The sequence below is a fragment of the Mauremys reevesii genome, linkage group 16, assembly GCF_016161935.1.
Source record: "Mauremys reevesii isolate NIE-2019 linkage group 16, ASM1616193v1, whole genome shotgun sequence".
NCBI classification, from domain to species: Eukaryota; Metazoa; Chordata; order Testudines; family Geoemydidae; genus Mauremys; species Mauremys reevesii.
Window position 1 is genome coordinate 6,283,082 of NC_052638.1, and position 233,305 is coordinate 6,516,386.

Sequence of the window (233,305 nt, forward strand, 5' to 3'; positions counted from 1 at the left end):
AGAGCTGGGCACCTGGAAGTCTTGAGAGTCCAGGCTCCAGGTAGGGCTCCCAGGGCTTCTAGGCTCACAGCTTCACAGCCAGGAGCTGGGAAAGAGGCGGGCTGCCCTGGAGCCAAGACCCCTAGAGCAGGGGGTCTCAGACTGGGGGTCGGGACCCCTCAGGGGGTCGTGAGGTTATTACATGGGGGGTCGTGAGCTGTCAGCCTCCACCCCAAACCCCGCTTTGCCTCCAGCATTTATAATGGTGTTAGATATATAAAAAAGTGTTTTTAATGTATAAGGGGGGGTTGCACTCGGAGGCTTGCTGTGTGAAAGGGGTCACCAGTACAAAAGTCTGAGAATCCCTGCCCTAGAACCTTGTGGTCCCTGGTTCTGGGGCAGATGATGCCGCGGGGCTCCCCTGCAGCCAGCCAGGTTCCATTGGGATCCTGCCTGGGAGTCAGAAAAAGTTCATTGAACCCAACTTGTTTCATGAGAAATGTTGGGTTGGACAAGCCAGCGTTCTCCAGCCAGAATCTGTTCAATCTGAAAATCTCCAAGCAGCTCGAGCTGACTGGTCCAGACAAGGGCAAGCACCACAAACTAGACCAGGGGTCGGCAACCTTTCAGAAGTGCTGTGCCGAGTCTTCATTTAGTCACTCTCATTTAAGGTTTCGCGTGCCAGTCATACACGTTAACGTTTTTAGAAGGTCTCTCTCTATAAGTCTATAATACATAACTAAACTATTGTTGTGTGTAAAGTAAATAAGGTTTTAAAAATGTTTAAGAAGCTTCATTTAAAATTAAATTAAAATGCCGCGCCCCCCCCCCCCCCCCCAGACCGGTGGCCAGGCCCCGAGCAGTGTCATTGCCACTGAAAATCAGCCATAGGTTGCCTACCCCCGAACTAGACAGAAATCGCTGAAATGCCACAAGCACCTCTGTGCTCAGCAGAATCGACTGGAATATTGGGGCTTTTGCATGTGGCGGATGATGGACTGACACACGACGCAATAGACTGTTCCAGCCACAGGCCTCTCCCAAGGAGACAAATAGCACTGTCCATCTGGGGATGGTTTTGAAGGGTGTAGAAACCTTCCTGGAGAACATCACTTGGAAATCAACCCTGGGGTGAAACTGCTACAAAAACCACCTGGCAGAGTAGTGATTCCTTTGAAGAAGAAACGTAAAACATATTGACAAGCTCTTGGAGATGGGAGTTTTAAAGAAGGTTACACACCAACAGACAGGAGCGGCAATATGGTAGCTATTAAAAACCAGGTCTCTTCTGTGTTTGTATTGACTCCTTCCACCTCTGCAAAGCTCTCCAGTGTTCCATTACCCCTTACCAACAGATGAAGAGATCTTGCCCAGACTCACAAAGTTAAGATGTGTTCTGGTTTAGGTGCCAAAGCTGGTTTCAGGCAGGTAAAACTTGCTGAAGAAAGCTCGGGTGACTCTGGCTTGTTCTGGCAGGCAGAGATGACTGCAGATGCCATTTGGCATTTCTCTTTCCCAGAAATGTGCCTGAGATGTCACCATGCAGCACTAATAGGACTAGAGGGGTTGGTGTCTTTGCACTTGAGCATTTGGTTGTGCAGACGCTCCTGATCATGAGCCTAACCTGATACAGCAGAGTGCCCTACGTGAATCCCACACCGAATAAGAAACACGTGAGACTGCCTGGCAGCTGTGCTGTGTATCGGACTCCTGCCAGGAGAGGGAAGGGTTGAGCAGTTGTGGGCGTGCCCTGTGCACACAACGTGCAAGACACACACAGCTCTGGGGGATTTGCTAATGATCTGTCCGAGTTCCTGACACACCTCCCTACTCAGGGAATCCACAAGGAGACTGATCAATGAAAATGCTCGATGGTGTTGGGAATTTCGAACAGCTCCAAAAGGTAGCGATTACCCAACTGGTTCTGCAAGAGTATGATGCAAAGGAACCTGTAACTATCACGTGGGATGCAGTGAACATGGATTGGGAGCAGCGTTATTACAAGATGGTCAGTCTGTAGCCGACTAGGACACTGTGTGTACCAGAGCCAAGCTGTGCTCGCACAGACAGGGAAAGCCTAGCCCTTGGTTTTGTAGGTGATCTAAGCCATGTGGGCACAGGCCGCAGACCTGTGGAGAACAGCTTTTGGAAGATGTTCTCAGCTTCGGAACATCTGCCAAAGCACGTCATAGAATCACAGAATATCAGGGTTGGAAGGGACCTCAGGAGGTCACCTAGTCCCACCCGCTGCTCAATCCAAACCATCGCATGCGTGCACCATACAAACGGGGTCCGTGATGGTCGGTGCAGACTGTCCATCTGGAGCAGCAGGAACACAACAGACAATGGTGCTGACCAGGGCTGGCTGCAGGCACCAGCTCAGCAAGCAGGTGCTTGGGGCGGCCAAGGGGAAGGGGCAGCACCTCGGGCTCTTCGGCGGCAATTCGGCAGCGGGTCCCTCGGTCCCTCTCGGAGGGAAGGACCTGCCACCAAATTGCCGCCGAAGAAGAAAGCGGCACAGTGGAGCTGCCGCCGATCACGATCGCGGCTATTTTTTTCCCCCCTGCCGCTTGGGGCGGCAAAAACCCTGGAGCCGGCCCTGGTCCTGACTCCCTTGAATATGAAAAATCCTCCCAATACACCAAGAGGAGGAGTTTCCTCAGGAATCTCAACACCTCGGCCAAGTAGAATTTCCTTCAAGGGCTTCTGCAGACACAGAGACCTATCTGCAGCCAGTGCACTTCCAGCAAGCCACTGGGCCAGGATGGCACTACAAGAACGAAGAGAAGCCACTTAGTCCTGTATTCCTGAATATTGGTCAGCCAGAGAACTCGGAGCAGCAAATGGCACCCCCCTAGAAAGGCAGTAGGGTCAAAATGCCTAAAGACGCAGGCGCTGACTTTTGGTTTTGCCGGTGGGTGTTTTCCACCTTTCAGTTTCACTGTGCGCCGTGTATGTGCTCCTGCCACCTACTGGTGGCTCAGGGGTGCTGAACAGCGCCGGTTTCTTTAATTAATTACTTTTTTTGGTGGGTGCTTGAGCCCCAGAGCACCCACAGAGTCGGCGCCGGTGCCTAAAGACGTGCATCCCGAAATGCTCACCCCAGCCGTAGGTGTACGAAGCAAAGTCAGGGAAAGCCCTGTATTGGCCCAACATGAGCCGTGAGGTGAAAGACTTCATAAGCCAGTGCAGTCTCGGCAATGAATTCCTTGCAAATCAGCAAACGGAATTACTCGTGTTGCACGAAATACCCGGTCAAGCTAGGCGTGGGCTGCTGTACAGGGGGAGATCACGTCTCCCTAGTGACGGCTGATCGCTATTTGGGTTATTGGGAAACAGATCCCTTCCGCTATACACAGCAGCGTCCTGCTGCACAGCTGCGCTTGCCTAATGTGGCACTCCCGAGGCTGTTTGCCTGTTGGGAATGTGCACAGTTTGTAGCCTCAGCAGAACGGAATAGATCACGCGCTCCCTGCGTCCCAGCCAGTCTAATGGCAAAGCAGGAGTGGCTCTCATAAAAAGGCATGATAGAGACCCCTGGACAGCGTTACTGGACTGCAGAAATACCCGCACAGCAGGCCTGGGCCCGCTCTGTGCAGCGCCTCATGTCACGTGGCACACACACTGCACTGCCTGCACACGCACTGCATAGCAGCTGCAGGAACAGCAGCCTAACAAATCAAACCACGGTGACAGCAAACCACATCCTGCTGTGAGAGAGGCACCAGAGAACCCCTGGGACAGCTGATGGCAGCCACTCAGCTACAGCCAGCATCTAGTGACACAGACAAGATAGAGGGCAGGGACACGGTCATACACGGTAGAAACACAAACACGCCAGTGCCACTGCCACCGTTCGCTCCCAAGAACAGCTAAGGAAGAGTTGCCCTCAGGGGATTCCCCACACGGATGAAGGATGGTGTGTGCCTGATTTCCGTGCTTTCTGGCATTCAGAGTTTAAGTTTAGCCAACTCCACATTCTGGGGTGGGGCCAGGAAGGGGGGATCTGCCCCCCAGGGCACAGATAGGGTGGGGGGCGGGGGGCTTCTCGGGAACGTTCAGCCTCCTGGAGGTACAAGTCTCCTGGTTTGTGGCCAGGGCCGTTTCTCCGCTGGAGCTCAGCCGCGGGGGAAGGTTCTGGCGGTGGAAAGCGAGGTGTCTGTCAGGCAGTAGGGCTAGTACTTGGGGGCTTTGAAAATCACTGCAGCGAACACGATGGGGACTCTGGTCACTGGAGAGCCTGCGTAGGGGGCAGTGAATTGGGGGGATGTGTTCCTAGCAACCTGTTAGTGAACAGACGAGCCGCAGTGTTCTGGACCAGCTGTAGCTTCCGCAGGGCATGGGGCTTGTGATGAAGTGGGACTGTTCTTAATGTTTCCTCTGAATACTGTGTGGGTGCCTCAGTTTCCCCTATGCATTTCTTAAGTCTCCAGTGTGCATAAATGGCCGACACTCTGTATCCTGGCAACAAATGGCTGGGGCTCTTCCACCCCTGCAAGGGACAGCTCTAGCTCTAGAAATGGCGTGAGCAGCCCGCGCGCCGAGCGGCGCGCCGCGCTGCCCCGTCCCGTCTTCTCCTCTCCTCTTCGTCCTGCTCTCGGCATGCCTGCGGCGGCATGGTGCCCGTCCAGGGACCAGGGGAGGGACGCCGCAGCGCGCGCGCCTCGGGAGCTCAGCGCCGGGGGAGCGGGAAGGCGGCCGCGCCCGCCGTCGCTGCGCGCGGGTCCGCGCCCCTCGCCGTGTGGACCTGCGCCGCATGCATGGGGCGAGAGCCCCACAGCCCAATGCCGCCCCCCGAAACGGCCGCGCGCGCCGCGCTGCGCGCTGGGGGTTCAGCCGCCCCTGGCAAGGGAATAGCTAAAGGTGAACAAATGGATCAGGTGACCTCCTGGCCTGGGAAAGAGACAAAGGCCAGAAAGGAGGGGCTGGAGGGGGTTTCAGTTTGGGGCTGGCTGGGGATGGGAAGTGAGGACAGACATGGGTGTCTGGCTCGCTGGGCCCCAGAATGGACCCGGCTGAGGGGTTCCCATTCTCTGTACCTACAAGCTCTGTTTTAGACCATGTTCTTGTCATCTAATAAACCTCTGTTTTACTGGCTGGCTAAGAGTCACGTCTGACTGCAAAGTGGGGGTGCAGGACCCTCTGGCTTCCCCAGGACCCCACCTGGGTGGACTCGCTGTGGGAAGCGCACAGAGGGGCATATGCTGAATGCTCCAAGGTCAGACCCAGGAAGGTGAAGCCGTGTGAGCTTCTTGCCCTGAAGACAGTCTGCTCCAGGGGAGAGGAGGCTCCCCAAAGTCCTGCCTGGCTTTGTGGGGAGCAGTTCCAGAGCATCGCCCGGGGACTCTGTGACAGGGCTCCATTCCTGGATCTGGTTGAGCCTAGAAGCTGGATCACCACAGCCAGATCTGGGTGTGATGGACAGGCTGTGCCTTGTGGCCAGCCACAGATGGCTTTGGGTGCTCCGTGCGATGGGTGCTGATTGGCTGTCCAGGTGCAGTCTAGTCTTGGGGAGTATCCCCAGATGCCATCAGGGTGGGAGCTGTAATGGACAAGGTGAGCTCTTGGAGCAGCATGGCCTCCGTCTTGTCTGGGTTCAGCTTCACCCAGCGTCGGTCTCAGCCGTCGGTCTTCCCATTTGGGAAGCTGGGACCCAGTGCTGTTGTAAGGGGGATAGACAGCTGGGTGTCCTCTGCATGCTGCTGGCATATCAGCTCCTTTTAGCTCATTACCTCGCCTGGCCGCTTCAGCGTGGAGGCGCCGGTCCCGGCTTGAGCTGGTTATGTCTGAAGAATAGCATACCCGCCCCAGACTGACCGCACTTCCTCTGGGTACTGAACAAGTGACTTACAGTCAGCTATGAGCTAAAGTCAGTTTTAAAACTGTCTCTAAGAAATTTAGCATCCTGTATCAGCCTGTTTGGCACAGGTGATCTCCGCTGGCTGAGTGGTGACTCAAGTAGATTCGGGTAGTCTGGGGCAAAAATATGATTAATGGTCATTTTTTGCTGTTGTTCTTCATAACTGAAAGTTTCGTCGTCAGCAGGGACTGGTGAGCGGTGTTCTGTTTCAGAGAACCCCACCGGTTTTCCACCATCGCCCATTGTTTTCAGGGTGTCCGAGACCCAGTGTTGCTGACTCTCACGATGCAAGTCTCACAATATTTGTTGTTTTTTTTTCCAAGCTCCAGCTCCAGGAGTCAGATGATTGCAGGTGAGAATCTCTACTTGCATTTTGCTTAAAGTGAGTTTCTAGCCTTCAGGTGGCAGAAATTAGCTTGGAAACACCATCTCCAGGATCTGAGACCAGAAGGCCAATGAAAAGAGCCCAATTTTTGTTGTTTTTAAAATTCTCTTGATTTTTAAGCCAGACTTATGGTTTTGGGGATCTAACTTGTGCTTTCGGAGTGCTTAGAGTTTCCAGTACTGCTCCCTTAGCAAAGACAGCCGCAGCCTCCATTCCCTTGCTCCATATAGTGCTTCCTGACGGCATACGAATACCAGCATTGTTATTTATTTGTAGTACCATAGCATCTAGGTGCCCTTGTCACGGACCAGGGCTCCATTGTGCTAGGTGCAGTACAAACACAGAACAAAAAGCGGGCCCTGCCCCAGGGACCACTTTCTTCCCTGAGGGCAGCTTGGTTTCACTGCTACTGGGAAGATTAGGGGACAGTGGCCATCTTTTGGAAAGGCAATGTGTGGCCTTAGTCCTCTCCCCTAGCAACCCCATGAAGGAAAAGAAATGAAGCAAACTGTGTGTAACACTCAGTTTGTTCTAATCTGGGCGCACAGGCCGTGATATCCTGTCATTCTACGACTAGTGAGCGGCGGGGCAGAGTTAAGGGTACTGGAGTGCATTTACATCCTTCACATGATTTCTTTAAGGTTACTCAGAACTGAATTCCCTCGGCTTGTAATGCTTGTTTGGGATAATTACAACACCCCCCCCGGTAATGTACCTAAGTCACAGGCATGGGCTCTCAGCCATACTTCCCTGCTAAGATAGTCTGTCTGGGCACACAGCTGGTGAGTGGGTGGGCAGGAGGAAGGCTGGCCTGCACAAGCAGGGATGTTTGCCGATCGGCAGAGTCAAACGCTGCAGAATGGCCCAGCAGGATGCGGGGGACGTGGATGACCTCCCATTGTCATGGCCACCCACCCACATGCTAAGTGCCATGCCCTGGCCCGAGGCATGGCTGGGCTGGGAGCCTGGCAGCAGAGAAGTGGCCTTTGGTAGCTTCTTGGGGTCTTTGCTGAGGAAAGGAGGGCAGGACCCTTGGCAGGAGGGCACAGCAATTTGTCGCTTAACACAGAGCTCCTCATTCCTAACGCGTGGCTGCTTCGCACGGACGGGAGCTGCGGGGCTGGGCTGGGACCGGAGCTGAGGGCCGTCAGTGGGTGAGCAGCTACTGGGGAGCAGGGAGCAGGAACACCTGCCACCATCAAAGGTCTTCAGACCCTTCTGCGGCGGAATCCCCCGGGGGTCTCCCGGGAAATCCTTTCTGATTGGCTGCGCTTCCCCATTTCCCCACTTCCTGAGTAAGAGCAGCCAATCAGAGATGCTCCATGTGCCAAGTGACCGCCTGTCCGGCCGAACTCCTGCTTTCCCAGTGGATGGGCAAGAGACGCCACTCAGAGCTGCAGCCGGCTGGGAACTGCTGCCCCCAACCCGGAGGAGGCTCCTTGGAGTGTGGGAGAAGAGCCTACCTGTGCTGCCCGCACCATGAGGGAGAGAGACGGGACTCCTAGGAAGCTCACAGAAAAGCTCTTGCCATCCTAGTGCAAATAGTCCCTCGCTGAAGTGCCAGCTACTGGGCCTGCTACGTCCCCGGGGAGCAGGGTGGGGAGTTCCCCAAGGCGGGAATTGCTGGGTGGGCTCTGCCCTGTGTGATGTGGCCTTAACACCAGTGGGTCGATGCGCAAGAGCCAGGGGTCATCACCCAGGCATGCAGGATGCCTGCCACGTCCACAGTTTGCCTGCAGCCCTGGGCCCGGCTAATTCCTGCTCCGCCCTGCGTGACCCCTGCATCCCAGGCTCATTAGGGATGTTTTCGGCCCGTGCTGCGGATGTGCTGCGGGGAGGAGTGGGTTCAGGGAACACATTAATGCAGTAACGAGGGAGGCGGCCCGGCCCTGCACTGAAAGCTTTTTAATCTGCGGGAGAAACGTCCACTTGAAGCACTTCCCCAGCATCGGTAACGAGCTAAATGAGCCTCCGCCCGCTCTCCAGTCGCTTCCAGGAAAAGCAGCCCCAGAGAGCGGGGACAGCGCGGGCTTTGTCAGCACAGCCTGTTTTTCTGAAAGCCAGTGGGGAGGGGAGGGGAGGCCCGTGGTGACCCCATGCAGCAACGCTTCTCTGCTCCCAGCTGCGTCCCCAGGGCTCCTCGCAGGGCCCTGCTGTGCCAGCACTGCCCTCTGACCTGCTGCTGCTCGCTCACAGCTCCAGCTGCTGCCCCCTGCCTGCAGCAGCTCCAGGGAGCAGAGCGCTGGGCGGGAGCTACGCCCGCTCCAGGCACAGCTGGGAGGTCCCCTGACTCATGCCAGCACCGCAACATGGCAGCTGAGTGCCAGGGCTGGTTGGCACCATCACATACTCCCCCTGCCCCCGGTAGCTTCACAACCCCGTCACCACCGGCCTCCCCTTGGGAGTTCTTCTCTCGCACGCTGGCTCCAGGCTGCGCTGACTCTCTCATGCCCTCACTCATGGGGCTTAGAGTTGCCACCTGTCTGCATTTTACCTGGGCAGTCTGGTTTTGGCTTCTGTGTCTGGTGCCATTAAGGGTTGCCAGGTGCCCGGGTTTCGAGCGGACTTTCCAGTCAAAACCTGGGCACCTGGCAGCCGTAAATAGCACCTAAACCAAAAATCCAGTTACCGCAGGGTGGGGGAAGGGGCCAGGTCATTAGCCTGTGTCAGCCCCTGCTCAGCTGGGGTTGTCTCCTACCTGCAGGCAGGCTCCTTGAGACGATCCAGCGAGTGATGATCCAGTGCATGATGGGGGAGAGGAGCTAACAATGGGGCAGGGCCTTGGGGGCAAGGGGTGAGGCAGGAGGTGGGGCCTCAGGGGTCCAGTTACCAGCAATGAGGAAAGTGGCAACCCCAGGGCCGCCCAGAGGGGGGGGCAAGAGGGGCAATTTGCCCCAGGCCCCGAGCCCCACAGGGGCCCCCACCAGAGTTTTTCTGGGCCCCTGGAGCGGGGTCCCTCACTCGCTCCGGGGGGGTGGCCGGGCGCAGGAGCTTCTTCTGCTCCCGGTCTTCGCCGGCGGGGGGTCCTTCCGCTCCGGGGCGGAAGGACCCCCCGCTGGCGAATTACCGCCGAAGACAGAGCGGGACCCGCCGCCGAGTTCAGCTCAGTCTTCGGCGGTACTTCGGCGGTGGGGGGCCCTTCCGTTCCGGGACCCGCCGCCGAAGTGCCCCGAAGACCCACGGCGGGGACCCCCCTCCGCCGAATTACCGCCGAAGGCCGGGCGGTAATTCGGCAGCCGGGGCGGGGGGGTGCCGCGGGTCTTCGGGGCACTTGGGCGGCGGGTCCCGGAACGGAAGGGCCCCCCCACCGCCGAAGACCCCGGGCCCCCGGAATCCTCTGGGCGGCCTTGGGCAACCCTACTGTTGCTGTGGACCTTAACCTTCCTCACCATCACCTTAGCCTGCTCTCCCCTTGTTCGTCACCTCTCCCTTCTCGGCATCCCCTGCCCCATCTCCTGCAATGCCCCTCCCGCAACTCTGCTCCCTCTCCCGGCAGCATCCTTGCTTCTCTGCCCTGTCCTGTCCTCCACCCTTCTCTCCCCACGGGAGAGCGAGACCTTTAGCACATGAACCCGACACAGCACTGCTCAGGACTAATGTGTTCATGGGCCTGCCCAGCGTTGACCCTGTATGATGGGGCAGCCGTCCCACATTGGCATGCAAGGGGTTAATAGGCCCTAGAGAGGCTGTGCAGGAAGCAGCCAATCAGGGCTCAGCAGGCCCATAGGGCAGAGCAGAGGCGGTTACTCCCTGGAGCTCAAGGAGGGAGACCTGGGTGCCTGGCAGGCAGAAAGAAGCTAGCACCCTGGACAGAGCAGTGCTGCTAGCAGGGCCCGGGGGAGCGAGAGGAGAGCTCCTGGCTGGCTGCTGGGATTTGCAGGCTGAGGCCTTGAGGCAAGGACGAAGAGGGTGCTGGGGCTACGGGGAAGGGGTAGGATAGCTGGACTGCAACACTCTCCTCTGGAAGGTGGGAGCACAGATCCCAACACGACCACAGGGTTGTGTCATGAAGAGAACTCCACAGTCCGTGGAGTGACGTGGGTCCAGAAGCAGAAGTGACAGTGGATGAGGCACCCCTGGGAGTGGGTGTACCGACCTGCAGAGCTAATCCCCAAGACCAGCAGGAGGCGCCAGTGTGACGAATGGAGCTAGACGTGGTGGAGAGCACGGGTACATGGTAACCCCTGCTGTACGATTGCCCGTTACAGGAATTTGAGAGACTGAGGGACGCTGAAGGTTGAGACAGTGGAGCCTGGGTTTGCAGAGGCCTTCTTTATTGAGGGTTCTTGTGCATTGCCAGGCTGGACTCCAGAGTTGGTGCCCCTGCGGAAAGGGGCTGACAAGCAGCAAAGGTGGGTTCAGGCCTTGCTGCTTCAGGTACCCGAAACCCACCGGAGACAATGGGAGGCACAGGCGTACTTGCGGGCCTGTATGGCACAGCTATCTGAGCAGCAACTGTAGCTACTCCAACTCTTGCCGCAGAGAGCAAGAGGAGAAGCAAAGCCCCAGGGTAGGGCCACGTTATGCCTAGGAGCAACACAGGCCCCTGAAGAGGGAGTGCCCCTACTGGGATGGGGGACAGAAGCCCCACCCAGAGAGCGGGAAGGAGCAAGAGCCCAAGGGTGTCCCACCTGTGAGGAGAACAGGGAGGGGATGGGCATGTTGGGCCTGTGGGCAACCGGGGCACTTGCAGAGACAAGGCTAGCCCAGGGGAAGGGGCTGAGCAAGGCAAGGACAATAGGAGTCCCATGGCCAAAGAGAGGCAAAGAGTTTGCTTTCGGTGCCTCAGTTTCCCTGGTGTGTTGCACGGTGGTGGGAAACGGTTGTTTACTCTTTTCAGAGACCTAGAGATACAGGTGTGTGACCGACACCCAGCATCTGAGGCCTGGGCCCCATGTCCATGGACAGTCTGAGAAGACAATGCAACTAACCACCATGGATGGCCCATCGTTCTGCAGGAAGCCAGCCATGTTTGCCCAGAAACAAGAACAAAGGGCCGAGGAGGAGCTAGGTGGGGGGGTGTTAAGTGTGGGCGGATGGAAGCTGGAGACTCTCCTGAATTGGGACTAAAGAAGGCTCTTGGCTGAACAAGATGGCCCATGCTGTAACTTTCTGTTCTCTTTGCTAACCAAGGACTTTCTACCCTGTGTTCCAGACATCTAATAACCCTACAATGCCAGCTGAGAGTCACTGCAGAGGCAGAAGGTGGGGGTGCCTGGCTCTCTTGGGGTGTACAACTCAGGTGGACTTGCTGAAGGGAGCTCATGGTGTGAAGCAGGGATGCTGAAGGTGGCAAGGGTTGGTGCAAGGAGATGGTGAAGCCAAGTGGAAAGAGTGAGACCCTAAGGATGGTCTGGCACACCTCCAAGGGCTGTTCCAGAGCACTGGGCCTGTGGATCCCTGACAGAAGTAAACAACCTTTCCCCACCACCTCGTTAACCTCACAGCACATAACACAGTTTTAATACAAAATATTACAGAAAATTCCCATTTTGTTTGAAAAAAATCTCTTCTCTTTCCTACCAGATCGCCAAGTTTTGTTTCTAAACGGCATCTTCATTTGGTTGGCTTCAGGTGATCACTTGCTAACGTTACTCCACAGGCCACACATTAAAGCCTAATTTCTCCGTTAACTGCAATGGAAGTGAAACCAAAATCCAAATATGCTTCATCGTCTTTTCTTGGTTTTGCAGAAGTTTTTATCTGTATTGACTTTAGTCGTTTCAGCCTCTGCCGTTCGTTTCGGAACACGACCAGCTTTTGGCAATAAGTTCTGATCCTTTTTTCACCACATGATTTGAAGACATAGCAAACCACCAGCGGAATAAGCACGGCACAACTGTTTGTGGAAGGAGAGGACAGGAGATACTGAACCGGAAGGCGGGAAAATAGTTGTTGCTATAAAAAGGCTGGAAAGGTAGTTGTTGCTCTGGAAATGATTGTGGGTTCCACCACAGTTTTGTCAGCTGCAATTTTGTGAGCTCCCACTATCAGCCCCAGGTGGCTGCGGGTGCCTTCCCCCCCCCTCCCCCCCCGATGTTCCTCCACGCAGGGCCGGCCTTAGGGAAAATGGCACCCTGGGTGAACTGGGATTTTGGCGCCCCCCTGAAACACTCCTGGCCCTCCCAGTCTTTAATTTGTATTGAAAGAGATGCCAGAGGCTAGAGCTGAGCCCTGGCACAAATTAAGCAGTGACCGTGCGGCCTGATACTGGCAGGTGCTGGCCGGGCACCCAGCTCTGAAGGCAGTGCCACCGCCAGCAGCAGCGCAGAAGTCAGGGTGGCCTGGTATATGGTGTATTGCCACCTTTCTGCGCTGCTGCTGTGGTTTGTGGTACCTGATGCTCGGCCTGTGGCTCAGGGCTTCGCGCTGTCACGTGGGGGCTGCATCTTGCCAGAGCCCACACCCTCCTGGCTCACCCAGGGCGCCACTTCAGATTTTGGGGTTGGGGGGAGGAAGGGAGAGAGGAAACTTGAACCATGATTCCAGGGACTACTTAGGCACATGAAAACTAAGGTTTTTGCATATAACAACTTAGTGCTGACCCTGCACTGCAGTGTGTCCCGGTCATGGCCCCTTTCTCTCATTCATCATGAAATCTGTCCGTAGGTCTCATCATTCCTTCGGCTGGAGCACAGCTGGGACTGGACAGCCTCCTCCCCCGCAAATGCCGATGAGGTCCAGCAGCTCAGCATTGCTCCAAGCGGGGGATCGCCTGGTGTGTGGAACAGGCATGGTCACCTGGAAAGATCATAGAATCATAGAATCTCAGGGTTGGAAGGGACCTCAGGAGGTATCTAGTCCAACCCCCTGCTCAAAGCAGGACCAAACCCAACTAAATCATCCCAGCCAGGGCTTTGTCAAGCCTGACCTTAAAAACCTCTAAGGAAGGAGATTCCACCACCTCCCTAGGTAACCCATTCCAGTGCTTCACCGCCCTCCTAGTGAAAAAGTTTTTCCTAATATCCAGCCTAAACCTCCCCCTCTGCAACTTGAGACCATTACTCCTTGTTCTGTCATCTGCTACCACTGAGAACAGTCTAGATCCATCCTCTTTGGAACCCCCTTTCAGGTAGTTGAAAGCAGCTATCAAATCCCCCCTCATTCTTCTCTTCTGCAGACTAAACAATCCCAGTTCCCTCAGCCTCTCCTCATAAGTCATGTGCTCCAGCCCCCTAATCATTTTTGTTGCCCTCCGCTGGACTCTCTCCAATTTATCCACATCCTTCTTGTAGTGTGGGGCCCAAAACTGGACACAGTACTCCAAATGAGGCCTCACCAGTGCTGAGTAGAGGGGAATGATCACATCCCTTGATCTGCTGGAAATGCCCCTACTTATACAACCCAAAATGCCATTAGCCTTCTTGGCAACAAGGGCACACTGTTGACTCATATTCAGCTTTTCGTCCACCGTAACCCCTAGGTCCTTTTCTGCAGAACTGCTGCCCAGCCATTTGGTCCCTAGTCTGTAGCAGTGCATGGGATTCTTCCGTCCTAAGTGCAGGACTCTGCACTTGTCCTTGTTGAACCTCATCATATTTCTTTTGGCCCAATCCTCTAATTTGTCTAGGTCCCTCTGTATCCTAGCCCTACCCTCCAGCGTATCAACCACTCCTCCCAGTTTAGTGTCATCTGCAAACTTGCTAAGGGTGCAGTCTACACCATCCTCCAGATCGTTAATGAAGATATTGAATAAAATATCTTTATTCACTGAGACCACTGCACACATCACCGAGCAAACAGGAAGGGGACTTTCAAATTTGCAAAGGAATGTATGGGGTGGGGCTGACGGTTGATGACCTAAGGGCAGGGCAGTAGAGTTCAAACCGATGACCAGAGAGGCGAGAACAGGCATTGTGGGACACCTTCCGGAGGTCAATCGCAGCGCTGTAATCGACCAGGGTGTCTACACTGGCACCGCAGTGCTGTAGCCCCGGCGCAGAAAGCTCTACGCCTCTCGTTGGGTGGTTTTTTACAGCGCTGCAGCTGTACAGTTTCTGCGCACTCAGTGGCTTGGCAGCGTGTGCACCTCGGGAGTTACAGCGCAGGAAGCTGCTTTACTGCGCAGAAACTTGCCACTGTAGATGGGGCCTTAGCTACAAGAGATTCAGAGACTCCAAGGCCAGAAGGCACCACTGTGATCAACTAGTCTGATTTCCCGAATACCACAGGCCACAGAACTTCCCCAGCAGAATCCCCAGAGCAGCTGTTAGAACATCCGCCTTGATTTCAAAATTGTCGGTGATGCCCCTTGCTACATTGTTCCAGTGGTTAATTACTCTCACCATTAACAATTTACACCTTATTTCCAATCTGAATTTGTTTAACTTCAATTTCCAGCCATGAGATCGTGTTAGACCTTTCCCTGCTAGACTGAAGAGCCCATTGTGACGTTACACCCCATACTTTTCATAGAAATATGGTGATGATATTAATATGGAGCAGGAGGGGCTCAGTGAAACCCCAGTACATTAGGTGGCATCCCAAAAGGGGGGGTCCAACCCGTCACAGTGGCGTAGTCAGCAGGATCCGAACCTGTGCGGGGAACCCCAATGGATTTCCAGTATTTGTTTCCCATGGAGGAACTTACAGATTGTGATCAAATCACCCCTTAACCTTCCCGTTGTTAAGATAAATAGACTAGACTCAAAGAGTTCAGTCTACCACTGTGAGGCAGGTTTTCTAATCCTTTAATCGTTCTCATTGCTCTTCTCTGACCCCTCACCAATTTATCAACGTCCTTCTTGAATTGTAGGCCCTAGAACTGGACTGAAGATTCTAGCAGTGGTTGCACCAGTGCCAAATACAGAAGTAAAATAACCTCTCTGCTTCTACTCGGAATTCCTGTGTTATTGCAACCCTGTAATATCCTGAGTCTTGAACCCAGCCCTGGGCATCTCCCGAGAGCTGCCACCTCCTGGCTGCCACCCAATCTCTGCTGAAACCACATGGGCTGAGAAGCTACAAGGACTGTAGTCCCAGCCAAGGCATTTCCCACGGGAGCTCTGACTGGAGGGTCGCCTGGCTCCATCTATTGGTCTAACCACACTGTGTAAGCCAGGAGGCCGAGGAAGTTCATTTGAGCAACAAAGTGGTTTCCTGTTGTGGCTGCATTGGGTGCCCCCCCTGCACCCAACCCTGTTCCTGATTCCTGCTCTGCTCCTGCCTTCACTCCTGTCCCCACTGCGCTCCTGCTCCATGCTTGATCCGTGCCTCTCCTCCTGCCCTTACGCCTCTCCTCCTGTCTCCAACCCTGCCCTCCAGCTTCTGACTCTGGCTCTGGTAACTGGCAGCTGACTCTGGCGCTGACCCTTGGCTTTATTCCTCAGCCTGGATGCCTGACTCCTGCTCTCACTCCTAGGCCACACTGCCTACATCCCAGTCCATAACAAACCCAGGGTCTCAGCTCTTTTGGCTACAGTGTCACACTGGGGACTCATGTTCAGCTGATCATCCACCACGACCCCCAAATCCTTGTCAGAGTCACAGCTTCTCAGGGTAGAGTCTCCCATCCTGTAACTATGGATGACATTCATTGTTCCCAGATGTACACGTTTACATTTAACTGCATTAAAAGGCATTTATACTGTCTGCTGGCACCCACTTTAACAAGTGATCTAGATCGTGCTGAATCAGTGGCCTGTCCTCTTCATTATTTACCATTTCCCCAATTTTTGTGTCATTTGCAAACTTTATCAGTGATGTTGTTTTCTGACAGGTCATTGGTAAGGATGTTAAATTGTGTAGGGTCATGAACAGATTGCTGCAGGACCCCCCTAGAAAGAGATCTGCTCAACCACAATTCTCCATTTACAGTTACATTTCGAGACCTATCAGTTAGCCAGTTTTTAATCTGGCTACTCTGTGCCTTGTACATTTTATATTATTCTAGTTTTTTAATCAAAATGGCATGCACTACCAAGTCAAATGCCTTACAGAAGTTTAAGTATATTACATCAACACTGTTATCTTTACAAAGTAACTTCTAATCCCATAAAAAAGATACCAAGTTAGTCTGACAAGACCTATTTTCCATAAATCCATGTCAACTTGCTCTACCTACATTACCCTCCTTTAGTTCTTTATTAATCAAGTCCCATATCAGCCACTCCATTATCTTCCTTGGGACTGATATAGGCCAGTCAGCCTGACAATTACCGTGGTTATTCCATTTACCCTTTTTTAAAATAGGCACAATATTAACTTTCTTCCAGTCTTCTAGAGCTTCCCCAGTGCTCCAAGACTTACTGACAAGCAACATTAATGTCCATCAAGCTCATAAAGCAGCTCTTTTAAAACTCTTGGATACAAATTATCCGGATCTGCTGACTTAAAAATGTCTAATGTCAGTAGCTTCTGTTTAACATCTTCCAGAGATACTAGTGAAATGGACAAGTGTTATCATCCTGTTTGGTGAACCACATCATCTGTTTTTTCCCCCGCAATATAGAACAGAAATATTTATTGAACACTTCTGCCTTTTTCTGCATTATTATTGATAATTCTATCACTTCCATACAGTAATGGACCAATACCATTGTCAGGATTCTTTTTGTTCCTAATCTACTTTAAAAAACCCTCCTTATTGTCCTTAACTCTGCTGGCCATAGATTTCGCCTTGTGTCCCTTTGCATCCCTTATCAATTTTCTACAATTCCTAACTTCTGGTTTATATTCATTGCTGTCAACTTTCCCTTTCTTCCATTTCTTATGTTTTATTTTTTAGAGCTGCCTTCAGTTCCCCTCTCAACTAGATTGTTTTTTTTAACCAGGCCAGCCGTCTTCCTCATTTGTGGGATTGTGGTTTTTTGGGGCATCTAGTCAAATGTTCTTAAACCACTCCCAGTTATCATTCACAGATTTCTGGTTAAATTCTTCATCACATCTATGATGTGCAAACTGAATTAAAGTTCCAACCAGCAATAAAAAGACACTTGGCGCTTTTACAAGGCTCAGTTTCCCAAAGCTGAAAACAATTATGAGCCAAATCAGCTGGGAGGAAGAATCTAACCAGAAAACTCTGAATGATAATGGCGAATGGTTTGGCTAGATGCCCAAAAAGCCACAACCTCACCATCAAGCAAGAAGGCCACACTGGTTTGCAAAGCGTGTGTCACCATTCGAGTGCCTCCTTGTAGCTGGGCATACCAGAGCGGCTCTCTCCACCTGCTGCACCCGAGGGTCACTCTGGTCTTCCAGCGGTTTGCCTCTTCCTGTGACTTGGCCCTCTGGCTAGGTCACAATTTAAGTCCACTGCTTCCATGGTAACAAAGTCCAATAATCACAAATAAATAGTCCAATACCCTTATCATAAGCTTTCAGCTCCCCTGCCACAGGACCTGCTGTCTTCACAACCTTCTCTCAGGGCTCTGTCGTCCTTGCCCCCTTCTCTGGACTCATTCCACCTTGCCAGTGGTGGGTGGGGGAACCCAGGCCCTCCCACTACACTGGGTTCCAGCCCAGTGACCACATAACCAGCTTCCAAGGCCTGCTCAGCCCAACTCCTTGCTGCTGCTTCCCTGGGCTTCTTCCTGCTGTGGCCTTCTCACGCCTGTCCATAGCATCTCCAATCTTACCCTTTGTGTGGGGCTCTCCCATGGGAACTGCCTGCTCTCCTGAACTCCCTTTTCCCTTAGATTTTCTTCCCATGGGACCTTACCTACCAGGGCTCTGAGTTTGTTAAGGAATGGGGGACTGTATCCGGGAAAGCAGTGACTCCGAAAAAGTTTTAGGGGTCCTAGCGGTCAGGAAACTCAGCACGAGCTCCTTGTATGATTCTGTGGCAAAAAGGTCTCATGTGGACATAAGACCGGCCATACTGGATCAGACCAAAGGTCCATCTAGCCCAGTATCCTGTCTTCTGATAGCGGCCAGTGCCAGGTGCCCAGAGGGAATGAACAGAACAGGGAATCATCAAGTGATCCATCCCCTGTCGCCCATTCCCAGCTTCTGGCAAACAGAGGCTAAGGACACCAACCCTGCCCATCCTGGCTAACAGCCACTGATGGACGTATGATGGTTGAATCCACCTACTGATGGCTCCTTGGATCAGTCGGTAGGACTAGAGGGAGATAATTGTACCTCTGTATACGGCATTGGTAAGACCCATATTGGAACCCTGTGTACAGTTTGGGGTTGGTTTTACAAAGGATGTTGAAAATGGGAGAGTGCAGAAAACAAACACAAAAATCATTCGCGGGCTGGAGAAAATGCCCCCTTAGAGTAAGAGGCTTAAAATGCACAGCAAAGAATTGATTTTTTTCAGGGGCTAAACTGAAAAATCGGGGAGAGGGGGAATGGCTTTGATGGAACCAAAACTGGAATTTGTCTGGTTTCTCACCAAAACCAGACCCTCTCCCCCTAATTTAATTTTGGAAACATCAACACATGGTGTTTAGAAAATGAAATTTGCTCAACAGCACCAGCATGTGCCTTGGATTTTCTGAAAATTCACCAAACCAAGATGTTTCAGGCGAAATATTTCAGGCTTGATAAATTGGCATTTTCCAACCATCTCTATTAAAGTGCTCAGTCTGTTTAGTTTATTACATAGACGATGGAGAGGTGACTGGTTGAAGTGTATAAACACCTTCCCAGGGAGAAAACAGTGGGTACTAAAGGGTTCTTTAATCTAGCAGAGAAAGGCACTTATGGCTGGAAGAGAAGGCCCGACAAATTCAAGTTAAAAACAAGACAAAGATTTTGAACAGTGTGGGTGATTAACCCTTGAAAGAAACCAAAGTACCAAGGGAAGCAGTGGAGTCTCCATCTCTTGATGTCTTCAGATCAAGAAGGGATGCCTTCCGGAAGACACTTTAATTGAACACAAGTTATTAGGCTCAATACTGGGGTAACTGGGTGAAATTCTCCGGCCTCTGCTGACAGCAGGTCAGAGTAGATGATCTAATGGTCCGAGCTGGTCTTAAATTCTCTGAATGGAGGAAGGGTGTGATGTGGTGCTGGGGTGCCGGGTCGGCGTACAGTGACGACACGCTGCTGATTCCTGCAGTACAGGGGCACTGCAGGAGATGGGCCGGGGAATGCTGAGAAGGGAGAGGCGATGAACGGGGGAAGAGCAAGCTAAGAGGGGGATGCCGAACATTGTTAAGGTCCCCAGCCCCAGGAGTGAGGGCATGAGAGAGTCAGCACAGCCTGGAGCCAGCGTGCGAGAGAAGAACTCCCAAGGGGAGGCCGGTGGTGACGGGGCTGTGAAGCTACCGGGGGCAGGAGGAGTATGTGATGGTGCCAACCAGCCCTGGCACTCAGCTGCCATGTTGCGGTGCTGGCATGAGTCAGGGGACCTCCCAGCTGTGCCTGGAGCAGGCGTAGCTCCCGCCCAGCGCTCTGCTCCCTGGAGCTGCTGCAGGCGGGGGGCAGCGGCTGGAGCTGTGAGCGAGCAGCAGCAGGTCAGAGGGCAGTGCTGGCACAGCAGGGCCCTGCGAGGAGCCCTGGGGACGCAGCTGGGAGCAGAGACCATGGGGAAGCGTTGCTGCGTGGGGTCACCACGGGCCTCCCCTCCCCTCCCCTTCCCACTGGCTTTCAGAAAAACAGGCTGTGCTGACAAAGCCGGCGCTGTCCCCGCTCTCTGGGGCTGCTTTTCCTGGAAGCGACTGGAGAGCGGGCGGAGGCTCATTTAGCTCGTTACCGATGCTGGGGAAGTGCATCGAGTGGACGTTTCTCCCGCAGATTAAAAAGCTTTCAGTGCAGGGCCGGGCCGCCTCCCTCGTTACTGCATTAATGTGTTCCCTGAACCCACTCCTCCCCGCAGCACATCCGCAGCACGGGCCGAAAACATCCCTAATGAGCCTGGGATGCAGGGGCCACGCAGGGCGGAGCAGGAATTAGCCGTGCCCAGGGCTGCAGGCAAACTGTGGAAGTGGCAGGCATCCTGCATGCCTGGGTGATGACCCCTGGCTCTTGCGCATCGACCCACTGGTGTTAAGGCCACATCACACAGGGCAGAGCCCACCAGCAATTCCCGCCTTGGGGAACTCCCCACCCTGCTCCCCGGGGACGTAGCAGGCCCAGTAGGTGGGGCTTGCAGTAGGGACTATCTGCACTTGGACGGCAAGGGCTTTTCTGTGGGCATGTGGGGTTCCTAGAAGTCCCTTGTCCCTCCTGGGGGCGGAGCCCTTAGTCCTCCTACCTACCTCCTGAATCCTATTTCCTCACAGAAACAACTGCCCCGGCCATCACCAGGTTGTTACATCAGAGCAGAGTGGCCCCTGCCATGATTTGGGGAAGCTCTGTCCTGAATCACAAGGCGTTTAGTAAGGAAACCAGCCATGGCCACAAACAGGCTTTTGCCCCGCTTGGGAATTAGGAGGGTTAGGTTGTCCACTTTTCTAATTGCTGGTAAGTGGACCCCTAAGGCCCCGCCCCCTGCCCCGCCTCTTCCCCCAAGGCCCGCCCCTGTTGCTCGCTCTCTCTCCCCCCTCCCTGTCTCTCGCTGGATCATCTCAAGGCGCCTGCCTAGATGGAGGAGGCGGCCCTGGCTGAGCAGGAGCTGGTGCATGTTGATGACCCAGCACCTCCCCCTGCTCCAGGGTAACTGGGCTTTTGGGTCGGGTGCCGTTCAGGGTTGCTTAGGCCCCAAAACCAGACCCCTGGCCCGCTTAGCAACTCAATGCAGCAAAGCAAGACGTGCAAGCCGCGACTTCCCACCCTGCGGAAGGAATTCAGCTGCCTCATTTTTATCAATAGATTCATAGATTTTTTTAAGGCCCAAATAACCCCTTTAGACCATCTAGACTGACCTCCTGCATAACGCAGGGCAGAGAGTTTCATCCAGGGATTCCTGCAGTGAGCCCATAGCTTTTAATATATTAAGAGCAGAACCTTTAGAAAGCAATATTTCATCTCAATTTTAAAAGACTTCCCATGATGCCGAATCCTCTGCATCCCAGGTCACTTGGTTTAAAGGTTATTGTTAAAAATTTGCAACTTCTTTCAAATTTGAATTTGTTCAGCATAAGCTTCCAGCCACTGGCTCTCCTTCTGCCTTAGCTAGATTTGAGAGCCAATCGCTCTCAGAAACCTTCTCTCCATGTAGGTACTAACAGACTGTGGTCGAGTCATTTCTTACACTTCTCTTACGTAAGCTGAACGGATAAAACTTCTCACACCCTTCACCGAAAGGCAGGTTTCCCAGAGCTCAGATCATTCTCGTAGGGCTTCTCTGAGCCCTTTCTGACTTTTAACATCTTTTTTGAAGTGTGGACACCCGAAGTGGATACACGTCAGTAACTGTCTCACCAGCGCTGTGTACAGAGGTAACACTCCCTCCCTCCTCCTCCTCGATACTCCCCTGTGAATTCGTGCAAAGGTTCCAATTGCCCTCTTAGCTACAGTGTGGCCTTGGGAGCTCATGTTTAGGTGCTTCTGCCCCGGGTCCTTGTCAGAGTCACTGTGTTGCAGGATATAGCGCCCCCTCCTGTATATGTGACTGGACTACATTCTTTGCGCTTAGTTGTGTGACTTTGCATTTGGCTGTATTAAAATCCATGGATTGTGAATAAGCCCAGTTTATCAAGTAGAACAGACCTATTCGTTATCATTATTTACCACTCTGTCGGTTTTCATGTCATCTGCAAACGTTACTAGCAGTGATTTTGTATTTGCTTCCAAATCATTGATTAAGGTGTTGAATAGCTTTGTAGGGACCCTACTCAAACCCTCCCCTCCCTGGATGGTCATTCCTATTAAACAGTTGCTTTCTAGCTATCAGTTACCCAGTCTTTACCTCCTTTTCATATGGGCTACATTGATTTTGTATACGGCTAATTTTAAAAACAGGATTTTAATGGCATTTCTGCATTTTACTCCCCTACGTAGCTTTGAAAAGATCCACCTTACTGGCCCAGTAAAATACCAAGATCAAAGACATCACATCTTCCTCCTTTGGAATTTGAACTCATTACAGATGCTAGAGAGATGGATGGACCTTAATGAGAGAGACAAGGTAGGTGAGGAATATCTTTTATTGGATCATCTGCTGTGTAGCTGTCAAGGAACACAGAGCTCATCTTCTGGTCTGGGGAGGGAAGTGAAGTGTCTGAACTACATACAAGTTGGGACCAATTGTTAAGCAGAAGGAGTAACACATGGAGGGAGTCACTTGCAATGAAGTGGGCAGTTGGGGGTTAGATTGTTATACTTAAAGGGCTTGAAATGGGCAGTTAAGGGTAGCAGGCTGTGGGGCGTGTTACCAATTGTTGTCATGAGCCATAAAACAAAACAAAACTTTGTTAAGTCCATGGCTTTTGGAGTCTAGCAGAGTTATGAACTGATGTTCCCAGGCTCATCTTCTGAAGGTGCTGTGCAGGTTTCCCTTGAAGACAAGTACTGAAAGGTCAGCTATGGAGGGATCACTCTGTGAAAAGTGTCTGTGGATGGGTGGGAGGGGTTTTTTGTCTTGCATCGTTTTTCTGTGCGAGTTCATTCAATAGCGTAGTGACTGCCTGGTTTCACCCACCTAGTTATTGTTGGGGCAATTGATGTACTGGATGAGGTACCCCACATGTTGTGATAAGCATCTGTAGGGCCCTGGATCTTGACAGGTGTGTTGTGGGGGATCATTGTAGCAGTGGAGATATGTCTGCAGGTTTTGAATCTATTGGACTTAAGAGGGACACTGATTTTATGGCTCATGACAACTTGTGATACGCCCCACAACCTGCTACCCTTAACTGCCCACTTCAAACCCTTTATGTTGTGGCAGAGCTCTGACCTTGCTCCCATGGGTCCTGCGCTTCTAGGCGGTTTATGCTAGCCTCAGTGGCTCACTGTGACCCTCCACGTAGCCCTTCTCTCTCTAGGGCCAGGGTTACAGTCTACTGAGCCCTTTTCATCATAGGCTGCAAGGAGGTTGGTGAGAGAACTCCCACAGTCTCTGTTCAGCCTCCTGTCCTGACAGGGACCTGACTTCCCCTTCCAGGAGATGTTCCTGTAGTGGTGGGTTGGGGGGGGGGGACCCAGGCCCGCCCTCTACGCCAGGTTCCAGCCCAGGGACCCTAATGGTAGCAGCTGTTGGCAGCCAACCTTTCACTGCCAGAGTTGCTACATTTTCCTGGGCCACTTCCCCACAGCTCTCCTGCTTCTCCCTTCTTCACCCTTACCTTAGGGCTCCTTTAACGATGGTTTGAGGGTGTCTTCAGTAACCAGCCCTTCAGCCGCACTTCCTCTCCTCTGGCTCCCTGACTCCAGTGAGCCCTTTTTATAGTATCAGCAGGGCCTTAATTAGAGTCAGGTGGTCACATTAACTGAATGGCATCACCTGACTCTTTACAGGTTAATTAGAGTCAGGTGTTCTCATTAGCCTGGAGCAGCCCCTGCTCTGGTCAGTCAGGGAACAGAAAACTGTTAATCCAGTGGCCAGTATATCTGCCTTCTGCTATTCTGCTGTACCCACCTGGCCTGGGTCTATCACAATGCATAACAATCTAACCCTCAATTGCCCACTTCATTTCAAGTGACCATCTGCCACGTGTTACCCCTTCTGCTAAACAATTGGTCCCAACTTGTATTTAGCTCAGACACTCTCCTTCCTTCCCCAGCAGTGGCGGATTAACCACTGGGCCAATGGGGCCCATGCTCAGGGTCCCGGGCCAGTTGGGGGCATCCCTGGAAAAATGGGCACCCCCGCCCCATGACCTGCTCTGCCCGCCCGGCACTCCTGCCAGGGAGCAGGGGAAGCCCCTGTGCCACGACCCCACCCCCCAGCAGGAGCACTGGGCAGGCGGGACAGGGCAATCCCCCGCACCCTGACCCCGCTCCCCGACAGGAGCATGGGGGGACTGCAGGCTGAAGGGGGGGAGGGGCCCCACTTGCTCTGGCCCAGGGCTCCACAAACACCTAATCCGCCTCTGTTCCCCAGACTAAAGAAGAGCTCTGTGTAACTCAAAAACTTGTATGTCTCATCCACTGAAGTTGGTCCAGTGTAAGATATTACCTCACCCACCTTGTCTCTCTCATATCCTGGGAGCAACCTGGCTACAACCACACTGCAAACCACGTGCCTTAGTAACAGCCGTGGGAGCATGCTACCCTTTTCAAGGTTTATTATCCTATGTGACCCAGTTGCTTCTGTGCCATTCAGGTTTCCCTTTCAATCCTTCCATGTGCAATTTCTACAGTAGAGTCAGAGGTTGCACAGCCACAAATGCTCTCTGGCTGCTGGGATCCGGCCCCGCTGAGTGTAGGCACTGGGCTAGCAGACTATCACCAGGCCAGGCCAGTTTTTGCTCACTGTTTAGCAGGGAGGAATAGCTCAGTGGTTTGAGCATTGGCCTGCTAAACCCAGGGTTGTGAGTTCAGTCCTTGAGGGGGCCACTTAGGGATCCAGAGCAAAATCAGTACCTGGTCCTGCTAGTGAAGGCAGGGGGCTGGACTCAATGACCCTTCAGGGTCCCTTCCAGTTCTATGAGATACGTATATCTCCATATATTACAGAGGGGAGGGATAGCTCAGTGGTTTGGGCATTGTCCTGCTAAACCCAGGATTATGAGCTCAATCCTTGAGGGGGCCATTTAGGGAACTGGGGTAAAAATCTGTCTGGGGATTGGTCCTGCTTTGAGCAGGGGGTGGGACTAGATGACCTCCTGAGGTCCCTTCCAACCCTGATATTCTATGATATTTTCAGTATCCCCATGCAAGAGAAGCCTTGCATATCTCCAAACCCTCTTTCCAGTGCTCTGGTCACTCTGTGTCCCATGAGATCTCAATGAAATGCTCTTCTCTCTCACTGCAGCTGAACTCACCCATCCTTTCTCTCCATCCAGTTCAGCTTTTACTGCCTCTTCCAGATGCCAACACCCCGCCAGTGCAGGGACTGGAGCCCTCCTCCGTCTGCCCATCGCCACTGAGATGGGGCTGCATTAGCCACAATAGCTCTGCTGCTTAATAAAGCTAAGACACGGTCTTCCCGACGCAGGATTCCCTTTCTTGCCCACCCGGCTCTTTCAGCATCTCCCCGCGCTTGAGGGCAGTGCGGGAGCTGCGATGTGACTGTATCTTATCAGGAAAGCCTCACAATCCTGCATGAGGTGTGGGGCAGTGTCTGTGACGAGCTCCACCCAAACCCCCCAAAGAATGAACACAGACTTCACCTTCCCAGTGACGTGCTGGCAAATGCGCAGTCCCCAGGTAGGTCGAGTAACAGGCAATGGCCATGGGCTATGGGTGACTAAGTGACACAGACCAGCGCCTGCCCTCTTCCGGAGCCGGGCAGGTAAGGGTGCTTGTGGTGGGGTGCACAAGCCCTGCACCAGCCAGGGGAGAGCTAAGGAAGAGCTGTAGGCTCAGACAGCCTGGCCCTGCCATACCCACAAGGCGTATCAGGCCTGGAGGGAGACACTAAAAGAGGCAAAGCCCTGGGAGGAGAAGGAGGAGAACCTCCGTTCCTCAGCGCCCAGAGGAGAGCGCAGCTGAGAACAGGGACGGCCCGTCTGAGCCCCCCGAGGGGAAGGTAGGTCTGAGTCTGAAGGATTGCTCTGGAACCCTTGCCAGCCCCACCAGTGGGTGCTGGGAGGGACCCAGCCTGACCGAGGGCCCTTGAAGGATGGGAGGGAGTCCCCCAGTGGACTCACATCAGTTTGTGTGTTTTCAGGTGGCTCCTGCTGGGACTCAGCTGAAGGGCTGAGTCTCCCCAGCCCGGACCTGCTCTCTGTCTGCCCGGACACTGAGGACCGAAGGCAGGGTGAGTACAGGACACTGTCGTATCACAAGGGGGCGCTGTGGGAGACCATGCCCTGACAGTGCCGCTATCCCAGGGTGCTCCAGTGGGCCGGCAGGACACGCGGGGGGCGCTCTGCCGGTCGCTGGCAGGGCAGCAGGTGGCTCCGGTGGACCTCCCGCAGGCGTGCCTGTGGAGGGTCCGCTGGTCCCGCGGCTTCGGTGGAGCATCCGCAGGCACGCCTGTGGGAGGTCCACCGGAGCCGTGGGACCGGCGATCGGCAGAGCGCCCCCCGCAGCGTGCCGCCCTGCTTGGGGCGGCGAAATTCCTAGAGCCGCCCCTGAGGACACGGACGGTCACTACTCTCCGAGTGGTTCTGTTTATTCCTGGCCAGCATCCGGTCAGCCTAGCTCATTCACTGCACCGGCCAATTCCCTGTATTCGACTCAAATGCTGTCCCTTGGGGCTGAAGGCTTTATTGTCCTGTCCCCTGCAGCGACAACCCCCGAACTCGGTTAACCAGTCTCTTGGCTGTGAGGAGACGCGTAGCAGGGTGGGGCTGAGCCGGGTCAGGATGCCGGGCAGTCAGGGTCCAGCACCAGGTTACAGACAGCGGGCAAGTCGCAGAGTCGGGAACAAACCAGAGTCAGGAGCAAGGTCCGTAGCAAGACACGGTCTGGAGCAGAAGCAAGCAGCCATGTGCATCATTGTTCAGACAGCTCCCCAGGCTGGGTGGTACTTCCTGCAGTGCCTAGCTTCAGAGGACCCTCCAGCAAAAACCCAGCCTAAGCTTCCAGTGGTGATGTGGACGTGTCTGTGGTGCACAAGCCCCATAGTCCCAGGTTCCAGTCCTGCAGGTTCTTACATTGTTCTGCCCATCAGGGTGGTGCTGGTCCAGACACGTCTGGATGAGTCTGGTGGAATTTCCCCAGCACAGCAGGGGCATGGGAAGCTGGTTGCCAAGTGTGCTTCTTGGGGCTGTAGCCTTCCCTGTCCACCAGACAGGTATCCATTGGGAATTGAGGACAGGATGCACTCTGTACTCCTCGTTATCCTGGATTTGATGGGGTGGGGTGGTTCAGTCGGGGAAGGGGTTCTCAGCTCAAGACTTCAGAAGAGAAGCCTGAAAAAACTGGGTCCGTTTGGAGACGAGGGAAGCTGTGGCTTAAAGGTAACCGGGTTGATCTACTGGACTAATAGTCCAATTTCCGGGAGGGCTGACTGCTCTGGAGATGCTTGTCAGCAAACCATGCCTCCTGTGAACACAGAAGCTTCTTGTCCCTGATGGTCTGCATGCTTCTTAAAAGCCTTCTTTGCCTCTTCTAGGATCTGTTGGACCCAGTTGTGGTGGCTGGGTTTGGGGAGGCTGCTGGTAACGCCAGGTGAAAACTGGGCTGGAACCCATAATTAGCGAATGGCTCCAACCTGTAGAGGCACAGTCAGTATTATTATATGAAAACTCTGCATGTGGCAGGAGCATGGACAAGTTAACTTGGTGCTAATTTACAAAACACTTCAAGGTCTGCTTCCGTATTAGGTTCACCCTTTCGGTTTCTCCATCCGTTTGTGGGTGAGGTATGTGGTGGTGGTGGATATGTGGCTGTCCAGTAATCTGAATGCTTCACACCAAAACCAAGAGGTGGACTGCAGGCGTGGGTCCGAAACTCTATGGTCTGCGAGTCTGTGGAGCGGGACCAGGTTTTGCGCCAAGAGTTGGGCAGTAGTCTCAGCAGAGGGCAGGAGGTTGCAGGGATGAAATGCACCATTTTCGTCAGATGATCCATGACGGTTATGACTGTGGTGTGGCCAAGTCTAGGCTGATGGCAGACCAGGCCTAGGATCACTAAGGTGCCGAGCGGTCTGGTCTGGGGTGACTTGGTACATGCACAGCCCTTGCAGGAGTCCACATAAGCGTGGACCTCAGCCTACATGCAGGACCACCAGAAAACATGGGCGACCATGTGGGAGGTCTTCTGGCAGCCAAAGTGACCCAGGCATCGTGACACAGCCATAGGTCCGCCAGTCTGGGGTGTCAAGGTGGGACATTTATGTGCTGCAAGTATGTTATACCATCCCACACAGAAAGGTGCAGCTCAGCCCCGAAGGGCACAGACTGTGTTCCTTAGGCAAGTGGGTCTTCTTTCAAGACAGACAGGGTGAGGGAGAGCAGGTCTTGCTGGATTGCAGCATTGACACAATTACCAGGCTTGAGGATGTAGGGCAGCTCGGAAGAAGGTTCCTCGTTTTCCCTGAAATAATCCCCCTTTAGCAATAGCACATTGGCTTTCCCATTTTGGTTTCCTGTGTGGTAGGCAGGGGCGGCTCCAGGCCCCAGCACGCCAAGCGCGTGCTTGGGGCGGCATGCCACGGGGGGCGCTCTGCCGGTCGCCGGGAGGGCGGCAGGCAGGGTGTCTTCGGTGGCATGCCTGCGGAGGGTCCGCTGGTCCCACGGCTCTGGTGGACCTCCTGCAGGCGTGCCTGCGGCGGGTCCTCTGGTCCCTCGGCTCCACCAAAGCCACGGGACCAGTGGACCTTCTGCAGGCACGCCTGCGGGAGGTCCACCGAAGCTGCGGGACCGGCGACCAGCAGAGCGCCCCCCGTGACATGCTGCTGTGCTTGGGGTGGCGAAATGTCTAGAGCCGCCCCTGGTGGTAGGTAATCCTAAACTTGAATTGAGAAAAAAAACAGGGCCCACCTTACCTGCCTCTGGCTCAGAGCTTGGGCTTTGTGGAGGTACTCAAGGTTTTATGTCAGTGAAAACCGGCACTGGAAGCCAAGCTCCCTCAAGGTGGTGATGCTATTCTTCAAATTCAGTTTTGATGGTGAGCATCTCCTTGTCCAGTATGCCATAGTGCATCTCTGCAGTGGTGAGATTCCAAAGGTAGAATGCGTGAGGGTGCAGAATGGACTGAGGTCACTGCGACAGTACTGACCTGCAGCCCAGGCTGGATGCATCTGCTTCCATTACAAATGGGTGAGTTGGGTCAGGCGGGTGTGCCAGAATCAGGGTTGTGATGGAGGTGGCCTTGAGCTGGTGGAAAGTGAGCTGGGCTTCAGGCAACCAAATGGCTTTACGAAGAAGGGAAGTCAGCAGGCTGCTTATTCAGAGAAATGGTGATGAATCACCTATAAACATTTACAAAGTCCAGGAAGCTCTGAAGTTCTCGGAAGGTCCAGGGTGCTGTTCAGTAGCAGATGGCGCCCATCTTCTGCAGGTCTATCTGAATGCCCTACGGGGAGATGATGTAACCTAAAAATTCAATGGTGGCCTGGTGGATAGTGTATTTCTCTAGTTTGGTGAACAAACCGTGCTTCCATAGTCTGCCTAGGCCTGAAGACAGTGCTGGTCAGAGTTCTCAGAAAACATCAGTATATCATCAAGGTAGATGATCGCGTACTGCTTCAGGATGTCCTTGAACACATCGTTTACGAAATGTTGAATGTTGGGGGGGGATTGGTTATGCCAAATGGCATTACTATGTATTCAATGTGCCAATATAAGGGTCGAAAAGTGGTCTTTCATTTGCTCCTTGGCCTTACGTGCACTAGATTGTATGTCCCCTAGAGAGCTAGTCTAGTGAAGATCCTGGCAGTCCTCAGGTGTCGAACAATTCTAGGATGAGGGGTAGAGGGTAGAGTCACTTGGTTCAATGCACGATAGTCTACGCCGAGACACAGTGGCCCAACCTTTTTTCACACAAAGAGGAATGAAGCCCTTTGGCAGATTTTCCTGGGTATACACACATAGTGCCTCCAGCTCTGGTTCAGACATAGTGTATATCTGACCACTGGGTGCTTTTGCCCGGACTGTATGTCTATCTGACAGTCATAGTCCCTGTGTGGAGGTAGTGAATCTATGTATTTCTTTTCTAATACATTCAAGTAGTCTCAGTACCTGTTGGGAAGCTGAGGTTCTGGTCTGGAGCTGCTTCCTTCTGGTTAGACCCCGTTGTCTGGGGTCTCATTTCTGAGCATCTTATCCAATCCTGGGGCCTGTGGTGCAGATCAGCAGGCTGGTTTGTTGCTTTCTGGCAGTATTTGGAGGGGAAAGTGATGCTCCTCCACCACCAAGAGAAAATGGACCATGCTGCTCCAACCAAGCAATGCCAAGAATTATTGGGAAGAACGGAGAGTGGATCACATCAAAGTATACAATTTCCTAGTGCTTTCCACTACGGCCTCTAAGGGGATGGTTTCTTGGGTCACTAGTCCTGATGATAGGGGTGATCCATCAATCATCTCCACCAGGTCTGGGATGGTTTTTGGCCAGATTGGGATCGGGAAGGTTTGGACTGCCTTAGAATCTGGGGCTACTGCCAACTTTATAGATGCTATCATCACCATTTACAGGGGGATCTGCTGCACCTGCCCCAAGACCCACAACCATAGCAGCAATTGGAAATGCGGAAAGACCCCCTGGTTCCTGGGTTGGATTCTACTTGGGGGTGGTGGTTCCAAAGCATGGAGCTCTGGTGATGTCCAGGCTGTACCCCCAACCGGGACAGGGCTGGTCCATTTCCCAAGCTTTTTTGAGGTGGGCGAGAGGTGAGGTCATGTCCTCACGCTTCCGGAGAGCAGGCTCTGCAGACCATATGTGATGTGGGTCATAAAGATGGTAGAAGGCTTGCAGGATGGCGTCCCAGTCGGGGGAAGCCCAGTCGAGTGATTTATTGGTGAGAAGGCTGACAACTGGCCCCACCTTTGTTTAGACTGTGGGGTACTGTAGTGGAGTGGGAAGAGCAATCTGCATTAGTTCAGGAGCCCCCAGAATTTCCCCAGAGGACTGGAGAAGGGCAAACATAGCACCTGTCTTTAAAAGGGGGAACAAAGAGGACTGGGGAATTATAGGCCAGTCAGCCTTACTTCGGTTACTGGGTCGATACTGGCATAAATTATTAAACAATCAATTGGGGAGCATCTAAAGGATGATGGGGTTATAAGGAATAGTCAGCATGGGTTTGTCAGGAACGAATCAGGCCAAAGCAACCTAATTTCCTTCTTTGACATGGTTTCTAGCCTAGTGGATAGGGGGAAGCAGTAGACATGTATAGCCCTTTTGGGAGGGGTGCTCCTGAAATACCACATGGATCATCTAGGGCAGTGGTCCCCAACCTTTTTGTCTGGCACCCGCCAGATGAAGAACCGTGGCGGCGGTCGAGCATCTGCGGAAATGCTGCAGAAATTCGGCGGCATTTCGGCGGCAACACCTCTCGATGACGTCAGTTGTTGGCGGCAAGCGGCGTAATCGAGAGGCGTTGCTGCTGAAATGCCGCTGAAATTCGGCAGCATTTAGGCAGATGCTCGACCGGTGGCCAGGACGCGGGCGCATTTAGATGTCCACGTGGGCGCCATGGCACCCGCAGGCACCGCGTTGGGGACCCCTGATCTAGGGGAATCATCCCTGGACTACAGCAGCAATTGTAGCAGAGGTTCAGGACTCCATTTCCCAGATTGCCTAGGGTCCAGGGCAGAGACAGAACTGGACCAATCATGAGCCGGAACTCAGAGGCAAATGGGTTTGATTTTACTTTCGGTTTGGGCTGTGTTTGGAGCATAGCAAAGAAAGAAGCATCACAGTCAGAGAGGATCCTTCTCCTCTCCACATTCCTACCCCAGGGGCGACTCTGGGTCCTTTTGGGATTTCTGGGACATTGAACAGTGTCATCTTAGCAGAGACCAGAACCCCAGAAGGCTGAGGAGAGTAATAGTCAGGCCACCATGAGCCAGGCGAACTACACATTGGAGTCCAGACCAGAGAGCCCCTGGGATGACCTTACAAGCCTTGGTGGGAATACTTTGTAAGAACACCCTTGTTTATTTTGATATTTTGTTCTAAGTCCGCCACTGTCACAGAGTCCCCGGGCAATGCTCTGGAACTGCTCCCCACAAAGCCAGTCAGGACTTTGGGGAGCCTCCTCTCCCCTGGAGCAGACAGTCTCCAGGGCAAGAAGCTCACATGGCTTCACCTTCCTGGGTCTGACCTTGGAGCATTCAGCATATGCCCCTCCGTGCGCTTCCCACAGCGAGCCTGCCCAGGCGGGGTCCTGGGGAAGCCACAGGGTCCTGCACCCCCACTTCGCAGTCAGACGTGACTCTCAGCCAGCCAGTAACACAGAGGTTTATTTGATGACAGGAACATGGGCTAAAACAGAGCTTGTAGATACAGCGAGCAGGACCCCTCAGCTGGGTCCATTCTGGAGGTCAGTGAGCCAGACTCCCACGTCTGCCCTCACTCCTCGTCTCCAGCCAGCTCCAGACTGAAAACCCCTCCAGCCCCTCCTCTCTGCTCATCTCCTTTCCCGGGCCAGGAGGTCACCTGACCCCTTTGTCTCCAACACCTTCAGTTGGCACCTTTGCAGAGCAGGGGCCCAGGCCATCAGTTGCCAGGAGACAGAGTCAGGCATTTAGGTGTACTGGCCCTTTGCTCTGCTAGATACTTAAGAACTGCCTAGGGGACACTGAGGCACCAACACAGTATTCAGAGAAAACATTAAGAACATTTCTAGTTCGTCACAGCCACCAACTCCAGTGCTGCACCACCCACCAAAACCCGAGCCGAAGTTCACTATTTGCCTGGGCAGGCACTAGGATGGAGCACAGCCTGGTTGGTACTGGCTGTAAATGTCAGGAGGGGTAGAGTTTATGTATTGTTCTTTCTATCTTTTCTTATCCTGCTTCTTTTTTCCCCATTGTCCTGTATCCTGAATTCCCCATACCCAATAAAGCTCTGGATACTGTTTTATTACTCTGGAAATGGTGAGAGCTGTTTTATTCAGGTGTGCTCCGACTGACACTCCTCTGTATGAGATTGTATGTGAAATATTTTCTCCAGGGACAAGCCCTTTGTGTTCTGTGCACAAGGAGGGGTTTCCTTGGGTGGAGGCACCAGGTGCCTTTATAGATGAACTCAGGCCCCTACCCCTGAGGAGAAAAGGGGTAAGGCTGCAGCCATGATTCAGGGATGGGTTACATGTGCTATATCTTGATTTTAGTGAGGCTTGTGACACAGTCCCACATGACAGTCTCATAAACAACTAGGGAAGAGTGGTCTAGATGCAATTACTATAAGGTGGGTGCACACTTGGTTGAAAGACTGAACACGAAGAGTAGTTATCAATGGTTCGGTGTCAGACTGGGAGGGTGTATCTAGTGGGGTCCCGCAGGGGTCTGTCCTGGGTCTGGTACTATTCAATATTTTCACAAATGACTTGGATAATGGAGTGGAGAGTGTGCTTGAAAAAATTGTGGATGACACCAAGCTGGGAAGAACTGAAAGTACTTTAGAAGCAGCAAAGAATCCTGTGGCACCTTATAGACTAACAGACGTTTTGCAGCATGAGTTTTCGTGGGTGAATACCCACTTCTTCGGATGCAAGCAGTGGCTTGCATCCGAAGAAGTGGGTATTCACCCACGAAAGCTCATGCTGCAAAACGTCTGTTAGTCTATAAGGTGCCACAGGATTCTTTGCTGCTTCTACAGAACCAGACTAACACAGCTACCCCTCTGATACTTGAAAGTACTTTGGAAGACAGGATTAGAATTCAAAATGACCCTGACAAATGGAAGAAGTGGTCAGCCGCCCACAAGATAAAATTCAATAAAGACAAACTGGAACAAGTGCAGAGAAGGGCTACTAGGATGATCAGCGGAATGGAGAACCTATCTTATGAGAGGAGACTTACAGATCTTGGTTTGTTTAACCCAACAAAATGGGAGGGGGAGATATGATTGTGCTCTATAAATACATCACAGGGATAAACATCAGGCAGGGAGATAAGCTATATAAGTGCTGACACAAGAGCAAATGGCTATAAACTGGCCATCAACAAGTTTAGGCTTGAAATTAGATGAAAGTTTCTAACCATCAGAGGAGTGAAGTTCTGGAACAGCCTCCCAAGGGGAGTAGTGAGGACAAAAACCCTATCTTGTTTCAAGACTGGGCTTGATAAGTTTATGGAGGGGATGCTATGATGAGGTTGCCTACAATGGCATATGGCCCATAGTGTGAGTGCTTTTAGCAAATATCTCCAATGGCCAGAAATGAGACATTAGATGGGGAAGGCTCTGAGTTACTGCAGAGAATTTTTTCCCAGGTGTCTGGATCTTGCCCACATGCTCAGGGTCTAACTGATCACCATATTTGGGATTGGGAATGAATTTCCCTCCTGTTCAGATTGGCAGAGACCCTGGCCATTTTTTGCCTTCCTCTGCAGTGTGGGGCAAGGGTCAGTTGTTGTTGAAACTAAAGTAAATGGATTCCCTGTAACTTGAAGTCTTTAAATCAAGATTTGAGGACTTCAGTATCTCAGCCAGAGGTTAGGGGTCTGTTATAGGAATGAGCAGGTGAGGTTCTGTGGCTTGCAATGTGCAGGAGATCACGCTAGATCAGTGATTCTCAAACTTTTTTTTTCCGCAGACCTCTTGAAAATTGCTGAGGGTCTCGGCAGACCACTTAATGCTCTTTCCAAATGTTGTTTGTACCATTAGCTAAGTATTTTAAAATGCTTTGGGTAAAAGCGCTATATAAAAAAAAAGTAATAATAATTAACGTTTTTTTTGTTCTACAGATAAACGCACACAACTGATCTTTTAATATCAGTAGTCTTACCTTTCTAATGCGATGGATGTGCCCTCTCCCCCGCCGCAGCAGCTCCTGAGCTGGGGATGGGAAGGAGGGGGTCTCTCCCCTGTCACAGCAGCCCCTGAGCTGAGGCTGGGAAGGAGGGGGTCTCTCCCCCACCGCAGCAGCCCCCGAGCTGGGGCTGGGATGGAGGGTCGTCTCTCCCTGGCAGCCGCAGCCCTGGAGCTGGAGGAAGTCACCTCTTTCTCTGGCCACCACAACCTTGCACATCCCAAATTCCCCCCACTCCTTCTTCTCACCCCACTGTCCTCTCCCACCTACCCCCTATTCTCCCCAAGGCCATCACCTCACCTTACATGTGCATCTTCTCCAGGGTCCAGGCACCTAATTAGCGCAGGGGTGGCTCCACTAATTAGGTGGGTGGCCCTTCATTCTTTTGTGTGCGGCCGCCCAGGCACGCACCTTAGAGGGAACTATCCGCAGACCACCTGAATGGAGCTGATGGACCACTGGTGGTCCATGGACCACAGTTTAAGAACCTCTGCACCATCATGATGGTCCCTTCTAACCTTAAAATCTAGGAGTCTTAGTGCCAGATCCCTAGTTGGTGTAAACTGAGGTCTTTCCTTTGGAGTCAATGGGACCAGTCATCACTGGAGTTAGTGGAGCACCACTGATTATACCAATTGGGGTCTGGCCCTTAGTTCTTTAGATGTTCCTTCACACTGTCAATTTCTGTTGCTCTTCTTAACTCCCTCTGGATGACCCTGTATTTCTGGTTAGGTGGTGCCCAGAAAGAAATGCAGGATTTCCAGCAGAGTCATGGCGGGGATAATGCCTGCCTTTGGCATTGTGTGGACCATGCTTCTGAGATTGCAGTATATCCATACATGCAGCAGCTGGAGCCGAGACAGGACTTGTTTAAATCAGTGAGAGTCTGTGATTGAATTTGGTGTGTATGGCAGTGAGGGAGCCAGTCACCCTCCTTGGAGCCAGAGCCTGGCAGGGTGTGGAGAAGTATACAATTCTCTGTCTCCCCATCCCTCCACCCCCACCTCCACCCCCCCGGCCCTTCCCCCAGCTGCAGAAGGATATGGACATAGATCTATTTGCAGAGAAGCCCACCTACCTGGTAGGTTAGCACAGTCATGTGGCTGGAGTACTTAATTACAGAAAGCCAATATAAACCCCACTCAACTAGCAGAGGGAAAATCTAGACACAAAGGCACAGCATCTTTCCCAGAGAGATCAGCAGAGCGGAGCCTGGTAAGCCCGGTGACCATGTTCAGAAGCCTGTGTTGTGCGATTTCTCGGATTTGTGGCATGTGCGGATTGTGTGTGAAGGTGTATCCGAACGCATGGTGACCGTGCTGTGGGTGCGGTGGTGTTACACTCCTGGGGAGATGGCATGCGGGTGTGCAAGTGCATTTCATAGGGGTTTGCAAACGTGTGGTGATCGTGCTGTGGGCGTGGTGGGGTTACACTCCTGGGGAGATGGCGTGCGGGTGTGCATGTGCATTTCATAGGGGTTTGCGTGCCAGTCTCAGACGCTCTCTCGTGTGGAGGTTCCCTGGAAGCAGGGCAGGGCTCTGGGAGTTCTCCAGTGAATGGGATGGGGAAATTCTGCTGGGAATGGAAACATTCCAAGAGAACAGGTGAATTTGCTCTCCGACAGCTGGACTGCAGAGAGCTGGGGGCGCCGTGTGATTCCCACTCCAGTGCTGCTTACACAGCTCTTCAAACCACCCCGATCTGCCACGGCAACAGAGAACTAGTTCCATGATACTTGGATGCAGGGGACAAAGAAGTGAAGGAGAGGTTGGGTCAGCCCTGTTTGGTGCCCTTTCATCCACCCAGGGGCCAGCCCAGGGTTCTGCCACTGGAGGGATTTCGTAGTGTTCTCTTTGCCATGCAGTAGTGCCCAAAGGGACTGGACCAGGGGCTGGAGCCCATTGTGCTGGGAGCTGCATAGACACCCAGGGAAAAACCAGTTCCTGCCCCAAAGAGCTCCTGGTCCAGAGCATGACAAGAGGCAACAGGTGACTGAGGTGCGCCCACTGGCGGGGGATGGGGATGGGAGCCGGAGGGCTTTGCCTAGGCTTGTTTTAAATATGCCAAGCAACTCGACTTCCTCCACTTCCCTGAGGAGACGACTCACCGGCTCAGTGCGATGCCCTGGCGGGAAGGTTCCCCCGTATTCGGTGTCTATTTTGTTCCCATTTCTTCGCCTCACTTCCTGCCCTTCTCCTGGGTTCTTCCCTCACTTCCCGTCTTAGAAATTCTTCCTGCACCTCTGGGCTGATTTACCCGCTCAGGAAACGCGCCCGTCCCTAGTGCTCTGCTACCGACGCTGCCGAGCTTTACTTGGTTTCCTCTTTAAATCAATCCGTTCTGGCCCCCCGTCGGAGCTTCCCCCTCTCTCTTTATGACACTCGGGCGCAGAGGCAAGCGGAGCCTCGTCTGCACCTGCACGGAGTGAAGCAGATGGGAGCCTTTTACCAGAGTACGTGAGACGTGAGAGACGGGCTGCGGGGAACCAGGGACAACGAATGTGAGGGGTTGGGGGCCATGGGGATTGGGGAATCATGGACAACGCAAAGGGCAGGCCACAGGGTATCAGGGACAATGTGCAGGGAAGGCCGCGGGGGAATCTGAGTGGTGGGCTGTGTGGAATCAAGGATGACGTGAAGGGTGGGACAGGCTGTGGGGAATCACCCCATAGTCTGCCCCACGCCCCCTCTCTGCCCTGCTCCACAGCCTGCCCCATATCCCTCCCTGCCCAGTCCCACAGCCTATCCTATACCCCTCCTTGTCTGGTCCCACAGCCTGCCCCATACCCCCTCTCTGCCCTGCCCCATACCCTTCTCTGCCCAGTCCCATGGCCTATCCTATACCCCTCCTTGTCTGGTCCCACAGCCTGCCCCATACCTGCTCTCTTCCATACCCCACAGCCTGCCCCTTCCCTCTCCCTGTCCTGCCCCCCAGCCTGCCCCCTCCCCGTCCCTGCCCAGTCCCACAGCCTATCCTATACCCCACCTTGTCTGGTCCCACAGCCTTCCCCATACACCCTTCTCTGCTCTGCCCCACAGCCTGCCCCTGGAAGATGATGTGTTTAATTTATGGGAGTCTGGGGGGTATCTGAGGGGTCAGCACTGAGCTCAGGAACTGAGCAATTGCACCATGGGGTCTCCCCTCTCAGGAGGGGGTGCAAGACAGGTAGTGAGAGGGACAAAGGCCGTGAAGCAGCACAAGCACTCTCCCTGGCTCTACTCCTCCTGGGGGTGGGGTGAATGCCCCAACACTGAACCAGCTGTGCCCTCTGGAGCAAAGCCGGGCATGCGTCTGGGAAGGGCGAGAAGCCGCTTGTGAAACAGCCAAAGTGGGCAAGAACTCTAGGGACTGCCCCAGATGAACAACACTCCCCCTCCCCATTTACCGGCACTAGAACAGACCCGAAGGGAGGACACCACTCGGCCAAATCCCCTGAGGAGATGCAACTTTTCACTGTGACGTGGTGCAAACAGGCAGGGAGGAGGCCTGTCGCAGGCTGCCCACCCACTCGCTGTGGCTTCTGGAGGAAGGGGTGCTTGTAGCCTGCCCCGCAGCTGTACCTTGGCAGGAAACAACCTCCTTGCGTTTCCACACTCAGCAACTGGAGGCTGCCAAGATCAGTGCCCTCACGGGAGGCTGGTGCTGGGGGTCTCCCACCAAATGGAGCTGTATGGTCCTGGGTACTGGACTTGCAGTCGGTATCCCAGGCATGGAGCCAAGTGCTCCTCTTCACAGCATCAGGGGAGAGCAGCAGTAGACACAGGGGACATCACACGAGATGTCCTAAAAAAGAGGCACCAAGCACCAGAGCTGTCTCTATTGTGAGTCGAGGTGTCTGCATTTGTCCTATTAACTCGAGTCAATGCCTGGTGACCCCAGTTCGTCAGGAAAATGGGGACGAAAGGGCGCCTACTCCGAGGTGGCTCCAGGGAGAGTGGCCTTAGCAGTGGCCACACCAATGGAGTGGCTCTGAGAGCTGGATCGCCTCATAATCCCTCTTCACCAGGAGGTCTGTTTGCTTGTCCCTTAGAGCTTTCTGGCCCACCAGGACAATAGGCAGGCAGTGGACACCAGCAAGCATCTCAGATGTGTCCTATGACAAGATGGTGTGACCGAATGCACCCCTGTAGTCACACCAGACACACTATTGTACTAACCTTTGCACAAAGTACGCATCGTAAGGTACCATTTGAAAACTCATAATTTGCTGGTCAGTATCGTCCCGGGAAAATATGTGTGGCCAGATTGTATGTGAAGTTGTAAGATTCCACTGTATGGTGTTATTAACACATGAAGTTGGCAAACAGGTCTGTTGCAAACAAAGGAAAGTGTGCTCTGCTTGGTATGCATTTAAGCAGTAAACTGAGTCATCAAGCAGGAAGGGGAAACAAAGGAAGTGCAAACAGGTGAGAACAAAGCAGCAGGGACCATCCTTCCACACAGACTTTTTGTCTCCTGGTTCTCAGATGAAAATGTTTTTCAAAAGGGGGACTGAAACTATAAAAATGAGGGGCAAACACCCCTACGGACACCCCTCTCTCCCCCCGCCCATTGAGTCAGTGCACATGAAGGGATATAAAGGAAGCAGCCATTGGACTAGGAGCGGGATCCTGCCCTAAGAAGTTTGGTCAGTAAGACTGCTGAAAGCATTTGGTGAGAAAACTTTGCTTTGAATTTAACATAGTTTGTTGAGTTAAGCACCGGTAGAGTTTTATCTTTATTTTCTCTATAACCATTTCTGTCTTTTATGCCTCATTACTTGTACTCACTTAAAATCTCTCTCTCTCTAGTTAATTCACTTGTTTTATTGTTTTATCTAATCCAGTGTGTTTAAATTGAAAGGTCTGGGAAACTCCGTTTGGGGTGGCAAGTTGTGTGCATAGTATTCCTTTTAAAGAAATAACAGACCGAACAAAGCTTGTATTGTCCAGCAGAGGGCTGGGCAGTACAGGACATACGTTTCTGGAGGAAGATCTAAGACTGGGGGTGTATTGGCGTAACCTGACAGTATAACCAAGGCTGGCTGGCAGGCTGCAGTCACACACAGACACTCAGGGTGTGGCTTGCACACTAGAAGGCTGTTTGTGAGTGGCCCAGGTGAGAGCTATTACAGCAAGGCATTGCGAGGCACCCAAGGCTGCAGGGCAGGGGTGCCACAGCTGCTCATGGTACGTTACACGTGCTGGGTGAGCTGCACATCTTCCCAGACACAGCTCAGGCTGCGTTGTTCTCTGAGAGGGTGAACAGTTTCCAATGAAGGGCTCCCCGAAATCTAAGAAATAGAGGGCTTCAGGGTCCCCTAGACCAACGCTTGTTTCTCTAGCGAGTCAGGGCTGGGGTGCCCAGGCCCTCTATTTCTTAGATTTCGGGGAGCCCTTCATTGGAAACTGTTCACCCTCTCAGAGAACAATGCGGCCTGAGCTGTGTCTGAAGCTGTGCCGCTCACCCAGGCCATCGGCAGCGTGTGAATCCCAAAGCAGGACTGGCAGGCAGCTGGCAAAGTCACACGAGCTGGAAGTAGCAGCTAGGCCAGGTGCCCTCTGCCAAAGTGGACTCCTCTCTAAGCCATGGCAGGCCTGCCTGGGTAGTCAGGCAAAGCAGAGAAATGGGATCTGCTCGGCCTGAAAACACCAGCCAGGTTCCTTTGATCTGTCTTCTAGTTCCTGAGCTTTTAGGGCAGTCACTTCATGTTTCCAAGCTTTTCTTTGCAACCAGGAAGGCTGGAAGTTTACGTTTCTTTTCTTTTTGTAATGAAAGCTAAGATTCTTGTGCAATCAGCTGACTCCAGCAGCTGGGGCTTTAAGAAATACAACAAAAATCAGGAGAGTTGCCACCACTGAGTGCAGGTTCTGTATCCAGAGTCCATTCCCGGTGCACTGAACAATCCAGCTCAGGGTCTTCTCCTTTCGTTCAAGTGAATAGAACTTGCCTGTTTGCAGCCAGCCAGCCACCTCTCCCCTCGGTACGGTGTCCGCCTGAGATGATCGGTTCAGTGATTAATTTACCAGGGAATGGAGCTTATGTTTAATCCATGCCCTATCACTCAGCCTGCAGAGCAGACGTTTTGAATTTCGGCCTTGGTGCCCAATCCCTGATCCTTCTCCTTTTGTGCAGGTTCTGGGGGATCATGCTGAATATGCTGTTGCTGAGTTGGGGGGTGCTGCAGGGAATCCAGGCCATCCTCACCTCTGACCTCAGCAGCAGTCGCCTGTCAGAGATGCACCCCAGTCTGGATGGGGCAGACAGGTCCAGCTACCCCAGCCTTCTGCGGAAAGTCAAGGAGGCACCCGTGGGGCCCGCAGGTGAGTGTTTCCCTCCCACAGGCTGCCCTGTCTCCCTGATGAGAGCAACGACCCGTGAGCTAATTGGCACATGGCAGTGGCCACAAGCAGCGCTGCCACTCGGTTCCAGTTTGCAAGCAGGAGGTCAGACTAGATGATCGTGATGGGCCCGTCTGGCTGTAAAGTCTATGAGCCTAGGAGAAGAGAAACCATTTAAAGGAATGCAGCCCCTCGTCCTGGGAGAGCCCAGCGTCCCTCGAGGGGCGTGATGTTCAGAACCACACCCAGGGTCTGCTGTGTCAGGAGAACAGGTTCACCCCTGCGTTCCTGCCCCAGCTAGGGGAATGTCTCACTCCCACAGGGCAGGAACACAGTCGGTCCCTGGTTGGCACAGCATCCCTCACAAGCTTAGTCATTCCCATGGCAACATTGCATCCCCTAATTAGCATAGCCACGCCCAGACTTGTAACTTGACACCTGGCTGACTCTGACAACTTACTGCATGTTATCCTATGGGGTAAATACGGACCCTCCTGCCCTGCAGGGTCTCCCCTATCCCCTGTGCACAGGGATCTGCAGGGAGCACTGGGCGGCGATGGAGATCCCCTCCTGCCCTGCAGGGTCTCCCCTATCCCCTGTGCACGGGGATCTGCAGGGAGCACTGGGCGGCGATGGAGATCCCCTCCTGCCCTGCAGGATCTCCTCATTACAGCTGTGACTGACAAGAACTAAGAGTGTAACAATATTGGACTCATTTTCCCTTGTTCGGATCTGTCACTCCCAAGCCTGTTGGGCAGGAGAAGTGCCACTGGCTGCCAGCTAACACAGGAAGGGTATGATAGAGGTCTTGGTGGCTTCTTTCCCATGGGACTCAGCCTGGGGCATTGAGATCTGTAGGCCGCACCCAGTGAAGGTGGTGGGCAGATGGGAGCCGTTCTGTGTGTGTTTAGGCACATCTCAGATGGGTGAGTCCTTTGCACCTCTGAGGCACATAATTGTTTAGTGACATTTGTGACCATTTAATCTCTCCCTGACCGCCTTCACTCTGGATTGTGGGTGTGGGTGGGGTGGGATCGGAATGGAGCTCTGGCTCAGCCAGTCCCCAGGAGCCAGTCAGCAGCGTCCGTCACCCTGTCTGTATTTCACAGGGACTTTGCCAAGGCCTGGGTTTGACAGGATGGCTATGGAGCTCCGCGTAGCTGATGAGGACCTCATGCAGGAAGCCAGTGTACTGGAGCCAGAGGTAAATTCCTATGACCCCTGGGGGGTTACTAACATCGTCTCACCGACTAGGTGTATTCTGAGACATGTCACAGATTCATAGATTCTTATGCCAGGAGGGACCACTGTGATCATCTAGTCTGACTTCCTGCAGAGCACAGACCAGTGTTCTACCGCTGAGCAATTCACTTCTTGCCACACTTTTGTGCTCCAGAAGCTGAGATTTCATTGCTACTTTTCACGGTTGTGAAGAAAATCTTATACATGATTCTAGTGTAACAAATGCAGTATTGTCTGCCTGAGTTTGTAGAGAGCCTGAGACAAGTGCTGTGTGAGGTGCGAATGACACCATTCATCCCTATGACGTGTTCATTCCCGAACCTAAAGATGACAGTTTAAATGTCAGTATTGTTCACTGCTTCACCGCTGATCATTTTAGCAGAAACATCCAGCAAATGACTTCCCACATTCTCCTGGTGCCCCAAGCCCTAACTGTCCCTATCATCCCTGATGCTAAAACCTCCAGCTTTCCTATGCCTGGCAACTGCTGAGGTGTGTTATGGGTTATCAATACAAAAATCCACAGCACACTGAAAACTAAAATGTGAGGCGAGTATAAAACAAATTGAAATCAATAGCAAGATAAGCAGCCCGGAGGCTGCTGCATGGATTGGGTCACTATCTGTTTACATGGTTAATTCATTACTAACCTCACTATTATCTGAAGCTACCACTGAATGTCACCAGAGTCTAGGGACCTTGCTGCAGAGAACACGGGGCCTGGACTTTCAGGCCAGACTCACCAGGTTTGTGTACCCTCCCCTGGAGACAGAGGGACATACCCTGACAGAGTGCGCCCTGGTGCAGGTGTAGTTCAGACCCTCTGGAAATGGATATCATCTTCAGGGCACACTCTTCCCCCGCCCCCTGGAGCCAGTTCTGGCATATGTCTGTGCACCTGCTCCATGTCCTTTTCTGGAGATCTGATGAAACCCACGTGCAGCACGGCACCCCTAAATCAATCCAACTTCAGTGCAAGCACAGCACATGTTTAATCCTCTGCCAGTGAGGGTGCCAAGAACACACTGAGCGGTTCACCATTCATGTGCATGGTTGTCCTGTATGAAACCCCTTTTCGTTTGCTCCTCCTGCAGGTGTTGTCTGCTGCACTGGAGGCTCAGGGCCGAGAGGAGCGCTCTCCACGCAGGTGCGTCCGCCTGCTGGAATCCTGCCTTGGGCACCAGCTCCCCTGCTGTGATCCTTGTGCCACCTGCTACTGCCGCTTCTTCAATGCCTTTTGCTATTGCAGGAAAATCAATGCCACATTCCCATGTGGCAAGAACTAGCTTTGGCTTGTTCCCCGCCACCCCCTTTTTTCGCTCCTTGGATTAGTAACTGTTTTTCCTTATGCCCATGTGCCCTTTGCAGTTCCAATAAACGATCTACTAGTAAATAGTGTCACCACGTTCAGTTGTTCCGCCCCGGCTTTTTCTTTGCCTCTCACAGGGATATTCTCCTTTAGCAGGAAACAGCAAATATCTTCATGACCATTAGCAAGAAACATGTTAGAGAGACCTTCTGTGTCTGATTTAGGGAGTGCTATCTCAGAGAGGTGACTGCTGGGGAAGGCAGGGGCTATCTATCTAGTCTTGTGAGAGTGCTGACAGCCATGTCATCCGTGTCCTGTTTCCACCAGATTGCCTGTGGCATGGGAGTCTATGGACTTTCACAAAGTGCTCTCTCCACATTGGAGGTGGAGCGGCTGGAAAGTAGAAGTGGTTCCCGTTTCGGGGGAGCAGCCATCCTCCATGGCACACAGATACAACAATGTTTGAAATCAGATGACCTCAAGAAAATCCTCACAAGTCCACCATGGTGATGTAGAGCAGACCAATCAGGCTCATAGACCATGGTGTTTAAGGCCAGAAGGGATCATCATGATAATCTAGTCTGACCTCCTGCACATTGCAGGCCACAGAACCTCACCCACCCACTCCTGAAACAGACCCCTAACCATTGCCTGAGTTACTGACGTCCTCACATCATGGTTTAAAGACTTCAAGTTACAGAGAATCCACATTTACATTAGTTTAAATCTGCAAATGACCTGTGCCCCATGTTGTAGAGGAAGGAGAACCCCCCCCCAGGATCCCTGCCAATCTGACTTGGGGGAAAATTCCTTCCTGACCCCAAATCTGGCGATCAGCTAAACCCTGAGCATGTGGGCAAGACTCACCAGGCAGACCCTGGGAAAGCATTCTCTGTAGTAACTCAGAGCCCTCCCCATCTAGTGTCCTAGCATCAGCCATCAGAGATATTTGCTGCTAGCAGTTGCAGATCGGCTACATGCCCTTGCAGGCAATCTCGTCATACCATCCCTTCTGTAAACTTATCAAGCTCAGTCTTGAAACGAGTTAGTTTTTTTTGTCCTCACTGCTCCCCTTGGGAGGTTGTTTCAGAACTTCAGTCCTCTGATGGTTAGAAACCTTAGACTAATTTAAAGCCTAAACTTGTTGATGGTCAGTTTATAGCCATTTGTTCTTGTGTCAACACTGTTGCTTAACTCAAATAACTCCTCTCTCTCTCTCTGGTATTTATCCTTCTGATGTTTTTATATAGAGCAATCATATCTGCCCTCAGCCTTTGTTTGGTTAGGCTAAACAAGCCAAGCTCTTTGAGTCTCCTCTCATAACTTACGTTTTCCATTCCTCAGATCATCCTAGTAGCCCTTCTCTGCACCTGTTCCAGTTTGAATTTACCTTTGTTAAACACGAGAGACCAGAATTACAAGCAGTATTCCAGACTAGATCTCACCAGTGCCTTGTATAATGGTACTAACACTTCCCTGTCTCTAGTGGAAATACCTCCTCTGATGCATCCTAGGACTGCATTAGCCTTTTTCATGATCACATGGTGGCTCATAGCTATCACATTGGCGGCTCATAGTCATCCTGTGATCAGCCAATACATTCAGGTCTTTTCTCTCCTCTGTCACTTCCAACTGTTATGTCCTAAGCTTATAGCAAAATTTTTTGCTTCATCAAATGCCTTACTGAAATCCAGATAGATTAGATCTACCGCATTTCCTTTGTCTAAAAAAATCAGCTATCTTCTCAGAGAAGGAGATCAGGTTGGTCTGGCACGATCTACCTTTGGTAAATCTATGTTAAATTTTATCCCATTTTACCGTTCACCTGGATGTCCTTACCTACTTTCTCTTTCCAAATTTGTTCCAAGACCTTGCACACAATTGGAGTCAACTTAACAGGCCTGTATTTTCCCAGATCTCTTTTCCCCCCTTTCTTAAAAACAGGAAAAATATTAGCTCCTTGAGACTTAACCCAGGAGCCATATTATGAATCTCCCAACAGGGCTCATTATACAAAGTGAGGATACTGATGTAAGCACCTTTAGATTGGTGTGACTGTGTCCACAGTAGGGGATGGTACCAATTTAACTACATCGGTTTCTAAAATGTTAAAGTGGTACAAACACTGTGAGAAATCCCCTCTCCCTCAATGGCTCTTGCACCCAAGGCTAATTCTGCCAGGAAGAAAGAACTGGTTAGCACGTGTATAATTTAAGCCAATGCTGCCAAGGACAAATACTAATGTGCCTAATGTATTCATGCAAAGATTAATCTAAAATGGCAAGTGAAAATGAACTTAGTGTTTCTCTCACCCTACTTCCTATTTGTGTACATCACAAAAAAGTCACAATTGACTTAAGAGAGGCCCAGACCGGGCACGGAAGGTGCAGAGCATACTCGTAGGGGCACAGACAGGGCTACAGAGTGGGAGGGAAGTCTATTTATTATTATAGCTGGTTGGTGACACTTGGGGAGAACCATTTTCCACTGGAGAATGCAGCTCTGTTGAAACTGAAACGCTTTGTGAAATTGTGTCAATCTCATCAAAATTTTGGAGAAAAAACGGGATGGGGGGGAAATTCTAACAATGCTGAAACATCCTTTTTGGACATTTTTGGAACCAAATATTTTCATTTTTTGTTTGAATCAATGACGCCATGTTTTGAAATCTTGAGATGGTTTGTTAAATGGAATTTCCACCTTCTGCACAGCTCTTGTTAATTATCAGTGTCCCAGTAGGACTTTGAGGCTCCCTCCAGGATGGGAGGGCTATTGTAGTAGCTGCTGTACACGCTAATACATGGTCCCTGCCTCAAAGCGCTTACACGCATGATGGACGACGGATCAACCGATGCAACACGCGCAAAGTGATCAGGGCAATGGGGAGAATGTCATGTTAGTTCCACAGGGCAGGCTGGTTTTCCTTGTGCTTCTTTAATACCCACATAGGGATACACAGTTGGACATTCACATACTGTACAGGCGTGAGCCTACACAGCACAGCACAGCACAGCACAGCCCTCTATTTATACCAGTGGGAGCGACACCCACCCCCATCAACAACACCCCACTGCCTCCTCCCATGCCTCTACCCCACCCCTTACCATCAACCCCTCCCCTTGCCAACAGCCCCGCCCCCACCCTGTGACTACCCCCATCCTGCCAACCCCCCTGCCAACAGCCCTGCCCCCAACTCCTCTCCTGCTACTGCCCACCTTCTGCCAACAGCCCCACCCTATGACTACCCCCATCCTGCCAACCCCCCTGCCAACAGCCCTGCCCCCAGCCTGCCACTACCCTCCCCCTGCCATTAACCCTTCCCTTGCCAACAGCCCCGTTCCCCACCCTGCAACTACCCCCATCCTGCCAACAGCCCCCACCCTGCCACTACACCACCCCTGCCAACAACCTCCACCCCCTGCCAACAATCCCGCCCCTTAGCCTGCCACTACCCCCTCCCTGCCAACAACCCCGCCCTGCAACTACCCTCATCCTGCCAACAACCACCCTCCCTGCCAACAACCCCGCCCTGCGACTACCCTCATCCTGCCAACAGCCCCCACCCTGCCACTACCCCACCCCAGCCAACCCCGCCCCTTGCCAACAGCCCCGCCTTGTGACTACGCCACCCTGCCAACAACGCCCACACCCTAACAACAGCCCCGCCCCCACGCTGCCACTACCCCCGCCCCCTGCCAACGATGGCTCCACCCCCCGGCCGAGCCCCCGCGGCCTCCTCGGCCAATGACTCTCCCGACTGCAGCGTCGGGCGCGCGGGGGCGGCCGCGCGCGGCGCATGCCGGGATCCCCCCCCCCCGTCCCCGTCACGTGAGCGCAGTGCGTGTCACGTGACTCGCCGCCGCCGCCGGGTTCCCTAGTCGCCCGGAGCGAGCCGGGTCCGCGGCCGCCGCCATGTCGAGCTTCCCCGAGCTCTACTTCAACGTGGACAGCGGCTACCTGGAGGGGCTGGTGCGGGGCTTCAAGGCCGGCGTGCTGAGCCAGGGCGACTACGTGAACCTGGTGCAGTGCGAGAGCCTGGAGGGTGAGTCCCGGCCCCGGCCGCCCCTCCCCGCGCGGTCCGGCCCGAGCCGCTCCCCGGCCGCCCCCCCGCTCCAGCGCGGTCCGGCCCGGTCCCGGTCCCGGCCCCGGCCTCGGCTCGGCCCCGAGGCTGCGCGGCGCCGCGGCGGGGCTCCCGGGAAGGCAGCCGGGCCCCGGCGGGTGTGTGCGGGGGCGCCCCGGGCTGTTACATAAACCAGCCCCCCCCGCCCGGCTCTGCGGGCTCGGGCTGCCCCCCGCCCCCCAGCTCCAGCGGAGACCCGGGCTCCGAGGCGGGGGGAGGAGGGGCACGGCCTGTCCCCTCTCCTCCCCTCCCCTCGGAGGGCAGAATCCAGCCTGGAAGCACCAGGGCTCCTGGCCTTCACCCGCCGGCAGCGACTGGGGCAGGGAAGGGGGCTGAGGCCTCGCTCTTCACCCTTCTCCTAACCCCAGAGCAAGGGGGCATCGCAGAAACGGAAAGGAGCAAATTTATACCTCACCCGGGGCAATACTTGTTTGTGCAATTCACTGGAATTCACTGCTATTGGATATCGGAGACCGAAAGCTTAACTAGAGCTTTAAAGCATAGGCTGTCTAGATGGCTAATACACCTCTGACGTTTTGGGGTTGATGTGAATCTGCATAGCTCAGGGCATGAGCCAGCCTCTAGGGGCTTGTCTGCATGGGGAGGTTATTCTGGAATTGGGTAGTGTGAATTCAGAGCACTATAGCTATTCTGGAACTAGCGCACAGTAGTTTATTGCAGTCAGTTTCTTAAGTAGACAAGCCCTAACTGATAGAAATGAAGAAGAACCTTCCTGTGGGTTATCCCACTGCTGCCTTTGGCTGGATGTTTGCACCTTCCTCTCAAGCAGTTAGTCAGGTCGCTCTTGGAGGCAGACTAATGGAGTAGATGGACCACTGGTTGGATCCAGTCTGGCAATTCTAATGTTCATGTGAAGACCTAAAAGCTGGAAAGGAATTCCCTGAGTTGCTAGCGTGTACTGTTCCTTCTCATATTGACCTCTTTCTTACTGTCTGGGGTGTTCTTTAGGCCTGGTCTTCCAACACTTCACATGCCTCCATCCTGTTTCTCACTCCTAATCAGTGGCATTCTTCTCTATGTGTGCCTGATTTGAATAAGGTTAATATTAGAACTATTTAATGTAACCTTAGTTGTGATTTGCTTAGGTTTTAATGTGTTTTTAATTATGCGTAATGATATATCTTCTTCTGAATTGCATTTAGCAACCTGAACTACCAGTAATGAGGGCCCTTGTATGTGAATTTACTAGCTTTTAAAAAGGAATCCTGAAAGTTAAAATCAGGCAAGTGTATGTTGAAAATGCTCTGAGCGTGTGGAGTTTTATACAGTACTAAGCATCTACACAAAAGCTGTTTGCTGTATACAAGCTTTCTGTGGCAGAAGAGTTTCTGGTACCTTTTCCTGCAGAGAAATGTGTGAAGGTTTTTCAGGTGACTTGGTGAAAGGGTTTTTGGAAGTGAAGGGTGTGAGGATTTACATACTAAAAGGTACTGGAATCACCTGAGATACAGTGTGCATTTTAATTTTTAATCCCGCTGGAGTGCGGTGGTTGCCCCATGCCAGGAAGAGGAAGGGTTAAAGCAGGCCAGAGGGAGCCTGTGCAGAACCCTCCCATTAGAGCAGGGTTCACTAAGTGAGCCCTTTGGGAGGTGCCTTGTTGCTGTGGCCAATCAGGGCCATCAGGGGCCATATATATAAAGGCCTGCTCAACAGAGCAGGAGGAGTCCCTCCTTGGCCTCCTAGGGAGAAGGACTGGCTACCTAGGAGCACCATGGCTAGAGCCTTGCTCTGCAGTGTAGCAGAGCAGGAGCATCTGGCTGACCGCTGCCAGACTGAGGCCCTGGAGGAAGGGGAGATAAGGTGCTAGGGCTGCCCCCACTTGCCATGCGGGTAGTGGCAACACAGACTGCAGTTTGTCCCTGGAGCAAGGGACTAGACGGGTGACTGCAGCAGGCCACTGAGGCAAGTGGCTAACTATAGACTGCTGGGTCCTCTGAAAGGTGGGGAGACTGGGGCATAGTCAGAGGGCTGTGGTCTGGGGAGTGACGCGGGTCCCAGAGTGGTGGAGACAGCAAAGTGGGAGTAGATACTGAGTAGGCGAGCAAGACACCACCGGAGGAGGGCGGCTTGTGCAAGGACTTGAGCTAATTCCAGAACGGCCAGCAGGAAGTGTCGCGATAGGGAGTCTGGCTCTGCTACACCCCCTTTCTACACAGTCTCTTTCCTTTGTGAATCTGAAAAGCATCTGGTCAGCTTCACTCTGCTTAGGGTGAAGCTGGGGAGGCTGACTCAGAAATGGAGAACGTGTGGGGAGAAGAGTGGGAGAGAGACACCTTTTGCAGTTGCCAGGAGTGTTTGGAGTGTGTGGGAGAAGGTGGAGAGAGAATGCATCTCCCTGTATCAATCAGGTTGTTTGGGCAGTGAGTGGGGGGGAAGTGTGCTGCAAAATTCAGACTCCAAGCAGCTGGAAGCTGATACAATATACAGATCCTCTGAACAGGGTCTAGGAGCAGCACTTTGAAAGGAATCCCAGCAGCTTGGGAGGGTTGGCATCTTGCCTGGTTGATACCCTCTCTGGGGTCTGTGGGTGGGGGTGGCAGGTTGGTATCTCTTGTATTGCTCTTGGCTAGCAGACCTAGTTAACTCTTGCATCATGGGGGCTTTAAAATGAGATTAGGTATCTTTCTAAAAGACCTGCCTTATTCCAGCTTCTGGGGAAAATTCTACAGCCTGGGTATCCAGGAAGTCAGATTAGATGATCCTAGTGGTTTCTTCTGGCCTTGGTATCTGAAGTTGGGAAGGAAAAGCAGAAGAGAAAAGCTAGGATGGTGCAATAAGTGGGAATTTTTGAGAAGTATTTGTCAAATACATTATCTGTTAGACTTCCCCAGTGTGTGTTCAGTAATTCACATGATAAATGCTGCTTGTGGCATTCAACAGCTACCTCTGGGAGATCATGTTTTCTGATGGATTTATTATGCAACGAATGTGGGAGAAACTTATCAAATGAATGTTTGTCTGGCCAGCCCATTATTGAGATACTAAACCGTACCCAGATACATTATTGTACATTGCAGAGGACATGTCCTTGGGCAGGGGGTGGCAGCACAGGTATTTTTACTCTGGCTAATAGACTAAGTCCTCAGGCTAATATGGGTCAGGTCAGTTTCTTTTCAAGACCTGTTCATAACAGCATGGAGCATCTCCTTGGCATGTTTTCTTTCTTCCTCTGGGGGGTTCTCTGTGGCATCCATCACTGTATTGCCTCCCTATGCTGTGTGCTCTTTCCCCATTTTATCTCTCACTGTTCCACATCAGAACCATAAAGTTATGTGCTCCCTTCCCTAGAGTTACTCTTGTATCTCTGTATGCAACCAGGGTTGGCATACGTTGCCAAACCCAAGAGCTAGAGGAATGACCTTGCTTGCCAAAAAAACAGTGTAAAAGATAGGGGCTCCACTTCTCAAGGGAAGTTCAGAACCCATTTTTCTTCCATCCTTCTCTCCCTTCCCCATTAAAGCTTCTGGGAAAAGGGGGGATGCTGGGATTGGCTGAACCCAACTCAGGTTTTTGATCTTTTATATCTATTTCCATCTAGTTTGTGTCCAGTAAACTTGAGTCCTCCCTCCCTTAGGTCCTTCTGGGTGCTGCAAGGGAGAAAGGAATATTCATTCTCTCTTTGCCCCTTCCCACTGCAGAGCCCTCTGATGCAGGATGGAGGGTGCATGGCTACTATTCTACTTCTCTGGCTGATTTGAGATTAATCTCCTTCCCCTGGCTTCTGTTTTTAAATATTCTCCATTCTCTGCCTCTGTTCATTGCTTTGCTGAGCAGCAGTATAGAGTGAAATGGACGAGTGTTGTTGGTTTCACTGCTTCCTACAGGATTTTGAAAAGCAACAGCCCACAGCTGCCAGGACTATGGCCAGTTCTATGCATCAGTTACACTTGGATCGCACTGAAGGATCTTCATGATTCTAAGAGCTAAAAAATCCCTTTTTTCTAAAAAACGAGAGCTTTAATTCTGTGGTAGCTGATAACATTTGCCATGAGAAACTTCCTGTTCACTGCACGTGAGCATGCTTTTTTTAAACCTTCAACAAAGGAACAGATTGTCATATAGGAAGTTCTAGAGCTGGGGGTGGGGGGGGAGGCTAATGTACTAATATTTAAAAAGGGTAAATGGATAACCTGGATAACTATAGGCTGATTAACCTGACATCAGTCCAGGACAAAATCATGGACAGACTTATGGGATACAATCAGTAAAGAAAGAAATGCTGATAGCATAAGTAACATGGATTTATGAAAAATGTCTTGTCAGATTAACCAGCTGTGTGGTTTTTTTGCCCCCCAAAATGTTCAAGTATGGTGGATAATAGTAACTGTTGATATAATATACTGGGACTTCTATTACACATTTGACTTAGTCCCACATGACATCTGATTAAAAATTAGCCCCCCCCCCCCCAAAATGTAGCTTGATAAATGGATTAAAAACTAGCTAATTGATAGCTCTTAACAAGTAATTGTAAATAGGGAATTGCCATCCAATGGGAGTATTTCTAGAGAGGTCCCACGGGGATCTGTATCTGGCCCAATTCAATTCTATAGCCAATGATCTGCAAACTTTACTACCAATGATCTTGTTTTCTTCCCAGGCGACATAAAATTGGTGGCGTGGTAAATAATGAGAAGCCAGTTTAGTTTCATAGAGTTGAAGGCAGAACAAACCATCAGATTATCCATTTTGACCTGCACACCCCACAGCGTCAACCTCACCCAGTGCCCCTGTGTTGAGCCCAATAACTTGGGTAGATGAAGGGATCTGAGTCGTCAGGAGGCTAAGTTCTTGTCATAGGCAGAGGGCAGGAGAGACCAAGATACCATCAAAGCCCAAGGCCTCTACAGTGGCAGGGAACTGATAAGGTGAGAGATGCCCACGCAGTTCATGCTCCATGTTGCAGAAGATAGGTGTGGGGGATGCATGGGCCTCAGCCATCTGATTTGGAAGAGAATTTCTTCCCACCTCCAACTCAGGTGTTCAGGCTGACCCTGAGCATCTGAGCAAGACTCACCAGACAGACATCTTCTCTTTCAACCTCAGAGCACCAGCCCACCCCGTCCAGCATCCCATCTCCAGCTGTGGCCAGCCCTGATGCTTCAGAGGAAGTCAGGAAAAAACCCAGAACACATCTGACCAATTGTGCTTCAGGGGAGGGAAATTCCTCCTTAACCCCTGCAGGGAACTAGCTGAAGCTCTGAAACCTGATACTGGATTACAGTCAGTGTCCTAAGGCAGAGCTGCAAGTGTTCAGGGCATTGCAGAAATTCTGTTCTCTCTGTGGCCTATGAAGGGAGAGGATGAACAGTGGGATTAATACAGATTCAGACTCCAAGGTCATAAAAAACCAAGGTCATCCAGTTCAAGGCCTTGCACACGCAGATGGTAGGATTTCTTCCAGAAACTGTATTAAAGCTTGTCTTTTAGCAAGCTATCTAATCTCAGACTCCAGCTGATGGAGAGTCCACCACCTCCCTGGTAAACTGTTCCATATTTAATTACCCTCACTACTAGGAAATTGCATCTTATTTCAAAGCTGAAACACCCCCCACTCTTTTTCCATGTGTCTGAGTGATCAAATCACCTCTCAGCCTTTCCTTTGATAAACTGAATAGATCGGGCCCTTCATTTTTGGTTTTGATTTTATTTAATTTTTCTTGGGATTTTATCAGTGGTTATTACCACAAAAACAGGTGAAAATCAGTGCAAAAACCTATTAATTTTTCTGGGTAAAAAAATTTTTGTGTGTGTGTGGACAGAAACATGGGGAAAAAAGTATTCGGTAGATTAATGCTTTGAATTCTGTTCATCAGTGTGGTTTGAAGAACTAAAACAGAACTCAGAGCACAACGCTGCTGCTTCTGAGTTTAAGAAAACAATCTCTCTAATCCCTAAATAAAACTTCTCGTTTGAATAAACTGTTTACTGGTGTAGACTTAGAACTGTTGTTCGATGTAAATATTTATAGGCTAATTGGGCCACACCATTTGCAGCGCATACACTCAACTTCATCCTTTTCTCCTGTTTTTGTTTTTTTAAATCTTCCAAATGCTTCCTTGTGCTCTGCAATGTATTCTGACACAGATTTTGTTTCCTTCCCATTTTAATGTGTCAAATTATGCAGTGTACTGTATTTTCCTAATTAAAATAAGTTGTTTATATATTCAAATGATATAAAAGTAGGGTGACAGTTGGAGGGGGGGGAGGACAAGGGGGAAGAATACTATTAGTAAAACCAGGGCATTTTTCGGTAAAAATTGGTTTAAACTGAAAACGAAGGGGTTTACGAACAGACAACTTAAGGCTTGTTTTCCAGCCCCTGGGGCATTTGTGTGGCCCTTCTTTGAACTCTCTGCACACTTTTTGAAGTGCAGACACTAGAACTGGACACAGTATCCTATTGTCTTATCTGTGCTGTGTGTAGAGGCAAGCTCGCTTCCCTAATTCTGCTTGATATTCCCCTTTGATACAGCAAATAAGTGCATTAGCCAGTTTTGCTACAGCATTGCACTGACAGCTCATGTTGAGGTGATAATCAGTGATGGTCCCCAAGTCCTTGAATCACTGCTTTCCTGTATACTGCTATACCTGTAGGTATAACCGGTGCTCTTGGTTCCCGGAGGTATTAACGTCCATTTGGTGGCATTAGAACACTTTTTGATGCATTTAACTAGGCAATTCAGATCACTAACAGTAGCCTGTCCTCATGAGTTACTACCCCACTGATCCTTGTTGTATGCAAACCTTATTAGTAAAGATTTGATATTGTATAAATGATTATTTAAAATTTAACATTTTTATCAGCATTGAACAAAGAATCAATCCCTGGCAGACCTCGCTAGAAACAGCCCTGCTCAGTCACATCTTCCTATTAATAACTGCTTTGAGATCATTCAGCGAGCTAGTCTTTAGTCCTCCTAATGCGCCCTGTTAATTCGATGAAAGTTTTATTTTTTTTTAATCAAAATGTTATGTGGTACTAAGTCAAATTACTTAGATTTCTCCAAGGCTACTGTAGTTGACTTTATCAACTGGACTTGTAATCCTGCTCCTCCCTCCCACCAAAAGCAGGCCCACCTTCTGTGAAACTGTGCTGACTAGCATAGGTGCCGACACCGTGGGTGCTCCGTGGCTGGAGCACTCCTGGGGAGAAATTAGTGGGTGCTCTGCCTCCACTGGCAGCCATGCATGAGATCAGACTAGATTACAAGCCCAGAAGGGACCACTGTGATCATTTAGTCTGGCCACCTGTACAGCACAGGCCAGAGAACTCCCCAAAATAATTCCCAGAGCAGATCTTTTAGAAAAAAATCCAATTTGATTTTAAAATTGTCAGGGACGGAGAATCCACCGCATCCCTTGGTAAATTGTTCCGATGCTTAATTACTCACTGTTAAAAAATATATATATATTTTCCTTAATTCCTGAATTTGTCTACCTTCAACTTCTAGCCAATGGATTGTTATGCCTTTCTCTGCTAGATTGAAGATTCCATTATTAAATACTTGTTCCACATGTAGATGCTTATAAACTGCAGTCAAGCCACCTTTAATGTTCTTTGTTAAGCTAAATAGATTCAAGGAACTCAGTCACTACAAAGCAGGTTTTCTAATCCTGTAATTCTCATGGCTCTTCTTTGACCCCTCTATAATTTATCAACCTCTTTCTTGAACTGCGGGCACCAGAACTGGACACAGCATTCCAGCAGCATTTGCACCAGTGCCAAACGTAGAGGTAAAATAACCTCTCCACTCCTACTCGGCTTCCCCCTGTTGCTGCATCCCAGGATCGCATTCACTCTTTTGGTCACAGCGTCATGCTGGGAGCTCACGTTCAGCTGTTTATCCACCACCACCCTTCCCAAATCTTTGTCAGAGTCTCTGCTTCCCAGGGTAGCTGCCCTCCTGTAAGTTTAGCCCATGTTCTTTGTTCCTAGATGGAAACGTGCACGTTTAGCCATATTTCAACACATGATGTGATCATAATGGTCCCTTCTGGGTTTTACACCTGTGCATTATTGTGTTTCCATCATGTCCATTCCCTCCCCCATATCTCTTTTAACTAAACAGTCCCAGCCTTTTCATTGCCTCTTCATGGGGGAGGTTTTCCAGGCTTGTAAAGGGGTTCACTCACCGCAGGAGTGCCTACTAATCTCCAGGCGGGGCAGCTTTCACTTTGGTGCCCCTGCTGACAGTTGCTCCTTGCTGCGCTGGTCTCTTTTGTAACCTGGCCTCCAGACAGTTCACAATCTTAATGTCCACCCCTTTTGGGGTATTGAAATTCAGCAAATAATTCCAAGACCCATAGGTGCTGACTTCTGCTCACGCCAGTGGGTGCTCTACCCCCATCTGCCCTGGCCCCACCCCGGCCCCATTCTAACCCCTTCCCCAAAGTCCCTGCCCTTATTCTGACTCCTTCCCCAAATCCCCGCCCCTCTGCCCAGAGCTTGCTACACTGCCAAACAGCTGTTTGACGGCAGCAAGCGCTGGGGGGTAGGCAGAGGAGCAGGGACGTGGCACGCTCGGGAGGAGGAGGAGGTGAGGTGGGGAAGGGACCTTGGTGGAGCACCCACACATTTTTCCCTGTGGGTGCTCCAGCCCTGGAGCACCCACGGAGTCGGTGCCTATGCCAAGACTTTGCGTCAGATCTCTGGCCTCTGACTCTGGGCTCATGCCACTTTGCCAATGGCTGGTAGGGGAACCCAGGCCCTCCTCCTATTCAGGGTTCCAGCTCAGGGACCCTATAACCGGCAGCCAAGGTTGCACAACTGAAACAGGCTGTCAAGTGTTATGAGCACAGCATGTGACTGAGCACACACTGACCCATCACTTTGAAGTTAACTTCTATTTCCTGTGCACACATTACATAAGGCAACTGCCGGTCATTCATTATAACAGGGAGAGAGAAGCTGAAGACAGTGTAGTTAATGTTGTTAGTTTCATGCAGTGTCTCACATCTTTGACCTTAAGGTTGCCTGAACACAGTTGCATACATAATGTAAAGGCAATTAAGGCATGAAAGGGACTTGTCACCTACAAGCTAATTTGCTTGCTCCTAACAGGACATAGGTGAAGGCACAGTGGTTAGAGAGGGCTAGCCGAATTACCATTGTACTTTGTTCTCTTTATTGAATTTATCTTGTTGATTTCAGACCAATTCTCAGATTTGTCAAGATCCTTTTGAATTCTAATCCTATCCTCCAAATTGCTTGCAGTCCTTCCTAGCTTGGTTTAGTCTGCAAATTTTATAAGCACACTCTCCACTCCCTTATCCAAGTTCTTAATGAAAACGCTGAATGGACCAGACCCAGGTCTGACCCCTGCAGGATCCCACGGGGTACACCCTCCCAGAATAACAGCAAGGCACTGATAACTACTCCTTTAGTACAATCTTTCAACCAGTTGTACACCTGCCCTGTAGTAATTTCTTCTAGACCACATTGCCTTAGTTTGCTTATGAGAATGTGATGTGGGACTATCAAAAGCATTAATAAAATCAAAATATGTCTCATCTGCGCTTTTCCTCCACACCCACTTGGCTAGTGACCCTGTCAAATTCCAGCTCTCTGGTTTTCCAAGCACTACCTGGATATGATCTTCTTTCTACTGATCCCTCCATCCCTGGCTGCCTCTCTCTCCTCCTCTGACTTTAATCCATTATTAGCCTTTGGCTTTTACAAGGAATCCTACAAAAGGTGGAAACGGATAAATTGCGAAGGAGGAGTACAAAAGAATAATGTAAGCATGTGGGGACAAAATCAGACTAAGGCAAAAATGTTATACCCAGCAAGGGACATCAGGGGTATTAAGAGGTTGTATAAATACACTAGGAACAAGGTGGATTTGATTTAAATCATGATTTAAATTGAGTCTTCCTGACTAGTGATTTAATCATGGATTTCTTCATAAAAGTGCATTCTTGCTGGTTGTTATAACCTTAATGCATATTCTTCACAACTCAGAGGTAGATGTCAGTTTCATTTTTAGAAGATACATGCTATACATTTTTAAAGTGATTTATTTTGAAAACTTTTCAGATTAGTTTTACAGCTATATCAGAAAATGAATGATTGGTTATTTCATTTACCAAAGGTAATTGGAGCAGCTATTTATGAAGTCACTGGGAGGTGAACTATCTCCAATTCAACAGGTTAATCATTAATATTTGGAGGATTTTCTTGCCATTCTGTATTAGGAGGAGAACATCACCAGACAGACATTTACATTGTTTTATTTAACTAAAACAACAACATTCTGTAATCCAATTTTTTTCTTCAACAGCAAACATTTTAACAAAACAAGCATTTGAATTTAAACATTCAAGTTTTTTAAAATCAGGTTTGTTTTTCTTAAAATTGTTTAACTAAAATAGTTGATTTTAATATTTTTTTTTAAACTTCATTTATGTCAGCCAGGTCCACATGAGAAACTTAAAATATTGGCTTCTGCAGCTAACTCAGTCATCTTCAACTTCATTTTCCTGTTTGTTCATAATCTGGAAAAGAAAAGCAAGCTTTCCTGCTTTTTCAGGTCCCAAACAATTTTTTAATTTGGAATGAATTAGTCCAAAGGAAGAAAATATTCTTTCTACATTGGCAGAAGAAGCCACTGCTATTAAAAGTGAGATTATCACTTCAACAGTCTCTCTGAATCCAAATGCTTAAGTGACTTCCACTTGTTCACTGGTGTGACTTTCTTTTAAAACATCATCAGCAAACATATTTCTTGAATGGTTCTTATTCGTGAACTGGGTCTCTTATGGACTGCTGCCATTATAGGCTTTCCCTTCTAGTGAGAGAATCGTCTGGTAGATCTCAAATCAATGAAGGCTACATTCAGAAAGACCTCAAGACTTCTGGAATATGCTGCTCAAACAGTTTCACTTTTGTTTCTACTGCCTGTCCCTCCCTTCTCACATTTATCTCCAGACTTCTCCTTGTCCAGATCTATTCCGCCCCCAACAATCTTCTGTTCATTGAACTTTTTGAAACTTTGCACTTTTAGAGAGAGGTAAGGGATTGACTGGGTACACAAATTTGCAGAGGAACAATACGGTGTTGAGGTCTGTTATGTCTCACCTCTATATATTCTTTCTTTATTGAAAAACATTTTTGCTGTTAACAAGCATGTTATCTCCGGAGACACAAATCCACAGTTTGAGAACTGCAAAACTAAGCATCTCTGAGGGTATCTTCTAGACTGAACACTGAGTCCCATTGGGTAGATAGAAAGATTAACTTAAATAATCTATACAGAAGCCACCGGATACCCATAAAAATGGGTCCCTAATCCATGAATTATTGAACTCATTTACAAAACTTTAACATTACATGAATATAGTCCCATACTATAGAATTAGAATTTATAATCCCTATTCCATGATGAGATACATTATAGCTCAAAGATATTTTAATTAAAACTCTTTAGATTTTTTCCCTCAAAAAGCATTTTATCAAAAAAAACCAATTTAAATTAAACTTTTTTTTTAATTTTTAAATCATTGATTTTTATCCACTCTGATTAGAAACAAGAGATGCAATGGACCCACATTTCTCTTTATCAGGGAAAGAGCTAATAACAGATTACATCAAGGTGGTTGGTGCCTGTTTTGCTTCAGGCTTTAATAAAGCTTAATGGTGACCAGATACTTAACACAATTAATATTACCCACGAGGGGCAAGGAACACAAGCTAAAACAGGGAAAGAACAGGTTAAAGAATATTTAGATAAGTTAGACAGATTACCTCGGCCTGGTGAAATTCACCCTAGAGTAGAGTACTTAAGGAACTAGCTGACTCAATCTTGGAACCATTAGCGATGATCTTCAAGAACTCCTGGAGGATGGACAGGTAGGGTACTGGAGAAGGGCAAACATAGTACTAGCTTTAAAAAGAGGAACAGAGAGGACCTGGGGAATTAAAGTTTAGCCAACAGTCTAATACTCAAAGATACTAGAACAAATATGAAACAATCTGTTTGTAAGCCCAGAGAGGATAATGGGGGTAATAAATAAATAATAGCCAGCACTGATTTGTCAAAAATAAAGTATAGTTATCAATGGTTTGCTGTTAAACTGGGTGGACAGACCTGATGGGATTCTGCAATGGGCTGTCTTGGGTCTGGTGCTAGTCAAATGTTTTATTAATGACTTGGAGAGTATACTTATAAAACTTGCAGATAACACCAAGTTGGGAGATCCTCCAAACACTTTGAAGGATAAAAATAGAATTCAAAAGGACCTTGACAAACTGGAGAATTGGTCTGAAATCAGCAAGGTGAAATTCATAGAGACAGGTGCAAAGTTCTGCGCTTAGGAAAGAAAAATCAATTGCACAGATACAAACTGAGGAATAACTAGCTAGGCAGTGCCACATTTGTCATACCTGGAGCCCTCTGGTTGTTCTACTCAATCACTTCGTCAAAATTTCACAACAGAACGTGTCATCGCAATGGCAAACAGGCAGCCCGGTCTGCAGGCTCCTGGTGATGGCATTGGAAATTTGCTTTAGCTTTAGTTCACTGCTCTTAGTAAGATGGTGAAAGGAGAGAGGGGTCTTGCAGTTCCTGCTGCTCTGCTGCTGGGATTGCATGCTGTCCGTTTCAAAGGCCGTGCCCTCTACCATGTTCAGATGGGATGTGTGGTCTAATGATCCCAGCGTGTTTCCCCAGCCTTCTAAAGGAGGCAACTGATCATTGTTTTCTCCTCCTGAATATTCCCTGCCCAGGAAGCCTTCCCCACCTTTGATGCAAAAGCAAATGAAGGTTATTTTTACATCTTTAAATTAATCTTATTTTTAGCGTCAAACTCCTGGGGCACGGACTAGGAAAGCTTGTTACTATCCCGTTTCATTGTGTGGACGGGGGCTTGGCCATCGCTCTGAGAAGGGTTTTATTGGAACTCTCCATGCTTAGAAAAGAATTCAAGTTTAAATACAGACCAGCGAGAGCCTGCTAGTAACTGCCCTTCCTATGTAGGCTTGTGTGTCGCGTGCAGGTGCACGGGATGAATATCACTGCTCTCTGCCCTTCTCACCAGTAAAGTGTAAGTCCTCATGTCCAACACAAGGTGGCGCTCATGTACTTCTTATCTGGCTCTGCCCAGTTCTCCTGCGTGCTTGAACTAAGTGTATTGGAGAGATGTTGTGTCCCTTTGGGGACGTTGTCCTAGATAAGGGCTCCTGAATCTGCTGTCAGGATTCCCTTCGGAGCTACTAAAAGCTGCTGCTTACAGCGTTTGCCTGGAACAACGATGTACGGTGCTCCCTTGGCGTGCCCAGTTTCTGCTGCTCTAGAACTATAAATGTTTGGCATGATTGCATAGCACTGTCGCTGGACTGCCTTCTGCTATGCTGCACGGAGCTTCAGGAAGAACCCCAGAAATTCTCCAACCCTCCTAGAAATCAGTTGTCAGCAGAAAAATTGGGTTTCTTAGAGCTGCTCATTTGGAGAGAGAAGGTACGCAGCATAATCTGTTGCAGCTTGAGTGATCTCAGATTCTAAAGCCGAGTTAAGAACATTTTATAAAACCAAGACTATTGGGGAAATCTTATTTTAAGCCCCATTTCTCTGCTTATTCCATATGCAAAGATTTCCTCCCACAGTTGCTTCTCACTCATGCCTCTTCATTCCCTTGTGTGTGAACAAGGGGTAAAGTTGCATGCAAAAATGTTGTTAGGGTTGCTGGGGCTCAGCACTGCCCCATGCGCCTTGAGCCTATCCAGAGCTCAAATGCTGGCGAGCCAGGGCCTTCCGAGCTAAAGTGACCCCTCCCTCACAGCCTTAATGCTGCCTCTGGGCTCCCTGTCCTGGGGAGTTGCTCAGGGACATCACAGTACCTTCCCCCCACCCCCGCCTCTGCCAGCCAGCAGCAGGTGTTGCCCAGAGCATGGCACGTGTCCGTGGGCTGTGTGAATAGGAAGGCTGACTGGGAGTTATGATGGACACAGACAGTGGCAGGCTGCGTTGGGGAGAAGTGAATTGTGATATTCCCAGTTCCTGTAGCCGTCCCCAGGGCGGGCAGAGTTAAGGCTGGGTTGTGTGGGAAATGTCACCCCAACTCAGTGTTTCCTGGCTTTGATATGGGTGTTGAATCAAATGCTCTGGCCTCTGCGAGGGCACGGGGAGCTTGGGCGGTGTTGGGCGCCAGCACCACAAGCTCTAGTCAAAAGGGGGGAAATAGCTTGTCATTGTAATCCCCTCAGTGGTGCCTCCCTAGGGCACTACTGGGTACAGGTGCTTTTGGTGCCTTCCAGTGGAATCTGTCACAAGGGCGTGAGCCCTTGCAGGGGTGGCCGCTTTTTAGGAGGAGCTGTTTCCATGAACAGGGCAGGAGTAACAAGGTGTGGCATGACCCACCTCCACTAACACAAGAGCCTGGTGTGCAGTGCTCTGCCTTGACCCAAGTAGGCTCCACCTTTTAAAGGCACAGTGTCACTGTGGTTGGCTCTGATGCACATTAGTGGCACTTCCGAGTGATTTTTTCCAATGCAGCCATTGTGGGAGGATCTGTGGGACAGAAGGGCTAATGTGCACTCTCCTGTTCCTGCAGGGTGAGCGGATGTGTTTGTTTGTAAGGGTCTCTCATGGTCCTCGACTGTAGTGCTATTGTCATAATGGCGTCCCCTGATGGCTTCCAACAAAGGGAGGATCCTGGAGCTACTGGATTCGCTGTGGGATTAATGCAGTGGGTGCCACCTTGCATCAGGCCCTGCTTTTCAACCAGTCATTTCCACTTGTGGCAAATATGCCTATTTCTACACTGGAATTGCTGAAAGCTTTGATTTTTTGGATTTACAATCCTGGGTTGTATTCCTTGAAGTTAAAATGTCGCTGTATCTTCCTCAGGGATGTTCCATGGGATTCTTGTTATGTGGTATCCACTTCCTGTCCTCAAATGTGGCGCAGTATTCTATTAAATCCTTGTCACAGAGGTAGTTGCATTTCAGATGAATAAAGCTCTTATGTTTAACAACTGCCCCAAACTTTGTCAGACATCCATAAGTGCCTTCTTACCTGTCCGGAGTTCAGCAACACTCAAACCTCTGAACCAGGAAGTAGTTAAGATACACCCCATCCTTCAATGCAACATTAACTCTGCTCTCTGGAGCTGGCAGTAGTCACTGGGAAAGGTTTAGTGAGGGCCGGTGCAGTAAGCAGCTGTGAAGAATGACTAAGAATGTGCCATTGTTTGGTTTGGTTTTTGCTCCACGCATTTGAATTGCAGCATTTATCTGCACGCACTCCAATGGTGTCAGGTGTAGCTGTATTGAGTAGTGGAGGGGTTAGCTGGAGCAGGTTGGCCCGGCTTCTTGCTGTGATATGATGAGGGACCAAGTATGCATTGTTTCCATGCTGAGTTCTCCAGGCTGTCAGAGGTTTTTCTTGCCTTGGGGATTGTAAGCAGTCTGGCGGCAGGCTCAGGGCATATTGAAGCAGTGTCTCAGAAGGAAAACAGAAACCCTCAAGAAAAGGGGTGGTAACGCTGCAAGTCTGGGGAGACTTTTGTGGAGTTGGCTCAGTGTTTGAATGGAGGCCAGGTGCAGTAGCTCCTGCTTGCCACACTTGACCTAAGCCTGAGTTTTGCCTTAACAAAGAGGGGTCGCTCTGTCCCCAGCGTGTTCTGTGGCAGCGGTGAGGGCAGAGCGCTAGCATGTGAGGTGTTGGTACGTCGGGCCATCACTCAGAGGGCAGAGTTACTGGGTTGTGGGGATGGCGTTGCTGGTTTTCAGAGATTTGCGGGTAGCGGAAGTCAGCTTTCTGGAAGGCACCACCAGGCAACCTCACCCCTGCATTAATGAAGCTTTTTGAGCAGTTAATTTCCTTGGTTTTTAAAAATAAATCTCAGCACCTCCATATTCAGTAGTCAGTCTCCCCCTCTCCACTGCCTGTAGCTCCTTGGCAAGGAGAGAACCAGCCACAGCACATACCAGCGGCATGTCAGCCCATCAGTGCCCCTGCATCGTCCATGTCTCTCTGCCAATCCAGGACACCCCAGTCCTTTGTCCTGCCCCCATGGGAGGGCACAGGTATTGGAGAGAGACTTGCAGGTCAAGGTGCTTGGCAGAGAGTGCAGGGAGTGACATGGAGTCAGCAGGGGCATGTTTTAAGGGGAGACAGAAATGGGAGTATGGATATGGGGAAGTTGAGGGGGTAGAACTAAGGCCCTCCCTACATTCCCCCCCCCCCCCCGCTGCCACTGCACAGCTGACCCCACCCCCTTTCCTCCCCATGCTCCCCTGCACTGCTCTGACCTCCTTCCCCTGGAAGCAGCAGTGCTGGGGGTAGGGTGAGCATGGTGTCCTTTCCCCACTACTGGAGGCAGATGGGGAAGGAGAGGTCTAGGTTCCTTCCCTTGCCTTGGGCAGTGGGCTCGTGGGACCCCCGCAATGAGCCAGTTCTGAGAGCGTGTGGAGTCGGTCGATGCTATGCCCAGCTCATGAGATAGCTCATGGTGTTCAACACCATCAGGTGGTCCAGAGACATTTGTACGGAACACATCACAGGACACCGTCAATACCACATTGAGTAATCGATAACCCACTTCCTTCCCTGACGAACCTCACCCATGAACTTATTCGCTACACCGATACTGACTTGGACTCTTTATACATGCCATGGGTGGCGTACCCGAGCCCACTTATCCACTGGCGCTCTAAAAACTCCCGCACCCCAATCTGGGTCTATGCTGGTTATGTGATCTCTCTTCATCCTTGTAACCGTTACCTGTAATCCCTCCTAACTCAAGCCTGACCCCAGATGTACAGTACCTTCCCTCTTAACTTGTGTCTATTTAATTTTAAACATTAACTTTAATAAAATTCATAGGGGAGATGGAGCCATCTGTATCCTTAGCCACTACCACCCACTTCCCCTTCCCACAGATGTCACTTTGAAGGGAAAATGACCAGCTGGTTTTGCTCTGTCAGCACTTCTGAGCTCCCAGAGAACAAAGGTCCCTTTGATTCCTTATTGGTTGAGGGATCATATTAAAATACAACTGGAAACCCAGTTCTTCATCAGCGACCAGCCATCAGACTGGGTTTTCAGAAACTGTGGCTGGCTGGCACGTAGGCTTCGCTGAGGCACAACCACTGAGCGGCCAGTACAGCCCTGGGGGCTTGTCTTCGCGTACAGTGGCGCAGCTGTAGTGCTTTCGTGAAGATGCTACTCTGCCAGTGGCAGAGCTGGTAGCTCTGTCGATGGAGCGCTGTCTGCACGGGGGGTTAGCTTGGTGTACCTCTGCCGCTGAGCATTGTCGTTAATGCCAGTATAGATCTAGTGTAGACCTGGCCTAGGTGACGACCCGTATTAGTGAAAGGTGTCACCGCACCGCTCCAGCCCTCCTTTCCCGCGCTCTGCCCCCGAAGATAAGAATCGGATACGTTTACCTTGAGTAACATTTTCAGTATTGGTTCCCCAAGGGGACAGTGGGTGCAGTGCTCTAGCTGAGATAATCCCGAGTGGGGGAGATCAGTCTGAGGAGGATCAGAGCAGTTTGAGCCTTATAAGAACTCTTATAAGAACCAGGTGACTTTGTAAGTGCCTGGTTTTCTTTTTTCTTTTCCTTTTTTTTTGGGGGGGGAAGGGGAGGCTGTATTTTGGAACCCGCCCCCCCCCCCCCCGCTCACCTGGTTTCAAATTTGGACCACTAACCTTACCCCATGCCCCCATGAAGCACAGCAAATTTCCAGTCTGTGTCCGCATGTGGCTTTTAAAGCGGTTGCCTTTTAACCAGTAAACGTCTCAACCTCAACTAAACCTGAGCTGCTACTTGGCTATAATTTAGTGCATTTTATCCAAAATGGTTCCAAGACGTACAAGAACCTTATCTGTAGAATGAATCAGTCGCTGCATTTACAACGTGAGCCCAGTTAATATGTGTGATAAATGAATGGTGGGGAGGAAGGGGTAGCTCCCTTTTATGGACATCCAGCCAACCAGTAGCTATAAAATCCCTCTTAGTAGCTGTTCTCTACTTGCTTTACCTGTAAAGGGTTAAAAAGTCTCACTGCGATGCATAGGCAAAAGGAAGTGAGAGGGCACCTGGCCAAAAGAGCCAATGGGAAGGCTTGAATTTTTAAAATTGAAACAAGACTCCCCTTTTGTCTGTCTGGTGGCTCTTCCAGAGAGCAGGGCTAGACTACACTGTAAGAGCTTGCGCCAGGTATGAAAAATCATTAAATCATACCTAGAAACTACTCATCTAAAACCCCAGCGATGTAAGTAGATCAGGAAATGTCTAGGAAGCCGCAATTAGGTTTATCCCTTTTATTTCTTTATGGCTTGTGGACAGGGCCGGCTTTATGACCCGCGGGGCCCGCTTCGAATAGCCGGCAGCAGTCCGGGACTTTGGTGGCTAGGGGTCCGTTCCAGGTCTTCTGCGGCACTGAAGAACCCCTTGCAGCGGAAATACTGCCGAAGACCCCTGAAGCGGGGCCCTCTTGGGCGCGGGGCCCGATTCGGGGGAATCGGCCTAAAGCCGGCCCTGCTTGTGGATTCCTCTGTGCTAACCCCAGGTGCTTTTGTTTTGCTTGTAACCTTGAAGCTGGACCTCAAGAGAACTATTCTTGATGCTTAATCCTTGTAGTTGGTTTGTTTAAAATGTAGCAGAAGCCTAAATTCCCAGATAAAACAAAGAAAGAGAATATTCATTAATAAAATTTACCTTTTTTAAGAACAGGATTGGACTTTTGTGACTTAAGAAGTTTGTGCACGTTATTTAATTAGCTGGTAGCAACTGCTGATTTCCTTTTCCCCCCCCCCCCTTTCTCAGCTCTTCCCTGGAAGGGGGGGGGGCGGGTGAAAGGGCTTGAGGGTACCCACAGGAAGGAATTCCCAAGTGTGCCTTCCTGGGCTCTCAAAGGGTTTTTTTTCACTTAGGTGGTAGCAGCATCTACCCATCTAAGGTCAGAGAAAAGCTGTAACCTTGGGAGTTTAATACAAGCCTGGAGTGGCCAGTGTTAATTTTTTGAATCCTTGCGGGCCCCCACCTTCTGCACTCAAAGTGCCAGAGCGAGGAATTGGATATGACTGTGTATGCGCACCAAACAGTAATTTAAAAAACAAACTAAACCATGAAGCTGAATTTTAAGTTGCATTTTGTGGAGAGTTGGCTCATTCTAAATTCCCTTGGAGTGTAGTTCTAGTGTTGCTCTCGCACAGGGGTGGGCAAACTTTTTGGTCTGAGGGCCACTTCTAGGTGGGGAAATCATATGCAGGGCCATGAATGTAGGGCTGGGTAAGGGGGTTAGGGTGCGGGAGGGAGTGCGGCGTGTGTGGGGGTGCAGGGTGCAGAAGGGGGCTCAGGGCAGGGGTGGGGGTGCAGAGGGGTGTGGCAGGGGGTTGGGGTGCAGAGTGGTGAAGGGTTCTCAGAGCAGGGGGTTGGGGTGCAGGAGGAGTGTGGCAGGGGGCTCAGGGCAGGGGGTTGGGGTGCAGGAGGGGGTGCAGAGTGGTGAAGGGTTCTCAGGGCAGGGGGTTGGGGTGCAGAAGGGGGTGCAGAGTGGTGAAGGGTTCTCAGGGCAGGGGGTTGGGGTGCAGGAGGAGTGTGGCAGGGGGCTCAGGGCAGGGGGTTGGGTTGCAGGCTGCACGTTCCAGCCGGGCGCCACTTACCTTGAGCGGCTCTGGGGTGGCAGTGGCGTGCAGTGGGGCTAAGGCAGGCTCCCTGCTTGCCCTGGCCCTGTGCCGCTCCTGGAAGTGGCCAGCATGTCCAGCAGTGGCTCCTGGGGGTGGAGTGGGGCAGGCGACTCAGCTGCACGCTGCTCTCGCCTGCGGGTACCACCCCTGAAGCTCCCATTGGCCGCAGTTCCCCGTTCCCGACCAATGGGAGCCACGGGGGGCGGTGCCTGCAGGCAAGGGCAGCGCACGGAGCCTTCTGCCTCCCCTCCCCCAGGGGCCGCAGCGATGTGGCGCCGGCTGCTTCCGGGAGCGGCACTGGGCCAGGGCAGGCAGGGAGCCTGCCTTAGCCCTGCTGTGCCACAGGGCTGGCAGTTCCACGTGCCGGATTGAAGGCCCTGACAGGCTGGATCCAGCCTGCGGGCAGTAGTTTGCCCTCCCCTGCTGTAGCGGCTAGTGTGGGCGTTCCAAAGTTTGGTAGCCATGGCTGTTAATGGAACAGGCCACTCGAACGTTTTTTAATTGACTAGATTTAAACTAGCTTTTGGGTATTATACAGGGTGACCATATTTCCCAAAGGAAAAATGGGACCCCACCGGGGGCTAGCTCCCGCCTTCCCCATATGGGGCTGGCCTGAGCCGCTCATCTGAGCCCTCCCCACTGCACGTGAGGCTGGGGTTGCTGCTTGCTCAAGCCCTGCCCCCTCCCCTCCGGGCCTTGCCTGCCCCCTCTACGCGGGGCTGGCACCTGATGTTTTTTGGACGAAAGTGGGCATTTGGCTGTTTGCTCTTGCCCCGATCAGTTGGCAAGAGCAAATGGGACAAGTGCCTGCCTTTGCCAAAAAAGTCGGGACAGTCAGAACAGGGCTTAAAAAAGGCCCTGTTCTGGCTGTAATGGGACATCTGGTCACCCTAGTATTACTGCTTCCCCTGAGTCCCCCTCCCCTCTTGCTGTGTGAAAGACCCGTGTAAACAGGGCAGATGTTGAAATGGACTCTACGCTTCACACAGCATTGTCAAATGTGAACTGAAAAAAATAGGTGACTACGCTGCTCTGGCGTCTCTCAGTTCCAGTGACCTTAGGGGTTACTTGGACCGTTAGCCAGAAGTGTGCCTTTTTTATAAAAGCGGAGTGTGTCCACATGTTTAGGGTATGTGTAAACAGCAATAAACTCCTGCAGTACTGAGTCTCGGAGCCTGGTCAGTTGACTTGGGCTTGTGGGCTCTGGGGCTAAAAATTGCAGTGTTGCCATTTTGGAGTTGGGCTGGAGCCTGGACTCTGAGACCCCGCCAGGGGGTTTCTTATTGCAGTGTAGACCTATTCAGTCCATCACACTGTAAGGGTATCTTCACCCTCAGACCCTGGTAGCTGGCCTACCCCGTCACTTACCCCCAAGTGCAGAGAACCCATAACTGGCTAGTGAACAACGTGCTGCTGGCTGTGGGTTGGTTCTGAAAGGCAACCAATCGTTACGTGCCCCCGTCTGACAGTGGGGCTAATGAACTAGCAAATGACCCGAAGAAGAGCTCTGCATAAGCTCAAAAGCATCTCTTTCACCAACAGAAGTTGTTCCAATAATAGATATTACCTCACCCACCTTGTCTCTCTAGCAAGTGATGATACAATTACAAAGGCCCAACTGTGCAGTGAATGAACATGATGCATTAAAGTTCTAACAAAAGAATGAAGTCAGTCACTTCCCAGAAGTAGGTGCCCTGGAGGGCATCTGTCTGGAGAATGTCCTACTGCTTTATGGTCCTCTCAGTGCTTCCTTTTTACTGGAGTGCTGAATCCTCCTGTTGTCTACAGAGCCCGGGGTGACTAATTTTCCTGTCACTGGGGTCTATAGCGCCCGGTGGCATTGCACACTGAGGGCTCCCTACGTCTGAGGGGGAGCGGAAGAGTTATGCTTCCCCTTTAGTCATGTACTTATGTGCCGCTTCTCTGTTCCGGAGTTCATGAACCTTGACTGAGGCTTGCTCTGTTCTTGTAACCCGCTCAGTGCGGCGCTCCCCAAAGCCCTTCACCTTCTATCCGTAGCTAGCATGTTGGGTTGATCAGAGGTGTAACATGGTTCTGCTCTATGCGGGGGCAAGCTAATATCTGAGTTGTTCCAGCTGCCCCTTTCATAACTCAGTCTTCTGCATCTTCCAGATTGGTATCCGGCCAGAGGCACCAAAAATGGGGGCGCTCTGGCCCCTTTCCCACTCCACGTGTCCCTGCCAATAAAACAGGCTTGAGAAGCCACTTCCCTGGTGCACACTCGAGTGTGACAGAGGGAGAGATTCCAGAGGGGCTAGAGCAGTGATACTTAGACCTTGGGTTCAGGAGCCAAATTAACAATTAGCATTCCCCAAACGAGCTACAGGCGTGTGATTTCATTGTGTCATTTATTATTTATATATGATCACAGCAAAATGACTGACCAAGTATTATTATTTTATTAGCTACAGTTGGCTAATAACATAGTAAAAGCCTCCTGATTGGTTAATAATTAAACCACAGCGTTTTAATAGCATGTGCTGCAAAGAGCCACAGGAGACACATTAAAGAGCCGCTTGCAGCTTAGGAGCCTCAGTCTTGAGTATCACTGGGTTAGAAAAACTCCCTCCTCCAGGAACTAATCAGAGCAGACTGGGCTGGATCCCCTCTTCTGCTGGGGACAGGCTGAAACCTTACTGCTGAGTCTGGGTCAGAACCAGCTAGGACCAATGTGCGCTGGACATAATGCAACGTGGTGCTCAGTTTGTATCCCCTTCGCTAATATCTTGTGCCGTTTCCTCGCTGCCAGTCGGCCGACCCAAGTGGGCAGCGCTTTGGATGGCATTCAGCACCTTTTGGAAAACTCTGATGGCAGTTGCACCTCTCAGGTCAGAAGAAGGGCTCGGGCATAAGTTCCTGGCTCTAAAAAGAGTGGGGGATTAAGCCTGGTTCTGGGCCTGTCTCCTGTAAACCTGGCAGCAAGAGCCATCTGCTCACAGATGGAGGCAATTCATATCATCCGGGGAGCTCAAAGAACCGCCTGTGCACTCCAGAGCCCTGCAGTCCATAGCTGAGGAGAGCAGCACTTCCGCTGTGCCGCTCTCTCCTCTGCCACTCACTGCCCCCACAGAGCGTCTCCAAGATCGTAGCAGTGGCTGCCACTACCCGCGGTGCTCCCCTGCTGGGTCATGGTGCAAACAGGACGACGGTTGGCACTTCCAATCTGTTGCAGAACTTGAATTGCTCTTTGAATTTGTGACTAAATTGGAGCAAACCTATCGTAAAACTTGAACTTCCACACATCTTGGCAGGGCCCACTTTACCTATGGCCCAGTAATGAGTCAAGAGGTTCTTGTTCATTTGTGTTACGGCAGTGCCTAGGAGCCCTGCTCCTGGGCCAGAACCATGCCATGCTCACTGCTGTACAGACACAAAGATGGTTCCTGCCCCAAAGGGTTGACGGTCTCTGCCCCAGATGGCTACACGCAGGCGTGTGCGGGAGGGGAGTATGAGGAACATGAAAGTGTTAGTCAGCGTGGCAGGCAGTGGGTCTCAGTGCACCAGCAGCTTGTTAATTAATATTTGTGTAGGCCTCCCTGCAAAGGAGTGTTGAGGGCTGTGAAGGAAGATAGAGACAGGACTGTGTAGATATTTGCATGACGCTCCTCCCCAGCATGAGGGGAAGCATGGGGGAAGGCACCGAGGTGCTTGTTTGAAAACAGAAGTGGGCAGTGGAGGCTGGTGGGAGGCAGGGGGTGAATGAGAGATGCTAGGTAGGGTGGAGGCCGACTGTGAATGGCCTTGAAAGTGAAGACTGGTAGCTTGCCTCTGACGTGTTAGAGGAGAGGGAGTCAGTGGAGGGAACGTGTAGAGATGGGGTGACACGGTCAAAATGGTGGGCTAAGAAAACGATGGCATAGGCTTTACATTGATACCTGGTACAGAGGCCTGGCAGACCCAGCATCTCCTAAGATGGATGGTTTGCTGCCTGGATGTAGTTCAGAGCACTGCCTTGCAGGTAGTCTTCCGACTATGCCACGACTACCAGACTGTGACCCACCCAGTCAGATCACCCTCACCACTCCAGTTTTTGTGTCCCTGAGATGGCAGAACTAATCTAGGAATCTGGGCAAGGGCTAGCTCTGTGCCAGATCCTGACAGGCTCGTGCCAGATACCTGCTTGGCCAGCTGGGAAGCTTCCAAGGGGAAATGGAGGCAGTGGAGAGCTAAGCCAAGCTCCAACATGCCCAAATGTGGGGCAGGGAGTTCACCTCCTGGAATCGTTGCTTCCGAGTATCCAAAGACGTGGGAAGGCAACACATCAGTGTGGAGTCGGGTCACGTTTGGAAGTGTAGCTGCACAACCGGAAGGGCTAAACACTTAAATGATGGTGTAGACCTGCTGAGGAAACTGCAGCCTACAATCCTCCCTTAAAGTTTATGAAATGTCTAGAAAAAACTAATTCTCTTCGCTCCGAGTTGCGAGGGCCTTGCTGATTCCCAGTGGACGGTTTCCGATGGGTGGATTTACCTGGGCATGAGAAGACAATTTTGTCCTTACCTGAAAGTTCCTTAAATGGGGACAGTTGGAAGCCCTCAAACCTTGACAACTGTTGAGTGAAAATCCAAACAGTGGCCGTTATGTATGCGGTGGATAGTGCAAGTTGAGAGCATGTGTCTGGATAGCAGCTGGGTGCCAAGCTTTGACCCAGTGAGCTGACTCCAGGAGTACCTGTGAATGTGGTGACCCAGTAGCCTCCCTCAGACTGGTAGGTGACTGACTGTGACAAAACAATCCTACAGGTCAGGACAAAATACTTGCTGTAGACTGCAAGCTCCACATGGCAAGGACTGGGTCCCCTGTTTCCTCACAGCACTCAGCATGCTGTTGTCACAATTTGTTATAAATTACATATAAATAACTACAAGGTTGTACAGTCAAACGTGTAAAGGTTAAGAAATGCTTGGTTGAACGCAACCATGTCTGCATGTTATGGCAGTCTTTATACTCTCTGCGTGGGATGATCAGCAGACAAAAGGGCAGGTCTCTGGCAAGTTGTTGAACTCTTACAAATGACAATTTTCTGGCACTTGCGGCGCTGCCATAGCTGGCCATGCTCAGGGGAAGAGCAAAGGCACGTGTCTGACCCAAGTGGATGCCCCGGCCAAAATTCAGGTTCCTCCTCCCCAAACCCAGAATGTCAGAGCAGTCTGACCTGGTGAAAGTTCCTCCTTCCCTTAATCTTGTTTTCAGAAATGTCTGAACTGTTCCCTCCTCTCTTCCCCCCCCCCCCCCCGAAACTTAATTTCTTGAGGCAGAGGCCAAGCGTGGGAAACTCCCACCTGAGTTGTCGCTGTTTGGCAAAGTCACAAGCCACTGAGGAGGAGGGATTATAATGGAAGTGTGAGGAACCCAAAGAACAAGGGGCATTGCCAGTCGTCTCCCTAGGCATCCCCCATTTCTCTGCTGCCTTAGTGTGGCAAACATCAGCTAGGATGCTCTTGCCGTTGCTCCTCTGCTCGTATTCTGCCAAAAATTCATTCCCACTGAGTGTCCCAGAGCCAGCGTTTGGCACACTTGAGGCTTGTTCAGCTGTTGGCTCTTGGGGCAGGTTTTCCCACTGTTTCCTTCCTGGGTGGGTGGTGCAAGCCATTAGGCCGAAGTGATTGGCGATCACTATTATAAAACGACTGGTCTCCTTGGCTGAGAGCAGGTGACTGGCCCCTGTGGGTGCAGGAACGCCAGTCGATCTGCGGCCCACGTATGCCCGTCTGAGGCATCTGGGCCACAGAGTTGGGAGTTAGAAAGCAGAGCTTATTCCAGCCTTCGGGAGAGTGCTCAGTGTGCTCGGATACTAATTCACAGGCAGCCAAGGAGCCCAGTTGAAACTGATTCCTAGTTTGCAGAGTTGTTGGCCTGGCTCCCCTCTCGCAGAAATCCATTCCAGTGTTACCTAATGTGCTCACAATTCCAGCTGGCTTTCGTGCCACTGAAATGAGTTCCTCTCTGAGCAGCTCCGCACGCAATGCAGAGGGTCCAAACAAATGGCTAATGGAAGCTTCCTCGGAGCCTTCCTGTTGAGAGGTTGCTATGCAGAGCTTGCTGCTTGGACTGCTCCTTCGCCTGTTATCTCGAACAGGATTCGCACGACGCTGATACGAATAAAGCACACCTGTTGGGAGTGAATAGTGCGGCGGTCCCTGCGTGTCTGTAGGAGGCCCGGAAACCACAGCTAATGCCTTCCCAAGAAATTCACTGACAAACAGACTTGCCTGTTTTGGGTGATTCCCTAGAGATTTCAGGGGGAGCAGTGCATGCTGAGCACCTCTGAGAATGGGCCACGTATTTATTTATGTACTTCATAGGCGTGCGCAGCACACTTCATTAGGGTTTGCACCCAGGGAATTTTTTTTAAAAGGCGAACATCATAAAGGTTGGGGTGTGGGAGGGGGTGCGGTGTGCACAAAGGGGCTCAGGGCAAGGGATTGGGGCAGCGGAGGGGTGTGGAGTGGGAGGGGGCTCAAGGAAGGGGGTTGGGGTGTGGCAGGGGGCTCAGGGTAGGGAGTTGGGGTGCAGGAGAGGTTCAGGCTCCGGCCCGGGGCCACTTACCTGCAGCGGCGCACTCCCTGCCTGCCTGCCCTGGCCCCATGTCCCAGAGCGGCCCCTGGTGGGCGGGCACAGGGCTCCGCGTGCTGCCCTTGCCTCGTCTCCAGGTACCTCCCCCAAAGCTCCCATTGGCCGCGGTTCCCCGTTCCTGGCAAATGGGATCTGTGGGGGGCGGTGCCTGGAGCAATGCATGGAGCCCTCTGTGGGGGCCCCCCCGGCCCCAAGGATGGTGCGGCCACTTCTGAGAGTGGTGCGGGGCCTGCGCCACCACGGGGGGCAAATCCCGCGGGCTGGATCCAAAGCCCTGAGGGACTGGATCCTGCCCGTGGGCATTAGGGTGTGCCTGGGCACACCCGGCACACCCCGTGTGCACGCCTATGATGTACTTGTAACATGGTATTCAGGGGCCTGATTCTAGCTCCCTGGGGCAGAGAGGGAGAGCACGTTGGAGCAGATGTGCAGCCACAGGTGCTGCTGTGGGTGTGGCCTTTACACTGGCCACCAGAGCAGGGCCATAGGCATAGTTTGATGTCCGTATTGGGGGGGCAGCACCAGTCAGGTCAATGGGGTCGTGCGTGGAGGGGATGGCTGTAAATTCCACACCTGACCGGGGCTTGCAGTTCAGCAGTGCCCCCTCCCATGAGCTGGGCCTAGCTGTGTGATCTGTCACTGGACTGAAGGATGTGGGGATAGGGGACAGGTTTCTGACAGGTCCCCGAGGAAAGAAATAAGTGTCTGTGTCTGTCTGTTTAGGGAGCCTTTGAATCAGTCAGCAGCATAGCTAAACAGCGATAAGGGTCTGGTCCCAATAGCATCAAGGATGGAGCTGGAGGATGGTACGGTGCTCTGGACAGACCCTGATATATTCCCAGTGGTGGGTAGGGGATGGCATTCTTGTCTGTTTCTACCACTGAGATTGCTGTGTGAAGCTGCTGGGAGGCTGAGCAGAGGCAATAAGTCCTTCCTGTGGGAAGTGAAAAAGCAGGGATGTTGTCCAAGGTCTGGTCTACACTGGGGGGGGTGTTGATCTAAGAAATGCAACTTCAGCTACGTGAATAGCGTAGCTGAAGTCGAAGCATCTTAGATCGATTTACCTCGGGTCCTCTCGGCGTGGGATCGACGTCCGCGGCTCCCCGTGTTGACTCCGCTACCGCCGCTCGCTCCGGTGGCGTTCCGGAGTTGACGGGAGCACGTTTGGGGATTGATATATCTCGTCTAGATGAGACGCGATATATCGATCCCCGAAAAATCGATCGCTACCCACTGATACGGCGGGTAGTCTGGACGTACCCTAAGACTCATTAGCTTGTGACTGAGACGAGGGTTTGCTGAGTTGTGAGAAGGAGCTCTCTGTGTGAGCTTGGAGCACGCTTGGTGCGTTCTTCATGTGAGAAGGTTACCAAGTAGTTGAAACCAATTCAGCTTAAAAAAGTGACCTCCTGGAATCCCCCTCTTCCTTCCCTCTCTTGTGGTATGTTTGCTCTGTGCTCTGCCAAGTGAAACATAGATGAGGTGCCAAGTTAGGCTTCCAGGCTTGCCATAGGATGTCCGGGCCCAGGACAACACTCACTTGGGCTTCAAACCGAGCAAGTGTTGTTCCTGGTGGACCAGCGCCAGCCTGGCACTGGGACTGGGAGCCAGTGCGGGAAATGAGGGTGGGGACTGGAGGCAGTTTGCTGGGATGGAGGGAATACTGAGATTGGATGAGAAGCTGGGGGAAGGGAAGGGGACTGGGACTAGGAACCAGGGTGGGGTAGGAGGGAAGGAGACAGATCTACCCCCTGCATCCCAGCTCCTTGTCAGAACTGTGTCTGCCTGGGCAAAGAAACTGGGACAAAAAGTGAGGGAGGCTGGGTGAAGAGCCTGGACAAGGGAACTGGGATACTCCTCCTGAGTGGAGACGGGGACTAGGTAGGCAAAGAGAATGAGTGTGTTAAGGGTCGGGGTGGGGAAAGAGAGGACAGGAACAAGGTGGAGGGGCTGCTGCAGAAGAGGTCAAGCTTGGAAGTGGGCAGAAGTCTGTGCCCACTGGAGCACACTCCCTTCTAGCGCTTGGGATGGAACACGGCATCCCCGAGTCTCACCACAGGGGTTTCCCAGGTACCTGCTGATGGCAAAGTATCTGTCACATCCCATTCTAGGGCTGGTCCATCTAGAGGGTAACGATCTGCTGTTGCTATCAGTCCATTAGCTCAGGTGGCAGAGGTCTGTTTGGTGGGTCTAAAGATTAACCCTGCTGTTCTGTTGAACCATGGGGGGGTTGATGGGATGGAATTTTTTTTTCAGTTTGCTTTCTTAAAAACCTAGAAAACGGCACAATGCCCCCCCCCCCCCCGCATTACAAGAACATTAAAGTTGCAAACACAAGCACTCGGAGGTTAGGAAATGCCAGATTGCAAGTTGCCTGTGCTACCGTAACAGTCCCCTCGTGCATGTTCATTATGACACAATCAAACTACATTATCACATACTGTTACACAGGACCCCGGCCTCATTCAGTGCACAGGATGGAGCTGTTGTGGGGATGAATCAGGGCTGTGTAGTAAAAGGTGGGGTCATCGGTAAGACCCCTGCCTCACTTGGGGCAGAAACTGGGAGGTGTGTGGTCAATGAGGCAGGGGATGCAGGAAGAAAGAGTCTCATTGTTAACTCAATTGAATGATGCCCTGGAGAATTAGATTCTATCCCTGGCTCTGACGCAGATTTCCTGTGTGGGGCTAAGCAAGTCACTGCACCCTGGCTTCTTGTGAAGTGCTTAGCGCTCGCAGCTGAAGTCAACTAGAGTGGTGCTTTGACCATAAGAAGTGGTGTGTGACACACACTCCGTACACCAAAAAATCATTTATTTTAAGCATCTCAAATTGGGCACCAAAATCAGTGGAAACTTTTGACTTTAATCTGCCTCCGTTCCCCATATGTAAAGTGGGGATAATTCTGCCCCTTCATCTCATAGGGGTGTGGTGAAGATAGATTAATGTTTGCGAAGCCCTCAGACACTATAATGACAAGTGCCATAGACAACCCAGGAGGAAATTAATGATTCTCTTCCAAACAGGGACTGACAGTTGTGATGTAAATGAGACCTGAGGCTGCACAGGAACAGTGAGGCTACTACACCACATGCTACACTTAGAGCATATTCCTTACAGAGCAGCTCTCAGCCCCAGAGCCTGCAGGAATGACACCGGTGGGCACTGGTTTCTGAGCTGACCTCCATGTGAAATCTAGAATCCACAGGTATCGAAGATAAGAAAGACCGAGTAGGCCTGCTTCTCTTCTCTCCCCACCCCTGAAGGCCACAGAAGGGTCCCTGCTGAATATTCTAAACTGTGCATGTGCAGTTACTGTAATTACAATACAAACTGGGTAAATGCACATAGAAGCACAGAATATTAGGGTTGGAAGAGACCTCAGGAGGTATCTAGTCCTATCCCCTGCTCAAAGCAGGACCAACCCCAACTAAATCATCTCAGCCAGAGCTTTGACAAGCCGGGCTTTAAAAACCTCTAAGGATGGAGATTCCACCACCTCCCTAGGTAACCCACTCCAGTGCTTCACCACCCTCCTAGTAAAATAGTGTTTCTGAATATCCAGTCTAGACCTCCCCCACTGCAACTTCAGACCATTACTCCTTGTTCTGTCATCTGCCACCACTGAGAACAGAGCTCATTCTCTTTGGAACCTCTCTTCAGGTAGTCAGGCTGCTATCAAATCTGCCCCCCCCCCTTTCTTCTGCAGACTAACTAAGCCCAGTTCCCTCAGCCTCTCCTTGTAAGTCATGTGCCCCAGCCCCCCGATCATTTTCGTTGCCCTCTGCCGGACTCTCTCCAATTTGTCCACATCCTTTCTGTAGTGGGGGGCCCAAAACTGGATGCAGTACTCCAGATGTGGCCTTACCAGTGCCGAATAGAGGGAAATTATTTCCCTCGATCTGCTGGCAATTCTCCTACTAATGCAGCCCAATATGTCGTTAGCTTTCTTGGCAACAAGGGCACACTGCTGACTGATATCCAGCTTCTCATCCACTGTAATACCCAGGTCCTTTTCTGCAGAACTGCTGCCTTGGCGCCCGGTCCCTAGTCTGTAGCAGTGCATGGGATTTGTCCATGCGAAGTGCAGGACTCTGCACTTGTCCTTGTTGAACCTCATCAGATTTCTTTTAGCCCAATGCTCCAATTTGTGTAGGTCACTCTGGACCCTATCCCTACCATCCAGCATATCTGCCTCTCCCCACAGCTTAGTGTCATCTGCGAACTTGCTGAGGATGCAATCCATCCCCTCATCCAGATAATTAATCAAGATGTTGAATAAAACTGGCCCCAGGACAGACCCCTTGGGCTACTCTGCTTGATACCAGCAGCCAACTAGACATGGAGCCGTTGATCACTACCTGTTGAGCACGACGACCTAGCCAGCTTTCTGTCCACCTTGTAGTCCATTCATACAATCCATACTCTTTTTAACTTGCTGACAAGAATACTGTGGGAGACCGCATCAAAAGCTTTGCTAAAGTCAAAGTATATCCCGTCCACTGCTTCCCCCATATCCACAGAGCCAGTTATCTCATCATAGAAGGCAATCAGATTGGTCAGGCATGACTTGCCCTTGGTGAATCCACATTTACTGTTCCTGATCACCTTCCTCTCCTCCAAGTGCTTCAAAATGGATTCCTTGAGGACCTGCTCCATGATTTTTTTTTCAGGGACTGAGGTGAGGCTGTAGTTCCCCGGGTTCTCCTCCTTCCCTTTTTTAAAGATGGGCACTAGATTTGCCTTTTTTCCAATTGTCCAGGACCTCCCCTGATTGCCACGAGTTTTCAAAGGCACATGCTAATGGACAGTTAAATTAATAGAAGGGACGATTTATCTAATCGGACCTGTACAGTGCAGAAGCTGGGACTGGACAACGGGATGGATCATGTTCAATGCCCTGTTCTGTTCACTTCTTCTGAAGCATCTGGTGTTGGCCATTGCCAGAAGGCAAGATGCTGAGCTAGCTAGATCATTGGTGTGACTCAGTTTGGCCATTCTTATGGGTTTGATGCAGAAATTGTAACATGAATTTAACACTAGATATCTTTCTAAAAGATTAAATCCTGGAGAATCCACCACTTCCCTAGTTAAATTGTACCTTATTGTAGTTGAATTTTTGTCCATCTTCAGCTTCCAATCATCAGCTCTTGTTCTGTCTGCTAGCTGAGAACCCTTCACTGGTCAAGCACCTCTATCCTTTTCTTGGATAAACTAAATAGATTCAAGGAGCTCACACTGTAAGGTAGGTTTTTCCAGACCTCGAATTATTCTTGTGGCTCTTCTCTGAACCCTTTTCTAATTTAATATTCTTTGTTTGAACACCAGAACTGGACACAGTATCCAGCAATGGCATTATCAGTGCTGTATGTAAAGGTAATGTCACCTCCTCCTTACCTTGCTCGAGATTCCCCTGCTAATATGTCCAAAGACTGTTAATCTTTTTAGCACTCCATGATGCTATGGCTCAAGTTTGGTTGGTTTTCATAGATTCATAGACTCTAGGACTGGAAGGGACCTCGAGAGGTCATCGAGTCCAGTCCCCTGCCCTTATGGCAAGACCAAATACTGTCTAGACCATCCCTGATAGACATTTATCTAACCTACTCTTAAATATCTCCAGAAATAGAGATTCCACAACCTCCCTAGGCAATTTATTCCAGTGTTTAACCAACCTGACAGTTAGGAAGGTTTTCCTAATGTCCAACCTAAACTTCCCTTGCTGCAGTTTAAGCCCATTGCTTCTTGTTCTATCCTTAGAGGCTAAAGTGAACAAGTTTTCTCCCTCCTCCTGATGACACCCTTTTAGATACCTGAAAACTGCTATCATGTCCCCTCTCAGTCTTCTCTTTTCCAAACTAAACAACCCCAATTCTTTCAGCCTTCCTTCATAGGTCATGTTCTCAAGACCTTTAATCATTCTTGTTGCTCTTCTCTGGACCCTCTCCAATTTCTCCACATCTTTCTTGAAATGCGGTGCCCAGAACTGGACACAATACTCCAGTTGAGGCCTAACCAGCGCAGAGTAGAGCGGAAGAATGACTTCTCGTGTCTTGCTCACAACACACCTGTTAATGCATCCCAGAATCACATTTGATTTTTTGCAACAGCATCACACTGTTGACTCATATTTAGCTTGTGGTCCACTATAACCCCTAGATCCCTTTCTGCCGTACACCTTCCTAGACAGTCTCTTCCCATTCTGTATGTTATGGTTTCCACCATAACACCCAAGTCCCTTTGAGTCTTTGCTTTCCAGGATATAGTCTCCCTTCCTGTATGCAAGATCTACAGTCTCTATTTTTAAATTTTGCATCCTGGTTTGTTTAAAATATTCAAATGAACCCATTTTACTAAGCCATCCAGATTGGTCTGTAGAAATGACCTGTCCATATTTAGTGCTCCACTAATGTGCAATCCGTAAAATTTACTAGCAGTGACTTCATATTTTCTTCAGTATCTTTATCAATGATGTGGAATAGCATTGGGACAAGCACAGATCCCTGCCAGACCCCCACTGGAAATGCCCTCAGTGGATTAGTATTCGCCTTTTAAAATTACTTTGAGCTCCATCAGCTGGTTTTTTAATCCGCTTGATGTATGCTCCATTGAACGCTGTCTAGTGATAACTTTACTCTGAATGTTGTGTAGTTGAGTAACTGCATGTGCAGCTGGCTGTAACTATGCATACAGGTTAAGGGCACAGTTTAGAAAAATCAGGCCCTTAGACATACCCAGCTCATTTCTGAGTCTTTCCAGTGGTGATGGGTATGCACCCAACCTTGGTAGCTACTCTTATTCTTGGTGTAAAGCTGCGTTGTTACACAATTCAGTGGTAGGGCAAGAGTATCTCAAACACTTTGGATTCCAAGAAACCAGGAAGAGGTTTTTGGATAGCATGTTCACATCTGGTTCAACTAAACTTCCCTGCCTATCCCTTTCCACCTCCAACCCCTTAATCCCTGGGAGAATGGCATTGCCTCGCTACTGCTCTGACAAGATGAAGCTAAAGGCAGAAGAACACACTGTACTAGAGCAGCTAGTAACCCTTTGAGAAACAAATTATTCTAAATTACTTAAAATTTGAGTCCCATGGAGATGCATCAAAAATCTTACCTGAGCCAAAAGTGTTTATCTTGACAAAGGAGAGATTGTCACATTGGGGTTATCCGATTGCTGGCAATGCAGCTTGCAATGGGTCAGCTGGCATTGCAGGGGGAGCTGAGGAACAGAACTGGTGTCTGGAGTTGGGGAGTCGACTTCTGCACTTGCTTTATCATTCAGATTTTCTTGACTCTCTCGTACTAGGCGTTCCCTCCCCAAGGAAACGCATTCTGTTCCTCTTCACCAGCTCCTTCTCTGCCCCTTGACATAAGACTTGACTTTAACATAGTGCAGTGTTACTCAGATCCAGCTGATGACCAGCACCTGCTTGCAAAACTAAACTGACTTTGCTGCCACTTCAGCAGATTCTGAAATTCCCAAGGTGGTAGTCTGGGTTCCCCTGGTTTCCGAAATTGGTGTCTTGATCTGTACAAGGCACCATGCACAGAGCAAACACGCCTCTTTACAGATGTATCCTTTTCATCATAACTGTATCTGAGCCACATGAGATCCTGACTTCTCCCTATTAAAAACTCACAGAGAAGGGTCCCTGCAATGAAGCCTGAGGCCAAAGCACTGCTGGGCACAATAAAGCACTTGGTTTTCAAATGTGCTTGTAGATACATCTCTAAGAATGATAGTAGCCCTCAAACACAGGCAGATTATCAGCACACAGGACTATAAACGTGGGGGGTGCAAATTTAAATGGTTAAGGAGAGAGAGGGCAGGTTTGAGACCTCTCCGTTTTTTTCTAGGGTAGAGGGGGAGGGCATTGCTTGAGGAAAACAAAGTTGGGACTAAGATAAATGGCTGGCTTCTTCGCGGGCTTAGATTTGCACTTGGTAGGAATTACAATGAGCTGAATTATGCAATAGAAAAGCAGAGGTACCTCTCTGAGCAGCAGGTGTCACTGTGTGCCAGCGTAAGTGGGGAATACTCAGATCAAAGCACAGTGTTTGCTGGAGCTTTTTCTTTCTGTAATAGTTCAAAACAAAAATATCCTGAATAGTGGTTTCTGCTTTTCAGATTTGAAGCTGCACCTCCAGAGCACGGATTATGGGAACTTCCTGGCCAACGAAGCCTCCCCCCTTACTGTGTCTGTCATAGATGACAAGCTGAAGGAGAAGATGGTGGTGGAGTTTCGTCACATGAGGAACCACGCGTATGAGCCATTGGCGAGTTTCCTGGACTTCATCACGTGAGTATGAGCTGCTCTACACCTGATGGGCATAACAGCTGTAGGCTCGCAAGTTTGTGATGAAATTGCCCTGGGATCCTGCTGGCAGTGTCCTCTGGCTGCCCAGTGCCGTGGGCAGATGTGTATTCCAAAGGCTTCCACTCCAAAGGTTCTCCAGGTGTCTCCCCTGCTAACACAACTGCCAAGATCTGCTTCAGTGCAGACTGACTTCATCTTTCTTTTCAAAGCTTTCCATGGGCATTGAGATCTTCCAGTTTAAAAAACCCCAGGAGCTGCCATGCTAGTGTGGTCACACCGAAAAAGCAGCCTTGTGTGCATAGGTGGCTCTGACGCTTAACAGACGATAAGGCAGCGTACAAGTCTGACTGTTCACTTGCACTAAGGTTAATCAGAGGCCAGCTGCAAAGCCTTAAATAGTTCAAGACTTGTTGCAGGTGTCTGTGAGTGGTGACCCGTCCCTGCCCCCCCCCTTTTATTCTCTATCCACTCCTAGTTGTACTGGTCCCCTCCTCACATGTAGATGAAGTGAAAGGTACAGCAAACCTGGAGGAAATCTTTGCTGGAAAGTGAGTGGGCTGAAGTGGTGTTTTTTGCAAGTGATTTGTAGGTTTTAAGACCAAAAGAGGCCATTACGATCTATTCTACAATCTTTGATATCTCCTTGTGGATGTCTAGCTGTTACCTCAAGCTCCACCTGGCAAAGCGAGAGCTCCTAATCTTCCCCCTCCCCTCTCTACTGCCTTTTTCCATCTCTGGGGACAACACCTGTGCACCCAGGCCTGTAACCTGGGTGCCATCTTTGCCTGGATGCTAAAGGAGAGCTCCGAGTCAGTGTCTCTAAATCTTGCCGATTATTTCTGCATAATGTCTGAGATCTGGCCTTTCCTATCCGTCCACACAGCTAAAACTCTTGTCCAGGTTCTCCTCTTGCCAGCATCCTCCTCCTCTGGCTTTGACACATGCACTCTTGCCTCGCTCATATCCATTCAGAATGGTGCTGCAGATGTCATTTTCCTAACCCGTCGCTTTGCCCACAACGCCCCTGTGTTTGAATCTGCCCAGGGCTCTTCTCTGAACCCTTTCCAGCTTTGGGCACCAGCACCGGACACAGTGTCCAGTTAGCAGTCTCAGCAGTGCTATATGCACAGGTAATACCTTCTCCCTGCTCCTTCTCTGTGTATGCATCATGGGTCACGGCAGCTGCTTAGCACAGCATCATGCTAGAAGCTGATGTTCGGTTGGCTAATACTGTGATTCAAGTCCTTTTCAGAGTCCCTGCTTTCCAGCATGCAGCCCCCTCAACCAGTAAGTGTGTCCTAGATTCTTTGTTCCTAGATTTACAAGTCTGCATTTAGCTGTAATAAAATACCCATTTCTGTACTCCTCTTACCATGCAGTCCAGATGTGATCAGTCATTATTTATCACCCAACCAGTCTGTCTACAAGCAGGAAAAAAATTATTGATACAGCGTATTTGATAGAGCTTTTGAATTGAGATTGGCCAAGACAGATCCCTGGAAGATTCCCCTTGAAACACCCTCCATTGACAATTACTTTGAGACATGTCAGCCAGTTTATAATCCCTTGAATATGTGCTACACCAGGGGTTCTCAAACTGGAGGTTCGGACCCCTCGGGGTCACGAGGTCATTACATGGGGGGTTGCGAGCTGTCAATCTCCACCCCAAACCCCACTTGCTACCAGCATTTATAATGGTGTTAAATGTATAAAAAAGTGTGTTTAATTTATTGTGGGGGTCGTACTCAGAGGCTTGTGATGTGAAAGGGGTCACCGGTAAAAAAGTTTGAGACCCACTGTGCTACTGATTTTATGTAGTGCTAGTTTTTAATCAGTCTTTCTGTGCTAAATCAAAGTATATTTCATTACCTTAATAAACCAAACTTGTAATCTCTTCAGATACCAAGTTCATTTGACAAGATCCATTTTCCATACAATCCTATTGATTGGTATAGATCATATTTCCATTCTTTGATAGTCCTGTATCACCCCCTTCATTGTTTTCACTTGGGTTCGATGTCTGATCAATAACTGCTTGGCTTATCCCGTTTGTCCCTTTAAAATATTGGGACAATAGTGGATTTTTCCCTGCCCCCAAGTTTTTGAAGATTTATTAAAAATGATCAAGATCCATAGAGCTCCTCGGTAAATGGTTAAAACCCATGTGTGCAAGTTTTCTGTGCTTGCTAATTTTCAATAATCTAAATTGAATAGATGCTGTTTATAATCCTCTTTACTGCTGAAATAGAAAGTACCTTCTCATTATGATGCATCATCCAGCTTTCCAAATACCGGTAATAAATATTTATTGAGCACTTCTGTCTTCTCTGCTTTTACTGACAACTTACTATCTGTAACTAGGGATGGACCCATACCAGTGTTAAGATTCTTTTTATTCTTTTGTTTTGTTTTTTTTACCCTACAGGCCAAATATTTCCTGCAGAAACCTTTGTAGCTTCCTTTATTAACTGTCTGCGCTTCTTGACAAAGAATATAAATTATAAAGTTATCAGCTGATCCTAGTTTCCATTTTCTGTGGTGCTTTGTAAGTATGAAAGGTGTGTGTCAATTTTATACATTTGCCAAGATGCCAGTTAAATTTTAAAGCGGAAATCTAACAAACTAGGTTTGCCAATTTGATAGTGTTATAGCCAATAGTACAATGAATCTAATAGGATAACCCCTTCTTATTGAGTCCAGGGAGCATTTGCTTACTACCTTTAACACTAGGTTCTTTTCAGATCAACTTTTAACTTGAACAGTATTTCTGAAATCGAAACACTTCATTATTCTTAACCAATCAATTTATTAATGCACCCAGAACCACATCAATACTTCACCAGTAAAGTGTAGACACAACCAATGTTCTAGGTGTGTACTGATCACACCAATACTGGCTTGCAATCAGTTGTCCCAGACTGTGACTGCGGCTCAGCAGTTATGCCAAGGAACACTGCAAATCACCAAGATTTCTTATTGTAGTTATAATAATGAACCATCAGTTCTTTAGTACCTAACACACTTATCACACTTCCAGTATTTCTCCAAGGAGTAAGGATGTACTTGTCTTTAAGGCACTTGTGGGAATATATGGGCCCTGCTATTTGAATGCATTGGTCCAAAAGGGACACATTTAGAATATCAAAAGCAATTGCTTAAAGTTATGGCTCAAATCTCTCTAGGCCAATTTGCTTGGATTTATAAAGGAGGGAATGCATCTAGCACTAGTTAACATCTAAAATGTGGTTATGTGAGGTCTCATTAAAGAATGTGGACTCAGCAAGGTAGCCCTCAGTTATAGATGTTAAAGAACAAAAGAGGAAATACAGTCTTTGAAATCATAGAATCGTAGGACTGGAAGGGACCTTGAGAGGTCGTCTAGTCCAGCCCCCTGCACTCAAGGCAGGACTAAGTATTATCTAGATCATCTCTGGCAGGTATTTAACATGCTCTTAAAATCTCCAATGATGGAGATTTCACAACCTCTCTACGCAACTTATTCCAGGGCTTAACCCCTCTGACAGGTAGGACATTTTTTCCTAATGTCCAGCTTAAACTGCCATTGCTGCAATTTAAGCCCATTGCTGCTTGTCCTATCCCCAGAGGCTGAGAAAAATTTTTCTCCCGCCAACAACATTTTACATACTTGAAAACTGTTATGTCCCCTCTGTCTGTCTTCTTCAAACTAAACAAACCCAATTTTTCAATCTTCCCTCATAGGTCATGTTTTCTAGAGCCTTAATTGTTTTTGTTGCTCTTCTCTGGACTGTCTCCAATTTTTCTTTCCTGAAATGTGGTGCCCAGAACTGGACACACTGCTCCAGTTGAGGCCTAATCAGCGCGGAGTAGAGCTGAAGAATTATTTCTTGTGTCTTGCTTACAACACTCCTGCTAATACAGCCCAGAATGATGTGGTTTTTTTGTTTTGTTTTCTTTGCGCAACAGTGTTACACTGACTCATATTTAGCTGAGATCCACTATAATCCCCCAGATCCCTTTCCGCGGTCCTCCTTCCTAGGCAGTCATTGCCCATTCTGCACGTGTGCCACTGATTTGTTCCTTCCTAAGTGGAGCACTTTGCATTTGTCCTTATTGAAATTCATCCTATTGACTTCAGACCATTCCTCCAGTTTGTCCAGATCATTTTGAATTTTAATCCTATCCTCCAAAGCACTTGCAACCCCTCCCAGCTCCTTCTGATCCAGTTAACCCTGGGATGAGGGTAGAGCCCTTTTTTCATATGGCACACTGGGATTCTGCAGCTTAGTGGGTTCAGTCCATGCTTGGTCATGGGGCGCTGGACAAGGGGCGAGGCTGTCCATGGAGGTCCAGTGAGCTCTGGGGTCCCACACTCCACAGCTCTTGGGAGGGGACCACCAGCTGATTTCTGTTGGCTATTTTCCAACCGGGTGCTCACATTTCATCTCGCTGCTTCTGTTGGCATCCAGAAGACAGCGTTGGTGTATAACAAATTTCTTCAATCCTTGTCTCATTGGAGGCTTTTGATATTTGATTCATTTTAAGGATTGTATTTCGGTATTAGCTCGTGTTGTTAATTGGAATCAAGCAATTTCTTTTAATAAATCAAACTTATACCCTGGTTTGTGATTCTTTAACTTTCCTTTTTGTGCTATACAATGCCAGTGTCTCCAGGACTGCAGCAATCATTTGTATTTCATACATTCTTCGACAATATAGGAGCATCTCACATTATTTAGGGCTTACAATAGAACAATAAACATTCACTTAGAGTTTATCTGAGTCACAGGGCAGACAAATGTGCAGCTTCTGATTTGAGGTGGAGGACATGACTGGAGAAAACATGGTGTATGCTATTTATAAGGCAAACAAATGTATTGTTTTGTCACTTGGGGTGAAAACATGTGGTTTGCATTTCTTGGGTTAACAAGCAGTGCCTATATGACCTCCAATCTCAGGCTTTGGCTACACTTGCATTTCAAAGCGCTGCCGTGGCAGCGCTTTGAAGCGCTAAGTGTAGTCAAAGCGCCAGCGCTGGGAGAAAACTCTCCCAGCGCTGTCCATACTCCACCTCCCTGTGGGGAATAACGGACAGCGCTGGGAGCGCGGCTCCCAGCGCTGGGGCTTTGACTACACTGGCGCTTTGTAGCGCCGCAATTTGCAGCGCTGCAGAGGGTGTGTTTTCACACCCTGCTGCAGCGCTGCAAATTTGTAAGTGTAGCCAAGCCCTCACAAGTTATTTCTCGCAGCTTCCCCACCCATCTCTTGATCCATTCATAGTGGGCCACTTTGCATTACAAAGCATAGTGTTTGGCAACTTGTTTGGAGTTCTTCTTAATTAGGTTGGGAGGGTGAAAGATTTTATCCATATACAAATTCTGAGAGACTCTTGCCAAAGCAGTTACTCAGCCATTTTTCTGTTCTTGGGAAGTGGAAATCCTAATCTTGGCTGATCTGCGGCCCTTAGACAAAGTGTCTCATGATGCGAATTATTTTCTGATTGTTTTTACTTACTAGGTAGGTCCTATTTTGGGATAAACAGGGGTGGAGAGCTTTTCTAATTTTTAAGGGCCAGAGGGAATTAATAGTTATTAATCATTCAAGTTCTCTGTACTCCTTACAGCGTGTGCTTTTTTGGGGGGACGGGGGGGGAACATTTTTTGTGAATGAGGAATTGTGTAAGAACACTTTGTGAGATGCCTAAAAATCCACAACTCCTGATTTTTTTTCCCCACACTTCTGATTAAACTTTTCTTTCCATTTTTGGTTTGGGAAATTGGCTGTTTTAAAAAATCAAAGGCACGTAGTAGCAACTGCAGAGGTGTAGGGTTCCAAGCTAAGCTTAAAATGGTGCATTGATTCTAGCTTTTCTTTTAGCATGTGGCCTTTCAGTCTGAAAAACCCCACTGTTCGTTCACACTCTTTCAATTGTCGGTACAGGTTTTTCTTTTCACATCCTTCTAAAAGGAAGCCATTTAAAGTGGGCTCTGGCTGAAATTTGTTCTTGACAGTCCAATCTTTCATTGTTGACTGTCTTTTTAAAAAAACATGGTCTACGCACAGCACGGCAGAGGTGGCTCTTGAGAAGATCTGGCGCAATGGGTAGCGGTCTCAAAAACCGGTATTTGGGATAATATTTTAGCTGTTGGTCATGACCAGAAGCTTATGAGCTGTGCCCCTAAAGCGGACTGAGGGCCAGCCCTGTGAAACCACCTTCATCAGCCACTGTATCGGTCAGATTTTTTCCTACAGCAGAGGAGGGTCTGTGCACAGTTGCTGAAGGACTGTCCTCCACCAGGATGGGGATAAGAGATTCAGTTAACTTAAGCAATAAAAAAATCCCCAGGAAACTAAAGGACAGACTTGGTTGTGACATAGTTAGGGCTGTACAATGTACCTGTTACAAATCCACAGAAGCAGGGACATGTAGATAAGCCACCTAACAAACAGTACGTCCTTCAGTGTCCATTCAGACCCTACTGTACACCATAGACCAAATGCCATAACCTTCTCCCTGGCCCGCTAGAGGTCCCAGCTTTCCAGCACTGCTGTAACTGCTACCAAGCTACCCTCTCCCAACACAACCAACTACAGCACCAAACATCCACCACTACTGGTGCTGGGGGAAAGTCATGCAATGAAGGGTGGTTGATGTGGGCAGAGTTAATAGATTCATAGTTTAAGGCCAGAGGGGATCATCTGACCTCCTGTCTATCACAGGCTAGAGAATTTCGCCCACTTATCCCTGTACTGAGCCCAGTAACTTTGCCTTTGACTAAAGTATCTTCCAGAAAGGCATCCCATCTGGATTTGAAGGTCTCCTGAGATGCAGAATCCACCACTTCCCTTGGTAGTTTGTTCCAGTGATTGACACCCCCATTGCCTTATTCTCATTTGAATGTATCCGGCTTGAGGTTGCCGTGCACAGCTAGGGCCATGACAATGGAACGAGGTGGAGGAGTAGGGGGACGTCCTGTGAGATGGATTAAATGTACACTTACCTGCTTCTGTGAGTGTCTCAGGTATAGCAACCGGAACTGCTTCACAGTGGAGTGGGGTGTGTGTATATATGTGTTACTGGCTGGGATTCTGTTGACACACAACAAATATAACCGTGTCTTAGTCACTCATACCTAAGGCTATGATTTAGTCAGAGGTCACGGATTCCGTGACTTTACCAGACCTCGGAGACTTCTAGGGCTTCAGGAGGAGGAGGCAGGACTGTGTTCCCCTGCCCTGCAACTAGGGCTGGCCGGAACCAGGACCCTGCAGCCCCAGCCCCACCCCCACGGCTTCCCCCAGAGGCTGCAGTCGGGGCTGTGCGCCCTAACCCTGCATCCCGGGCTTAGTGGGGGCTCCAGCTGGGGCCATGTGCCCCAGCCCCATGGTTTTCTCCGGGGGCTGCAGCTGGGGCCACATGCCGGGCGCCCCCTTGCAGGTTCCTAGGACCTTGTGTCTCCTCTCTTCTCTCTTCCCCGCCCCCCTGTGGCCAGGGCTTGGTGGGCCTGCAGTCAGGGCTGCACATCCCTGTCCCGCGGGTGCGGCCAGATCTGGAGCCGGGGCTGTGCGCCCCCCGCCATAGCTGTGCCCCCTGCTGCAGCCACTGGAGCTGGCCCTGCCATGGTGCCCCCCTTCCCCCCAGGACTCCATTCCTCGCACCTACTTAGCCCTGCCACCCCTTCCCCTCCCCCGGTTATTTTTAGTAAAGTAATGGACAGGTCATGGGCTCTGAATTTTATTTGTTGCCCGTGACCTGTTCATGACTTTTACTAAATATAACCGTGATTAAGGCTAAAATTTTATCATACCTAGGTGACCATTGATCACTCTGCTAAAAATCATTGGTCATCTGTACATGAGAATGAGGTCTCATGCTGAATCGCCCCAAGGTGGGAATAGTATTACTCCAGTTAGAAAACTCACCTGGAATTTGCAGACACTGGAAGGAGGTTGTACTGCTGGCAGCATGAGGTCTCCAGCGTGTGACCCTGGCTGAAGGGCACTGTGATTTGCCTTTCACCTTTAAGCACACGCGATGGTGAGCTCCTTCCTCTCCCCCACCCCCCAAGGTGGCAGTGGGGTAACTTGCACTGGTATTTTTCTGTCCCTAAGTCCCACTTAGGTCAACAGAGAAATCTCAGCATCAGACGGACTTGTCAAATCTGGCAGTGTGAGTGACCTGGAAAACATTCCTCCCTTGGGCCTGTTGTGCCCTGCAGCTGTGCATGCATCTCACTGCCAGAGGGGGACTGCAGTGTCCCCCCTCGGGGGGACTCAGGCCGCACTGGGACAGGCCTGTGTCCTGTAGCTCCCAGTCAGGTGCAGGTGGCAGTACGCTGACCCCATGTGTGTGCACCTCTGGCGGTGACAGCCAGCTTCTGTACTGTGACTAGCGCTGAGCATGGGGGTGGCTTTCTCCATGGCCTGGGGCAACCAGAGAATCATAGAGATGTGGGGCTGGAAGGGCCCTTTAGAGGTCATCTAGTCCAGCCCCTCCACTGAGCCAGGACTGCTTACACCTAGACCATCCCCGGACTCCCTCCAGTCTGTCCACATCTTTCCTAAGGTGTGGTGCCTAGAGTGTGAGCCGGTACTCCAGCTAATGCCTCTGCCGTGCCAGGTGGAGTGGGATAATTATTACCTCCTGTGTCCCACTTAAGACACTCCTGTTAATACACCCCAAAATATTTGTGGCTTTTCAGAGCTGCATCACATTGTTGACTTGTATTCAATTTGCTACCTACTCTAACCCCCAGATCCTTTTCAGCAGTACTATCGATTGGTCACTTACTCCTCATTTTGTAGTTTCCTTCCGAAGTTAGTAAGATGCACTTGTCAATATTGAATTTAATCTTGTTGATTTCAGCCCAGTTCACCAGTTTTCCAAGGCTGTTTGAATTCTAATCCTGTCCTCCAAAGTGCTTGCAGCACCTCTCCCTTTGATGTCACCCGCAAATTTTGTAAGCATATTCTCTCCACTCAGTTATCCAAGTCCTTAATGAAAATATTGAATAGGATCGGAACCAGGACTGCCTTCTGTGGGATGCCACTAGATACGCCCTCCCAGTTTGACAGTGAACCATTAACTACTTTTTCAACCAGTTGTGCACCCATCTTATAGTGATTTCGTCTAGACCACGTTTCCCTAGCTTGCTTATGAGGATGTCATGTTGAGATTGTGTCAAAAGCCGTACTAAAATCAAGCTATATCACATCTACTGCTTCCCCCATCCACTAAGTCAGTAACCCTGTCGCAGAAGGAAATTAGGTTGGTTTGGTGTGATTTGTTCTTGACGGATCCATGTTGGCTATTCTTTATAACCCAATTATCTTCTAGGTGCTTACAAATTAATTGTTTAATTTAGTACAGTATCTTTCTAGGTAATGAAGTTAGGCTGATTGATCTGTAATTCTCTGGATCTTGTGTTCCTTTTTTTTTTAAAGACAGGTTTTCCCTTCAGTCCTCTGGGACCTCACCTATCTTACACGAGTTCTCGAAGATAATAGATAACTGTTCTGAGACCTGTTCTTTCCCTCTTCTGGCTTTCATTCCTCCCTCCCTGCCCCCGTTAATATTGTTTTTAAGTATGTGGTCACCATGAATGTTTATAGTGAAGACAAGCAAAACAGGCACTAAACACCTCCGCCTTTGTGATATCCTGAGTTATTAGCTCTCCTTCCTTGCTAAGTAGTTTACCTATACTTCCGTCATCGGTCTCTTGTTCCTGAAGTGTTTATATAACCTTTTCTTATTGCCTTTTATGTCCCTTGCGAAGTGTAACTTATTTTGTGCCTTGTCCTTTCTGAACTTAGCCTGGTGCAGTCCTGATCATTCCAGATTTTATTTGCCAAAGACAGTACAGTGTGTTCCTTTGCCCTGTCGTTGGTTTTTTTACTAGTTGCTTTGCCAGGGAATGGCGGCACTAAAACAAACATCTCTACAGTGAAAACATTTTACAGTTGATTGCAAATTGAACTGAAGAGCGTAAAACCATCTTTCTTGGCCTGTCTGTCTTTCTTGTTAGTTTACTTTTGGTGCCCTCATGCTGGCCTTTGGCGTTGGTAGAAAGTGCTGCCTTAGTAATATTCCCAGCCCCTGCCAGCTGGGGAGCTAGGGAATGAGTTGGGATGTGAATGCTGCTCCCCTGAGCTGGCCTCGTGTTTTATATGGGGTTTTAGCCTGCCCTTGTCGTCAGGATATTGGATGGTCTTCCAGTTGTGCATTAAGTGAGGTGACTCTCACCTGTCACACATGTGGCTCCTTCCCTAGAGGGAGAATTGTGTGTGCACTGGAAGGTTTTGGTTTGGTAGGGTTTTGCTTGGGGGATTTTTTAAATGTTCATACTGCTCTGCGAGCCTGGCACTTACAGTAGAAGGTGGGGAGGTTTGGGATGGTCCTTTAGTTCCTGGGGTGGTTCGTTCCCCAGACTGCTCCCCCCACCCCAAGAAAGCTCTGTCTCTTGCCTAGACGAGTTTTGCCCTGATGGGCAATAGGTCCCATGGTGCCTTAGGAGCCAAGATGTCAACCAAGTTCCTCATTTCAGAGCTTTGATTTCTATAGGAGACAACCAGCAAAGTTGGGTTGCATATTCACATGTAAGCATAGCCAGCAGAGCTGTGCGTCGTTTGTGTGCTGCAAAGCCAGCCAGGGAAATTGCCACGGGTCTCCTGTGTGGACTCTGCGCTGTGCAGAGCACTGGGAGTGGAGAGAAGCTTCTCAGGAATGGAACAGCAACGTGATCTTGCAGAGGATTTTTCTTATCAGATGATATTAAGCTACTTCATCAGTGCCAGTGACCTGTTAACCCAGTGTAAGGGAAAGGGTGCTGCATGCTTCACACCAGCCACTTTTATCTGTGGCCAATAATGAATCTCTTATTGCAAGGAGTGTCTCTTCCTGATTCTTTTATGACTTTTGTAACAACTTTCAGACTCATAGGCACAAGCTGGCTGTCAAAATCCGAGCTCCCACACAAATAGCTGACTGGCTCAGAGTATTTATAGAGTCATGTTTTAGGGCAGCTACCACAGGTATTAAGTGTACTTGAAGCAGCAAAACCACTTCCTGAATTCAACAAATATATGGACTTGTGGGCTGGAAGTGATTTTTAGGTGGTTCTCAATGTTCTGCCGCACTGACTTTACATAAAGGCTTTGTTCTTTTTATTAGCCTGACAGAACAAACTGTCTTGTTTGTTTTAATGTTCCTTTATACATAACGCCCAGACTGGGTCAGACCAAAGGTCCATCAAGCCCAGTTTCCTGTCCTCTGACAGTGGCCAATGGCAGGTGCCCCAAAGGGAATGAACAGACAGGTTATCATCAAGTGATCCATGCCCTGTCACCCAATCCCAGCTTCTGGCAAACAGAGGCTAGGGACACCATTCCTGCCCATCCTGGCTAATAGCCATTGATGGACCCGTCCTCCATGAATCTATCTAGTATACATTTTGGATAGACTCTTTTTCTTTGTTGTTTGTTTGGGATAGCTCCCAAATAGTCGGTTTTAATCTGACCAGGTTGTCTGTTGGGCTAAAAGCTTTTCTGAAGTGGATTGCACTTAGCGTGTCACTGTAACATAGGGCTGTCATTGGGGGATTCCCTCAGATACCACTGATGCTACAGACCCTAAGGTTAACTCTCAGGAACTGCCTTCTGCAATTGCATAGCTTAATGTCTTCATCAAAGCAGTGTCACCCGGTGCGGTCAAACTCCCTGTAACAGACAGGTTCCTTACTTTGGGTCCTCCGTCAGTGGAACTGCCGTCTTTGCTCGGCACTCCCATTGTGTCTCTTCTGTCAGTGCCTTCCTGCTGTCCAGAGATATATGTCTATCCCTGCTTCCTTGGTAGACCCAGGAGTTGGAGGTGGTGTGGAATCTCCTTGCTCTGGCTGATCCCACAGCCCCCTTTCTTTGGCATGGGGCATTATCGTTCACCTAGGAGCCACGCTTAATATAGTAAAGATCTGAAAAGGGGTGGGCAGTAAGGTGGTTAAATTGTCAAATCATACAATCATTTAGGTTAGTTGATTCTGGAGAGGACTGAGGCTCAGTTAAAGGGGCTCCCCTCCCTGGGTTCTAAGGAACACCCAGGGAAGGGACCTGGCGTTGCCGCACAGTGTTCACAACGAGCCAGCAGTCTCGCTGTGTGTGAGAAATGGGGTGGAGAATACAGAGAGCATTGCTGTGCCATTCTATAACCTCACCTGGAAGGCTGTTTGGCTCCAGTCACCGAACCCCAGAAAGGGAGAGAGTAGCAATAGGTAAATGAGATGCCTGGAAGGCTTCTGTGTGAGGGGACAGGATGGTGTCTAAGCTAGTAAGTGATACCAAGAGAGGAGGCTGGGAACTCCTGATTGCTCTTTCCCATAATATACGAACAAAGATATTAACTGAAAAGCAGAACTTGTTAGAAGAGGGATTTGAATCTTTGTTTAGGGATGAAACGAACATTCCAGGAGCTCTGCAGATCTTGGAATAAAATCTTTACAAGCCACTTGGGCAGAACTGAAAAGACTGGTTTAGCTGGATGAAGAGGGGTTGTTCAGGAGAACTGTGGAAGATAATCCAAGGTCTTTGAAGGAAGAAGTAACAACACTGTCTGAGAACCATTTGCATACAGCCAATGGTTTGAAAAGGCTTCTAGCAGCAGGTCTCTGACAATGCCATCCTGAATGACAGAGACGCCAATCCTTCCACATCTGTCCAAAGGAAACTGTTTTCATGGACATTAGGAATGAGCTTCCATGGTATGTGCTGGAAACCGCTGTCGAACCCAGCTGCCTCTAGAACTGAACGATGACTAAAGGAGCTATTTGTCCCGATGGGTAAGAGAGCAGGCATTCCAGTTTGCTAGTACAGTGGCTGTTAGTTCTTTAGAAAAGGGCCATGGAATCTGCTGAGGGTTCACTTCCCTTCCAAGGGGGAGGGCTGTGTGACAAGTGCAGGGTGAGAGGAGAGTTTACACTTCTCAACTTTCAGTGCACAAATGGAGAATTGGCCTGATCCTTCAGTCAATACACCTGCGCGGCTTATTTCTTAGAAACTCACAGGGTTGGTGATGTTTGTTTTTTCACCAAGGTACAGTGGCCAATAAAATAACATAATTCAGTTCAAAGTAAGCTTAGAGAGCATTACCTGCGGTAGTTGGTAAATACAGAGCAAAGGATAGTTCAAGTTATTTCTTTAGCAAACAACACTGTGCCATGGTAATGAGCTATTACAGTACCGAGAGCGGGGCTTGGCATGTTAACTGCAAGCCCTCTGAGAGCCCAAAGGTGTGCTGCTCTCCCCGGACTGCCTGCTCACCTCAGCGTCTGGCCCTGGTATAGGGCAATGCTGTGTCCAACTTTTCTCTACAAGATCAATTTCTAATGCCAGGAGATCAGGCTCTTCGACAACCTTCCTTTCGTCTTTTCTGCTCCTTTAAAGCTTCATCACACTAGCTGCTCTGTGGGTTTACAGCACCAATTCAAGCATCTTTTACACTTGTAAAACGCTGTCCATGCATGCTTGTAAAATGTCCAAACATCCAGAGGGCCTGCATGAGGGTGCCAGCTTGGAGCAGGGCAAATACCTTGCTCTGCCTGGACCACTTTAGGATATCCCGGTTCAGTGCGAGTATAGACTGAAAGTCTTACCGGCAGAACTTCTGCCAACAGCTCTTTGAGCAGAGTGTTCACATTTGGCTGCCTTTGCCAGTGCAGTGTGTCCTCACAGCGCCAGGTAGAAGAGCCCATTCTGACCATCTCTTCTGACCTGCCTGACGCTAGCTGGAGAACCTCATCCAGCTTTTCTGCGTTGAGCCCCATCACTTGTGGTTGAACTTAGGTGTATGCAAGTGATGATGTCTTCCAGTGCCATCATCCGTCACCCAAACGAGCAGCAGACTGCACATCTTCACATGTGTATTAGTGTTATGCCTGGCAGGCCCTGTCATGGACCGGGACCCTGCTGTGCTAGGCCCTGTACAAGCACAACAAAAACTGTCCCTGCCCCAAGGAGCTGATGAGTGTAAGATGAGACAACGGATGGAGAACAAGGAGTCGGATGTGCCATGGTCTCTCTCACCAGTAGCCTAACTGTTGTCATGTTTTTGTAGATGCCACAGCAAAGGAGACTTACGGAGGGTTGAGAAGGAAGGATGTTTACGGGAGCGCCTCCCTGGTGTAGGGGCAGCTTGGGAGAAAGCACGATGGTGCTTGTTTACAGATGTAACAAGTGGGTGATGGAGACGTGTGATATGGGCCATCAGAGATGAGCATTGACAGTTTGACAGTGGATGAGAGATGATCGAGTGAGGACAGATTGTGAAGGGCCTTGAGAACAAAGACCATCAGCTTATGTTTGATGTGGTAGAGAAGAGGGAGCCAGTGGAGGGGGATGCAAAGAGAGGGGTGACATGGTCAAAGTGATGGGCTAAGAAAGTGATCTCTGCAGCAGCATTTTGAATGGATCTGAGCAGGGCACGATGGCATTTGTCAAGGCTAGAGATGCTGCAGTAATTGAGACGCGAGATGTTGAGAGCTTGGATGAGAGTGTGGATGGATAAGAGAGGCTGAATCTTACAGATGTTCTTATGCAGGAAGAACAGTGCTATCTTGTACAAGCCACAGGAAAGCTATTGTACAATTGTAATTGTACTGATCCTTTCTTGTATCCCTCTATCTGTTGAGCCAAGGGCCTTAGTTCCCATGAGTTGGCTGTGCCGGTTATACAGGAGCTGCATAAAAGCACTAAAATAGCCTTTCTAGACACTAAAACGTCATGCCTTGAGCCTTCTTTAGCCCTTTCCAAGGCTACAGCATCTGGGGTGTGGTGTCCTCCCTGGAAAGTGGGGAATCTCTGATCATTTGCAGACCTGCAGGCGGGAGCTTGGGCTCCGAGGTCATGTTTTTATGCCCAGAAGCATGTATGTGTAGTCGTAAAAGAAAGTTCAGGTTGCAGGGTAAAACACTGGCATTTCCTGGTCTGAAAGTTGAGTTGCTTGGTCAGTCTCACTCTGACCCTTGTGCATATGCTTTATGATCTGGTGTGAATATGTAATTATAGATAAATGTTCCCATCCTTCAGCATGCAGACTGTGCAGTGTGCAGTAAGGGGATCGGCTCCCTTACAAGGCTACGGGTGTACGGTCGCCGAGGTTTGGAGGTTTGGGGTTTCCGTTGCTTGCTAGGGTGGTCATGGATTCACATTTGGGAGTCTCCCGGACAACAAACTCACTCCCGTGAGGCAGGTTGTCTCCTGCTAGGTGCTGAGCTGGTTAGTGACTTGTTCATGGTGTCCTTCAACAAGGAGAAGTTGGTAGTTAAGAGACTGTAGACTCTGCTCCTGACTGCATCATGTGCCTTAACAGCAGCCCTAACCTTCCTATGCCCCAGTTGAGCACAGCCTCCAGCTTTTGTTGGATCTGTTAGTCGTTTGTCCTCGTCACGCCTTCCTGGAGGACAGTGCTTGGGACTGTGGCACATGGCAGCTGTTCCAGTATAGTGGTGCCAAGTTCTCAGAAGATTCGTGAGACACGCAGGTCATCCAATGTTCCGTCCTTAGTCATGCTCTGTAGCCACGTGCAATGTTTTTTATACGTTCCCTGGTATCCTGGGACAGAGAGCAGTTTTTTGACTGGGGATGAAACTGTATTACCTGATGAGTTTGAGACTGAGCCCTAAGTGGGCTTGGAAGGGTTACGTTTTGAGTTGATTTCACCGTACACATCAAAAAGGGGTTTCCATCGATGGGCCAAATAAGAAAAATGCTGCTTGCAAACTCGGTCAAAATCTGGTGATTTAGACTTGGACAAATGGGCTAGTGAATGAATAGTAAAAATAGGTATGATTTGCAGACCATGAGTTGAGGACTTCAATAGCTCAGACACAGGTTTGGGTGGGTGAGATTCTGCGGCCTGCGTTGTGCAGGAGGTCAGACTAGATGATCATAATGGTCCCTTCTGACCTTAATCAATGATTCTATGACTTAAGGATATTTCCTTTGCATGCTTTGATGTGATGTTGACAGTGTTTTAATGTTTACAAAACTTTAACTTTTTGAATCTTTGAATCTTTTTGACTCTCTGCTGTCATTAAATTGTCTGACCCACCCATCATTTCCTGCTACTGTGAAAATTGAAATAGATAAAAATCTAAAAACATAATAATCATCAATACTTTGGCAAAGTAAAATAAATCAAACTCTGCCAAGCCTAGCAATAAGTGCTGGGATCTCTTTGGTCACATGTAGTCTCCTCCATGGGGCCAATGCAATATTACGTTCTCCAGTGCCTTTTTCAGTCTATTTGTAAATGTCCCAAGCCATGGGGCTCTGTCTGGTTCCCTTGGGAGACTGTACAGTCAAACACGCTCCTTTTTCTGATTGTCACCATGTTTTCTTCCTGCTTGGTTTTAGCTCTTTTCATCACTCTGCTCATCTCAAATAATCCTTCTCTTTCGGACACTTGCGTCTTTCAATATTTGTACACAGTTATTGCTGCTTTTCCTCAGCCTAACTGCTGTTCGGCAGAGGTGCAGTTTCATTCTCTTTACTCTCTCAGCTAGTTTCTTCAGCCCAATACCCACATACCTTTGCTTCTTGCTTAGTGATCTCTGACTTACTGACATCTTTGTTTATTAGGTGCAGTCTCAGAGACCAAGAGACCAGGATGATTCTCTCCCTTTTCATGTGTTGCTTCTGCTGTGAACCACGCTAGGTCTTTTCCTTCGGCTGCTGTCTGTCATTACAAGCCTGTCTAATCTGCTGCCCCTCCCCATGTCTGTTTCAGCATCACTGCTTTCCAGGTTTCTAAATAGCTTGGTGCCCCAATGGTCTCTCCAAGTTCTGTTACCTTGCATTCTCCCACCATTTGTTTTCCTGTCCACACTTACATAGCTGGGACCCTTTGGGTCTCTGTCCTCTCTGGCCACAACATAATTTACCTTGCTGATTTTATTGTGCTCTTTGGAAGATACAAAGTTACAAGGTTACGGAAGCTGGGACGCAGTACCAGTCCAAAAGGCTCTACCTCAGATGTCTCCTGGGGATACGTCTGGGTATTTGCATTGGTGCCTGTGGATTGACTGAAACATGACAGTGTTGTACTCCTGGCGGATTAGCTAGTGTAGTGAAAATAGCAGCACTCTGTCACAAACCAGTGCCTGCCCCTGGGGCAGAGGCCGGCGTTTGTCAGCGAGCGGGTGAGGTATGGATTGATGGGATATGAGAAAAGGAGCCATGAATGGGTCTCGGCTGGGAGTTGACCATTGCGGAACGCACTGGTTCTGATGGCTGGTGGAAAAGTACGAGCTTACTTGCTGGCTTCTCTGTGCTGTGCCCCATCCGTGTGTTGGGGGTGGGGGGGTCAGAGCCTGGAGAGCGGAGAGTTGGAGCATTACCAAGCAGACAGCCTCCTCCAAGGGGAGGTGCTGTGTCAGTACCAGGTCGGTCAAAGCTTGTGTGACCTCTAGGTAGTGAACAGAGCTCTGTAGCAGGCCGGGTTCCTGCTGTCAGCTGAAGGCTGCGGCTGTTGTGACACGAGCCATGATGCAAGGAGGGAAAAGAACATTCCTTCTGGGCCAGAGCGGGGCAAGACTGTACCCTGCTGGTGCAGGGAGAGGTGGAGAATGGGGGTGAAAAGGGAGGGGGTAGTAATGGGGCATTGAAGTTCACCCTGGTAGCAGCTTCCTCTGCTTCCTCTCGGTATGTTGAGATGATGGTAGTGTACAGAGAACAGGTTGAACCTGCAAAACGGAGCTCCTGGGTTCATTAAGGGATTGCTCCGAAACCAGAAGTGAAGCTGCTTTCCAAGGCCGTTTGGTCTTCGTGCTCCCTCTGCGATGATATTGTGTACGTGGATGGGTACAGTGTGGGGGCACGCTGTGCGGTGCTGAATGGGGCACAGACGGCTGAGCCACTGCTGTGACAGTACACACAGAATTTGTGTTTGGCTGGGCCAGTTCCAGCAGGCAGAACGGCAGTTTGTTAGCTTGCTTAGCTGGCTAGCCAGCTGTCTGTCTGCCATCTCGAGAGAGGGTGTGTTCGCTGGACTGGGGCGATAGGAAGGAGTTGCAGTCAGTATTGCATGTGGCTGGACCACCTTCCTTCTGTGCATTACTTGCTTTTAGCTAGGTCTTTTCTCAGGTGGACCTAGCCTTGGTGGAGGAGCTGAGGTTCCTGAAACTCCACATACCAGGTCTCTCCAAGGTGAGAAGTTGCTCCCTTGGCTGGAACGTTGATACATTTTTGTTTTGTTTCTGTAGATTCTTGGCTTCCTGCCCAGAAGGTCAAAGTGAAGTGGAGATGAGGCTCACCAGTTAGCGTTCTGCTGTTAGCATTCATTGCAACAGGAGAGCTTTGCCAGCCAAGAACATTTAAAAATATGTCCCCTTATGATCAAAGCTGTTTGTGGTCTGCGAGTCTGAAAAACTAGCTATAGCCTTGTGATCTGTGGCTTTTGTGAGCACCACTACAAAACCTACTACTTTTCGCATAGACTAGGAGACACTGTGACTTGTCTTCACTGCATCCAGCTGGCTTTCCCAAACCATCTGTCCCTTACGCTGTGGTCTCCTCTACCAGACAACTAAATATTGACACATTTTATAAGTGCTTGTCTATAAATGCTACAAGTCTAAATACTAAGATGGGTGAACTTGAGTGCCTGGTATTAAATGAGGATATTTATATAATAGCATCACAGAAACGTGGGAAATGATGACAATCATTGGGACATGGTAATTTAGGGTACAAATATATAGGAATGACCGAGTAGGTGACACTCGTAGGGGAGTGGCACTACATGTGAAAGAAAGCAGAGTCAAATATAGGGAAAAAATGGCTCAAACTGGACCATAGAATCTCTGGATAGAAATTCCATGTTTGAATAAGAAGATAGCAGTAGAAATACACTACTGATCACCTGACCAGGATGGTGATAGTGGCTGTGAAATGCTCAGGGAGATTAGAGCAGCTGTAAAAATAGAAAACTCTAATATTAGGGATGTCAGCTATCTCCGTATTGACTGGGTCCCCTCAGGACAGGATGTCAGCTATCTCCGTATTGCCGTGTCCCCTCAGGACAAGATGCAGAGATAACATTTCTAGACACCAAGAATGACTGTTTCCTGGAGCAGCTAGTCCTGGAACCCCCGGGGGAGACGTAATTCTTGATTTAATCCTAAACAGAACAGGGGATCTGGTCCAAGAGGTGAAGATAGCTGTACCACTTGGTAATAGCAACCATGAAGTAATTAAATTTAACATTCTTGTTTTGGGGGGGTGGGACCACCAAAGAAGCCCACAACAGTAGCATTAACTACAAAAGGGGGAACTATGCAAAAATGAGGAAGGTAGTTAAACAGATTAAAAGGAACAGTCACACGAGTGAAATGCCTGCAAGCTGCATGGAAACTTTTTTTAAAAAACATATAATAGAGGCTTAAATTAAATGTATATCCCAAATAAAAAATATATTAAGACCCAAAATATGCCCTTGACTAAATGACTGAGTAAAAGGTGGTTAGAGGCAAAAGGCATCCTTTAAAAACTGGACGTCAAATCCTATTGAGGAAAACGGGAGCATAAACTCTGGTAAGTCAAGTGCAAAAGTACAAATTAGGCAGGCCAAAAAAGAATGTGAAGAGTACCTAGCAAAAGACACAAAGCAACAGCAAAAAACAGTTGAGTGCATCAGAGGCAGGAAGTCTGCCAAGCAATCAGTGGGGCCACTGGATGATCAAGGTGCTAAAGGAGCACTCGGACAAGACCCTTGCAAAGAAGCTAAATGAGTTCTCTGCTTCTGTCTTCACTGCAGAGGATGTGAGGGAGATGCCCACCCCTGAGACATTTTTTCTAGATGAGATACTGTCCCAGATTGAGAGGTCAGTAGAGGAGGTCTTGGTACAAATTGATAAACTAAACAGTAATAGGTCACTAGGACCACCACATGGTATTCACTCGAGTTCTGAAGGACATTGCAGAACCACTAACTGTGGTATGTAACCCGTCACTTAAATCAGCCTCTGTACCAGATGACTGTCAGATAGTAAATGTGATGCCAATTTTTTAGAAAGCATCCAGAGCTGATCCTGGCAATTACAGGCCAGTAAGCCTAACTTCAGTATCAGGCAAATTGGTTGAAACAATAGTAAAGAACAAAATTCTCACACACGTAGATGAACACAGTATATTGGAGAAGAGTCAACATGGCTTTTGTAGAGGGGAAAATCATGCCTCGCTAATCTATTAGTTCTTTGAGGGGGTCAACAAACATGTGGACAAGGGGGATCCAGTGGATATAGTGTACTTGGACTTTCAGAAAGCCTTTGACAAGGTCCCTCGCCAAAAGCTCTTAAGCAAAGTAAGCAATTGTGATAAGAGGGAAGGTCCTCTCGTGGATCAGAAACTGGTTAAAAGATAAGAAAAGGGTAGGAATAAATGGTCAGTTTTCAGAAAGGAGAGAGGTAAATAGCAGGGTCCCTGAGGGACCTATACTGGGACCAATACTGTTCAACATATTCATAAATGATCTGGAAAAAGTAAATAGTGAAGTAGCAAAGTTTACAGACAATAGAAAATTATTCAACATAGGTAAGTCCAAAACAGCCTGGGAAGAGTTACAAAGGGATCTTACAAAACTAGGTGACTGGGCAAGGAAATGGCAGATGAAATTCAATGTTGATAAATGCAATGTAATGCACATTGGAAAACATAATCCCAACTATACATATAAAACAATGGGATCTAAATTAGCTGTTACCACTCAAGAAAGATCTTGGCGTCATTGTGGATAGTTCTCTGAAAACATCCACTCAGTGTGCAGTGGCAGCCAAAAAAAGCTATCCATGTTGGGAACCATTAGGAAAGGGATAGATAATAAAGACAGAACATGTCATAATGCCACTGTATAAATCCATGGTACTCCCACACCTTGAATTCTGCGTGTAGTTCTGGTCATCAGTGGTATACTAGAATTGGAAAAAGTACAGAGAAGGATGACAGAAATGATGAGGTGTATGGAACAACTTCCATATGAGGTGAGATTAAAAAAGACTGGAACTTGTCAGCTTGGAAAAGAGCCGACCAAGGGGGGATATGATAGAAGTTAATAAATATGAATGCTGTGAAGACAGTGAATAAGGAAGTGTTGTTTACACCTTCTTGTAATAAAAGAACCAGGGGTTCTGAAATTAATAGGCAGAAGGTTTAAAACATATATAAGGAAGAAGTACTTCACACGATGCACAGTCAACCTGGGGAACTCATTGCCAGGGGATGTTGGGAAGACCAAAAGTATAATGGTGTTCAAAAAAGAATTAGATAAGTTCAGGCTATTAGCCAGGATGGTCAAGGATGCAACCCCATGCTCTGGGTGTACTGAAGCCTTTGACTGCCAGATGCTGGGACTAGACGACGGGATGGATCACTCGATAAATTGCCCTGTTCTGTTCATTCTCCTTGAAGCATGTGGCATTGGCTAGTCAGAAGGCAGGATACTGGGTTAGCTCGACCATTGGTCTGACCCAATATGGCTGTTCTTATACATTGATTCTTGCCCTCAGGCATAGGTCTGCTCCTTGCAGACTTCTTAGTTTGCAAAATCTGCTATAGAACTAGGATGGGGGTAAGTTAGGTCCCAGTTCTACATACTCGTCCCCATCAAATTCATCATCCCTGGTAAATCTGCAGCAGGTCCTCTGGTCTTTGTTCTTGCTCTCCTTCCCAACTTTGCCTTGTTTCTAAAGTTATGGAGCAAAGAAGGCTGGAGGATGAGTAGCTGGCTTTCAGAGTCTGGCTGGGGGTGTCAAAGACCATGTGAAGCTCCTAAATTCCGCAGGGTTTCCTGTTCAGTTTCCTCCCAGTGCATGCCGAACCATTTAGAAAAGGTTAAAAAGCCTCATCTAGTTCAAATGTTTCCCAGGATGGGACGGGTGAAAATCCATCTGAATTCATTACTGAAATGTACCCACTATGTGATTGTGCGGCACTCCAATGACCGAGGCAACAAAGGATAAAAGTCCCTCCTGCTACCAGCAGTGGGAAATCTGGAGTGCAAGAGGCAGAGGTCTGTGGTTTTTTGCGGCTGTAGGAGCAAGGTTCTGCTCTTCTTACAGCTTTTGGGCAAAGGCTGCTGTAGAAGTGTTTACCATTCTGAGAACTGACATGCAGCGACATGCATGCTTCAGTTCATGCCAGGACTATTGTATGTAACTATCAGCATGCTTAGCGTGCTGCACCTTTTAAACCGCATGTTGTTGCAGCAGCATTGAAACCTGTAAGTACAAATGTCAATTAAAACCCTTGGCTTCCACCTAGCACCTGTGTTAACACCAGCCCTGGTGATAAAGGTCCTGCTGACTTGCAAGAGAAACAGTGCCGTGGCCCCATGAGCCTGAATTGTTTGAATTATTCCGTGTGTAACATCTCATCATTGACCTTTCATTTGCGGGCTGAATTGAATTGTATTTATGTATAATTCAAGCTCGGGTACTTGTCCTACATTACTGTACAAGAATGTTAGCAGGCCCTGGGGTGGTTTGCCATCGGATATGCTGGCCTTTTGCATCCTACCTTCCTCTCCTCCACACACACAACTCGGGGGGCCGGAGGGGGGAGCGTTTGCTGGGCTGAACAAGAGACCGTGTCTTTCGAGAACAAAGGTCTCCCTCATGCCAAGGGCAGGATCTGGAACGAGCCCTTCCAGTTGTTGCTGTGAGTCTCCACGGTTTCTGCAGTTTGGGCCCTTTTCTTGTTCTGCTAACGTTGGTGTCTGAGAATTTCAGTCTGTTCTCAAGGAACTCCAAGAAAATATTTCTGTATTGAGACTAATTACAGGTCTGTGGATGCAGGTGATCTACAGCTGGCATCTTGTGCGCTACAAGGTACGGGGTGTATTCCTCTGACTGTGCCAGTGACTGACTATCCAGCCCCTCTCGCCAAGCTCCTAGTCTACTGACAACTGCTTTCACAGCCGCAGACAGGCAGACTCCTGTTCTGTGCCACTGGAAATCTCATTATGCCCTCGCCGAAGGTTTAATCCTGACTTCAGAAAGGGAAGCGATTTAAGCGAAGTGTGTCAGTCAGGTCCTGATTCCTGTTCTTCAGTCCCCACCACAACCCTATCCCCTGTACAGATTTCCCATTGCCAGATACGCTGCAGGATGACATCAGAGTTTAGCTATTGTCTAATGTGTATCTCCCATTTCTTGCTGCTTGCCTGCTCCCCGTTCTTATTTAGGTCTCCCTAAACCTCCTTTGCTAGCTCTCGGTTCAGCTTTCTTGGTGTTTACACTAGTCTTTACACTCCCTAATTAACTTCTGGTGCCTGTTACCATTTCACTGGGGATGAGTTTCTGTCTTAACAGCTGTCACCACCTGCCCCGTCTTCTGCAGTGGCTTTCCTGGTTCACCTCACAGTTCCTGGGGGATCCCTCAACCCAGTGGCCCACTTCCCAGCACACGTGGGAAGATGGGCGTCTTCCCTCCAAGCCCCTGTCTTATCCTTGCTGGCTGGGAATCTTGATGTTCCTGAAGGGTTCCTCTTACGAGGTGCAGCATAACCTGACTTGTTAAAGGGAGTGCTGGAGGGAGCAGTCCCATATGACTCTAGCGTGCTGCTCCCATTGTTCTTCACGTAATAAAACAGGCAAAGTGATTATCTTCTGGTGGCACCTTTCTCGAGGCGTGGAGGTGTGAGCCCTGATTCGCTCTGTGAAGCTGCTGCGGAATTCTGTGACATCGGACAGTCTGGTTGTACATATGTCTGGCTCTCCCCAGACTAGTGGCATTGCCAGCTGGAAATCCTCTTGCTCCCAAGAGATTGAGCATGACCTAAAAATGACAAGTACGCAGGTGCTGAAGCACTCACGGCTCCGAGAAAGTTGTGGGGAGGGAGATCAGGCAGATAAATGTGTACACCCCATTCGATGGGCATTTGGGGATCACAGGGAAACCTTCACTGCTACCCTGTTCCTTTGTAATAAATCAAACCAACCAAACCCCATAGGGCTGGTAGAAGAGACTGTAGCAGAGGCGAAGGCGGGTATTGCTGCTTCACTCCCTGTGCTGTAACTGGCAGACAAGCAGGCAGCTGCATTCTGACCAGACCCCTGCACAGGAAAGCAGGTGCATCTGGGCATGGCTGGGGAGAGGCTTTTCTGACCACATCCCAAACACTGGGTCAGTGCGTTCTGGCTTAATTCTCTTGTTTAGTCAGAGCTCTGATTGTCACCTGGAAAGGGAAACGCTAAGAGCTGAGCCTCCTGTTTGTTTGATCTGGAATGAGCGGGAGAGAGCTGGAATAAACACAACCTGGGCTTGCTAGAAAGTGGCCCTGCAGCTCATATTTAGCCAACTCTATCGCTAAGGCATGTACTCGGAGCTGCCACTGGACGGTTGGCCTCTTCTGGACCGTTACATCAGGTCCCATACAGACGTGTCTTGCCTTATCTGGGTTTATGTGCTCCTCTGGGAGAGCTGCAGACAAATAAAAGACGAGTTCCGTTTCCTGTTGCACCACTTTCACCCCAATGGGTGATACCTGCGCTAGTATTATAGTGGTGGACGGGAGCTGTCAGATACTGAGAGCATTGCCTTGTTTGTGGGGAGTGGACCACATCCACCCTGACTAAATTGGCCTTGTCAACATTGGTTCTTCACTCGTTAGGTAACTCCCTTCTCTTCACGTGCCAATATATATTTATGCCTGTATCTGTAATTTTCACTCCATGCATCTGAAGAAGTGGGTTTTTATCCATGAAAGCTTATGCCCAAATAAATCTGTTGGCTTTTAAGGTGCCACCAGACTCCTCATTGTTTTTGTGCACACATCCAGGGACCTGTGGGTACACGCTGCGCCCATATGAAGCTGGTCCCCAGGCTGATTTCACCTGGGACCAGTAGTAATAGGCAGACTGGTGTACAACGTCGTGTGATGAATTTCTGTCCTCATCAGAAACTGGTGCAGGAAAGTGGAGCGGGTGAAGGGATACTTTCAAAATGGAGAGTGGGAAAGTAGTGCGGGGGTGTGCTCCTCCTCGAGCAGTGTGTGAAGGATGGCCCAGCGGCCCAGCTCTGCATTGCACGACGCCAGTTGGTTTCTAGCACAGCTGGATCAGCGAGCGCGGTTCCGGAGTCGTTTCTGTGTTCACAAGTAGCTGTAGAAGTGTTACCGTTCCCATGCCTGTGGGTCTAACTCCTTGCAGGCTGCCCGTGTCATGCTGACAGCAGGGCCTGAGGTGAGCTAGGGCAGGTAAAGAGCTGTTCTGCGTGTAATTGGTAGGTGCTTGCGCTGGCAATAGCCGAGTGCTCTCTCCTCCTCTCCCCTGCCTGTTCCTAGTTGCAGGTTACGCTCAGGAGACCTCTGACTGAATGGATCTTTTGCCTTGTGTGCCCTCTGCGAGGTCCAGCGTGCTTTGCCTTGCTGTGTGTAGGCGATGCCCTAATGCAGCCAAGGCAGCCTTTGCAGAGTAGGGGCGTTGCAGATGGGCACATGACGACCTTTCAGGATTTTCCTGAGAATCATGGCGTGAAATCTTGTCTTAAGTTGCTTTTGTTTGTAAGCAGACAGTATAGCCTGGAAACTGGTACCTTCAAGCATGGGCTGATCCTAGCAGTGCATGCTTCAGCCAGGGCTTGGTCTGAGTGTTTCACTGAGGTGCATCTTGATGGCTTGTGGCCGCTCATCCAGTGCTAATCACACTCCTGTTACAGCTGTGTCTGCGTCTCTTCTGTCACAGACAAGGGGGGGGGCATGGGGCTTCCCTTTAGGTGGCTGAGACCATGTTCTAATCTCCACAGTGGGGAGGGGGCTATGGAGGCAGGCCAGGGGTTGCCTTTAAGCTGGGAGACTGCTAACAACGTCATGCAGTTGTGCCAATGTGTAGTCTTGGTGCAGTGAGCCAAATCTGAACAGAGACTGAGAGCCCCGCAAAGCCCTTTGTCATAAGGGGAAGGCAAAGGCAGAGGCATGTGGGGACGTGGAGGGCAATTGGAGGGGCAGGTACCCACCCCAGGTGGTATAGTGCTTGCCCCCAGCTTCAGCGGGGCTTGAAAAACTCACCCAGCTCCTACTAGCCAGGCTGAACTAAGGGCTTGAGCAGAGCCAGGCCACTTCCTTCCTGCTTGGTTCCTCAAACCCCATTTCTGCCCTCCCCTTCTCGCCCTCCTCCAGTCCCTTCCCCTCAATAACTTACCCTCCGGCCATCCAGAGAACAGCCTGGAGCCCTGCTCCCTGCCAGGCTGGGCCTCCATTGCCCTTCACTTCGCTCAGCGTGCCGCGCTCAGCAGTTCCATTCTAGCCCCACTCCCGTCCGCCTTCTGCCCTCTCTGCTCCCCCAGAACAGCTCGGATGGCCTCTTTCTGCTCAAATCCTTGTACGCCGTCTCCTGGGCCTACCAGCTTTCTTGGAGACTGTCCACCATGCCCATCCCAGGCTTGTGATCCCTTGGCCTTTGGCTCCATCCTCTCCCTGTTCTCCTCCTACCCCGCAGATTGCTTCTTTGGGACCTCGTCGTCCTCCCCGCTCGCTGAGGTCCCTCAGGGCACCGTGCTGGGCACCCTCCTCATCTCCCTTACGCTCCCTGGGCGTCTCCGAGACTCCTGCCGTCTCTGTCGGCCTCTGCTTTGCACTTGTCTCCCTCAAACTGAAATTTCAGCCTGTCTCCCTGACCCCCTTGTGTATTTCCAGCTCTCAGCTGAAATGCAACATGGCCACAGCTGAGCTGCCGATCTTCCCCAAAGCCCTTCCCCCTCCCTGCCTCTGTCATGCTGGGCAGAACCAACCCACATTCGCGCCTTTGCCTGCCCGCTAGCCCAGCATCCAGGCAGTGTCTAAATCTCACACGTCTCCTTCTGGCTAGGCCGGGGGTCTCAAACTGGGGGTTGGGACCCCCTCAGGGGGTCGCGAGGTTATTACATGGGGGGTTGCGAGCTGTCAGCCTCCACCCCAAACCCTCCTTGCCGCCAGTATTTACACTGGTGTTAAATATACAAACAAGTGTGTTTAATGTATAAGGGAGGTCACCCTCAGAGGCTTGCTGTGTGCTAGGGGTCACCAGGACACAAGTGTGAGAACCACTGGTCTAGGATGTCAAAGCTTCTGTCGAAGCCCTGACCTTGCTTCCTGATTGCTGCAGCTTCCGCCTTTCCGGCCTGGCCTGTCTTTCAAGCTAGAATCTCTGTGGTCAGGGCTTGTGCCCAGTCCGTAGCACAAGGCAGCCCCTGTCGGGGTGTGGCCTGTAGCCTCTGCTGCAGTATAAACGATTCATGGGTTGAAGACAGAAGAGCCCTTAATCTGAGCCCCTGTAATAACGCAGCCATAGACCCTCACCCAGTGATTTCTCCACCAAACCCATCGATTCAGGGCTTCTGGAAACCTCCAGCCTGGAGTTAAAGGCTGCAAGGTGATGGGGATTAATAACATGCAGTTTACCTCTTATGCTGGGCAGCCAGTATGTGCTCCCAAGTGAGTAGCCACAAGATACAGGGGCCAGGCTTGGCACAGGGCTGCAGGAGAGCTGCATTCTCCCCACTGCATCTGTACAACGGCACCTGTGCTGCTGCTGCACGGTGCTTCCCCAGATGCAGCAGCTGAACACAGCCAGAGGGATGAAGACCTGTCATCCTCATCCCCATCAGTTTCCCTGGCTCCTGCTGGCCTTGCTGAGGCAATGCTTTGTACAGCCACAAAAGGAGGAGTGACATGAGGGGGTCCCAGTGGCTTGGGAGAGGGAGGGGAGTGGCGGGAAGAGAGGTGTGGATGGCTGGGGTCTAGCTGGAATGATCTAAAGTTGGGAGTAAGCTTGGTTCCTCCCCCTCCAGGCTGGTAGACCTGTTAGTGTTGGAAAGGAGGCTCCTCTGATTCCTGGGTACACCTGGTAACTTCCTCCAGAGCCTGCAGGTTGACTGAAGAGGCAGCATTGACTGGTTCCAGAGGGTGTGGTATCTTCTGTGAGCCAACATGTGCACCCACCTTACTGCCCTGATGTCCGTATCAGTAACACGCTTCCCCTCTCCTGTTCCTCCTAGTTACAGCTACATGATCGATAACGTCATCCTGCTGATCACCGGGACGTTGCACCAGCGCTCCATCGCGGAGCTGGTGCCCAAGTGCCATCCGCTAGGAAGCTTTGAGCAAATGGAAGCTGTGAATATTGCTCAGACCCCTGCAGAGCTCTACAACGCAATCCTGGTGGATACGCCCCTGGGTGAGCAGTGTTTATTCAAAGTGCCTTTCAGCTGGGCTTGGAACCGGGCTGCCCATTCATGCACTAGGACGGGCACAAACCCGTGTTTCTGAATCCGGGACTACAGAACTGTCTAACCACCGAGACAGGCATGGTGGGTTTTACTGCCTTGTATGTCTTACCTGGACTATCTTGTGCATCTACAACTCAATGATCCGTGTAGCGACCCCCTTAGTTCCCCATCAGCTGCTCTACACATGGTCTTATGCAGAAACCTGAAGGTAGAAAGTTAAAGTGTGTTAAATGTAATTTTCTTTTAACGCTATTGTCTTGACTGACACACAGGTAATGCAGGGCAGTTTAGCAAATAATCTGAAGGCCCTCTGAGGGAGTGAGGTAATTTTACTTAATTTAGCAAGTTGGTAGCACAGATTTACTATTCCCATTGGAACACTGAGCAGTTTGGTTGGTACACTGGCCAGTTTTCTATGGGCATCGTTCCCGATAGCTCCCACTTGCATTCCTCTCTGCCTTTACTTGTACTGATGCAGGCAGTAAATACAAGCAGTCACTCCATAAACCATGAGTGCTGTAAACCAGGAGTTCCGGTTGGAAAACTGGCTTACCTTATACCGATCTGTAGAAACTAGCAGAAGTGTTACTGTTATGTTGAAAGAATGGTCAGCAAAGCCTTCTCTCACCAGCAATGAGACATAACAGTAGAGGGGGAAAAGTAACTCTCCAAGTGGGAGATGCCACTAATTTTGTTAAATGTTGGTAATTGCTGTGGTCTGCAGAGCCAGACTTGTCTACGTCCCACTGTGAAACAAGTACTTGAAACTCATTATCCCAGTGGTACTTAAACATCCCGGGTACAGCAAGAGACAGGCCTAAAGCCAGCGGTGGAGCAGTCTGGGAGCAGATGAGCGAATGCTTCCATTGTGCACAGTGGCTGTCTGGAGACACAGGCCTCCTGGGCTAGTGTTGGCAAACTGAGTTAAAGGAACATAATTGATGGGATGATTCACGAGCAGTTCTTCTAGCTGCTCCAGAAAGGATGCAATTCCCCAACAGACTGAGTCCTGGTGGTACAGTTGGTAGCAGCCTAGATTTTCATAGCTGGGAAAGAAAGTGCTTCCCATAAACACAACCTGGGACGATGAGGCAGAGAAATAGTTGATGGGAAAATGACTCATTAGACAAGGAGCCAAGAAATTGGTCAAAAACTGAACCAATAGCGAGAGCTCTTGCTCCCATGTATTGTGTGTTCCGCTAGGGAAGGATCCCTTGCAGCAAAGCCAAAGCGTTGACATACGTTCCCTGAACATGAGCGTGGGAAAACAGAAAGTGAACCCTAGCATAAAAGGGGCAGCAAGATGGGAGCGGAATAAACACCAGGGCCCTTAACGCAAATAGCAACCACAAGTGTAACGGAAGGTACTGCAAACTCTAGTACGTGGGAAGTGGTGGCCTGTCTCACAGGATGGCAAATTCCCAAAGCTGAAATGCATTGTTTAAAAAAGTCTGACCAGCTGTGCAGTGTGTCCGTCTCTAGGCTCTAAGTGTCCAGGGTTTATATTGAATGAAAATGACGATCTCTTACTGAGAAACAAGGCGGTGTAGAACATTCCTGTAGGTCAGAGTCTTTAATCCAGCTCTTTACCTTCCTAAAAGCTTAATATCCTCTGCCCCCGTGAACGTCCCATCACCGTTACAGGCATATGGACTTCCCTCTTCCTCCATTTGATTGCATTTGCCTTCTTTTTGTCTACTTCAGCATTTGTTCACCACCGTGGCTGGTGCTGGCCCGGTCCTGGGGAATAGCGAAGTGCTGCCTAACAAACAAGCATGCTAACTGCAACTGCTGCAGTCTGACATGCGCCCGAGTCTGGGACCTAATAGCCTTGCAGCTCAAGGCACCCTAGGAAATTCAATTTCTAAATGGCACTAGTGTCACCACCATAAAACTACTGGTAAGACACTGCCCCTTCCTGCAGAGCTCTGTGGGAGGCCTGGTGGTTCCCCGGCTTTGCGGCACCATAACTCCCGGGGACTAGAAAAGGCACAGCCAGTCTTTTTCAGAAGAGTTCGGCTCCCATCTAGGCACCAGAATACAGGCCTGATTATTCCGAGCTCAGCTCCCAATCCGAGCACTTTTGAACATCCAGCCGTAAGGGTCGTGCTGGGGGCTGTGCCTTTGGAAACCTGGCCTCCTGCTTGCAAAAGGTCTTACACTCCAGTCCCTCTCTGGGGAGCACAGTCTGCAACTCGGAGCAGCAGGAGCACGCTGCAATTTTGCTCATGGCTTTCTGTGTGTGTTTCAGCTGCCTTCTTCCAGGATTGCATATCCGAGCAGGACCTCGATGAAATGAACATCGAAATCATCCGAAACACGCTGTATAAGGTAAGTGTGGCCCTCGCGGGGAGGGAAGGAGCTAATGAAACAGCTTCCTGGAGTAACAAACATCAGTGACTCGTGCTGTGAGGGGGTGGGGCATTGCTGGTCGTTCTGCTGTGGAGGGAGCTGAGCAGGGGGAGCGCTCATGGAGCGCTGTCCTAGCTGGCTGTTTCCAAAGACAGCTTTTCCAGGCTGGGTAAAGAGAGTGGTTAGTATGTTCGCTGTATGTCGTAAAGCCAGCTAGAAGCAGCTCCCCCCGGGAGCAATAATGCAGCTAAAACGTGGCCGAGAACAGGGTCTGTGTCCAGGATGGAATGAAGCAGTGTGCCGGGCTGGGGGGTCTGGAGGTTGGTTCGCACAGTGCTATTATATCCAGCTTGCTAGTGCCAGCTGCTTCCAATCTCTGCTGCGGTGTCAGCCGACTGGCAGCGAGGGTGTCCTTAAAGTACCCTTTGACCTTGCATCTCTGAATAACCTTGCATGAGTTGTGCAGGCTCTGGCGGAGGGCTGCTCCTTGGCTGACAGAGGTGGCCACAGAATCCATGTAACATGAAGACTGCTCCCTCGGGCCTGGCTCCGAGATCATGGACCAGTAACGTGCTTTTTTAAAAAGTGAAGGTTTGCTTGGGGAAAGGCTTTAGCGCCTCAGCCGAGCTGCTGGAACAATGGATACCCCAGCAATGCAGCGGCATAGAGGAATAAGGAGACGGCATGTGTACAGAGCTAACTGCAGCTCCTACCAGTACGGTCTAGTTCTAGCCAGCACTCTCAGGAACTTCCCATTAATATGAAAACCAACTCCTGTGCTTGTCACAGCCAGTGCTGCCATGAGGCTATCACTCCATCTTGAGTGTCTGGTAAAGGGCGGGATACAGATTATATCTGTCTTCCTTGTTTTCATAATCGGAACTAGCCAACAGCTGGGGTGTGACCTCTGCTTCTGATGGGTGATAGTGAAGGTCAGTTTCAGCATGGAGGCTAGTTAGGGGAAAACGTGCTAAGCTGAGTGTGGTCTCTTGCATGCAGCACGTGTGTGTGTGTGTGTGTATATGCCTGGCATGTGCAAACAGCTTGGGACAGTGTATTTGTGTAAAAACAAAACACATATCCCTGCATGTACTCTGGTCCTTCTCAGTGCTCTTTTCTAAACCCCTCTGGTTCTGCAGAAAAGGACCTGGGGTTACAGTGGACGAGAAGCTGGATATGAGTCAACGATGTGCCCTTGTTGCCAAGAAGGCTAACGGCATTTTGGGCTGTATGAGTAGGGGCATTGCCAGCAGATTGAGGGACGTGATCATTCCCCTCTATTCGGCACTGGTGCGGCCACATCTGGAGTATTGCATCCAGTTTTGGGCCCCTCACTACAGAAGTGATGTGGACAAATTGGAGAGAGTCCTGCGGACGGGAATGAAAATGATTAGGGGGCTGGGGCACATGACTTATGAGGAGAGGCTGAGGGAACTGGTTTAGGTTGGATATTAGGAACCACTATTTCACTAGGAGGGTGGTGAAGCACTGGAATGGGTTCCCTAGGGAGGTGGTGGAATCTCCTTCCTTGGAGGTTTTTAAGGTCAGGCTTGACAAAGCTCTGGCTGGGATGATTTAGTTGGGGATTGGTCCTGCTTTGAGCAGGGGGTGGGACTAGATACCTCCTGAGGTCCCTTCCAACCCTGAGATTCTATGATTCTGTGTGACGCAGTGGCCAGTACTGTGCACAGTATCCAGATGAGGCTGCTCCAGTAGTTGATATAAAGGTGCTAGAATGTTCTGTGGTGTTCTCCATCCTGGGCTTATGTATCCAAACAGCTTTCGCTTTTCTGACCACAGCTGCACATGGAGCAGAGGTCTCTGGTGAGCTGCCCATAGCAACATTGTTATGTGTTGCCCAGTCTCCTGGGTTTTAGTTGTCTCTGAGGTTCCTTGCTGCACACTCCCTTTCCAGATGTTTAATAAATACATTAAACAACATGGGACCTAGGACAGTGTCTTGAGGCCCTGCTGTTTGCCGTTCAACCCTGCTCATTGCTTTCTGTCTCCTAGGCAGGTTTTGATCCGTGACAATACTTTGTGTCTCGCCCCGTGACGATATCAGTTCAGTCCCTCAGGTACACGAGGCACGTAGGGGTATAATTCCGCAGGTCACCCCATGAACTGCTTAAATATGGGCATGTTTGCCTCCCTTCAGTTCTCTGAAACAGTGGCTGATGCCTGTGATCAAAAGGACCTCGGTCAACTGCCAAACATTCTACAGCTCCTAGTTTTGCTTTTAAACTCCTTGCATTTGTATAGAAACTGTTCTCGATTTGTTTTTGACAAATAATTCCCAGCTCCTGTACGGTGCTTTTTTTTTTAAGATGGTGTTTGATTTGTATTTAATTCCTTTATAGGACACTGCTGATTTTGCAGACATTGCCTGTGTTCTTACCTCTGGTCGCTGGAGGTACAATACTCCTCAGCACAGGGACCGTCTCTAGCGGCATGTGCAGTGCACGACAGGCCGGAGCCCCTTTAGACCCTAGGGTATTTGTCAATAACCCTCCCGAGGGGCTGGCTGCTCGCTCTGGGCCCCTTAGCGTGGGGAGGGTGGGGGTTCCCCAGTAGCTCTGTGCACTGGCTAGCAGAAAACTCTAAAATGCTGCAAGTTTGTCTGGCTTGTATAACTCAATAGCAGGAAGGATTTTCCTCAACTTTTCTCCCCAGATTTGCTTCCAGGCTGAGGTCAAACGTGGCGCGGGGAGCAAGAGCTCTCAGGGAGCTGGTCAGGAAGCTCTGGGAGAGATCTGGGGCTGCAGTGGCAGTTCTGGCCCGAGAGTGGTGAAAGGCAGAGCTGAAGGCAATGAGTGTTGGGCAGATGCTGTCACCCTGGGGCCCAAGCGAGAGCACCCCGTCCTGGGGCACGTCACATTCTTGCTTTCCCGGTTGAAAGCCCGTTTGGAAATGAGGAACACCTTTGCCCAGAGCAGCACTCCCCACTGCCTCCCGCTGGTGTACCTTTCTCGCTCCCTCCCCACTGAGGTTTCCTGGCATGTTCCAGTTGTGAATGTGCAGCGAGGTGACTCGCTGTGAGACAGCATCTTCCTAGGAAGAGTTTCACTTAACGGCACTTCTCTGGTCTCTCACTGGAGTCTGAAGCGACAGCCTGGTATCTCAGCATGTGTCTGACCCCAGAGGCACTTTAATCTCTCCAGCTGGCATTCCACAATGACACCCCCCCCCCCGCGCTCCCTGGGGAAGAGGGGTGCAGGGAGCTTGTCTTGATAGAAAGGGTGGGTTGAGGGTGTCTTGCATTTTCTGTTAGCTACCCAAACATAGATGGCACTTCACAGAACAAATGAGTCTACAGTCTGCGCATAGACCAGGCCGGAGTGATTCTCAGCTACAACAATGAGACTGTGGTTCCTTTGGTTTTCCTGTGGTCATCAGGCCCTCAATGGGGACTTCTTAGTAGTGACCCTGTGTAGCACAGTGGAGCTGAATGAGACAGTCCAGCAGTTTACATCACTAGTCCTGCAGGTGGTTGGTGTTGCAGTCCTAGGGTAGGTGTGGCTGTGGCGGGTTAGATTACAGAACCCCCCCCAGGAGCTGCCACCTGGTGTGCCAAGACTACCTCTGCCCCTGCTTTCCCTGCCAGCTCTCGGGACCCCAGCACCCTGTCTTGCTGAGCCAGGCACGCCCGTCTGCTCCAGCACAGACCCAGGCTCTGAATCACGTCCCCTAACAGCTGTAGGCTTGACAGAAAGCGGCTTACAGAAGTGTTCTTGGCTTTTAACACTTAAATGCCCAACACCCAATGGGGTCTAAACCCAAATAAATCCATTTTGCCCTGTATAAAGCTGATGCAGGGTAAACTCATGAATTGTTCGCCCTCTATAACACTGATAGAGAGAGATGCACAGCTGTTCCCCCCCCCCCCTCCAGGTATTAATACAGACTCTGGGTTAATAAGGAAAAAGTGATTTTATTAAATACAGAAAGTAGGATTTAAGTGGTTTTAAGTAGTAACAGACAGAATAAAGTGAATTGCCAAGTGAAATGAAGCAACATAAAACGGGCAAATTTAAGCCTAATACAGTAATACAATTGAGTACAGATAACATCTCACTCTGAGAGATGTTTTAATAAGTTTCTTTCACAGACTGGACGCCTTCCTAGTCTGGACACGGTCCTTTCCCCGGTACAGCCCTTGTTCCAGCTCAGCTGGTAGCTAGGGGATTCCTCATGATGGCTGCCCCTCTTCGTTCTGTTCCACCCCTTTATAGATCTTTTGCATAAGGCGGGAATCCTTCGTCCCTCGCTGGGTTCCCACCCACCCCCTTCTCAATGGAAAAACACCAGGTTAAAGATGGATTCCAGTTCAGGTGACATGATAAGACTTCATTGCCCACTTGCCAGCACACATGTCTACAGGAAGACTCACAAGTAAAACAGAGCCATCTGCAGTCAATTGTCCTGGCTGACGGAATAATTACAATAGGCCCTCAGTTATATTTCATATTTCTAGTTTCAGATACAAGAGTGGTACATTGATACAAATAGGATGATCACTCAGTAGATTATCAGCTTTGTAATGATACCTTACAAGAGACCTTTTGCATGAAGCATATTCCAGTTACATTAGCATATTTTCATAAAATCATAGAGTGCAAAGTCACCGTAGCTTTGCATCTCTTGTACCTTATCAGACAGCCTGCCCCATGGGAGGTAAGGTGGTGGGCACAGGGCCTTCAGCAGGAAGTGCCTTCTGAGCTGGAAGTGCTGTTACTGGCTAGACCAGAGAGAGTCACCCACACGAGGAACTCCAGCATACCCTGCCTCACTGCCCATTTGTTTGATTTATAGACTGGAAGACAAGGGACCAATTAGAGGAGCCATAGATGTATTCACAGTGAGGGCCAGGCTGCCTACCCACTTCTGAAATCCACCTGCAGCCTCTCTCCTCTTTGGCCTCCCTCCACTTCCATGGAAGCATGGTGATTGGAGTGGGTGGAGCTTCATGGGGATGTACCAGATGAGCAGTAGTGACAGGAGACGCGTGCCATGATGCAGAGGTCCTACTGGGCTCATGTCTTGAGGCCTTTTGACACGTTCGGAAATGCTTGGGGATCATGTGGGCTGTAGATAAGTGTCACTGGTCCTCTCATCTGCTTGGCTTTCTCCTCAGGCATACCTGGAAGCCTTCTACAAGTTCTGCAGCATCCTGGGCGGTACAACTGCAGACGCCATGTGTCCAATCCTGGAGGTAGGCTGCAGACGGGACACCCCTGCACATTCTGCACGGTATAATGTAACAGTAATCACAGTGTGCGCTGCTCAGTGCGCTCCAGCCAGAGCAGCTCAGAGCTGCTGATCGAACACAGAGACATTGGTTTCTAAAATTCCTTTGCACTTCGGTGCATGTGGCTCGCTTGCTTGGCTGGGGAGCCAGGAGAAGCTGTTGCTAGCGCTGGGAAGCGGGTGATGTCATCGCAGCAGGCTCCACAAACACCTTCCCACTTTGCCCTCTGCCAGAAATGCGAAAGGCCTGGGAGGTGGTGCATTTTGACTTGGAGAGGAGCCCGGGGACAGAGCAAGTTATGAAGCAGCCGGAAGGGCAGAGGGTGGGATGTGGCTCTCCCCATTCCTGGCAGCCAAGCCCATGAGTATCCCTTCCACGGGTCTCTGCTCAAGTGGCCAGGCGCATACCTGTCCTTGGGCGCACTCTGCCCCTCAGTCAAAGGGACTGGTGGAAACCTCTTGTCAAGGCTGATTCCCCACTCTGGCACTTCAAGTGCAGAAGGTGGGGGCCCGCAGGGATTCTAAAAATTAATACTGGCCACTCCAGGCTTGTATTAAACTCCCAAGGTTGCAGCTTTTCTCTGACCTTGGCTGGGTAGATGCTGCCACCACCCAAATGCAAACCCCTTGGAACCCAGGAAGGTGCACTTGGGAATTCCTTCCTGTGGGTGTGTACGTGCGCGCACACACACACACACACAATTAGCTTTTGCCCCCAGCTATTTAAACAATATGCACAAACCTCTTAGGACACCAACAATTCAATCCTGTTTTTAAAAAAAAAAAAAAAAAGTTCTTTTTTTGGTTTTTAATAAAATTTAAGAAAATACATCTGGAACTTAGGCTTTTGCTAGATTTTAAAAGAGCAATTCCAAAAATTAAGCACCCAAAATAGCTTCCTTTGGGTTCAGCTTAAAGGTTACAAGCAAACAAAAGCGTCTGGGGTTAGCACGGAGGAGTCCACCAGCCAATAGAAATAAACAGAAATAAACCTAATTGCGTCTTTCTAAACATTTCTGATCTACTTACACCTCTGGGGGTTCCAAATACGTCATTCTAGGTATGAGCTGATGCTCTATGATCATACCTGGCTTAACGCTTCTCATAGCATAACCGTTCCCTGTTCCCCTCTTTCCCGGAGAACAGCAACAGATACAAAGGGGAAGGTTTTTCCCCATTTTAAAAAGTTCTAGCCTTGCCATTGGTTCTTCTGGTCAGGTGCCCACTCCCTTTCCTTTACCTGGGGGACTTTTTAACCCTTTACAGGTAAAGCAAGCAGAGAACAGCCACCAAGAGGGACTTTATAGCTAACTGGCTGGCTCCCCCCACCCCCTTCATTTATCACACCACCTGTGGCCAGAGCTTTCACACACCTTTTCTCTGTTGTGAACTCCTGGCAATGGAGTGCAACGCTGCGCCTCTTGCGAGGCTGTCTCCAGCAGTTCAGCCTTGTTCCCTGTGATTATTGCATGCCGAGGAGCCAGCATCTGAACAGCGATTCTGCAGACAGGCTACACAAATCTGTGCCTGGCCTTAGAAAATCGACCCTGGGGCAGTGACTGCGTGCGGCACGCGAGCGCCCGAGTGCAGTAGGTGGGACAAGCAGTTGATTTGCTAGCACAGAGACCAAACTGATTAGTCGAGACGTGGTCCCCAGGTTTTCAGGCCATCGCTCCCAGTTCCTGAGCACTCCTCAGCCTGGCTCTGAAGCCAGGCTGCTCAGTAGGAATGGTGACTCCCTCTGCCACCTGGCATTGTGCCCCACAAACAGCAGCTGGCTGGGGGGCTCTGGCCACATGTGCCAGGCTTGTGCCACAGGCTGTGTAGCCTGGCCCTGCTGAGAGTGGCAGAACTGTGACTGGTTTGTGCCTCCAGGGCTCTCACGTGCCCTAACGAAGCTGGATTTGCTCTTTATCACTGGCCTGGCCTTGCTCCATTCATCGGCCTGCAGCTTGAGCCCTGCATTTGCCAACTCCCGGCGGAGGGTTTGTGCTTTTCCCAAGGGGGACGGGCACAGCACTGCCTAATGCCGCTTGTCTTTCTCTTAGTTTGAAGCGGACAGGAGAGCCTTCATCATCACCATTAACTCGTTTGGCACGGAGCTCTCCAAAGAGGACCGAGCTAAGCTGTTCCCGCACTGCGGGAAGCTCTATCCTGAGGGCCTGGCCCAGCTAGCCAGAGCAGATGATTACGAGCAAGTCAAAACAGTAGCTGACTACTACCCTGTAAGTACCCTCGGGGGGTCCCAGGAGCCACTGCTCTCCACGCATTGATCAGCGAGTTTGTGGCACAACATGCACGGAGAAAGGGGGTGGGGGCGGATACCCTGGTGCATTTCAGGATTTGTCTGGCAGGGGCTCAGCAACGCTTCCTTTGGCTGAGAGAGGGCTGGACCGGGCTCCCTCCGGCGTCACTCGGTGCCGTGCTGGTTGCAGGTGGGATACAAGGTGCTGTTTACTCCTTTTTTTTCCTCTGCTGAAGAACCTGAGTCATCTGCTGCACAGGGGCATTGAGACCCAGTTCTGAGTCCCCATGTCTCCATCCAGGCTGGGGTCACGGAGCAACAGGGGGGCACTCGGGGAGGTGGTGGCTGAAGGGACCCCCCGCCTTATGACTGGACCCTAGCGTTAGCATGCTGTTTGGCGAGTGCCTGGAAACCTGCCGGGGACCTGTTCAAATGGCACGAAACCTGTTGGGAGCCTGAGGATGGAGACCCGTCTCATCTAGAATGATGCACCCCCCGGCAGGAATCTGTAACCAAGGCCTTGTCTCAACACACACTGCACTGGTTTAACGAACGGTGCCCTGATCTGCATGGGTTAACTTGCACCTGTAACGCTCCAGGAGCCAGGTTTAAACCAGCGAGTGTCCACACAGAGTAGCCCTGGTTTATTCATAGACTCCAAGGCCAGAAGGGACCACTGGGTTCAGCTCATGTGACCTCCTGCATAACACAGGCCAGAGAATGATCCTGAGTTAATTCCTGTTGGCACCAGAGCAATGAAATCAGTTTCATATTTGCACTTGTCTACACACAAACCAGGCCCCAAATCTGCTGTCATTGACGCCTGTAGTTTCAGTGCAAGCCTGTGTGGATGCTCACTCCAGATTAAGTGCCCTATTTCCAAATAATGTAAGTGGGTAGTAAATCATCAGTGCTTGCTGCGGTGAATCCTGGCCTTCCTCCGGGAGCCAGCCCAATGCCCTGCTGCTGCCAGCCTGGCGGAGGGACAAGAGTCTGCTTCACTTCTGACGGTCATTTCTTGCTGTCTGTGGTGCAGGCTGCTGTGAGAACTTGCCCAGGGTGAAAGGGTTTCTGTCTGGAGCTGGCACTTAGCTCTCTGCAGGGTGGGAAAGAGGGCTGCACCCCCCCAGCAATGGGGGCTGGGTGATGTATAAGCACTCTGCAGGGAGCGTGCTGCTAGAGCAGGACTGGGAGGGACGATGCTGATGCTGTGCCGGGTTCTTGCTTTGATGCGTTCCTTGACCCCTTCCTCTTGCCGTAGGAATACAAACTGCTGTTTGAAGGAGCCGGCAGCAACCCTGGAGACAAAACCCTGGAGGACCGTTTTTTCGAGCATGAGGTGAGGGAAGGACCCTCTGCTGAGCCGTAGGATCTGCTGCAGTGCTCAGCGGAAGTCTCCAGAGCAGCTGCAAAGGGATGTCTGGCAGCAGAGTCGCAGTCACACGGTGTGGGGGGGCGACTGGCTCAGACGTTCTGTGCCCTGCCACCTGCCCCTGCTTTTCTTTCCAGCCCCTAGCTCCCTGCCAGGTGATTCACCGTGGAACCTAGGGAGCAACAATGAGCTTGCAAAGGGCTCTTGGGGCTTCCCCAGAAAGACAGTGGCAACCCAAACCTGGTGGGTATGTCCCTGCTCTCCTCCTCCACGCCACTCTCCTGCCCTGGCAGCAATGGCAGCTGGTGCTCAAGGATAGGCTTCTCCTATGGACTCTGCACAGGCACTGAGCCTGCACTGCTGGGTGCAACAGGAGCTCCACTCCAGCTGGGGCCATTCATCCCAGGAGCCCTGTTCTCTGGAGCGCTGGGCTGCTTTGCTGTGGGGCTGGGAATGGGGTCTCTGGGGGGGGTGTGGCCTGCTGCTGGGAGGGGCAGTGCTGCAGGCAGTGACCCCTGCTCTTTGCTCTCGAAGGTGAAGCTGAACAAGCTGGCTTTCCTCAACCAGTTCCACTTCGGGGTTTTCTACGCCTTCGTCAAGCTGAAGGAGCAGGAGTGTCGCAACATCGTGTGGATTGCCGAGTGCATCGCCCAGCGGCACCGCGCCAAGATCGACAACTACATCCCCATCTTCTAACCGTCCTCGGCCCTCCTGCTGCCGGTGGAGCCCCGTGGAACTGCCCTTCCCCCCCAGTACATTCCGAATCATCACTAGTCCTCGCTCCGGGGGCGGCTCCTCTCTGGAACGGGCTCGGATGGAAACTGGCCAGTCTGTTCCGGAGCTGCCGTTGTTTGTGTGAGTTCTGTGCGCTGTGAGGGGCCAGCGGGGCCTGGGACAGGCGCGGGGCCGGTGCAGCTATGGAGCACGAGGGCTCCAGTCCACGTATTATAATTGTACCTGTGTCACTGTACTGATCAGCTGTGTGCGCTTCACCGAGCGAGCCAGTGCTGATCTCTGAGGGAACTGGCATCTCTCAGCCAGTAACTCCTTGCTCTTGAGTGACTCGTTAGATATGTGTTGCCTGAGTTGAAATGTCCCTGTACCAAGGCTGAGATCCGAACTGTCTAGCTCCAGGAAGTATTGTCCCCAGAAGCTTCATGTGAGTGTCTCTCTTGCCACCCTTAGTGTAGCGGATGCTGCTGTTTAATTCCTGCATCATCTTGTGTCTGACTCCTGCGAGGGCAGAAAGCCGAGCCGCCCTTGTCCCAAGAGCTGAGGCGGAAGCAGAGGTTCCTGCTGGCTATTGCAGGGCTCTGAGCAGCACGCGGTGGCTGTGTCCTTCCCCCCGTCACCAGGCGGCACGTGCCCCCCATGGCCCTGCTGGTGCTGAGGCAGACCAGGCACTGAAGTGGGGACCTGGCCAGCAAATGCCTTTGCCCCAGAAAGATTCTTGCTAATCTGCCCTCAACCTGGGACCAGGTAGCGAGCGAGGCTGGCCCTGCAGTGGCTGTGGGGGCAGTACGTGCCTACTGCTGAGTGCAGGTGCTAGCCAGCCTGTCCAAGCCCCATGGCTCCCCCCGGGTGCCCACCAGCTGCCACTCTTCTTCTGGGAGCCCCTGGCCTCTGCCCATTCCTGGGGGCTCTGAGCTGGCTGGCCTGCCGGGCCGGCTGCCTGTAACCTGGGAGCGGCCCCCTGCTTCCTATACAAACTGCAGTGACATGTCCCTGTGTGCAGTGAGCAGGCACCACACTCCCACGGTTAGGAGCACGTGTCCCCATAACCACTGCAGGCTCATTCCCAGGCTCTGGGGGCAGGGGCTTGGCTGGCGGCTCTGTTTGCCCAGGTGGTAAGATGGTCATTCAAAGGGATCCAGACGGCTATTGAAGTGACCTGTTGCTCTTTCTAGGCCAGGGCTTTCTGGGAAGCTGCCAAACCCCATCCCACCCATGCTGGGCGTCTGTCACCAACACTGGGGTGTTGGCGGGCAGTGCAGGTAGCGGCCTCGGCCTGTAACCGCCCTGCGCAGGTGGGCTGGCTCGAAGAGCGCGCCTGCCTTCAGCGACATGGGTTTTGCAGCCCGTTAATGGAAGTTGAGATTGGGGGAGTGGGAGACCTGAGGAGCATGGGCTTGGAGCGTCTCCTGCCTTCCCTGCTGCTGGCTTTGGGTCGCTGCTGCTCTGCGCACGGAGGGAGGGAAAGGGTGACTTCTGGTGCCCTTAGCTACCACCCGCACACACACGCTCTCTGCTCAGAGCCCCCTTGGCCCGTGCAGAGCTCCACCCTTCTTTTCAGTCTCTGCTCTGCTGCTCCCTGCAGTCAGGTTCCTTGGCATCCAGCTGAAGGTTGCTGGAATTGCCCTGTCCCCAAAGCAGGGTGCTCAGCAGGCTGGGGGTGGTCGTGGTTCCTGGCCAGGGCCTGGCTTGCTCCAAGCTGGCACTAGACGGCTCTATCTCCACAGCTTTGTGCTGCTCCCACGTGCATGTGTAGGAGACGCGTAAGAGCAGGCTGGACGCCCTGGCCTTGCTGCTCTGTCACTGCAGAATGGTTTGCTGTCCTGGCTCCCCTCCCCCGTGACAATAAATATCTGCCTAAAGCACCGTGCTGCCTGGACTGGTTTCTCGCCTGCAGCTCCAGGAGCCCTTCCCATCTGTGGCGGTGAGACAGGCGGCCCTGTGCTGAGATGGCCGGGGCAAGGCCAGGGCTCAGAGCCTGCAGCCTTTCACTTGAACTGGGCTTGGAGCCACGTGTCAGCTCCCAGCCCCTGGCAATCCTTGGGCATGGTCAGTGCTGCTACCAGTACCCCTTGCCTGGGCCAGCTCTCCCCCTGCCGTGCAGGCCTGCGCGTATGGGACAGCAGCCGCCTCACATGCTCGTGCTGGCTGGCTGGGCGAGTGCCTCCCCAGGACCCAGTCCAGGCAGCTGCTTTCTCTGACGAACAGTCCTGGTTGTGGGCCCAGGCTGGGGTGAGCTTGGTCGAAGCCTCCAGCTTCCCCGGGGTCTGAATTCGTGTTTGGAGCCATCCCAGGGTAGGTAGCCAGGCTGCAGAACAGCTGCCGCTGTTACCCCATGGCACCTGCAGGGGCTGGTGCTGCTTGGACAGATCTGACCCCTGGGGCCGCAGGCAGGATTATCCCCATTTCATAGCTCAGTGACTCACCCTGAGGCCTAACTCTCAAACACGTTCCTCCTGGGCCGTTCCCACCAGCCTGTCCCACCGCAGGAATCCCGCAGCAGCCCTGGTGCGGTTTCCCACATCAGTAAGGGCCTTGTCACGGGCTGGGCTGCCTCACTGGGACCACGCAGGAGACTGGCACTTGGGGGTGGAGCTCCTGCAGCCTGGGCCAGCCCATCACCCCCTCACTGGCTCTACTCTGGTATAGCACCGTGTCCTGTGGGGTCCCTGGGGCCAGGGCTGCCCACACTGCATGGGCTGGCTGCTGCTACTGCTGTCCCCTGGCGAGGAGCATTCAGGTCACTCCAGGAAAGCCAAGTGGCAGATCCTGTGGGCCAGTGCCCTCCCCCTTCCTGGGCCCCCAGCCTTCCTCCCCTACCGCAGTGCCTGCCCAGTGCCCTTCCGGTCCTCAGCCCTGCACCCAGTGAGATGTTTCTCTGTGGGTCCTCAAAGGGTTGAGCGTAGCCAGAGATTCCCAGCTGGGCTCCTGCCCTCACTGGGGCTCTTGCTCTTTATATGACATGGACGCTATGAAAGAACCACACAGAACTAGACCCGAACAGGCCAGGCCTGGCTACGGCTGCACGCTGCTGCTCTGGCTGGGTGAGTGATCGCTGGTGGCCGTGACAGGGCTGAGCGCTCTGTGCACACAGGGTCACATAGCTCTGCCTGCCAGAGCTCCTGAGGGGTGTGGCGGGCAGGGACTGTTCTATGCACTGCAGCAGGCGGCTGCTAGCTCGGCGGCAGATGCAGAATGGCACAGCCTGGCACGAGGGCAGCCGCCTCACGTTTGGCTTGTGCCTGGGCTGGCACCCGCCCACACGTGGGGAACTGGAGCGCTGGGTGGAGGCCGTGGAGCGATGGGCCCCTAGGACCTGGTTAGTGGACTTGGTACCGCGTGGCCAAACTGGGTTAGTGGAATGGGCAGTGTGCCCGTCTGGCTTTGGTTTAACATCAGCACTGCGGGCAGCGAGCAGGAAGGTAACAGTGGAGCCGGGTGAAACACGGGCTGGCGAGCCGCTCAGGAGCTGAGCCACCAGGCCTGAGGCCTTAGCTGGGAAGATGCTCCATCCGCCTAGCTGTTGGGCCAGGGCGGAGAATGAACAGAGCCAGAGCCAACGCAGCAGGGTGCTGCTCCTGAAGCCCAGAGTGACACAGAGGTGCCCGCTTTGGGGTGTGTGGGGGGGCGGGGGCCGAAGACCCCAGGCCATTCCTACGTTTACGGGTGCAGCTGGCACTTGGCCAGGCGAGCCTACAGCCTGCTTAGCCTGGGAGAAGCCTTTTCTCTCTCACTTTGCCTCATTTCCCACAGGGCTTTGGGGTGAGGCGCTGTATGAGCCCAGGTCACCGCTCCTGCTGTGTAATGGCGGCTGGCACACAGGATGCCATAGGCTGGTGGCCTGGCCTGAGAGGGAGAATCAGGAGATGTGGCCCAGGGAGGAGCAGGGCCTGTCAGGGAAGGATGGGCTGTCAGAGACCAGTGTGGGGTCATGGGCACCAGGTGCACTGAACTGCACCCACACGCACAGGGCAGCAGCTCGCTGGCGTTTGCCTTGTGGTCACGGCTGGGCCGCTGTCATGGGAGCAGCACGTCCCTCACGGCGGTACCCCCACCACCTGTGCCGCTCTGCCCCCAGCCCCACAGAGCAGGCTGTGCTGGGTGTGCACGGCTCAGGACGGGGACACGTTTGCTTCAGGCTTGGAAGCATTTGCCCTGGGGCCTGGCACTGGGTAACAGGAGGCAGAGCCTGAGTGCGCTCGGCCCAGCTGCAGGAACAAGGGCATGGGGCCCCCTGCATAGCAGGGAGAGGAGACAGGTGGCCAAGCTGAGCGCAAAGCCCCACAGCCATGGGGGTGGCCCTGCGGCTGGTCTGGGCAAAGCAGGTCCTTCTGCCCCCCGGGACGTCACTCATGCAAGTAACATGCACTGAAGGTCCTAGAACAGCCCCTGCTCCTAAGCTCAGGCGACCGGGCTCACAGTTCAGTGTGAGATGGACCCTTCGTGGGGGCTGCAGGCCCACCCCCAGGCACCGGTGTGGTCCCGTGCCCAGCCACCCCCTCGCTCTATAGTCACACACGCTGCAGGCAGGTTTGGAGCACAGGCAGCCGCCCCTGTTGCAGGCCCTGTATGCCGGCTTAGCTGCACTGCCTGTAAGCCCTGTCCCAGAGAGCCCAGCTGGGGCGAGGCAGAGGGTATGTGAGGGTACCAGCCTGGTGCGGTGGCTCTATTACTCTGGCGCTCAGTTTCCAGAGTTAGCATCACGGCTTAGCCTAACCAGGCCTTTCCTCGCAGACTGTGTGGGGCGTATAACTGAGGGGCCGGGCCTGGGGAGAGGGACAAACGAGGCTCTGCCCCATGGCCTCGGCTGCAAGCACACAGGAGGGCAGAGCTGGGCATGGGAACCAGTTCTGCTCTCCAGAGCGATCAGCCTGGCCTGGAGCCATTCTGCTTCCCCCAGGCAGCTCTGGGGCTGCGCCCTGCCCCCGTTAGAGCATGGAAGGTTGCTGGGGCGGGCAGGGGACCTGGAGCTGTCCCAGAGCTCCTAGCCCAGCCAGCGCCAGTCCCCACATGAGCTGTGCCACGGGGCGGGATGGGAACTGCTGCTGTGGGACTAGGGGCAGCGGGAGCAGCCAAGGTCCCAGGACCAGGGGGGTCTGATGGTGCCTGGTAGTGAGTTCGCTCGGCCTCACCCCCCAGGAGGAGGTGAGCTGTGCAGCGTGGGGTGCTGGAGGGTGGGCCTGGGACGGGAACAGGTGCTGAAGCAGCAGTGTCTCCTCCGTGCCACTGCAGTGCGTACCCGCAGCAGGGCTGAACCCATCACCCAGTGTCTCAGGGAGAGGGGCTGGGCTGCGCCAGCGGGGCTCAGGCTGCAGCCTGCCCCCCCCCCGACCTCACACGCTCCCTATCCCCTCAGGGGGGTGCCCCTCCCCAGGGCCTGTGCATCCCACAAAGCCCATCTCACGCCCCCAGTAGCACCTGCTCACATGTGCCATCACATGCCAATGCCATGGGCAAGTGTCCTGGAGATGGCTTGGCAGAGCCAACTGTCCCGTCTCCCTGGCTAAATGGGCACTGGCCTGCCTGCCCACAGCACCCACAAACCTGGCCACAAACACTCATCCCTGCATACTGCCCCCCGCACCGCCACGGAGACCGCCAAACGGGTGGATGTGCCAAACCCCGGAACATCAACACAACAATCACAGCGCCAGCCACACACTCACACCCTCCCCCCACACCAAGCCACAAAGAACCCGACACACACAACAGTCCAGAAAACAGCTGCAGCCCTGCAGGGCTGCTATCACCCAAAGACCTTCCTCCCCCTGCCAAGTCAGGTAGGGCCCAATCCTGCACTGGGTGGGGGATGGATTTAATGACCGTTTCCAACACCTCTGGCCGTGGACTTCGCCTGGGAGGTCCCACCGCCTCCCACCCGGAGAGAACGAGGCCTCAAGGGTTTAGCTGAAATACAAATAAAAGTTTGTATTTATTTAAATACGGTTTATTTAAAAAGTGACAATCACATAATTCATCCTGTGAAAATTTCCGTGGAGCGTTCGCTCGAGACTCGGCCACCGCAATCCCGGCTGACATCCAGGAGCGCCGGCTCCTGGGCTGGAGTGTGAAGAGCTGCAGCGAGAGGCAGACGGGTTTGATCCGTTGACAAGAAAAAGCCACCGCTCTTGAGCCAGTCAAGAGCCAGCGGAGAGATTAACACTCACATCCCAGCAGCAGCAAAGAAAAATTCACTTAGCTGAGAAAAATCACTGAGGTACAGGCCATGGTGAGGGGCCGATGACCCAGCCGTTATGCTGCGTCGCGCCAGCGGCCTTGTCATGAGACACACACGCAGTTAGAAAAATAATACAAACCAAGGTCTCTAGCGCACTTTGATTCTTACATAGTAGGAAACAGATCTGCAGCCGTTTGATTCAGAGAAAGCAATTTGGTTTCTGAGTGTGCTGATTATCCCTGCCCGGCCCCCCAGAACACGGCGGCGGCTGGGTCGTGCCACGCGCACGCGCTCTCGGTTTTACCTAGGCTTGTGCCTAGGACTATAAAGCGAGAAGACTCCCTCCACCGCCCCTGCTTTACAATAGCTCCAGGCGCCTTCCTGTCTCCCCCTCAGCCTGCGGGCGAGGGTCAGTCGTGCTTGAGGCCGTTCTGGTGTTTGGGCTGCAGGGCCCGAGGCAGTTTTTGGTTGATGAAGAAAGTTTTAAGGAAGAGGTCTCTGATGACGGAGGGCAGATAGTGGTGGATGAAGTAAATGAGCCGCATGCCCGCCCCCGGGTAATAGCGCGCCGCCGGACTGGCGGAGATGAGGGCGTCGGTGATGCTGTTCACCACTGAACTCAAATCCTCGTTCGCAGTCTTCATGAATTTCACAAACTGCTTGTTGATCTCATGGATGTAGTCCTCCCCGTAGGCCTGCAGCAGGTCGGCAGGCAGGCTGGCCAGGAGCTGCTCCTTCTTCTCGTGCCAGTAGGCAGGGTCGCAGCTCGTACCTAGAACGAACCAAACAGCCTTAAGCCCTAGTGTCCCTGCTGCCTGGCTGCCCTGGCCCGGGGGAACGCAGAACCTCCCTCCTCCAGCCAGGGCATCCATGGCTGGCAAACCTAGGGAGCTGGCCCTCCTCCCAGCCGTCGGGGCGAGAACCGGCCCCGCTGGCCTGTGCTCACGGCAGGACAGGGGTCAGGCAGCGGGTCTCATCACATAATCCCTTCTAAGGGCCAGGCTGCCCAGGGAGCCACAGTCTGTCAGCAACGCGAACTCGCCCCCTGCTCGGGAACGGACTCCGGTTCTCAGGGGCCAGCTACACAGCAAAAATACCCTGCGGCCCCGCGGCTCAGAGCCTGGCTCGATTGCCTCCGGCTTGCAGAGCTCACGCTACAGGGCTAAAACCAGCAGTGTAGCTGCTCGGGCTGAAACGCAGGGAGTGGGTCAGCCCTGGAGCATGAGTCCCGCAAGCCCAAGGCAGTCGGCCCTGGCTGAGACTCGCTGCCAGGGGTTTTTGGCTGTGTAGACGTACCCTCTGGACACAAGCTGGTGACCCGCCCCCGCTGGGTAGGGCCCTACCAAAGTCACGGGCCAGTTTGGTCAACTTCATGGTCATAGGAATTTAAAATTAGTGTCACGGTGTCAGTGTCTACACCTGAGATTTCACAGTGTTGTAACCATGGGGGTCCTGACCCAAAAGGGGGTCACTCACAAAGCTGTTGTGGGGCTCACTTCTGAGCTGCCATCAGCCCTCATCCTCAGTCCTGGAGTCTCCACTCCCTCAGTGCCCCCCGCACGCTGCCTCGGCCCGCACCTCATGGCACCGGACCCTCTGTTGCCACGTAAGGGTTCGGCTACACAGGACCCTTATTCCGGACTAAGCTGGGGTGTGAATTTACCATAGACCCGCCACGCCAGACCAGCTCCATGTGCGGACAGCCCACCCTCCTCCTTTGGGCACTGCAGTGCAAGGCTTTTTAAAAGTAACTAGTGGCATCCCGGGTGCAGCCCTACTGCCTGCTGCCATTCCCCCAGGGCCGTGTCTCGCTGCACTTGCTGTCTCTGATCTAGCTGCGAGTTGCAGATCCCGGGCTTTCCGTTTTTCCCGTGACACTCCCTGCCCGCCGCTGCTCTTGTACCATAACTGTTAAGTAACAGCATCATAATGACAGGGCGAGGCACCCAGCACACGGACGACATGTGCCGATGATGACACCACATTGGCAGGAGTTGCTAACCTCAGTGAAACCCCACCGCAGGCCCCAGAGGGACGAGACACACGGGCAGCAGGTAAAGTGAGAGTGTTAACTAGCTGGGGGGATAATCCCAAACCTAGATACGCCCTGGGAAGCAGAACTGCTGAGAGTTGGGGGGAGTAAATTAGACAGGATGTGGCAGATCAAAAGCACCACCTCATCCAGGAGCCAGCAGGCAGCGTAGTGCCCCTTCAAAACAGAGCGAGGACTGGCCCAGAGAGACACCACACGGCCAGGGAAGGATCCGCCGGCTCAGTTAGTTCCATGAGATTAAAGTCCCGTCTCCCCTGCTCACCACGCTGGGACTGGCTGGGGTTTGAATAGCAAAATCTGTCCCTGTCGCATTCCCCGGAAGTGGAGCAGAAAACGCCCTGTGCAGTTTTGGTCGGAACACGTGTCAATGAAGCCCCCCTCTGTACAGCTCCGGGGAGCGACCAGCTGGCAGGTCTCCCCTCACATCAGAGAAACGCTCCCCTCTAACCCTGGGGTGCGAACAGGCCTGGAACGTGGGTCCGGTTCTGGGCACTTCAACGAGAGGAGGGTATTGCAGATAGTTCAGAGCAGAGCAACTGCTGTGACAGGGGCTGGAGGGACGGTTAGCACAGGAGCAGAAAAGAGCGAGGGTTGAATGCAGTGCGGCCAAGGGACAGCTAAGGCCAGACTTTTAGAGAGGCTCAGCATCGCACCCAGAGCCAGATTTTCTACCCAGCTCAGCACCCAGCAGCTCCCACGAGCGGGAAATTCTGGCAGTCTCGCCCCTTAGGGTGGATCTGTATTGGACAGTGCGCTCCGGGCAACCAGACAGCACCGCTCAGCACACAGAGCTCCCAAAAGGGAAGCAAATGACAGCTGGTCTGGGCCATTAGAGAGTTCAGGGTTCAGTCCTGGCCGTGCCTGAAGTGATCCTGAGCAATCTCTCCGTGCTCTGACCTTTACCAAGAGGCGGACGCGGCTGGTCCTTTCCTCCTCTCCTGTACAGACAGAGGCTTTCGTTAACAAAGGCTGTGAAATGCTCAGGAAACATTCAGGGGGACAGCGGGGAAGGGGCGTCTTCCCACACAGCAGGTTTTCGGAGCCGGGCGTCACTCCCCCCGAGTGTGTGATGCTCCCCGAGACACAGGCCCTTGTGACAAACCTGCCCAGTGCAGCACGTGTCCCCCCCAGCACAGCCCGGCTGGCAGGCGAGGGGCACTTACTTACCAGTTTTGAAGTAGCCGGGTAGGATCACGCTCACTTTGACCCCCCAGGGCTCCAGCTCGCTTCGGAACGTGTCCATGAGGAGGGTGAGGGCAGCTTTCGAGGCCCCGTACGCTGCTAAACAAGGGTACGGCATGTCGCCTCGGGGAGAAGAAAACACACGGGCCGTTGCTGCGAGGCCACAACTATTTGCGAGACAGCACAACAGTATCAGAACCCCTGGGGCCCGGTCCTGTGAGGTCCAGCACTTCCACCCAGCCCAGCTAGGCACGTCCTCTACAAGAGAGAGACGGGCTGAAACTCGGGCCTGTCACAGCCGAGTCCTCACTCCGCCTCCAGCCGAGAGCACCGCAGCCCCCACTGGCTTCCGTCTAGAACAACGGGCGAGTGTCACGATATCACGTCTCCTCCCTAGAGCCCTCCGTGGCTTTGCAGCAAGTTACCGAAAGCCGCGCCACTCGCCCAGGGCGGCGAGCTCCCGGACCAGTTCCACAAACCAGAGAGGACGGACCCGCCAGCCTCCAGGGGGAGACGCGTGGGAGCGGGGGGGGGGGGGGGGGCGTTCTTGGCAAGTAGCACCAGGCTACGGACCTGCCTCCTGGGGGAGGGACCGACCCCAGTGCTTGGAGCTCTGCCTTCAGAACAAGATGCAAACCTCACAATGGCAGCTGGGGAAGAGGGAGCAGCAGCCCAGCAAAAATTGAAACATTCAGCAGCTTTCTGGGCGTGAAGGAGGCAGCTGGACTCTTCGCTGGGTTGGCTGCTTGGCATGCTCAGATGCTGCAGCCACAGTAGGGTGACCAGGTGTCCGGTTTTCGACTGGACCACCCGGTCGAAAAGGGACCCCGGCGGCTCTGTTCAGCACCACCGACTGGGCCCTTAACAGTCCGGTCGGCAGTGCTGCAGGGTTAGGCAGGCTAGTCCCACCCTGTCCTGACTCCGCGCTGCGCCCAGAAGCAGCCAGCACGTCTGGCTCCTAGGCGGGGGTGGAACGGGGCCAATGGGAGCTACAGGGGTGGTGCCTGTGGATAAGAGCAGCGTGCGGAGCCACCTGCCGTGCCTCCGCCTAGGAGCCAGACCTGCTGGCTGCTTCCAGGGTGCAGCGCGGAGTCAGGACAGGCAGGAAGCCTGTCTTAGGCCCCCCACTGCACCGCTGACCACGAGCTGTCCGAGGTAAGCCCTGCCTCAGCCCCCGCCAACCTGGAGCCCCCTCCGACACCCCAAACCCCTCATCCCCGGCCCCACCCCAGAGCCAGCACCCCCAGCTGGAGCCCTCACTCCCTCCCGCACCCTAACCCCCTGCCCTAGCCCAGAGCCCCCTCCACCAGCCTGAACCCCTCTGCCCCCCCAGCCTGGAGCCCCCTCCTGCACCCCAAACCCCTCAACCCCAACCCCACCCCAGAGCCAGCACCCTCAGTTAGAGCCCTCACCCCCTCTGCACCCCAACCCCCTGCCCCAGCCCAGTGAAAGTGAGTGAGGGGGGAGGAGAGCGAGCCACTGAGGAGGGGGAATGTAGTGAGCAGGGGGCGTGGCCTCAGGGAAGGGGCGGGGCTAGGGTGTTCGGTTTTGTGCGATTAGAAAGTTGACAACCCTAGGCCACAGGTGCCAGATAAAACATACATTACTGGGGATCGGGGCAAACTTGGCTTGGTAGCTACTAGCTGAGGCCAGTATGAAAGATACTGGGACCCTAGTGAGAAGCTCACCATCAAATCTGCCTCCCAGGCAGCTAGGAGAACGGTGCATGTTTGGCTTGGTTCAGGACTATTATATGGGATAACTCCTGCTTTTGGCCCGTAGGCTGATAGCAAGTCCCCGGGTGTGAACGGGGGGAAATACATGGCACGTTTCAACTTTTGGGAGAAAAAAATCCAAATCCAAAATATTGCAATTCCAACGTGCTGCCTCGGTGCCTCATGGGAGTTGTGGTGTGGGCAACTCGTGCTCCTGTTCTTTATAAGCCAGGCTCCCTGGGTCGGACTACATCTCCCATAACACACCATCCTCTCTTGTGGGTGGGATGGTGGATCGTTAGTCACACGGCTGTTGTGCTTCATGGCAGATGAAGTCTGGCTGGGGTGCCTGGCCCACAGAGAACAGGGCCATGGGCAGAGTTGAAATTCAGCCGGAGCTGTCCAGAGCAGAGCTCCGGTCAATATTTCCAAGCCCAATGGAGTTTTCATAGCATGTTGGCCGGGTGTGTGGGGAGCAGGGGGCAGCTTTGGGAAATACTCTGTGAGAATTTAAGCCCTGGACATCAGGCAACCAAACTACAGCTCCTATGAAGCCTCTGTCTGCCAGAAGCTGGGCGTGGACGACGGGATGGATCATTCGCCAATTGCCTGCTCTGCTCATTCCCTCGGAAGCACCTGGCTTTGGCCACGGTTGGAAGACAGGATACAGGGCTAGCTGGCCCATTGGGCTGACCCAGTATGGCTGCTCTTATGAGGCACTATGGCCCGGTCCCCACCCAGCCCCATTTCTTCCCCACCGGGTCTTTACCTGCCGGGCTGCTGACAGTCACAATCCTGCCCCGGGCGGAGCGGAGCAGGGGCAGCAGCGCCTTGGTGAGCTCAAGCGTGCCGAAGAAGTTCACGTCCATGCAGGTGCGGAATTTGCAGAGCGGGGAGAGCTCGGCGTCAGCGATGGTGTCGTCGAAGCCCGCGTTGTTCACCAAACCCCAGAGCCCTGCGGGGAGGGGCCCGGAGAAAGTGAGCACCGGCACGGCCTGACGCGACCCACCGTTCGAATGCCTGGAAAGCCTGCGCCGATCGGGGATGCTTAGGGAGCTCAGTTCTACCCTGAGGCAGGGAGGGGACCCACCATGATCCATGAGTGACCCCCTCTCACCAGAGAGTGCTCCCCAGGTCAGGAGGGGACAGAGGTTCAGAGCCAGCCCTAGATCATTTCCACGCACCTGCCCAGCTGCAGCTGGAGCCCACGGGTGAGGGGAGAGCTGAGTTGGGGGCACAGCCACTGCCAGGAAGGAGGGGGAGAAACCACCACCAGACTGAGCAGCGTGACCAGAAGGGGCCGGTCTGGGGCCCTGCTCCACAGGCTGAGGTCACCGAGTGGGGTTGCTCGCGACGGGCTGCCCCCGGCGTTCTGCTGCGGATGGGCGCGCCCGGAAGCCAAGGCTCCTACCTGTGCTCGCCGTTTGGGGCTGGACGAGCTGCTGGGCTTTCCGGATATCTTCCGGCTTGGTCAGGTCCATCTGCAGCAGCGTGAGGCCTGGCGAGCAGCGCTGCCGGAGCTCCTGGGCGCCAGCGCTCGCCAGGTCCAGCACGCTCGCAAACACCTTGAAGCCCAGGGAATCCAAGTGGTGCGCGGCCTGCTTGCCAAACCCGGAATCGCACCCTGCAAGAGCCCACAAAAGACTTAGAGAGAGCCAGGGTGCCAAGCGCTGCCCACTGCCTACAACCCGGCCCGGCTGCAGCCCCCGCATCCTGAGCTCCAGGAAACAGGGACAGGCACACACACCCCCTCCCCAGTTGGGACGGCGCGCTGAAAGGGCGGCCAGGATTATCTGTGTCGGGGAGTTTGGGGGTGGTGCGAAGCCATGGCAGCTAGATCGACACCACATCCTCCTCCTACACGTAGAGGAAAGGTAACTAAGCCACTCCCCACCGGGCACAGCCGAGGATCTGGCCCAGAGGGGGACGCATGCAGAGACCCTCTGCTGGAGCAGCACCTGTGCGCCTTGCGGGCAGGGGGCCAGGATCTACTTCATGGGGATTTTGTAGTAACAATAAAATCTCTCATGAGAACCATTCAAAGGGCCTTTGAAAGGCGGGTAAGTCTAGTTTGTAGATGGGCACAGGCAGGCCCGGTGACTTGCCAGGTTGTCATAGGGAGCTGGTGATTGAGGGGCAGAGGGTGTCCCTAGCTGTTAAGCAGAATCCCCCATTAATTACAGCAAAGAATGGCACCACACGGTCCAGAGCCAGGCGCAGAACCCAGGCGCCCAACTCCCAGTCTGTTCCTCCAGCCATTGGGCAGCACTGCCTCGAGCGCAGCAGCAGCTCCCAGCTAGTGCCAGCAGTGACTGGGAGCCCAGCTGTGAGACTGGGCAGCCAGTGCGGGGGAGGTATGTTTTTAAACCCACGTACGCCGCACCCCAGAGACCCAACTGCTTTCACGGGTCTCAGACGGGGTGTCTAGATAGAGTTTCTGGTCCCGGCTTAACTTGAGAGAAGTAGCATAACTGGAAATGCTACTCGAGGCTTTCCAGATGTGTGTGTGTCACCTGTGGCTAGGAGCGCGCCCGCGGCGTGCGAGTGCTGGTACGTGGGGCTGGCAAAGCACGCCTGCTGCGAATGCAACTACACTGACAAAGCTGCGCTACATATTGGTATAATACAACTCCCAGCAAAACAAGCTATCCCCAGAAAAGGGCAGCTTTCCCATCTAGCTCCATTTACACTCTGGGCATTTGCTGATCAGGACTCAGACCTCTTCGCACCCCAACCAACACAGCTCTTCTGGCAGAAGCCTGCAGTGTAGATTTGGCCTTAATTAAGGACTTAGAGCTAGTCTACACTGGCAACGCTAGAGCTAAAGGAAGTGTTGCTGACTTTTATTGCTAGTCTTGTGAGATTTGGCACGTCACAAAGCCCCAGCTTCTGGAGTCAGGTGATTATGTGAGACTCTCTCTTTTTTCCTTTTTTAAATGAGTTTCTAGCCCTCATGGTTGTGTGAAAATGTGACTTGAAAAGCCAGATGATGAATTAAAAGAATCCCAAATGTCCACATTTTTAAACCCTCCTGACTTTGTAATCAACCTCTGAGTGTTGAGTGCATGGGGCTGGGAGTGCTGAGTGGGGAATGCGGTGCCAGCAGGAGCCAGCCCAGGACAGGGTGCTAGATCTGACAAGCGGTATCATCCGGCTGGCCCCTGAGCCGTCCCACTCTCGGTCGGCCGTCTGAATGATCTAGGGTGTGTTTATCTGGGGCTATTTTTAGAGCTGTGCTCTGTGATGGGTTTGGAGATAAATGAGTGTTTTGTTCCTCCTCTGTGAGGTAAAAACAGCAGCTGAGTGACCTAATAAATCCCTGTGCCAAGGTCACGTCCTCATGGGACGGGGCCTCCTCCCCTGCTGCTTGTCTGCTGAGGAGATTGGAGGGGAAGATTAGGGAGGTGGTGGAGCCTGAGCAGGGCTTGGCTGGAGGGCAGCGTGGGAAGGTGCAGGAGGTGGCTGGGGTGGTACTGCAGGCCCTGGGAAAGCTGTGTGCGTTTGGAGCGGATGACGTTCATGTGGTGGCAGGTGCCCTGTGACAGCCCTGGAGGCGGATGTCCTCGGCTTACCCCCAGACCAGGTACGGCCCGGACAGCAGCATCCACTGCGTGCTGCCTCGCCAGTGTGCCTCAGTCTGCACTGCAGGAGGAGAGAGGCCAGGGTCCAGGGCTCGTTTCTTCCTGAACCTCGTTCTTGAGCCTAAAGCAGGCCCAACCGCTTGTGGGGAGGTGAGGGGGACGGGACGGACAGACTGGCACCTGTGCGTGCTGGATTTGGGCGGCCGTGAATGCTCGCACTGGGAAGAAGGCCTCTGCACTGCTGGGTTTGTGCCATGTGCTGTGGGCTGGGCCTTGGTGCACAGATATTATCCCGTAGCGGGTACGATAAGTACATTTTAGACACTTCCACGTGTCCAGTCCATGCTCGGCATTCTCCATAAGAAACTGTTATGCTGGAGGTTGGGTGGCTCCCAGGAAATGTATCTGATCTGTGGGCAGCAGCAAAGTAGTTTGAAACTGGTGGACTAAATGGGAGAGCAGTTAAATGTCCCTTTGTTTAGTGATAGATGAAACAGTAGAAGCCACTGCCCAAATCACAGGCCAGTGTGGGGAAACTGGAGTAGGAGTTGAGCCATGCAATCTGGGGGGGTTTCTCAGGGGTCTTAATGCAAAGACAAAGGGTTTGGTGGAGCTGTATGTGTGCGCTAAACAGAAACAGCAGAAAAGAGGAGAGGGCCCAGAGAAACCCAAGGAGGCTGCAAGAACTTCCTTTTTCACAAATCCAAGCCTCTTTCCAGCAAGCACACTGCCCAAAGAGCTCTCTGTCTCGGCTTTCTCACAGGGTCGTGCTCTTAGCACTGAACACAGCAGAAGTCAAACAGGACTTTCCACGTTCTTTGTCAATAAACAGGATTGCATCACAGAAACACCTGACCTCATCATCAATGTCTCCTCTTAACACAAACCACCAGCAAGGACCTGAATATTGACTAACATCTTGGGCTAAAAAGGGGAAGACTAACGCTTGGTGTCCTGTTCAAACTTTAAGGGCTTGTCAACACTGGCACTTTACAGCCCTGCAACTTTCTCGCTCGGGGGTGTGAAAAAAACACCCCCCTGAGTGCAGCAAGTTACAGCGCTGCAAAGTGCCAGTGTAGACAGGGCCCCGGCGCTGGGAGCTGCGCCCCTCGTGGAGGTGGGTTTTTTAGAGCTGTCTCCCAGCTCTGCTGCGACTACACAATACACTGGCAGCGCTTTAACGTGGCGACTAGCCCCAAGCTCCCATCCACCACCACCCACTTAAACACGTGCTTCCCTATAGGCGTTGGGGGCCTAACGAAGTCAGTGGGATGCCTCAGGTGCTTCAGCAGGTGCTGCAGTGGCTCAGGGCCAGAATTCACACACAACTCACAAGCTGCAGTAACAGCATTAAAGACTGTATCAGAACAACGCAAACACACAGGAGTCACCTGCCCCGGTTCACCCACTGCCCCGCCCGGCCCGGCCTTCTCACTGGGCGGTAGCAGCAGAGGTGCCGTGTGAGGACAAACTCAAGCCACACCTTTCTCAGGGCTCTCCGTGTTCTGGCAGGGCGGGTGCAATCTCAGCCAAGCAAGTCTCTGGCCACATGGCATCTGGGAGGTTTAAACTCTCCCATCTAGCACTGCAGAAGCAAACCGGGCATCCCTTCCCGCTTGCCCCCTCCCTGGGAAGTGGCAGCGCAGTCCAGACGGTGGCATTCACGCAGCAGCCTCCTGCCTCCAGGGCCTGAGGGGCTGTTACTAAGCACAGCCACACCACAGTCACCAAAGGCAATTTTCCAGTCCTCCTACCCAATCAAACCAGCTGGCAGCAGCCCTGGGGAAGGCTATTCCCCTGCCACACTTCAGCATCCCAGCTGGGGCTGAAGCTGGTCAGGAAACGCTCCCTTCCCTTCGATCGGCCCGGCAAGGTGTCTAGGATCCCTCTCCTCGCTCTCGGAAATCAGACTTCCCAGAAAAACTCCCCCTCGGGCAGAGCCCAGGCCTGGCCAATGTCTAGCTGGCCGGTGACCGTGCGCATGGAAACACTCAAGCTCCGTTAACTCTAGCCCCGGCTAGTGCTCCAGCTAGAGTAAGTGTTTAGCGTCCTTTCAGCAGGCTGCGTCTCCGAAGCGGGATGCAAACACGAGCGAGAACTGCTGGAATCTCCGTCATCTTCACTTTGATTTTAAACCCACCAGGCTGCTGCAGAGACCATCAATAAAGTCACTGTTTATGTAGGGCCTTCAGTGCTTTGCCAGCTAGGCAGCAGTGGAGGGAGGAGAGGTTGCCTCAGGCACCCCCTCTCCCTGCCACATGCACCAGGATTCGCGCTTCTGGGGCCAAGATGCAGCACCTCCCGCTGGCAGCAGGCAGCAGGTTGGCAGGGCAGACAGGTGGGTGCTGCGGCCCCCGGGGGTGCACAGGGACAGATGGCGGCCCGGGCTGAGGGGCTTGTCCTTTGAACAAGGACCCACCCTTTGCTAAGCATGAGTCAGGAACCTTTATTTTCTGGCTTTTCATACCAAGGATGGCGGAAGACTAACGTGGGGCTCCGCTAGGCCCCTCAGCCCCCTCCATCCCCACTGCCCCTTAGCAAAGGCTCTGACAGCGCCCTCCTGGACAGGGCACCCTGCCTGTAGGACAATGCAAACCGCAGCACTGCTGGGAGCTGACGGACATTATGGGAAGCCCCCGGGGACAGAACGGCTCAGTCTGCAATGGCGAACACCTGGCTGGCCTGGGCAGATCTGGGCCCTCAACGCACTCCTCTGCCAGGCAGAGCAGGCCATGGGGGGAACCTTCCCTTGGGATTTATAACAGGAGCAGAGCCCTGACTCGCCCTGGTGTGAAAACCCACAGGGGGGGAGCCCCGCTGTGCCTCCAAGCTGTCCTGTGGGAAGGAGGGGACACCGGGCGAGATGCCCAAGAACAGGAGGAAAGCCTAGCCCCACATCCCATCCCTGCCTGCTTCAGCCACACGCCGCGCCTCACAGCACCGGGGAAAGCAAAGGCTCCCACTACCCAGGCAGGACGCCCGCCCCAGAGCCCCCAGCCCCACCTGAGCACCGTCTAAGGCTGCCCAGTGCCAGGCAGGACAAGGGCTCTGTGCTGAGGGAGCTGTGGGGTAGCAGTGGGGGTCAGTTAGGGGGATGACGCTGGAGCCGGGCCCAGGCCCCGCTGGCCGGCCACACGGCTGATTCTGCGGAGCCAGGGATAGTCTTGTGTCCCAGCCAGCGTCCATCTCAGGCTGTCACACAGGGGCCAGCATCTGAGGGAGCTGCCAGGGATCAGGGTGTGTGGGAGGGGAGGGGGAGGGGGGAGAGAGAAAGTGTGTGTGTGTGTGTGTGTGTGTGTTTTTCTAACTCTCTTCCCCACGTGGGTATGACTAGGTGTTACCGACCAGCACCGCCTCCTGGGGCAGCTTTGAGCTGCAGCGCGGCTCTGCCCGCTGGACGCCCAGCCTGGCACAGGGGACAGGCCCAGAGAACTGCCCACACTCACGCAGCTCAAACCAGCCTGGCCCGGCAGAGGGGCGACCCCGCAGGGCATGGCAGGCAGCAGCAAGGGGCTAGCGGAGCCTAGCACGTGGCAGCACTGGGGAAGATTACAGCAGTGCAGAGCCGCGATCCCGTGGGGCCGATTAGAGCTCTGTGCACCTGCAGGTATCATGTCCCGGGGAGGAGAGAAAGGAATGAAAACAAACAATCCCACCGAGGTACAGTTTGTTCTCAGTGCTGATGGCAGGGCTGATAGCTCCTGGCGGGAGGCTGTGCGCTGCTGGCTGGCAACATTAACCATTAACAGGAGCAGGGCCTGGCAAAGGAACACAGCTCTTGTTATGCAGGCTGCACGCTCCCACGCACAGATACCCCTGCCCCCACCTCATCCCGGCCCTGCACGCCAAAGGTGTACACGGCCCACACACCCACTCACGGACTTGTGCAAATATCAGCCCCTCACCCAGACAGCCCCCACACCCTACTGTCACACTGCCCCTGGGGTACTCTCTCCTCTGCTCCCTGTCCACACATGGAGGAGTATGCACCAACCCACAGGTACCACCTGCTCTCACACCCTGCTGGGTACGTACCCCCACTCAGCCCAGCCACTCACTCAGCCCGTGGGGAACACGCCCCCCTCCGCTCGGTACTCAACCCCACCCCGCTCCCATGCATTCCAGAGGACACAGAACACATGTCCAGTGAGCCCCCACTCAGCTCCCTGCCCGTTAACCAGCACCGCTCGCTCCCTGCCCAGGATGGCCAGGGCAGGAGGCAGGGTTAAGAAGGGAGCCTGTTGTCCACAGGTGCCCTGCCTCAGTCGCTGCAGCAGCTGAAAGCATGCAGTGAACGTGGCAGCAAGTACCTCAAGGAAACACATCCCTTCTGGCTCAGGCCCCACGAGTGCTGGGTTCTGCCAGAGGTTCCATGTGTGATGTCGCCACTGGGTTGCCAACCAGAGACGTCTGGGGCCTGATTTTCAGGAGTGCCAAGTGTTGCATGTGAGCTCCCAGCCATAGCACATGTTGGGAAGATATGAGGGATTCAGCTACTACAGCAACGAGTGCATTTGAGACCTCCCCTCCCCCCCCCGGAAATAAGATACTCCATCGTTAGTGCAGGGTTGGGGAGGGGGGCATGAAATAAGGCACAGGGCCATGCTCCAAATGACCCCGGGAGGGAGGAATACCGAACAGTGGCCTCATTCAGTGAGCACCAGCGACCTTGCTCCCAGACTGTAAAAACGCCAGCCCGTGAGCAGGGACACAGGTTGTGTCCGAGTGCGTGTGCCCAGGGGAGCTGAAGGAAGGCTGCACGGGTGGGGGCAGTGTCTGGTAATTGCATTGTGCCCCTTTAACCAGCAAGAGCCCCCTCCGGGCACTCCCTGTGTTTGATGTTCACTGCCCGACCCGAGCAGTGGAACTGGGCCTTGCATGGTGTAGGTCATTCAGAACCACGGTGATTCGGACTCCACTGTGCCTGGGTGGCTCCTTCTTCCTACATGCGTTGTGTGAAGAGCACAAGACAAATCCGGCAATCTTTAGCATAACTACACTGGGCAGGGGTGTGCCCCCCCCCAGTTATGCCAGAAACCCCCGCAGGGAGAAGGCAACAGAACAGTGCTTCTGTCAGCACAGCTTCCTCCGTTCAGGGAGGTGTGTTACTCTGCCTGGCGCCGGGGTGCGTCGTGGCGGTTTTATAATGCAGTGGGGCTGTAGCCATGTTGGCCCAGGATACTAGAAAGACAAGCTGGGTGAGATAGGATCTTGCCCAGACCTAAAGAAGAGCTCTGCGTAGGCTCGAAAGTTGGTCCAATAAAAAGTTATTACCTCACCCACCGGGCCTCGGTGACGTTTTCAGTCAGGCCTGCAATTTTTCACTTGCATGCAAAATGGCATCGGCCCTGTGGTGTGCTGTGGCAGGTACGGTGCACGGGTGGTGTGACGAAGTGGGACTGTTCTTACTGGGGCCTGTGGATGCTGTGTTGGTGCCTCAGTGCCCCGGTGCAGTTCTCAATATCTAGGTGGTGGATCAGGGTGTGTGATTGCTGCAGAGCAAAGGGCCGGTGCACCCAAATGCCTGACACTCTGTCTCCTAGCAACTGATGGCCTGGGCCTCTTCTGCAAAGGTGCAGGTGTTGGAGACAAAGGGGTCAGGTGACCGCCTGGCCCGGGAGGAGGGGCTGGGCAGACTGGAGCTGGCTGGGGAAAGAAGGGAAGGAGACACAGGGCTCTGATCCCCACTGGGGGCTGTGGGGCTCCTGGGGCCCCAAGATGGACCTAACAGGGGGGATCCTGTTATCTGTGCCTGCAAGACTTGTGTTGGACTGTGTCCCTGTCGTCTAAATAAACCTTCTGCTTTACTGGCTGGCTGAGAGTCCTGGTGAATCGCAGGGAGCCCGGGGGTGCAGGGCCTGACTCCCCCACACTCCGTGACAGGTGGTTATGGTGTACAGATGACGCCATTTTGTTCTACAAAATGGCGTCCTCCATGCGTGTCCGGGGGCTGCAGGCACAGAGCGGGTGTAACCACTACGTGAACTAGGTGTCCACCTAGGGCGCCAAGATTTGGGGGTGCCAAAAAGCGATGTCCAGTGTCACAGGAGTCAGCTGAGCGGGGAGCGGGGCTTCCATGACAAACCCGCCCCCGCAGCGAGGGGCGCCGCGCAGGACGGTCAGCGGGAGCCTGCGGTGGAGCAAGGAGGAGACAGCCGGCCGGGCACAGCGACCAGCGCGGCCGAGGGACGGAGCCATTGGGAGAGGCAGGACGCGGTCCTGAGCTCAGGTGAGCTTCGTCCTCCAACGCACCGCGCCTGGGCCCAGGCGCAGCCACCTCCTTGGGCGAGGGAAAGTGAAACTAAACCCAATAGTGCGACAGAGGGGAAAGGGCTGGGGCAGGTGCCGCTTCCAAACACCAACACCCCCCGCCCCCCAGTGGCACTGTGCCAATGCAGGGAGCCGGCCCTGATCCCCAGGGAGATCCTCACCTGCTCCCTGGGAGAGCCCGGCTCTGCCCTCCTGCCCGTGGGTCCCCCCCAGAGGGTGAAGTACTCAGAGCCTGGGAACGGTTAGAGACCCTGCGAGCTGGGGGCATTCTCAGCCTCCTCCTTGCACATGGGGGCTGCTGTGATCATCTCCTCTGACCCCCTTGTGTTAATTCTAATGAACAAGGCCACATGATGCAGGATTCGTTTCTGAAAGTTTATAATAAGCGATGCTCAAGGGGGAGCACAAGGTGGAAGTTTCGCCTGGGGGCACAAAATATCCTTGCAGCGGCCCTGAGTCCTGCACCGATGGCATGCCGCTGCTGTCAGCGTTCGCTGCCTCCTCCCTAGGGGGCCATGCTGGCCTAGCTACACCCGCAGAGCTGTGCCCACATCGGCTCTGGCGTCGGGACGTGGCCTTACTGTCCTTTATTCGGAGCTGTTTGTACGCAGTATTTGTTTTCTCCAGTCTCCTTGCATGTTCCCAGGATTCTCATAAGTCATGGCCAGGGGCCCAAGTGCTGTTCCCTGACCCCTTCTGGATGCACCTGCCCTGTGTGCTCTGCATCTATTCAACTTTCAGTCAAGGCCTCGGATAAGTTTTAAGGTTAGTTTCTGAATGCTGAGACGCGTGGGCATGACCCCCTTGAGAACCAGGGGTTTCACACCGTGGGGAATACGAACTCCTCTATACAGCCAGTGTTTCATAATGGCAGTGAGCTGGCCCTGAATCTTCCATCACAACCCAGAAACTCCATAAAGGTGGGGATGGAACGTCTAATGTTTGCAAATTGACTGTTTCCCAGAAAGCCAGCTTGTGACTCCTGGCAACCCACCGTGCCAGCACAGCCGGCCACCCTTACGGTGTTTGCCCAGAGGTTACGGGGGTTTCGAATGGCACCCTGCTCTTAGAGTAGCCAAGGGCTCTTTAACAACTTCAGTTTTGCCAAGCACCTCACATCTCCCCTCGGGGAAGGGCTTTTCCTAGCTACCCGTATGGCCCCAACCCAGGCCCTGCTGGCCCCATTCTCCCCAACCATCTGCCCTTTCCAAGCCTCTCCATTATGGAGACACGGATGAACCAAAATGGAGGAGATTAAGCCGCACCGGACGGGGAAGCCACACGCTGATCTTCCTACATTCTCTTAAATGCCTTGAGGCACTTTTGGGTATTTAAAAATTCCCCAAATACACTCAGCCCTGAGACCAGCCCGGGGAATTTGCACCTGAAACAGGTTCTAGAAGAGCAAGAGGAGAGGTCAGAATCCACATGCGTTATCCGCTGCCACGACCTTGACTAGGCAGGTCTCAGGGAGCTCCACATTCCGGGTGAATCATGCATTTACTGCAGCCGTTAGATATGATCCGGGTTGTGTCACAGGTCAGGGCACCTGCCCCTCTGTCTCCCCTTCAGCAGTCCAGACAGGGCACCGACTCTCAGGTTTCTGGCTTCCCTGACCCTCACCCCCCTTGGGTGAAGACCTGTCTCCCTCCCCTCTGGCCTGGCTGAACAGCTCCTTGCCTTCACTGGGTTACTCCCAGCAGAGTCTGCCTAACCAGTCCTGCTTGCTTTCTCTTCCACGACTGAGAAGAGTGCGATCGCCCATGGTTATAAGTCACCACAGTTTTTCCTGTGCAAGCTTATTTCATTCTTCAGGTAAAAGTACTACTGAGAAAACACTAAAAGCACCTACATGCATGAAAGCTTCCCAGAGACCCCTGACCTGGATTCTGGCTGGAGCAGTCCAAGACTCCACCCAAGGGTTTTCCTTGTGGGCTCAAAGTTTATCACAGCTTCAGCTCAGAACAAGTACTCTCAGGAATGGTTTAATCCACCTTTTATAGAGGTTGGGGTCATTGTCTGGAGTTTTCAGGAGCAGGTGATGAGTCGACAACGGGACTCTCTCCCAGGGTATCGCTGCAGAAGGATGGCTTAGAAGTAGGTCATTTGCATCCCCCCCTCCCACTCATCCCCCCATATTTCCTAGGAAATCCACTTTACACTCCTTGACCCCAAAAGTCCTTGGACATTCCTAACATTTCCCCCAAGGTTGACGCTAGCCAGTCTCCTGGAAAAGTTACACACAGGCCCACACTAGCACACCAACAATTGTATTTTTAATACAACGGACCCCAAAGGTATTAACCCTAACTCAAGAACGTTTCCCTTTATTAAATTAAGTTTATGTTAATTGCATACTGTTTGTCCCAGATAGCGCAGGCCATTGTCAGTCCATCACAGTAACCACACATAGAACCTTGTTTCCATGAAATGTCATTGCAAAGTTAGATTCTCCTTGGTTTCCTAGAGGCCTCCTTTGCCAATCCTGCAGTCCCCTGTTACCCAAGCCTTGGGCTCCCCACACACAGTGCTGCCAATGTCCCTCAATTCCAACCCCAGGCCCCTGCTTTTCCAGCCCTGAAATGTCAGTACCCCTCAATCCCAACCAGCACCCCCCCCCACTGCTCCTCATATCCTCAGGAGCTCTTGATCCAACCGGAACCACCTTGTGGTTTTACGACAGGCACAAATGGGAACTAGAACTTGAGAGACCCTGGCCTTGTTCTAGGAGAAGGGCTGGTGCATTCAGTGGGGGGCTGCAGAGCCCCTTCTCTATTCGAACACACATGGCCGCACGCAGTGACACCGTGCTGCCGCTGCAAGGGGAGCAATGGGAGAGGCAGACCTGTAACATTTTTGTCAATGAGCTGGGAGAAAAAAAAATCAGTAACGAAGACAACAGGTCAAGGATACAGAGCAATGAGGGATTCTGTCCTGGGAAGCAGTGACTTGGACAGAGATTGGGGGTCATGGTGGAGAATCAGTTGAACATGAACACCCACTGCAATGTGTGGCCAAAAGAGCGGATGTGATCCTGGGATGCACAAACAGGGGAAGGGAGAGTAGCAGCAGAGAGGTTCTATTACCTCTATTTGGCTGGAGCAAGCGCTGCTGGAATCCTGTGTCCAGTTCTGATGCCCACAATTCAAGAAGGATGTTGATCAATTGGAGAGGGTTCAAAGAAGAGCCAAGAAAATGATTAAAGGATCAGAAACCTGCCTCATAGTGATAAGCTACATAGATCGAGCTCCTTGAGTCTAACAAAGAGAAGGTTAAGGGGTGCTCGATTACCATCTACATGGGGAACAAACATTTAATAATGGGCTCTTCAGTCCAACAGAGAAAGGTCTAACACGATGCAGTGGCTGGCAGTTGGAGCCAGACACATTCGGCGTGGAAATGAGGTGTACGTTTTTAACAGAGAGGGTAATTAACCACGGGTACAATTTGCTAAGGGCCGTGGTGGATTCTCAATCACTGACTGTTTTCAAAGCAGGATTGGATGTCGCTGTAGCCCAGTGCTGCTCCAGAAATCTGGCGGTGCCAGGGAAGCCCATCTCCATGCTTCTGGCCATAAAGCTACTCGGCCCTGCTGTTCCCTTGTACTGTGGGGATCCAGGGCAGAGGGCAGGTCTGCATTACACCGCTAGGAACGAGGATCAGGTGGTTTAAGTGCTGAATCCCGACTGCTTGGCAGCGCAGGCCCCAATCCTGGCTGGAGCGGCTCAGCCCACACGCCCTGCCAGGGAGAGATCCCAGAACTCTGTGCCAGAGCCCGCCTGCCCGGGGCTACGTCCCATGGAGAGGGGGTTTGCCTGGCGCCCTTGCTTCTCCAGCCACCGCTGAGGCCACCCCGCCAACGTTTCCAGACAGAACAGTGGCTGGGGAAAGAACGCCGAGCAAATAGTGTGTGAATTCTCAGCCGTTTCACCCAATTGTCAAAGTTTTGATTTGAAACGAATCCATTTAAAAAAAAAAATGGAATGGAAGGAAAGTTTGAAATTTGTGTTAAAAATGCTCAGCGTTGCCAGAATTGCTTCATTCCAGGCCAAACACAATGTTTTGTTTGACCCCAAACAAATGTTTTTCCGTCTTTGTTTTGCCAGATGCTTCGAGATCTTGTGGGTTAATATTGTTTTGATTTTGGGGACTTAGCAGTGAAGAGACAGTTACTGGCCAGCTCTCCCCAGCTCGGATGGCACAGCCAGATGGCCCCACCACTCTACCCACATCTGAGACACGAGCGATGGGCACACGCCAGCCCCACAGCGAAGGGACTGAGAGCAGCCCATTCTCTGGGCCCACGGGCAGGGTCCTCAGCTTAACAAGGAGAACGTGGCTCCTAGGTTAGCAGCACACTCAGACCAAGCCCTCCCCAGCCCCAGTTTGGGGCCCAGCTCTCCCCAGGCCTGGCTCAACCAGAGCTTGGTCACCGCCCCACTCAGCAGCTCACCCCATCCCTCAGCTTGTTGAGTGCTTCCCGGAGGGTGAAAATCTCTATCCGGGCTGGAAAATGGTGACCGAGGGTCAGCACCTACTGGGGCTTTGCTCACAGGGCTCCAAGCCCCCCCCGAAGCACCAGATGCATCAGCCCTGGAGGGCTCCCTACAAATCCCATTCGGGGCGAGAGGGAGCCAAAGGGTTAAGGGCATCAGGCTCTGGGCAGAATTGTGTAAACGCTGGGTGGGACCGGTCTGAGGGACATCTGGAGAACCAGCCGCCTTCAGCCTGATGGGTCTTCCTGGCCTAGCCTTGGAGCAGAGAACAAGGAAGCGTTAAGCTCAATCAGGCAGCAGCAAATGCAAATAAATGACGCCAAGCCAAGCCAATGGAGCCCTCCCTTCTCTGTCGATCTCCGAGATAAGTGCCATCTGTGGCTAGAGTAAACTGGATTTCAGTCCCGTGCTCCATTGACTTTAGTGCCACCTCATAAACCTAGGAAGAAATTGGACAAACACCTGCCAGATACAGGGCCATGAATATGGATGAGAAGTTACCTACTGAGCAGGAACCAACTACTGATGGTAACCCTGCACCCCCAGTGCCAGCTGCATCTCCTGGGCCCTCACAGGCACTGGTATAGGACCCTCCCAAGAGCTGCTTCTCCATCTGCAGGGGGGGTGGATCTGGGATCAACCCCACCACGCACACCAGTACCAAGCGGGGAGTCGCCCCATGGCACTTAGCAGCATCCCAGGGAGACACAGACAGGGGTTGCAGGCAGAGATCCAGGGCTAACAAGTGTCAGCTCTTCCACCCTGGGTGAGGACACCCGCAGCACGACCTGGGAAGCAAAGCCAGAGAAGGCGGGAGCAGCCAGTGTTGATCTCAGGGGCACTCTGCGGAGACAGGAGCAGGGATGCAATGGGTCTGCAGTGACCCAGGCCCCCCAGACAGGGGAGCAGGGACAAGGATGAGAGAACGAGACACGCCTGAGGGAGCGAGATGCACCGTCTAGACGGGAGGGAACTCATCAAGGGAGCAGAGCAGTCCCAGAACGCTGGTGACACAAGAGGTCAGGTCTCCCTAGGGCGACCAGATGTCCCGATATTATAGGGACAGTCCCGATTTTTGAGTCTCTTATATAGGCTCCTATTACCCCCCACCCCGATTTTTCACACTTGCTGTCTGGTCACCCTAGGTCTCCCCCCCCCAAATGCCAGAATTTAGCCGCTCCCAGGCTGGGAAGATGGGAGGACAAGAGGGCCTGACCTCAGGAACCTAGAGAAGTGTTTCTCAACCTTTTGGATACCAGGGGCTGTCTTGCTGCCTTTCTCCACTGTGTCAGGGAGATCTCAGGGACCAGCGCTGGTCCACAGACCGGTCATAGAGAAACACTGAGCTCCAGCACCCGGGAAGGGAGCGGCCGAGTGCAGGGCGCTGGCCACTTGCCCTCCAGGGGCTCTCTAGTCTCTCCATCCCCTTTGCCCTGCGTGAGCTGCGGTTACTAGGGAGCCTGCGTGAGGAACAGGCCTGGCTGCCAGAAGCCGGCAGAGATAAGGTGCATTATGTGGTTCCCACAGGCAGGAGAAAAGGGCAATAAAGATAAGATTTAAAAATGAAAGCGCACTCGGCCGTGTCCCCAGGGCTCCTGCCTGGCTTTTATTGGCCATTAGCCCTCTCGGTGCCTGACATCCTGCCTGCTCGCTCCCAGTGTTCCTAATGCAGTTAGACGCCAGCACCTCGCCCCCGGCCCATCTGGACCTGCCAGCTGAGCTGCTTGCGGGAGAGTAACTTAATTTCATAAGCCAAGAAAAAGTCATTTGTCTCCCCAGGCCAACGCATGGCACGATGGGCTCCAGCCTGCGCATCGATCTGCAGCCTGCACAGGACGGCCCCCCTGCTGCTGGGTCACTACTCACAGGAGAGGAGCATTTGCCGACCAAGAGTTAGCCCCTCGGCTCCCAGGAGGGCCAGTAACTTGTAGCGGCAAGAGTTACGCACTCACACTGAGGGGCAGCCTAGAGTGACACCCGGTCCACGCATCCCCCTGGCAAATCATATCTAGGTGGCCAACGCTCCATGTAAAGTCTGCAAGAAACACCAGAGTCTGAAACCCCATGGGATGGGGGCCTCCACACCCCTGGTTTCCTTTGTAACAGTCATCCCCGTGAAGGCAGAGCCTGCTCTTCTCTGGGGTCTGCTGCGCCTGTCTCCAACAGCAGTAGCTAGTGGCAGTCCCTGAATCTCAGCCATGCTTAGGAGTTCAGGTGACACCAGCGTCACATAGGAAAACCCAGATAGGGTAAGGAGGACAGAAGATGCCCATGGACGTGGGTGGACACATGGTCAGCAGTTATCTGAGGGCACTGATGTTTTTACCAGAAAGACACCCAGGGAAGAGACAGAAACTGCTCCCTTGTGCCCAGGTAGCAGAGCAGGGCTACAGAGACCGTCAAAGCCCTGGTCAAATCCTCCAAGAGATTCTTAGATTCCCAGGTCAGAAGGGGCCTGACCTCCTGTCTAGCACAAGCCAGAGAACACAGAGGAGCTGCTGCTAGGCATCCCCATGAAAACAAAGCCGCTCGCACCCAAACAGCCTCCCAAGGATTAAATCCTCCAAGCAACCCATTCCTCCACGGCTTGTTTCGTAGTCACCCGACACACATCCAGCCTTCCTGGGGACAGAAAGGAGCCCTACAGGCATTTCCCGACCTAGGGCATTGGGACAGCCAGCCTGCCCCGCGTCAGGCACAGGGGTCTCCCCGAATCTCCCCTCTAGGCACAACGTGCTCCTTTCCCAGGATTTACCAGCACTCATCCCAGGCAGACGCTTCTCCAAGCACTTACATTAAACACAGTCACAGGAGACGCTGTCAGACAATGCCAGACCTGAGCTCCAGTACGACTCTACAGCCGCCGTCGGCAGTGGCAGCCCTTGGGAGGCCGAAGCCCATTAGGGCTCTCCCTGCCTTACCTTCCCACGCAACGCTCCAGCTCGGTCCTGCGCAGGACGTGTGCACAGTCACCCTCCCCAACACACCCTGGCGACAGGCCATTAACGCCAACGGGGCAGCAGCGCCTAGGGTGCTCCCTTCGTGCCCTTCTTTGGGCCGGAGCTGATCAGCACCGTCCTTTGCAGCAGCACCAGGCGGGGAAGGGGACATGGGGGTGGGGGGGCGGTGCCAACAGCAATTTCCATTTTGGCTCCCTTGCAGTTTTTGATTTCACCAGTAAGTGGCATCGGCCATTTGTCTCTGCTGCAGAAGAAAGACTTGTAGTAGCAAGTGGCCTGAACACAGGAGCTTTGGGCTTGTCGTATATTCCTTGCGTGGAACTGGCACCGCCAGTCCTAGCAGGGAACCCACCATTAGCCTTTGCCACAAGGAAAGCTGACTCCATTCCTACTCCTAGCTGCTTACTCCATTTCTTACCCACGACAATATTTTGGCTCCCACCCCTTGATTACTTTCCTTACCAGTATCTTGACTTTGCCAAAAAACAGTCCAAATAAACATCCATAAAATCTCCTTCGTCCACTCTTCCGTTGACAGGCTCAGTCCATTCTAGGAGATTAGCGCGGCACGATTCTCCGTTGCAGAACTTGTGCTGATTCTTCCCCATTGGCTCATGCTCACCTAGGTGTTCTTGGGTTTGAATGACTATTTCATCCAGTTTGCCAGGTACTGACGCAAGGCACCAGGTCTGTAATGCCCTGGATCGCCAGTGCCTTGCTCAAAAGAATAGCTACGGCATTTGCTGCCCTTGCGTTCTTGGGTTCAGGAGCAGATTTGAAATCTATCCCATTGTCCTAGGGGTTATTCGCCCATGCACCGAGACTGTAGAAGGCAAAGGCCTTAGTTACAGCCCTCGGTTGTTTAACGGAGAGTTTGAGCCGAACTCCCATCCGTCCCCCAGACAAAGAGCTTTCTTAGTTCACATATTTAATCACTATTAAGCACTTCTGGGCACAGCCTTCGCCTCCTCCTGCTCACGCCATCGGGTCAAAGGTTACGAGAGCAACGTGACCTGCTGCCAGTCTAGTCACCAGTAAGAATCTATCCCTGCCCTCTGGCTGGGCGCCTGCAGAACAAACCACCCGACCAGGGCCGGAGCTGCCCGAGTTACCTGGGTTTCGCACAGAGATGAAGGAAAAGAGCCGGGGAGGGCCCATAGCAGGGGAATTAGACCAGAAGCTCAGTCCCACTGGGGGAAGAGGACCCGCCTGCCTCGAACGTCTGGGCTGGCAGCTCACACGAGCAGCTGCGCAGGATGGGGATGCTGCGGGAACCCCTCGCCTTGGGCTGCGCAGAGGCAGCCGGTCAGGGAGTCGTCCCAGGGCAGGCTGGGACGTGGTCCAAGCAGCGGAGAAAGGGGGCTAGTTTGGCTGAACCAGGTCTCCTCATCCTCCAGCTCATGGCCTTGAAAACCATCAGGAGCCCATGGTCCCGGAGCCTGCAGAGCACGATGCACCCCTCCGTGCATCCCGCATGGTCGCCCCGGCTGCCTCCGCTCCCTGCCCGCAGCCTCAGCGACACCAGAGCCGGGTCAGAATACATGTATTTCACACACAAGACAATCCAGGGGCACGACAGCGACGGAGGGACAAACGAATGAGATCGGGGGCGGCGGAGCAGCAGCCAGGCCTGGTCAATAGGCTGCTGACAGCATCACGGCCACTTCACCTTCCGCGGCGCCCCTGCTGCCGGGCCCTGCTTAAGAGGCGTTTCCACTGGCATTCAAGCCACCAGGACACCACGTGCTTTTTCTTCCGGTTCAAGATTGCCAGCCCACCTGCGCGCCAGAGACAGCACCGCTCAAGCGTCTGCCTCGCCCAGCCGCCAACCGTCCTGCAGGGCACGGAGCTGAGAAAGCTACTGAGCTGCTCACTGCCTAACTCCCCGGGGGGCCGCCTGGCCCAGGGCTCGCTAGGGATGGGGTGAGGAGCGCTCCAGGGGGAGTCCAAATGTCTCCCAGGCTGTTTCCTAGGGGTCTGGTGACGGCATTCGGCCTCCCTGCAGTCCAGGGCCAAACCTTACAGCTGCCTGCATGGTGTCTCCTCTCAGGCCGGGCTGTCAATTGGTGCTTATGACTCCTGGCTGCGGTGCCTGCCCAAGGCCGGAGGGAGCCCCGTGATCTGGGGCCTCCCCAGTCCCAGGCTGGGGGAACACCAGATCCAAGCTCTTTCTGGCTGCCTGTTGCAGTGGTTCCCTCCAATCAGTCTGCAAAGATCCCACAAGGTGAAACTCCTCCACTCTCCCCCAGCCCACCCAGCCACGAGGGGACACAGACTTGTGCTCAGGGCACGCACAGCCTGGCCTCTGCGATCCCCGGTCACACACCACTTGCACAGGGAAAGGTTGCACAGATGCTCACGCTTGATTCTTGACTCTCCGCCACTGACTACCGGGGGTAGTTAGAAGAGCAAATCGAGTCCCAGCCGAGCCCAGCAGCAGCATCCGAGAGCGTGGGGGCAGCCTAGGCCGCAGAAGGACATAGAACAGGATAGATTCCCAACGCCCCTTCAGAGCTAGCAACCTAAGCACCAGAATTGCCTCTCGGCTTCATTTACCAAAATCTTTCCCTTTGGAAATGCGAGTCTTTAATTACCCAATCACAGCTACTTGCCTCATTCAGCGCAGGCCACCTTCCTTCGAGGGGTCACGGCACAGCCCACTGATCACAGACGGAGGTAGGGGTGTGTGTGTGTGTGTGTGTCAGAGTTCCCAAGCCTCGTCCAATATGCACAAGAGATTCAGCCGTGCCGCCAGCAGGCTTGGCTGGCCGGACCTGCCTGACACGGACACTACGCGGAACACAGAGCTCTTCCTGGCCTCCCCTCGCCCCTTCGGGGCTACCCTTCAAGAGGGGCAGGAGGACACGCAGCTCCGAGCTGAGCTTTGGCGTGCAGAAGAAGATCAGAGACCTTTGCTCAACTACTTGAAACACCACAACGCAGCTCTTAAGAGTGTGTGGTTGTGACTGCTGGATTCTCCCTGGAGAGTGGGCTCAGCGTAAGGAGGGCTCTCCAGGAGGCAGATTTGCATTTAACACCTTCATTCAAAGACCAGGATCAAGGTTCCTTCAGGAGAACAGAGCGAGGGTTCTTTGACAGTGACCAATAGGGTTTTCGTGACAGTCGGTAACTCCGAGAAAAACAGAGACAGCAACACGGAAGATTAAGAGAGACTTCCAGAATCGCTGTCCTACAGAGTGAGGGTCATATGAACCCGCAGTGCTCATGCATTCCCTGGGATACGCCATCCACATGGAGAAACCAGACAAAGCCCAAAGCTGCAAGTGCTCCGCAGGTCTGGCTGCGCACACCCAGGCACGGGGTGGAGTCTACAGGATGTGCCTTGGCCGACACCGGGAATTGACCTGGGGCCCTCCAGTGCTAAAAGCAGCAGCAGTAACAGCGTGAGCTAGAGAGGCAAGACTCTGCTGCTGGGGGCTGTAACAACTCATCCTCTGGGGATCAGCACAGACGGGCACTACAACGCTCCCCAGCGGGCTACCTGGCTGTCACGGAGCGTGGGGGAGTCAGGCCCTGCACCCCCGGCTTCCTGCCATTCACCAGGACTCTCAGCCAGCCAGCAAAACAGAAGGTTTATTTAGATGACAGGAACACAGTCCAAGACAGGTCTTGCCGGTACAGACAACAGGACCCCCTTAGTCAGGTCCATCTGGGGGCCCCAGGGAGGCCACAGCCCTGTTGGTTGGGGTGCCCCTCTATTTCCCAGCCAGCTCCAAACTGAAACTCCCTTCAGCCCCCTCCTTTCTGGCCTCCCCCCGGCTCCTCCCCCCGCCTGTGTGTCCTTTGTCCAGTGTCCCGGGCAGAGGTGTTACATGGCCTCCAACCCCCCTCCTGGGCTCTCATGTTACATGCTCAGGTATCCTCCCTTCCCCAGTGCAGGCCGTCCCAGCAAAACTCCCCTGCAACCGGCCCAGGTTAATACTCCCCACTCAGCATTCAAAGAACACACCAAGTGGCGCGTCACCTGGCACAGGCTGGCAGTGTCTTGAGGGAGGCAGGATTTGCAGGTGACGAGGCAGCCTGCAAACCCTGCTCTGCCAAGGAGCTGAGTGCCCACCAGAGTAGATGGGGCTGCTTGGTCAGGCCAGGCAACTGGCACTGCCCCGAATCCCCAAGGAATGTGCCGTGGCAGCTCCCCTACCCGTGTGGCCTCCACAGAAACAGTGAGGGTACAGATTGCACCTGCTCCTCGCGACCCTGGGTTGGCTCGGGCCCTGTCGCTTCACTGGCGCATACAGGGTGGCGAGTCTAGGGGACATGCCCCATTTGGTGCTTCTCCCCCCAGCTCCCAAGAAGGAAAGCAGCACAGCTCGGGTAGCTGCTACTCTGCACCCAGGGCTGGTGCAACCATTTAGGCGACCTAGGCGGTCGCCTAGTGCACTAGGATTTGGGGGGGGGGCGCCATTTTCTTCGGCAGTGACCGCGGCGGCCGGATCTTCGGCCACCCCGGTTGCCGCCGGCATTTAGGCGGAGGGCGCTGGGGCAGGAGAGTGCGGGGAGGGATCCTGCAGCAAGTAAGGGGAGGGGGGGGCACACAGGGGAACTCCCCACCCCAGCCCCGCCTCCTCCCCGAGCACGCCGTGGCTGCTTCACTTCTCCCGCCTCCCAGGCTTGCAGTGCCTAAGCTGATTGGCGCCGCAAGCCGGGGAGGCGGGAGAAGAAGTGAAGCAGCCACGGCATGCTCGGGGAGGAGGCGGGGCAGGGGTGAGCTGGGGTGGGGGGGTTGCCTCAGGGTGGGGAGCTGCCGCAAGGGGGGCGCCTCAGGGCAGATGGGGAGGGCGCAAGGTGGAAGTTTCACCTAGGACATGAAACATCCTTGCACCGGCCCTGTCTGCACCCAACCTCAACACCTGTTTCAAACAGGCGAATACAGGCCTGCCCGCAGTGTCAGGGGAAGATGGGCCGGGAGAGAACAAGCCAGGGCAGAGACAGAGACAGAGACAGAGGCACCCCCCCCCCCAACACACACCGGATTTAAAATAAAATCAGCATGGATCAGAGGAAAGCGACCGATGTCCTCCGGTGTCTGACAGTGCCTCAAGAAATCCTACTGGCACCAGTAACTCCTGCTGGCTTGCCTGGGAATGCTGACAGGTGGACCTAAGAGCGGTGAAGGGCTGCAGACACAGGGCACCGAAGGAGGTGGGTAGTAGGCTCTGATCTTATTTAAGATCTTCCGCAATGTCCTGAAAGCAGGAGTAAACAGAACAAAGCCCCAGATGACAGGCAATTGGCAGAGTCGCAAACACCAGCGAGAGCAGAGAAATAGTGAGTCAAGGGCTGGGAACAGAAAAACAAGCTTCATCTTGGGGCAATGCAGGTAAAACGTCTGGGGACTGGCCAGTCCGTGGAACACGAGCGGGGGAAGCGGCGATGTCTCCAGGGATGACAGCAGAGAGCAAGTGACAGGCGTGTGCGGAGCAGCTACATTACGGTGGCCATGCAGAGGCATCAGCTGGATTGATGCATGCGCGGGGCAGCGTTCCCCTCGCCGGTCCGGGGCTGCACCTGCTCTTCTGTTCTCAGAGGCTCGTTACCAGCTTCAGGCAAATGGAAGGGAGCTCAGAGAAGATAAAGGGGTTAGTGGGCCTGGAGGGAGTCATTTACCGGGAGGATTTCAAGCACTGCCTATGTCCAGCTGTGCCAAGCAGTAAGTGACCAGGGAACTCCTGAGTACCAGGCATATCCCCAGGAGCAGAGCCCGCTGTTTGAGGGGGTCTGTGACGAGGCAGAGCCCCTCCGCCACCCTGCGACCTGCAGCTCAAGCAGTTTGAGTTTGCTGGAGTTATGCAGTTGCAGACAGGTGGTTACAATGGTTTAGGCCTCACGGCCACTTCCCCTGTACTCTGGGGCGGTGCATTCTGGGAAGACTTCGTCCCCCTGCCTGGATTCACTCCTTTCTTGGCTTCGTCTCTGCCCGGGTTTAAGGTTTCTCATTGCTGGCAAAGCCCATCTTTGCCCTCTGAGGGGGATGCAGCCATGGTGCTGTTCTGCAATTGCGGTGCCGTGTCTGGCTACACGGCATTTGCCGGATGGCACGAAGGCAGCCTGCGGGATGGCGGTTTTAATTGGTGGAGTTGGCGGGAAGGTGAGTTTAGTGGTTGCCAGCAGGCCCAGGGCTTGTTTTAAAGATATTTTATTTACTGTCTATGCCCATACCTGCTGGCACATACTGGTTGTGGCATTTCTCATGTCAGATGGATCTAGGGAGGATTATTACCCAGCCCTGACTTCTGGCAGTGCCGGTGACATGCCAGGCACTCCCCAGACGGAAGGGAAGGGAAGGCACCTGCCAGCCATGGAAAGCTGCCCAATGGATTTGGCCACTAGGAGTGAGCGACTGTGTAAGACGGAATGACGGTGATTGTCTATGGAACAGGGCAGTGCCCGTTTGGCTTGGAGCAGTATCATGTGGATAGAGGGGAAGGAAGCAGCAGGCATTCTCCGACCCAAAGACCCCACTGTTACACCCTGACACTCCAATATCCCACTGACAGTTTGAACGCCCCCCACCTGGGATCTCACTGAGCCCACCCGTTCCAGCAGCTGGGGCTTCCTCACGCTGTTTATGCTGTGCCAGGCCCTCAAGCCTTCGCTAGCTCACACACACACACACACACACACACACACACACACTCTGAAGTCAGCTGTGAGTGAGAGGGTTCACCCAGCACTCACGTGCACACACCTTTTAGGAAGTAAACCCAAAGTAATAGTGTCTTGCACTGTATAGAAAGATCTGCACAGTGCAAGCTCGTAAAAATTCACCCTCTCCCTGCATGTGGGGAGAGAGATGCACAGCTTCTCGCCCCCCAGATATGTTATAAACAAGAAATAATTTAACTTTTGTAGTTAAACTTCAGGGATTACAAGGGCTAGCAAACAGATCAAAGCAGATTACACCTTAGTAAATAAACAAAAACCGCAAACATCTTAACACACTAGATAGCAAGATATAAATTAGCAAATTCTCACCCTGAGTGATAGACAGGCTGGCAGAGTCTTAAGGCACAAGTTGCCTTGGCTTTCCCAGGTTTTCATACACAGGCTAAAAATCCTTCTAGCCTGGGACCAGCACTTCCCACAGTTCAGTCTTTGTTCCTCAGGTGTTTCCAGGTGTGTTGTAGGTAGAGTGAGGACTACCCACAATGCCATTTCCCCCTTTTATAGCTTCTCCCTACTTGCTTGAAAGCTCTTTAACCCAAGTCACAGCAAAACAGTTCGCCCTGTGCAGTGCTATGCGAGAGGTTTCTCTTGTACACAGTTCCTGGGATAATCCTCGTGTATATTTCCTCAATAAGCCATTAACATTGTTTGGCCTTTTTACTGTCGTACCTGAAAGGCTGCTTGGGGGGGTTTCAACCTCAGGACATGGTCCAGTAAAACATAAATAGCCAAACTTCATAACTTCACGTATGACGATAGCACATACAATCCAATGAGATATTAATGTCTAGCAGATCAAGACTTTTAGAACGACACCTCACAAGGCATACCCTGTGTAAGACATATCCTAATTACATGACAGTGGTGAATATCAGGGTGTAACACCCCTATCCCTTCCCAAGCCTGACCGTGATGCATTCCAAAGTGCACAGTCCTGGCACAGCCAAAGGAGAGCAGCTGGTCTGGCTTTTCACAGGACAATCTGCTTGTAAATTCCTAGCCAGTTCCTGTGATGTAGCAGAAAGATGGTTCTGGAGACTCTCAGACAAGAGCTCCACTATAGAGAAACGCTGCCAGACTGCAAGCTGAGAGGAGGTTGCCCCTGCTAGGACTGCCCACGTACCATAGGCACGGACTCTGTGGGGGCTCCAGGGCTGGAGTACCCATGCAGCGGGGCGAGGGGGGGGGCGGAAAAATAGCCACAGGTGATTGATGGCGCTGCCAAACAGCCATCTGGCGGCTCGTGGGCGGGGGAGGGCGGAAAGCAGTGAGTGGCAGGTGGCCTCTGGGAGGAAGTGGAGAGAGGGGAGGAAGAGGCAGAGCGAGGGTAGGGCACCCCTGGGGAAACATTTAAAAAGTCAGCGCCTATGCCAAGCACCCAGAGCAGGGAGCTCTGCTCCCGTCCAACTGCACACTAAAAATCCATTGGGCACCCCCTTCCTCTGGAGACTGCTTGGGTAACTGCTCCCAGCTTCAGGAAGGAGCGTCCCAATACCGCCAGGGATTTCCAGCTTGCTAAAGGGCCGTCTGTGCTGCATGACTGGAGCTGCAGTAACCAGGCCCATGCCAGCTTTGGGCAACAGTAGCAGTGCAGACCTAGTGGCACGGGCTTTCAGCATGGGCTACCAGAGCGTGTCCCCAGTGGGCACGATGGGCTGGGGCAGCTAGCCCACCCACGCCATCAGGTCTACACTGTGACAGCTGCACCAGCTAGACGAAAGCTGGTTTTCCTCCTTTTCAAAGCATTGTACAGATATTGGTCTTCAACACCCCGCCGCTGCACAGATGGAGAAACTGAGGCACCCCCATCCAATGGGCAAGATGGGGTTCAAACAGAGTCTGGGAGGGGCCCCCGTGGGACTCAGAAGAGCATTGGATCTGCAGGACTCTGGAGGTTTGGGGAAGCTTGCTGTGCAAAGGACGCCTGTCCCTCCCTCCCAGCCGGGCCATTGGGAGCGCCTGGAGGACAAAGCCTGCACCGGGCCGGCTGCGACCAGGCCAGCAGAGGGGCATGGTGCAGACAGAATCCCTGGTGTTTTAGGTAGCCTGGCTCTGGAAAGCCTAGAGATCAGAGGCCCCTGCGCTTTCCCTGCTACAAGCGATCAGTACGCTGCACTGACCGAGTCGCCGTGTCTCCATTCCCCTCCCCAACCCCAACATCCACCTTCGCCGTCCGAGGCCAGGAAGAGTTCAAGTGTTGACTGGAATTCGTTTGGCTGGGTAAGGAATACAGGTATTGACACCAGAGGTGACTCACGTGGCTCAGCCCTGCGAGTGCCTTTCAAAAGTCACCGAAGGAAACGACAGAGCTCGTGAACTAGAGGCCACAGGCCCATTTAATGCAAATGTCTCGGTGGTGCAAGTGGAGTCCGTGAGTCCCCTCCTGTGAGCCCTGCCCCACTAGCGTGGCCCCACTCCCCCCCTTGCTATTCCCCGGGCCACTCTTTCCTTACTCAGAGAAGCTGGTGAGGTTAACCGAGCGCCACGGACACGTGCCCGTTTCGTGCCTCCTTTGGTGCAGCGGGGAAAGCGCGGCCAGCGCCCGATGCTCCCCAGCATTAGGCCGGCCACATGCTGAAGGACATAACACCAAAACCACGGCTCCCAGACAAACCTAGCACCATTAACTGCTTAATGCTGGAAGAGAAGCAGGGCCAGCTCCTCCCAGCTTCTCCGGTTCAGCATCCACGTGGCCCACTTTATTCCCACGTTCTTCACGCCAAACACGAGTGCGCAGAACAGGGGAAACCGAGGCAGCGGTTTTGCAGTAAGCACCCTTGTGTCACCTCGGCAGTTTAACCAGCATGTCACTTGGCCTGGGTCTAGGAGACACAGTGGGTAAAGCGCTGCAAGCTGCTGCGGGGTCTTGTCTACACTAGCAATCCCATTGGTGGTGCTGGCAGCGGGGAACTACCAGAAACGTTCTGGCGCTGGTAAGGCCCTGGAGCTCCTTGCAGGGATTCGAAGCGTCAAAGACATTTGCATGGGAACCAGGGCCTACTCCCCACGGCCCTGCTGTTTGTGTGGTTATTTACATGGGGGTAAAACAATCCCCGATCCGCATGGCAGCTCTGTGCGCTCACTTTGTGGTGGTGCAAGTGACAGCACATGCAGAAGCAGCGCCAGGGTTTTTGCCACCCTAGGTGGCAGCGCTCCTCCTCTGAGCATTCGGCGGCAGGGGGGGTCCTTCCGCTCCAAGTCTTCGGGGCACTTCGGCGGCGGGTTCTTCACTTGCTCCAGGACCCGCCCCTGAATTTCCGCCAAAGACCGGGAGTGGAAGGACCCCCCGCCGCCGAATTTCCACCGAGGGCGGGAAAATGCCCCCCTGCAAATCCTGCCACCCTAGGCGACCGCCTAGGGTCACCTAGTGGAAGCACCGGCCCTGAGCACATGACAAGGCAACAGTGAGTTAGGCCCAGGATCTTCGTCCTTTGCCCGCACCGCAGACTGCTCAGCCGGACACACAAGCGTCCGTCTGTGGGCCCACCGGGGCTGTGGAGAAGCGTCACTCCAGCCCCAGATTCCAAGGCCAGGAGTATCCAGGGGCAGAGAACCTCTCCGGAGCAAGGCCCTGGGTCTGCAGGGATTAGCTCTGCCAGGGAGGGGTAGGACTAACAAGGGTTAGTACCTTGGTAACTGGCTGATCTCAGTTCATTGGGAATCATCCTCCAGTGCTGTCCGGCTGCGGCCTGTTCTTGGCCCAAAGCTATTCAATATCTAGATCAATGATCTGGAAGAGGAGAGTTGCTGACCGAGTATGGAGAGGACAGATTAGTGGGATGGTAGATAAGGACAGGGCATTTCTACAGAGCCGTCTGGAGCACTTGGCATGCCGGGCACAGTTAGACACGCATCTGATCTGGCCAAATGCAAAGTGATACAACTAGGAACAAAGGATGTCGGTCAGACCGACCGGGTGGCGGGCTGCGCCCTGGAAAGCAGTGACTCAGAAAAAGGAGGTTGGGCTCCTGGTGGACGCCAGCTGACCAGGACTTGCCCATATGACGACACGGCCAGGAAGAGGCGAAGGAAAGCTGAGCCGGGGTAGGGAGGTGAAGTCACTTCTCTACATGCACTGGTGCGATCAGTCCCACACTGAGGAGCCCATGACTGGGCACAGGATTGAGTTCTTGGGTCCCTACTGCACAAAGGACGTTCAAACCCTGGTGGGAGTTCAGAGACCAACCACGTGAAGGACTCGGGGTCTGGAAAGCCTGCCTGACCGTGAGAGGCCTGAGAAGGCCAATCTCAAATTTAGCCAAGAGAAGGCTCAGAGCCACTAAGTACCCACAGGGGAGACGGGATCGGAGAACAGATACTTCACTCTAACGGGCAGAGGCAGAAGAACCAAGAGCTGCGAAATGCCAACATCAGCCAAGCTGGAAAGAAGGTGCCCTGGTTTCACCTGGGCATCACTCACTGGTGCTCCAGCTCAGCCAGGGGGTACGGGGCCGGAGGCAGGAATGGCCGAGTGGGATTCTCTCCCTGGGCTCATCCAGCCTGTCCTGCGGCTTGACAGTCCTTCTCCGTGGAGGCCTGCAGTGGTTTGCAGGAGGCTGCTGCTAGCTCTCAGGCAAGGGCAGCGAGTCCACACAGCTTCCGCAGGCCTCTCCCCATGCTGAGTCCCATGGGGCTCCTCAGAGCACATCCCAGGCTGACTCAGCTGGGGGCTGGTCTCCCCAGGGAGCCCCGGCAGCCGGGATCCCCAATGCTGGGGGTGGGGGTGGGGGGGTTGGTCAGTGGGAGAAGGGTGCTGAAGGAGCAGGGGCTACCTGACGTGGGATCCCAGGACTGGTTGGGAACCCCTGGCCTGTAGCCCCTCCCAGGTCTGTGCAGGGCAGGTCCCGCCCGGCTTTACCCTGGCCCCAAGCAGGGATCCTTCCCACCGAGAGCCATCTGCAGAGACCACCTGTGTGCTGCAGTTCGAAGGCCCCCCCACAGCTTTGCCTTGGGTTTCAAGCCGCTCTTGGCTAGTGCTCTGAGCTCGGTGGCTAGTGCTCGAAGAGACGTAGTATTGGAATTCTGCGAGTGAGCTGAAGCAGGAGCGCTGTGACTTTACAAGGTCCTTCCCTAGCCCCCCCCCGGGGAGGCCGAGAAGCTGGTGTTTGTGTTCTTGGCTCTTTAAGTCACCTTCAGACTGGATCGTCTGGTTTGGATTCTTCCCCATTGCCCCGCGGGCCTCCTTGACCTTTATGGAGATTCTCCGACCGGCTGGCTGTGACCAGAGTGCAGGAGGGAAGCCAGGAGCTCCAGCTCTGCCAATGACCAGCTGCATCTCCCTGTGCCCAAGGGGCCTCGTCACCCTGCAGCCAGGCGGCAGCGGTGCCCAGCGGGCGAGCACCTAGACAGCTACAGAAGCAACTTCTGTCCCGTTCCACACCACAGCAATGGCTTTCGGCTGCTTGGCAAGACCCGACGGGGAAGTGGAGGTTTCTGGGGTCCTCTGCCTCCTGCTGCAGAGATGGCTCCTGAGGCTACTGCCAGCACAGCGCGCTCTAATGGGACAGGACGCTAGGGTGAGTTCTGCCCTTCTGCAGGAACAGGCCCTGCTCTCCCTGATGGGGTGTGCCAAGCCGCACGGTGCAGCCAGGTACGCTGCTGCTGAGCAGGAGCGGTGCCAGGGTTTCTGGCGCCCCAGGCAGAATTCAGGGGCGGCATTTTGTGCGCTCCCCACGGGGCGCGTGGGAGCGTCTGGTTCCACTCCCGTTGCGCCGCTGAAGGACCCTCCGCCGAAATGCCGCAGGCGACAGTCACTGAGCTGCTCAATTGCCTGCCGCTGGTTTCCGCAGCACATCGGCAGAGGGTCCTTCTTCGGCGGCGTGACAGGAGTGGAACCCGAAGCTCCTGCGCGCCCCGTGGGGAGCACGCAAAATGCCGCCCCCCGAATCCTGGCGCCCTAGGCGATCGCCTAGGGTCACCTAATGGAAGCACCGGCCCTGCTGCTGAGCCATCCAAGATCACGGGGGTGCCACAGAGGAGTCATCAGCCCCCCAGGAAACAGAGTCGCGACTGGGTCTAAACCTACAGCCCCCATGCAGATCAGTGGTTCTTACCAGGGAGCTCTGCTCTGCTGCTCATGCAGCCATTTCCCTCCTGTGAGGCACCAGGGCCCCCCCCCACCACATCTAGGGGTTCTTTCCCTACAGGGGCTGTGCTCCCCTTGACCCAGCAGCTACACCGGGACTGGGGAAATTTCCCCACCCAGGAGCACTCTAGGTCCAGCGTAACCAGCCCTACTCCAACAGACAGGGTGTGCCAGGGCAGGAGACGCCTCCGTGGCGCTCAGTGGTACTCGGATTCCAGGTGGGGTCACCCCAGCCAGCCCTCTGCAGGCGGTTGTGAAAGAGCAACCCCTGGGGCTCCTGTCTGAACACGGGATCAGCGCATTTACCCTCCACACCCTAAGCGGCAGGGTAGAGCCCGCTTCCCCACTGTGCAGAGGGGAACCGAGGCACAGCGAGACTAAGTGACTGGCCCAAGGTCATAGAGGAAGCCTGTGGCGGAGCAGTGACTTGACGCCTGGTCTACCAAGTTCCGACACTAGTGCCCTGACTAGTGGGCCATCCTACCTGCTCTGTGCTACCCAGGGCCTCACTGCCCAGCCAGCCCGGTGAGCGCTAAACCGCCAGGGTCTGTCTGCACCATGCCCCCCTGCTGGCCTGGCCGCAGCCGGCCCGGTGCAGGCTTTGTCCTCCAGGCGCTCCCAATGGCCCGGCTGGGAGGGAGGGAGGGACAGGCGTCCTTTGGACACAGCAAGCCTCCCCAAACCTCCAGTGTCCTGCAGATCCAATGCTCTTCTGAGTCACACGGGGGCCCCTCCCAGACTGGGCTCCTGCCCTGAGACTCTGCCCAGTGCGGAGTGGAGGCTGGGTGGGGGGCAGGACCACCCCTGCAGATGTAGGGGGTGAACTATACACACGGGGCAGACAGGGTTTGGAACAGGACGAGGCCCCCTAAGGAACCACTGAGAGGTACAGCTGGGAGGGAGGGGAAGAGGGGCAGGTGGGTGATGCTCTGCCCTTTTGTTTCCAGCCCCAAATTCCAACCCCGCATCAGATCCCAAATGAAATGAAGCGAACACTCTGGTCCCAGGAGCTCCTTTCTGCTGCCAAGAGTCACGCAAGGCTTGCCTGGTTTGCGGCAGGGAGAAGCCCAGCACCGGAATCGCAGGGGGCCATGGGGCAGGCCTGTCCTATACCAGCAGTATTCACCCCCATACTGAGAAGCGTTAGATCCCCCTCGAAACACGTCCGAGTGAGGGCTCTGCCCAGAGGACACTGTCTCTGGAAGGTGCGGAGGGACCAGGAATCCAGTCATACCTGGCTTACAACAAACACCAAGGGCCTCTTGGTGCTGTCCTCAGAGGCTGGGCAATCTAGTTTGTAAAAGGAAATAAACAAAAGCCCTGCCCGCTGCATTCTTTCCTGGAAACCCAACATGTTCTCTGGGGGTTTGCGTCTCGGGCTTTGCTGTTGCTCATCTCTTTGCTGATGGCTCAGCGAACAAAGACAGCTGGTATTCGCCTGTGCTGGAGCATGCCAGGAGCGGGTGCCGAAGGGGACCTTGCCAGGAAGGGTCAGACTCCGCTGGAATTTGATGCTTGCATCATGTGAGTAAAAAGCTCTGCTGAACTGGGGCCTAAAATCGCCATCCCTGCTCCAGGTACCTCACTGGCATATGCGAGCACAGGGAAGCTTGGACTCGGCTGCCCCAGGCTAATGGCACTCATTACGCAGCGAGGGAGTCACAGACCGCAGGCGCATGGAGGCCTGAGCAGAGCTGGATTTCCACAAGCACGCACACCGGGTTTCAAGGGCTCAGCACCCCCAGCTCAGGGCCAGCAGCTCCCATTGGGACGTCCCTGCACAGATTTGCAGAAGCGCTCCTGTTGGCTGCTGAGCTCCTTTGAAAACAATGATGGTCCTCCACATTCAGGTGCAGTGGAGCCAGGCCAACACTCAGACTCATAGACTTTAAGGTCAGAAGGGACCATTATGATCATCTAGTCTGACCTCCTGCACAATGCAGGCCACAGAATCTCACCCACCCACTCCTGTAACAAACCCCTGACCTATGTCTGAGCCATTGAAGTCCTCAACTCATGGTTTAAAAAGACTCCAAGGTGCAGAGAATCCTCCAGCAAGTGACCCGTGCCACATGCTGCAGAGGAAGGCGAAAAACCTCCAGGGCCTCTGCCAACCTGCCCTGGAGGAAAATTCCTTCCCGACCCCAAATATGGCGATGAGTTAAACCCTGAGCATGTGGGCAAGACTCACCAGCCAGACACCCAGGAAAGAATTCGCTGTAGTAACTCAGATCCCACCTCATCTAACATCCCATCACAGGTCATTGGGCATATTTACCGCTAATAAAGATCAATTAATTGCCAAAATTAGGCTTTTCCATCATACCATCCCCTCCATAAACTTCTCAAGCTTAGTCTTGAAGCCAGATATGTCTTTTGCCCCCACTGCTCTCCTTGGAAGGCTGTTCCAGAACTTCACTCCTCTACTGGTTAGAAACCTTCGTCTAATTTCAAGTCTAAACTTCCTAGTGTCCAGTTTATATCCATTTGTTCTTGTGTCCACATTGGTACTAAGCTTAAATAATTCCTCTCCCTCCCTAATATTAATCCCTCTGATATATTTATAAAGAGCAATCATATCCCCCCTCAACCTTCTTTTGGTTAGGCTAAACAAGCCAAGCTCTTTGAGTCTCCTTTCATAAGACAGGTTTTCCATTCCTCGGATCTTCCTAGTAGCCCTTCTCTGCACCTGTTCCAGTTTGAATTCATCCCTCTTAAACATGGGAGACCAGAACTGCACACAGTATTCCAGATGAGGTCTCACCAGTGCCTTGTATAATGGTACTAACACCTCCTTATCTCTACTGGAAATACCTCACCTGATGCATCCCAAGACCACATTAGCTTTTTTAACGGCCATATCACATTGGCGGCTCATAGTCATCCTGTGATCAACCAATACTCCGAGGTCCTTCTCCTCCTCTGTTACTCCCAAGTGATGCATCCCCAGTTTATAACAAAAATTCTTGTTATTAATCCCTAAATGCATGACCTTGCACTTTTCACTATTAAATTTCATCCTATTACTATTACTCCCGTTTACAAGGTCATCCAGATCGTCCTGTAGGATATCCTGGTCCTTCTCTGTATTGGCAATACCTCCCAGCTTCATCTCATCCGCAAACTTTATTAGCACATTCCCACTTTTTGTGCCAAGGTCAGTAATAAAAAAAGATTAAATAAGATTGGTCCCCAAACCCACTGATTTTGGGTGCCCAGCTTGAGGAACCAGGGTGTCTAAAGCCAACAGCGAGGAGACAGACAACCCAAGTCAGCGGGCACTTCGAAAGACATTGGCCTTCGGACTCCAGTTCGGCATAGCAGGTGTTCAAGGTTCGCTAAGGGGCGGAGGAGTCTCAGAACCAGGCTAGAATGCCCAGGTTGCAGTCGTAGCATTGCAAACCCTGGCGTACTTGCTGGAGGTGCTGGTCGTGGGCCACAGTGAACCTTCTGTGCAAGTCACTGGGTGAAACCGAAACCAAACCACCAAACCCCAGGCAAGGAAAGTCTCCGCGGAGGGAGGAAAGCCTGGAGTGCCAGTCAGTGGATGCCCCTTGGTGCGGATGGACTGGGCAGCTGTGGATTTGACCAGCAAGGGGCTGGGAAGGGAGCCAGGCTCCTCTGTACTGCTGTCAGCTGGAGTGTCCCCCCAGCCTCCCAAACCTTAACCTGGAGTGAATAACCAGGTGCTCACAGGGGAGAGAGGAACCATCCTGGGGACAGAGTGAATAGCTGCATCACAGGGGGCCCAGCCCAGAGGTTTTGGGAGCATCACCAATGCGGAACACAGAGCCCCCTGCTCTGCCCAAGAGGGGAGCGAGGTGGCTACTACCTGGAGACTGGCCTCAGAAGGGAGCTCAAGGAACCAGAGCTCCCCGCTCAACACGAGCTCTGCTCTTACTCCCAAAGCCCCCACATCCAACCTCCCGCCCCCAGCACAGAACTGGAACCTGGTTCACCAGCACCAGCACCTGGTGTCAAAACTGCACAGGACTAATCAGTGCAAACAGCGGAGGAGGGGTAAGCTAGTCAGAGAAGTGAAGGTGTACAGGCAGCGTCGCTAGGGATCGGCCCGAACCGGACCCCCTAGTCTGAACACCCCTGGTATGGAACTAGATAGGAACCCGGACACGCAGTCTGCAGTTCGGGCCCAACGCTAGGCTTCACACCTGCTCAGAGAAGCCCCCTTTGAACCACAGTTCCCAGCATGTGCCCACGCTTGGCCTCGGACCACGATGCAGCTTCAGCGCAGCTCTGACATCAGCCCAGGAGACTCTCCCGTCGCACAGGCCGCTCATTCGGGGGCTGCCACTCCCAGCAATGGTTTTCTCATGGGGCTCGGGGGGCTGCGGGGCTGTCAAACTGCAGGTGTAGGCAGGAGGTTGCAGCCTGAGCTCGGACGTCTGTGCTGCAATTAAAGAGCCCCGGAGCCCGGAGCCCAAGTCCGCGGGCACGGGCCAGTGCGGGTGTTTAACTGCACCATACCCAGTGAGTGTTCGCTGACAGCCTGGGACACGGCCCAGGAGCTGACCGATCCGCAGCCCGGCCACAGTGCCAGCTTCCTCCACAGCTGCGCAAGGCTGTGATCTGACGGCTCTTGGGCAGTGAAACCCTGGCAGCTCTGCTAGTGCTGCCAGGCAGCGGCCGGCGTGCCCCATGCCTGCAGGGGGTGGTTCGGGGAAGGGCCTGTGACCAGCATGCTGCCTACTGCCGCTCTGCCTGCCAGATTTGCTTTTGGCTTGGGGGCAGCCTGCCCATAGCACACACTGCTCTATACTGCACCCGGCTGCATCCCCTGGAGAGGACACCCCAGGCAAAGCAGGTTCCTGCGTGCTGCCTTTTGTGGGCTACCCCCACTGCCCAGCTCATCCCAGAACAGTTCACTCAGACCTGCTGCCAACAGACAGCTGCTGCTGCTACAGAAACATGCCAGGTTCCCAGGAGAACGTTCTAGTGGCGGCAGGCCACGAGGGAAGGACCGACGGCAGGATCCGGCCCAGGCACAGCCTGGCAGCTGCTACAGCCAGCGATGGACACAGACCTCATGGTCTCGCTGGCTCACAGTGCGCCGGGGTGGAGCTGCCGCAGGTTGTGCGGACGCTGGGCTGTCTCTGAATAACCTGGTTCTAGCTGAAGGGTCTTTTTTGGAACAGATATTTTTCATTGGGAAACAAAGATCAGTGACGCAGAAAGCCCGACGGGCTCATGCAGAGGGCCCGAGGAATCGGATTAGTGGACAGATTCCAGGTGGCAAGGCAGGAGGAAGCACTTTAGGCTAAGAATTGGCCACACAAGTCACACTGACACAGGCAAAATCCAGGCTCAGGCCTTTCCAGCTGGAAGGACCCACCAAAGGAGGAGGAGAGGTACCCGACGGAGCCCACGCATGCTGCTGCTGTGCCCAGGGCCGAGGAGGTAACAGCTCAAAGGCCTTCAGACATGAGTCATGCAGCATCAGCTGTACCAGCCGCCATGTGCTGTGTTCTGCATTTGCTCTTTAACCCACTGGGCAGCTCCCAATCCTGTTCCGTTCCACCGGCGCCTGCTGTTGGCTGGAATAAACCCCTCCCTTGGCACACACCTGTACGCCCTCGCCTGTGATTGCCCAGGACGGCAGACACACCCAGTGGGCTGTTTATTCCTCGGGATTACAGTTTGCCGGGGTAAGTGAAACGGAGTCCCGCTCTAGCCACCCGGGAAAGAGGCAATATTGTGATTGACACAGTGAAGAGTGTCCAGAGACAAGCTGGTGCTAATGAGACCGCTGGCCTGAGTAAGGAGGTCCGATCCGTGTGGATCAAGACTCCGTGCATATGCCCAACCCTTCAACTCTTCTCCTGGCAGACGCGGACCCAGACTGTACTCCTGCACTTCACTCATTAAGCACCTGCTCTCAGTGTCAGCCTGCCCTGCCTCACACGCCAGCCCTTTGACTCACCCCTCTTCCTAGACATCCAGTTATTGCAAGGCAGCTCCTGCAGCCTTGGTGAAAACTACAGAGCGCAGATCTCCTTACTCCTGTTCCCCCATGCTTCCTCCGGCGTGCACCCCTCCACACACCTTCCTGCAGCCCGGGACTGAACCTGGCTGCGCTGCAGGATAGCAAAGGGAAAAGCCAGCAGCTTCCATCTCACTGACCCCCTGCAATCCAGGCTGGGGGAGGAGGAATATTCTCAAACCAAAGTTTAGAGCTCTCGAGAGCCTCTGCCAATGCAGAGAAGATTCGGATGCACATTAGCCCTTGGCAACATGGCCTGTAACTGAACGATCCTAAAACTGATGCATGGAGATAACTCCTCCCAGACTGTCCTGCCTCCCCACAGATGGAGCCATCCAGGAAAGGCCCCTCCAGGCTCCAGCAGCGAGCCTGTTGCAGGTTACACCTTTGACTAATCCAGGGCCTCCCATCTCAAAACAGCCAGTGCCCAGTAACAATCCCTTAGGACGCTCAGCATCACCTCCCGTCCCCAGTGCAGCTGGGAGGCAAAGCAGCAGGCAACTGGGCTGAGGTTGAGCCTTTCAGACCAACAGCAGGGCCCAGACGTGCACTCTCGGACTCCCCTCGCTGGCAGCCCCGCAGCCTGGGAATGGCTCAGTGGCAGCGAGTCTGGAGGACAGCCAGGCAGGGGGCAAAGAGGCAGTGCAGATGCCAGGCACTGAACCCCCGGAGGAAGAGGATCTCCCGTGTCAGGTTTGATTCTGGGAAGGGGAAAACAGGTGAACAAAAGAGCGTGTGTCTGTGGGGGAGCCGCCGAGCCAGCGCCTCCTGGCCGCAGCACAAGCCTGGAACGCTGAGTGATAAATGGGCGAGGTGAACTCGAGCTGGAGAGAACAAATTCTTGGCATGGCCCACGGGGAGGGAGAAGGCGCAGAGCAGCGCCTCTGTCCCGAGCAGCTGAAACATAACAGCCACCTGCCAGCAGCACCAGGCCACAGGATCGGACCAGGGGGCACAGCCAGCGTTTGCTCCCTCTCTGTGGGCTGAGGTGGGGAGCGTGCTGCAACAGGGCTGGTTCTAGGGGTGGGACAGCAGGAGGGTCACCTGGATGCTTGGGGGCAGGGTGCCTGGAGTCCCTCTCTAGTACTGCCCTGTGGTCTCCCCCCCGGGAGGGACTGGGGAGGCCTGGGGCAGCCCCTCCAGAATTAGAGCGGTGTCAGAAAAGGGGTTTAAAATGGGGACCGAGAAGGGGAAATGATTCAGGGCCACTATGGCTAATTCTGAAGGGCCATACAAGGAAAACAGCAGTGTTAGAGAAACTGAGGCAGCACTGAAAGCTACCATCCATCAGAACTGCTGTTGGGGATCAGACCGAGGGTCCATCCAGCCTACCGTCTCCTACAGTGGCTGGGACCAAATGTTTCAGAAGGTGCAAGATCCCCAGTGTGGGAAATAATGGAACGAGCAGGAGTGTTTTGCAATCCCCATGTCTGTTTGTTTTCTTTTAACTCCCGTCTAACGGCCTGGTGGTAGATGTTCCCATTCTGCCGAGGAGGGGCCAGGACTTTATTCCCGCAGAGCAGGTGGGCTCAGCGATATCATGGGGCAGCGAACTCCAGACCAGGCACTTAGGGAAGGGGCAGCACGGATTGTGTAGCCCCGAGGCTGATGCAAGTCGGGGGATTCTAAAGTCACCATAAATCTCAGGGTGGGGTGGCCATGGTGCAGGAGTTTTGTTAAACAGGCCAGAGGGGTGAAGACAGCAAGACTGTTTCCTCTTTCCCAAGCAAACAGCCCCAGAGCCTCGGCTGAGGAGTCTCACGGTCTGGTGCACCAGCTCCCTAGAGCTCCCAGCTCCTACGGAGATCGTTCCCGAGGCAGGGAACACCCATAGTGAACGCTGGAGGGATCTCACAGTACCACCGCTAGCTGACTGGTTGCTACTGGACAGCATCACAAGGCAGGTCAATACCCCAGCCTCCTAGCACAGGACCCTCCCACCCAGCCAGCACCACCCGCTGGAAATGGCCTTTCCTCTGCTCTCTTTGCACTTTGAGATTCATCTTCTGCAGTAACCCCAGTTTACATCACATTTGGGCCAAAAAGCAGCATTAACTGTTTTCCTTCCCAGGAACAACAGTTGCCAGGCTCAATTTCAGACCTTTCCACCTTCCTGAACCTCTCCTGTATTAGCTGCTCAATATGAACTCACCTTTGCCAGGTACGTCACTGCTCCCAACCCCCTCCCGTCAACATCTCTCCCCCACTCCACTGTAACGTCAGACCCAGGCTCTGGGCGTAAAGCGATCGCTTGAGAGGGAACAGTTACTGTGATCTGCAGGAGATGTCCTGGGTTGTCCCTCCTGCCCACAGGAGGAAGGGACCTATGAAGTGCAAGTTGGCAGCTGTGTTGAAAGAAGAGGTTTGTGGTCTTGAAAAGCAACTATTGACTTTATGTAGCATCCGAAAGGCTGAATATTTATTGGACAGCCACACAGGCAGCACCACCAGGTACAACCGGGGGAGAAATCTGCAATGAGGAAGCCAGAGAGCATTCGAGATTGGTGGTTGTGTCCTCCAGAGGAAAGCAGCAGAAGAGAGAAGCTGAGCTGTCTTGTGACTACGGAAGAGACCAGGAGGGACTCAACAGAGCTAGAATTACTATGCAGCATGGTGGCCAGGGAAACATCTGAGGCATTACATGGAGAAGCAGCACAGAACTACAGGGGCTGCTCAGCCCAAACTGACAACAGGCAATCCCCACTGAGGACTCCGTGTTATGACAACTGGACAGCAAGACCGTGTGCCGTTTTCTGGAGCGAAGCCAAGGGGATCGGGCTGGAAGGGACTCAAAGCAGCGGGCCAATATGCATATTGTCATGAATCACCAGTGGAATCTTGTCACCTGATGCCATGTGGCTGGTACACTTCAGAGATCTCAGAAGGGAGCTGAAGGAAAGGAAAGTCCAAGTAATCTTCTCAAGACCTTTCCTGTCCCGTGATCAAGGAAAAGCAGACAGCAGAAGATACTGGAGGTAAGCAGAAGGTCTTGGTTCCGTTATGGGGAGAGGTGGCTGCATATGGCCCAGCGCACGAGCACAGGAACCAGTCATTAAACGAGCTATGCGAGGGGAAGGCGGTAAGGAGACAACCAGCACAAATGATCAAACACACCACTCAGGCTCAAGGTGTCAAGGCACATGAAGGGGATAGGTTCTTTGCCCACATCCTAGTGTTAGGAGCCCGGATAACAAACAGGAGGAATTAGAAACGCTCGTGTACAAGGACAATTCTGACAGTCGGTGTTTCTGAAAGCTGGTGTGAGGCTCTGCAGGACTGGAATGCTAGAGTCCCTGGCTACAACCCATGCAGACTGGGCTGGGTGAGTGGGAAGAGCGAAGCACCCTTCACCAGAAGGCGCATTTCACGGCTCAGAGTTATTGGGGACCTGGAAACACAGGATCTCAACTGCATGTGGATCAGTATTCCAGCAGAGCAGCAGCTGGGAGACTATAACGGACCCTAAATCACTTCATCGTGCTGGGGTCTCACGCTGCCCGTCGCAAGATGACCTTGAGTTTCTACAGATCAGATACTTTTCTAATAGGTTTTTACACCCATCTAGAGAAACAGCGGGAGGAGGAGGGGGCGCTAGAGATGGACAAGCCCCCTTCAATGGCCTACAATCCATCCCCTCCTGGGAGGGGGAGCACAGAGTAATTCAATATTAGTCTCTTCCTGATGGTTAGACTAACTGAGCTCTGGACTAAAAATTAGCCATTGCCTTAGTTATGAACAATTATGAGCCGGTTCCAATAGCCCAGGCACCGAAATCAGCAAACGAAGCGGAACGTTCTGAGCCAAGCCGACCGGGAGGAAAGAGGTCAGCGTGGCTGAGAATGGGGAGTTCGGACACTTTCCTCGATGCCAGGATAGGCGCAGAGTCTCAAGTGAAAACTACTCTGGTGACTGAAAGAAAAAAAAGTGTGTGGGGGGGAGCGGGGGGGGGGGGGAGTTTTTATATAGATAAATGGAGGGAAGGGGCCAAGGGCCATGGCTACAAGTGAGATGTTAAGCACTACAGGTAATTGTGTCAATTGCCAGTGGTATCAATTAAACACCCATGGCAGAGCGAAGGGCAGCAAGGAGGGAGTGTTCAAGAGAGATACTGCAGGCTGCTGGCCTGTCTCCCGTGCCAGGAAGCATTAACCACCACTTCCAGAGCCTGCTCAGGCCTTTCTTCAGAGCACCAACCACCTGTAGGAACCCCCCCCAAAGAGTTCAGCATAAACCCCACAGCTTCCTTGCCAGGCACCTCTCCCCACATCTGCCTAGGAATCCCACTGCCCACCACAGTCTCCAGGCTGGTTCCTGCAGCTCCCCTCAGCCCGGGCGTTCAGCCTTTCTAGGAAGCGGCACTGGACCCCCTCCCAGCTGATCACCCCCCACAGCAGGTTTTAATGGGCGCTGTCTCCAAAGAGGGCTGGCTGAGGGCGGCCTGCCCTGCTGCCCATACTCAGGAACTAGAGGAATTCCCCAGAGGCCACCGCAGAGGCCTGGTGCTAGATGGAGAAGGTAGAATTGTCAGAACGACGCAGAAAAGATGGAAGGGTCAGAAGGATCCACACATGGATCTAGGTGCCCAAGCAGGGCCAGGTCTAGGGATGAGCAGTTTCCCTGGGCACCATCAAGGGGCTGCTGCATTGTCTGTTTTTTTAATGTTTTCTGCCCTCGTTTATGTCCCAACTTTAGGTGATCCCTGAACCCCCTGCTCAGTGCCACTGTGGTGATGAAGGTGATAAACATGAATGTGGGTGGATGTCGTTGCTGACTGTGTTATTCAATATGCATTTAGTAAAAATGCTTTGTGGTATCATTTTTGTAATATGTAAAGGCCATTGATGGTTCAGCCAGTGTTGCCCCACTTTTTAAATGGTGAATCTGAAAAACTCTCCCCGATTAAAATCTATCTTTCTAACTCACCACAGAGCTGATTCATAGTATGGGGATTACTCTGTGTCTCTTTCCATGAAATATACTGATCCTGCCCCCCCATTCATCACTAGCAAAGAAAAAGATGTTTGGGATCTGCTGTCAGGGTTCCCTAGGCACCTACATCGGGACACATGTGCCTGCTGCCTCACTGTAGGCATTGGGACGCCTCTCCCCCACCCGAGCCATGAGCCAGGTGAATACGGGCATCCCTCCGCCTGTCTTCTCCAAGGGCCGGCCTCGTGCGGTGAGAACGCCCTAACTGCACAGAACAGCGGGGGGGAAGCCAGCTGCCTCCAGCAGAACCTTCAGCCCAGGGGTTAGAGCACTCCCCTAAGGTAGGGGAGACCCCACCATCGGCCCTCCTCTGTCTGAAGGGGTCTCTCCCATCTCGGGAGTCTAACCGCTGAGCGATGGGATACCCTGACATCAGTCTCTCTTGCTGAAGACGTTCCACTTGAATTCAATATTACCTGGGCCAGAGAAAGTGGGAGAGACGCTCTCGCCCAGTGATGGGAGGGGGGTTCACTTGTGAGGTGGAAGACCCCTGGTCAAGTCCCTTCTCCTCACCAGGCAGAGGGAGGAACTGGGGACTCCTGCATCCTGGGGGAGTGGTCTAATCACTAGGCTAAAGGTTATAAGGGAGGCCCCTCCCTGACCCACCCACCCTCCTCAGCCGTTTTGTGCACAGTTAGGTAGGTGCCTAAGTTATTTCGTGCAAGAATAGCTTAGGTACCAGGGCAGCCTGACTCCTGGTTGGGGATTGCTAGCAGAGAGGGGCACCTCTGAGAAGGCCCCCCTCTCCTCAGCCTCTCCCCTGGGCTAGCTTCGGCAGGGCTTTTGGGGATCCTAGTCTAAGGTGCCGTGCTCTCCCCGTTCATCGTCTAGCGAGCCTGGGCACAGAGCTCAGGTTCTGTGCAGCACAGGGATTTTCGAGGCACCTGACACTGCCTGTGTCCCTTTGGGCAGCTGGGCCTGAGTGGTAAGCCACATTTCTGGGGACAAAGCTGGGACATTGCTGGGGACAAAGCTGGACACGCTTTTCCAACAGTTAAAGAGGATGTTAAACAGCATCTACTAATGTGAAACGTTCTTAAGTTTGCAGGACCAGATAACTTGCACCATGAGTTTAAAAAAAAAAAATGGGGAGGAGCTGCCTGGACTGTTAGTTTTTAATAATTGTAGGCAAACTTGGGAAGTTCCAGAAAGTTAGTTGATTTTGAGCCTATCTTTAAAATTCCAGGACAGATAGCTGTTCCACTAGTTTGTTTCTTGGGATGGATGGCAGGCTGACATGGGACTGTAGCTAGAGACAGAAATCTAATTAACAGAAGTCAACATTGTTTCATGGGAGATAGATATAAAGGTCACTTGATGAGACTTTTTTTTTTAAATGAGATTACAAGTTTGGTTAATAACGGTGACAGCAATTACACTACTTTGATTTCTGGGAGCCATTTGATTTTGCATCATGTAACATTTTGATTAAAGTATTAGCCAGTTTCTAATCCAGTTAATGTCACTTTAAAAAAAAATGCTATCTGATAGATCTGACAATGTGTTAACGGGACATTTGTAGTGGAACCCTGCAGGAACCTGTTCTTAGGCCAATGAGATTTCATTCCTTTATCAGTGATCAGGAAGATGATATGAAATCACTGCTAATGAGCTTTACAACTGACACAACGATTGATAGGGTGCTAAACTACACAAGGACAGGTCGTTGACACAAAACAATCTGGACTGTTTGGTAAATAGAGTACATTGAGACATGCATTTTGATATGGCCAAATGCAAGGTCACAGATCTAGGAACAAACAATACACGCCACACTTAGAGGATCAGGGACTGTATCCTGGAAAGCAGTGGGGAAAAGTGCAATGCTGGCTCAGAGGGCTAATGAAATCCTTGAATGATCAGTACACAGTTCAGCGGAGCACTTAAACGTACGACTCAAGGAGCCCAATCTATGCAGTTTATCAAGGAGAAGGTAAAGCAGTAATTTGATCACACTCTATAATTACCTACAGAGGGAGAACAGCTCTGATGCTAGAGGGCTGCAACCCAGGAGGCAACGTGAAACAGGTTGGTTCCAGTGGGTGGAAGCTGAAGTCAGCAGAGTTCAGACTGGAAATAAGACCTTTTCCGAATAGTGAGGGTCATTCACCATTGGAACAGGTGGGCAAGGCAGGGCTGGCTGCCTGTCCAAGAGCTGTGCTCCGGCTCAGGCACCAGTTATTGGGGCAGATGCAACAGAGTCGGTGTGAAATCCTCCGGCCAGGTCAGGCTAAATGAGCACATTCAAAATGAGACCGGCGGGGCCCAAAGGGACATGAAAATAGAGCTGCTCAGGAATTTTCTGACTGGTTTTTTTGATGGAAAAATGTAGTTTAGACAATGTTGAAATTCTGTGGGGGAGGTTGGGATTTCCCAACTTTTTGTATTTCTCTGCCTGGTGGGTTCCTAAACCACTGGGCTACAGAACCGGTCTCACCCCATCACTCTCAGATTGTTCCGGAAAGTGACTGGGCCAGAGAGAAGGACTCCGTAGCCTGGCGTTTAGGCCCCTCAGGGAGGCAGCAGACCGAGGGTCCAGTCCCCCTGCTCCAGTCAGCCTTTCCTTACTAATCCAGAGTGGAAGAGCTGCCACAGGAGAGAATGAGGCAGCCCCACCTCAGACTATCCCACAGCTGGGCCTGTGTTTCTCCAGCCGTGAGGGTATAAGTGAGGGCCGACACCGGAGCCAGAAGCTGCATTTTCTCTCTTGGCTGTTCCTTCCTCTCCCCTTTTGCATGTGTTTGTCTCGCAGGAAATGTGATTGGACTTTAACAGCAGCAACAAAACCAACAGCTCCAGCCCGTCTCTACTAACATCTGATCTTTGCCCCAACAGGACAGTTATTCCCATCTTTACACCAGCGAAGGGACTGTCAGCCAAAGGTTTTTTCCTTCTAAAGACTCTCTCCAGCTAAAGGGAAAAGGGCGGAGGCCTGACTTAACACCTTACATCTGAAGGATTTTCCACTGGGTTGCCTTCTTCTGTATCTTTGCTAAAAGGTTAAATGACATTTAATGCTGTGTTTGCCATGGGACTAAGCAGGCAGAGATCTCCGTGTACCAGCCCCCAAGCTTTGTTTAACACTGTAATGTCGGACAGTGGCAGGGTCTTGTTAGCACCTGCTAGTCTTTGGGCCCATATATTCCATCTAAACACAACAGATCATTAGATCCTCTAACCTCCTGTCTATCGCAGGCCATTACATTTCACCCAGGTCCCCCTGAACTGAACCCCATAATGTGTGATTGGCTAAAGCCTGGTCTAGAAACTTCCAGCGTCGAAGACTCCAAGAGATGGGAGACCTACTCTTTCCCTTGGTCACTTGTGTCACTGGCTCCACTCACCCATTGTCGATGTCGCTGAGGTCAGTTAAAGTTCCGTGTAACCGGATGAATTTGCTCATAGAGTCATTTGTTTATTTTCAATAAATCTTGGAACACAAGGGAACTGTCAGAAGACAGGAAGAAACCATGTTATGCCAATATTTAAAAAGGGAAGGCTGGGTGACCTGGGTAGGTATACGCTGTCAGGCTGTATAAAAAGGAAGGGGACCATCTTCACTAATATTGTCACAGCTGTTATACAATTGCCATAAATCTTCTACAAAGTCTGCCTTGCCAGGTATCAGGGGAAAAGTTAGCACTGTTCCACAGATTACATCTCAGGGAAATGTGCTAACTGTCATTGGGTATGAAGATAAGAAATTTTATGGTTTCTGAACATGCTTGTTACTAAAGATGTTGTGTTCCTGGGTAACACCCACAAGACAGATTGACATCAAGACTAGCCAGTCAGGTGTTGATAGGCATTATGGAGAATCCACTCTTTCAGCGGACCCAGGGGCGTGCACAAGAATAAAAATTTGGCTGCATATGGACAGGCACTTTGTGCCCCCGACAGCCAGAGGAGCTCGCTTTCCCCACCACAGCCCCAGGGCCGGGAGAGCTGGATCTCCCCATGCCCCAGGACCGGAGGAACGGTCATCTCCCACCCCAGGGCCAGAGGAGCTCGCTCTCCCCACCCCAGCCCCAGAGGAGCTCTGTGCTCCCACTGATTGGGGGGGCCAGGCCCCTGCTTTCCCCATCCCCTGAGTGGACCTCTCCCGAAGATGCCTCAGAGCACAGACAATGGAAACCCCATGATTCAGGAAGGCACACAAAGCAGGTGATGCAAAGCTCTGCATTTGAGCCATGGACTGGGGGTGGTGGTGACATCACCTCCCAGCCTCATTCCTGCCCCACATCTCTGGACTGTGATTTCCAACCAGGAGAGCTTTGAACAATGGACTGAGGACCCCAATCTTTTGGGTAAACCAGAAAGACGTATTGCAAGCTAGCAGATTTATCACTACTGCTATTGTACTGATCTGCAGGGGCGGCTCTAGGCACCAGCAAAACAAGCTGGTGCCTAGGGCGGCCAAATCTAGGGGGCGTCCCCTGCGGCCGACGGGGGGCGGCAGGCTGGGCCGGCGGACCTGCCGCAGTCATGCCTGCGGGAGGTCCACCGGAGCCCCGGGATGACCGGACCTGCTGCAGGCATGACTGCGGAGGGGGCGCTCGTCCCGCGGCTCGGCTGGACCTCCCGCAGGCGTGCCTGCGGCAGCTCAAGCAGAGCCGCCGCGTCCGCGAACCGACCGCAGCCGCGGGGGGTCCAGCCGAGCCACGCGGGACCAGCGGACCCTCCGCAGTCATGCCCACGGGAGGTCCGCTGCTCCCGCGGCTCCGGGGCGCCTCCCGTGCATGACTGCTTGGGGCGGCCAAAACGCTAGAGCCGCCCCTGCTGATCTGCAGACTCTGAAATCAACTGTAATATATACAATTCACTTTAAAAACAAAAAGGTTTTATTAATAAAAAGTTATTAAAAGGTTCGTTTACTAGAGGATTGGCATCACTGGGGTTTTTTGGTGCCTCTCTGGAAGAACCTAAGATGTGATGAACTTTGGTTTTAACAGCCTTTCATCAAAAAGTCTGGCTTGTCTGGGTGGTGCATGAGGGGCGAGGCCTGAGGGAGACTGTCTGTGGCAATAACTAGTAGATTATTTTGGAAGGACATTTGTTCCTGGCTTGGTGAAATCTTATGCTAGGGCATATCACCAGTTTGGGGAACATGCTGCTAGCACACTGTCCAGTTCTGGTGCCCACAGTTCAGGAAGGATGTTGATGAATTGAACAGGGTTCAGAGAAGAGCCACAAGAACGATTAAAGGCTTAGAAAACCTGCCGTGTAGGTGATAGACCGAGCTCCTTGAGTCTGTTTAGCTTAAAGAGATGGCTAAGGGGTGACGATCACAATCTGTAAGTACCTGCATGGGGAATGGATATTGAACAACAACTCTTCAATTTACAGAGAAAGGTCTAACCTGATCCAGTGACTGGAAGTTGAAGCTAGACACATTAAAACCAGAAATAAGAAGTAATTTAAAAAAACCACCATGGAGAGTAGTTAGCCATTGGAAATCACCGAGGGTACTGGTGTTCTGTATTGACCGTGTGGAATGCTGCAGAGAGGTCCAGGAGGATGCAAATGGATGTCTGACCACCTTCCAGCCACTGACAGCAGCAGCTCATCCAGCAGTGCTACTGCAGCTGCTGGAGTCCCGGGTCCTGGCCGCAATCCAGACTGGGCCAGCTGTAGCAAACCACCTGTGGCTAGAGGAGACTGAAGGGGACCTCTGGCCAGCACCTCTGGCAGTTAGTTTCAAACCCTGCCAGGTGCTTGAGCAGTTCCCGTTTGCCCTCCAACATGTACCGGTACTGCTTCGCAATCGACCAACATTGAATTTCACCTGCCATCATCATTTTGGGTGGGTCCTGACGCAGCCGCTGTGACAATCAAGCAGTATCCAGGCCCAGCCGACCATCTGGGGCTGAGCTCAGGTGTTGAGTCCGAGTCTCCACTGGAGCTGCCATGTCCACGCTGCTATTTTTGGCAGGCTAGCTTGAGCCCACTTAGTGCAAGCCCCTAAGGGCAGCAGCTCAGCCGTTCCCAGAGCCCTTCCCTGGGCTCCCGGCATCCTGCAGCTTTCCTGAGCTTAAACCATGTGGAGTCTTGCAGGAGCGGTTGTGCCCAGGGCTTCCACTCCCCTGTCCAGAGTGCGAGGATGGGTCTCCTCTCTCCCTGCCCCCTCAGTGTCTTTGCAATACGGGCAAAGAGCTGTGCTCTTTCCCAGGAGCAGAGAGTTAACGCTTCCTTTGCCACCATGGGGCATGCTGCTCCCATCCTATCACACCCTTCTCGTTCGGAGCAGAGAAATCAGTAGCCAGGCTCCCCACGCATCCGGGGCTGAGGTCCGTGCACCCCACTTACATGTAACTGACTAAGAACTGCTAAATACAAGGAGGTGCAGCAGCCCCATAAGGGTGCCGCTGTCTTCGCTCGCTTCCCAAAACACACTGCAGCCGCCCATGGATGCCTGGAACCCGACTAGGGCCAAGTGCAACTACCTGCCTGCAGCACATCTGCCAGCTCTGCCCTCCCACCCGTGTGGCTCCTGCCTCTCCACCCTCGAGCAGGTGCCCCCATCACCCAAACAAACAAGCAGGAGGGATGGCCACAGGGCCCCCTGGCGTCTGCTACCACAATTGCCCAATCCTGGTTTAAACAATCTGTTTTAAAGAGCTGTCTGTGAGTGACAGCCCCTCTCTCCATCCCCCCCGCCCCAACTCATCCCCCAGAGATCAGGGGCAAGGCCTAGAGTCTGGCAGATTCCCGGCTCAGAGCCGTACCACTCGAGCTGCAGGAGGAACTGCTTTCCGCTCTGTGGACCAGCCAGCAGAAGAGGCTTTCACCACCTGTTCCCATTAGGTTACACAGCTACTGTATTCTAAAACTGCCCTGTAAACAAGCAGCCCCTCGGTCTATCCGCTCCTGTCTGAACCAGCGCACGACGCAGCACCACCGAGCAGCAAAACGCAGCTTCTCGTAGCTTTCGCACAGCCTGCAACAGGGGTCCAAAAGTGGGACACTCCTGGAAATAAACTGCGAATGCCACTTGAACCACGGGCCAGCGCTGCTGCACCCATGGTACAGAAAACCCTGCCTTTACACACTGCACCGGTAACGTGTGGCACTCGCTGCCCAACGAGAATCTCCTGAGCGAGCGAGGGCCGAAGGAAAGAGCTGCTAGCCAGAGGCTGGCTGTGCACGCCACACGCTCCTGCGGCTGGCATTGTGTAAGGAGAGAGGAGCCTCACTACCCTGCCTCAAAGGCATGGGGCGGGGGAGAGACACGGCTCTCCATGGCTTGGGTCAGACACAGAGGCCCCCACCTCTTCCTGGGGACTGCGTGCCTCTGTCTGAGGGAGTGACACACGCAGAGCCGGAACCTGTTTGCCAGGCGTGTGCCCTGAATTAACTCACCAGGGAATGGGGCTACCTATTATGCAAATGGTAAATTGATTTGATGCCAGTCCTGCCTGAATGAAGCACTTGGCATCCGCCCCGCAAAGAGGTCTGGGCTAGGGCACAGCCACAAACTGACCTGGGTCACCAGCTGCAACTGGAGCCACAAGGAAATGCCAGCTACCAGCAAACGCCACAGGCCTGCAGCGTGTCCCTGCCAGGCCCTGGGGCGAGAACACCTCGTTCCACTCACTGACTCACCAGTTATACAAGCAGTGCCACGCACAGGCCTTGGGCGACATGCTCTGCCGCATCCCAGGTCAGCACGCTGCATCAGAGCTGGAGTCACTGGCGCTCTGGGAATGCCAAGGGACCCGCCAGAGACATGCACATGTTCACATGCAGGGGAACATCCACGTGCCCAGGAACACGACACGTGTGCACACGCAATTCACGCACGGCGGCTTTCAGCGAACACGCTTGCTCTTCCCTCCCTAGCACGGCCTGTATCTGCTGCCACCTCGACCTTCACTCAGCTGAATCATTCACACCTGCTGCATTTGTCAGCTCTCACCTTGAGCTCTGTAGCTCCCTCGTGAGTACAGGTGTCCCCGAGAGGCCACTCTGCTCTGCAGCCACTTTCCCATCTGTATGTGCATGGAAACACCTCCCACCTGCCCATGGCTCCCCAACTGCCAGGGTCATTCTCTGATCCTCCAAGTCAGTCCCAGATGAGTCCCTCTGGCCTCATCTCCTCCCATAGGCCCCCCTCTCTCCTCCACTCCCACCTTCCTCTCTTGGCAAGGCCAGCACCACTCCAGACACCGCGGGACCTCCACCCCATCAGACTGCTGCTGTTGGAAACAGCCAAAGAGCAAACCCCGCTCTTCCTGCAAGGAGCCAGGCCTTGCTCCCTTGGGAAGCACCTGCCCAAACGTTCCCCACATGCCAGCATCACACCAGCTCCCGGACCACGGCTCTCGCCCTGTCGGAGCGTATTGTGATTGGCATCAGTCAGTGGGCTCCTTCCAGGAGGGATCAGGATCCAAGAAGGCAGGAAGTGCTCATGGAGGGCTACCTCGGCTTGCCCTGCCAGCCCCTGGCCATTACAATAGCTGGCTTGGCACTCTCCAAGGGGCATGGGTGGGTGTGCACATGAATGGCCCCATTTTACAAAAGGGAAAACAGAGGCCCTGGGAGATTCACTAACAAAGCTAGATAAGGGCAGAGCTGGAGCTAGGACCGAGGTGCCCAGGCTCCCACGACCTTGCCCTCCTCACTGGTGCACACTTGAGCCCCGTGAGATGCCCCTTTATGGGAGCATTGGCCCTGGCTCAGCCTCACCATCAGACAGGTAAGCACGGCCCTGTAGTACCACCAGCGCACCAGGCTTCAGCGAGCAAGAGGGAAGTGCCAGAGACTCATCCCCGGCAGCAGCACAGCCCCAGGCTAGCCAGCCATGCAGCCGTGGGGCAGCGTGCCGGCATCACGCTGGAGACACCATCTTTGAGGAACAGTTCTCGTGGGGCTCGGGCTGCGGGGCGGTTTCATGGCTGCGGAGACTCCTGGGATCAGGCTGCACCCGGGCTCTAGGCCCTGCAGGGTGGGAGGGTCTCTGAGCGCAGGCCTGAGCCCTGAAGTCTGCACAGCAAAGAACCAGCCCCGCAGCCCGAGCCCCTGGAGCCCGAGTCAGCTGGCCCGGGGCAGCCGCGGGTTTTTCTTTGTGTCGTAGACGTAGAGTCCGTCAGCCAGGGAAGCACTTCCGAGTGCAAGTCCACGCTCGGCTGGCCCAGCTCAGAGAGCAGGAGCCTGGGACGGGGGCGACTGTCTGCTCGGCTGGGCCAGGCGGAGATCGCCACGCGCAGGAGGAGGTGGGAGGAAGGGGTTATTATGGGGCAGCCAGTGGTAGGCCTCGCCCACGGAGTGGGGACAGTCACTGTCCCAACCTCCCGCCCTCAGGACCGGTCAGGGGCCATGTGATACAAGTGTAACTTCCTCTGGGTGCCGGGATGAACAGCTGGTGTCGAGGCTACACCACCACCTGCTCGGGAGCCTTCTGACGGCCGAAAAGCCCCCGAGCTGACCCCGAACACACCACCATACCCTGCTCCAAGGGGCATCCTGCCTCCCTCAGTCCCAGGCACAGCAGCAGCCCGCACAGTGGGCTGGATCACCGCGGCCCTCACAATCAAGCCACGTGCAGATCCAGCACACCACACCGCAGGCGTGGGAACCAGCCCGTCTCACTTTGAGCCCTCAGAACCCAGGCTCTGCTGCACAGGCCGGGTGGGCCCTTTCCACAGGAGTCCTTGTGCAGGAACCTGGGTGTGAACACATGCCACTGACATCACACTGACGTGCCCACGCAGTCACCCGCCCAGCACCGCAGCCGGGTGCATGCGCCAACCGGAGACAAGTTCACCCAGCTCCTGGCACAAGCAGGCTGCCCAGGAACACGGGCGTCCCAGCGACAAGAGGCTGATTAAACATTAACCGCCGGGGAGGAGGGAGGCTGCCCTGGGCACGGGATGCCAGGCTCACTCACCTGTGATGAAGACGGCTTTCCCCGCCACGGGGAGCCTTCGCCTCTGGGCCAGGCGCCCCAGGGCCACGCAGCCGGCGGCGGTGAGGGTGGCGCCGAGCGGCAGGGGCAGGCACACCTGGCACAGGTACTGCAGCAGCCCCAGCAGCCCCAGCTGCAGCAGGGCCCGAGTCAGGAGCAGCTGGGAGCGGGAGAGGCGCAGGAGGAGGCTGCCCGCGAAGAGGAGCCCGAGCGAGCCGTACACCCAGCGCTCCATGGCTCGGGGCCAGCGGTGCCCGGCGTGCGGCACAGGCAGCGGCCAGGCACGGCACCTACTTATAGCGGGGCCGGCCGGGAGAGGGCGGAGCCGGCCCTGCCCTGCCAATGGGAGCCGGCCCGCGGGCTGGGCTGCCGCTCCGCGCCCCGACACACTCTTGCCCCAAGTTGGCCGCGGCCGGGGCGCGGAGGAGCCCCCGGGGCCAGCGCCCGCCCGCCCGCCCGGCCGCGGAGCCTCTGCCCCCGCCGGCTGCGGGAGCCCTGGCTCGGCCGCGGCTTTCGAAGACTCCAAGTGAAAGGGCGCGGCGCGGGGCGCCCTCTCCGCCGCCTCCGCCCCACGTGCGCCCCGGGGGCCGGCCGGGCAGGGGCCGCTCTCTGCGCTGGTGGCCTGGCGAGCCCGGTGCGCGGGGCCGGGGGCTGGGGGCGCAGCGGGGACAGCCCCCCCCCCCGGAGCTCCCCGGCCAAGCGGCGCGTTGCTCTTTATTTCCTCTTTCGGGGGAGTGGAAGGTGCCCCATTGCCAGCCCTGGAGGGGCGCCCCCGAGCCAGGGCAAGCCCCCCCGTGCGGGCCCATCTCTGCCAGGCGTTCAGTCCTTGGACTCCGCTGCCACTGGGGGGGGGGGTCCCAGCTCTCGTTATCCAGGGGGGCAGCTCTCCTGAGTTTACTGAGAGTCTTCCATCACCGGGTGTGCTTCCGAAAGCCCCAGCTCCTGGAGTCAGGTGATCCAAAGAGCCTGTCTGCGTTCATTCAATACAGAGTGGGTAGAGCCCCTGGCCTCAGCTAACCGCTTGGAACAGTGGCCCACGTGTCCGTCCCCCTATGAGCTTATGAACCAGAAGCCGCCGAGAGAGCAGCCACCTTTGTTCTTTTTGTAATCGGTTGTGATTCTTTGTGGGCTGATGGATGGTTCTGGGAAAGGCGGGGTTGGGAATTTAGTCTTTTAGGTTCTAATAGGACCCTCATCACTGGAGTAGCCAAGAGCCTCACAAACGTTGATGCGTTTATCGTCACAATGCCCCGGGGCAGGGCCTTACCCCTGAGTCTCAGCTGGGGAACTCAGGCAGGGAGAGGCCAAGGGACAGACTTTTAAAGCTTTTTAGGTGCCTGAAGATGGGCTAATATTGTAGCCTAAAGCACTTTGTCCAAAGTCACCCAAGGACCTGAGCCAGATGTCCTGAGTCCTAGGTGAAAACCCCAACCCTGGGCATCCTTCCTGTGGCCCATGGTCTGCTTCACACGCTACTGAGCAGTCATCGGACAGTGGCAACGGTTCTCCACCCACCCAGTTTGGATTCAGCTTGGTGAGTAACCCCCTATGCCCCAGCATATTGTGAACAGTTACCAGGTGTGATCACCTCCCCCAAAGGGGTGTTTGCAAAGCGCTCCGGGAGCATGGGCAGAAAGGGTTGTGTGAGGTGAAGGAATTTTTAATGTTGCTGTTGAATGTTTTCCTTGTTGTAAATAACAGCACATGCAACTCGGATCAAGCTATGGCCGTGCAATGACAAAGAAACGTTCATCCCCGAGAGAAGCGTGTAGAATCCCTGCCCAGAACCATCCTGGAAACGAGAAGAGAGAGTTTTAAAAACAAGACCGTGTGCAGCGCGAGCTCCCAGCCAGGTCCCTCTGCCAGCGTCTGGGCTGACCCTTGGGTTGATCAGTAATGCATTCCTACAGGACACATGCATCCATGTCCTTAGTCCAGCCTGCACGGAAGGGACAGATTCCATTGTCCAAAGTCTCATTAGGCACGTTCCTGCTGACGCTGTTGCTTCCCCTTGAAATAGGCTCCCCTCCCGTTCCTGCGGAGAGACACTCTCCCTCTCCACACTGTTAGTCTTTGCAGCCGAGCTTCACCTGGCGCCTTCCATACATTAATAGAGCTTCCTTCCTGGTGTTCTGCAGCAGGAAGGCAATTAAAGGGTTAACCACAGTCCCACCTCTTGTGCACTCCACCTGTACCCATGTCCCCCCACCAGGGAACCTGCCCAGATTTCAGGCTCCAGGTGAGGATTGAGTCCTCTGTCCTGTGGCTGTGCTGTCTCTACTTTCCTGCAGGCTCCTCCCCTGCGGGGGCCCCTAAATCAGTATGGGGGCATCTACGTCCGTGACACTCACTCGGTGGAACCCCACACAGCGAGGCTGGAGTCACGCCTGCCACTCTGCGGGTGGCCCAGAGCTGCGCAGCTATGCCCAGGTGGGCACAGAGCTCCGCCTGCCGCTGGGAAGTGCCAGAGATCAAAGGGAAAGGGCGTTGCAGCTCCATTTACGAAGGCCCAAGCCCCCAGTGCTGGTGCAGCTTGGGGGGCACAGTCCTGGGCTGGGGTAAAGGTACCATCCTCTGCCCCTTTCAGAGTCTGACTTCGCCTCCCGTTGCCACCCACCTCCCCACACCCAGCACTCCCTCCTCAGCGGGATTTCCCAGGGGTCTCCTCATGGCAACCAAGCAGACAAGCGGGACCCATGTCCATTAATAGGCCAAGCTGGGTCAGTTCCTTGCTCCTGCGCTGTGATTAGGTGCGAGTACAGGGCAGGGCATCAGCAGACCTGGATTCTATTCCTGGCTGCTGCTGAGTGACATGCCGGGCAACCTTGCGCAAGCCACTTCCCCTGGCTGTGTGATGGGGGTAGTGACCCTGACCTGCTCCCAGGGATGTCACAACTGTCAACAGCTGTTTGTTCAGGGCTTGGTACAGGCAACACGCTGCATCGGTGCCAAGTGTTATTTAAGAGTTTTAGCTCCCACTGGTGAGCTGGGATGGGGCCCTGTTGCACCAAGCTCACACGCAGGAGACATCACACGGTCCTCGCCCTCGCAGCTCCCAGTACAGAGCAAGCAGGAAAGGACCTGCCAAGGAGGCCATGCAGCTGGGGCGGGGGCTGGCGTGCAGCATTCGTTGTGTGTGTGTGATGATAACATGATGCTCAGCACGCGACTGTGCGAGCAGGGTTGTTTGTTACTTTGGCTGGGGGCTGGGGGGATGGAACAAGGGGGGCTGGGAGCAGGCGGGGAGGTGAGTGTGGTGGGGAAGGGGGCATGAGGCGGGAGGCAGAGAGAGAACAGGGCAGCAAAAAGCCAGCGCTGTGAACTTGAGCAGAGCTTATCAACGGCAGCTAGGTGTCTGCTCTCAGGAGGCAGCTGTGAGGGGGATTCCAGGGGCCAGAGGCCACCTCAGAAGCTCCTCCTGATTGTCCCAGCAGGTGGATGGGAGCTGGGCTGCGTGGGGAAGAGAGCCAGGTGTCCAGGCGTCTCTGAGGGCAGGCAGAGGGAGTGGCTGAGTCTGTGAAGGAGGTGAGGGTTCAGGCGAGGCTGGGCAGGCCGTGGAGGGGGCCGGAAGGGCACTGGGGGCTCTGAATGCTGAAGCGTGACAACACTGACCCCTTTCGGGTAGCCACAGACAAATGGTTGAGTTAACCTAAGTGCCCCACTTTGCCTCAGACTTTCTTCCTCGCATCGGAACGCCCTGGCCCTGGCCCGTGCGCCGGGGGAACCCGGCCAGCTCCGAGTGATGGCGCTCTGCCGGCAGGCTGGGCAATGGGGTGGGCAGAGCGCTGGGACGAGGCTGAGCCAGCGCGACGAGTCAAGAGCTCCCCACTCACGCCCTGTGAGACGCTGGGTCAAAGTCCCTTTTTGTCTCCTTATTTATTACACAAGATAATTGCTTCTGCCTTGTTCACTTAAGAAAGCGCCTTTTTTAATATTTCACTGAGTCGGTACTCGGTGATCCTTCGTGCTTCTCTGCCCTGGATCACCAACCGTCTCCTGCCACAAGCCTGACCTTGGTGCTCTCTGCGTGTGTTTGTCTGGGCGGCAGAGACCCCCGTGTGCCAGGATCAGTGCCAACCTCCAACTCGCACATGGTTCAAGGAGCTCTGCCAAGGCTCTGCCAATGGTTCATTGTCAGTGCCGGCCTACCACCGCGTTGCCAGTTCCCTCGCTGGAGGGCAGTGGGTGGGCACAGGCAGGGGGGAGGGAGCAGCAGCAAGCCAGGGCCATGCGTGCTGGCACAGCCTGAGAACCAGGCCTGTCGAAGAGAAGAAGAATGACATTTGCATCCTTCTCGGGAAAGCTGCTGGGCATGGTACAGAAACAAACCCCATTGCGCCGGCGGAAAAACACATTTCACAACCCCCGGCAGCAGCTCAGCAGGAGCCGCAATGTCAAACTGGCCTGGGTGGTTTTTCCTGGGCGTGGTGCTGGAACCCAGGGTTCCAGTTCACAGCCTCGCCATTTCAACAAAGCCAATACAGGAAATGCCAGCGTGTGCGTGTGTGTGTGTGTGAGGGCGGGTGTTCTCAAACAGCAGGTGACAGGCATTCCCCAAGAGGAATTCAGGCATTTTCTGTAGGGGGACTTGCGCATGGATGAGATGCAAAGCTTTCCTTCCCCGCCCCCGACATGGCACATAGCACTCAGATAGACCCATTAAAATCAAAGACATTTCCCCAAGCCTCTGGCTACTGGTCCCTCAGAAAGTGAACAAGTTCAGGAGACTGTCCCATCACCATGTGCTCCAGCACATCCAGAATCCTTCTCTTCCAGCTCTAAGAGGGAAAAAGTGTAGGGAGGAAGAAAGAGAGACCCATTCCTCCCTGTGCACAGACAGGTCCCTAGAGCCTCAGGGTATGGTGTATTGAAATTGTGTTAGAATTCTGCTCTATCACTTTAAATTCTCTGGGGTTTTCCTGGTCCTGCTTGCAGGTGGAGGGCTCTGTAAGGCAGCATGTGACCTGGGCCAGACACCCTAGCGTAAGGAGGGGTGAGTTGTGCCTCTGCCTGCCTTAGGAGCAGCCTGCTTCATCGCTGTTTTTGAATTCTTGTGTGTTATCATTTTGGATTCTATGAAATAAAGTTATGTTAAGGTGCAACCTTCCTGCAAGAGTATTTATGACACAGGGAAGGTGCACTGAGCTAAGAGCCCAGAGACCATGAGTTTAAGTCATCTCTTCAGCTGTTACTATCTCTGGGTAGGTCACACCCCTTAATATTATGGAAAGCTTATGATCTCCCTATTCGGCAGACATGTATCACCCTCTCTCCCCCTCCCCCCACTTTACACATACTGTAAGATGAAGTCATAGACTCATAGACTTTAAGGTCAGAAGGGACCATTATGATCATCTAGTCTGACCTCCTGCACAATGCAGGCCACAGAATCTCACTCACCCACTCCTGTAACAAACCCCTAACCTATGTCTGAGTTATTGAAGTCCTCAAATTGTGGTTTGAAGACCTCAAGGTGCAGAGAATCCTCCAGCAAGTGACCCGTGCCCCACGCGAAGGCAAAAAACCTCCAGGGCTTCTGCCAACCTGCCCTGGAGGAAAATTCCTTCCCGACCCCAAATATGGTGATGAGTTAAACCCTGAGCATGTGGGCAAGACTTAGCAGCCAGACACCCAGGAAAGAATTCTCTGTAGTAACTCAGATCCCACCCCATCTAACATCCCATCACAGACCACTGGGCATACTTACCGCTAATAGTCAAAGACGAATTAATTGCCAAAATTAGGCTACCCCATCATGCCATCCCCTCCATAAACTTATCAAGCTTAGTCTTGAAGCCAGCTATGTCTTTTGCCCCCACTACTCCCCTTGGAAGGCTCTTCCAGAACTTCATTCCTCTGATGGCTAGAAACCTTTGTCTAATTTCAAGTCTAAACTTCCTGATAGCCAGTTTATATCCAAGTCAATTGGGACGAGAACCCAGGTCTCTAATATTGCAAGGGTAACTATCATCCACCCCGCAGAGCCGCCTGTACTTGGCCTACCTATTATGAATTGCTGCTCTAACTCCTCGACAACACTCCCCTCCCAGAGCAGGGAACAGGACAATGGATTTTGGATACCCACCATTCTACTGTTCCTGGCTAGCAAATAGTGGTGTGATTCACACATCAAGTGTGTGTTACAGACCTCTTGTGAAACTGCTCCACACAGAGGATAACAGCCTACTTCTGTTAGGAGCTGCTCTTTTAGCTCATGTCGTAGGGGACTGTGCTGTGGATCTGAGAGGCTTACGTTCAAACCTTCATGCTGATCCATGTGGGAAAATGTAGTCTGCGCTCCTGCAGCTGAAGCCTAGCTTACTGGATATGAGCGTGGGAGCAGAACTAAGGTGGCGTGGGTAGCTTCACTTTGCACCCTTAATGTTCTTTTCATGTCTTCTGGGGCATGCACTAGCTAGCTAGCGGTGAGTCCTCTCCTGTGCTAGCACTTCCTGGGGATCCAGCTGCCTGGGCGCATTGCTGTTGGGGTACAGAGCCCATTCCCTGGCGCTCACCCCTTTGACTCCAGCCATGCTCAGGAGAAACTAAAACTTGCTCCCAGCTAGGGGCTATTTTAATGTCCTCTTCCCATCTGAAGACACGCCCTGCACTGGGGGAGTAAAAGCCACTAGATCCCAAAATAGCAAGTGGATCCGGTTACCCTCTGAGATAAAACTCCGCCCCCGGGAACTGCCCAAACAGACCATTCGCCAATGGAGAAGCAAAGCTAAAGAATGAATGAAAGCCCAGTGTCACCCTCACAGCCACTAAAATAACTGTCTGTCGGGGGGGGGCATTTCCTCCACTCCAGCACCCCACTGCAGGAGGCAAAGCACACGCAGCCCATTGCCTGGAGACACTCGGGACCAGAGCGACAAAGGGACTTAGACAACTGCCGTAGGCACCTAAGTCCGAAATGTGGATCTCCAAAGCCCTGTTCAGCTGCCACCGAACCCCACTGGTTCCTAAATCCCTGCTGGCGAAGTCCCCTGGGAAGCTACTTTTCTGCCAGTGCCTATTTACAAAGCTGCCTCAAGCCTGACCCGGCTCAGCACCCTGGCTCACACCTAAGCCCTGGCCGGATTCTCAGACTCGGTGTTCCTCTGCCTCCCTCACCCAGAGGGCCTGAGCCAGTGGGTGGGTGCTCAGAGCACACCTAGCGCACCCCCCACTTAGCCCCAGGGCCGGGTTTCTAATTAGGCACAGGAGGCACGTGCCTGGGGCGCTGGCATTCTAGGGGCACCTCAAAGTGGGTTACACGTTTCATTTTTGATGGGAGAACATGAAGGCCGGCTGTAGGCGGGGGGGCGGGGCACTGAAGATGCTGCGCCTCAGGGTGCGTAAGGTGTAAATCTGGCCCTGTTTATACCCAGTAGGAAGGGGGCTCACTCAGGATATAGGAAACCCAGGTTCTAATCCCACTCAGCTTGCTGTGGAGCAGGGCTGTGACCCCAGTCCTCTCACCGCCCAGCTGAGCGCCCCGTGCACCAGGCGAGGGTACGTTGCCTTCTCAAGCCCGGATGCTGCGCTGTTCCACTTTGTTTGAAGAATCCCTGGGCCAGAGAGCGGGGGAATGACTACACAGTACAGCTCTACCTCCCATGCGCATAGGAATTTAAAGATGCAGCACCCAGAAAACAAAAGGTGAGATTACATAGAGCGTCAGCTCTTGGGGGCAGAAACTGTTTCCTATGTGTGTTTGCACAACGGCTCGCACAAGAGGGGCGTGATCCTGGTGGAGGCCTCTAGGTGTGACCTACAGATGAACAATAATCCTACTCACACACAGCACAGGGCTCTAGGATTTTATACCATGTTTTATGACAATGTCTACTGCAGCACTTGGCATGTATTTTTCTCCATCACGTTCCGTGACAGGCCTCATAACGTATCAGAGGGGGAGCCGTGTTAGTCTGGATCTGTAAAAGCGGCAAAGAGTCCTGTGGTACCTTATAGACTAACAGACGTATTGGAGCATGAGCTTTCGTGGGTGAATACCCACTTCGTCAGATGCACGTCTCATAACTTATGAACATTATGTTCCACTCATAACTTAGTGGAACATAATGGTGTTTTCTCTCTGATTTTTAATTCCCTCGGTTACTAAAGTTCTCGGCGCACAAACCCATCCCGTGTATTTCGTTTCCCGTCAAGTCTGTAGCTAACCTTGTATTACCACGAAAGAGGGCGGCAAAGCACACAACAGCTAATCAGCCATTTTCTCTGCATTTCAGACAGACCCTTTTCTAGCGAATGTGGTTTTACAAAGCTCATTGCAACCTAGTGAAAACGCCTGCTTCACTCTGGCCGCGAGGCCTCCGTTTTCACAAAAGCCCAGTCAGTCGAAGTGCTTCCCTGTGTCCGTGCCCAGCCGGTGGCCCATGGCCTGGTTTTCACAAGGGCTGAGCATGCACAACTCTGCAGCCGACAGCCACAGTCCATCGAGGCCTGGGGAGGCACCAAATCACCCTCCACAGCGCAGGGAGTGCTGGGGAGTTGTCTGGTCAACACCTTATCAACGATCTTCCTCAGCCGAAGGGCCATTCCAATCCGAAACCGAGTGATAACTGGACAAAGCCTCAGCTTCAAAGAGACGATTCCCTGGGCAAGGCCTACCAATCGCTTCTTGAAGAGACGCTGGCATGATGCCCTCCCTCGGCCAAGTGCTGAGAGCCCCCTCCAGGAACGGCCCCAGCGTGTCCCAGCCCAGGGCTACAGGGATATAATTCACAGGTCAGAGCCTCCACATCGCAGCCCCCACTCAGCATCTGATCACATACACCCGCTCAGCCCAGGGCCGAGCAATTAGAGCCACAAACAGCTTTGACAATGCTTCGCTGCCGGGAATGCTGGACTCTGGTAGCGGGTGCAGAGCCCTGGAGCACCAGCCACCTGCGATAGTTCAGCGGATTGGGGCTTTGTGGATGTTTCTGTGGAGGCGAAGAAATGAGCACAGCTAAGTCAATACTAAGGAACGCACCGCTCGGGCTTGTAGGGTTGAAGAGATCGGAAAATCTTACAAAACAGCGAAGTCTTTATCTGAGACACTGCTCCAAATTTGCCTCTTTCCGCCAGGCCCCATACCTCAAAAAGGGAGCGGGGGGGGGCGGGGGGGGAGTGGGCACACGCGTGCAAATGGAAATTCTCACTTTTCACATTGAGGTGTCTCCATTAGCATTTGGGATTGTGTCCGACGTTAGCCCAGAATGAGCTGGTTATGTCCCTTTTGCTCTCTGATGGTTATATGAGCCAGCATTATCAGGGAATATCCATTTCCTCCCATCCACACCAGTGCGCCATGCCCTGCCAGCACTTCCAGTCAAGTGGTTAGTTGGTCTTTTTCCAGCGGTATGAGTCCGATTCAAGACGCATTGGGTAAGGGTAAGCAGCCCCCGTGTGCAGGGGCGGCTCCAGGCACCAGCACGCCAAGCGCGTGCTTGGGGTGGCAAGCCATGGGGGGCGCTCTGCCGGTCGCTGCGAGGGCAGCAGGCAGGTTGCCTTCGGCGGCATGTCTGTGGAGGGTCCGGTGGTTCCGCGGCTTTGGTGGACCTCCCGCAGGCAAGCCACCAAATCCGCGGGACCGGGGACTTCCCGCAGGCAAGCCACCGAAAGCAGCCTGCCTGCCATGCTTGGGGCGGCAAAATACCTAGAGCCGCCCCTGCCCGTGTGAGGCTTTCTGCCCTAACACAGGTTGTGTCGGCTAATGGCAACATATTCTGAACACGTGTAACGTGCATCACTCATCTAGCAATGGCAGGACTACGTCCTGAGCAGAGCCAGCCGTCAGATGAGGCAAGTTCCCACTGCACCTGGGGGTGCTGGGCCTGCATTTCAGACATTGTCTGTGCCGTTATCGAACAAAGAGCACCCTGGGCAAACCGGCACGACGCAGCCAGGCTGATGCTGGAGGAAAATGAGAGCCCAGCACTGAAACAGCAGCCAGGGCAATGGATACGTTAATTAGTCACAGTCCATAATCTGATACTGGTAGCAAATTGACTAGTTGGACTGTCGCCTGCCAGTCCCTTACCGCACCCTTGGGTAAGTCCTCTCACACCTGCTTCCATCCTCTTGCACAACTCCCCGGAAACGGGGCCACTTTCTGCGCCGCCTACATCCCACTACTGGTGCAGAGGCTGTCACGCCATCCACCGCTAACCCTGAGCTTAGCCAGCGGCTCTGAGCAGCACCTTTTATGGTACGTCGTTGCCAGGTGAATGGGGGAGGTTCGTTGCAGCAGCCGCACTGGCTCTAGCCCAGTGATACTCAGACCTCAGTGGTTCTGGAGCCAAGTTAGCCATCGGCATTACCCAAAAGAGCCACAGCCATGCGAATTCATTGTTTCATTCACTAGAGAGTCATATTTAAACAATATGATGGGGAACAATTTGTGAGTATATCTAGCTAGCTAGCTATATTATGCTCACAGCAAAATGACTGACCAGGTGTTATTTTATCAGCTACAGTTGATTGATAACATAGGAAAAGCATCCTGACTGGCTAATCACTTGGCTTGGTTAATAATGAAATCACAAGGTGTTTTAATATCACATGCTGCAAAGAGCCGCAGGAGACATATGAAAGAGCCACATGCGGCTCGCAAGCCTCAGGCTGAGTATCCCCGAGCTGGCCGGTGCCTGTAAGTTCCCATCCTTCCTTTGATTCAGGGGCCTAGGGCGGGAGGCCCAGAACATTAACGAGGTTCTCCCCCAGGCGGGAGGGCCCTCCCACACATCTCTGGCCTGGAGCACTGGGGCGGGACTCCCAGCTGCCCCACTAGGGGGGTCTAGACTGCCTTGGCAGGAGGCCAGGGACGTCCCACTGGCCACCCTTTGCACTCTCTGCATGTTTCTGCTCTCAAGGACCATCCTCTGCATGGTGCGTGTGGCTAGGATAGTGATAGCGACAGTGGCTATTCCTCAAACTGGAGAGTCAAGCCACATAAGCCAGTTCATCTTCTAATTGCACAAGCTTTCCAGGTCGCTCCCGAGCTGCCCGGAATTCGTTACAAACCGCTGGGGTTTATTACCATCACCCGCTGTCACGCAGTCCCCGGGCGATGCTCTGGAACTGCTCCCCGCAAAGCCAGGCAGGACTCTGGGGAGCCTCCTCTCCCTCGGAGCAGACTGTCTTCAGGGCAAGAAGCTCACACGGCTTCACCTCCTGGGTCTGACCTTGAAGGATTCAGCATATGCCCCCTCCGTGCGCTTCCCACAGCGAGTCCGCCCAGGCCGGGTCCTGGGGAAGCCAGAGGGTCCTGCACCCCCCACTTCGCAGTCAGAGGTGACTCTCAGCCAGCCAGTAACACAGAGGTTTATTAGATGACAGGAACATGGTCTAAAACAGAGCTTGTAGGTACAGAGAACGGGAACCCCTCAGCCGGGTCCATTCTGGGGCCCAGCGAGCCAGACACCCACGTCTGTCCTCACTTCCCATCCCCAGCCAGCTCCAAACTGAACCCCACCCCCAGCCCCTCCTTTCTGGCCTTTGTCTCTTTCCCGGGCCAGGAGGTCACCTGATCTCTTTGTTCACCTTTAGCTATTCCTTTGCACGGGGAAGGGCCCCAGCCATTTGTTGCCAGGATACAGAGTGTCGGCCATTTATGCACACTGGAGACTTAAGAAATGCATAGGGGAAACTGAGGCACCCACACAGTATTCAGAGGAAACACTAAGAACAGTCCCACCTCGTCACACCCAGCTGTTCCGTCCTGGCCTTGGCCTGCTTATCATAACTGGTTTTCTGCTTTGTCGGAGCTCGGCCTAGTTTGATCGCAGCCTCCTCCATCCAGACCTCAGATATTCTGGATCCTTTAGCACCTCAAGTAGCATGGATTCCCCATGCCGTAGGATGGGCTCTTCCCAGTCACATGGAAATAGAACAATGACCCCTTGCGCCAGGCTCTCCTCATATCTAGGGGACACCCAGTGGGTTCCTGCAGAGCCCCCCAGAGGTGACCGGCAGGTGCTGGGGTCCTTGCTGCGCTCCCAACTTAGACCTGCCAAGGTTCATTACATTGTTTTCAAAAGGCCACAAAACATTTCCCGAGGCCCTTGGCCTGAGGGTGACATGGGGATACTTGTTCACTCCACACAGCTCCCATGAGTATCTAACCACTTCTGAGGTAAAACATCCTTCACAATAGCGCCACAGGAAATGCCACCCTGCTCACTAGTTCTACCAGGGCACCGCTGTCTTTTCAGACGTAATGGCCACTAATGCTACCCCTGGGCACAGCCCTCTGTATCATCCCTTTTCCCTGAACCTGCAGACACTTTTCGACATTCTGTGAGGGTTACGTGCATCTTCTCTAGAATGAGCGTAGGGCCAGGGGCCAGCACTCCCCCTGCTCTGCGGTCCCTCACGTGCCCCGCACGTCTGCAGAGCTACATCACAGCCAAGCTCTGGTTCCCTTTCCCTCCAGGAGCCCAGGGAGAGACATGGCTTGGGCAGGTTTGGAAAATTGTTCCCAGTATGGCTGGAGTGGAGCCAACTGCCATTGTGCTTCTTGGTCACCTTCTAGTCTCTCTGTCCCGCCGGCTCGGTGTGGTGGCCCACTCCTCTGAAGCAGCTGTGTGTGTCTGAATTTCCTCCTTGGTGCTGAAGCCACAGTATACCACCACGAGGGCTTCATTCATGTGCTGGACCTCGGAGGAAAGGTCATTTCCAAACCTACCTGACTGAAGCTGCAGGGCGCTAACTCCCAGAGCCCTCCTGCACACCGCTGATAAATTGGTCCCTTTCAGTCAGAGCCTGGATCTCTGTAAGAGCCACTGTCTCCCAATCCCCTCATGGAGGACGTCATCCAGCATGCCTAGCTCTGGGACCTCACGGCCCCCTCCTAGCTCAGGACTGTTCATGGAATCATAGATTCCAAGGCCAGAAGGAACCACTGGGATCATCTTGTCTGACCTCCTGTATAACACAGGCCAGAGAACTGCCCTGATTTAATTTAGAAAAACACCCAATCTTGTTATAAAACTGGCCAGTGATGGAGACTCCACCATGCCCCTTGGTAAATTGGTCCAACGGTTAATTACTCTCATTGTTAAACATTTACACCTTAGCTCCAGTCTGGGTTTGTCTAGCTTCAACTTCCACCCATCGTTATACCTTGGTCTACAAGACTGAAGAGCCCATAATTAAATCTGTGCTCCCCATGCAGGTATTTACAGACTGCGCTCACGTCACCCCTTAGCCTTCTCTTCGTTAGCTACATAGATTGAGTTCCTTGAGTCTATCACTGTAATGCAGGTTTTCTAATCCTTTAAATGTTCTTGCGGCTCTTGTCCGAATGAACCCTCTCCAGTTTATCAACATACTTCTTGAATTGTGGACATTAGAACTGGATACAATATTCCAGAAGCTGTCACACCAGCGCTAAGTACAGAGGGAAAACAGCCTCTTTATTCCTTCTCAAAATTCCCCAGTTTATACACCCCAGGATGGCATTAACCCTTTGGGCCACAGCATCACACCTGGAGCTCATGTTCAGCTGATCATCCACCACCACGACTCCCAAATCTTTTTCCGAGTCACTGCTTCCCCAGATAGACTCCTCCATCCTGTAAGTATGGTCTACGTTCTTTGTTTCTAGAAGTATACACTTAGCCATATTAAAACATATTGTTTGCTTGCACCCAGTTTACCAAGCAATCCAGGATGCTCTCTATCAGTGATCAGTCCTCTTCATTATCATCTGGGAGCTTTTGCGGTGAAGACTTTGTTTTCTTCCAGCTTATTGATAAAAACGTTAATCACTGCGGGAGAAGGACGAGTGCAGAGTCCTGCACTTAGACTGGAAGAATCCCATGCATCGCTACAGCCTGGAACCGACTGGCTAAGCGCCAGTTCTGTAGAAAAGGACCTGGGGGTTACAGTGGATGAGAAGCTGGATATAAGTCAGCAGTGTGCCCTTGTTGCCAAGAAGGCTAACGGCATATTTCGCTGCATTAGTAGGGGCATTTTCAGCAGATCAAGGGAAGTGATTATTCCCCTCTATTCAGCACTGGTGAGGCCACATCTGGAGTATTGCATCCAGTTCCCCCCTCCCCACTACAGAAAGGATGTGGACAAATTAGAGAGCGTCCAGCAGAGGGCAATGAAAATGATTAGGGGGCTGGAGCACATGACTTAGGAGGAGAGGCTGAGGGAACTGGGCTTGTTTAGTCTGCAGAAGAGAAGAGTGAGGGGGGATTTGATAGCTGCTTTCAACTACCTGAAAGGGGGTTCCAAAGAGGATGGATCTAGACTGTTCTCAATGGCAGCAGATGACTGAACAAGGAGCAATGGTCTCAAGTTGCAGTGGGGGAGGTTTAGGTTGGATATTAGGAAACACTATTTCACTAGGATGGTGGCGAAGCACTAGAATGGGTTCCCTAGGGAGGTGGTGGAATCTCCTTCCTTAGAGGTTTTTAAGGCCCGGCTTGACAAAGCCCTGGCTGGGATGATTTAGTTGGGGATTGGTCCTGCTTTGAGCAGGGGGTGGGACTAGATGACCTCCTGAGGCCTCTTCCAACCCTAATCTTCTATGATTCTATGCCCCCACAGGACCCCATTAAAAACACTGGAAACACACCTGCTCCATGATGATTCCCCATTCGCAACTATATTTGGAGACCTATCAGCTAGCCAGTTTTGAATCCATTTAATGTGTGCCATGCAAATTTTGTATCGTTCTAGTTTCTTAATCAAAATGTTGTGCAATGCCAAGTGAAATGCCTCGCAGCAGGTTATTACATCAACATTATTAGCTTTGTCAACCGCACTTGTAATCTCATCATAAAAAGATGTCAAGATTCTTTGATCCAGGTCATCCCTGGAGCTGGCGCGGGGGAGGATAAAGGGCAGCGTGCAAACCCAATGGAGGGGGCTGCTGAGGAAATGTGCCCTCCCCACCCTGACTATTCCCCCTGCCTGCCTCCCATTCATTGGGTTGGGCTTGGTCTGCAAGCTCCCTCCCAGGAGCCAGGCTGTCTCGGGCCCTGCCAGCCTCTGCCCAGTGGCTCCGGCAGGCAAGCGTTTGCTGGCGCCAGCTGTCTCACAGTGAAGCCGCTTGTCCCCACTCCTCTCCGGGAAGCACAACTGCGGGCTCCAGCACGTCCCAGTCCTTTCCCACAGGGCCTGTAATGCCTCGTCTGCCCTGCACCGTTAACCCTTGCATTGCTGAGCTGGTGCTGGCTGCTTCCACGCTAGTTACCAGCCCCAGCCCGCCCCCATTCCACCCCTTCCCCCAAGCCCCTGCTCTGCCTCTTTCTGGCTCCCACCCCCTCCCCCAAGCGATGCTGGGAGCCGGCAGGGTGGAGTGGAGCAGGCAATAGGGACCATCCTGTTGCTCCCAGGAGTCCCAGCTGGGGAGGCCCTTCCCCTGCTTCCCCCCAGCTGCAGCGTGGCCAGCCGCTGGCACCAGCTGGGCAGCTCAGCTGAGCTTGGGAGTCGTCCTGCTGCCACTTCTTGAGCGGCCCAGCAAGGTGTGTCTGTGGGGGGCGGGGTCCTGCTGCAAGCTCCAGGGCTGGCCGGAGGGGAGGGGGCAAGTGGGGCAATTGGCCCAGGCCCTGCAGGGGCCCCTGGCCCCACGAGGATGTCCCCCCCGGGCCCTCCTCTGCTTCCCCCACCCCCAAGAGCCACAGCATGGCCAGCAGCTTTGAGCTGCTGGCAAGGGAAGGGGGGAGCTGCTGCAAGTTCTAGGGTTGCCAGGGGGGCAAGTGGAGCAATTTGCCCCAGGCCCTGCAGGGGCCCCCGGCCCCATGGGTATGTCTCCCCCTGCCCTGGCCCCTCCCCCGCTCCCCCCCCTTAAATCAGAACTTTTTATAGGGAACCAGTTGTTAAGATTTTGGCAGCTCACCACTGCCTGTAACGATGCTGGTTCTGGCGGGACCCAACTGAGAGTGCCAGTTCAGGACAAATTGCTCAAACAGGGCAGTCACAGCCCAAGGCTGGGGTTTTTCCACCTCTAAGGCAAACCAAACCAGCCAAAGAGGACTTTGGTCTCACCCCACTGGCTAACCACAAGTCACACAAGCAATTCCCTTAGACACTCCAGTCTCCCAGTATCACCACCAGTGCACTCGTCCTGGGGATAAATGGTTATGAAAACCAACACCCCAGTGAAAGAAAAAAAGGTTCTCCTGATCCCAAAGGACCAAGCCCCAGACCCAGGTCAATATACAAATCAGATCTTACCCACAAATCACGCTGTTGCCAATCCGTTAGAATCTAAAATCTAAAGGTTTATTCATAAAAGGAAAAAGATATAGATGAGAGCTAGAATTGGTTAAATGGAATCAATTACATACAGTAATGGCAAGGTTCTTGGTTCAGGCTTGTTGCAGTGATAGAATAAACTGCAGGTTTAAAATCAAGTCTCTGGAGTACATCCACAGCTGGGATGGGTCATTCAGTCCTTTGTTCAGAGCTTCTGTTTGTAGCAAAGTCCCTCCAGAGGTAAGAAGCAGGATTGAAGACCAGATGAAGATGAGGCATCAGCCTTTTATAGTCTTTTCCAGGTGTAAGAACACCTCTTTGTTCTTACTATGGAAAATTACAGCAAAATGGAGTCTGGAGTCACATGGGCAAGTCCCTGCATATTTTGCTGAGTTACAAGGTGTATCTACCTTCTCTCAATAAGTCAATTGTGTAGCTAATGGTCCTTAATGGGCCATCAAGCAGGCTAGGCAGAGCTGACACCAACTTGTCTGGGATGTCTCCCAGAAGCACAGCATACATTTGAAATACAGACAGTCTAGAGACAATATTTGTAACTTCAACTACAAAATTGATACACACATACAGACAGCATAATCATAACCAGTAAACCATAACCTTGTCTTAGACACCTCATTTGACCCCTTTTATACAAGATTTGGTGCCACTACAGGACTTTGGTTGCAACCATGTTCTATATGGTCCCAGTTCAAATCAATAACATGACAGAGCTTATTTAAGAAAAAGCCTCAAATATCGGGACTGTCCCTATAAAACTAGAACATCTGATCACCCTATAGATTCCAAGGCCAGAAGAGACCATTGTGATCATCTGGTCTGACCTCCTGCATGACACAGGCCCTTGCACTGACCCAAAGTAATTCTTTTAGATCAGCGGATCTTTTAGAAAACCAGCCACTCACGAATTAAAAGATGGCGAATCCACCAAGGCCCTTTGTAAAGTGTCCCAGTGCCTAATTACTCTCCGTGAAGAATGAATCAACCAATTGCAACTACAGAAGCAATTTTAAGGAGGCAGAATATAATTACCAAGCTGGAATTTGGTCAGGACCGTGTGGTTAACACCCTGGCTCTTGCAGACAGGGCTACGGCATCTCCAGCCCATAAACAGGTCTGGGGGTGATGTCACATCTCGGCAGAACAGCACATCCTGTACACCCACAGTGCGCTTAGAACAACTGGTGCTGATGCAACTCCTAGCCTCCTCCTTACCGTGATTTATTTCCTTTCTGCCACTGACTAGCGGCAACAAGCAGCACTCTGCTCTGGCTAGCCTGACATCAGTCCTGGGAAAGATAATGGAAAAGCCGATGGGAGATTCAATCAATACAGAATTAAAGGAGGGGAATATATTTTATGCCAATCAACATGGGTTTATGGAAAATAGGTCATGTCAAACAAACCTGAATCTATTTTTTTTTTTAATGAGATCTCCAGTTTGGTTGATAAGGATAACTGCATAGGTGTAATAGATTTAGACTTTGGTAAGGCGGTTAACACAGTACCACAAGAGGAATATTAAAAAACGAGCACTATGCAATCCCAGTAAAGCACACGTTAAATGGGTTAAAAACTGGCTACCTGAAAGATCTCTTCAAGTCAGTGGAGCATCAGCATCAGAGATTTCTAGGGGGTGTAACCCTTCTGCCCCTCTGAGTTGGCAGCAACAAGGGCCGGGTTCAGTATCCAGAGGTTCCGTTTCAATAACGCAATGCAAAACCAGCTCGCGCTCCCACCCAGTGACCTGGGACAATTACATACCACCCCCTGGGTGCCTCTAGGAGGCAACACTTCCCCTCTCACAAGCACGGAGTCTGAGTGTAGCAAAATCCTTTTAATAAAGGAGGGAAACAATGCGGCATCATGTTGGGGAAACACCACAAACAGGATTCATAACACAAACCATGAGCAAAAGACCCACCTCCAAGTAAGTTTTGGCAGTGTCCTTTTCCCCTCAGGGTCTTAAGTCCAATCACCCCAAAGTCCAACAACCCAAAAGTCTCTGTCCCTGGTCAGTGCCGCCCCAGAGTTCAAAAGTTCATCTGCAGAGTTTTACCCCTCCAGCCTCGGTGGAAATGGGGGGGGAGCACCCGGGGTGTTAAGGGGCACCTTATGTGGGCTGAGGCCGACTGCCCCACCTCTCCGTGGAGTTCTGCTGCAGCCTTCACCATAAACGGCTCCACTCCACTCCGCTCCGCTCCTCCAGCTGTCCCATGAGCTGCTCCATCTGACCTGCAAACTGCTTCACTCTGCTCCGCTCGCTGTTCCGTGGGCCGCTCAAACTGTCTCACAAACTGCTCCGCTCTGCCAGCCGCTTAGTGATAGATCTTCAGGCTCCCCCACTAGTTAACACAGCACCCAGTGATCTCAGCTCAGCAATTTTAGCTCTTCCAGTGATTTCAGTTCTTAGTGATTTCAGCTTGTAGTAGAGGAGCCCCAGTGCTGGTGCACCATGGGCCCGAAGTGAATTCAGCTCAGAATTTAGCTAGACTCCTACTGGAATCAAAATTAGCTCTGCTAGTCCTAGTGGAGAGAGGAGGTGCAATTGGTGTTCTAGGACCTCAAAGGGGCCCATACCATCAGGTACACATACCTGTCCTCAACCTCTCTCCCTTCACTGGGGTTTGGAACCCATGTCCCTTGTCTAGCGAGTGCTACTTAGTTGATGGTGAGACCCTCTGTCATAAAACAGTTTCATAGTCCTTCATTCACATAATCAGGGTAACAACACTTTATTCCTCCTGCCCCAATAACAGAGAAATTGGGGCTCTCACAGTTGTCAAAGTGACCATTTTGGGCTGCCGTGGGCTCATGCTAGGCGGTGTGGGTGTGCCTATGCAAACAAGATCAGCCCCTGAAGTTCTTTTCCACACTCACCATAATTCACCACCAGATGTCAGGGTAGAGCTCATCCTGACTCTGCTTACATCCTCCCCCCAGCTGAGAATTTGTCGTCTCGACAAATCACACTCCCCACTATACCAACGCACTGGTCCCCTCCAAAGGGCCTCAGATAGCCCACTTTAGCTTCCACAAACCTGTGTGCCAAATGTATTGGCTCCTCACTAGTCACCCCAGGTGCATCATAAGTTAACCTTTTTACTGGTCTTATTACCCTGTCTTGCCTATTGAGAATCTCTGTTGCTGTGTTAGGGGGGACATCCTCTTGAGCAACGGATGGAGAGGTTTCCTTTGAGGTCCCCTCGGCTACTGGCATAGGCCCCTGCATTTCTAGTTCTAACAGTGAAGGGTCGAAGGTGCCAAGGACATCCTCCACCTGTATGTCTCCACTGTCCAATAACCTGTGTGTGTCATCACACGTGGGTCCCACCAGTGGCTCAGGGGTGTCAGGAATGGGCCACTTCTGCCATGGGGTTTAGGGCAGAAGAGGAGGAGCTCTCTTTTGATTCAGCTGATTGAGACTGAAATCTTGTCTCCATCCCAGGATACACCATGGTTGTTTCTTCCTCCTCGGACTCACTCTCAGATGTGCTGAGTAGGGGTAGGTTAGCTGCAGGGGGCCGGCTGTCCACATTGGAGGGTGACTTTGGTCCAGCACCTTCGTTCTGCCCGGTTGCCCTGTTGTGGCCCATCTCATAAGGGGTCCCTACCAATTCCCCTGCAGGGAGCAAAAGGTTTCTATGCACGGTCTTTGGCTGCCCTGGACCCTCTTCAGGTTTGATCTTGTAGACCGGCAGGTCTCCTAGCTTTTCCATCTGTCAGCTATCTTGTGTTTGCCAGCAATACCCAAATTTTGCAGCAGGACTCTGTCCCCTGGCTGGAGCTCTTGCAGACGTACCCTAGCATCATATCGATGTTTGTTGCGGTCTGCGTTCTTCTGAGCTGCAGATGTAGCTAAGTGATAAGCATCCTGCAGCTTTTCTCTTAGTTGGGATACATATTGCTGATGAGTTTCATAGCTATCTCCATCTTCTGATACACCAAAGCACAGGTCTATGGGTAATCTTGGTTCTCGTCCAAACATCAAGAGTTATGGGGTGACTCCCATAGCGTCGTTCTTTGTGGCGTTGTAGGCGTGCACCAGAAATGTAGCATGTTGGCTCCAGGTTGCCTTCTGCTCTGGCCGCAAAGTCCCTAACATATCTAATAGGGTTCGGTTGGACCTTTCTGGCTGAGGATCACCTTGCGGGTGATAAGGTGTTGTCCTTGACTTTTTAATCCCCGCTATCCTCAGCACCTCCTTCAGAAGGTGACTCACAAAATCCTGCCCCTGATCCGAGTGTATCCGGGCTGGGAATCCATAAACTGAGAAATATTTTTCCCACAGTACTCGAGCGACAGTGGTGGCCTTCTGATCACCTGTGGGATATGCCTGCGCATATCGCGTATAATGGTCGGTCACTACTAGAATGTTCCCAATATTCCTCTTGTCCACTTCTAAAGACAAGAAATCAATGCAAACCAGCTCCAGAGATTTGTTGCTGGTGATGTTCTTCAGATATGCAGCCCTCGTGGGCAGAGTTTTCCTTTGAACACATTGAGCGCTCTCCATCCCTAAATGTCCAAAGTCATCATGCAGGGCCCTCATGGCCAGGCCTCTGTACTCTTTCGGCAGCACTAGTTGGTTCCGTTGCTTTTGTAGAGGGTCTGTGGTCACGCCGTGTAGCACTCCCTGAATCAGTTTTAGCTTGGTCCATTCTCTCAATAGTAGTTTGCCCTCTGGGGTAGGTGGAACAACCGCAGCTGGGCCTCGCCCCTCCCTTTTGGCAAGTAGCGTATCACGAATGGCAGTATCTTGCAGCTGGGCTTCCTGCCAGTCAGCCGCATTGAGCACGGGCAGGGGAGATTGATCCAAAGCGATATAGTTCACTGAAGCAGAAGGCAGCATTCAGGGGGCAGGCCCAAAGCTTCAGCAACACATCCATGAAGGCTCTCATGGGCCTCCGGCTCTCGGCGACTCACACTGCAAATAGCTCTCACTCCATCCGTGGGTATCACAGCAACTCCTGGTGCTTGTGGACGCCTGGACAATGCATCTGCATCTACATTGCTTCTCCCTGATCGGTATTGAATGCTGAAGTCATAGCTAGCCAAAGCGGCCACCCATCTTTGCCCTGTAGCATCCAGTTTAGCACTTGTTAACACATAAGTCAGTGGGTTGTTGTCTGTCCACACCTGGAACTGAGCACCATACAAGTAGTCTCGAAATTTCTCAGTGATGGCCCATTTCAAGGCCAAGAACTCCAGCTTGTGGGTGGGATAGCGGGTTTCACTATCAGACAGTCCTCGGCTGGCAAAGGCTACAGGCTTACGCGTGCCTTCCACCTCCTCGTACAGGACTGCTCCCAGACCCTCCAAACTGGCATCAGTATGCAGGATGAATGGCTTGCTTGGGTCAGCAAAGACTAGGACAGGGGCATGAGTTAGGCAAGTAATGATTTCTCGAAAAGCCTTTTCACATCTCTCATTCCACCGTGGCCCAAATGCTTCGAAGGGGCCATAATGTCTCTGCACAGGAGACCCCTTATTCTTGGTCTTAGGTTTGTTCTTGCTGGACTGGTATCCCCTGCTAAGATCATTCAGAGGTTTTACAAGGGTAGCATACTTTTTCACAAATCTGCGGTAGTAGCCACTAAACCCAAGAAAGGTCTTGAGTTCTCTGTAGTTACTTGGACGGGGCCATGTAGTGAGTGCTTCTATATTATCGGGATCAGTACTCACACCCTCTTGGGACACGATGTGGCCCACATACTTCACTGAGGTCCTGCAGAACTGGCATTTGTCAACTGAAAGCTTCAAACCATAATCCTCCAACCTATCAAGCACTTTAAGGAATCTTTCTTCATGCTCCTCCAAGGTTCTTCCAAACACAATCAGGTCATCCAAATAAACTAACACTTGCAGTAAATTCATGTCTCCCACCACTTTCTCTGTGACCGTTTTGGGCTGCTGTGGCCTATGCTAGGCGGGGTGTGTGTGCCTATGCAGACAAGATCAGCCCCTGAAGTTCTTTTCCACACTCGCCATAATTCACCACCAGATCTCAGGGTAGAGCTCATCCTGACTCTGCTTACAGGGGGATGCCCAGGGATCAGTACGAGGCTTGATGCGATTCAGTATTTTCATCTGTGACCTGGAAATAAATACAAAATCACTGCTGAGAACATTTGCAGTTATTGGCGGAGAGTAAGAAATGATGAAGACAGGGCAGCCATACAGAGAGGTCTGGATCACTTGGGGAGCTGGGCCCATTCACACAAAATGCATTTAAATCCAGACCAGTGGAAGGGCCCCTCTGTAGGAAGAAGGCATGCAGCCAGACCTCCGGAAGAGGGGATGTATCCTAGAAAGCGGTGACTCTGAAAAGGACGTAGCAGTCATAGTGGACAAGCAATTCAATGTGAGCTCCCAGTGGGATGCTGGGGCAAAAAGGGCTCAGGTGATCCTTGGATGGACAAACACGGGAGCAGTGAGCAGCCCTAGGGAAGTGATTTTGCTCTGTGTACTGAAAAACTGCACCCAGCTCTGGACGCTGAAAATCTGGGGAGAGTGCCGAAGAGAGCACAACAGTGAGCTGGAAAGTGAACGACTTCATTTGCTCTCTGTGTTTAAGCTTATCAGAGCGAAGATTGAGAGGTCACTCAATTATGGCGCATAAGTATCTTCATGGGGTGAAAATACAGGAGTCAGCAGTGGGCCCTCGTTGCCAAGAAGGCCAATGGCATATTGGGCTGTATTAGTAGGAGCATTGCCAGCAGATCGAGGGAAGTGATTATTCCCCTCTATTCGGCACTGGTGAGGCCACACCTGGAGTATTGTGTCCAGTTTTGGTCCCCCCACTACAAGAAGGATGTGGACAAATTGGAGAGAGTCCAGCGGAGGGTAACGAAAATGATCAGGGGGCTGGGGCACATGACTCACGAGGAGAGGCCGAGGGAACTGGGATTGTTTAGTCTGCAGAAGAGAAGAGTGAGGGGGGATTTGATAGCTGCTTTCAACTACCTGAAAGGGGGTTCCAAAGAGGATGGAGCTCGGCTGGTCTCAGTGGTGGCAGATGACAGAACAAGGGAGCAATGGTCTCAAGTTGCAGTGGGGGAGGTCTAGGTTGTATATTAGGAAACACTATTTCACTAGGAGGGTGGTGAAGCACTGGAATGGGTTACCTAGGGAGGTGGTGGAATCTCCATCCTTAGAGGTTTATAAGGTCAGGCTTGACAAAGCCCTGGCTGGGATGATTTAGTTGGGGTTGGTCCTGCTTTGAGCAGGGGGTTGGACTAGATGACCTCCTGAGGTCCCTTCCAACCCTGAGATTCTATAATACTAACAGGATCTTGAATCTGTCAGAGAAAGGCGGAACAAGAACCAGCGGCTGAAAGTTAAAGCCAGACCAATTCAATTAGCAAGAAGTCACTTTTTTTTAAATCAGTGAAGGTGGTTAACCATTGGAACAGGCTACCTAGGAAAGTGACAGACTCTTCCTCTCTTGATATTGCCACATCCAGCCCAGATGCCTTCATGGTAGACCCGCTTTAGCCAAAGTGATTGGGCTCAATACGGGGTAACTGGGTGAAATTTAATGGTCTGTGTGTCACATCAGATGAGCGATGGACTCCTCTGGGACAGCCGGGTCCAGCTGGGAACTGGACTTCACTTCTCAGCCCCAGGAAAGGTGACATCAACTCTTTCGCCCGTGCCCTGAATGTTTTCTGCTGCTCCAGTGGCACCTCCTCTGCCTCCTTCCTTCTCTGATTACTCTTCCAAATCTCTGTCTAAGCAGAGCTGACGGAGCCAACCCCTGGAGCGTGTGCTGCCAGCAAACCCAGAGGAAGAAGATGGCCTGGTTTAACCCAGAGATTGTCACGTTGGAGCTCTGCTCTGAACAGTGACGTGGTGGGGCCCACGTTCAGTGTCACTCAGTCACTGCAGATCAGATTCAGGTTCTCATAGTTAGTCCTGCAGACTCAGCCTGAGGGCAGAGAATTGCATCATCTTCAGAAACGAAAGGCTGAGGACAAAAGATGCTCTGCCTGCCCATGACCTTCTAGAGGTTTGCCCAGGTGCAACCAGCTGCAACAGAGTAAACAGCTGTGTTGATGATGCCCAAGAAGGAGCAGACTCTGGGTCCCTCTCCAACAGCAGGGCTGGGCTGGCTCTGCAGATCCCATAGGAGTAAAGGGCAGGAAGTCAGCAGCCCTGACTCTGATACACCTGGGGAAGCAGATCTGTCACCCATTGCCCAAGCTGGGGGATGGTCCCAGCGATACCCCCAAGCCTCTTCCAAACCAAACCCATTGTGCATCACACATCCTCTCCCAACACCGTGTGCAATAAGCACAGGAAAATGATAAAAGACAAAACACCCTGTCACCTGTGGGTGAACACCTTTCACAAAGCAATCACTCCATGTCTGACCCATGAGTACTCCTCCTCAAAGGAAACCTGCCAATCACTTTCAAATGATGAGCCTAGGAGCTTAAATTCATAACTCTGCTAGACACTAACAATCATGGACTGAACAGACACTGGATTTATGGCTCATTACAACAATCTGTAACCCACTAAACGCCCCATCTCCAACCTTCCCTCTCATTTTTTACGTCCATGTGCGGAATGAATTTTGTGATGTGCACCAATATGGAGGTGATGGGTGGCACGGGTGGGGCCGAGGGGTTTGGAGTGCAGGAGCGGGCTCAGGGCTAGGGCAGAGGGTTGGGGAGGTGTGGGGGGTGAGGGCTCCATCTGGGGGTGAAGGCTCTGGGGTGAGGCCAGGGATAAGGGGTTTGGGGTGTGGTGGGGGCTCAGGGCTGGGGCAGAGGTGTGACGTTATTGATATAAATTGGGACCATATAGAACATGGGTTGTAACCAAGGTCCTGTAGTGGCACCAAATCTTGGGTAAAGGGGGTCATATAAGGTGTCTAAGACCAGGTTTGGGTTGCTGGTTATGATTATGCTGTCTGTATGTCTGTGTATCATTTTGTAGTTGAAGTTATAAGTATTGGCTCTGTACTGTCTGTATTTTATATTGTGCTCTGCTTCTGGGTGACACCACAGACAAGCTGGTGTTAGCCCTGCCTAGCCTGCTTGATGGCCCATTAAGGACCATCAGCTACACAGTTGACCCATGGAGAGAAGGCAGACACACCTTGTGACTCAGCAAAGTATGCAGGGACTGGCCCATGTGACTCCAGACTCCATTTTGCTGTAATTTTCCACAGTAAGGGCAAAGAGATTCTTGCACCTGGAAAAGCATATATAAGGCTGATGCCTCATCTCCATCTTGTCTTCAATCCTGCTTCATACCCCTGGAGGGACTTTGCCACAAACTGAAGCTCTGCACAAAGGGACTGACCGACCCATCCCAGCGGGGGATGTACTCCAGAGACTTGATTTGAACCTGCAGTTTACTCCATCACTGCTGCAAGCCTGAACTAAGAACTTTGCCATTACTATATGTAATTGATTCCATTTAACCAATTCTACCTCTCATCTCTACCTTTTTCCCTTTGTAAATAAACCTTTAGATTTTAGATTCTAAAGGATTGGCAACAGCGTGATTTGTGGGTAAGATCTGATGCGTATATTGACCTGGGTCTGGGGCTTGATTCTTTGGGATCAAGAGAACCTTTTTCTTTTATTGGGGTGTCCCCAGGACGAGTGCACTGGTGGTGATACTGGGAGACTGGAGTGTCTAAGGAAATTGCTCATGTGACTTGTGGTTAGCCAGTGGGGTGAAACCAAAGTCCTTTTTGTCTGGCTGGTTTGGTTTGCCTTAGAGGTGGAAAAACCCCAGCCTAGGGCTGTGACTGCCCTGTTTGAGATAATTGGTCCTGAATTGGCACTTTCAGTTGGGTCCCGCCAGAACCGCCTCGTCACAAGAGGTTTGGGGTTCAGGGGGTTCAGGCTCCAGCTAGGGGTGAGGGCTCTGGGGTGGGGCTGGAGATGATGGGTTTGGGGTGCAGGCTGCCCCAGGGCTCTCTCGCTGCAGAAGCCCAGGGCCGGGGGAGAGGCACCTCTCCTCTGCTGCGGCAGCTGCAGCCAGGCTGGGGCCAGGGGGAGAGACGCCTCTCCCCACCTGCATGGCCCTCGATATCCTGTCCAACTCCCCAGCCCCCCCTCCCGTGATGGGAGCGGTGTTACTGGGCTGCTTCACCTCGAATGGGCCCCTGAAATATGTTACCTACTGATGCTAAACTATCAGTTCCCCCTTCCACTTGTATTTAGCTGTGACACTCAGATACATTTCCCAGACCCGAAGAAGAGCTCTGGGTAAGCTCTGAAGATTGTCTCTCTCTCACCAGCAGAAGTTGGCCCAGTGAAAGCTATTACCTCACCCACCTTGTCTCTCTAATATCCTGGGATCAACACGGCTACAACAACACTGCATTGAAGCAAAGAGGTTAGGAAGTGACTTGATTACAGTCTATCAGCTACTACACGGGAGAAGATTTGTCACAGAAGAGGGCTCTGTAATTTAGCAAACGTAGAATGAGAGCCAATGGCTGGAATATGAAGTCAAATTCAGACTGGATATAAGGTGCAAAAGTTTACAATGAGGAAACTAACCATTGGAGCAACTTACCAACAGATGTGGTGGAGTCTCCATCACGTGGGAGTCTTTAAATCAAAATTGGATGTTTCTTTCTAAAGGAACTACTCAAGCTCATCCAGAAGATGTTGGTTGGATGGGTTCTTTGGTATGTGATATGACGGTCAGCCTGGATTATCATGATGGTTCCTTCTGGCCTAGGAATCTATGAATCCATAAAATAGCCTCCCACATTCTGTTGCAGAAATGGATTGCAAATGCTATTATGTAAAGCAACTGCGTGCCCTTACCTGGAGTACTGCGTTCACTTCTGCACCCCGTCCGAACAAGGATTTAAGGACCGCAAGGCCTAGAAAGAAGAGAGACAGCAACCATTAAGGCTGTTTAGTTGGAGAGGAGAACGAAAAAGAGGCCACATGGTAGAAATAAAGAAATGAAGGTAAAGAGACGGTAAATTAGGTCCTCCTGCTTCCCATTCCTCATAATGCGCGAACAAGGGGACAGTCCATGAAAATGAAGGCAGTAAAATTAAAGCTGAGAAACAAAAATACTTTTTTATACAACTCAAAACGCATGTGGAACTCCTTGCCCCAAGACAACACTGAGGCCAAAAGCTTCAGACGATTGAAGAGAATTAGATGTTTTGATGGATGATGGGAACATGCAGAGATAGATCAGCAAAGAAACATGTTAGGGGGTATAAACCCTGGTGCTCTGGGGCATGAACCAACCACTAAACGAGAGGCTAAAGAAGAACCAGCTTTATCCCATAAATGATAATTATCTGTATTCTTGTATCTTCCTCTAAGTATTTGGTGCTGGCCACTGTCAATGGGAACGACCAGTAGATCCGCTACCCAGCCCTGGGCTCCCCTGAACCAGAGCTTTGCCAGTGCCCCTAGTTTTGACAAGTGGCCACACCTGCTGTCTAGTCCTTGGCCTCCTTTGAGCGAAGGCTGCTAGTTGTGGCAATTGGGTAGTGGCTGCATGATGGACAAGTGACTTCCAGGGAGGGACTAGGTGATGCTCACCAGGTTCATTTAATCCGTGACCCATTTCTCCTGTTGGACCCAGGGCTATGGGAGGTGGCTGCCCAGCACGGCCAACATTTGCAAAAGTGCAAACAGCCACTGGAGCCCTGTCCCATGTGCGCAGGAGCCAGGGCCAGCTCCAGGGGTTTTGCCGCCCCAAGCAGCCCCCCCCCCCAAAAGCTGCGATCGCAATCCGCAGCAATTCAGGGGGAGGTCCTTTGCTCCAAGTGGGAGTGAGGGACCCGCCGCCGAATATCTGAACGTGCCGCCCCGCGCCGGAGTGGCCGCCCCAAGCACCTGCTTGCTAAGCTGGTGCATGGAGCCGGCCCTGGCAGGAGCTCTGCCAGCCAGACGCCGCTGGGAAGGAATGTGGACATTCCCAGTACGTTAGAGGGCGGAGGCCTCTCCGGTCACTCCTAGCCCGGTCTCCTGGCCAGAGCAGGACTGTCCCCAACACAATGGTGTGTTTCTAAGTTCTTAGGCCAGCCCGTTCCTAAACAAGCCAAGAGGCGGCTGCTATCCCTGGGGAGATTATTTCACTCCTGCAAGATCTCAGTGTCAGGAAAAAGCGGCAAAGAGTCCCGTGGCACCTTACAGCCTAACAGACGTATTGGAGCAGGAGCTTTCGTGGGTGAATCCCCACTTCGTCGGGAAACGCTTCTTTGAGAGCCAGCCTCTGCCTTTGCTTTGTTCAGCTTGTCACGCTGGGGCTAAGCCCCTGGCACTACCCTGCCCCGCCTGGCTGTCCACTCGCGGCAGATCCAGGGAGGTGTCTCCCAGGCCCTGTCGGTAAGGTGCAGCGCACGGCTACTAAGAACGGCTGCTCATATCCCCACCCCTGCCAGCCCGAATCACTTGGCTGCCTCTCTGCGTTTCTTCCCTTTAGTCACCCACGTCAAGTGTGACAGTAGCACAGAAGAAAGAGCTGGGGCTACAGGGGCCTTCCCTGGCTGCTAGTAGGGCGGCTGTATCCAGGGTGGCCAATGCTTCCTCTCCCTAGTACCAATGGGTGTGCTGCCTCCTAGCGGTAAGCGCAGGCAATAGCAAGTGTAACTGTGAGAAGTTTTCCGGGTGGAATTTGGGTGCTTCGGCGCTCCAGGAAAGCGAGGCCATTGCAGGCGCCTGCTCCCAAGCCAGCGTGGTTGGTTTTGCTCAGACCTCGCAGCCATGTCTAAGTTACGGAGCAATCCGTCGAACTGAGGGTGTGTCTGGACTGGTGCGGCTACAAAGCGTAAGACCGGCCACACTGGGTCAGCCCAATGGCCCATCTAGCCCCGTGTCCTGTCTTCCAGCAGCGGCCAATGTCAGGTGCCCCAGAGGGAGTGACCAGACCAGAGCTGGGAGCCTGCCCCTTGCTCCAGGAGTGACCTTGTGCACCCACCCAGCCCCATCGCTAATTCTAGCGGTGCTCTCGGCACCAACAAGACCTTTGCACGACTGATGCTCTATTAGCCAGGCTTGATTTTCATCAAAGCGAATTCAAGCCCTTCAGGCACCATTCAAGGCCAGCGTCTGCTTGGAGCCTGGGGGACAGGGTTGGGGGAGGGAGGCAAAGCGGGTCCAAGGCTACAAAGCCGAGATCTGCAAGAAAAACAAGCACTTGTTCACGCAGGCCCTCGCTCAGCGTGTGATGGCCAGGGTGGGCAGCTCACATGGCATGAGGTGAGCCTGGTCTGCTGCCTACCGCGTGCCAGGCTGCCCTTTGCAACCTGTGTCAGAGCGGTGGAGCAGCCTGGGGAAAGGCAGGGTGGGGGAAAGGTACCAGCCCGGCAGAGCGGCATCCCCAATGCACAGGTCTGGTGTAGCATGGGCAGCGGCAGGGCAAACTCCCCAACGTGCCACTCGTGGGGCGAAAGGAGAGCATCCTTGGCCCATTCAGCCCTTGGCCGCTGGGCTGAGTCTGCCAGCAGGGCAGGTCATGTGAGGTGATAAAACTCCCTGCCACCCTCCTGGCGCTTCTGGCTGGATTTGCGACCCCTCCAACCATGACAGTGCCAAGGTTGGACAGAGTGCCCCCAGGAGCCAAGCCAGCCCAGAGCTTCTGGAGCCAGCCTGTCTCCCCGTGCACCAGAACACTGAGCTGTGAACGTGTTACCCTCCTGCTCTCCTACTCCCTCCAGTGGGTGACTGGGTCATAGAATCATAGAATATCAGGGTTGGAAGGGACCTCAGGAGGTATCTAGTCCAACCCCCTGCTCAAAGCAGGACCAAACCCAACTAAATCATCCCAGCCAGGGCTTTGTCAAGCCTGACCTTAAAACCATCTAAGGAAGGAGATTCTACCACCTCCCTAGGGAACTCATTCCAGTGCTTCACCACCCGCCTAGTTAAAAAGTTTTTCCTAATATCCTACCTAGACCTCCTCCACTGCAACGTGAGACCATTGCTCCTTGTTCTGTCATCTGCCATCACTGAGACCACCCGAGCTCCATCCTCTTTGGAACCCTCCTTCAGGTAGTTAAGGCTGCTATCAAATCCCCCCTCACTCTTCTCTTCTGCAGACTAAACAAGCCCAGTTCCCTCAGCCTCTCCTCCTAAGTCATGTACCCCAGCCCCCCGATCATTTTTGTTGCCCTCTACTGGACTCTCTACAATTGGTCCACATCCTTTCTGTAGTGGGGGGTCCAAAACTGGATGCAATACTTCAGATGAGGCCTCACCAATGCCGAATAGAGGGGAATAAACACTTCCCTCGATCTGCTGGCAATGCTCCTACAGCCCAAAATGCCGTTTTCCTTCTTGGCAACAAGGGCACACTGCTGACTCATATCCAGCTTCTTGTCCACTGTAATCCCCAGGTTCTTTTCTGCAGAATTGCTGCTTAGCCAGTTCGTCCGCAGCCTGTAGCAGTGCATGGGATTCTTCAGTGTTCCTGAAGGCAGAGCTGATACGTAAACATCATGGGCTTTGGGGACATGAAACTCATCCACAGAGCATGTGACTCCTGGGGGGAAGAGACCAGGCGAGTTCTGGCAGCACTCACAGTGTGCTGCTAACCTCCACCCGACCTGACCATGCTCTTCACGGGCCTAGTGCTGAGACTGCATGTGCTGAGCAACCTCAGTGATGCCTCTAGAGTGGAACAGTAGCCTGGCATTGCAGACCAACCTTTGGCATCCATGCAGTGATCCCAGGAGGCTGCTGTGTGATTGGGAGGTGGGGGGGGGGGGTGCTGTGTGGTGAGACTTAAAAAGGTGATCCTGGATGAGGCCAGTGACCTTCAGTCTAGTACCCTGTCTCTACCTGTGAACCAGCTGTTCAGAAGAACGTGTGACCCCCCAGAATGGACAGTCATGCAGTAACTCCCATGGGGAACATTTCTTCCTAACCCCAGGCCGTTAGTGCTTGGCTTAGACACTCAGATGTCACGGTGATGGGCCTGGTAGAAGTACGGAGAGAGATTGAGAGCATTGTCCTTCACTACGGAGGCATCGTGGCTTAGGAGACCTGGGTTCTCCTCCCGGCTCAGCCGTGTGACACCGCCCAAGTCACTTTCCTTTATTGCAATGACCGAGCCTTCAAACTAACCTTCCTTGTGAGCTCAACTGTAAACAGTGAAAAGTCATAAAATGTCACAATAACCAACAGCAAAAAATGTCGATGGGAAAAGGGGGCCAGAGACTGAATTAGTCCGAACAAAGCGGCCAACGGCTAGAACTCAATGACTGTGTTAAAATCACGCCTGGTAAAGTGACAGCCCTCAGTCCGGGCATGCCCAGCGCAGTGCTGCGACCCCCACTCACACAACAGCCTTTCGTCACCCCTGCAGCCGACACCAACGTGACTTGCAATCCGACACAAGCCCAAATGAATCATCTGGGCAAAACGGCTCCATCATACTGCACACCTAGGCAGAGTAGCCGTGTCTGTTCCTGAAGTCTTTTCCCCCAGCTCATCACTAGATGTCAGGGGAGAGCCAGTTCAGACCCTGCTTACATCAGCAAATGCAGTTTGTTAGATTTCAGCCATAAAAAATAAATGGAACCCTGGCAAATTCATAAATAGCCCCCCCCACCCCCTTCACACTTGCATAGCAGAGATCAGCTCCATTGCCACAGCACTTTACACCTCCACGGAGGTGACCTGCAAGATCACAGCTTCCCTCCTCTCAGGGCTTTGCCGCTGGAGCTCCTTGCATCACTGCAGCAGAGGCTCCATCCAGAAGAGAAAACGAGGGGGGGGGGCGGTTTCTCACTTCAAACCTGCCTGGGCACTCCCCCATCGCCTGAACTGGATGGCAAGGACTTGGCCTTGTCATTCCACGCCCCTACATTGCCAAAGAAGGGCAAGACGAGGAAGAAGCAGCCGGCTCCTCCTCCCGCTTTCCAATGGCGGAAAGGCGAGGGGTTCAGGGTGTCACCATTGGAGGCTTTTCCACAGGCCAAAGGGCATATTTAGGAGGGCCTCTGCTAGAACACAGACTCTTTTCCTCCCTCTCACAAGCTGTATGAGGAGTGCGCTGCACGGCAACAGGACACAAGAAAACACAGCGGTAGCTCGTCAGCAGGATTCAAAGCCGTGCAGACCAAGCCCAGTGGGTTTCTAGTCTATAGCCTTAAGCTCTCAGCCACAACTACAGGCCTGCTGCACTGGTGGTTACTGAAACCAAGGCCGGCGCTTGTGCCTACCTGGGTGCTTCACCACATGGGAAAGTGCAAAAAAGACTTTCGGGTTGCTGGACTTCAGACCCTGAGGGGAAAAGAACGCTGCCCAACTTACCTGGGGGTGGGTCTTTTGCTCGTGGCTTGTGTTTATGAACCCTAGTTGCGGTGTTTTCCCAAATTAATGCTGAGTTAATTCCCTCCTTTTATTAAAAGCTTTTGCTACACTCAAACTCTGTGCTTGCGAGAGGGGAAGTATGGCCTCTGAGAGGCACCCAGGGGGTGGTGTGTAACTGTCCCAGGTCACTGGGTGGGGGCTCGAGCCGGTGTTGTGTTGTATTGGTGAAAAGGAACCTCTAGATACTGAACCTGGCCCTTGTTGCTGCCGGCTCCACCTGGCAGAAGGGTTGCATTTGCTTTTCTCAGGGCTGCAGTCCCTCGAGCAAAGGTTCTCAGGGAGATGCCTGGGTCTTTTTCCTGGGTGATTACTATTAATGCAGAACCCAGCAATGTGGCTGAGTAGTCCAAATTTTTCCTCCCAGTGTACATAATCTTGCAATAAAGAAGGTGCAGTCGGAGCCACTCCAGCGACGCTTAGATCCCACCGATTTCCTTGATTTCTTTGTCTGGTTTCAGGCCTGGGGCTGGCATGGAAATTTTGAGCCAGATTCACCATTTCACTCTGGCCGCTTTGTCTAGCTCCAGTGATGCCGAGCAGCTGAGTCAGGTGTGCAGCAGCTTCACGTCGCTGAAGTGGTGCCCAGCGGACAGAGTGCACTGTGGGTCTGGCCCTCTACGGATATCGATGGGGGTTTGTCTCTTCTAGTTATGGAGGGTGGGAAGATCGCCATGCTGATTTGATGAGATCTGCCAGCAGATTTTGATAACAATGACCCTCCTCTGTCGAAGGGATTTTCCTGCCTTTGGCCATGGTGGTTCATTCCTTGGTGGGTCCCATTGGCGCCATCATCTCCGGAAGCAGCAATAGCCTGCGGTGTGTCTGTTATGTACAGCTGGCCAGGAGGCTGCAAACTTTCCTCTCTGATGTGGTTCTTGCAAATTCCTTGGTCACCTCCAGGGCTCGTGAATGCAACACACCCTGCTTGGAGCGGCCCTTGTGCCACTCATTGTAGAGGAGGAAAACAGTTGAGTCAGATGAACTTGTTCTTCGTTCCTTGAAAGTCTCATCAGCCGGGGCCGCTCCAGGGCGGGATTGTAGGTGGAGTAGCTGCGGTGACTCCTGACTGACTGACTGCCTCAGCCCTGTGTGATGGAGCCCATTGAGAGAGAGAGAGAATGAACGACACACCCATTTCACGGAGTTCACTATTAGGAGTGCACACTGCAATTACAGCAGGCTCGGGGTCTCTCCTGCACATACAGCTTTTGTGACATGGGGCAGCGGGGAAAGGACTCCCTGGAGGATTAGCAAGCAGTTGCTCCCCTCCTGGGCTGCCCGCCCAGGGAACCTGGCATGCACAGAGATGATCTTTCAGGAAAGGTGGCTGATTTGGGCAGAGCAGGCCTGGAGATGGCTCCTGAAATTCCTCCAAGGCACCGAGGAGGAGGTGGCTTATGGGAGACGTCCTTTCTCTTTTCACAATCCCCTGCCTCATTCACCACACACTTGCCCAACGTCTGCAACAAAGGAGACTGGGGTCTTACTACGCAGCCCTGAGTCATCCCCAGAGCAGGTCTGTCCTGTGCACTGAATGAGGCAGGGGTCCTATGGGGAAAATCGTATGTGATCATGTAATTAATGCGTGTATCATAATGCAGATGCAGATGCACCAGAGGGTGAATTAAGAGGTTGCAGAGAAAACCAGAACGCTGGCAAGGAGTGCTTGACTTTGCAACCTGAATATTCCTTTCATGATTTTTAATGTAATTTCCTATTAAAAAAAAAAAACTTAAAAATTGAAAAAAAAAGTCACATTCTGTAACCATATTGACCCCCACGTGGGATCTCTGGATCCACAGCACAGACCTCTGCTATGGGAGCTAACAGAGTAGCTGGTAGCAGTAGAAGGTTGTTATCTTCTACATGTACCGACCTGCCACATGATGGGGATAAGACACACACTTTGCCAGTAGGTTCTGCAGCCATTACAGACCCTCTTGCTCCTGTCCCTTCCAGCCTCTTCCTGACACCTACAGTTCCTGCCCCCCTCTTCTGCCCCCCACTACTGCTCCTGTCCACCCGTCTCACCTGAGCTTCTGCCCATCAGTGCCCTGCTTTCTCTGTTCCTCACTCTCTGCATTGGAATCTGGGTCCTTTCTCCTCCCCTCCAGGCTGCCTGTACCCAGCAGCAGGAGCACTGAGCACACAGGAGAGCCAGGCTCCCCACTCTCAGTTCAGCTGCCCAGCAGCCCCCAGCCCCTGGCATTTAATATAATAATACCAATCTCCTAGAACTGGAAGGGACCTTGAAAGGTCATCGAGTCCAGCCCCCTGCCTTCACTAGCAGGACCAATTTTTGCCCCAGATCCCTAAGTGGCCCCCTCAAGGATTGAACTCACAACCCTGGGTTTAGCAGGCTAATGCTCAAACCACTGAGCCATCCCTGTGGAGGGAACCACAGCAGGGAAAGTCCTGCTCAACCACTGCACCCCTGGGCTGGAGCATGCTCAGTCAGGTCACACACAGGGGCTCTGAGGGGCCAGAGCATGCTGGGTCCAGACAAACTCTTCCAAGAATTTTGCTGCCGACCTCAAGCAAGCCTCTACCCAACTGGGATTCTTCACAGGTTTGTAACCTGGCCAGATGTGTACAGATTGCTGTGGGAACAGCGAAAGGCACGTGCTGACACCAGGGTGCCCCTGCCCCTGCCAAACACCAAGTCCCTGCTTCAAAGCACGGAGGCACCGGAGCGTCTCAACACACAGTTCTACGGATCGTTGGAACATGGCAAAACAACGTGGTTTCCCTGCTCTTGTTCTGGGAAATGGCTGAGCTGTTTTAGCTGAAACTTTCCAAAAATGGAGCCTGAGGCAGACGTCCAGCATGGAAAATTTCAACCTGAACAGTTGAAGTTAGGCAGAGATATAAGCATCTGAAAACAGGGTCTTATAATGGGAACCACTGGACAATCTTCACTCTAGCTGGTGCTGCTGATAATATGCTGGGGTGGGTCTGCCAGTCCCACCCAGACACGCTGTCTGCATGAGCAGCCAGTGCTATCTCCCAGGCAGGCAGACGGGGAGGGGGGATGCCAGCTGCATGTGCTGCCTTAGCACTGGGATATTGGCTAAACCATCCCCGCTTGTGTCCAGGAGCAAACCAGCCAAAGCTCAGCTTCCAGATTCCAGAACAGAGAGAAAGCAAATGGGAGAAACAGAAAAGTGAAGGCAAACAAGTGGTTAAAAATTAAGAACATAGGACCAGCCACCCTGGGTCAGACCAATGGTCCATCCAGCTGGGTATCCTGTCTCCTGACAGTGGCCAGTCCCAGGTGCCCCAGAGGGAGAAAAGGACATTCAAAGAAAGCACATTTTGCCTCTTACTGAGGATGTGCCGGTTTGGTGTGAGAGATCTTTCACGCAGGGCCAGGCAACAGAATTTGTGTTGCAGGCAGCCATGGTAAGCCACAGTCTTTTGGCTCCTTTAACCTTCATAACGTGGGAATAGTTTCAAACAGCAGCGTCCCCATTTCCCATACCAAGGCACCTAAACTCTATACAGAGCCCAGGCCTTTTCCCTGGGTGTTTATTGCATTTCGAGCTAGTAACACGGCTAATTCTCAGAGTGTTGATTTATAGCCAAGCCCAGCCAGAGGCTGCACAAGAGATTCATGTGCGCTGCAGGGTTCTCTCTCCTGGAGGGCCGGCCACCTCGAGTTGCTATGGCAGGCTGGCAGCTCCTTCTCGGCGCTCTCAGGAAACACCATTCCTGTCATTTAACACAGAACTGATTGCTCGGCGCCCCACTTCCCACTGAAACGTGATCCTAGTAAGGATCTAGCAACAAACCCTTGGCTTATCCCCAGCAGAGCAGTCCAGAGAAAGGACCCTGCAGCCTCACTCCAGTGGTACAGCTCCTGATGGAAATAAGGCCTGGTCTACACTACAAAGCGAGGTCAACGTAAGCCCCCTAGGGTCAACCTAGTTGTGCCTGTGTCTGCACTTAAATTTGTCTCCCACCACCATCAGCGCCCTGTTACGTTGACACAGTAACACCAACTCTCTGAGCGGCGTTGAGCCGTGATTGACGTACTGAGGTCAACGCAATGCAAGTGCAGACGCTGTCGTACCTATATTGACCCTAACAGTCCTCCAGCAGCTGTCCCACAATGCCTGACCCTGACCCACTTCCACGAAGAGATGCATGCCACGCTTGGCAGAGCCCCCACAAGCACCCTGCAGACCACCGTGGAATCCGAGACACGGACATCTGGCTTGAACAGTGAGCATGAGGAAGTGGAGAAGGAGGAAGAGGAGGATGGGGGACATGTGACCAGGGATCCCGCTATGTTGCGAGCAGGACCTGTTTGAGACTCCGCTGCAGTCCAGTCAGTCCCAGCCATCAAGCACAGGCCAGCCCGATGCAGGGGAAGGAACCTTGGGTCAGCATGTAAATGTATTGCAGTGATGCTCCCAATGTAGCAGAACATAGCTATTGACTTCCCATTGATGTACTCGTCCCAGAAGAGGCAGTGGTGCAACAAAGAGAGGTAGAGTTGTTATCTGCTTTGCATTCCCCTGTAAAGTTAGGCAGGTGGTGCCATGTGAAGCAGATTGTTCACGTATACAGGGATGTCCCCGGAATCACCCTGAGATGTTGATGAAACTTTCATGGAGGTTCTCTGAAATCCGCCGCCGAAGGTTTGCTGGGATGGCAGCCTTATTTCTTTCTCCGCAGTAGGACGCTTTCCCACACCAGCTGGCGATACCTTCAGGAGGCACCATTGCAATACAGGCTTACAAGCATGGGCAGCTTCAGGACTATTCAGCTGTCCTGCAGTGGCTCAAGAGCACGGGTACCAACCTCAGAGCCGACTGTTACGAACCAAGGCAAAAACCCCACCCTGGCTGTGAGTTCTATACTTAGCTTGCACCAGCCAAGTATCAAGTGTGAACGCCTCAGGCACTGTAACAGCCTTAGCATGGAGTCACAGACAGTCCCTGGGGTGCTCCGTCTTCTAGCCTCCCAGGTGAGCCCACCTTTGTGAGAGACGGTCCCCTACACCAAAGATCACAGCAATAGTCAGGTTACTTCCAGTCTCAAAGGACTCGTCACTTAACCCAGGTCAATTGCATCTTAGATCTGACACCAAAGACAAGGCTTGTAGCCAATCCTGTAACAAACCATCTGCAGATTTATTAACAAGGAAACAAGTTATTTACAAGGCAAAAGTAAGTAAGAGAGGCACAAAGGAGTTCCAGTCTTAAGTTTCAAAAGGTAATAGAAGCTTCTGTGATAAGCCAGCTCTATATGTCCTTTAGGGCTAACCCAGGCTAAGCAGATGGGGATCTTTTGCTTATGCCTAGAAAACCTCACCCCAGAGTCCAAGCAGCATCGAGCTACAGCTTCTTGTTAGGGGGGTTCTTCACTTGTGCTCTGAGCTGCAAACTCAGTTGACTGGAGGAATTCACTTGCATGACTCATCTTCACAGGGAGATTGGGGAGAGCAAAACAACAAATGTCTTTTCTCCTCTTTAATGTTCCACAATAGTCTATCTGGCATTGCTGAACCTTCCCTGTGAGGGAGAAGTAACTCGTTCTCTTGGAGATCAGCCCTTCACCCTAGTTAACATCTCTCTCCTGTCTGGTGGTTTACACAGGTACAGAGACTCACAATGCAACTGCTCAGATGTTACCTTACGGCATGGGATACTGCTGTTATAAGTCAGATTAATGCAGGAAGCAATTCACAAGCATTCCATAATGGCTAAACACATTTTTATAACCCTAGCACCTATTTTAACAATACTAATGCACAGGTGAGCCAGGCTAATGCCAGCCATGTATTGATACCAGTCAGCTCTGTGTTCTTGGGGAACCAGGATGCAGTATCCAGCCTGACTCATGAAAGACACCCCTCTCCCCAGCCTCTGCTTAAACCAAAACCCATCAGAGGAAAAAACTTGCAGAGAGCAGTGAAGGGCGTTGGGAGACACACCTAGACCCCTCCTGACAAGGGTAACAAGATTAAGACATCTTCATTAGCATACAGAATGAAGGACAGAGACAACTCCCCTAGCCCTATCTGCATGAGAGATGGAACAGGAAGACGTCTGAATTTGCATACAGGATGGAGAACAGAGAACTGCACTGAACTCTGGGACCAGAAAAAACAGGGAAGCAGTGCATGATGGGGGATTTCTGCTCCTGATGCTAATGAATCTATGCCTGCACACACCCAGCTCAGCAATTATCAGACCAATTCTAGTAATGAATCCTTGATTGGTATCCAAAATACTGAAGCTGCCTAATTGCATTGTGAGCTCCCTGGAAGAAAACACCACCCAAAGCGAAGAGTGATCAGCTCCTATTGTCTAGCCTAAAGAAAACCCTTGAGTCATCAGCTTACCGATAAACAAATCTAGTGTTCTCCCTTCAACCATTGTATTTTCTTTACAAAAATCCCCACTCACCCTCCAGTCAGTGTTCTGATGCTTAGATCCAAACTAGGCATCAGTTCCACTGGGACTCCATATTCTCCTGACTGATCGTGCTGGGGACTCTGCCTGTCTCCTGCACTCAGGACCCTCAGCTACCACCATCACCTGGGAACCCAGACCAGTTCAAGCTTCAGGGAGCGGTGAGACACCCCCCCCCCTCTGTTTTCCTTTCTACCTTAGGTATTAACCTTTAATCATGTATGTGACGTTGGTTTAGGCTCCTTGTGTAGTTATCACTATTATTTAATAAATAACTTTTATGGTTAAGCTGGTTGCTTCTCTCTCTCTTGCTGAACTTTACTCTTTTGTGTTTTTAGCTTCCCCCATTCACTCTACAGCAACACTTCTTTTACCTAAGCTAAAGATCCCTGCAGCGCCCAGAATCCTGTGGGGTTTGCTCATCCAGTAGGTTACTGCCAGTACAATGGTTATGTGAGAGTGGGAATAGGGACGTGCTGAATCTGGGACACATAAGGGAGGCAGCTTGAAAGTGCTGCGTGACCCAGTCCATGGAGCCCAGGGGCATATAAGGGGTCAGCTTGACAGTGCTGAGTGACCCGGTCTGCTCAGACTTGCTCTGTTAATGTATGTGTGGGTGGGTTTGTGTTCATCCGGTTCTGGGGCTGGAGGAACCCAGCCCTAGGGAACCGAGGTCCTGCAGGGTAGCTCCATTGGGAGGGGCCTTGCAGAAGGGAGAAGTGGAGCTCCGTGTGAGAACACAAGTGACACAAGCAGCACATTGATAGAATTACAGAACCCCCACCCCCGAATAAAGGAGCGTACCCCAAAGTAACAGGTAAATCTGGTACCTGTTTGTCAGGCCTGGTCTACACTGCAAAGTTAGGTTGATGGACGCCGCTTTGCGCCAGCCTAGTTGGGCATGCGTCTATGCTTAAATTTCTCTCACCAAAGTAAGTGCCCTGTTATGTCAATGGTGTAACACCACCTCCCCAAGTGGCACAGAACCATGGCGGATGTACTGAGGCCGATGCAGCATGAGTGTAAAGACTGCATTACTGATGTTGCCCCTAACAGTCCTCCAGCAGCTGTCCCACAATGCCAGACACTGACCGCTCTGGTCACAGTTGTGAACTCCATGGTCCAGGGAGTCACGAAGGCCCCCTGCCTCTTTACATCTCCACGAATTTTTTAAATGCCTTTTCCTGATTGCCCAGCGTGGCGAGCACACCTAGCGGCTCTCCGTTGTTGTATGCAACTGCCCAGCTGACCATGCTGGCTACACATCCTTTGGAGTACAGAGGAGGTACTGGATCTCCTGGGCCTGTGGGGAGAAGATGCTGCAGAGGCAGAGCTCTGAACCACCTGTAGAAACATGGACATCTACAGGCTACGACAGGGACCAGCAGCAGGACCGCATGAAAACCAAGGAACTGTGGCAGGCATACTAAATATAATATAATATATGGAGATACACCTTTGTTATAGAACTGGAAGGGACCCCAAAAGGTCATTAAGTCCAGCCCCCTGCCTTTGCTATCAGGACTAAGTACTGATTTTGCCCCAGATGGCCCCCTCAGGGATTGAATTCACAACCCTGAGTTTAGCAGGCCAATGCTCAAACCACTGAGCTATCCCTCCCGCCTAGGAGACCAGGAAGGCCAGCAGTTGATCCAATTCCAAGCCACAGACCTGCTGCTTTTACAAAGAGCTGCAAGCACACACCCCACCCCTCCCCTCCCCCCACTACACAGCACCATGGATACTTCCAAGGAAGCCAAGACTCAGACCCCTGCTGAGAACAGTGAGGATGAGGAGGATCACTTAACCTAGGATTTTCATTTACTAAACGCGCTGTACGTTTGACTACAAACCAATCCAGTGCTTTGAATAAAACAGAGCGTTCGTTAACCCCAGTGAGGTGGTACATGGCCGTTGTGCTGTTCCTTTAAAGGGAAACTTCAGAACTCCTCTGAGTGGGCCAGGAGAGGGCTGGACACTGCAGGGCAGATGGTTTTAGAGAAATTCGGGATGGGGGGTGTGCTGGGGTCACCCTGTAAGTAGTAACCCAGGCTGGTGGAGACCAGGGAGGGGCTGCGGGGCTCAGAGCCCTGAGCCAGGGCTGCGCATACACAGACTCTCAGGGTGTGAGCTGCGGGCGTCCTGGCTGGGAGCCACAGGAGCAGAGAATTTACGGCACCCAGGGTTGCAGGGCAGACGGTGACACAACCTCTCACTGCTTGGGGTTGCACCCCAGAACGTCACACCAGGAGACCTGTGGCTGAGGACATCCAGTGAAAGTGAGGGCAGGCTGGGTGCATGTGGTAGTGGGCCAGGCGGCCCCCTGGGGGCTGAAAGGTTTGGCTTTGCTGAGCTGATGATGCTCAGGGGGTTAATGAAGCTCCCCGAGGCTTGGGAGCGCCGAGCTAGGCTAACCAAGCAGGAGCTCCTCCCGGCAAGGGCTGGCACTTGCCTCTGTCCCACTGGCTCCAAGACACACAACTCACGGGCAGATTGCAGGCTAAGCAGCTGGTTTCTCCTCTGGCATGAGTGGTAAGAGCATATTAAACCCGCAGGCACCACAGGAACCGACGGGGAGCCAAGAGCAATACAGGTGCCTGAGCGATGCCAGCCCCTCTCTGAGGGTGAGGAAACAAATCTACCTTTACAGTTCCCAGGGCGAGAAATCCTGGCCAGGAACCCAGCACACTCCAAGGCTTGTTCCCGCCACGAGGTGCTGCCAGTGCCACGCCAGGTGGGCAGAGATCCACCTTCGCCAGGCAGCAATGACCAAGGGGAGTGGGCAGGACGGGCTCTTGGCTGCCATCCATCAGCACCTCTACGTGGGAGTGCTGGAGCCAAACATGAACTCTGGCTGCCATCCCAAGGCAACTCTCCCCTCCCCAGTTCTCCATGGCGATGTGGTCTCCAGCCCAGAGCTGGGAGAGGGGTTTGCGTTGGGCTGGGCAGACGCTGGAGTCAGGGCCACAGCCACAGGAAGGTCTCAGGTGAAAACCTCCTGGATTAGCATCCGCATACGGGAGCTGCTGCTGCACACACCTCCTGCTCCCCCCCCCCATCTAGAGACACACACACACACAGAGACACACACACACACCCGGCACTTGTCCTACCAGCTCCTTCCTACCTAGCAAATGCAGGTGAGACGCAGCCAGCGCTGCAGGTTCACAGGCTGACTGAGCAGCTGCAGACAGGAAAGTTAACTTCAGAGGTGTTTTTTAAAGCATATCGATTTGACACCCTCCCCCCACCCATCGTTGACCTGCTCCTCTCTCTCCTACCACGGTGCCTTCGCCCTACCCTGGAGGGACCAGCTCTAAGGTTAAGAAGAGACTGTAGAGTTCCTGGTCCACAGGTTGAGAAAGCCAAGGAGGGGCAAAGAGCACTGACTGTGTGGGACACAGGCCCAGAAAGGGTTACACAACTAGCCGGCAAATTGACCCAGATTCAGCCGTGAGAGACCTAGTAGTAGATAATGTGTGTGTGGTTTTGTGCGTTTACATTTATATCGTTAGAGGTTAACACTGTAACCAAACAGTTCCTGACTATCACTGTATTTTGTTAATTCAGAGAACAAAAAAAAAAAAGATGTTAACATTTAAATGAACTGCAAATGTAGTGACATCACTGTCTTAATGCCACTTAAACGTTGTGGTAAATCCCCTGCAAACGGCAGGAGACAGGCAGTTGCCTTATGTTAATCCATGTAGCTAATTATCGGTGATGCTTAGGAAATAGGTCGTCTACTTTAAAACTAGGATAATTGCCTATTGTTCACCCAAGGACTGCATGTTGTCAAGAGGCTATCGTAGCCTGCCAATAATCTCTATAAAAATTCTTGGGCTCTGATCCTTTCATCTCAGATCTGCTTAAGCTTCATCAGGGGAAGCTTGAGCCACAAGATGGAGGTCTCCAGGTCCATCTGGATCACCCTGATATTGGACACTGGACGGAAACCTAGGGACTAATTCTGAAAGGACTCTCTGCAACTCCAAAACTCACCATCTTGAGCATGAAACTGACCTAAGGACTCTATTTAAAAAAGAAATAGAGTATAGGTTAAAAGTTCATAATACATACAGCTATGAATAAATTTTAGTTTAGTTAATAAGAATTGGATGTAAGTGTGTATTTGGGTAAGATCTGAGATATTCATTAACCTGGTGGGTCATGTGTCCGATCCTTTGGGACTGGTAGAACTTTTCATATGATTAACAAGATTTTCGGTAATCCTCATCATATTTGACCAGGCTGTCTGGGTGGAAGCCCAAGGCTGGGTTGCTTTAAGGGAACTGTTTCTGGCTTCTGGATAAGGAGTAAGGGATTGTAGAAGCTGTTTTGTAGCTGGCTTGGTGAATCTAAGCATTAGAAATAACCACCAGGTTGGGGGACTGCCTACCCCATTCTTTGCAGTTTGCCCTGATCAAGCAATCTCAGTGTGGCCCCTTTGTGACCCCGGTCACACTGTGTTGGTCAGTGGCTCCTTTACTGAGGCCTTTATGGGTGCATTGAGTCCCAGGTGACCTACTCAAGTAAAGCTGGAGCTCAGGCAAGAGCCCCCGGTCCTGTTCCATTCACCAACAGCTCCCCAGATGGGAGGCCAGGCCAGGCCAGGCACGACTGAAAGCTGTTACTCTCTGAACCCCTGCTCAATGAGGTGGTCAGCTTTATCTGGTTCCTAGCTGGAGCTATCACCTTGGCACTATAGGGCCCCTGGCTGGCCACTCAGCAGAGAACCATGCGGGGAAACAGACTCGTCTTCTCTCCTTTAGAGGTGGGGATGTTTTCAGGCCCCAGGGGCCCTACAGCTGCTTTGCAGAAGTTGTTCTGTGGCCAGAGGGCTTCCGCATCCAAGTCTTTCACACCAGCACATTCTATCCATGTAGGATTCACTCAGAAAATGCAGGGAGGCTTGAGCATCTTGAAATCTGCTTGAGCACTTCCACTCTTACGCTTTGGTAGTTCTCAGTGGGGGGTACATTCAGGGCAACCTTGGACAGCAGGTCAAGATGTCCAGGGCTCTCTCCAGCTCTAAATGGGCCTACAATCCTCTCTGTTTCACACTCACTTAAGCTGTATCTAATTTGATCCCTCTCACCGTAGCCATGTACCTTACTGACTCAGGCTGACCTTTGCTGTAGGATGAGACAGGCGCCAGTTCTGCAGGACTTCTAGAGCATGGCGCAAAGGTTTGTGCCGTGTTCTTCCTTTGAACATACTGATAGCAGGATGCCATCAGAGGTGTCTGTAGCTCCACTGGCTCCCTCATGGGGATCAGGAGTCTTGCTCTGGAATTCATTTTGCACTGACATGAGGCAAAAACAGGCAAAGAAAATCTCTGTGCATCTACAGAGCTTAAATCAGGGGTAGTCAATTATTTTTTGTCAAGGTCCAAATTTCTTGGTTAAGGTATAGTCAAGGTCCAGACTCCAGAGAAAATAATACAATAAATAATAATAAGTAAATAAAAAGATTTCACAGTCTGTTCAAAAGTGTCTGGCGGTCCGGATTTGGCCAACAGTCCGCCTATTGACTACCCCTCCCTTAGACGCTATGGTGATAGGTAGAGATGGTTGGAAAATGGAAATTCTGTTCCACAGAAATCCCGATATTTCTAAAAAAAATGATTTGCAAATTGGAACAAAAAGCCAACATTTCAAACTTTTCTGGGGGAACTGAAGTGTCAAAAAATATTGAATCAGGACCATTAAATATATGGAGGCACCTATCTCATAGAACTGGAAGGGACCCTGAAAGGTCATTGAGTCCAGCCCTCTGCCTTCACTAGCAGCACCAAATACTGATTTTGCCCCATAACCCTAAGTAGCCCCCTCAAGGACTGAGCTCACAACCCTGGGTTTAGCAGGCCAATGCTCAACCACTGAGCCATCCCTCCTCCCATTGAAACATTTCAATAATGTCAAACCTTATCATAGGAAATATTTGGTACACTATTGTGATGCTGGCAGGGCAGGTGCCAGCTCACACCAAGATCCCCAGGTCTCAACTGGACACGAACAGATACATAGCTGGAATCTAGCTCACTTGTGGATTAATACGAAGATGACAGATATTAGAGTTATAAGAAAGTTTTGAGGCTGGGCTCTATTAAGTGCGTGTAAGTTGCTGCCTGCACTGATCTTACTTGTAATATCTGTATTCCACATTGTAATGTTGTACCTGAGCAGTTGTAATGTGAGCCTCTGTGACTGCATGTGAATCGCCCTACAGGAGAAGGACATTAGAATCATAGGACTGGAAGGGACCTTGAGAGGTCACCTAGTCCAGTGCCCTGCCCTCCTGGCAGGACGTTAGTTAGTGGGAAGAGCTGTTCTACAGAAATTGTTACGCCCCCTTCTCTGTGCAAAAATTAGTTATGCAAGTTGACTCCTCCTATCAGCCAAGCTTGCAGCTCAGAGCACGTGGCCGGAGAACCTCAAACCAAAGGAACTAGGTATCTCTGTGTTGCTTGTACTCAGAGTGGGTGGGGGGTGGACCAGGTGTTCCTAGGCATAAGCAAGAGATCCCCAACTGCTTAGCCTGGGCTAGCCCTAAGGGACAAATAGCGCTTGCTGATGCTAGAAACCTATATTACCTTTTGAAACCTAAGACGAACTCATTTGTATGTTGATGCTGGCTTGCTTTAGCCTTGTAAATAACGCTCTAATTTCCTTTTCCTATTTAATAAATCTTCCTATCGTTTATTAAATGATGGCTAAACAGAGTAAAAGAAGTGGTCAGAGGCAAAAAGGCATCCTTTAAAAATGGGAAGTCAAATCCTACTGAGGAAAATAGCAAGAAGCGAACTCTGGCAAACCACGTAGAACTAGGCAGGCCAAAAAAGAATTTGAAGAGCAACCAGCAAAAGAACAAAAACTAACAGCAAATAAAATAAATAAATAAATAGTCGAGTACATCAGAAGCAGGAAATCAGTGGACGAAGGAGGTACTAAAGGAGCACTGAGAGAAGACAAGGCTGTCGCACAGAAGCTAAATGAACTCTTTGCATTGGGCTTGAGTGCAGAGGATGTGAGGGAGAATCCTACACAATTTATTCTTGTTCGGTTACAAATCTGAGGAACTGTCCCAGATTGAGGTGTCAATAGAGAGTTTGGAACAAACTGATAAATTTAACAGCAATAAGTCACCAGGACCAGATGGGATTCACCCAAGAGTTCTGAAGGAACTCGAACGTGAAACTGCAGAACTACTAACTGTGGTATGTAACCTACCACTTTAATCCATTTCTGTACCAGATGACTGGAGAATAGCTAACGTGATGCCAATTTTTTAAAAAGGCACCAGAGGCAATCCTGGCAATTACAGGCCAACTTCAGGACCAGGCAAACTAGTGGAAACTATAGTAAAGAACAGAATTATCAGACATACAGACTGAACATGGTTTGTTGAGGAAGAGAAAACACAGTATTTATAAAGGGAAATCATGTCTCACCAATTTATTAAATTCTTGGAGATCATCATCAAGCCCGTGGACAAGGGTGATGCACTGGATACAGTGTACTTGGACTTGCCGAAAGCCTTTGACAAGATCCCTCACCAATGGCCATTAAGCAAACTAAGCAGTCATGGCATAAGATGGATCAGTAACTGGTTAAAAAAAAGGAAACAAAGGGTAGGAATAAATGGTCAGTTTTCAGAATGGAGAGAGGTAAATAGTGGTGCCCCCCGGGGGTCTGTACTGGGACCTGTGCTGTTCAACATATTCATAAATGATCTGGAAAAAGGGGTAAACAGTCAGGTGGCAAAATTTGCAGATACAAAATTACTAAAGATAGTGAAGTCCAAAGCAGACTGGGAAGAGTTCCAAAGGGATCTCACAAAACTGGGTGACTGGGCAACAAAATGGCAAATGAAACTCAGCGTTGATATGTGCAAAGTAATGCACATTGGAAAACATAATCCCAGCTATACATACGAAATGATGGGGTCTAAATTAGCTGTTACTACGCAAAAAAGATCTTGGAGTCATTGTGGATAGTCCTCAGAAAACATCCACTCAATGTGCAGCGGCAGCCAAAAAAGCTAAGGGATTGTTAGGAGCCATTAAGAAAGGGATAGATAGCAAGACAGAAAATATCCTAATACCACTATATAAATCCATGGTTCGCCCACAGCTTGAATACTGCCTGCAGTCCTGTTTGCCCCATCTCAAAAAAGATACATCAGACATGGAAAAGGTGCAGAAAAGGGCAACAAAAGATTAAGGGTATGGAACAGCTTCTGTATGAGGAGAGATTAATAAGATTGGAACTTTTCAGCTTGGAAAAGAGAAGACTAAGGGGCTATAAAATCATGACTGGTGCGGAGGAAGTAAATCAGGAAGTGTTATTTACTCCTTCTCAGAACACAAGAACCAGGAGTCAGCCAGTAAAAGTAACAGGCAGCAGGATTAAAAACAAACCAAAGGAAGTATTTCTTCACACAACACACAGTCAACCTGTGGAACTTGTTGCCAGGGGATGTGGTGAAGGCCAAAACTATAACTGGATTGAAAAAAGAACTAGCTAAGTTCCTGGAGGGTAGGTCCAGCAATGGCCATTAGCCAAGATGGTCAGGAATGCAACCCCGTGCTCTGGGTGTCCCTACGCCTCTGCCTACCAGAAGCCAGGTCTGGATCACTGTTATTGCCTGTTCTGTTCATTCCCTCCGAAGCACCTGGCATTGCCGCAGTCAGAAGACAGGCTGCTGGGCTTGATGGACCATTGGTCTGACCCCGTGTGGCCGTTCTTTTAACACATCCCCATGAGATTGAGGCTGAGTGAGGCTCCCCTTCGTCTCCCAGAGACTGGGGAAGCAGCATAGGCCCTTGCATTACTCATGAGCAGCTGCTGGCCCCTGCTGTGTTAATTTCTATGGAATACATGATACCAGAGTCAGTGTTAACATGTCCCTGTCTGGGGCTGGCACACAGACCTCAGCCTGCTTAGTCCCACGGCAAACACACCATTGACAATCCTCTTAACCTTTTATTAAAAGATACAGAAAAGAAGGAAAAGTTAAAGCATTGGCAACGTCAGGCTTTCCTTGTAACAACAGGCCTCGTTTCTTTTCCTGTTAGCTGGAGAGGGGCTTTAGAAAGATGCCCTCCCCCCCGGTGTTAAAGATGGTAATTACTGGGGTGGGGAAAGAAGGTATATGTGACCTCCCAGCACTCTGAAAACTGGCAGGGGCTCAGGCAACATGCTACAATGGTACTGAGCTGTGGCAGGGAACACAGCAACAAGGAGGAATGGGCCAGAGAGCAACTCCCTAGCAGGCACCCCAGAGACTGAGGGAGGCTCTATGTGGAGTGAGGGGTCCTGCTGGGCTTAGGTGCGCCAAGCTCCCACATTTATGGCACCATTTAATGCTGGGTGGCTGGAGAGAGCCCAGCCCCACCCCTGAGCAAGCCTTTTTCTCCTGCCTGCTGGCTGGCATGGTATGGTGCAGTTAAGAGCTTTCCAGATCACACACCTTTTCAGGACCCTAATAACCCAAGTCACTTTTTAAAATGGGATTCAGGCTCTTAAGTCATTTAGGCACTTTTGAAAATTCTCCCCTTAGTCCTACTGCCATAGATTTTTCACTGATACTTTTAGCTTCCCTTTTCAATTGTCTGCATTTCTTACCTGCTATGTACTCCATGGTATCAGCTTTCCCATTTTTATATGTATATTTTTGTTGCTTCTTTCACCGCTCCTTTTCACTAGGATTTTTTTTTATTAATGAAGCCTTCTTTTGTGATTGCAGACAGTGAGTGTCTGTTTATTTTCACATCTAATAAAGCATTCTTAAACCATTCCCAATCATCATCCACATTTGCATGTTTAAATATATCCTCCCCCTCAGTTTTGCTCTTGGTTGTTTTCACTTTGCGGAAGTTGGCCCTTTTAAAGCATCAATTATCTATATTCCTGGATTTGACTACATTCTGTTTGGACCTAGTAAATGAAATTGTCATGATCGCTTATACCTATGC

At 52.4% G+C, this 233,305-nt stretch overlaps 3 protein-coding genes and 1 long non-coding RNA gene across 4 annotated transcripts; 3 read left to right on the forward strand and 1 right to left on the reverse strand.

The window, feature by feature from the left end:
* Positions 1–36,933: 36,933 nt before the first annotated feature.
* LOC120384782 (agouti related neuropeptide) lies at positions 36,934–43,389 on the forward strand. Its single transcript, XM_039503826.1, has 4 exons — positions 36,934–36,981; positions 40,644–40,831; positions 41,959–42,053; positions 43,186–43,389. Exons 2-4 carry the CDS (start codon positions 40,657–40,659, stop codon positions 43,375–43,377), a joined length of 462 nt encoding a protein of 153 aa, XP_039359760.1. The 5' UTR covers positions 36,934–36,981; positions 40,644–40,656; the 3' UTR covers positions 43,378–43,389.
* Positions 43,390–47,221: 3,832 nt separating this feature from the next.
* Positions 47,222–124,129, forward strand: ATP6V0D1 (ATPase H+ transporting V0 subunit d1). The gene is made up of 8 exons (XM_039503298.1): positions 47,222–47,442; positions 81,902–82,073; positions 110,085–110,263; positions 112,567–112,646; positions 117,802–117,879; positions 119,963–120,139; positions 121,421–121,498; positions 122,066–124,129. The coding sequence occupies exons 1-8, from the start codon at positions 47,313–47,315 to the stop codon at positions 122,225–122,227; spliced, it is 1,056 nt and encodes a 351-aa protein (XP_039359232.1). The 5' UTR covers positions 47,222–47,312; the 3' UTR covers positions 122,228–124,129.
* Positions 124,130–128,211: 4,082 nt separating this feature from the next.
* Positions 128,212–184,615, reverse strand: HSD11B2 (hydroxysteroid 11-beta dehydrogenase 2). The gene is made up of 5 exons (XM_039503296.1): positions 184,344–184,615; positions 134,803–135,015; positions 134,161–134,346; positions 131,662–131,799; positions 128,212–129,213 (listed from the first exon to the last, which is right to left on the reverse strand). The coding sequence occupies exons 1-5, from the start codon at positions 184,594–184,596 to the stop codon at positions 128,852–128,854; spliced, it is 1,152 nt and encodes a 383-aa protein (XP_039359230.1). The 5' UTR covers positions 184,597–184,615; the 3' UTR covers positions 128,212–128,851.
* A 1,049-nt stretch (positions 184,616–185,664) lies between these two features.
* On the forward strand, positions 185,665–186,527 carry LOC120384213. The gene is made up of 2 exons (XR_005588677.1): positions 185,665–185,895; positions 186,063–186,527. It is a non-coding gene; the product is annotated as an uncharacterized LOC120384213 (long non-coding RNA).
* Positions 186,528–233,305: the final 46,778 nt, after the last annotated feature.

What these genes read in the sequence shown, in the direction of transcription:
- LOC120384782 (XM_039503826.1), top strand. Translation starts at nt 40,657, where the DNA reads ATGCTGAATATGCTGTTGCTGAGTTGGGGGGTGCTGCAGGGAATCCAG. An exon ending in GGCACCCGTGGGGCCCGCAG is followed by an intron (nt 40,832 to 41,958) that starts GTGAGTGTTTCC and finishes TGTATTTCACAG; the next exon opens with GGACTTTGCCAAGGCCTGGG. An exon ending in CCAGTGTACTGGAGCCAGAG is followed by an intron (nt 42,054 to 43,185) that starts GTAAATTCCTAT and finishes CTCCTCCTGCAG; the next exon opens with GTGTTGTCTGCTGCACTGGA.
- ATP6V0D1 (XM_039503298.1), top strand. Translation starts at nt 47,313, where the DNA reads ATGTCGAGCTTCCCCGAGCTCTACTTCAACGTGGACAGCGGCTACCTG. An exon ending in CCATGTGTCCAATCCTGGAG is followed by an intron (nt 117,880 to 119,962) that starts GTAGGCTGCAGA and finishes TCTTTCTCTTAG; the next exon opens with TTTGAAGCGGACAGGAGAGC. An exon ending in CAGTAGCTGACTACTACCCT is followed by an intron (nt 120,140 to 121,420) that starts GTAAGTACCCTC and finishes CTCTTGCCGTAG; the next exon opens with GAATACAAACTGCTGTTTGA.
- HSD11B2 (XM_039503296.1), bottom strand. Translation starts at nt 184,596, where the DNA reads ATGGAGCGCTGGGTGTACGGCTCGCTCGGGCTCCTCTTCGCGGGCAGC. An exon ending in GACTGTCAGCAGCCCGGCAG is followed by an intron (nt 131,800 to 134,160) that starts GTAAAGACCCGG and finishes CTTCTCCCCGAG; the next exon opens with GCGACATGCCGTACCCTTGT. An exon ending in ACCCGGCTACTTCAAAACTG is followed by an intron (nt 129,214 to 131,661) that starts GTAAGTAAGTGC and finishes GGTTCGTTCTAG; the next exon opens with GTACGAGCTGCGACCCTGCC.